At 39.4% G+C, this 286,990-nt stretch overlaps 16 protein-coding genes, 1 long non-coding RNA gene and 4 other non-coding genes across 28 annotated transcripts; 10 read left to right on the forward strand and 11 right to left on the reverse strand.

Moving 5' to 3' along the window:
- Window positions 1-3,426: 3,426 nt before the first annotated feature.
- Window positions 3,427-14,597, reverse strand: psmf1 (proteasome inhibitor subunit 1). Its single transcript, XM_038279661.1, has 7 exons — window positions 14,377-14,597; window positions 12,092-12,244; window positions 11,847-11,929; window positions 9,910-10,104; window positions 7,649-7,705; window positions 7,103-7,264; window positions 3,427-4,005 (listed from the first exon to the last, which is right to left on the reverse strand). Exons 1-7 carry the CDS (start codon window positions 14,503-14,505, stop codon window positions 3,954-3,956), a joined length of 831 nt encoding a protein of 276 aa, XP_038135589.1. The 5' UTR covers window positions 14,506-14,597; the 3' UTR covers window positions 3,427-3,953.
- Window positions 14,598-19,559: 4,962 nt separating this feature from the next.
- On the forward strand, window positions 19,560-34,498 carry pigu (phosphatidylinositol glycan anchor biosynthesis, class U). The gene is made up of 12 exons (XM_038279662.1): window positions 19,560-19,689; window positions 21,369-21,433; window positions 21,605-21,664; window positions 21,760-21,822; window positions 22,279-22,388; window positions 22,480-22,580; window positions 24,597-24,694; window positions 24,770-24,924; window positions 25,036-25,179; window positions 25,269-25,393; window positions 29,243-29,385; window positions 33,885-34,498. Exons 1-12 carry the CDS (start codon window positions 19,560-19,562, stop codon window positions 33,996-33,998), a joined length of 1,308 nt encoding a protein of 435 aa, XP_038135590.1. The 3' UTR covers window positions 33,999-34,498.
- Window positions 34,499-41,352: 6,854 nt separating this feature from the next.
- On the reverse strand, window positions 41,353-42,959 carry LOC119779839 (zinc-binding protein A33-like). Of its 2 annotated transcripts, XM_038279657.1 has the most exons (2): window positions 41,752-42,959; window positions 41,503-41,663 (listed from the first exon to the last, which is right to left on the reverse strand). In XM_038279657.1, the coding sequence occupies exons 1-2, from the start codon at window positions 42,813-42,815 to the stop codon at window positions 41,636-41,638; spliced, it is 1,092 nt and encodes a 363-aa protein (XP_038135585.1). In that variant the 5' UTR covers window positions 42,816-42,959; the 3' UTR covers window positions 41,503-41,635. The 2 variants fall into 2 exon arrangements, with proteins under 2 accessions (XP_038135584.1, XP_038135585.1); XM_038279656.1 differs by having other exon boundaries at window positions 41,353-42,959.
- Window positions 42,960-44,555: 1,596 nt separating this feature from the next.
- On the forward strand, window positions 44,556-46,434 carry LOC119779833 (zinc-binding protein A33-like). Its single transcript, XM_038279646.1, has one exon. It carries the CDS (start codon window positions 45,012-45,014, stop codon window positions 46,395-46,397), a length of 1,386 nt encoding a protein of 461 aa, XP_038135574.1. The 5' UTR covers window positions 44,556-45,011; the 3' UTR covers window positions 46,398-46,434.
- A 10,580-nt stretch (window positions 46,435-57,014) lies between these two features.
- On the forward strand, window positions 57,015-58,926 carry LOC119779832 (zinc-binding protein A33-like). Its single transcript, XM_038279645.1, has 2 exons — window positions 57,015-57,060; window positions 57,243-58,926. The coding sequence occupies exons 1-2, from the start codon at window positions 57,015-57,017 to the stop codon at window positions 58,673-58,675; spliced, it is 1,479 nt and encodes a 492-aa protein (XP_038135573.1). The 3' UTR covers window positions 58,676-58,926.
- Window positions 58,927-63,472: 4,546 nt separating this feature from the next.
- On the forward strand, window positions 63,473-65,038 carry LOC119779877 (zinc-binding protein A33-like). The gene has a single exon (XM_038279725.1). The coding sequence runs from the start codon at window positions 63,586-63,588 to the stop codon at window positions 64,966-64,968; it is 1,383 nt and encodes a 460-aa protein (XP_038135653.1). The 5' UTR covers window positions 63,473-63,585; the 3' UTR covers window positions 64,969-65,038.
- A 7,011-nt stretch (window positions 65,039-72,049) lies between these two features.
- On the reverse strand, window positions 72,050-83,136 carry gmppb (GDP-mannose pyrophosphorylase B). Its single transcript, XM_038279663.1, has 10 exons — window positions 83,012-83,136; window positions 80,581-80,767; window positions 80,414-80,494; window positions 78,918-78,966; window positions 78,531-78,673; window positions 75,966-76,124; window positions 74,760-74,838; window positions 73,359-73,486; window positions 73,101-73,283; window positions 72,050-72,781 (listed from the first exon to the last, which is right to left on the reverse strand). Exons 2-10 carry the CDS (start codon window positions 80,707-80,709, stop codon window positions 72,650-72,652), a joined length of 1,083 nt encoding a protein of 360 aa, XP_038135591.1. The 5' UTR covers window positions 80,710-80,767; window positions 83,012-83,136; the 3' UTR covers window positions 72,050-72,649.
- A 5,286-nt stretch (window positions 83,137-88,422) lies between these two features.
- Window positions 88,423-103,195, reverse strand: pde12 (phosphodiesterase 12). Of its 2 annotated transcripts, XM_038279664.1 has the most exons (8): window positions 102,394-103,194; window positions 100,403-100,830; window positions 94,863-94,968; window positions 94,544-94,688; window positions 94,400-94,478; window positions 89,901-90,023; window positions 89,623-89,828; window positions 88,423-88,836 (listed from the first exon to the last, which is right to left on the reverse strand). In XM_038279664.1, exons 1-8 carry the CDS (start codon window positions 102,960-102,962, stop codon window positions 88,717-88,719), a joined length of 1,776 nt encoding a protein of 591 aa, XP_038135592.1. In that variant the 5' UTR covers window positions 102,963-103,194; the 3' UTR covers window positions 88,423-88,716. The 2 variants fall into 2 exon arrangements, with proteins under 2 accessions (XP_038135592.1, XP_038135593.1); XM_038279665.1 differs by lacking the exons at window positions 88,423-88,836; window positions 89,623-89,828; window positions 89,901-90,023 and adding an exon at window positions 91,604-91,756 and having other exon boundaries at window positions 94,361-94,478; window positions 102,394-103,195.
- A 2,152-nt stretch (window positions 103,196-105,347) lies between these two features.
- Window positions 105,348-127,394, reverse strand: LOC119779830 (V-type proton ATPase subunit S1-like). Its single transcript, XM_038279643.1, has 8 exons — window positions 127,239-127,394; window positions 110,562-110,581; window positions 109,551-109,606; window positions 109,222-109,290; window positions 108,211-108,365; window positions 108,055-108,105; window positions 105,886-106,120; window positions 105,348-105,803 (listed from the first exon to the last, which is right to left on the reverse strand). Exons 1-8 carry the CDS (start codon window positions 127,319-127,321, stop codon window positions 105,546-105,548), a joined length of 927 nt encoding a protein of 308 aa, XP_038135571.1. The 5' UTR covers window positions 127,322-127,394; the 3' UTR covers window positions 105,348-105,545.
- Window positions 127,395-129,564: 2,170 nt separating this feature from the next.
- rps23 (ribosomal protein S23) lies at window positions 129,565-132,197 on the forward strand. Its single transcript, XM_038279644.1, has 4 exons — window positions 129,565-129,663; window positions 131,423-131,582; window positions 131,775-131,895; window positions 132,011-132,197. The coding sequence occupies exons 1-4, from the start codon at window positions 129,660-129,662 to the stop codon at window positions 132,155-132,157; spliced, it is 432 nt and encodes a 143-aa protein (XP_038135572.1). The 5' UTR covers window positions 129,565-129,659; the 3' UTR covers window positions 132,158-132,197.
- Window positions 132,198-132,952: 755 nt separating this feature from the next.
- On the forward strand, window positions 132,953-157,626 carry LOC119779847 (dynein heavy chain 12, axonemal-like). 4 transcript variants are annotated; one of them, XM_038279668.1, is made up of 13 exons: window positions 132,953-133,149; window positions 134,726-134,897; window positions 135,713-135,765; window positions 135,869-136,003; window positions 145,308-145,466; window positions 148,192-148,437; window positions 150,224-150,395; window positions 150,978-151,083; window positions 152,943-153,122; window positions 154,143-154,271; window positions 154,354-154,482; window positions 157,218-157,371; window positions 157,445-157,626. In XM_038279668.1, exons 2-13 carry the CDS (start codon window positions 134,770-134,772, stop codon window positions 157,615-157,617), a joined length of 1,764 nt encoding a protein of 587 aa, XP_038135596.1. In that variant the 5' UTR covers window positions 132,953-133,149; window positions 134,726-134,769; the 3' UTR covers window positions 157,618-157,626. The 4 variants fall into 4 exon arrangements, with proteins under 4 accessions (XP_038135596.1, XP_038135598.1, XP_038135595.1 ...); XM_038279667.1 differs by lacking the exon at window positions 132,953-133,149 and adding an exon at window positions 134,081-134,334 and having other exon boundaries at window positions 134,726-134,794; XM_038279669.1 differs by lacking the exon at window positions 132,953-133,149 and adding an exon at window positions 134,118-134,334.
- Window positions 157,627-158,585: 959 nt separating this feature from the next.
- Window positions 158,586-171,005, reverse strand: ccdc51 (coiled-coil domain containing 51). The gene is made up of 7 exons (XM_038279671.1): window positions 170,866-171,005; window positions 169,420-169,497; window positions 162,492-162,684; window positions 162,243-162,380; window positions 161,975-162,139; window positions 161,270-161,476; window positions 158,586-159,561 (listed from the first exon to the last, which is right to left on the reverse strand). Exons 2-7 carry the CDS (start codon window positions 169,422-169,424, stop codon window positions 158,989-158,991), a joined length of 1,281 nt encoding a protein of 426 aa, XP_038135599.1. The 5' UTR covers window positions 169,425-169,497; window positions 170,866-171,005; the 3' UTR covers window positions 158,586-158,988.
- On the forward strand, window positions 170,981-174,903 carry tma7 (translation machinery associated 7 homolog). The gene is made up of 4 exons (XM_038279672.1): window positions 170,981-171,131; window positions 171,942-171,997; window positions 173,780-173,867; window positions 174,481-174,903. The coding sequence occupies exons 1-4, from the start codon at window positions 171,116-171,118 to the stop codon at window positions 174,513-174,515; spliced, it is 195 nt and encodes a 64-aa protein (XP_038135600.1). The 5' UTR covers window positions 170,981-171,115; the 3' UTR covers window positions 174,516-174,903.
- An 11,027-nt stretch (window positions 174,904-185,930) lies between these two features.
- dnase1l4.1 (deoxyribonuclease 1 like 4, tandem duplicate 1) lies at window positions 185,931-209,956 on the reverse strand. 3 transcript variants are annotated; one of them, XR_005280302.1, is made up of 11 exons: window positions 209,800-209,955; window positions 197,130-197,223; window positions 196,936-197,024; window positions 194,574-194,660; window positions 193,113-193,225; window positions 192,916-193,028; window positions 191,278-191,435; window positions 191,027-191,123; window positions 190,657-190,735; window positions 188,761-188,994; window positions 185,931-187,725 (listed from the first exon to the last, which is right to left on the reverse strand). XR_005280302.1 is itself a non-coding variant. In XM_038279675.1 (11 exons), exons 2-11 carry the CDS (start codon window positions 197,208-197,210, stop codon window positions 188,989-188,991), a joined length of 876 nt encoding a protein of 291 aa, XP_038135603.1. In that variant the 5' UTR covers window positions 197,211-197,223; window positions 209,800-209,956; the 3' UTR covers window positions 188,851-188,988. The 3 variants fall into 3 exon arrangements, 2 of the variants coding, with proteins under 2 accessions (XP_038135601.1, XP_038135603.1); XM_038279675.1 differs by lacking the exon at window positions 185,931-187,725 and adding an exon at window positions 189,077-189,129 and having other exon boundaries at window positions 188,851-188,994; window positions 209,800-209,956; XM_038279673.1 differs by lacking the exon at window positions 185,931-187,725 and having other exon boundaries at window positions 188,398-188,994.
- Window positions 209,957-240,023: 30,067 nt separating this feature from the next.
- trnam-cau lies at window positions 240,024-240,096 on the forward strand. The gene has a single exon. It is a non-coding gene; the product is annotated as a tRNA-Met (tRNA).
- Window positions 240,097-241,304: 1,208 nt separating this feature from the next.
- Window positions 241,305-241,802, forward strand: LOC119779878. Its single transcript, XR_005280304.1, has 3 exons — window positions 241,305-241,413; window positions 241,510-241,596; window positions 241,686-241,802. It is a non-coding gene; the product is annotated as an uncharacterized LOC119779878 (long non-coding RNA).
- Window positions 241,803-241,887: 85 nt separating this feature from the next.
- Window positions 241,888-249,543, forward strand: LOC119779836. Its single transcript, XM_038279653.1, has 11 exons — window positions 241,888-241,897; window positions 241,996-242,171; window positions 242,237-242,914; window positions 242,976-243,617; window positions 243,717-244,198; window positions 244,354-244,681; window positions 244,800-245,601; window positions 245,731-245,940; window positions 246,062-247,335; window positions 247,417-247,797; window positions 247,858-249,543. The coding sequence occupies exons 1-11, from the start codon at window positions 241,888-241,890 to the stop codon at window positions 248,983-248,985; spliced, it is 6,111 nt and encodes a 2,036-aa protein (XP_038135581.1). The 3' UTR covers window positions 248,986-249,543.
- A 9,546-nt stretch (window positions 249,544-259,089) lies between these two features.
- On the reverse strand, window positions 259,090-268,205 carry LOC119779854 (G2/M phase-specific E3 ubiquitin-protein ligase-like). The gene is made up of 13 exons (XM_038279680.1): window positions 267,847-268,205; window positions 267,298-267,419; window positions 266,419-266,728; window positions 266,001-266,086; window positions 265,816-265,868; window positions 265,550-265,592; window positions 263,837-263,910; window positions 263,535-263,633; window positions 262,862-263,172; window positions 262,567-262,745; window positions 262,208-262,377; window positions 260,821-261,035; window positions 259,090-259,761 (listed from the first exon to the last, which is right to left on the reverse strand). The coding sequence occupies exons 1-13, from the start codon at window positions 267,953-267,955 to the stop codon at window positions 259,526-259,528; spliced, it is 2,007 nt and encodes a 668-aa protein (XP_038135608.1). The 5' UTR covers window positions 267,956-268,205; the 3' UTR covers window positions 259,090-259,525.
- Window positions 268,206-273,795: 5,590 nt separating this feature from the next.
- On the reverse strand, window positions 273,796-273,868 carry trnar-acg. Its single transcript has one exon. It is a non-coding gene; the product is annotated as a tRNA-Arg (tRNA).
- A 105-nt stretch (window positions 273,869-273,973) lies between these two features.
- Window positions 273,974-274,046, reverse strand: trnam-cau. Its single transcript has one exon. It is a non-coding gene; the product is annotated as a tRNA-Met (tRNA).
- Window positions 274,047-275,314: 1,268 nt separating this feature from the next.
- Window positions 275,315-275,387, reverse strand: trnam-cau. The gene has a single exon. It is a non-coding gene; the product is annotated as a tRNA-Met (tRNA).
- Between the last annotated feature and the right edge of the window lie 11,603 nt (window positions 275,388-286,990).

Here is a 286,990-nt window from a genome sequence, read left to right on the forward strand (position 1 = left end):
CCTACCACTTCTTTTAATCTTCAAGAATCTGTAGCTGTAAAAAAAAAAAGATTTTAATAAATTGTCAAAAACATATAGACAGTTTTTCCCAAAAGAATCATTTGGAAAAAAGCGGTTCCATGTTTTGATTTATTCAGATGAAGAATCAGTTGTTTAAATGAATAAAGATTCATTAAATCTTGAAGCTACATTTATAGCCTTCAAAATAAAAGCATAAAAACAAGACGTTTAAGGACACTAACTGTTAATGCATTTAAAACTAAACATTTGATTTAGTCAGTTTTTGCTATACAATCTCACAAGATAACAAGAATATATTTAACCAGATTTATAAGTAGAATAATAAATATAGTATGGAGAGTAAAACAGCTCATATGGCTTATTTCTATGAAATTTAACAGATATATAAACAGGTTTTTATTTCTCTCACATGGCTTTAAACTTAAATATCATTAAACAGAGGAGGATTTTTTTAGCAGCACAAATCTAAATACCTTTAAACCAGATAATCTACATATTGGGGTCCGTAGATCAGTGTTCTCGAACCCTGATCCGCTCATGGGGCGCGGCCTTCATGATTCAGCACCCCAGATTTCAGCTGATGACTTATTACCAGGCCTGTTACAGTGAGAAACATCTGAAACATGCAGGACAGACATAAAGAAAATGCACTTTTATGGTGTTTAGTTTAAGATTACATGTGGAAAAATAATAACCTCCACAGTTAAATTCCTCATATTTCGCCCTAAATATCTATAAGACTTGCTTGAAGCCACCTGCTCTATAAAAACTTTTTCCACTTACAACTACTGATAAATTAACCTCATACTAAATTCAAATATTCGTTTTTGTATTATTGATTAGAGCATTTGCTGATATTTTAAAGCATGCTGTCCCTTTTTGTGATCGTGGCGCCATATTTTTTGATGTACAGCTCTGAGAATTCAAAGACAAGCAGGATTTGGCTCCTTTTCTTGTTTTGTTTTTTTTATACAGAAACAAGAACAGTCACAATCAATCTGGATCGATTTCCGCTGCACACACATCTGATTTGTTTGCTGATGTATTTTGTGAAAAGCACAGGGAATCATGTGTTCTTGTTGGATTTATGAAGCATAACGTTTTATTTTGTTGGTTAAAAGGTGTAAATTTAACTTGTTTTTCTGATGAAAGATTTTCTCCATTAAAGATGAATTGGGTGCTGTACTTAATTGAAACTCCCCCTCCCACTGCTGTGAAGGATGGACTGCATGTTACTGGAGTGATGCTGTAAAGTTCTGACGCCTTGTTCCTGTACATATTTCTGAGCTTTATCCCGTCTGTGATCATGATGCTGATTTTTAATTACAATTTTGTTAACGTGAGCAATAAAGTTCTTTTTTCTGCTGTGGTTTGTAATTTAGCCGTATGTTCTCTGTAATTAGATTGCAATTAATTAAAGGAAATTCACAACTAGTTATGTCAGTTATGTTATATGTCAGCCTAAATATGTTTTAATTTGCGATACAAAAAAACTCATAATTACTTCAAGAATTAAATATCTTTTTGTTGTGGCCTTCTGTTCCAAAAAATACCAACATTTCCAACAAAGATGGCTGGTAACGGGTGGTTTTTGGTTTTGTACACACTTCTGACTTGACTTATTTATTGGAAAAGCAAAGACAAAACAATTATGACAAAATAGAGAAATTTGAAAAAATAACATTAATTAGACAAAATAAAAATGTCTTGCAACTTAACCCTTTAAAGCCCGATCCAAGAATAAAACAAAACAGAAAATTACTTTTTTTGGTTTGAAGTCCTTATTTGGCCTTTTAACAAACTATGTAAGAAGAAAAAACAGAAATACATTTTTGATATTAATACTTTATTACTATGCGATAAGTCAAGATTATTTTTTGTGTAGTCTTCTGCTGGCTGTTATCAGGTATATCTGATTGTCAGATATATATATCTATATCTGATTGTCCCATGTCAGAGGATGAAGAGAGCACATCCAGTTAGTCACAGTCAGAGAAACAGGACTACACTGGAAAACAGGCCGATCACCAACATCTAGAAACAAAGGTGTTGATGGCAGCAGCACAGCTGATATTTCTCTCCAGGATGGAGTCACAGCCAAACAGGAACAGACCAGATGAAGCTACTATGAGAAAAAGCAGAGAGAGCAGAACGTTAGAGATTGAACTTATAGATTCTGCAGAGTGGGAGAATAGAGATAGAATGAAGCAGAATGATGAAAAAGGGGTCCCTATGTCCTCCAGCAGTCTAAGCCTATAGCAGCATAACTATAGAGATAGCTCAGGATAACCTGAGCCACTCTAACTAGAAGCTTTATCAAAAAGGAAAGTTTTAAGCCTAGCCTTAAAAGTAGACAGGGTGTCTGCCTCACGGACTAAAACTGGTAGTTGGTTCCATTAATACCTGCTGTTGCATTACCCCCCCGCAGAGTCACACATCAGGTGGAATTTAAATCTAATTTTGTTTACACAGCTATAAAACAAAAAGTATTTGTGAAAAATAAATTTTTAAACATTTTTTAGAAATTTTAAAAACCCATTTGAAAAGCATGTGGATGAAACACCATGTGACTGTGTTTTGGCCCTTTCTATAAATAGATAAACATCAGCTGGTGTCAGCTGGGCCCGGTAACCGCTGGACTTCAGGGCTTAAAGCCTCATGTTTTCTAGAAAGGATGTTATTCTGTTTTCCTGTAATGAGCTGTTAACGAGGCGTACGGCGGCGACACGTCAACCACATTCAGGACAGGGAGGGAAAAAAACAAAACAAAGCATTTGTCTGGTTTAGACTATGGAGGATAAAAAGATCAAAGTTAGGGGGCGGGGTTATCTAACACCTGATTGGTCACCCTGCACATTAAGGCGAAGCAAATCGATTACATAGACTTGATTCGCGTTAACCCCGCCCCTTTAACTTTGATGGGTGAGTTTGACAGATTCTTTTAATGGTTTCGATGCACTGCAACACAGGACCATGAAATAATTAAATGCACACTGAAATAATTATATATATTTTTTTAATAAAATGAAGATGTATTTCATTAAATTAATGACACATTTATATATTTAATTCCTTATTTATTTAATGAATTACACATTTGTTTATCGCTGTATTTATTTATTTAATTGTGGCACTTTATATTAGTGACGTGGTTTTAATTAATTATTGACACATTTAATTATTTATTTAATGCTGTATTTATTTATTTAATTTTTGGCACTTTTTATCCTCCATATTAGACATCCCTTCAGAGAAAATATAACTACTGGTAGAGAGCAAAGTAATGAGGTAAAGAACTGAAAAAAGGCCTAGAGTTTACATGTATTTAAATTCTCCTTTTTTACACACAAAAAACATAAAAGAGGTGCAAATGTCCAATATAAGAAAAACTCACAGAAACGCAAACAGACTGCAAAGTTTTTTTTATTTGAATGTTTTGAAATAAAATGATTAAACAGCAATGTTGGTCAATTAACTGGAGCCGAGTTTATAAATGTGCAAAAGAAATGAAAATTACTCGCAAACATTTCCTCAGCATGAAACAAATCACAGGAAACCCAAACCTTGAAAAGGTCGATTTTTTTTCATTTTTTTCCTCCTAATTTATTATCAGCTTTCTGGTTTTCCATCATAGTGTAATTCACTCAACTTCACAAAAAAAGCTGCTTTAAATTCAGGAAATGTCTCAGTTGTACAGGCAGACAGGTTAAAAACACACAATGTGAGTCAGTTTTCATCTGTGGATGGGATTATTTTTTACTGTAAAGCGATAGGATCATGTTTTATTTGAAAGTCTGACGTGAGAAACATTGTTTAACCTGTTGTTCTGAATATTTTCTTTATTTGAGGAAAGCTTGGGGAAGCGAACCCATCATCCAGGTTCCCCGTCTGGCTCAGTTCTGAGGCGAGTCCAAGCAGGAAACCCGGCGGCGCTACATGAACATGTCATCGTATCCCGGCGGCGGCATGTGGTCTGGATCAGGCCTGTAAAGATAGACGACATAGAAACGTTAAGCTCATGAACTTTTTGGATTTTATCAAGTTGAAAAAAATTCCAGAAACTGCAGGAAATTCTGTCCCTTTAAAAAATGTCCCTAAAAAATTGGTGGATCATGGTGCAGGTCTGCTTTGCTCCCCAGGTTAAAGGCCAGAACGCGCCGAATCCGATTCTGTGTCTGATCTGACAGAAAATCGAGTCTTAGAGGTCGTTGAATTTAGTGCTCATTAAAAGTTAATGGGGATGATTTCCTGCAGGGGGCAGCGAATTCATGGGCTGCGTCCTCTGAAGGCCATATTCAAAAGCCGATTACGTCATAGCGCGGCGCCGAGGTCTGGTCTGATTCCAAGACTCATCGGTATGCGGCCGACAAACGCGTCCTTCTTTTGCTCGATTTGAAGGACGGGTCCGGTGTATCCTCTCTATCCTTGGGTATCCCAGGATTCATTGTCAGTTCAAGCAAGCTGCTCTGTGATCAGAGGAAAAAGGCAAATGGCGCCAAACAGTGGTGAATATTGGAAGTTCAGTTTAATATAATCCTAATATGTGAATAGTTCCGTCTGAAATGAATGAAAATAGTTTTAACGGTTATTGAATCAGATATGTGGCGGAAATGTTTGATTATCTGTTACTGATTAAATGGATTTGGCTGTAATTTAAGGTCAGATTCTAATAAATCTGCAGTGTGAGGACTATACATCTGATAGGAGTTTTATTTTTTAATTGCTATTTTGTAGATTGTGCTTAACTAAGTATTTTTTGTTATTGAATATAAAGGATTTTGCAAATATTTTATTTAGTTTTGTTTATATCTACTTAAATCTTTCCACTCCTTTTATAGAATAGAATAGAGTAGAATAGAATTTTCCTGCTTTGTGTTTCAACTCTCATGGTTGCTAAGCGACAGAGCATATTGCTTTCGGAAGGCTGGACCTGTTCGAATTCACAGCCAAAACTCTTCCAGTCTCCTTATTTTCACCTCGATGGATCCAATCCAGGTAGATTGCGTCTTTGGAAGATGCAGCCTATAACTTCGAACAGAGCCCAGGTCTATTTTAGTCGGATTACGCAGCGATTCAACAGCAATTTTATGGCTCTGACAGGAAAAGAGTCGCGGTTACAAAGCAAAGCACATCCGCTTTGGGGGAAAATCCAAAATAAAATCTGTTAATCTGATGGGGAAAGAGTCAGTCTGGAGTCGCACATCGCGTTTATAGTAAGCAGGACAAACTGGAGCAAAAACAATGAATGAAACATTAAAATAGAAAACTTTCCCCATGATAGGAGTTAAGGAGGACAGAAAACGGATAAAGTAGTGATCCTCTTTGAGCCTCACAGAAACCAGAATAACAAGCGGCAGACAGAGCAGGTCAGCGCAGCGTATCTCTCTCACCTCTTTATGGAAAAAAGAATGAAAAACTTGGAGAAACTTCCCAGATCTCTCTGAGAATCGCCTCTCTGCCTGAGTCACCATGGAAACCGTCCCACGGCGTTTATTGCTGCGTTTTTCTTTTCTTTAGACGCAAATCTTAATAGATGAACATTCTTTATCTGTTCTGGTTCTAGATGCTGCACAGAGCTTTGCTTTATAGAATGCACCAGTGTGCTTTTTTTTTTATATTCTTTTTTTATAATTTGTCATAATCAAGGCAAATGTGTGAAATAGTTTTACTTTCTGTATAGCAGACACAGAAGTGAAAAGAATCTGGTCAACCTGGCTAGTCGAAGCCTCTCTATACGCGGCCAGAGAGACAAAAACGGATGCGTGATCCAGTCGTTCAGACCCCCCTGCAGGCCACGCCAAATGATCCAAAGGACCTCCTGCTGTGCGTCCTGTACAGCTTTAAGATGCCCAGAACAACATTCTTTGACTCTCTTAAAAGTGTTTTTTTTTTTTTTTCTGGCTAGAAGAAACTGTTTCTTCCAGTTTCTTTCGGAATAAACTTGGAAGATCAAATTTACTGGAAAGTTTTGCTTCTTTTGGTGAATATTTTGCCTTAAGCAGGCCCAAATCCACAAATAACCTCGAGGTGGGGTTCAATATCTATAAAGCAGGGGGTTTGTGGCATGAAGAGCAAAAGAAATGAAAGAAAAAGAAAGCCAGCAGGTGGATTCTGAGTAAAGCCGGGCATCCACTCTGCCATATTTTCAGTCGTTGCACGCAGCTACAGCTCAAACTGTACGACGAAGAAGCAGGGTTTAGATGTTCACGGCTCATGATGCATGTTCTCACACAACGCTCTGATGCAACCTCAAGATGGCCGACTGAATTTCAAACATGTTTGATTTTCTCCCGACCTTCTGATTCCTGATGGGGAGGTGGTGGTTAAAGGCTGATCGCCCCTCGTTACCCCCCTGTACACTACACCACGCACCATCAGGATGAAACTGGCCCGATCGAAGAGCACAGTCTGTGCTTCGTCTGCCCCAATTGAGCAGATTTTCTCTAACTTTGGTCTGATTCACACAAAGTTGAGGAATCGTCTTGGTGTGGAAAAGGATTCAAAACATATCCTGTTTCTGAATGCTACATGGCAACAATGAGCCGGAATACTGAGCTGCTTTATTGCTGCTGTTCTATATGCTGAAATGCACCGTTTCAACACGGTCGTATGTTTTGTGACCAACAGTTATTCATTTAATTACATCCACTTAATAAATAATATAAATTCTTAATGTGTGTCACTATGTTTATTCTCCTAAAGATTTCTCCTTATGTAGCCTGGTGGAAATAGTGAGTTTAAGTTTCAATGGAACTATTCCAGTTCTCCAAAATATGAATTATTACCAGGACTTTCTTCCACTATTAAGCGGGGCGTAAACTGTAGGATTTTTTCCCCTTTTCGGGCCGATTCTCCAGTCGTAGGAGAATTTTTCGCACAGGCCACTTTACGGAAGAAACTCAGGAATTATCACAGGAGGTTAAGTATCACTCACCTAAATGTTTATTGGTTTCTGATTTATGCAAACCGTTTAATAAAATATTATTTGACCAAATAATGTTTATTTACCTCTTAGTTTTTCATTCTGAATCACTTCCCTACGACTTTAAATAATATGAAGTTAGAACTCTGAGCCCCTTACCCCGGTCTGTGACGTCCGACGGGTCCAAAGGGGTCGAAGCGAGCTCCTGGGGGAACGGCTCCGGGTGGCAGGATGTCAGGTATACCACTGGATGGGTCAAAGCCGGAGCGAGGATACCCGGACCTTAACGGATCCACTATCATCCCACCACCGCCACGGGATCTAAAGGGGGGGGGGTCAGAGACAGCAGGCAGGTAGGAGGGGGTGGAGCAACAAATGATTTTTTTTCCCTAAACACTTAATTTCTCATCATTTTATTTCAGTGTTTTTAATATATATATATATATATATATATATATATATATATATATATATATATATATATATATATACACACACATATATACATGATCTTTCTATGGTCAATATTCATACATTTTTGAAAAAGCTAGCAAGGGGGCACTAAAGAGTACTAGTACTGGGTCATCAAATCAATTCAGTTTATTCTGTCCAATCAGCTGCCTGTAGTGTATTTAAATGTCCAGCAGGTGTCAGTATTCTGTACAGTTTGGCTTCTAGATGCCTCGTTAAGCATCACTAACTCACCCAAATGGATCCAGATCAGCTCCTCCAACAGCGAATGGAGGAGCCAACGGGTCGGGCCTAAAAAAAGATCAACAAACATTTTTTTTTAATCTAACAAATTTATTCAACATTCCCAAACAGATGAATGATCTTACATCACTGTAGATGTTAAATAAGAAGAAATTAATCAGCTTTTTCATCCTACAGTGAAGCGTATTTGAATGGAGAAAATCATAGAACCGCCTGAATCTGTTCTAATAACTGCAGTTCTGGAGGTTTTTATTACAGGTGAAAATGTGAAAAAAGATGTTAAATCTAGAATGCAGCTGATCTCCACCTCCTCCATCTCCACCCAGTCATTGTTCTGAGCTCTTCTTCTCTGCTTTCCATGTTTTCTGTCTGCAGCTGCTGCTGAACTTTGCTGACTGTCCGTCTTTCTGTTTCTCTCTGCTGTTGATCCTGACGTTCCTCCTCGCTGACTTTACTTTCTCTCCCTCTCTGTCCTGCGGGGGAACGGAGCCGACAGTGTGTGGTCGATAAAGTGCTGACATGTCCCATCTCGTCAGATCGGGTCAGGGTTAGGAGAGGAGCAGCAGCAGGAGGAGGAGGAGGCGGACGTGAGGCAGAGAGAATGAATCTGTCCTCCAGCATCAGTGCGGGTCGCTGTATTCTTATGCTTCCAGTTTAATTCCTCCAGGTGCTGCTTTATTTCGGAACACTGTGTTCGCAGTAAATATGCAGCATTATATTATATAAATTAGATGAAAATAAGAAAGTAGAAAAGGAAGGAGCTATTGCAGCTTTGCTTTAACATCTATAGTTTACTAATCAGGTTTTGTAACATTTAGATTAGAGTGGGGCCAAGAAGTATTTAGTCAGCCACTGATTGTGCAAGTTCTCCTACTTCAACTTCAACTATGAGAGACAAAATAATTTGTAAATTATGGTGAAAAGTAAGTATTTGGTTCAACTTAATACTTTGTAACATAATCTTTGTTGGCAATGACAGAGGTCAAATGTTTTTTCTTGCCTCGTCTGTTCCTGTTTGGCTGTGACTCCATCCTGGAGAGAAATATCAGCTGTGCTGCTGCCATCAACACCTTTGTTTCTAGATGTTGGAGCTTGGCCTGTTTTCCAGTGTAGTCCTGTTTCTCTGACTGTGACTAACTGGATGTGCTCTCTTCATCCTCTGACATGGGAGCTGGCTCTGAGCTCGTCTCCCTGACTGTGTGTTTCCTGGACGGGGCCGCCTGTGGAGCTGGTTGATGGTTGCCTTTTGTATCTATGTTTCTTTTTCTATGTCTGCTTCTGTCTCCTTGAACCCCAGTGGGCCTCAGCAGATGGCCGCTCACACTGAGCCTGGTTCTGCTGGACGTTTCTTCCTGTTCAAAGGGAGTTTTTCCTCTCCACTGTCGCTACAAGCATGCTTAGTGTGAGGGATTGCTGAAGAGTCAATGAGTCGATGCAATCAGCTGGTTTTCCTTAGATAGAAAACTTTGAATCAATCTGACTGGATGATCTGGTGAACTGTGACCTGAGATGACATGATGTGAATTGGATCCTGATTTATTCTCAGAAACCAGGTGGTCTGCGTGTGTCGCAGTGAACGCAGATATGCTCCTCTCCAAAATTCTAGGTGAGCGCAGACAGGAAGCCTCTGATTGGTCCATTCTACATTTTTTTTCTCATTTCATCTTACATAGAAGTTTACCTATGATGAAAATTACAGACCTCTCATCATTCTAAGTAGGAGAACTTACACAATCTGACCAAATACTTTTTGGCCCCCCTGTATCTACAGAATAATCCTTCCAGTCATCCACGGTGGGTTTGCTAAGCTGCTAACAGTCTCCTGCCTTCAGGAATGAGACCTAAGGGGGGGGTTGAGGAATTAGATCTCAGGCTCTGATGGCCCACTAAGATGACCAGAACATCCATCTTCTTTCTTCTCTAAATTGTGGTTTTACTAAATGAATTTACTGTTTGCAGCGACATCCTTCCCTCAGCGCTGGAAGGGACCTTTTCAGGGACCAAGTGGCTCCTGGGGGCCAACATCCCATAATGGTGAAGAATATCAACCTTTACTACTATATTTGAAAGTGATTAATAAATAAAATCTGGACTTTCTCTCCCAAATAGGATCCAATTCACAAGGCGATAAGACTGATTATAGATTTATTCTCCAGGTTGTTTTTTTTCTTAAACTGAATTAACAACATGGAGCTGATTTGTGAATATTGAGCAGAATGTTGTAAAAACATGTCCCAGTTTCCTGTTCTTACCAGTGAGGCTGAACTCCCTGCCGAGGGTGTCTGCTGGGCATTCGGAGCGGGTCGCTGTCCGACTCTCTTCTTCGCTGCGACTCCTCATCTTCCTCTCTTCTGTTCTTCCTCTCTGGTCCGGCTGTTTGTTTCTCTTGGGACGGCAGCAGCTGAGTCCTCACCTTCTGTGCCAAACTGTCTGCATCTTTATATACACTTAAAGAAAGAGAGGTTTTAATCTGGAGACGTCTATGAAGGAAAGAAGGTTAAAATACTTTCGTGTCTAAATTAGTTGTTGAAATACATTCAACTCTAACCTTAACCCAAATGACACAAAACTCATATGGGTGAGTAGAACATGATGTAATAACTCAAGGCCCAATGTAAAAAAACGGCGTTCCCCTTTAACCCACTCTCTGTATTTATTTATTTATCTATCTTCTTTTATTAATCTATTCATTATTATCATTATTATACTACATCTTTTTATTTTCCTCTGTTTTTGCTCTGGGTTATTCCATCTTCTGAATGAAGCCAGAGGGGGCGGGGCTACAAGGGGTGGGTGATGATAATTACAGTACTTATTCATATTCAATTTGTATTGCACATGTTTATACTCAAAATTAAATAAACCTAGCTTAAAAAAAGAACATAAAAAACTTTTTGGGTCTGAATTACTTCGATGGTGGGAACAAACAAAACTAGTGATGTTATGAGATTAGCCGAGGCTGCAGGGTGAGCGTCGAGTAATGGAGGGGGCGTTTCCCCGAAGCGCATATCGAGGCTTGCTTCATTTAGGGGAGGGGCCAAATATAGATTGGGTAAAAACACTGCAAATTAGATTGGTTAATTTAACCAAAAGATTGGTTGAACATAAATCTTCCAACCTGATTAAAACCAAAAACTCTGGAAAAACCACAGCCCGACTTTACACGAGTGAATAAAGTGAATGTGATTGGTTGTTTATCAAGGGGGCGGGGTTGTTATAGCGGAAGGTTCTAAAGCAAGTTTGGTTGTTGCCGGTTTGTCGGAAGCATCTTGCTAACCAGTTAGCAACTTATTGCTAGTAGGTTCCCAATGGGAAATTTCAACTGGGACCAAGTAGCACTAAATTGGTGACTTAGAAACGACGCTGTCAAGGAACGCTATGGACAGAGGAAACATGCAAGAGGAGGAGAGTTTAGTGTCGGAGGTCGTGGATGAGTCTCCTACATCATCCATTTTTTATTCAGAGGAGGAAAGCGGGGACGAAGATGTTGTGGAAGAGGACGCCAGGGCGGCAGAAGCTTGGTTTGGTGTAGAAGGCTTCCAGCCGTACATGTTTGAGCCCTTGCCTCGCAACGCTGCCAGTTCTGTTAGCTCTACGCCTGCTGAAGACACAGACGTCCATCCCAGTAAAATGATTCTTATTTCAACCGTTGCGTATATTAGCTGCGACATATGAATCAAGATGCTATGACCGAAAACATTTGATTGACAGATGACTGTTGATATATGATTGGCCGAATTTAGGTGTTCAGGGTGACGTAGAACTAACTGGCCTGCAGAAGATAACAGGAAATAACACAGATTGTAATACAGGATTTTTTAAAAATAGAAATTGATAGAGTAAATTTATATACATGTTTAAGCCAGAACGATTTGACATTTAAATATGACCTACCTACGACTTTAAATGATTTTTCTCTTTTTACGCACAAAAAAATTAACAAAAGATATTATTATACACATCAATCATGAACAATTTCAAAGTAACTTAACATGGAGAAAAAAACAAAACATAAAAAAATAATTGCCAAAAAAAAAAAAAAAAAATCACAATTACTACCTGTAGTTCTGCTTTCCACCAGTAGGTGGTGACATGTACACATGAGGCTTGATGAACTGTAGGGATCTTTGAAGCAATTTAGCCAAACGGTTCAATCACCATCACTAAACAAAACTCATCAAACACCAACCTGTCGAATGTGTGCAGCTGATCTGGGTTCACGTGATCACTGATGTTCACCATCAAGTCTGAAACCTGCTTTGTGCTGGAGTTCTGCAAAGACAATCAGCTGTTATCCAGGAATATATGCCTATTACCTTCCATCTACTAAAATAATGTACAGAAACACCATCAGGTAATCTAGTTTTAATTGCAAAAATTTTTATTTCACACATGAAAGGATTACCCTCATTTATTTATTTTTTTTTTAGTTACCATTAAGTTTAAGATCAGTGTGGAGTCCATGGTGATGGCTTTTAGGACCATTTGTGTGTCTGAATCCTTGGCTTTATAGCGCAGAGTGTAAAGCTCCTTGTTGGAACTCCAGTCAGCAGGAAGCAGTTCTGACTTCTTATCACTGCTGCGAGGCTGTAGGGATAGAAAAGGAGAGGAAGACACATCATCACAGCTACAATATTTAACAGTCTGCTTCCCAGCAACGCTGCTGTCCACATATTTTATATATTATGTACCAACTATCAGGGGTGGATTTAGGAAATGTGGGGCCCTAGGCAAAGACAGGCAGGGGGCCCTCTGAATTGAGAAGACAACACATAGAACAGACCCATTATACAGATAGAGAAATGTTAATAGAATAGACATCCATTATCTGTTCTAGGTTGTGTCCCTCTCTTCTTGTCCCTTTTCTTCTTGTTTTCCTCTCTATGTTTTGTACTCAGCTGACTTTTCATGCTGTCTCTAAAGGAATGAAAGATTTTTTCCAAGCGCTAAGCTCACTTAGCTGATTGCTCCTTCCTGTGTTTCCAAAAAGGCGACGGCAAAAGACGCACTCAATCAGAATATGGGGAGCCGTTTGTAAAGTTAAGAAGTCCAAAATTCGGTGCAATAATAATGTTTATTTAGCGTGTTCTAAGAGAAAAATAACAGGGTTATTTTTTTCCAAGTCATTTATTCACTATGTAATTTATTCATTTATAAAAAAAATCTTACGTTGTTAAATAAATATTTAATTTGGAGCTATATATTTAAGTAAAAACAAAAAAATATTTAATTTGCAAACTAAATATTTAGCTTCTTAAATAAATATTTATTTAACAAACTAATTATTTAGTTGTGAGATAAATATTTATATAAAAAACTAAATATTTAATTTGAAAACTAAATATTTGGCTCAAAACAAAATACTTATTTAACAAAGTAAATTTTTTTTTAATTTTGATATATTTTAGCGTGTTTTAATAGAAAAATAACGGGGTAATTTTTTCCAAGTCATTATTCACTACGTCATTTATTCATTTATGAAAATCTTACTTTGTAAAATAAATATTTAATTTGAGCTAAATATTTCTTTAGCAAACTCAATAAATAAATAATTATTTAACAGAGTAAATATTTAGTTAAAGATAAATATCTATATAAAAAATTTAATATTTCTTTAAAAAACAAAATATTTATTTAACAAAGTAAATATTTAGTTAAAGATAAATATCTATATAAAATTTTTTATATTTCTTTAAAAAACAAAATATTTATTTAACAAAGTAAATATTTAGTTAAAGATAAATATCTATATAAAAAACTAAATATTTCTTTAAAAAACTTAATATTTAGTTTGAAGATACATATTTATATAAAAAACGAAATATTTATCCAACAACCTAATTATTTAGTTAAAGATAAAGATTTATATAATAAAACTAAATATTTATTCAACAAACTAATTATTTAGTTTGGAGATAAATATTTATATAAAAAAACTAAACATTTACTTAATAAACTAATTATTTAGTTTAAAGATAAATATTTCTATTAAAAAACTGAATATTTAATTTGAAAACTAAATATTTAGCTCCAAACAAAATACTTATTTAACAAAGCAAAATTGTTAAAAATGTCAGTGAATAAATGAATTGGGGAAAAATAACCCCCTCTTTTCTCTCTTAAAACACGCTAAATTTAAATAAATATTGCTCCTTATTTTTGATTGCTTAACTTTACAAACGGAGCCTCATATCAGAAACATGACCTGACATTTTTTTTTTTACAATTTAGTTTTTAGCCTTAAAGCCAAATAAATGGATGAGACAGAATGAAACAGACCAAACTAAACAAGTGTGATATTGATCTGATTTATAATATAACCATTAATATATTGATCTGACTGATAATGTTACCATTACCATAAATGGGTGAAGCTAAAGCTAAGCTAATAGCTCAGAACTACGTAGAAATAACGCAGTTTAATTTCTTCCTGACTGTCATTGGACAGCTAACCTTTAATCACGGATTATATAAAGTTTTTCAAACTCTTTTCAATCGTTTCTTCTATTTGGCAAATTCTAAGTCACTAAAATATATTTTAAGTTTTTGTTCCTCAAGTTAAAGAGACCCGATTTAACCTCAACAGTCCAGAAAAAAATGACAAAATGAGGTCAGAATAATTGAACCATTGTGATTTTCATCAACAGAGAACATTCTAAGATGAATTCATTGAATTATTTTCTTTATTTTTTCTCTTAACCGCCGTTTCTTTTCCTCACCTCGTCTCCGGATCCGATGCACCGGTATCCATCTTTGATCATTTCCCAGTGAACGAAGCAAACTACGGCGTCCTGCGGACACCTGATTTTATCTGCGACACAGGTGAACAGCACCTCTAAACCGGCCATTTTCCCCCAATCTGCCCAAAGCAGCGCAACATCAACACAGAAGAAAGGAAAACGAAAGCCTTCACTGAGGTCTGACAGCGACCGCTTCCACTTCCTGTCAGGAAACTTCAAAATAAAAGCGACAGAATATAATTGACTAACCCTAACCCTATGATGGTAAAAAATAGATTTTTGAAAAATCTTACAAAAGTACAAATATATCAAGCGAACAAGAAACTTTATATGAATAAAAAAACATTTTGTAAAAAAACACTAAAAGTAATGATACTATCAAATGGCATTGGGGAGGTTTTTAATAAGGAGCTAACCGTTAAAGGTCTTTGGTGTCTCCTTATGTTGGTTTAAAAAATATACATTCATTTATAAAAGGTCATGCCCTTTAAAGCTACTGATTTAAGCAAAATTAAACGCGTTCTGATTTAAGTAACTCTTATTTTAGTCCAAAAGAAATGTCGGGAACAAATGCTGTTAATCTATTTTTTGAAACTTGACAGAGTGTTGTTGGTTTTGTTTTGAAGCAACACATAAAGTTTCAGGAGGAAAACACTTGCTAGAAGGAGGCTCGGTGGATGGTCGTTTGGTGCATGGCGCGTGTTTTGAAGCTGCTTATGGAGAAATGTCTTGGGCCGTGAGTAGTGAGGAAACAGGAAGCGATTCTTGTGGGATGGAAGAGGGAAATAGTGACAATGAAGGTTGGAAAATAGCAACATCAAAAAATGAGAAAAAGCGGAAAAAACAGAGATCAGTTCAAGGGGAATCTAGTTCAGAACAATCCAGTGATGATCATTCCATACATTCCACAGCACAACAAAATGAATTCAAAGTCATATTCAAAGTCGTTAATCAGGCAGACTCTTTTACAAATTGGAATCCGGTTCACTTAACAAAAACCATCAATAAACTTGTCGGAGAAGTCAAAGGTGCCAGAATTCTGTACAGTGGAGACCTGCTAATTAACTGCAGAGACAGCGCCCAGCAAGGCAAAGCAATACGTATCAACAAAATTGACGGGATAAGAGTTCAGTGCAGCCTAATGGAGAACAAAAAGATCAGCAGGGGAGTCATTGGAGGAGTTCCTCTAAAAATTTCTGAAAAAGAGATTCTGGAAAACATAAGCGGTGCAAAAGTAAAAGAAGTAAAACGGTTAAAAACAACAAGAAACGGAGAAAGATCTGACAGTTTATCTGTGCTAATTAAATTCGAAGAAGAGCAATTACCAAGCAAAGTATTCATCGGTTACATAAGCTATAATGTCAAAATCTACAATCCTCCACCATTGAGATGTTTCAAATGCCAAAAATTCGGTCACGTTGCAGCAGTTTGTAAAGGGAAACAGAGGTGTGGAAGGTGTGCAGGAGAACATGAGTACGGAAAATGTGGAAAAGAAGCTAAAATAAAATGCTGTAATTGTGGTGGAGAACATACTGCTGCCTATCGCGGCTGTGAAGCAAGCAAAAGGTCTGAGGAAATTAAAAAAATGAAATTTGAGCTCGGAATAACCTACGCTGAAGCTGCAAAAAGGATCCCATCTCAGTCAGAAAAACCCAAACCTACAGTTCAACACACAGCAAATTCCAAACCTCTAGAGAAATCTCCAAAAATTAATGAAGACTCACTTATTGTTAAAAAGACAAATTTTGTTCTTTTCATGGTAGAAGTAATTAATTGTACTGCACAGACAACAAAAAAAACGGAAAAAATCAAAATAATAGTGAAGGCTGCAGAAAAATATCTGGACATTAAAGATTTGAACTGGGAGATGGTTGGAAGTATGATGGGAGGACCGATGGGACCATCAGAAACTGGCAGAGTTAAGATGACCTAGAGTAAATTAAAATTATATGGGCAAATGTGATTTAGTATTATGTTGGTTTAAGTTACACAGGTTTTTTTTTTTTTTTTTTTTTTTTTTTTTGGGGGGGGGGTGAATCGTTTCCTGTTATCTTGCTTTACTCCATATCAGTTGGTGGCGGTAATGCACAATTCACAAGTCTGCCAACCGCCATAAAATCCCATAAGAAGAAGAAGAACACTTGCTAGAATCGGTCTTTGACAGTGTGCGTCACTTCCGCAAAAGCGCAATGCATTTAGGGTAGTTAGCGCCATTTCTGTGGTGAAGAGACAGCAGCAACTAACAACAGAAAACTAACAGAGAGTAGAGGTGTTCTAGTTGCTTCCGTTGGAAATAATGGGACACTGGTGCTGCGTCAAAGGATGCAACAGTAATTCTAAACAGAAAACAGCAGATGGGGCCGTACGGTTTTCGTATTCCCCACTTGGAAAAAAAAAATACGGACCGCAGACAGAGGACTTAACAAAGAGGCGTCGGGCTGCATGGGTCGCTGCTGTAAGAAGGAAAGACATCACGTTTCATAAAATATCTCCTCATGCTCGTGTTTGCTCTCGGCATTTTCAAAAGGTAAGTCCTTATAAATATACACTAATAGAAATCAACACGCTGAAATGGTTTGCTTATAAAGTTGCAGGAGTTCATGTAAACCTACTGAAACATGCTGTGGAAGAGAAGCGGAAAGTGATGTTTGTTTTGTTTATTTCTTTTTTAGACTGCTAAAATTTAATAAATAATGCATTCTCTGTATATAATCATTTACACAATCTGCAATACAATTTTTTTTTTAAATGAATAAATATATGTAAATACAGTGTACATATAAAAACACTGTACATACCCACTCGTCAGCCAACTCACTGTATTTATTTATCCTGTGCAATCTACTTAAGTATATTATAATCCTTTGTTCGTCTGTAAGCTTTTCAGTTTATTTATTTACCTCTGGCCTTACTAGTCCGATGTACTTGTGCTGTTTCGGTATAGCAAATTTCCCCACTGTGGGACACATAAGGTTATCTTAATTTATTACACATCTAATCTAATGGGCTCTGTTATTTAGGTGCTTTATATGGTGTTTTGAATAGATGTGTAAAACACTCAACCTTTCATCTACTTTGCAGGTCAACCCGCATATGAGATGATGGAGACTGACCCAGACTGGGCTCCATCCCTGCATCTGGGCCACACTGACATCAAACCAACAGACACAGACCGCTCTTTAAGACGGGGTTATCGGGAACAGCTGAAAAAGAATGCCCTGCAAGCAACTGAAACGGGGCTCCATCAGGCTGATGAAATCCTTGAGCAACAGGATGAAGTAACACATGAGGCGACAGAGAACCCTAACCAGCAACAGACTGACACGCAGAAGGCTGCTGAAAACGTTGGCCGGCCAAACACCAAGGATGACACAGAAGGTGGTCGTCAGGAAGGACAGACAGAATGTAACCTGTGTGTGCTCAGGTGTGCAGAGATGAACCATCTTTTGGAAGAAAACAGAGAGCTGCGGCGTGAACTTGATGAGCTGCGGATCTCTGATTGCTTCTTTGGAGACACTAATGAAAAAGTCCAGTACTATACGGGTCTACCAAACTTGGTGACCTTTATGGCTTTGTTTAATTTTATGCTGCCTCTCATGTCTGCTCAAAATAAAATTCTCAGTCCATTTCAAATGCTTCTGTTAACCTTCATGCGTCTGAGATTGGATCTGCCCTCACAACACCTTGCTTATCTCTTCCGTGTTTCACCAAAGACAGTGTACAGAACATTCAATGAAATGGTGTCATTTTTATATGCAAATCTAAAGCGTGCATTTGTGTGGCCAGATAGAGACACCTTGCACAAAATTATGCCTCATCCGTTTGTGGAGACCTTTGGACATAGAGTCACAGTGATTAGTGACTGTTTTGAAATTTTCACAGAGAAACCAGCTAATAAATGAATGCCAGATCAAGTACTGTTTCAACTTTCTTCTTTTTTTATTCTTCTTTTCACACAAATAGAATTTTGCTTTTTTTAAAGTTACTTTTGAAAAATAACAGCAAAACAAATATAAGTTTCACCATCACTTCAAATATTAACAATGTTTCTGAAGTTGTAAAAATGTGTGTACAATAAAGAGTGGAGTTTGAAATTTGAAACAAGCGTTGTTATTATCTTTTCAATCAAGCAGAGAATTTATGAAAATGCAATACAAAACCTCAAATACATAAATAATGCAGAACAGTGCAAAGCTTCAAATGTTTTACTTTGTCTTCCTCCCTCGTATATAGCAGATTGCTCTTTAGATTAAATTAGAAGATTTTCATTTTCCCTGGACTTGTTTTCACTGTGGTCTTCCGTAGAGATATGACCTAACAGGTGATATCTGTGAAGAAGACTGCAGATCCCAGTGAAAACAGGCCTGGGTAAAGTGAACAGCAAATACAGTGTGCAACTTATCAATGTGCAAAAATTCTGACAAGTTTTTCCGTTCAGTCTGGTGAGCAGCACAAACTACTCTAATAACTGCAGCGATCTGTGCAACTGCCCACAACATCTGCCTTGTCACTGTAATAATAATATATAATATCGTTCCCTAGCAGCTTTAGAAAGTTTGTCTGGCAAGGGTATCCGTTCAGTTTTCTTGTTCTTTTCCATTTAACTGATAATCCTCACTGCTTGCAGCGCTCTCCTCTTGTTTTCTGCTGTTTTGTTTTTCTTCCGCTCACCACAAAAATGGCGCTAGGGGGCGTGTCAGTCACGTGTCTGACAAAGACCGATTATGGGTTCCGTTTTTGTTTTTTTAGGTGTCGCCTTTATTTTTCAAATAAACATTTGAAATAAATATCTTCATTTATAACAAACAAAACAATATATATATATATATATATATATATATATATATATATATATATATATATATATATATATATATATATATATATGTTTTTTTTTTTTTTTTTTTTTTTAGCATTTCGGTGATATAATCTTTATTTTTGTTTCCTGTCTGCGTATTCTTAACTGGAATTTACTTTATTTATTTTATTTTTATTAAGTCAACAAACATTTACATGAAAAAATACTCTCAGAGAGGATAGCAAAGGGGTACCGTGATAGTTTATTATGGTTTATTGATAAAAAATATTTTATCCTTGCTACATAAGACTCCATTTCCCATCATTCCTGTCGCAGGTCGGGTGGAGTGCGCTTCCTTGTCAAGATGGCGGCTCCCTTGACTCTGCTTCTGATCGTAGCCGTCACAATCCGCGCGGCTCTCTACAGATCCAGTTTAGCGGAGCTGATCGCAGAGAGGGTGGAGGTTGTGTCTCCGATCACCGCCTGGAAGAGAGGTAAGCCGGGTCGGAGCGGTGCTCTGGGGCCCCTGGTTGATGGTAAACTCCTGCAGCTCCTCTCTGCTCCAGGCACCGCGCTCAAGTCAAACCGGTTCATCTGCTTTAACATGTAGCAGGGATATGGAATCTAACATATACATGTTTTATACGATCAAATTTGCTACCGGTTTTAATATTTTATGTTTGATTAATAAAATATTAACGCGCATTTTTAATGGTTTAAACAGAGAAATGGATCAATAAAGAACTGAAGGGATGGTAGGGCTGCTCATGTTGGTGCCCGATGACCTGATGGAGTATTAATGCCAGGCTACAGATTGTTTATTTTTCTATATAATATTCCAATATTCATGTTTTAGCTGATATTCTAAAATCAGTATTAGAACAGTACATCCCCATATAAACTTCAAATATATTTTATGGAGATCTTTATAATCATAGATAGCCATTTTATTGAGACCCAAACATGGATTCCGTTCCTCAAAGTAACTTAAAATACATCAATTTTACACACTTAAGATCTTTTGTGTGAAAAGTTTGTAAAGCATCAATGTTAGATTTAGAACTTTTATTTTTCAGTTTTTAAATACACTTCCACAGAATTAAATAAACAGAAATTCTCTTTTGAATTGTATTTATCTATTTTCCAAACAATTAAAGCCAAAAACTTCAAAGCTTGTGACAAAACATATGTGTGCGTATATGTATATATATATCTATTAGGGATGCATGATATCGGGATTTTGGCCGATATCCGATATGCCAATATTTTAAAACTCATGTAGCCGATAACCGATATTGATACTGATGTTAAAGCTGGACAAAAATAAGTAGTCATTGAAAATAGCAGTTTTATTATCCATTTCTGACACTTTGAAAAATAATATACTCAAATATATTTTCATATGCTGATATCAAATAGGTTTTTAAAAACGCGGTATCTATCTATTTTACTTTCAAAATCTCGTGAAATTTCATCGTTCTGTTGAAAGCTCTCGTAATATTTTGCAAATTCTTGTGAGATTTTGTTAGTAAAATAGATCGATACCGCGTCAATATATCAACATATAAAAATATGGCAACATTTTTTGAATATCCGGGGGATTTCGTAGCATAACGATGACATATAGCAATATTTCATTAGTAAAGAGATTGATATGGTGTTTTTAAATGGCAATATATCAGCAAATGAAGATATTGGGATATTTTAATGTATCAATATTTTTTCCCTCGTCTTTAGAAGTTTTTAAGTCTGTAAAAAATAAGTTTTTGAGGAAGAAGAAGAAGTAGTATTTTTTTAATTTGTTTTAGACTTTAGAAACTCAGAAGCTGATCAAATATCAGGTTAAATATCTGTGGGGTGGCCGATATTCAGTTTTAAGGCCGATACCGATAGGGGGCCGATTATATCGTGCATCCCTAATAATAAAAAATAAATAAATAAATAAATAAATAAAAAAAAAATATTTATATATATATATATATATATATATATATATATATATATATATATATATATATATTCTTTATTGTCATATTATGATAACTTTATGCATATGTATGTGTGTGTGTATATATATATATATAAACTCATTGTGTTCAGTTTCAGGCTGAATATAATTTGCCATAAGCTCATATTTTTTCTTGGATTCCTCATTATGTGTTTTTCCTGTCAGTTATTGAAGGTTTAGCTCTGCTTGATCTGGGAGTTTCACCATATTCTGGGGATGTTTTCCACGAGGTGAGTCAGCAAAACGCTTCGCTTATTTATCTCATTTAAGTGGATTAGAATGTTTTCAAATCATAGTTTATTTCATTTTTTATGAATGCAAACAAACACAGTGCCAAAATGAAGCATGGCGTTGAATTTTATCACAGTTTCTGCAACTTTTCTTTCTTTTTTTCCATCCAGACGCCTCTCATTATTTACCTCTTTCACTTCTTGGTGGATTATGCAGAAATCACGTTTATGGTAAGAGAGCAAAAATAATTGCACTGTGAAAAAGAAGAAAAAAAATCTGATTGTTAGATGATTTCAGTTATTGTTTTCTGCTTCTCTCTTGTTAGCTGGCGGACGTGATCACAGCCGTTGCTCTTTACATGGCAGTGAAGCACTACAACAAGCAAGTGGTGAGAAAATGCTAAATATATTAAGTAAACGAAATTTTGGGAGAATTTGTTGCCTTATAACTACGGGATTTTATTAAACAGGGAGCTTAAAGATCCAATTCAAAGTGAGTGTAGCACTCTTAATGAATACCATGGCATGAGTCTTGGGGGGGGGGGGGGGGGGGGGGGGGCAGTAGGGAAATCCAGAAGAGGAAATTTTCATCTGTTCAGTAGTCAGATTTCACCAAATAAGGTGGCATTATTGAAATGAGACGCACTTTAAAAAAATAAAAATAAATTAGCTTGAAGCAACCATTTTTACTAAGGTTACCTCACATAAGCTGAATGCAGTTATAGCTGTACCTATTTGTCTAGCTTTATATGACAAATCTTCCCTGTAGAATATTTTATTCACCACTAGATGGCCTCAGTGAGTGTTTGATGCTAATATTAGGCATCTCGCCATTTCTCTTTCAGTTCAGAAAGCAGAAGTTTGCCCTGGAGGCGAATCGCTATCCTGCCGACTGTCTGGAGCTCATCAGGAGCCCCACAGAAATGTTCTACATCCCCCTGAAAGTAGCCATGTTGTAAGTACCTCCAGCTCCTTCAGGGGGCGCTCAAACTGTCCAGATTGATGCGGCTTGAGGAGTAGCCATTCTGTTTTATTTCATCTTACAGTTACCTTTTGAACCCGTTCACCATCTTGTCCTGCGTTGCCAAGTCCACCTGCGGCCTGAACAACGCCGTCCTCTCCCTCTTTCTCCTCTCAACGATTAAAGGTTGACTGCAGATTATTCTTACATTTAAATAGTTAAAGAAATGCTCTCCAGGATTAGAAAGATTTCTCTATAGTTTTTATTTCATTATTTCAAAAAAATCCTCTAGACTTTGTTTCCAAGTTTGAAGAAGTTTCTCTTCCATCCAGGAAGATTTTTCAATTTAAAAATGTCAGAAATAGTGTTGAGTTCCAGGCTTTATCCAACAAGTTCACCAGAGAAGATGCCAACGACAACAAACTACCTTTCCTGGACTGTTTGGTGAGCAGGGAAGGAGATGGAAGCCTAAACATTGAAGTCTGTAGGAAATCCACTCACACAGACCAGTATTTTCTTTTCGACTCACACCACCCACTGGAACACAAACTCTCAGTCATCAGAACCTTAAAACAGCGGGCAGAACATGTCCGTACTAAAACAACGGAAGCACAAAGAACAGAAACACATCAAAGATGCTCTCAAAAACCTTTGGATACCCAAACTGGGCGTTTGTTAAATCAGCAAGGAAATCCAAAAAAACATGTTGCAGAAAGAAACGGTGAGAAGATTAAACGCAAAAACATCTCCATCCCATATGTTGCTGGAGTCTTTGAAAAAAACTCATAAGTTTTTTTTCCAAACACAAAACAGACCCTGAAACAGAGACTAGTTCATCCTAAAGACCTGATCTGAGCAGAGTGGTGTCTGCAGGTCAATGCAGGCAGGAATGCTCTGATCTTTATATTGGAGAAACCAAACAACCTCTCCACAGACGCATGGCCCAACACAGAAGAGCGCCCTCCTCTGGACAAGACTCTGCTGTACATCTACACCTGATGAACAAAGGACATTCTTTGGAGGACCAGAATTTTCACATTTTGGGACAAAGAAGACAGGTGGTTTGAGAGGAAGGAAGCCATCTATGTTAAGAAAGAAAAACCTTTCATTCTTGATAAAGGACCAATCAGATTCCCTTTATTCACTCGTATAAAGTCGGGCACCACTTGGGAGAATTCCTTTGAATTTAAACACAGTGGTTGGACTCAGGGTTAAGCTTTCAAAAACCTACAATGCAGCAATAGAGTTGATTCCTTCCCGCTAGAGACTGACATTTTTTCGGGAATGGGATGGGAGTCAGTATTAGTAACGATCACGTGATTGGGACGGTACAGGATTAAACTTTAACGGGAGCAGACGGGAGCGGGAGGAAACCAATAGTAATTAAAAAAAAACTAGGATCGATGCCAAAAAATAAAATAAAATAGAAAAAAAAATCCAGTACTGGCACCGCCATTTTGTAGTTTCTATCCTTGAAGCCTACACTATAACGCGAGTCAAAAAAAACTACATGACCCAAAAACCAACAGTGCTTCCGCTCTCAGTTTTTCACCCACGCTCAAAAGAAATTCAGATTCAATGTATTGGCAGAAATCTTATTGAAGACAACAAGAAAGGGAGTGGTGCAGGAGCGGGAGTCATTCTGAATGGGAGCGGGATGGGAGTGGGAGTAATTTCACCAGGAGTGGGACGGGACAGGATTTAGATTTCTACTCTGGCCCGGGATCGGGACGGGACACCATTTTTTTCTGTGGGAGTGGGACGGGACAGGAGTGAAAATCCACTCCTGTGTCAAGTCTCTACTATCCCGCTATCATTGCAATCCCAACCGCTTTACAGAGGAACAGAAGACCTCACCTATTCAGCCAGGCCAACTATTCCCTCTAACGACCCTCCTTTCAGAGACATAGACAGGTATGGGGCATTGCAGGATATCAAAAGAAGCCAAAGGACCCCCATTCATCTCTTCCAATCTGCATGTTTTCTGAACTTCTGAACGCTATTTCTGACATTTTGAATTGAAAAAGCTTCCTGGATGGAAGAGAAACGTCTTCAAACTTCAAAACAAAGTTCAGTGGATTGTTTTTTTGTTTGTTTTTTTGTAATAACTATGACCTGGATGACTGAGAATCGTCACCAGAATACGATAGAACCTGTTTTTTATGCTTCTGTTCTCCTATAATATTAATGTCTGGCTGTTAGGAAACATGCTGCTGAGTGCCATCTTCCTGTGTCTGGCCACGTATCAGTCCATCTACCCGCTCACGCTGTGCGCTCCAGCCATGCTGTATCTGATGCAGGTACATTTTGTCCAGGATCTGGTTCTCAGTTCTCAGCGTTTGGAGATCTTTCCTAACGTTCTGCTCCCCCCTTAGCACCAGTACGTCCCGGTGAACCCGCGGCGCGCCAGCTTCTGGTGGTTGGTGGTGCAGTATCTCTTCATGTACCTCGGCAGTTTGTTTGTCATCGTCTGTCTGTCCTTCTTCCTGCTGGGATCCTGGGACTACCTGCCCTCCGTCTACGGCTTCATGTGAGTCAGAATGTAAACAAACACCGTCTGGAAATGTTGTTTCACAAACCTTTGTTTTGAATCTACATAGAGGTTAATAGCCGATGTTTTGGTTTTATTCTCTCCTTTCAGTCTTTCGGTTCCTGACCTGACCCCCAACATCGGCCTCTTCTGGTACTTCTTTGCTGAGATGTTTGAGCATTTCCGCCTGTTCTTCCTCTGCGTCTTCCAGATCAACGTTTTCTTCTACACCATCCCTCTCTGCATCAAACTCAAGTAAGTCATCTTTCCGTCTGATCTGTTCATCGTTGTTTGTGTCCTTTATCCTAACCCCCGCCCTGTACGTGTTGGTGGTCGCCCTGCAGGGATCACCCGGTGTTTCTGATGTTCATGCAGTTAGCTGTGATCTCCATCTTCAAGTCTTACCCCACTGTGGGCGACACAGCCCTCTACCTGGCCTTCCTTCCTGCCTGGAGTCACCTGCATCGATGTGAGTAAATAAAGAAACTAATCTCAGCTTTCGCTGGTTCTCCAGCTTGTGTGAAGCTTCTAGGTTATGTTCATTTTACCTTAATTACTGTAAGGTAAAGCAAATACGCGTCAAATATATAATAAATACATTAAAGAGATTCCAAAAAAAGTTAAAGAACAGTCCGCTGGACTTTGTTTCCAAGTTTATAGATGTTTCGCTTCCCATCCAGGAAGATTTTTCAATTCAAAATTCTCAGAAATAGCGTTGAGTTCCAGGCTTTATACCAGAGGTCATTGAGTAGAGGACCGCGGTCCGGATCCAGACCAAACCTGATTTAAAACATTTATAAATTACCGCATGTAGTCCGACAACAGTGTCTAATTTCACTTGCTCCTCTTCTCCTGTTAATACGGTAAAGCCCTGGGGAGCGTCCGGCTCCAGGCTGCACGTGATCCAAATGAGCCAATGAGCTGCTGTCAGTCTGGGTTGCTGCTGCTGCTACTTTTAGACACAGCAGGCAAACCTGTGGCAAGCCGGGCGATGGGAAAGAAGGAGAAGACCATGAGAAAAAGAGAGCAGAGAAAGTGTGGACTGCTGGAAGAACTGCGGTGAACTGGTGAAAGAAAAGTGAAATGGTGCTCAAAGATGACCCTGAACATTTAGAGGATGTTTGGCTCAACCTGCTGCTGGGAAGCAGGATTCTCCACCATGAACAGAATCAACAATAAATCTGGATCCAGGCTCAAAATGAGCTCCTTGATATGTGCTTGAGAATGGCTTAGTCTCCGGTTAAACCCAGGTTTAAAGCCTTGCAGGGCAGCATAAAGCCCACTGCCAACATTAAGACAGAAAAAAGAAAGAAAATAACAAACGATTAGTTCAGGGGTTTGAGAAAATATGGGAATCAGGAAATTGTCTATAAACCAAACTGAACGATTGTTGTTCTCTACTTCAAAAAATTTTTACTTTTTAAAAAGTCAATGTATAACATGGAGGCATAAATAAACATAATTTTATTTCAGTGTTAAATTCTGTTTAAAGTAACAATATAATTAAAAATGTCTCCGGACATTTACTGGTTGATTTTCTTTATTTGGACCCCACTAATTATTAATTGGTTACCCCTGAGCTAAAATAATAATTCACCTTTAATTTGGAGCCTTTAATGAGCAGAGCTGCCGTCGCCTAAAAGGGACAAAAAGTTGCAAAGAAACTGATCCACGCAGGAGAGAAGCTACAGGTGTGACATGTTGGAGTCTGATGGATCTGTTTCTGCTTCCCTATGAGATGTTTCAGTGGATCTAAAACCTTTAGTAGGGCACATGTTTGGATTTATTATGTTTTAAATCTAATCCAGATAGCCTAAAAGGTGTTTCTAAAGACTAAAATAGATAAATATATAATATATCTCAGTATACTTTTTTTTTCATCTACATTCTGGTATCATTTTGGCTTATATGTAAACTCTCTTCTTCCTAAATTATAGGAGTTTCTGTCTTCTGACTAAAGTCTAAAACACCCACATGTCTGATGTTGAAGGCGGCTTTCATATGTGCAGCTTTACTAATGTTCTAACTGAAAACAGGGGAAAATTTCTTCGTAGAAATGAGTGCTGGGCAATTAATTATCTTTGCAAAATAATCGCAATTTAGGAAAATGCAATTTTCATATTGCAGAGGCACAATTTTTAGTCACAATACATTTAACTTAACTTCTCCCTCCAGCCCCGTAGGTGGCGGTAATACGATTAAAGTGGGCATGCTGTCACACAGCAGGGAGCAGCTCTAGCACCTAGATCTATGCATTATAGTAGAAGGAAGAACTTCTTCATGCAAAGGTTAAAGTACAGAAACACTGGATTCTGGACCAGCAGACTTTCATGGAAAAACTGAATCCCTGGAATAAAACATCAACATGGTTGTGCTTAGTGCAAAGGAAAATCGTAATATTTGTTGAAAATAATCGCAATTCAGATTTTTGGCAGAATCGTTCAGCCCTATCAGAGATGGAGCGATGCAGGTTTCATAAGGCTGATGGCGGTTATTGTGGCGTCAGCGTAACTGATCCCTGATATGTGCGGCCATTGTTTGTTTTTAGGACGACTCTTGAAGAGCATTTCTTAAACGAGTCATCAGAATCCTTTAGAAATAAATCTAAGAAAACATTAAATTAAATAAAGGCGTAGCTTTGATTTCCACTTTGGTAGGGACACTATTGCTCCTAATTTTCATTAATGTCATTTTACTTACCTTATGCAAAAACATGCATGCTTTTTTATGCTTGACGTGAGCATCAGGGTGCATTTGGTTTAAAGAGAAAAGCAGCATTTCTTGCTACATGTATACTAATTTTATTAGCACTACACACACTAGATGCTGTTTATCAATGTTTGAAGCATCACTGGCTCTGATGAATATGGAATTACACTTATTTCCACTTTGAAAAGGTTTGCATTTAAACTTACCAGTGATTAAAACATTAGTTAAATATGTGCTAACTTAACCAAATATAGTCTAAATATGTCTGTTATATGTGGATTTATCCTGTATTTTCTTTGGAAGATATAGAATTGTGCAGAGGTAAACAGGTTAATCACTCTTATTTTTTTAAATGCTCTCTCTGTATCATGAACCAACACAAAATAACACATTCAAGGAACACAAATACATTTATTGTATTTACATTTAGTGGCATCATCTAAAAAAAAAACAACACTAAGAATGGGACTAAATTTATTCCAATATAAAATCACTTAACAATTATTAAAAGAAAATATAACAACATCTTGTCTATAATGTAATAATATCCAAAAATAAAAATTCAAGCATTTTTACCAAACACTAATGTTTGTACTAATTAACGTATGGACTGTGTGGAAATCTATGTAAAATAAAATCGATGTAAATATTGTTCCTCTGTTTGTTATTGGCTTTATCCTATTTTTAAAAGTAGAAATAGTCAAAGAAATATTATGTGGAACTGTAATTATACTTTCTAAACAAAAAATAGCAGATGTTTAGGCGCCATCTCGTGTCGTTATTCTCTATAAAAGAAATAACACCTGCTGTTTGTAGCTGAACTGCCTCAAAGGGTCGTAATAAAACGAGAACAGTAACTTCAATGAATTATTGTTAAAAGGGAAACCCTCACATTTTCTTTTTCAGTCAGCTGTGGCTAAGAATCAGCAATCAGCAGCTTTCGCCTGTTTTAGTGTAGATGGAATAAAGTTTTTTCATTAGGACTAGTTTCGTAGCCTAATATTATTTGAAGTAACTAGCGTGAATAAAATTCTTATTTCGTGCTCCGAGCACAAACACACGCATACGGACTAGAAAACAGCCAATCAGGAAGAGAGAAGGCGGAACTTGAGGCCGAACAACCAATGAGAGTGGAGCTAAACAGCACAGTTACTTATTTAAGGGACAGGACTCAGATGGAGCGGCAGCAGCAGCTACTAAAGCTGCGGAGCTGCGAGAGAAAAAGAATTGGCTGGGATCCACCACGCTGAATTTTAAATTATAAACATGTTATTCAAACCGAATTATTGGTAGGGACAAATAGGTTGGTCCAAAATGTTGGTAGGGACATGTCCCTATGGTCCCTATGCAAACCTACGCCCAGCGTTTAGCGCGTTGCTAAATGAATCTCTGAATGCATCAAACCATAGAGATAAAAACTATTAATCAGCCTAAATGATGGTGCGGCTGATGTCTCTGTCTCTAACTCTGCGTTCTTTCTGCAGGATTTCCATCAAACTCTTTATAGCTTGTTGTTTTACTCTTCTGTTGTCCAATCTGACTCAGGTTTTTCATTTCAGTTAATTAATCAAATTCTTCCCTCATGGAATCTGTCTTTCCAATCCTCCAGTCTTGAGGAACATCTTCCTGGTGTCCTGCGTCCTGCTGGCCTGCTCTGCTTTGTTTCCAGTTTTGTGGCACCTCTGGATCTACGCAGGAAGCGCCAACTCCAACTTCTACTACGCCATAACTCTGCTCTTCAACGTAGCGCAGGTGGGATGGTGTGGATGGTAGAGATGTTTTCTTTTTCAGGATATTAGTATCAACTTTAGGTTGTTCCATAGCTGCACGTCTGCTCACATGTGTTATTTGTAAATGTTGCCAATGGAAGGTGGCGCCCAGAGAGGTTGAAGGCTGAGGACGGCCGTTTAAAGCGACAGAAACATGGCGAGCAGAAGCAATCCCAGTGATAATAGTTCTGTGACAGAGAGGTTGGATTTTTCTCCACCGTCTTTACCAGAAATGGGGGAAATGGGGGTCCGTGGAGGAGGGTGTCACAACCCCATCCGTACCGGCGTAGCTACCAGATCTGCTCGGGTCCTGCTTCCTGCTAGTGACGTTACGCTACATGATTGATTGAACGTTGCCACATGATTGTAAAACGTTGTAGTTGCCCCGGACAACGATAATAATAACATAATGCATCGTCAGTGTGACGAGTCGGGAGCCTCTCTAGCATTTCTAATGACCAAAGTTTTAACTGATCGATAACAAAACTGAAAAAAAAAATCTGTTTCTGGTGAACAAAGTAACTGTTAGACCATCATATAAAGGAGGAGCACTGAAAAAATGATCTCAAAATGAGTAAAATGTCTTAAATTAAGGGTATTTACCCTTAATTTGAGCAGGTACCGGTAAATAAGATGATTTGCCAATGGAATGAGTATTTTTACTCTTAAAATAAGGTATCTAGATAAAAAGCACTTGAAATAAGACAATGCAATTGTTATTTCTTATTTTAAGTGTAAATTGTCTTGTTCCATTGGCAAAGTGTCTCACTTAAAGCCTTAATTTAAGAAAAAATGCATTTAATTTAAGAAGAAATTATTTAGATTTCATTTTTTTGCAGTGAGAGCTGGGTAGCGCTGTGGCTAGCTGTAGCTAACAGGTTAGCCCTTTTAGCTCGGCCAGTTAGCCATATTAAAGTCGTAGGGAAATCATATTTAAATATGATATTGTCCTAAAATTTAGAAAATTTCTATTTAAAAAAACAAACAAAAAATCCTGTCGTATTATCTGTGTTTTTTTTCCTGTTTTCTTCTGCAGGCCAGTTAGTTCTACTGAACACCTAAATTCGGCCAATCATCACCGGTCATCTGTCAATCAAATGTTTTCAGTCATCGCATCTTGATTCATATGTCGCAGCTAATATACGCACCGGTTGAAATCAGAATCCTTTCCTTTCCCATTGAGTTGCGTCCCAGTGTTCACGGGGATGGACGTCTGTGTCTTCGGCAGGCGTAGAGCTAACAGAACTGGCAGCGTTGTGAGGCAAGGGCTCAAACATGTACGGCTGGAAGCCTTCTACGCCAAACCAAGCTTCTGCCGCCCTGGCGTCCTCTTCCACAACATCTTCGTCCCCGCTTTCCTCCTCTAAATAAAAAATGGATGACGGAGGAGACTCATCCACGACCTCCGACACTAAACTCTCCTCCTCTTGCATGTTTCCGCTGTCCAAAGCGTTCCTTGACAGCGTCGTTTCTAAGTCACCAATTTAGTGCTACTTGGTCCCAATGGAATTTCCCATTGGGAACCTGCTAGCATTAAGTTGCTAACTGGTTAGCATGATGCTTCCGACAAACCGGCCACAACCAAACTTGCTTGAGAACCTTCCGCCACAACAGTCCCGCCCCCTTGATTTAAACCAATCACATTCACTTTATTCACTCGTGTAAAGTCGGGCACCACTCGGGAGAATTTGGGAGAATGCAACGGTTGGAACGGCCATTTTCCTATGCCTTTAAGCTACACTACTTTTAAATTCATGTCAACAACAACCATTCAGTAGAATAATTGTTGTCCTCTTTGTCTAAAATCTCCAACATATTTCATTTTTAAGAGGTTTAATTTTCTCTCCACCGCCCTAAGATCTTAAGTAAAAGAATTATAAGAAGCCTTGTTAAATAGTAGAGCTCATTCTGTCTTAAAGTACATTACTTGCCTTCAAGACTGAAAATGATTGTTTTCTACTTTTGGCTACTAGATCGCCAATGAAATGTAGAATATAGCAGATATAGGTAATAATATGTTGAGACTCCAAAAGAGATTTGATTCCTATGATACGGGTGCAATACAGTTTGTCCGAGTGGAGTTGCCATATATTGATGACATCAGAAGGGGCGGGGCCCCGAGCCGATCTGGTACCTACGCCGGAAGCATGATCCGTACCACCACCTAATATTCAAAACCAGATATACATCCGGGTCACCCTCGATTTTATTTAGTAAAAAAAGACCTAAGCTACATTTTTCTCTCCCCAGAAATAGTAAGCCTACTAAACTATAATGTGTTAAAAGTTAATAATTTATTTCCTGAGAAAATAAATGCATTTATTAAATAATCTGTTCCCGATCTGCACTGGAAATGGGATCCTACGCTACTTCCAGGAGCTAACTTTTTCAGCTTTGGATTTAAAAATAAATCTTTTGATTTTTATGTTTCCCTTTCATGTTAACCTTATGCTTTATAGTGCGTAACCTAAATAACGAAACAACTAAAATGCAGATAAATATGGTTTCATTATATTTAGCCGGGCTGCTCTAAGAAGGTCCCATGATGACGTCAGAGAAGCAGTTTAACGAAGAAAATGCAAAAAGCATCAAAATAATCTCCGAACAGTAATTAACAATTTTTTAAAGATGCGTGTTAGCAATCTTTAGCAATTTGCAGGATAGCATCCAGGGAGTCAAGTTTCAATCTAGTGGTGTTTCATGGAACACTCAGTAGAAGCATATCTATATTGGCTAGAGCTAGACATGTATTGAATGCTGAATCACTTCATATCCTATATAACTCTCTGATTTTACCATATCTATCATATTGCTGTGAAGTGTGGGGAGTTAATTACAAGAGTTCTTTACATCCGGTAACCATCCTACAGAAACGAGCCATTAGAATCATCCATAATGTTGGTTAATATGAGCATACAAACCCACTCTTCAAAAAATCCAGAATTCTCCAATTTGACGAGCTTGTAGAATTTAAAATGGATCAATTTATGTTCAAAGTATCTAAAAAGTTGTTACCTGAGCACATACAGAGCATGTTTTCTGAAAGAGAAGTGGGGTATAATTTAAGGGGTTACTCAAACTTAAAGATGCCCAAGTTGCGAACAACAAGAAAAAGCTCACTGGAAAAATGATCTAGAAATAAGCAAAAATTTCTTAAATTAAGTATATCTATCCTTATTTTGAGTAGGTAAATGAGATAGTTTGCCAATGGAATGAGTATTTTTACTCTTAAAATAAGATAAGTAGATAATATGCACTTGAAATAAGAGAATGCAATAGTGTTTTCTTATTTTAAGTGTAAATTATCTTGTTCCATTGGCAAAATGTATCTTTTACCTCCTCAATCCGAGAACAATTGCACTTATTCTAAGGAAAAATGACTTATCTAGATTTCGATTTTTTCCAGTGCTTCTGTATTTTAATTAAAGGAGTAAAGTTATGGAACAACTTAAATGAAGATTTAAAACAAAGCAATAGTTTAATACAATTCAATAGAAAATATAAGGAGGTCATTTTCAATAGAGATAGACATATGAGTGAGGGAAAGCGAAAATGTGTGTATTGAAGATAACAACTTGGTGTAAGGGTTTGGAAAGACAAGCCAGCATAAAAAGGGAAATGTTTAGGTAAATATTAGTAACTGCTGACTGCCACTTTGACTTTCACTTGACTTTCATTTTTTTTAATAACAGTAGGACTGTAAGTTTTCAAGTGTTTAGGGGGTAGGAGTTAATAAGTTTTCACTTCTTCCTACCCCATTTTGAGCATGATATGTTAATTGAAACAAATATCTGTATTTTTTCTCTTCTTTTTTATGCACTTCTTGTTACTGTGCACTATTTTATTCTTATATTTGTATCATGTTCGAATAAATTTCAAATTTCAAAATTTCACACACTGCCCACTAGTGGTGTGACAGGGAAACTACATCATTGTCCATGTTTCTTCTTTTTCACACAGAAAGATCATCATTAAAATCTTTTAATGAAAATGTGTAAACAGGACAAAATAAATAATCCGTTTTTTTCCCAGAATGCAAAGCACCTGAGTCTGATCTTTCCTCTACAGATAGAGAAATGTTAATAGAATAGACATCCATTATCTGTTCTCCATTTTTCATTTGGATGAAATAATAGCTGCATGAATCATGACAGCAGACAAGATAGAGGAGAGCAGGAGGCGGGGTTACCAATCTACTCGCTCTGGAGAGCAGAGTTCGCTGCTTTTAGATGTTGTCGATGTTGTTGTTGACAAATTAATGTGCAGAAATAAGGACCAGCTGTATTAATTATACATGTAAAAGGAGTTTTATGGGGCCCTAGGCAACTGCCTAGTATTGCCTAATGGTTGATTTAACAATAATCTACAGCAGAACATGGCTTAGTTTATAAAAGAAGCTGCTGCGAGAGGAAACGACCCGAAACGTTTTTTGTTTTTTCTGTTTCAAAATGACCAAATAATAATGTTTGTGTTTCCTGTCAGATCCTGCTGGTGTCGGATTATTTCTACGCCTTCGTGAGGAGAGAGCACCACCTCACCTATGGGCTGTACCTGAAGAAGAAGGACGGCTCGGAGGCCACGCTGGTGCTGAAATAAAACTTGAAGAAATCGTTGAACATCTCAAAGACTGAAAACAAGCTGAGGAGAGAGCGGAGAAAAGCTGCTCTGCTTCGTCTAGATGGCACAAACTCGTACGTCCACGTTAGAGCAGCCATGTTGAATGTTTCTGACCGAGGCGGGATGGATGGAAACATGGCTCCTCTGAACCATCAGCTCAGGCCTTCACACCAGATGTTCCTCCTCCTAACACTGACTCTTCAGGAGGGAGGATCTGGACACAGTTTATCCTCAGATGATCATACGGAGAAAATCACTCATCTATGGAAGGCTTTTATTTTGAAGTTTTGCTCTTCTTTAAACATTAAAGATATAGGGAAATGACTGACTGTCCAAACAATTAGTAATTTCTCATCTCACTGTTTTTTATTTTCTTCCCTTTATTTAATAATAATTGTGTTAAAACTGGTTTATTTGCTCTTAAAAAAAAGGATTATTTAAAAGTTAATCTGGGAAGTTCCGATCTTACTTTTCTTTCCTGTATTATTGGACCTGCAGAGTCGGATCCTGAATGAGGGTATATCTCTAATTCTAGGCTTAATTAGTGGTTTTCTCTGTTATCGCTAAACAAATCCACATTTATCGATGGGAAATGTTGTAACTAGTTAAAGGTTGAAGTTGCATGTTTCACTTTTTCACCGTTTGCAGAGCTGCTACGACATTTCCTCAACCACACTCCAAAAAACGGGTCGAAAAATAAATAGAAGCGTCCTAAAATAAAGGTATTTGAACAGATAAATGTTATGATCTGCCAATGGAATAAGGATTTTCATCAAAATAAGATTTATGAACTGGAAAGACAATAATAGAGTTGGTTTTTTTTTTCTTGTTTTAATCATAAGTCATCTTATTCCTCTGGCAAATTGTATTACTGGCTCAAAAGAAAGGAAATTCCTATTTATAAAAAAAAAAGAAAAATGCTTATTTATTGTACAATTTTGTAGTATTAAACAAAAACTGCAAAAAATGATGTAAAAATAACTTTAAAAAATCCCCAAATATGTGTATTTACCCTTAATTTGAGCAGCTAAGATGATCCATCGGCAGAATTAGTATTTTTACCCTTTTGATATAAGATAATTAGATATTCTAGATAAATAAAAACATTCATTTATTTTATTTCAAGCATAAAATCAGCTTATTCCACTGGTGATGTCATCCTTATCTGCTCAGAACAAAGGAAAATACACCTATGTCAGGACAAATGTGCTGGATTTCAGATTTTGCAATGATGGGCCGCTTTTTTCAGCACACCTCAATTGATGTTTTTTGTTGTTTTTATAATACCTGCTTATGGACCTACATGACGAACAGAGAATAAATACAAACCGATCCAAAAATAGGAAAAACATTCTTAAAATAAATGTATTGTCCCTAATTTGAGCAGGTTAATAAAACGATCAGTCAGTGAAATGAGGATTTATGACCTTCAGATAAAATGCTGTGTACTGGAAAATAAGATAATAGTTAATTCATTCTTATTTTAAGCATCAATAATCTTAATCTGTTGGGAAATTGTCGTGCTTAGCTGCTCAAATTAAGAGGAAAAACACTTATTTCAAGAAAATTGCTTATCCAAAGCGGAGCATAAATGAAGGAGTTTAAAGCAAAACGGTTTTAAATCTGATCAAACCCATCAGGGTTGTTATTATGGACCAAGCTGGAGTTGTTCTGACGTCTTCTTATATTTTCTAACCAAACAAATGTGCATTTAATGGGGGAAATGTTCCTTAAAGCCCTTGATGGACGTGTGATAAGTTAGCTTAGCATTTATTCATTTAACCCTTTCTTATGCATGTGTGACGAGTCTAATCGTAAAATGGTTCTATTAGGAAATGCCCCTCTTAGGATCCACATCAGGTGGTGGTTAGCATAGCTTAGCATGACGAGCAGAAAGCCAAAGTGGGACCCAGTAAATCATTAAGGTTTTTGCTCCGTTTAACTCAGGCCAAAAGTTTTTTCGATCAAAAACTGACATAAAAAAAAATCTGCTGACTGTCCTGCAGGAGATTGAGCCACATGTTTAACTTTACAGCCTCCTTATACTTTAAAAGAGCTGCATTTAACACACAGGGATCTTTTTCCCCCCCTCTCTCTACTGTTTGAACTTTTTCTTGATTTTATACAAATAATTGCTGAGTTATTAGAACCATTTTGTTGCTCCTGGCTTTAGCTTAATTGTCGGAAAAGAAGGTTTCTATCTTTTCGATCTTCCATTCATGCATTAGCTGCTTGGTTGATACAGGTGATGCTAGATTTCATCAAGAACAAAAATGTTTTTCTTTTGCTTGTTTTTTTTTTTTAATATGTCGGCTTTCTGGACAGCAGTTTTAAAAAGATTGAAAATATTAGGACTTATTTTCTGCACTGAAACCTGAGACAAAATGTTTGTTTCTGTTTTTTTCTACACTGAATGTGTTTTTTTTTTTAAGAGACGTTATTATTAAGTTTGTCATTTTGACTGAGTGAAGCTTTCACTCGCATCTCGTGTATTAAAGCCTGAGATTTTGTTTTAATTTGTCTTTTTTGGACCCATTGGACATCCAACCATAAACATTACAAAACTTTACACACTGCAAAAAAAATGTAAAAGTCTTTTTTTCTTAAAATATGTGCATTTTTTTCTTGAATTAAGGATTTAAGTGAAACACTTTGCCAATGGAATAAGACAATTCACACTTAAAATAAGAAAAAAACAATTGCATTGTCTTATTTCAAGTGCATAATATCTTGATACCTTATTTTCAAGGTAAAATTGCTAATTTCATTGGAAAATCATCTTATTTATCTGCTTAAATTAAGGGTAAATACCCATAATTTAAGACATTTTTACTCATTTTGAGATCATTTTTGCAGAGCACTGGAAAAAATCAAAATCTAGATGACTCATTTCTTAAAATAAATCATTTTTTTCTTGAATTGAGGAGGTAATTAAGACAATTTGCAAATGGAACAAGATCATTTCTGTTTAAAATAAGAAAAAAATATTTAATTTTCTTATGTTAAGTGGACATTATCTAATTATTTTAAGAGTAAAAATCTTCATTGCATATTCAGATAGATTTATTTTCCAACTCAAATTAATTTAAGACATTTTGACTTATTTCTAGATCGTTTTTACAGTATAATGGACGTCTGTTCTAAAATAAAACATAAGGGTTTTCTTTAAACCCCTTCATAGACTTTTTAGAAGATTTTTTTAAATTTTTAAAATCCAAAAACAGCCATTTGGGTCGGTTTGTTCATTGAATGCATCATCAGCCATGTTTGAGTAGTTTGGAAATCTCATCGGTTTTTATTTTTTCTAATGATTTATTTTATTTTAGTTTGAATTTCTTTTCAGTATTTGTTTGCTAGTTTAGTTTTTATCATTTGCAAATGCTTACGGTAGTTTTTTTTAGATTCAGGTAATATAATTGGGTAATATGTGTTACATAAAGGGGGACAAAAATGAAAGACGAAAATAAGAAGAAAAAAAAAGCTAGAAATAAAATCCTAGATAAGGACAAACCGCCACGGCAACAGATGATACAGCTAAAAAAAAAAAAAAAAAAACTAGCTTTCAAAATAGCTCAGATTGGACTGAGATCTGCTTCTGTCTCCTTGAACCCCAGTGGGCCTCAGCAGATGGCCGCTCACACTGAGCCTGGTTCTGCTGGAGGTTTCTTCCTGTTCAAAGGGAGTTTTTTCTCTCCACTGTCGCTACAAGCATGCTTAGTGTGAGGGATTGCTGAAGAGTCAATGAGTCGATGCAATCAGCTGGTTTTCCTTAGATAGAAAACTTTGAATCAATCTGACTGGATGATCTGGTTTAATTGTAAGGTGCTTTGAGATGACGTATTGTGAATTGGCACTATAGAAATAAACTAGATTTAATTAAATTGAACTTTAATTTTCATGCCCTGTGAAAACATTCTTTGGGGTTTGGCTCTGGATTGATCTAAAGCAGGGTCTAGGACTTCAGTTCTCGAAGGGCTGGCGTAGATGTGCCTCATGGGACTAAATTGTCAAGGTCTCTTTCTGAAATCCTCAAATTGTAGATCCTACCTCCTATTCCTTCACCTCTGTTGGGATCGACAGTAAGTACACGATCCTGGGTGGGAAAGGAGCTCCAGACTGCTGTGCTGAATCCAGACAGACTTCAGCTTTACAGACATCATGATGTGACTGACATAAATACACATACAGTGTAAAACTCGTGGTGTTTGGAGGCCCTGGCAACAAAGGATTAGCCTCGTGAGACCATCCTGATCTCGCGAGCTTTCAAGGTTTCACTCGCAGATCATTCTGGAGACTCTCCGTCAAAGAAAATTTGGAGCCGTTCACCAAACGAACGTCCAATCAGCGTTGGCTTTGAGGCGGGTTGAGGTGTGACGCAACGAGAAGCGCGACAGTTCAGTCTAAAGAACATGGAGGCTTCAGCCAATGAAACTAGCGTTAGCATGGCTATCGAGCAAGTTTTATCTGAGTTACAGAGTATTTCTTCACTGAAAGAAGAGCAAAACACTGCTCTGGAGGCTTTTCTCAGAGGAAAAGATGTTTTTGCTCTTCTCTCGACTGGTTTCGGCAAGAGTTTGATCTGTCAATTGGCTCCTCTTGTCGAGAAGAAAATGGGAATACATAAACGGTAAATATACTTTGCCGACATGTTGCTTATTTGCTAAGCTAACGAGCCTTTACCTGCAGCAGCAAGAGTAGCCAGGCTTGTGGTTGTCTTTTCGTCGTCGCTTTGTTAGTACATCATATGCTTCATTGATCTGATTGGTTTATTTGGCCCGTCTATCACCAACATAGGCCAATCAGCTAACCAGTATTTTCGCCCCTTCAAAATTACTTCAACGGAAGGTTTCCAGATGGATATGAGGAGCAAATCCAGCAAATCCATCTGGCGGAGTCAGGTTAACAAAGGAGTGGCTCCGTAAAAACCATTTCAAGGTCCTGATGTGGCCTAGCCAGTCTCCAGACCTCAACCCCATACAGAATCTGTGGAGGGATTTGAAAGTCTGTGTTGCCCCGAAACATCACTGCTCCAGAGGAGATCTGCATGGAGGAATGGGCCAAAATACCAGCTACAGCGTGTGCAAACCTGGTGAAGACTTACAGGACACGTTTGACCTCCATTATTGCCAACAAAGGTTATGTTACAAAGTATTGAGTTGAACTTTATTTATTGACCAAATACTTATTTTCCACCATTATTTACAAATAAATAATAAAAAAAATCTGAAAATGTGTTTTCCTGGATTCTTTTTCTCATTTTGTCTCTCATAGTTGAAGTTTACCTCTGATGAAAATTACAGACCTCTCATATTCTTAGTAGGAGAACTTGAACAATCAGTGGCTGGCTAAATACTTCTTGGCCCCACTGTAAATAATGCCAAACTAAAGCCTTCAGAACAAGATGCAGGACAGGAACTGTTTTTGAGCCTGTTGGTTTTGCTTTCGATGCTCCTGAGCCGCCTGCCTGAGGGGAGAAGCTGGAACAGCCCGTGTGAAGGATGGGCGGAGTCCTTCAGGATGCAGAGTCCCTCCTTCTGCATCTTGATGCCCAGAGAGGAAGGAAGGAAGGCTGCTCCATACAGTTATTGTTTCTGCTTCGCTGCACCAGGTGTTCAACCTCCTCTGGGTTTGAACCCATCATTGTTTGTGATGTTTCTCACTGCTGCTGTGTCATCTGCAAACTTCACAATGACAGCTGAGGTGAAACTTGACTGTAGTGTTTACAATACCATTCAAACCGCACCTTTTTTCCCTTTCAAATCAAACCACTGTGAGAACAAAACCAACCAGTTTAAAGGAGATGCTCCACCCAGTCTTTGTTCTCCTGTCTCATTTAGCAAACTGATGAGATTTTACTGGGAGAGAAGGGTTTCAACTACCTAAAATTTAATATAATCTGCAGAGTTATAACTTCTTGGCCTTTTTTATATTTCCAAGCAATTATTTATTTAAAGGAAAAGTCCGGTCAGCAAGGAATAATGAATGGATCATTATTTATACCCAAAACTAATACGTTCACTGCGATTTAAGGAATTTAGCTTTAGGGCTGATTTATTCTCAGAAACCAGCTCGTCTACGTGTGTTTCACAGTTAACTCAGATATGCCCTTCTGCAGACACTCTGGCACACCTCTCAAAAATTGCAGGTGACCGCAGTCAGGAGGGCTCTGATTGGTCAAATCTATGTCCGCTCTACACTATGAGTATTTCCTGTTTGGTTCCTTAGCGGCTTGTTTTGTTTGTATGTCTGACCGCCATTCTGGAAAAACGACTGGTGAAGATGGAGCAGCTAGCAGAGCGAGGTGCGTGAGAACGCTGGGACCCTTTTTCCACCTGGATCTCCACCTTTTTTGGCCCTCATGTCCCTCCATTGTCTCACAAACTTGCCCCCACTTCCTCACCGCCTCGGCCGTATCTAGACCCACAGCTAGTTCCTGATTGGCCTTTGGCGTTGTGGCGTGGAAAAACATAGCGCAGACCACGCTTCCATATTGAGCATAAATCAAAAATATCAGCAACAAGCTCACTGAGACACACTGCTGCGGGAGGATAACCAGGCCTTAAAGCAGTAAAAAGAAAAAAAACTAAAATTTTCTTTGCAATCACTGAGTCCCTCCTGCCATCTTCCAGCAGTGACGTCACGGTGCGGTAAGCCTCGCGCCATTCTCCCCGCTTTACAAGCTAAATCAATGGGAACTACTAGACACATCTGCAATCAACAACAATTATTGAAGATTTCCAGAGGACTTCACCATTGAAATTCACCAGAGCTATAGTGAAACTGACAATGCCCACGTGCATGGCAGCTGGATGCTGGAATACATCGGGTTAAAGTGAAAAAAAAAAGAGTTATTCCACCTTTCTGATCCCTGATCCTCCACGGACGGGTTGGTCGTTGGATCGCCAACTTGAAGAGGGAGGATTTGCCATCGAACTTCTGGCCAGAGAAAAAACACGTAATATGTAGCCAACATTTGGAAGAAGAATGTTTTCAAGATGACTTGGATAATAGCGCGTTGTGACAAACACCAGATACAGCACTGGGACTTGATCAACAGCCGATACCGCACCGTGACGTCACAAACCAGTAGGTGGCAGTAGTGTTCTTTGACAAACATGGATGCCTCCAGTAAAGCACATTCACATGAAAATTACTCTGAATTAAAAACACTTATTTATTGAACAGGATGGAATCATTTCAGATTTAAAGAACTTTCAGAAGTTTGAATTCTGAAAATGAACGGACTTTTCCTTTTATAACATCCTTGTGGAATAAATTATCTATGTGATTTAAAACAATCCAGATAATTTCAAATTTCCCAGTTCTGGATATATAAGTTGACATCACTTTTTAATGTATTTGGTGCAAACATAAAGGTTTAAAACAAGTCTAAAAATCCCAGAAACCAGCTGAGAAAGGGGTCGGATGGTTGATGTTTCCACTGACGCTCACTGGGGAAATCTTCACAGGTAATTTACTCTTATTACAAATGAACGGAAATAGCTTCTCCTTAAAAGTGTGTTTGAAGGAGTAGATCAGTTTTTCAGTGTCCATATCGAAGAAGTACAGCTTCCCTCTGTCCCAGTCCAGCTGAACTCTGACCCTCTGGAGCCTCTTTACTGGGAGAACTTCATCTGGACGACCGGGAGAGACCACAAAATACCTCCCATCAAGACCCAGTGCCCACAATCCAGCCCCTGTTTGTGTTTTCCTCCCAAAAGACTCTGTTACCACGCCAACGCTCCAGAGTGCATCGTCTCTGACCTCAACATCCCAGCTATGAAACCCTGAGGGAAAACCTTCAGAGCCCAGGACACAGAGGCGGTGGTCGAACCTCTCTGGGTTGTTAGGAAGCTCAGATCTCTGTCCAGAGGTGATGCTGCTCAGATCTCCAGACAGGAGGAGTTCTGGATGTGCTGTGTTTGGATCCAGAACAACAGGAGAGAAGAAAACCATCTCCTTCATCTTCATCCATGTGTTGTAAGTCAGGTTGCCAAGATGTTTGGCTTCATCTATCAGAGCTCCTGATTTCAGGTGTGGAACCTTCATCTGGAGCTGCTGCTGCACGCTTTCCAGCACCAGATGGTGCTTCTGCAGAAATAAAACATCTGCAGCTTTGGTTTCATCCTCAGCGGCTCTGATTGTGTCTGAAAAAGCTGTCAGGTCTCTGGAAAGACCCACAATCTTCTCCCGTATCACTTTAGCTTTTAGTTTTGCCTCACTTCTCAGTGCGGCGATCCTAGCCTTCTCTTCATCCTGGAGAAACTCATGAAGGCTCTTAAACTGCTGTGTGATCTCCTTCTCGGTTTTGTGCACCTGCTTGCTGATGTGTACTGCCGTTTTATCAAAGTTTGCTTTAACCTGCTCCACAGACAGCCGCTTCCCTCTCAGTTTGTTGACAGATTGCAGCAGTTGCTGTTTGTAGTGCTGAGCTGCTTCGTTCGCCAGCGTGAATCTGTGTCTTCTGTGCTCCCTGGAGTCTCGGCAGACGACACATACGAGCTGCTGGTGATCCTGGCAGAATAGTTTGAGTTTCTCAGAGTGCAGAGAGCAGAGAGGTTCAGCTTCTTCCTGCTTTCTCCTCAGCAAGAAGTCCTGGCAAAGGTTCTTCAACACCAGGTTACAGGGCAGATGTTGGGAAGGATGTGACTCGTTACAGAGCGGGCATTTCTGTGCCTGTTTCTTAGACCACCATTCCTGCAGGCAGTCTCTACAGAAACTGTGGCTGCAGCTTAGAACGACAGGGTCGGAGTAGATGTTGCTGCAAATACTGCAGGAGAGATTCTCTTCTGTCATTTTCACAGGTTTCCTTCAGGTCTGTGGTCTCCTAAAACTGCCTGCTGTTCAGGATTAGGAATAAGCAGCGCTCCAAAGTGCCGGTACCACGTTAATCTGGTGATGCACTGCTCCAGTTTTCTGCCCGCACCTGTCTGTCTGTAACGCACGCTGTCTTCAAAGTGAAAGTGATTAACAGCAGAGGTGTGTTGTGCATGTCTTTACAAGTATGTGGAAGGAGGAAGGAGCATGAGGACAGACCGGACTAAGATGGAGTGAAACTCCCTGTTAAATGAAGACATTTTCATGTTTTAAATCAATATTTTATACCAAAAAAATTAAAGATTTGAAAGAGGAATCCATATGCTGTGACCCATTTAAGCCTCTCAGCAAATTTGCAAAACACAAAAGATCAAAACTCCTTATGGGGTATATTCTGAAGGGTAAATGCCAGATGCCGAGGTCGACTGGAACCCTGGATCTGTCTGTTCCTGTTTGGACCGGAACCACTGGTCGGGCTACAGACTCCTGGATCTCAGAACTGTCCGGTCCTGAACCGTTTCTCTAACCTGGATCGGTCTCCTGCCTGCTCACTGGGGCGCTTTGGACGCCCCTGAGCCACATCTCACCCCTCCTGCAGCCGCTGTGGTCCGCTTTTCCTCAGCAGCCTGCGTTTCTCTTCTGTTCTGTTTTATTATTTCTGTCATTAAACGTTTTGAAACTTTGTCTTTTTTGAAACATTGTCTGACTCGCTTTGAAAACTGGGTCAATCTGTCCTGTTAATGCCAGCCAGAGCGAATAGTCTAAGAGTGAGGGAGGAGATGGAGAGGAGGTGGGTGAGATTTGGCCAGCATGTGGGAGAGAGAAGCTAGGGTGAGAGCTGAATGAAAGGGATCTTGTTACTTGTGTTACTTTATTGTATCTCTTATATTATATCCGTTGGTTGTTCTGTTCTTTTTCCATCTCTTTGCAGGTGATGAAGCAGACTGAAGATGTTTTATCTTTATCTCCCTTTTATCTCCTCTTTCTTTCATCTTTTCTCCTTTTTTCTGTTTTTCCTTTCTTGTTCTACTTACATTGCAGTATCCATATAATCTGTAAAACTCCCTGCATAATTATAATAAAGCTATTTCTATGCATAAATCAAGCAGAACACTATGGCGATAGCTGTCCTGCTCCACTGGTGAAAGTAAAATCTGTTGGGCTCTTTTTGGCAACAAGACAATTATTCTTATTGCCACATTGCCAGAAAGGGACACTGTTAAAAAATAAAAATAAAATAAAATTAAGGAAAGGGATCTTGACTTGGGAGGAGGTGAGGCCCCAACGATGATTAGCTGTAATTGAACAAGGGACATCCCAGGTGGTTCCAGGTGAAGTCTTTCAGATTATCGCTTTAGCGGCAGGACCTGGAGTGGGGGGTTCTGGGAGTTAGAGGCAGGAAGCTGGAATAAAACGTGTTGTTTGGACCTGTGAGAGGCGGGAGCTGTAGCCTCAGAAGATTGGAATAAAAACCCAGTTTTACAGGACTTTGTGTCGCCTTGGTTACAATCCGTTGGCTCACAGTGACATTTGACTAAAGCAAGATCCATTTAAGATTGTTGCACAACCTTTATCTACATCTCGTGTTTTTTTCTTGTGCTTTGTTCATGTGCAACAGCTTAACAGACTGAACTGTGCATTACAGATAAACCCGCCCTGACTTGCCGCGCTTTACGTTCAGCCTTTCTGCTTTAACTTGTCTTTCCAGCAGAGCTGTTTTGGGAGGCGATGAGATTGGTGCCAGATAATTTTCTGTTTTCTCTACCTTTCTTGGTTTTGTTTCATATGAATCTTCTGCATCAAAAAGAAGATACCTGAAATAAACCCGTTCTTCCCCTTGTTGGTTTTATTTATCCGATAGCTTCAACTCTTTCACTAAAGATTTTGTATTTTATAAAGGAGAGATGTTCTCAGAAATCCCAAACCTGAGAAGAAACAATGGCCTAATCTGAAGCAGGAGAGGTGTGTCAAACATGCTTATCATTCCAAACCTATAAAGACGCCAACCTGTGCATTGTTCAACCTCATTTTGCGTGCATGCAGTGTTGGAGTCATCACCCTTTCGATATATGACCACTGGAAACCTGCAACTCGATAGCAAACTGGTGCCTATTAAAGACTTTTAAGGAGAGAGAAGTTTGAAGGTGATATTTGGAGGATTTTTGTATTTTAATCATGTTTTCCCAGGCAGAGGATGACCTTTCTTGTTCCGTCTGCCAAGAGATCTTCAAGGACCCCGTTGTCCTCCAGTGCAGCCACAGCTTCTGCAGAGCCTGCCTGCAGTGTTGGTGGTCTGAGAAGCAGATCTACACGTGTCCTCTTTGTAAGGACATTTCTCCATCCAGCGATCCGCCTTGCAACCTGGTGCTGAAGAACCTGTGTGAGGGTTTCCTCCTGGAAAGAGAACAAAAAGCCCCCGCGGAGTCCGAGGATCTCTGCCCCGAGCATCATGAGAAGCTCAGACTGTTTTGTCTGGAGCACCTGAAGCCCATCTGCCTCGTCTGCCGGGACTCTAATGCCCACAGAAACCACAGATTTGTGCCCATCAATGAAGCTGTGCTCCAATGCCGAGAGGAGCTCAATGGCTACCTGATGTTCTTAAAGGAAAAACTGGATCTGTTTAACCGGGCTAAAGACAACATGGAACAAACTGCAGGACACATCAGGGTCCAGGCCGAGCGGACAGAAAAGCAGATCAAAGATCAGTTCAAGAAACGTTATCTGTTTCTAAAGGAGGAGGAGGAGGCCAGGATCTCCGCTCTGAGAGAGGAAGAGGAGCGGAAGAGGAAGGTGCTGGAGGAGAAAATCCAGGCTCTGAATTCACAGATTTCAGCCATGTCAGAAATAATCAGAACCACAGACGACAAGCTGGTGGCTCCAGACATCTCATTTCTTCTGAACTACCAGACAGTAAAGTTAGGAATCCAACGGCGCCCCCTGCTGGATCACACTAAGCCAGTATCAGGAGTTCTGCTAGATGAGGCCAAGCATTTGGGCAACCTGGTGTATGATATCTGGATCCGGATGAAGGCGATGGTCTCTTTCTTCCCTGTCATCATGGATCCAAACACAGCCCATCCAAAACTTGTCTTCTCTGATGATCTGTCCTCCGTAACGTTTGGACCGACACAGAAGCTCCCTGACAACCCAGAGAGGTTCGATCATCACCTCTGTGCCCTGGGCTCAGAGGGCTTTGACTCAGGAACTCACCACTGGGATGTGGAAGTTGGACGCAGTAAATGTTGGGGCGTTGGAGTGATAAAGGAGTCGGCTCAGAGGAAAGGCCAAATACAGACGGGTTACTGGGAAGTTTGTCTCACTGATGGGAACTATGAAGCTTCCTCCTCGCCACAGCCAGGTAAATCTCTGTCCGTGAAAAACCTCCAGAGAATCAGAGTTCAGCTGGATTTCAGCAAAGGGAGGCTTTCCTTCATCGATCTGGATACGAACAAAGTCCTTCACACCTTCAGACATTCCTTCAACAACAGACTCTTTCCTTACTTTGCCAACAGCGACGAGTCTGTCCTGAAGATTTTACCGGCAGTTATCTCTGCAGAGTAGCATGCAGTCTGTCTGGCAGCAGCCTTCTTGTTTTGTTGAAATTTGTTGAGCAAGAGAGAGAGAGTGGGAGGAGAAAGGGTGGGTGACTGTTAAGAAAAAAGGAAGAAAAAGGAAGAAAAACGTATGATTCTGTGTCGTAACTTAAAATAACCAACTTTGTTATATCCGCACCGTATGTGACAATTCGCTTTATAATATTTGACAACTTTTCAACCCAGAATGTCTAAACATATGGTAGTTAAGCCTTTCGTTGGAACGAGCAAACGGGACACTTTTTCGCAGCAGTCAGGCACATGCAGACTTAGAAAATGTGACGCAGCAAGCAATAAAAGGTGAAGCAGACGTCTTTTGCAAATTTAATAGTGATCACTTTCTTTCTTAGTTTAATCTTAAATGTTTTTTTTTTTGTTTTTGTTTTTTTTTTTAGATTTATTTATCCAATTCTTTTCTCTGTTAACTTTATCTCTTTATATTTTAGACTCTTGAATACCAACCTTAATGTCCTCGGGACACTGTTTTTCAGCTGAATTAAATTACAGTGAGTGAGTAAGCAGATCCGATTACAGATCTGATGGAAGTTTTAAATTTGAACAGATGTTTTAGTGCGCACTTAGATTTCCTATCACCAAACACTCTTGCAAACAGCACCAGTCATATAATCACACGTTCATACAGAGTCACACAGAGCTCTTTAGACATTCATACCATTAGATGCCATGGCAATTAATCTGTTGTGCACAGAATTCTTTAACTTCATAGACCCAAGCAGCCAATTTAAACTAATTTGCATGCACTTTTCAACTCTTTTTATCAACTTTTCGGTCTGACAACATCAACACAGAGCCAAGCTGCCCTGCTATTTCTTTCTCCGGAGATAAGCAACTTCAACAACTGAGATCTCAATATAGTCCTCTAGACTCAGGCCTTTTCTCAACAACAACAGTCGAACTGCAACTCGGCGACATGTTCTAGGAAATTTATTTCCTCACTAGAATGAGATATACATAATAGTTGCATCATTCACAATGATACATCACTTATAATCCGTGACCGCCAGTTTCCACCAATTTCTATGAAGTTATGGTGCAATCTCGCTTCAGCAGATTACTATTAATCATCAGGTAATCCGAGCCAGTTCTTGACAGCTACTATTTATCTCAAGATGCCAATTTATGCTGCAGCAAACATCCAGTGGCAAACAGACAATCGCCTGATACAGTTAGATGTGCGGGTAGCTTCCAAACAGCTTAAGTGATCTGCTTTATATCAGTCATTAAAATAGGAGCAAGGGATTTAACTCACCGTCTCCTAAAGACTTTCTTCAGTGATCCTGAAGTGATCCTGGAGGGCGCCCCACAGCTCACTCCTGCTGGCTGGAAGCCTCCGCACGTAGTGGCCCCGGATCTATCTCAGCCTGGCCAATGCACCAAATGTTGTGGCTTTCAATGGTAGAAGTCAAAAATCAGGACACCTTCAGTCGATCATCTGATTGCCCCAGGACGGGAGAAGAAGCATTTATTTCAAAGATCAAATTGACAGGCTGTCCACTTATCGAGCGCTGAACATTTCAACAGAACACATCTGGCCTTTCTCAACTCTCATTCAAATCTGGGCGTTTATATAGTTCCAACATTGCACTGTGTGGATGCACGCGCACGACTGGACGCTCTGTAGAACCTTCTGGGAGTTCTTGTCCTGTGACCCGATTGCATGCGCGTGGGCCTGAAAGACCCTGCTTTGTCAAGACTTGTGACTTCTAGTTTGTAAACATCCTGTTATTGCCAGATTGGCGCATGACTTCCAGCTCGCAAACATCTTGTTATTGCAAAGATTGGCGCATGACTTCCAATCCTGCTTGCTCTGTGTTATCAAGTGAGCTTAAGGTCACAATAACATAAGGCAACACAATTTGCTTCTATATTAGCATGCTTTGAATTCTTTTCGTTTTATATCTATTATTGCTCTTATCTTATCGAGCGTCCATCGGTGCAGTGGAAGTATTCAAACCTCTTCAACTTTTCTTTTCTACCTTAAAACAAACACCATTTAATGGAAATCGGTTTTTTGTTGCAATAAGTTTATATTGCATAATTTAGGAAAGTAAGACAATGTTTTTGGTTTTGTTTCTCACTGGAGGTTTCTTCCTGCTAAAAGGGAGTTTTTCCTCTCCACTGTCGCTACAAGCATGCTTAGTGTGAGGGATTGCTGAAGAGTCAATGAGTCGATGCAATCAGCTGGTTTTCCTTAGGTAGTAAACATTGAATCAATCTGACTGGATGATCTGGTGAACTGGAAATTGCCTGAGATGACGTGTGTTGTGGATTGGTGCTACAGAAATAAGCTTAACTGAATTAAATGCTTTTATTTGTCCTTGTACTGAGCAAAAAGAAACCCTAACCCTGATAACAATGATATTTAAATTCAAGTGCATGTTTTTGTGCTGAAATAACATAATTCAAAATTTAAAAAAAATGCAACTTCAGACTAAATAAAGTGGAATTTTATTTCATTTTACCTATTTTTTTAAAGCAACATGACTATTTATGTATTAGATAATTTTTCAGGTCATTATTCAGCTCTTGGTGTGTATCGATGCTCAGAACAGGCTGCTCTTCTCTAAAACTCTCCTCTGTAACTTGAGAGAGTCGGATCCACCGCTGAATGAGCCATGTGACCCAGAGCGCCGCTTTACGGCAGTCTGAGCTCCCCTTTAAAACCAGTGCTAAGCTAAAAGTTGTTTGGCTACAAAAGAGATTCAACCTTTTCCTGATCAGACATCAGGATTTCACCTGGAGGGGTGGATGAGGCCTCTAATGTACAAGTATCTCCATGATTTCTCAGTCTTTTGGTACAAACAGGTCCTAAAATACAGAGACTAAAGGGATACACGCCCGTTGAGGTAGTTTGAAGTCTATTTTTCATACAAAACTAAAGGGATAAACGCAAATCTTGCGTATTGACTATACAGGTGCTGGTCATAAAATTAGAATATCATGAAAAAGTAGATTGATTTCAGTAATTCCATTTAAAAAGTGAAACTTGTATATTATATTCATACATTACATACAAACTCATATATTTCAGATGTTTATTTTGTTTAATTTTGATGATTACAAATGACAACAAATGAAAATCTCAAATTCATCATATCAGAAAATTAGAATATTACTGAAGACCAATAAAAACAAAGGATTTATAGAAATGTTGGCCAACTGAAAAGTATGAACATGAAAAGTATGAGCATGTACAGCACTCAGTATTTAGTTGGGCCTCCTTTGGCCTGTATTACTGCAGCAATGCGGCGTGGCATGGAGTCGATCAGTCTGTGGCACTGCTCAGGTGTTATGATAGCCCAGGTTGCTCTAATAGTGGCTTTTAGCTCTTCTGAATTGTTGGGTCTGGTGTATTGCATCTTCTTCTTCACAATACCCCATAGATTTTCTATGGGGTTAAGGTCAGGAGAGTTTGCTGGCCAATTAAGAACAGGGATACCATGGTCCTTCAACCAGGTACTGGTAGCTTTGGCACTGTGTGCAGGTGCCAAGTCCTGTTGGAAAATGAAATCTGCATCTCCAAAAAGTTGGTCAGCTGCAGGAAGCATGAAGTGCTCTAAAACTTCCTGGTATGTGGCTGCGTTGACCCTGGACCTCAGAAAACACAATGGACCAACACCAGCAGATGACATGGCACCCCAAACCATCACTGACTGTGGAAACTTTACACTGGACTTCAAGCAACGTGGATGAAGTGCCTCTCTTCTTTTCCTCCAGACTCTGGGACCTTGATTTCCAAAGGAAATGCAAAATTTACTTTCATCAGAGAACATGACTTTGGACCACTCACCAGCAGTCCAGTCCTGTTTCTCTTTAGCCCAGGCAAGACGCTTCTGACGCTGTCTGTGGTTCAAGAGTGGCTTGACACAAGGAATGCGACAGCAGAAACCCATGTCTTTCATACGTCTGTGTGTGGTGGTTCTTGAAGCACTCACTCCAGCTGCAGTCCACTCTTTGTGAATCTCCCCCACATTTTTGAATGGGTTTTGTTTCACAATCCTCTCCAGGGTGCGGTTATCTCTCTTGCTTGTACACTTTTTTCGACCACATCTTTTCCTTCCCTTCGCCTCTCTATTAAGGTGCTTGGACACTGAGCTCTGTGAACAGCCAGCCTCTTTAGCGATGACCTTTTGTGTCTTGCCCTCCTTGTGCAAGGTGTCGATGGTCGTCTTTTGGACAACTGTCAAGTCAGCAGTCTTCCCCATGATTGTGTAGCCTATAGAACTAGACTGAAAGACCATTTAAAGGCTTTTGCAGGTGGTTTGAGTTAATTAGCTGATTAGAGTGTGGCACCAGGGGCCATCAATTTTGAACCTTTTCACAATATTCTAATTTTCTGATATGATGAATTTGAGATTTTCATTTGTTGTCATTTGTAATCATCAAAATTAAACAAAATAAACATCTGAAATATATGAGTTTGTATGTAATGTATGAATATTATATACAAGTTTCACTTTTTAAATGGAATTACTGAAATCAATCTACTTTTTCATGATATTCTAATTTTATGACCAGCACCTGTAGGTATCCTGGTCTGACAGAACTCAGTTACTGTAGTTACAGTGCAGTGCTGCCAGTGACCTTCAGGGGGACTAAGTTCACGCCACAAGCGATTCAAGCAGCAGAAGTTGTAGGTTAACCAGCAAAGTCTATGGTTGACGCACATCAAAATGTCCTGCAGTGTGTCAAGAGCAACTGAAGCATCTGAGGCGCATGACGCAGTTCAGAAGCAGCAGCTCCTGGAGTTGGAAAAATGTAACTTTAGCTGCTGGACGCACCGCATCAACCAATGAGAGAAGCTGGTCTGGGAGCTGGCAGGGAGTCAGACACAGCACTGCTGATGCAGAGCGCTATGATCACTCCTCTGAAACAGTTTATTAACGCCTAAATTAACTTAAAATGTAGAAACCTGCCGGCAGAATATGTTGGCTTTTATTATCCTGCTGCCTGCAGTTTGTAGCACAGACCTGAAAAACGCTGACATCTACTTCCAGCCGCCACCAACAGGAGGGGAAAACCCCCAAGAGGCTCCCGGGCCTGAGGCAGCTGCTCCTGGGGATTCCCAGTGACAGCGCAGCGCCGGTATGTGGGGGTCTGAGCGGCTCCCACAGAGAAATAATCTTTGAAGGCAGGATGGTAATCTGGATGAACTGACTGCACAGACCATGTTTTCAGGAGGACTTTCTCACTTCAACATAGATTCTAACTACTTTTTACCCGCTGATCACAGCTAATATAGCAAAGCTGCTCTGGCATTGAACACAGGAGCAGCAGAAGCATCAGACGCACCTGGACTCACTTTACTGGACGTCTGACCTTAATGTACATCATCAAGCAGTAGAAGCTTTTTTTCTGCTGAAATCGCGGTGTGAACGTACCATAAGTTTGGAAGTTACGAGTGCAGCACCCCTAGTGGCTAGAAGTTAGAGTGTAGAGTGTTACTTTAAAAATTATATTTTTTTAGTTTAAATATTGTCGTAAATTATACCACAAGTATAAAACAGGTCAAACGAATGTTTTTAGTTATTCAGGAGTTAGAGCATAATACAAGCTAGACTGTGCTTTTATCATTGTTCTATAATGTGTCACTTAATCATTATTTTTTTACAAGTTAGAGGAAAGAAAAGCAAAGAGGAACTGAGGCCCAGCGACACCAGGAGAAGATAAGCTAAATGCAAAGCAGAAGAAATGAGACGACAGCCAGATAAACAAAGCTGTACAGGGAGAATTCAACTTTAGGGCATGAGATTAGAAACCGGCTCTGCAAACCAGCAAGAGGATGACACAGCAAGCATGGGACAGACACTGGGACTCTTTTGGACGAAACTCCATGAGATAAATATAGGAGAAATGAACAGAGAAGATTTATCACTGGTTTTCGTTAGAAAAATGCAAATGAGACGCAGAGTCTTTAGACAGATCCTTCAGATGGATGACTACAACCTCTAAGGCCAATATTTAAGGAATATTTAGAAAATGTATTTTGAATGAGAGTTGAAAATGTTGGCCTAGGTATGTTTTAATTTTCTTATTAACTTAAAAACTGCCATTTTTGATACATGAAAACTCATAATTTTTTTTGTTAGATTTATATAAACCATCCGGATTGTACATATGTCACCCTTGCATTTTTTTTTATTTCTTATTTTATTAATTTTTATTTTATTTTTATTCCCAATTCACCTTTTTCCTCCTTGTTTGCACCTTCTTTAATCACTATGCCAATATGTGACGAGTGAATTTCTCCGCTGTGAGATCAATAAAGCTCATCTAATCTAATCTAATTTTTCACTAATGAAAGTCGCGATTTTTCCCGTGTGCAATGCATGCTGGGTAGATGACATGGTTAGGACTGGACTGGAACCTATAGACTAAACACAAGAAGGCTAACATTAGCAGAGCTGTTTTTATCACCTGAGTGGTGTAAATTCACACAATATTTCCCTTCAACGTTTTCGTGAGCCAGTATACATGAGATATCTGTTGGAACGAACAAACGTGGTCGACTTGGGATCTACTGTTTACTATATTAGCTACAGCTAACACCGTTAGCAGAAGCTAACATTAAATTAAAATCCAATCAAAAGATAATGAAGGACTTTTTAAAGTGACAGTGAAGCATCTTTCAGTTGTAACTCATCGTTTTAATATATCTGAGAAAAAGTTTTTTGTGCCTGATGCTAACAGCTAACAGCCTCTTTGTAGCATAGCTCCACATCTGGGTTAACATCATAAGCGTCGTTAGACCTATTTAAGGGTGGCTTCAGCCACCCTTTCTTTGGCATTAGCCACCCTATAATTATTTTGCGATTTTAAAAAATATATATTTTTTTTCTGTATTTATTTTTTCCTCATATTTTCCCAAAACAAATGCAGTAAAGCACCGAATAAAAGCCATAAAGAAGACAAGTTAATCTGAACAATCATAGGCGTAACTTCCTTAAGGACTGGTGTGGACATGTCCCCACCAATATTTTGTACACGTATTTTGCTTTCGGTGCTGTGTATATCTGATTAAAACCCCATTCATGCCGCTCCTCAGAAAGAAAATAAAAAAAGTTCTCCCCGCTGCTCACCGTCCACAAACCCCGACAAAAAAAATCAGAAAAAAGAATCTGTTGCCTCTCGCTTTCTCCCCATCACCCCCCTCCGCCCTCTCCCCATAACATTTGAATTGAAGATATCCGCGGGTGACGGGTCGGGTTCGGTAGTCATCCTAACGGGTTCGGGCGGGTGCGGGTTGGTAAAACTCGACCCATGCAGGTCTCTAAGCTACACTACATTCAGTATCGTTGCCATAGAAACAGACAACAGCGCCAATATATCAGAATTATACTAAAACACACGCAAATAATTTCCCAAATAAAAAACAGGACTTTCAGTCCATTACAATTTTCCGTTTTTAGAGGGTTGTTTATTTTGCGTTTATTAAGTGATGGCTGTGGTATATTAGCTTTCACTGCTATAAGCTTTCGCAGCACTGATTGATTAATTTAAACACCTGCTCTACTGATGGTCTATTGGAGTTGGTGTTTAGGTTGAACATAAAGAACACCTTTTATTTGAAGCTTCTTGTAGCTACTGTTTTAATCCCGGCTTTACTTAAAACTTTTTCCTGACTTTGATAGTGTTGCCATTCAGTAGCAAGCACTGCACCCCTTTTTCTTTTATATGTACACGTACATTTAAGATTTAGCGTGTTATGTTGACAACTCATGAGCAAGCTGCTTTTTGCAATCTAGCAGGAAGGTAAGGATAGGATCTTGCAGGTGTGACGTCACTCTGCAGGGGGTCCAAAGATAAAAGATTTAAACAATTTTGGCATTGGAATTTCAGATTTAAGGGAGTTAGAAAGTTCACTTAGTAAAAGTGCAAATAATAAATCTGATTACCGATTACTTTTAAGCTGGTTGAACATACTGCGACAGACTGGTGACCTGTCCAGGGTGATCCCACCTCTCACCCAGAACGTGGCTAGAGATATGCAGCAGCACCTCCTGATCCCACTGAGGGATAAGGTTAAAGAAAATGGATGGTTGAACATAGTCCGCTCTCCCAGATTCTATCAAATCAGTATTGATACCCTCAGGGGCCGATTTAGGAAATTTGGGGCCCTAGGCAAAGACAGGCAGGGGGCCCCCTGAGAAGAAAACCCATAAAACAGACCCATTCTACAGATAGAGAAATGTTAATAGAATAGACATCCATTATCTGTTCTAGGTTTTGTCCCTCTCTTCTTGTCCCTTTTTCCTCTCTATTTATCAGCGTTCTGATGGCATTTTAGCCAAAGGATTTTTATCAAAAACATAATTAATGTGCACAAATAAGGATTAGTTGTATTAACCATACATGGAAACAGAGTTTTATGGGGCCCCCAGAACTTGGGGCCCTAGGCAACTGCCTAGTATTGCCTAATGGTAAATCCCCCCCTGGATACCCTGCTAGTGGATGTTCTTGACAGAAAGACGGAGTTGCTTAATCATATTCTGCTTAAGGTCCCATAAGATCTTGTCCGAGTCCTGGTTTAAAAGTAAATTAATTTTAAAAAGTGACCCAAAATTGACTGTCAATAAATGTTCTACAAAATTGATATATTTATTTGATTTGTACTGTCTCTTTAGATTTATGTGATATTTTTTGCACAAAATATATAAGTGAATATTGTAACAGTTATGTTTTCAACTGTAAGCATTAAATTGATAAATGTTATTCGCATTTTTTTGGCTTTATCCTTTCCAACAAAAAAAAAAAGGCGTCGCGCAGGTAGCTCCCTTTCCTTATGAGCCGTCCCCACCAACTTTCAACACAAAGTTACACCCTTGTCTTAGACAACGCCTTAGCAGGTGCACTGAAAAAATTCGGCGCGCGCATAGCGCGCACATTATCTTCTAGGGGCTGAGCCACCCTTGTGTCTTAAGCCTAGAGACGCCCCTGGTTAACATCTCCCGACAGCAGCCGCACAAACACCTGCTGTCATGATCTTGGCACTGATGCCTGGTCGGATTCCTCATTTTACACACCTGCTTAACTCCGCCCAGTTCTCATTACCTGCTTATTTGATCCACCTGCATTAGTATCTATTTAACCAGCCTTCAACCAGTCATCGGTGCCAGATTATTTCGAGCTGTTGGTGAGACTTATTGTAGTGTTCATCTACTCTGATTTCCTGATCCTGACCTTTTCTGCCTCTCAACCTCGGAGCCTGCCTGTTCCAGTCTGATCTGTTTGCCTGACCTGTCTTATCTGTTTGCCTGACCTGTCTTATAAACTTAAAACTCAAAAGAAAACTTAAACAGAACCAAGACCGTGACAGCTAGCGCAGGGCCTAGCATATTTTAATTAACCAGTCTGCATTGCAGAATCAACATGGTGAAATCCATGTGGCAACATTTTATTATTTATAGTCACTGAAAAACTCAAAAGGATTTTCTCCAAACACAAAATCCCAGTAGAATCCAAACCAAACAAGACCCATAGACAGAGGCTAGTGCATCCTAAAGACAAAACCCCCAAACCAAATCTGAGAGGAGTGGTGTCTTCAGTTCAACGCAGTGAGGAATGATCTGATCTTTATATTGGAGAAACCAAACAACCTCTCCACAGATGCATGGCCCAACACAGAAGAGCGCCCTCCTCTGGAAAAGTGTACGATCTACACCTGATGGACAAAGGACATTCTTTGGAGGACCAGAATGTTCACATTTTGGACAAAGAAGACAGGTGGTTTGAGAGGGGCGTGAAGGAAGCCATCTATGTTAAGAAAGAAAGAAAGACCAACCTTAAACAGAGGGGGGTGGACTCAGATTGCAGGTTTCAAAAACCTACAATACAGCAATTGAGTTGAATCCTTTCTGCTATCATCTAAACTCCCATCACTTTACAGGGGACCAAGACATCTCGCCTAGTCAGCAAGGCCAGCAACATCCGTAGCGACTGCCTTTTCAGAGGAATCGGGTATTGCAGGCCAATACCGACCTCAAGGATTCCACATTATTAAGGGGTGAAGCTGGTTATCATTGTTTTAATTTGCATGCTTTCTAAGCCATAATATTGCTTTTGTTTGGCTACTGTATAAAGCCTGGAACTCAACACTAATCCAGACATTTTGAATTGAAAAATCTTCCTGGATGAGAAGAGAAAACATCTTCAAACTTAGAAACAAAGTCCAGTGGATTGTTTTTTTCAACTTTAACTTTGTTCCGTCCTTAAGTCGGCACTAACACTGATGTTCCCCGTTATTTTCCTCTGTTTTGTGTGTGTTTTTTGGCTCAAAATGTAAGAATTTCTTAGCTTTATCACAGAGCTGATAGGATCTAGAAATGTCTGAGCTCCGTGTCACATGACTTCAACAAATTATTAGTGCAAAATTGTGTAGATGTTGGCACCATAACCATGATTAAATTGTTTTGGACAATAAATGTACAAAATGTATTATTTATCTACTATATTATTGTGAAAAAAAAGCAATACTTTTATTCTGAACCACTGTAAACGTTGCATGGATGTATTATGTGTTGATAAATTAATTGTTTTGATGGAAAAAGTTGCAGCTGACCTTTAAATGTGGTCCAACATTAGTGAAAACAAAGATATTTCCATCCTGTCCGGTGAGTGTTTAGTTTCTGCAAATAAGGTCACAGGAATTTTTTTATCTATGGGGTTGTTTGCATTGGAAATCCGTTTGATAAAACGGTTCAACCTTTTCTGTTCCTCTTCATATGAAGTTCTGACTCGGTGCCATCAGGACGGACACTGGAAAGACTTCTCCGGAAAAAACACTGAAATTTAGATTATTTTTCATCTGAAAACCCCCTGAAAGCCAAAATGTTGGTTCAGTCAGAGAAGGACCTCACCTGCACACTATGCTGCGAGATCTTCAAAGATCCTGTGAAGCTGGAATGCAGCCACACCTTCTGCAAGGACTGTCTGCAGACAGCGTGGGCTGGGAAACAAACACGGCTGTGTCCACTGTGCAAGGAGATCTCCCTGCTGAGAGATCCTCCTCGAAACCTGATGATGAAGAACCTGTGTTTCGCCTTCTTTCTGGGGAGAGGCCAGAGAGCCAACGCAGGGGCCGAGGACCTCTGCAGTCTGCACTCAGAGAAACTCAAACTGTTCTGCTTGGACCACCAGGAGCCTGTTTGTCTCGTCTGCAGAGATTCAAAGGCCCACAGCGACCACAGCTTCAGACCCATCGATGAAACCGTGCAGGATCACAGAGACGAGCTGCAGAACCATCTGATGTCATTTAAGGACAAACTGAAGCAGTTCAAACAAGTTGAGGTAAACTTTGAGGAAAGTGAAGAACACATCAAGGTCCAGGCTAACAGGACAGAGATGCAGATCAAAGAGCAGTTCAAGAAGCTTCATCAGTTCCTGCAGGAGGAAGAGGAGGCCAGAATCGCAGCTCTGAGGGAAGAGGAGGAGCAGAAGATTCAGCTGATGAAGGAGAAGAGGGGGGACCTGAGCAAGAAGACCGAAGCTCTTTCAGAAACGGTCACAGCAACAGAGGAAGAGTTTAGAAGATCTGAGGACCTGTCGCTGCTGCAGAACTACAGGAGAGCAAAGGAAAGAGTCCAACAGTGCCCCCTGCTGGATGACCCACAGCCACTCTCAGGAGCTCTGATAGATGAAGCCAAACATCTGGGCAACCTGAGCTACAACATCTGGACCAAGATGAAGCGCATGTTCTCATTCTCTCCTGTGATTCTGGATCCAAACACGGCCGAAGCACACCTCCTCCTGTCTGAGGACCTCACCGGCGTCACGTTTGTGCCCAGACAGACGCTTCCTGACAACCCAGAGAGGTTTGGACAGCGGCACTGTGTCATCAGCCATGGAGGCTTCAGCTCAGGGACTCACAGCTGGGATGTGGAGGTTAAAAACGAGGAGTTCTGGGGTCTGGGTGTCCTGTCAGAATCTGTACCCAGGAAAGGACAGATACAGGCCGGGTTCTGGGGAATAGCTTTCTGTAATGGAGGCTTCTCAGCCGTCTCCTCTGCACTTCCCAACAAAGCTCTCTCTGTGACAAAGCTCCAGAGGGTCAGAGTTCAGCTGGACTGGGACGGGGGGGAAGTGTCCTTTTTGGACCTGGACACCAACAACCACCTTTACACCTTCAGAGACACTTTCACAGAGAAGCTGTTTGCCTATATTAGCACCAAGAACGAATCGCCACTGAAGATCCTGCCAGCAACAACAAAACCAAATGAACAGTTTTAACCACTAAACTCAGAACCAGGCAGCGGAATCAGGATGTCGCTTTCAAAAAGGGATCTAATTTATTATGTTAGGAGAAGAAAAAAAGAGGAAATACGTGTCGGGTCAATTATGTCTTTGTTGATCAAAGGATATACTCAACTTTAAAGGAGAAGTCCGGTCAGCGAGGAATAATCAATAGATCATTATTTATACCTAAAACTAATACGTTTGCGGTAAAAACAATAATTTTCAACGCAATCACAGAATCTGGGAGCGGCCATTTTTGCCCAAATATAGTAGCCCCTCCCTCCTGCCATCTTCCAGCAGTGACGTCACGGTGCGGTAAGCCTAGCGCCATTCTCCCCGCTTTACAAGCTAAATGAATGGGAACTACTAGACACATCTGCAATCAACAACAATTATTGAAGATTTCCAGTGGACTTCACCATTGAAATTCACCAGAGCTATAGTGAAACTGACAATGCCCACGTGCATGGCAGCTGGATGCTGGAATACATCGGGTAAAAGTGGAAACAAAAAAAGAGTTATTCCACCTTTCTGATTCCTGATCCTCCACGGACGGGTTGGTCGTTGGATCGCCAACTTGAAGAGGGAGGATTTGCCATCGAACTTCTGGCCAGAGAAAAAACACGTAATATGTAGCCAACATTTGGAAGAAGAATGTTTTCAAGATGACTTGGATAATAGCGCGTTGTGACAAACACCAGATACAGCACTGGGACTTGATCAACAGCCGATACCGCACCGTGACGTCACAAACCAGTAGGTGGCAGTAGTGTTCTTTGACAAACATGGATGTGACAAACTCATAAAGTCAAGTTATGATGTATCTATATTTTCCAGTGAGGAAGTTCCTCACAATCACACCGACTCCAAAACATGACTTAAAGTCCTCAAAATATCAGAGGTGTGAGGGATTTACCGCCTCACTAATTGGTGTTGCAGGCATTTCCTGTTAAAAAAAATTGAGTTATTGGGGGAAGGTTTAAGTCTTTGTTGATGTTCCTTTTTTTTTTGTTTGTTCTCACCACTCTCTTTTCTCTGAGGTCACCTGGTCAGGTGTTGCCATGGGAGCGCGCCCATGAGCAGTGCTGACAAGGACCTGGTGTTTCCAATCAGCCTCATTAAGGAAATCCACACTGACTGAGAGGGAGGGGAGACACCTTGGGTTTTTGTTTGGATTTGGATTATTGATTAGCTTCAATTTGTTTAAGTTAATTGTAAATTATTTGTTTATTTATTTCCTCCATAGGTTTGATTTAGTTAATGGCTTCCCAAACAGAAAATTTAAATGTTGTGAAAGTTTCCACCCCGTAGAGATGGTACAGGCTGATGCTTTGGGAAGCTAGGTTTAAATGTGGGGGTGTCTTTTTTCTGCGTAATTTACTTATTTATTATTTTAGATTTTTTTTCCTCCAGTTTAGATAAGAAGCATTAGAAAAAACTATTTTCAATGTTGTGCTTAAACCAGGGGTTAATTATGATAGAAGACAAATGAGAAAAACAAACCCCAAAAAACATTAAAATAAATCTTAAGAGATAATAGATAGATAGATAGATAGATAGATAGATAGATAGATAGATAGATAGATAGATAGATCTGCACCCCTTTTTACATTATGTTTCATAATTAAACATACATAAATATAAAGTTGTGTTTGTTCTCTTATCTCTGTTTATATCCACTGGTTCTATTTTATCTTTTTCTGTAAATATCTTAGCAAAGTCCATCAGGATTTTATTTAAATAAAAAATGATGCATCTTGACCAATAAAAGAGTCAATGGAAAGGAGCTCAACAGAGGCCTGTGTTCTTTATTCTTCTACTAATTAAAGCGTTTATAAAGTTTTCCTAATTTCTAAGGTGCTTGGTTGATCCCAAGAAAGGAGGATCTACATTATAAAGCTTCCAAAGTTTAGAAAATAGACTTTTTTTTTCCATTTGTTAAAAAAAGGTTAACAGCTGGATTTTAACATCTCGCAAAGAAAAAAACAACGAAGAAAGAAATACAACAAATACAGTTTAATTGATTGTAATATTTCAGAAAGCTTCTGGATCAGACTGCAGAGGAAATCAGCTGCTTTTTCAGATGTTGATATTTATAACTCAATCACTGTCGTTGATTGTTAGTTTTATATCTTGTCAATAAAATGATTTAAGTCTTAAGCCTGAATTCTTCCTTCCACTGGGTCAAATGCCACACCTGCAGAATCTGTTAGTTCAATCTCTAACCTTCTGCTCTCTCTGCTTTTCCTCAGAGTAGCTTTGCCTCGTCTGTTCCTGTTTGGCTGTGACGTCATCCTGGAAAGAAACATCAGCTGTGCTGCTTCTATCAACACCCTTGTTTATAGATGTTGGAGATCGGCCTGTTTTCCAGTGTGGTCCTGTTTCTCTGACCGTGACTGAGTGGATGTGCTCTCTTCGTCCTCTGGCATGGGAGCTGCCTTGGAGCTCGTCTGCCTGGCTGTGTGTTTCCTGGACGGGGCCGCCTTTTACAGCTGCTTTTTGTATCTCTGCTTCTGTGTCCTTGAACCCCAGTCGGCCTCGGCAGATGGCCGCTCACACTGAGCCTGGTTCTGCTGGAGGTTTCTTCCTGTTAAAAGGGAGTTTTTCCTCTCCACTGTCGCTACAAGCATGCTTAGTGTGGGGGATTGTATTTGAGTCAATGAGTCAATGCAATCAACTGGTTTTCCTTAGATAGAAAACTTTGTATCAATTTGACTGTATGATCTGGTTGAACTGTAAAGTGCCTTGAGATGACATGTGTTGTGAATTTGGCGCTATATAAATAAACTGAATTGAAACTGAATTGAATTGAACCTATAAACAGAAGGACAATATTTTTTTTAATAGTTTTTTAGGACTTTAAGTCATAAATACATTTTATCTGCAAAGCACTTTTTACTCACCAGAATCTCAGAGCTCTGTAATAAAAAAAAGGAATAAAGCTGCAGATTTATTTTATTGGTCTAATTCAGAGCTGTTCTAATCAGGGAAAGAGATGAAAAAAAAAAAAACGACTCTGTTCAGGATGGGGGGGAAAGTGTCCTTTGGTTCCCTTTTGATGAAGGCTTAAAGAAAATCATCACAGAGCTTCACTTAGAAACAGACACACATAGCAAAAGAAAACCTCAAACATTTCAAATCAGGCCTAGTCAAAGTAATCAGTTCAAATCCACTTCAACAAATGACCCGCGTCATATTTCTAATTGATAAACGATCCTTAACTGTGATGTTTTTCTGTGTAAACTATGACGCTGCTGGACATGTTGAACCGTTCCTCTGAATTTCTCTGCGCAGTTTTAAAAATCCTGTGATATTTAAAGTTTTTACTTCCTTCTTTGCTTCAGTGTTCCTCGTTTCTGCTCAAAGAGGAACAAACCACACTGTAAAAAAAAAAAAGGAAAAGTTAGCAGGACTCCAGATTTTAAGGCAACAAACTTCTGTAGAATATAAAGTTTAGGACTAAATGATTTAGATTTTGCTTTTCTTTTATCTTTTCAGCATATGTACAACTATGTTCTCAAAACAAAAAGGTAACCATGTGTTTGATCTATTTCTTAAAAGATTACTTATCTAACAGAAGCTGCTCTTAGTTAGGATATTCAAGGATACAAAAATACTTTGAGGTGAATTTCATTTTCAGCAGAGCCCATCCAAGAGATCAGCCTCCAAACAAGATCAAAAATATTTTTGGGGTAGATCTAAGATTGTAAGCTTTGGTTAGGTTGGCTTTATTTTGCAGTTTAACTCCAATATTTGGCTTATACTATTTCACAACAAAAACTCAGAAGTTAGCAGAACTTTCTGTCATGATTCTGAACAGAAGGACCAGGGGTTCAGGCAGGACAAACAGTGGGATTACTCAGAAGCGCTAATTTCTAAACAACGGATCTGCGGTTCTGCAGTGGCAGCGGCTAGGGAGTCTAAGGCTGGAACCTCTGCAGCAGAGAAACACAGGTTAGTGACTGCGATAATCTGGCGGAGGTTGATTATGAACACGTGAGTCCAAGGATGTAACTTTGCTATATAAAAGTTGTTGGAGACACTCTAAGAGTGGGAGCTGATGGACCTACAGCTACTCAACTTATACTCAATTTATTGAATGCTTTCCTACTGTTGAGAACACAATAGAACCAAAATAAACCGATATTTATATTTATGGATAGTTAGACATTAATTTATATATATATATATATATATATATATATATATATATATATATATATATATATTTAAAAAAAAGCATGAATAACAGCAATATATCATGCCTCCCTAGTATGCACACAATTTCAGTTTCCCTCATCCATCCATCCATCCAGAAAAATGTGGATTGATTGATTGGATGTTTTTCCTTTCAGCTACATCAGTGATTATCCTCCTTCAAAAGCAGCAACATGAAATTTAGAAATTTGTGCCACATATTGCTGAGAGCCACACCTGTCCTTCAGAAATAATTTAACTTTATTGATTTCACATTGGAAAAATTTATCTCTGCATTTAAAACATCCCCTTGGGGAGCAGTGGGCTGCCATTGTGCGGCGCCCGGGGAGCAGTGTGGGGTTAAAGGTCTTGCTCAGGGAGCCAGAGTGGCAGTCTGGGGGAGCGGGGGATTGAACTTCCAATCTCAGGATTGAAAGCCCTATGCCCTAACCACTAGGCCGCCACTTCCCTTCAAACTTACGGCTGTGGTTGTTTGCAACAATAACTGAACAAAATTCACTCTGTATTTTTCAGCCCAAAAAAGGGAAGTGTTTATATTAAAGCACTTTTTAGGCAGTCGGGACCAGAGACGCTATGAGAGAGGCTGTATGAATTACACTGGGAACACTGGAAGATTTAAAGAGGATTAGATCTGAGAAAATAAAACGCCACAACCAGCTGGGTGCTCCTCATCACATTCAGGTAAAATGTCTTTCCAGTCAGAGAAGGACCTTTCCTGTCCAATCTGCTTTGACATCTTCAAAGAGCCCGTTGTGTTGTCCTGCAGCCACAGCTTCTGCAAAGACTGTCTGCAGAGGTGGGGGTCTGAGAGGCAGAAAGAAAGCTGCCCGCTTTGTAAGGAGATTTCTTCATTCAGATCTCCGCCCTGTAACTTGGCCTTGAAGAACCTGTGTGAAACCTTCACCCTGGAAAGGAAGAAGAAAGCCCTGAAAGGACCAGAGCGTCTCTGCAGCGTTCATGCAGAGACGCTCAAGCTGTTCTGCTTGGATCACCAGCAGCCAGTTTGTCTCATCTGCAGGGATTCCAAAGCACACAGCAACCACAGGTTTAGACCGGTCGAGGAGGCCGCACAGGATCACAGGGAGGCCCTGCTGAGGATCCTAAAACCTCTGAAGAAGAAACTGAAGCTCCTAAAACGAGCCAAAGGAAGCTGTGACGAGACAGCAGAATACGTCAAGATCCAGGCCAATCACACGGAGAGACGCATCAGGAAGCATTTCAGCAGGCTTCACCAGCTTCTGGAGGAGGAAGAGGATGTCAGGATTGCTGCTCTGAAAGAGGAAGAAAAACGGAAATGTAAAGTAATGAGGGAACACAGTGAGGCTCTGAACAGAACCATAGATGTCATTTCAGACACAATCAGAGCCACAGAGGAGCTGCTGAAGGCTGCAGACCTCTCTTTCCTGCAGAACCACAAGGACACCTCAACACGAGTGAAACACTGCACCCTGCTGGATGACCTGCAGACACCATCAGGAGTTCTGATAGAGGAGGCCAAACATCTGGGCAACCTCAGCTACAACATCTGGACCAAGCTGAAAAAGACAGTCTCCTATACTCCCATCGTCCTGGACCCCAAAACGGCTCATCCTGAACTCAGCCTGTCTGCAGATCTGACCAGCGTCACGTTCGGAGCGAGACAGAAGCTTCCAGAGAACCCAGAGAGGTTTGACCAGCATCACTGCGTCCTGGGCTCCGACGGTTTCAGCTCGGGGACTCACAGCTGGGATGTAGAGGTCAGAAATGATCAGAACTGGGGTGTGGGTGTGCTGAGGGAGTCTGTTCAGAGGAAGGGAGAAATTCGAGGTGGATTCTGGGGAATATGTCTATTCAACGGAAACTTCATGGCGGTCTCCCATCCACTCCCAAACCAAGATCTCCCAGTGAAGAAATTAAGGCGGATCCGAGTCCAGCTGGACTGGGATGGAGGGACGCTCTCGTTCTTTGACTTGGACGCCGACAAACACCTCCACACCTTCATCCACTCCTTCACAGAGAAGATGTTTCCTTTTATTGGGACTAACAACAAATTACCAGTGAGAATATTGCCAGTACTAAGCTGGGTGTAACACCAGGACATCAGCTGGGATCAGGGTCAGATTGAGGAAACTTGGGGCCCCACGGACATTCTACAGATAGAGAAATGTTAATAGAATAGACATCCATTACCTGTTCTAGGTTTCCATCAACACCTTTGTTTCTAGATGTTGGATCTTGGCCTGTTTTCCAGTGTAGTCCTGTTTCTCTGACTGTGACTAACTGGATGTGCTCTCTTCATCCTCTGACATGGGAGCTGGCTCGGAGCTCGTCTGCCTGGCTGTGTGTTTCCTGGACGGGGCCGCCTGTGGAGCTGGTTGACAGTTGCCTTTTGTATCTATGCTTCTTTTTCTATGTCTGCTTCTGTCTCCTTGAACCCCAGTGGGCCTCAGCAGATGGCCGCTCACACTGAGCCTGGTTCTGCTGGAGGTTTCTTCCTGTTCAAAGGGAGTTTTTCCTCTCCACTGTCGCTACAAGCATGCTTAGTGTGAGGGATTGCTGAAGAGTCAATGAGTCGATGCAATCAGCTGGTTTTCCTTAGATAGAAAACTTTGAATCAATCTGACTGGATGATCTGGTGAACTGGAAAGTGATCTGAGATGACATGATGGGAATTGGAGCTATAGAAATAAAGTGATTGCCAACTGCAACCGCAAGCACTGCTGCTTCCAGTGCTTGCGTTCTGACAGTAGCAGAATTAGTTTAAAACATCAATAAGTTCACTTTAGAGCAACAATTTACCAAAAACAAAGGAAGTATCTGTAGCATCGATTTATCATAGTTAATTAACCAGCTTATGAATGAACCATGATAAACTGAGGATTTTTTTTACTTATCCTTAGGAATGTAAAAAAAAATAAAAAAAAAATTCTCTTTATTCTATTAAGAAATATTTATCTTTCCACTCAGGTTTATTTTATGCATTTTATACTGTAAAAAAAAAATCAATACACCAACAAAGTATATGCATATATATATTGTAATTTAGTTTTAGGAAATGGAAGACTTCCTACAACAGTGTGTACTACTCCCTTCAGAGGACAGCACAAACAGGTTACTGCGTGTACTATTTAATGAAGATGCCAGTTGGGGACCTGTGAGGCGTCTGTTTCTCAAACTAGAGACTCTAATGTACTGTACTTATCTTCTTGCTCAGTTGTGCAACACGGCCTCCCACTTCTTTTTCTACTCTGGTTAGAGCCTGTTTGTATGGAGAGATATTTGTGCCATCGGTTTGAGCGCGCAGGAACCAATCTGAGCGCGCAATGAGACAACACGGGCGAACGCAAAACCAGTCTGGCGCGCGCTCAACTCTGAAAAACCCTCTCAACACACTGTTCTCGCGCTCAGTTTTATCTCTGCGCGTGCTCGAATCCGTCTCTGCTCGCGCTCGACCTGCTCTCTCCGCGCTCAACACCAGCTGAGAGCTCGGCTGTTTCTCCGCTCGCTCGACTCTCTGCGCTCGCAACTTCAGCAATGTATGTAAATGAACCATACCATCAGCCAATCACGCTCAGCTTCTTTTCATCCAATGAAAGCATTCGTTCCTTCTTCTTCTTCTTTTCTATCATGGCGGATCGCAAGCAACTTTAAGTGCATACCGCCACCTGCTGTTCATGAGTGTGTAGAAACATTGTTTTACATCTATTAAATTCTATTTTTTATTTTGGATTCTGCAGATAACTAAATAATGCTTTCTTTAATCTATAAATATCCTTTATATTTCCTTTATTTCCCAATAATCCTTTAAGACTCCATTCTTGGCCTGTCCTTTCAACTACTCTTCTCAATTTCTCCCTTTCAGGTTCATATGTTTTACAGTTCATCAATACGTAAGCATTCGTTCCAAATACTACATCCTGTTAAATGAAAAAAATAAAATAAAAACACAATCAGGAAAATCAAACAACTCTTACAGTTATTTGGTCAACACTCCTAACCATTTGATGGACAGAAGATAGTACTATAAAATATCTTGAATTATCTCAAATAAACTTCAGTAAAACAGTTATTAGATCATTGCCTCATCCATCTCTTTTACCTGCTATTGACATGGATTTAAATTTGCTGTTTTAAAAGAAAAATAAGGAGGATATTTCAGGTTCAAGTATGGTTAGACAATATATAGATAATGTTTTGCATCATATTGTCGAAATTGCGCCGAGATTGACTGTGCAAATTGATCACAATAATTAAAATAGCCTGCGCTTTGTAAAGCGAAAAAAGTCGTAACATGCAACTTTAGTAAAAACAAATGAACATGGCACGGAAGCACCACTGTTATGACGCAGCACCTGAAAAGAAAACACGTTGGAGCCTTCTATGGCAGTGAAGAGAGCTGATCAGCAGGGTGAGCGACCATGTTTGTTTGGTTTTAAAGTGGGGAAACGTAAAGTTAGTTTCTCAGGTAGCTCATCTGATGCTTTCCTTACCGTGTTAGTAGGTTACAGACAGGGATAAGGTTGGCTACTTATTTTACTTTTAATTTCATTTGAATTAGCTTAAGCAGCGTTTATATTTTCTTTATAAATAAATTAACTTGCAAATTATGAGGGCAAGGCTTTTAAAGTTTAAATCTTCTGGCAAAGATAAAGTAAAGAAGATCCTGCAATTTATGGAAGTAAAGCAGAATAAAATCCAGCAAGATCAGTAATATGTCAATTAATTATCTGCCACATTCCCATGTAAATATCTGTCTTTGGAGGATGTGTTTTTTTAACACCCCTAGTTCTCTCATTTTTATTCCAAATACAATTTATAATTTGAATCACAGGGCTATTTTTATCTCTATGGTTCAGTATTTTCTCAAGTAGCAACTTTAACTGCTATACTTTCCTGTCTTAAAAGGCAGAACTCTTCTAGTCTAAAAAAACTAATTTGTTGAAATGGGGGGGCCTATTGTTTGAACCCCTTAGGGGCTTTAAAAACAAAAATGTATTTTTTTGCGCTTTATGAAACAAAGTACCCTATATTTTGTGGATGTACAGCTACATTTCTCATGTAAGTTTGCGTAGTTTTAACACAAACATTTATTTTTCATATTGCACCAGGACAGTTAATGAGCAACCTGTACTTGTGTGCTTGTTTGTTCTGTCTAAAATGTTTATTTTTGAATAAAGAGGTTAATATAAAAAATATTTTTTGTCCGATTCATCGATTAATCGAAAAAATAATCGGCTGATTCATCGATTTTTAAAATAATCGTTAGTTGCAGCCCTAGTTCAAATGTATATATATATATATATATATATATATATATATATATATATATATATATTCTCAAAGTATTTGTCTTAATTGTGCACCGAATCAAAATGTGTTAGAGACAGAGAAACCCTGAACCTCAGAACAGCATCCTGAGGGATGTGGTAGAAACTGATTTTTCCTAAATGTAGAGCAAGTTACGTAAACTGCCCACATCTCCAAATGCATAACAGTGAGCAGGTTTGCAGTTAAATTAAAATGCATCCCAGTCTGTGGGAACTTTGCCCAAGGTTTATGATGGGATATTTATTGCAAGATGAAGAGTCAGATTAGTACACATTTTGTCACAATACAACGACAAACCTCAGTGTGTTTCACATGGATTTTATGCGATAAGCCAAAAAAAAGTGAAGGGAAAACAAGGTGTTCTGTTATTAATAAAAATGTTTTAATTACCAGACCTGTGTTGGTGTATATTTAATACTGTGTATTTGATGTTTACAAGTCATACCAAACTTCTTTTTTCTGTACAAATTCTAATGCAGTACAACAAAATACGCTTAATAATAATGCAATATTTGTACATGCTTTTAAATTTAAATAGAGGCAGACATAATCTATACTCCACTGCTCAAAGTTTAAATGGCTGTTTCAGTTCTGATCCTCGCCCAGAGGTTATTTTGAGCATGTTTGTGTAGGTTAAATATTCTTGATCTTACATGAGTAAATTTCTGTAATGAATCTTCAAACTGAGTTTTAGAGGGTTTTACTTTTTTTATTGCCTATTTGAATAGTACAATTCTAGTTAGACTGTCAAATTTCCGGCTGGCCCATTAAAGATTGGACAATTTAAAACAATAGTGTATTTACTTTGTTAAACTGTTTAAAATGAAAAATAGTATATAAATGTTTTATATACATAAAATATGTATATAAAATGTGGGCTGCTCAGTGGAGCAGTAGGTTCGATTCCCCCTGGGGTCTTTCTGCATGGAGTTTGCATGTTCTCCCTGAGCATGCATGGGTTCTCTCCGGGTACTCCGGCTCCCTCCCACAGTCCAAAACTGCCCACATCTCCAAATGACTGTTAGGTTGATTGGCTTCTCTAAATTGTCCTTAGGTGTGAGTCTGTGCATGAATGGTTGTTTGTCCCGTTTGTCTCTGTGTTGCCCTCCGATGGACTGGCGACCTGTCCAGGGTGGACCCCGCCTCTCACCCATTGACTGCTGGAGATAGGCACCAGCACCCCTTGCGACCCCACTTGGGACAAGCGTGTGAGAAAATGGATGGATGCTATATAAAATGTATAGACTTTTATTTCAATGTATTTGGTAACGTTTATCAAAAGAAAAATGGCAATGGTTACCGAATATTAGTGAGTAATGTAACATAATGAAGCAAAGTAAATCTCAATCAGAGAAAATAATTAATATCTACTTAATTTACTTCATAACAGCAAATTCTACAGGGATATAACATTTCCTTAAAATTTTTAGTAAAATGCAAGTTCTACACACTCAAAAAAATGATTCACAGGCCTAGTAAATATAGTAATAAATAGCTATACTAACTTAATAAAATCTCTGAAAATCACTTAAGTGATTATTTGAGTTGTACATACCAAAATAAATGTCTAAAAATGTAACTGTTATTTTTGTGTCCAATTTACAACTATGGGTTAGGTTTATTTCACAAAATGAAATTAGTATTTGCTTAAAAAATATATTTTTTTAGATATTGTAAATATTTTTGGTAAATTTCAAACAAAATATTTGGGAAGGCATTAATTCTACTGATTAGTTTCTAGAACTTCAAGTATTACTCATTCTAACTTAATATTATTTCAACTTAATCATCTACTTAAGAAGTTGAGTAATTTACGCGCCAAATTGACGCTAATCGTGCAGCCTCATGCGAAATCTGCGTCTCGGCCTCGGCAACAAGTGGCAGCCTGCCGGTGGAAGGAGAAATGCCGATACAATCAGCACCTGGAAGAATACTGTGGTAAGTGTCCAGCTAGTAAGAGTGAATTAAATATTAACCCTGTCTTCTGCATTAACAATTTATAGGGAGTAAATTTCTTATTACTGCCGTAGCCATGCTTTTAAGTTACCTTAACAGGGTTGTGTAGTTTTTAACCGTATCTTTTTTTTTTTTTATATGACATAAGTTCTTCTATATAAAATTAAGTTTAATTTTGTTTATTTCGATTAAGAACATTTTTTCCAAAAACAGTAATATCCCTTGAAATCCATGTAATAAAAAAGTTTTTTTGCATTTTTTTAAATATTCCTATGGATAAAAACTGTTGTATCTTTACAGATCAGTATTCCTAAGTATTTTACTTCTTTCTTTATTTTTATATTATGGAGTGTTTAGAGAGGGTAATCATGAATAGTTTGAATTTCACACTTGTCCTTATATAAGTGCAAGCTTTAGAAAATTAGTCTATTGTTTTTAATTTGGAAATTAAATGGTCAACCAAACTAACTTAATTTCCAACTTCCCAGGAGGATTCAGCCAATGTTTTTGCCATACTCTTGGCGTGCACAGAGACAATGTTGGGGTTAACCATTTGAATCCTTTCCTGACTACCTCAGTTACTTACTGTGAGGGAGTTTGTGCTGAAGCTATAGCAAAATTATTTTCTGCACATTGAAGATTGACTGTAAAACTGTGATCTAAATATCCCATTCACTCATTCATTTCAGTGCTTATCGGAGTGAGAGAAATTGTCAATTTAACTTGAAAGGTGAAACTTTCTTTTCATTCTCTTAAGGTGTAGTCCAAATATTTTGGAATACACCTTAAGAGAATGAAATATCCAAATTCTACTATATGTTTTGACAAAAAAAGGTTCAAACCATCTAAATGTCCAGTCTGGGGGCCCTTTAGCCTTACTTGACCCGTTAATAAACTGTATGCTGGAAATAGTCTAAATGAAAACTTCCATAATTAGATATGTTTGATAGTTATCTTCATTGAAAAGTACAGTGTTTTTTCTTCAAAAATAAGGAAATTTCAATGTGACCAGAAACGTTTGAATGGTAGTGTATCTCTCTCTCTCTCTCATATATATATATATATATATATATATATATATATATATATATTTATATATATACATATATATATACATATATATTTATATACATATATATATATATATATACATATATATTTATATACATATATATATATATATATATACATATATATTTATATACATATATATATATATATACATATATATTTATATACATATATATTTATATATATATGTATATATATATATATACATATATATTTATATACATATATATTTATATACATATATATTTATATACATATATATTTATGTATATATATATATATATATATATATATATATATATATATATATATATATATATATATATATATATATATATATATATATATATATATATATATATATATATATATATCGTGTCAGAATGCTTGTCAGAAGCATCTTGCTAACCAGTTAGCAACTTAGTGCTAGCAGGTTCCCAATGGGAAATTCCATTGGGACCAAGTAGCACTAAATTGGTGACTTAGAAACGACGCTGTCAAGGAACGCTATGGACAGAGGAAACATGCAAGAGGAGGAGAGTTTAGTGTCGGAGGTCGTGGATGAGTCTCCTCCGTCATCCATTTTTTATTTAGAGGAGGAAAGCGGGGACGAAGATGTTGTGGAAGAGGACGCCAGGGCGGCAGAAGCTTGGTTTGGTGTAGAAGGCTTCCAGCCGTACATGTTTGAGCCAGAATGATTTGATATTTAAATATGATTTCCCTACGACTTTAAATGATGGCTCGCTGCTGGGATGTCCTCTCCCTGATGCGTGGAAAACTGGAACAGCTTTTCATAAAGAAGAAAAACGAAATCTGTTGAGTTTGATCAGTTTTAATCTAAAACTGCTTCACTATATGTCGGCTCCACACTTCACCTCATTCCAGGTTCTGATGTTAGAGGCGAAGTTCTGCTGCTCTACATTCATCAGGCTGACAAAGAAATAACAAATGTTCACATTTTAACACGTTTTTCAAACTTTCTGAGCAACAGTCATGATTTGGACATGGAGGCTGTCGTTTGATCCTTCAGAGACTAAATGCATAAAGTCAAAGTAGCAATGTTTCTTTCTCTAAGCCCACCACCCAGAAACCCGTCCATCTTTACCCTACCACCAGGTGCACCACCCCCTCCCTTCGTTTCCCCTCCATCATGTCCGTTCCCTTCAGGACGAAGGCGTTTGTCCTCTGTCAGTTTGGAGTCCCTGCCCTTTGAGTCCTGATTTCTGACTTTAGGAGGCTGCAGCCAAGCAGGGCCAAAAACGAGTCCAAATCAAATTTAAATAAAAAAAGAAAAGCGCCGGTCGTTTATCTTCCACCTGTTGGGTTTCTCCTCGCCTCACGCAGGCACAGCGCTGGCCGATCGGTTAGCAGAGGATGATGACGTCCAGATTTTCCTCCCACTTCCCCCGCGTGGCGCTACATGATGATGCGCGGCTCTGGGACCGACTCGTTGATGGATTTATGGGGCAGGACGTTGGCGCCGTTCAGGTAGAGCTCGTCGTTTACGATCACGTCCTCTCCCAACACCGTCACGTTCTCCATTCGCACCTGAAGACACAGACAACCCAGAAACAAATCAGCCTTTAAGCCGCCGCTGCTCTGCTAAAGCTAAGGTTCTGCTGCTCTATTAGTCCATTAAAAAACATTTTGCTGACATGGCCTTTGGATAAAACGCAAATAATTCTTTTGTTAAATGTCTGCCAGAGGAAATGTGTCGCATTTCAAAACAACCTACAGCTTATTTAAATTTTTAGGGAAAACATGAAACGTTTCAGTAAGAGGAGAAGGTGGCCTGACCCCTTCGACCGAGGACGTTCTGTCCAACTGTAAATGCATGTCCCGGTGGGCGGGACCCGCCTGCACTCACCCACTGCCCCACAGAGGAGCTCCACCCGACGATGCAGCTCTCCAACCAGGAGTGCGATCGCACCCTCGACCCCTTCAGTACCGTGCATCGCTTAATCCTCACGCCGTCCTCCACCACGACTCCGGCGCCGATGGTGACGTTCGGCCCGATGGTGCAGTTCTCCCCGATCTGCGCCGTCGGGTCCTGCAGACAGACCGTTCCGGCCGTTTAGTGGTTCTTCCTCCTCCGTCCATCAATCCATCAACAAGCTGCACTCACCACCAGGACGTTGCCAAGGAAACCGGGTCCCGTACGCAGCCTCTCTGGAGCGTGTTGCCGTAGCGAATGCAGGTACATACACATTCCCGTCAGGAAGTCTTTGGGCTGGCCGATGTCCATCCAGAACCCTACAGAGAACAGGCGGTCAGGAAATGAAAAAGCTGAACAAACTCCCAGAAACGGACTGTTTGCCTGAAAGCGACGCAGATCAATTTGACCCAAATTATTAAATAAGCAAAGAACGTTCACAGTAGCTACCTATGGGGTAAAAACACTGATTACTGGAAACGCTGGTGTGTCTACAGGACGAGAGGAAGGAGAGAGAGAGACGGGGATGTGGTCGAGCACCCGGTTCAGATCAATGGGCTGACCAGAAGGATTTCTGTATGGAGTGAATTTTGTTTCAACATCGTCAGAAGCAAACAAAACCTTTTTAAAAATGGAAATTTAAAGAAAAAGCAACCAAGAAATTAAACTTCTTAACCAACAAAAAGGTTCTCAGAGAAACTTTTCTGTTTTCTAAGATTCATGTTGCTTAAATTTCTGTTTAAGACTGATTTGTACGAATGCATGCTTATTAAACTGCATTTTACACGTCGCATTCTCCTCACTTCAAGTTTATTAAAAACTCTCACTCATGACCATTAAAAAATACAAAAAACTAAAATATCGTTGCTAACGTCCAGCAGACTGATAGAAACGCTTCTTTACTTCCTCACTCCAGAGGAAAGACAGCAATTTGTAAAACTCAAACTGAGAAACAGATATTTGAAAATATATAACCCGTAAAAAAAAAATAATTTGAAAAAAATATATATAGATAAAAAATGAAATCTGTAACATTTTTTTATTCATTTACAAAACCTGTTTTTGTAACAATAATGGAACAAAATTGACTCCGTATTTCTGCTCTATTTCTGCGCTCGTCTACGGTCGTCTCCTCTCCAGAACTACAAACGTTTGGATGTGAGAAAAGATCCAAACACTTACGTGTGGTGGAGCTGTGAGCTGCAAAAAACCAGAGTGGGTCATTTTTTTTTCCTCCACCATAAACACTTTTATTCTGATGCTAAAACAGGAAGAACTGAGCCCTCCCACCATGAGCTACAAACTAAACCAGCCTTTATCTTTGGTACACTTTCTGCTCTAAAAAAAGCAAAAAACATCATTTCTAAATCCTCTGGTAGATACAGATTCTATTCTTATTATTCTGAACACATCATCTCCATCTTTCTAATGGTTTGTTTACTGAAACTGCTGCTGTGTTTGACAGCACTTGGTAAATCCTGTCATGCACTCAGCTGCTGGCTTCAAGGAAAGAAAAGCTATAATAGAGCCGGTTCTTTTGGACTGGGTTCTAAGCCTGCAGCCGGCTAATGGTACCGTCTGACTGATAGTTACCCTGCAGCTCCATGGCGTACAGATGGCTCTCCCCTGCCATGACAGGAAATATTTCCTTTTCGATGGACGTCGGTCTGAGCTGCACACAAACAGAACAGCAGCGGTCAAACTATCTGCAAAAATCTCTAATAAATCAATATTAATACAGTTCATATTTGTATGTTAATGTACGCTGGTGAAGATTCTCAGTTTTTCAGGTCATATTCATTCCAAAAAAGTTAAAATCAATCCACTGGACTTTGTTTCCAAGTTTGAAGATGTTTCTCTTCCATCCAGGAAGCTTTTTCAATTCAAAATGTCAGAATTATGGTTGAGTTCCAGGTTTTATCCAGTAAAAGAACGGTATGTTAATATATGCTGCTATAGGCTTAGACTGCTGGAGGACACAGGGACCCCTTTTTCATCATTCTGCTTCATTCTATCTCTATTCTCCCACTCTGCAGAATCTATTAGTTCAATCTCTAACGTTCTGCTCTCTCTGCTTTTTCTCATAGTAGCTTCATCTGGTCTGTTCCTGTTTGGCTGTGACTCCATCCTGGAGAGAAATATCAGCTGTGCTGCTGCCATCAACACCTTTGTTTCTAGATGTTGGAGCTCGGCCTGTTTTCCAGTGTAGTCCTGTTTCTCTGACTGTGACTAACTGGATGTGCTCTCTTCATCCTCTGACATGGGAGCTGGCTCGGAGCTCGTCTCCCTGACTGTGTGTTTCCTGGACGGGCCGCCTGTGGAGCTGGTTGACAGTTGCTTTTTGTATCTATGCTTCTTTTTCTATGTCTGCTTCTGTCTCCTTGAACCCCAGTGGGCCTCAGCAGATGGCCGCTCACACTGAGCCTGGTTCTGCTGGAGGTTTCTTCCTGTTCAAAGGGAGTTTTTCCTCTCCACTGTCGCTACAAGCATGCTTAGTGTGAGGGATTGCTGAAGAGTCAATGAGTCAATGCAATCAACTGGTTTGCCCTTTGAATCAGTTTCACTGGATGATCTGGTTGAACTGGAAACTGCCTTGAGATGACGTGTTGTGAATTGGCGATATAAAAATAAACTGAGTTTAATTTCACAAAAAAAGGAAAAAAAATACTATTCTACTGCTTAGAGAGCTAATCACAACAAGCAGCAATGGTTGCTAGGCGACCATCGATTGGCACAGAGCTAAGGCAGAAAGTTCATCTTCTGGCTTCAGTGGCAGGTGAGTAGGAAGCTAAGCCTCACCTGTATCCTGCTGAGCATGCTGGGATTGAAGATGTAGATGCCGGCGTTGATCTTGTTGGAGACGAAGACCTGCGGTTTCTCGACGAAGCGTTGGATCCTGCCGCTCTCCGCCTCATAAACCACCACGCCGTATTTGGACGGCTCTTCCACACGTGTTACCTGCCAACAAGACGTACGTATTTCCATCAGATCAGAACTCATCCAAAGCTACATCTCCTGCTATCGTTTGTTGTTTGACCAAACTAAACCTAAATGCTGTAGATTTTATTTTTCATTCATTAAAAGACACAAAGAACAATAAAAAAAACGAGTTTTAATTTTGTTCTCACAGGTTTCCTTCAGATTTGCTTCGTTTAGCTCAGGAATAAATCTAGTTCCTTAAGGAATAAATGTTTGGAGGAGAAGCAGAGCGGCCCGCCGTAAGCAGAGGCTAGCCTTCGATGTCTACCTGTCCTCCTCTTTCCTCTCTGATCTCCGTTTGCTTCAAATTAGCACCACTAATAAAAAAAAAGCTACGTAAATATAAGCATAAATAAAAATCTCTTGTTCTGAAACTCTAAGCTGCTAAAATACAGAAACAAAAAATGTGCGCAAACATGCGGAACCAGGTACATCTGAAATATCTGATGAAGTTGTTTTAATAAACTTTCTTTGTTTTTAAATAAAGCATTTTAAATGCCACGATAATCAAATTTAAAGAATTTTAATGCCAATTAAGGCCTTAATTAAAAAAAAATAATAACTTAATGACTTTTAATGCTTTTTAATGACCGGCGGAAAGTAAAAAATTTAGCCTCACCTATTTTTTTCCAAAATAAAAAACTTCAAAACACCATGAAACTCCAATTAAAACTCTGGATGAACCCTCAGACTTTATAGATCCACATCTTGACTATAAGTGAAGCTAATTTGGACTGAATAAGTTGAAGCATTTTTATTCCACAGAGGTTTTAGTGGGAAGAGTGCTAGGAGGAAATGGGATTTTATCACAATGCCAAAACTGCAAAAATAAATTTTTCACTTATAAAAGGGAATCTGTTTAGATAAATATGCTAATTTCCATTATTGGAGATAATTCTGCATCAGGCAAAGCCTTTGCTCCTAAGATTTAGCCGTTTTATTGAAATTTACCAAAAATATCACCAAACTGAATAGAAAATAAGAATAACAGAGCAAGTAACTATGACCCTTCCTTGAAAAGGCCATTAGGGGACGGGGCTTAAAATGAACACCTGCTGTTGCATTACTATGGAGGATAAAAAGTGCCAAAATTAAATAAACAAATACAGCTTTAAATAAATAATTAAATGTGTCAATAATTAATTAAATGTGGAATTAAAAAATAAATGTGTCACTCATTAATTAAAACCACGTCACTAATATAAAGTGCCACAATTAAGTAAAAAAATACAGCGATAAACAATTAATTAAATGTGTAATTCATTAAATAAATAAGGAATTAAATATATAAATGTGTCATTAGTTTAATAAAATACGTCTTCATTTTATTAAAAAAATATATCTAATTATTTCAGTGTGCATTTAATTATTTCCTGTGTCGCAGTGCATCGAAACCATTAAAAGAATCTGTCAAACTCAGCCATCAAAGTTAGGGGGCGGTTATCTAACACCTGATTGGTCACCCTGCACATTAAGGCGAAGCAAATCGATTACAGAGACTCGATTTGCGTTAACCCCGCCCCCTAACTTTGATGGGTGAGTTTGACAGATTCTTTTAATGGTTTCGATGCACTGCGACACATGAAATAATTAAATGCACACTGAAATAATTAGATATATTTTTTTAATAAAATGAAGACGTATTTTATTAAACTAATGACACATTTATATATTTAATTCCTTATTTATTTAATGAATTACACATTTAATTAATTGTTTATCGCTGTATTTATTTATTTAATTGTGAGACTTTATATTAGTGACGTGGTTTTAAATAATGAATGACACATTTATTTTTTTAATTCCACATTTAATTAATTATTGACACATTTAATTATTTATTTAATGCTGTATTTATTTATTTAATTTTGGCACTTTTTAATCCTCCATACATTACTGCCGCAGAGTCACACATGTCAGGTGGAATTTTACATCTCGTTTTTATTTATTAATTTTTTTTTTTACACAGCTATAAAACAAAACGTACTTGTGAAAAAAATATTTTAAAACATGTTTTGGAACTGTTAGCGCCCCATTTGAAAGGCGTGTGGATGAAACACCAGGTGACTGTGTTTGGGCCATTTCTTTAAATAGATAAACAGCAGCAGATGTCAGTTGGGCCCATTAGCGGGCCTGCCGGGCTCAATGACATTTTTATGTTTTGGCCTAATTTTAAAAACTGAAAACAGAAAATAAACAGTTTGGTGCTTAAAATGGAGACAGATTTCTTTTTGCAGATATTTAAAAAATAAAATAAAGTTTTAATATTTGTAGCTCTGTACAGTTTTTTGTTTGGCTGTACTGGGAGTAAAATGGCTGTTGATTTTTTAATACTTTATTTTCCACTAGCATCACATAAAGGACGTATTTCTGATGGTTTCTCACCACGATGGTCCCCTCCTTGCCGTGGCCGCGGTGGAACTGCAGCAGGTCTTTGAAAGGAAAGTCGCAGATGACGTCCGAGTTGAGGACGAAGAACGGCTCGTTGTCCACGTTCAGCAGCTCTCGGGCCAGAGCCAGGGGCCCCGCTGCAGAAACACACGCAGTTTTAACGCCTGCTGCATTTCTAACTAATGAAATGTGTAAAAAATATTCTAGAGATTCTGACTTTAAATCAAATATTTACAGAGTTTCTGTCTTTTTTGTGGCCCTTGCTTTCCCATCTGTAAACATCTACATGAAGTCTATTAATGCACCTTGTTGCTTTGCACACGTTCTTGTATCTAAAACAACCCTCAGCCACATTTTGCCTGAAGGAATGAAGGACCTCACCAGTTCCCAGAGGCTCCTTCTCATGAGACAGAGAGATCCGGATGCCGAGCTGAGGAAGGAAACAGGGAAGCAGTCAGGAAAACTTTGGATTCGCAAAAAGATGCATTAAAGGAAAAGTCGCTCATTTTCAGAATTCAAACTTCTGAAAGTTCTTTAAATCTGAAATGATTCCATCCTGTTCAATAAATGATCAGTGTTTTTAATTCAGAGGACTTTTCATGTGAATGTGCTTTACTGGAGGCGTCCATGTTTGTCAAAGAACACTACTGCCACCTACTGGTTAGTGACGTCACGGTGCGGTATCGGCTGTTGATCAAGTCCCAGTGCTGTATCTGGTGTTTGTCACAACGCGCTATTATCCAAGTCATCTTGAAAACATTCTTCTTCCAAATGTTGGCTACATATTACGTGTTTTTTCTCTGGCCAGAAGTTCGATGGCAAATCCTCCCTCTTCAAGTTGGCGATCCAACGACCAACCCGTCCGTGGAGGATCAGGAATCAGAAAGGTGGAATAACTCTTTTTTTTTTCTTTTACCCGATGTATTCCAGCATCCAGCTGCCATGCACGTGGGCATTGTCAGTTTCACTATAGCTCTGGTGAATTTCAATGGTGAAGTCCTCTGGAAATCTTCAATAATTGTTGTTGATTGCAGATGTGTCTAGTAGTTCCCATTGATTTAGCTTGTAAAGCGGGGAGAATGGCGCTAGGCTTACCGCACCGTGACGTCACTGCTGGAAGATGGCAGGAGGGAGGGGCTACTATATTTGGGCAAAAATGGCCGCTCCCAGACTCCCAGATTTACACTAAATTCATTAAATCACGTATCAAATGATCAAACGTATAAAGGTATGAATAATGATCCAGTGGTCATTCCTTGCTGACTGGACTTTTAAGACTTTTTTAAAGATTAATCTCAAAGTTTAGAATCAACAGAAATGTTCTGTTATAGTTTATTAGATTTCAGCTGATCAATAAGATGATCTGAAGATGTCCTTAAATCAGATCATTAATTAGGTCCTTGAAATAAGGTCATGGAATTATTTCTTGTTTCAAATATAAAACATATATTTTCCAATGATCAAATGATTTTATCTAAATGCTCCAAAAAAGAGAAAATACTTTTTTTTTTTTTTGCAGAGTAGTGAGACTTAAGATCATTTGACACTGAAAAAGTAGATATTTTTCAAATAGATCTTTTCCTTTTACTTTGAGCAGGAAAATAAGATGATCTGAATATAGAAGGAGGATTTTTCCTCTTAGAATAAGATCAATAGGAGTTTTTTTAACGTTAAATGTTATATATTTTATTGGCAGATGTCGAATGTTCAGTTAAAATTCCTTAAAAAGGAGAATTTTCTGTGAAATCTGGTTTCTTCAATCCATGGAAAGAAACGTTGGATAAGAACGATAGTTTTACTGTCGCCGATGAATCCGATGGTTGAACAGTTGAACTGAATGTAAGTGGAAGGGAATTGCGGCGGGTTTTGGAACTCACCCGCTGCTCCTGGACTCTCATCTCTCTCTCCAGCAGCTCCGACATGTAGCTGACAGCCAGGACTACGTGGTTCACCCCGGCCTGCAAACAACGGACCCAGGGACACGGCGACCGATCAATAGAGTTCAACATCAACCCGGTCAGCATCGCCAGCGGCTCCTCCTCACCTTGACCAGCGCCTCCACCTGGTGCAGCAGAATGGGCTTGTTGCAGAACTCCACCAGCGGTTTGGGGACGCTCAGGGTGAGCGGCCGCAGCCGCGTCCCGTAGCCGCCGACCAGGATCAACGCCTTCATCCTTCAGCCGTTAGCAGCAGTGAGAAGAGATGGAAGGAGGGGGGGGGACGGGGGATGCCTGAGAAAACGGAGGAAACCAAGAATGATGAGCTGGACTTCAAACAGCTGCTTCAATTCATCATTAATTCTGTTTAAACGCCTGGAGACACATTAGAGCCTCAGTTAGGTTGACAAGTTTTCTATTTATTCTAGAAAAGTCAGAATCTTTCTTCTCAAATATCAACTCAGCACTAATAAAACGTTCAGTTTGCATATTTCACATCTTGAATTTTTCCGTTATTTTTATTATAAAACTTAAAAATGATTCATCAAGCTCTGCCACCGTCAAATTTAAGCAGCGGCAGAGGACGGATCTCACAACAGCAGAAATAATAATTTAATCGCATCAGCTGAAAAGATTTTACCCAAATTCTAATAAACTTTTACAACAAAAACGTTCACTAGATGGGGGGTCATAAAGTGGACATTGTGAGAGGATTTTCACAATCATTGTGAGCCCTGAGGTACATATAGGAGCAAAATGTATCGTACATTATATAAATATGAATGCCACATTAAAATCTGTTAATGTTATACTTAGTTATTTCTCTAATACAATATTAAAATATTTAATACTCTAATAAATGCTTCATTAAATAAATCTAAAATGATTAATTTAATTATTAAATATCATTAAAAAAAATTAAAGATGTTTAGTGAACGTCATGTTCATAAATCAAGTAATTATGTGTATTTTTATGCGGTCGTTATGCTTATTTTTGGAATCAGGGCTGCAACTAGTAACTGTTATTTTCCAAATCAATTAATCTGTTAATTATTTTTTCAATTGTTTTATTATTAAATGTATATCCAAAGATTCCTTAATGATAAGACTTTTAATAAAGTTAAACCAGGTAAAACTAAAACTTTCTCACTTGAGGAGTTCTAAATAGAACAGATCGACAGACTTTCTTTTAAATCTTAAATGCAAAATGTTGATTATTTATTTATTTTATGATTTTTTATTTTTTTTTAAATATTGGTATTATTAAGTACTCTAAGTGGATTTCTCTATCATTTTTAGAGTCTCTAAACTCCAGTTAAGGATTAATCAATTACTAGATTAGTTGATGATTAATTAATCAGATTAATTGTTTCAGCCGTAGATTACAGGCTGAAATGTTTGGGAAGTTAGGATAGGCTGAAACCTTAGAAAACTATAAAAATGGTTTAAAAATCATTCCAAAAAAGTTTAAAAAATAAATAAATAAATAAAAAAACAATCCACTGGACTTTGTTTCCATGTTTGAAGATGTTTCTCTTCCATCCTGGAAGCTTTTTTTAATCAAAATGTCAGAAATAGAGTTTAGTTCCAGGTTTTATATAGTAGCCCAAACTCTGGGCTCTTTATAAACTATTATAAATAAACAGTTTGTAACTCAGCTTCATCTTAAAAACAGCGAAACCATCGATCTGCCAGTTTATTTCAGCTGGGATGGAGTGATGTTAGGAAACATGTCTGCTGTCAAACTGTGGACTCTGGTCACATGATTTCATTCGCTCATAAGGAAATCAGGCATGACTTTTATTTAAATCTGTGTTTCTGACTCCATGTGTGGCTGTGAAGCTTCAGCACATCCAGTTTCTGAATAATATCTGTCAACAAAACAAAACAAAACAGCTCAGATGATAAAAACTGGGACTTTTCAAAGAAGTTTGATTTAAGAAAGGAGAATTGGTGCCATCATTTACATAAAAACATTGAACCAGGAGTAGAAATTATTTATGGATCTATAATGTTCTAAATTTTATTTTATTTAGCTAAACTTCTCATGTTTAGTTTAATCAACAGACTCATTTTTATCAGGTTTTGCTTTCATAAAGCATTTTATTCCTCTTTACAGCTCACCTAATCAGAAAATAACCTTCATTTTGATATTATACTATATTTGATATAACATAAATATATATATATGACTCTTTTAATAAATTGTAAAAAATTAACATGTTTTTAGATGATCAATACTTAAATTATCACCAGAAATGAAACTAGACGCTCCATTCCCAGAAAGTTTGTCAAAATCTTCACCAAACACAGAAGCTAAAGTCTAAATAGCAAAACCCTAAAATATAATAGAGTCTGAATAAAAATAGGTGAATAAAATAAAAGCTGAAATCAAGTTTCATGGAGTTTGAGCTCAGCTAGCTGCTTTAGCTTGATTTATATGGCAGAATAGATCAGAAACTGGAGGCTAGCAGCTGATTAATCAGGTTTCGTGAGTAAATAACTGTGTGTAAATAATTTAGAGGGATTAAAACTTACTGTGAGCTGACCAATGAAGATGCTGGGTAGATTCCTGAATGACTGAAACTCTGAAAATGACACGTAACATTCCTCAAACCCGAATCCCTTGTTTGGCTTCCGGTTCAGCAGCTTCCTCTCGAAACGCCGGAATTACACATTCAACATCCGGTCAGTACTTTCACAATAAGGGCCGTTTTCGAAACAAGTCAAACATAGTTTTTTACATCAAACGTTAGAGGTATTTTTTTTTTTATGTCTTAATTTTTTTTATAGATTATAATTGGAAAGCTACGGAAGAGGATTAGGGCCCTTGAAAAAAAAAGTTTAAAAGTTAACTGATTTAAACTCAGAATTCTGAGATTAAAGGCAGAATTCTGACTTTTTTCCCCATGTTAAACTGAAATACAATTTAAAAATCATTTAACTTTTTCTTTTTCCCAGTGGCCCTAATCCTCTTCCGTAGAAAACTAAATAATATAATGCTAAAATTATTATCATGAAATAGTTATAAGCAAAAAAACAGCAAATAAAAAATATTAAAAATGTTTACCATCCATTGAAACAGAATCAGAATCGGGTTTATTGCCATTGTTAGTGAAGGAGTTCACAACTAGGATTTTTTTATGGTACAATCGTGCAACATGAAACATATAATATGAAATAGGTAAATAAAATTATAAAAATCTCTAAAAACACTGGGGTATAAGGCATGCAAAAAATATACTAATATATACACTTAGGATAAAAATATGGATAAATAAAAAAAATACATATAAAAAGTAAAATGTACAAGGTAATTGTAGACACATTAAAGCAAACTCTGACCATCTGCTCAACTTCCAAAGATTCCACTTTAAACTCTTGATTATAGGGAGTTAAAGTGAATATTTCAAATGCTCTGCTGTAGTTTTCCAGGCCAGTGAACATTTTATTTTCTATCTGATGTGAGCAGCTGGACTGATTGATAAAGGGGCTGAGATAGATCTTCCATAGATCTCTTAAATTAAGAACATTTTCCAGCATCTTGAAGTCATAGTGAGAGGTTTATCATAGTAAGGAGGTTTATCATAGTGAGAGGTTTATCATAGTGGGAGGTTTAGCCAGTAAAACGGTGAGATTTCGAGTCAGCAGCAGTATCCCATCACACTGTTTACTCTGTAAATTAGTTGTTATTTCATTTGAGGGAAAAACAGGAATGAACTGGTTCTTAAAAATGTTGTTTAGTCTCACACGCTTAAACTTTTTTTTTACTCTTTTATATTCTTAACAATAAATTTCATTTAACATCTGACAGACAGAGATGAAACATGAAGTAGGATCTTATGTGCAACATTAAAGGATTTTATTTAGGAGGAGCAAACTGTTTCAAATATATTATTTATAAATGCAACCAACTCATCCTATTGTGGTATGTTGTTTTCAGATATACTAATGAGTATTTATCTATTTAGCCTGTCAAATAATTGCACTCTTAACACAGAATCTATCATCCATAAAAAAGAAAAAAATCCAAATTGTTGTATTTTTGTGTATAAAAAGAAAGTAAAAATGTATCATATTATAAATTTTTTTTTTTTCAGAGCATGAAATCTCCAAAATTAATTATAGAGCACTTTTCATAGGCTATTCCAAGTAACATTATTTAGCATGTGATTCCCTTGACCTCTAAATGGCATCAAAATACTAAAGTTTATGTCAAAACAAAAAGTCTCATTTAAACATAATTACAGGGAATTGACAGGGGCCTTTTTTTGTTTGGTGCAATAACTCGAGGGGTAGAGAATAAAAAAGAAATTATCTTCTAGTAAAATTATTGTTTGTTGAAAACTGTATTAGTTGTGCAGAGGTAGGTTGGTGAAGTCAAAGTACAACAAACTCTGCTCAGTAGCCTATTTCATTTCATTACTTATTTATTAACTTACTTCACTATGTGCAAAAATACGGTCCTGTGCAAAAATTGCAATTTGTAATTTTGTACATGTCGATTGCATATACTGTGACCCTTATCTTATTTTATTCTTATATCTTGCTTGCACTTACAATCTTATTTTTCTCTCTTCTGTAAACGATTAAACTGCAAGGACATAATTTCCCGCAAGGCATTAATAAAGTAAATCTGATTCTGATTGCATTTTATGCCAAATTTTGGCCAATTATTCTGTTTCCGGTTTCAATGCCTAATGCTGACTAGCTTGACTGTCAATCTTAATGAATCGGGGATTTTAAACAAAACCGGAACCAAAATAAAAATCTAAATATATCCAAAGTTTAACAATTATCTAACTCTAGAAACTTTGTATGATTGCTTGTTTTCACTAAATACTCGTGTCTATTTGTTCCAGGTGCCGCAACCATTCGCTAACATTTATTCAGACTTTTCTTTTCCCCCTTTATTGTTACATCATGGTACGTCCCAAACAATTTAATCCCGCCCACTTCCCTCTTCTGACCAATCAGAGAAAAACAGCGTGGCGAGAGCAAGAAATTAAAGGGAAAGTCGCAGCTATTCCTAAATTACTGTAAACATGATTTCTCTCCTTATAATAAACCCACATTGAACAATAAATAAATATAATCTGATTAATAAGAAATCCTTCTATTAAGATTGACTGAATCAAGGGATATAATAATTAATGTTTCATCTGATAGTAAAGGTAATATAGTGTATTTTGTAGATTATGTCATAAATATTCTGTGCTGCTGCCACACATCTGTAGAATGCCCTCCACCTCAAACCCCTTTAGATGTTTTTCTCTCTTCTAAAAATAGCTTTTTCATGCTTTTCTTTTTTTTGATAGCTTTTGATGGAAGCGCTTTATAAATTAAATGTCTTATTATACAAATATAGTTATAAATTGTGATGTCATCGATACAATCCCACCTGAGCTGATTTGCTCTAATAAAGGATCGTTGTAAACAATCTGACACCTGGATGACTTTGGTTTTTCAGACTTAGACAAACTTTATTGTCGTTTTGTATACAGATATATCTTTATATACAGATATCCATATACACTCACCGGCCACTTTATTAGGTACCCCATGCTAGTAACGGGTTGGACCCCCTTTTGCCTTCAGAACTGCCTCAATTCTTGGTGGCATAGATTCAACAAGGTGCTGGAAGCATTCCTCAGGGAGTTTGGTCCATATTGACATGATGGCATCACACAGTTGCCGCAGATTTGTCGGCTGCACATCCATGATGCGAATCTCCCGTTCCACCACATCCCAAAGATGCTCTATTGGATTGAGATCTGGTGACTGTGGAGGCCATTTGAGTACAGTGAACTCATTGTCATGTTCAAGAAACCAGTCTGAGATGATTCCAGCTTTATGACATGGCGCATTATCCTGCTGAAAGTAGCCATCAGAAGTTGGGTACATTGTGGTCATAAAGGGATGGACATGGTCAGCAACAATACTCAGGTAGGCTGTGGCGTTGCAACGATGCTCAATTGGTACCAAGGGGCCCAAAGAGTGCCAAGAAAATATTCCCCACACCATGACACCACCACCACCAGCCTGAACCGTTGATACAAGGCAGGATGGATCCATGCTTTCATGTTGTAGACGCCAAATACTGACCCTACCATCCGAATGTCGCAGCAGAAATCGAGACTCATCAGACCAGGCAACGTTTTTCCAATCTTCTATTGTCCAATTTCGATGAGCTTGTGCAAATTGTAGCCTCAGTTTCCTGTTCTTAGCTGAAAGGAGTGGCAGCTGGTCTGGTCTCCTGCTGCTGTAGCCCATCTGCCTCAAAGTTCGACGTACTGTGCTTTCAGAGATGCTCTTCTGCCCACCTTGGTTGTAACGGGTGGTTATTTGAGTCACTGTTGCCATTCTATCAGCTCGAACCAGTCTAGCCATTCTCCTCTGACCTCTGGCATCAACAAGGCATTTCCGCCCACAGAACTGCCGCTCACTGGATGTTTTTTCTTTTTCGGACCATTCTCTGTAAACCCTAGAGATGGTTGTGCGTGAAAATCCCAGTAGATCAGCAGTTTCTGAAATACTCAGACCAGCCCTTCTGGCACCAACAATCATGCCACATTCAAAGTCACTCAAATCACCTTTCTTCCCCATACTGATGCTCGGTTTGAACTGCAGGAGATTGTCTTGACCATGTCTACATGCCTAAATGCACTGAGTTGCCGCCATGTGATTGGCTGCTTAGAAATTAAGTGTTAACGAGCAGTTGGACAGGTGTACCTAATAAAGTGGCCGGTGAGTGTATATCTTTAACAGTTTACAAAACTACATTCCGTTTAGCACAGGTCTCTGACTTTTCCATTTCTAAAAGTGCAGCAGTGATCAAACTAAACCTTGTGGGAGATAAAAATAATGAATATGTTCAGTTTGATGCAGTCTGTGACATTATTTAGTTGTTTTTTTTTTTTCTTCAACATTCAGTTGTCTGATGGCAGTGGGGAAGAAGCCATTTTGGAACCTGCTTCAGATGTGCATTGTCCAAAAAATTTGTTTTTACATCTCATTTACAGAGAAAAGATTATGGTTATTGTTTCCCTAGTACCCAGAGGATCCTTCAGACCGAGTTCTGCACTCGGGTTTAAGGACTCAGACTTTCTGCATGAAGGTTATTTTTGTAGATTTCCATCAGAGCATCTCAGCAAACTGACTGGTTGTTTATTTTGTCTTAATTAACTCACAAAGAAACCAGAGACTTCAGTTTATTTCAAGTTACAATAAAATAACATTTACAGCTCCTCCTTAAATTATTAATAATCATTGAAATCAATTTTAATGTTTCCTCTGTGAAGAAAATAAAAAAAAACCTGGTAGTTGAATTACCAAATAAAAAAATGTAAGTTTCTGGGATTGTATTATATGACATTAGGGCCAGACTAGAGATTTTTTATTTTCTTTCTTTTTGAGGATAAAGTTATGAGAATAAAGTCGTAAAATTACAAGAATTATATTAAATAGTATTATGAGAATAAAGCTAAAAAATGATGAGAATTGTGTCATCAAACAAAAACCCGTTTCAGAAAGAAAGCTTGGAGCTCCGCCCACCTGCTGACGGCCGACCAGCTCCACCAATCAGCAGCCAGAGTCCACTTTGACCTCCTGCCCAGTTTGATGCTGCTGCTAAAAGATTTCCTGATTTGTCAAACCGATGCTAAAGTAGAACTTCACATGATGCTCCACATTCCTCCTTTTAGGGAAGAAGAAAGGGCTTCTTGGAAGAGATGACATAAAATACTTGTTTCTTGTAATATAACAACTTTATTCTCGAAATAAAAAAAAAAAAAATCTCTAGCCTTTCCCTAAAACTTTGTCCTATTATGATCAAATTTAAAGCTGCAGAAACGTTTTGTAAAAGGATTAAGGAAACAAATAAAGATTCATCAGGTTGAGCAGAAACATACTATAATAATATTATAGTTGTGATCTAATGGGAAACAATAAATATTCAAACTTGCCTCTTTAATTCATCAAAAATGTCCTGAAATTAAAACAGCAGCTGCATCTGTTGGTTAATAATCAAGAGAAAAACGATCATGGTAGTGCTCTGTATTAAAATGAGCCGACGCTCCAAACACTGAACATCAGTGATGAAAATAAATCGCTCCGATTTTTTTCCCTAAATAGAACCGCCATGACTTCCTATCGATGTCTTCTTCGTTTCCAGAAAACTGCAGCATGAACATGTGACTTCAAAAGCAGCAAAATCAAATCAAAGCGTCTCAGGGGGTCAGAGGTCACGGGTTCCATCGGAGGTCACAAACCAGCGCGATGTGGTCGGAGGGGTGAGCCACGCTGGGCAGAGCCTTGTAGGTGGTGACCTCCTGGTGGCTGGGCAGAGGGATCACCTGCTCCACCTGCAGGACAAAAATAAAACAGCACCTCAACGAGCCAAAATAATACCGAGTTTTTATTCCCCCCCCCCCGAATAATCATCCTCATTTAAGGGCAGAATAAATGGCCGGACCCAAAAAACAACAATGAAATTTTAGCAAACATTTGCTGTAGAATCTTTTCTAATGAGCTAAATCAGAGGACCCAGCCTGATTTGAAACAATTATAAATTACCGCACGATTTCCGACGGCAGTGTCTAATTTTACTTGCTCTGTTTCTCCTGTTAATACGGTAAAGCCCTGGGGAGCGTCCGGCTCCAGGCTGCACGTGATCCAAATGAGCCAATGAGCTGCTGTCAGTCTGGGTTGCTGCTGCTGCTACTTTTAGTGGGCAGTACTTTCCTTCAAGACTGACGACGATTGTTTGCAACTTTCAGAAACTTTAGATTGCATGAAATTAATAAAATGTAAAATAACAGCAAATATAGGTAATAATATGTTGAGAGTCAAAATGAGATTCGATCCTTAAGAAACGGGTGCAATACAGTTTGTCTGAAGGGGAGTTGCCATATGACGTCATAAGAAGGGGCGGGGCCCCGAGCAGATCTGGTACCTACACAGACAAGATGAAAAAGAGCAGAGATAGTGCGGACTGCTATTTGGAGATCAGGAAACGGTTCATTGTCAGATTCTGGATTTCCCATTTACCCAGACCTTCAGCTTTATGTCCTTTGGATTTCCGTATGCACGAAAAAAAAAAAGAAACTATGTAATATTCGCGTAAAAATAGAAGTAAAACATGAAACTACCTGCATGCTCTCTGGCTGTATGAAGACGTAGTCCAAGCAGCCGTGAAATCCTCCCACATAGTTAGTGTAAGCCGGCAGTCCGCAGGCGCTGAGCAGAGGAGGGAAGCTGGAGCTCAGCTCCATGCAGCAGGACACCTCTGGGCCTGAGCTGCTCCAGTCTGCGTGCTGCTGAGGAACCGCCGCCTCACTCAGCAGCTGCACCACACCTGAACGCAAGAGCTGCACACTGAACCAGAGCGCCTTACGCCTGCAAAGCTGCTGCTCTGGTGGGAACTTACCTGAGTTTGGGGTGGAGTTGAAGTCCCCACAGAAGAGCAGCGGAGCTCCAGGCGCGACGTCGCTGATGACTTGGCTTAAGTGCCGCAGAGCCACGCCCATTTGGACCAGGCGAACATTTCCTCCTTCAAAGTGAATTAAAGTTTTAAAGGTCTGCGATGGCTTCACGGTAGGGCTGTGCCATAAATCCAATATACTCCAGTTTTCCCACGCACACATTCACGCATATTTAAATGTTAAATCATTCTGGCTTAAACATGTATATAAATGTACACTTTATCAGACAATATTGTCTATAAATTAAAAACATTTCTATTTATTTTTTTTCTCCGTTATCTTCTGCAGGCCAGTTAGTTCTACGTCAGCCTGAACACCTAAATTCGGCCAATCATATATCAACGGTCATCTGTCAATCAAATGTTTTCGGTCATAGCATTTTGATTCATATGTCGCAGCTTATATACGCAACGGTTGAAACCAGAATCCTTTCCTTTCCCATTGAGTTGCGTCCCAGTGTTCACGGGGATGGACGTCTGTGTCTTCAGCAGGCGTAGAGCTAACAGAACTGGCAGCGTTGCGAGGCAAGGGCTCAAACATGTACGGCTGGAAGCCTTCTACACCAAACCAAGCTTCTGCCGCCCTGGCGTCCTCTTCCACAACATCTTCGTCCCCGCTTTCCTCCTCTAAATAAAAAATGGATGATGGAGGAGACTCATCCACGACCTCCAACACTAAACTCTCCTCCTCTTGCATGTTTCCTCTGTCCATAGCGTTCCTTGACAGCGTCGTTTCTAAGTCACCAATTTAGTGATACTTGGTCCCAATGGAATTTCCCATTGGGAACCTACTAGCACTAAGTTGCTAACTGGTTAGCAAGATGCTTCCCACAAACCGGCCACAACCAAACTCTCTTATGAACCTTCCATCACAACAATCCCGCCCCCTTGATAATCGACCAATCACATTCAATTTATTCACTCATGTAATGTCGTGCACTACTCGGGAGAATTTGGAAATGCAACGGTTGGAACAGTCGCTTCCTTACGACTTTGAGGGTCTAATTCTGACCCACAAGGACATCATTTGGCAGAAAAGCTTTGGTCTGGTTAAATACAATAAAATAAAACATTACCCCATTTACGCTACCCTTAAAAAAGCGTGCCGAGACCGGTCCGAGCTCAGTAACTGAGATAACTTATGGTGTGTAAATGGAAAGCAAACTGAACTGAACCGAGCTAGACACAACCGGACCAAGCTAACTGCAGACCAGTTCCAGAGGTGGGCTCGGCTCGGTTTTTCCCTGGCTCGGTTTTCTGATAACAAGAGCGCATGAGCAGAATGCGTCATCTCCGTCTGGCTGCACATCGCGATTCACACTCCATTCCAGTAGTTGGCGCTAATGCCCCTCCAGAAACAGAAGAAGATGAACGACTTCTTCTTTAACTATAAACAACAATCCAAAACTTCTCCACGCAACATTTTAAATAATAACACCGAAGTACAGCAATAATAATCAAGCATAACTTTCTGAATGTGACGGGCACCGCCATTTTGATTTGCTTGATTTCCTCCTTCAATACTGGCAGTAATACCGCAGATCGTCACTAGGAGGCGAGGAACCGAGATAGTGTGATGTGTAAACGGTCATCAGAACCGAGCTCGGCCTGGTTCTGATCCGAGCTCGGACCGGTCTCGGCATGGATCGGTTTTTCAAGGGTAGTGGAAATGATTCAAAATTTTGAATCAGTTAATGTTTATGCACTCTACTATTTTAAAAGTAATTTAAACATATGGTGATATATATCGTTTATCGAATTAAAGCCCAGATATGTCATGATTTCCTTCATACGGCACAGCCCTACTCAGGGCCGGCGATTGCTACAGGCGAGCTAGGCAATTGCCTAGGGCGACAAATGTGTTGGGGGCGCCCTCTATAGCGTCGCCCTTAGGCTTACTTCCCATTAATCATAGAATTAGGAAAAAAAGCGAATTAAACCGGTTATGAAGCGTCCGTCAGTTTGACTTAACCTTACGTATATATAAATAGCAAAATATGAACAAATAAATATACCACCGTTTTTTTATTTATTTTTTTCACATTTAAGAGAAAATCGGAAAAGATTCTGATCACTTTTCAAGCGCTCTCCAACCCGGAAGTCGTGACGTCAATCACTGCAGCATGTACACCAATATTTTGGAATGAAATTGTAAGCAAACAGATATTAAAAGTAAAACAAGTGAATTCTGACACTTAACTTTGCTAGCGACTCGAGGATGGCTGAACGGAAAAGACTCCTCCTCCTCCTCCTGCAGCTGCAGTCGGGCCCGTCTACATCATCCACTCAGAGTACCACTGGTTAGCGCGCACAGACTTTGTAGCTTGTCCGGTCAGTTAAAAATATTAATTGTGAAATCCGTGTTGTAATCGGCAGCATACAAGCTAGTTAGCTTGAAAAGTAAATAAAGTTTCAGACGTGCTGCGTGATGATGTGTTCAGATTGGCTCAGTAAAACGACAATTAGGTTATCATGATGCGTTCAAGTGTAACGTAAAGAAAACGGGAAATTTAGTTTTTGGCGAGAAACATGAGTAATACAGTATTGCTCTATATATAATTAAACTACTGATGCCAACATTTATTAAAAATTACATTTAATTTAAAATACAATTATTTATTTGTTAAATATTTTCCTAATCACTAAAAACATGATGAAAAGTGACAGTAGACAATACATTAACCAACAATTGTGAAAATATATTCTAGTTAGTTTTATGTCATTTCAAAGTGGCCTATTACATTAGCCATGTTTATTGAAGGCTAGAAACGTTTTTGTTATGCTCACTTGTTAAGCAATAAAAGCAATACCAGTTCTGTTAAAAAAATGTTGTTGCATCGTCTTTCCACCAAATAACAGAAAAGTATCGATAGTGGTATCGATAAAGACTCGGATCGATAAGGAGTATCGATAAAGGTATCGATATCAATAAATATTAACGATCCCCATCCCTAATGTTGACATAATTTTTTTCTCAGTATATATGCAGCAGAATTATGTGCTATATTATTAGCTTGAGAATGGGTAGAAGATACTAATATAAATAAAATATTTTGTAGTGATTATCTGCATTGAGTATTCAAAAGGGATGTACAAATAATCATCAAAATATATGAAGTTATGGCTGTTCATCATAGAATATGTGAACAAAAAAAAAACAACAACTTCGAACTTTTAATTTTGTAATGGTATTCATAAAAGCACTTTTGTTTGTAGAGGGTTAATCCTTTCTTTAATCACTAATCAATGTCAGAAATCAGGGTAAATATACCTGATATATTTTATTTAGAGGAAAATTTTGTTTATCTCATTTCTATTTATGTTCAAATGATTTAATTGAACTGGAACAGAAAATTTAATTTAATGTTTATCAATTACTTTTTTATGTAGTCCTTGGTTGAAGAATTTCTTAAATGTATTATTTTTTATTGTTATTTGGTAATTTCTGAAATTGATTTATTTAATATTTGTTTAATGTGTGTTAAATTTGTTAATTGTCTGAAATAAATTCATTCAATGATTCAATCCAGTTTTTTAGTTATACTTTACCTAAGTGTCCTTACAGATGGTTAAAAGTGTTTTTGCACAGTCCTAACTTTGAGTGTGTAATAAATTATTTAAAATAATAAAAAAGAAAAGGTACTGAAACCTATTCTGGTATTTGTCTATGCATCACTCCATGCTAAGTTACAGTTTTTTCTGAATGCTTAAACACAACCTTGATTCTTATAGCACAATTTCTAAAACTATTAATACTTATAACAAATCCACAGCAATCCGACGTCGAGAATCAAGAATCCACCTTTCGTATTCCATTTTCAGAGTTTTTGAAAGTGTTTAACATAGACGTTAGCACCTCGACGTCGGAGTACACAGAGTGAAGCGAAAAGACTACAACTGTGTAAACAGGCCCCATTTCCGTTTCCGGTGGCGGAGGGATATTGACTATTCCTACAGAACTCAATGGGATTTACAAAATGCTAAATAAAACACTACAGGAACGTTTTTTCTTCACGAAACTTTTTTTGGAACGTCATTGAACAGCGCTGACGACCCGGTGAGTAGCATATTTTTAAAAAAGAACGTTTAAGGTTGTTTTAAGGACATTATCAGACATGCTCTATGGAAGCCATTCTAAAGCAGCCAGGGGGGGATTCTAAATGAGCCAAAAAGCAGAGACAGGACCAATTGTCAAAACTTTGGTGTCGATCATTCGATTTCATCCTGGACACTACAGAAAATGGGCTTAAAGTGTTAAAAAGTGAACTTCTCCTTTAACACAACTCAATGAAGCACTAAACAGATGCTGAAAACAGTACTGGTATTTCGCACGGCAAAAGTGAGGGGGGGGGGCGCAAAACTCAATCTCGCCTAGGGCAACCAAAGGGCTAGAACCGGCCCTGGCCCTACTTCACGGTCATCAGTAGTAGATGGAGGCCAGTTACCTTTCGGATGCCAGTACAGGTGAGTGTTCGCCACACACACCTTCCTGCCCGGCTTCCCCAGGTCCTCCAGCAAACTGACCTGCAGGTTAAAGGTCAGTTAAAACAGCCCATGGTTGACCTTCAGCCCAGAAATGTCAGAGGTACCTGCAGCGATGTGGATCTCTGCAGGATCTTGTCCTTCAGATCGCCGTTGGCAGAAACCTTCTCTAGCAGCTCAGAGTGGGCGGGATCAGACGCCAAGGCCTCGCTCAGCATGATGTCATGGCGGCTGAGCAGGCGAAACTTTGACCTGAAACACAGCAGGAGGGGGGTGGGTGTTACCGGTGGGGCTGAGAGAAGAAAACAAACCGCTGGTTCCACCTGTTCAGTGAAACAATGGTAAAAAGAAACAATTTCTAAAAAGCAAATCTATGTAGAAGGCTGGAATACTGAGACCAAGATGGAGGAAACTTAAATGAGTAACCTGCGGTAGAAGGTAGCCAGTCCTTCATGCTGCTTCTCTTTGAGCCTGAAGACGCCGTCCAGACCGTAAGCATCCAGAGCCGGACTCAGACTGTCCACAAACACGCCTGTAAGGGTCCAGAACGACCAGAAAACAACTTCAATTCAATATTACGGGTCATTCAAAGACAGAAAAAAAAGGAATTAAAGTGTTCGAGTTTAAAGTAAAAAAAACCCACAAATTTACTAAATTAAAACATACAAATATAACAGAAAAAGTAGCAAATTAACAGAAAACAAAACATGCTAATTTAGGAGAAAAAGGAAGCAAATTTGCAAGATTTGAATATGAATATTTGTGGACCAATGCAAGATTATAAAACACGTTAAAGTTAACGTATGCTACATAAAGCACATGCAAATACACCATTAATTGGAGACCTAAGCAATGGAATGAGACGCTACGATGGCCTCCGGATGGAAGTTTTTAAAGTAAAAATGAATGATACAAGAAATCTGCATGGTTATAATCTCGTAAATTTGCATGTTTTATTCAGCAAAGATCCTGCTACATGGCTGTACATCTTATTTTGGCATTTGACCAATTAGATGAGCCCTTGAATGATGCATTACCTGCAGGAAATTAAGTTGGAAAAAAGTTAACAAGTCAAGAAAAAAAAAGGTAAAAAGCTAATTGAAACTTTAAAAAGTTAATAAGCCTACTTAACAATTATATTTAGGTTTATAAACTAAAAAAAAAATGTAAGTGCCAGTATCAGCATCAATGCCTCAGAGTGTTTTTCGTGAATTTCTTCTAGAAGCACTTTTGTTATTTTTCTTAATATATTCGGGCAAGTTGACGTTTTTGCCATTAAAATATCTAGACTTTTTTAAGTTGTGTTTTTATGCTATGTTTTTTAAGTTATGTTTTGTTAAGTTATGTTTTGTTAAGTTATGTTTTGTTAAGTTATGTTTTGTTAAGTTATGTTTTGTTAAGTTATGTTTTGTTAAGTTATGTTTTGTTAAGTTATGTTTTGTTAAGTTATGTTTTGTTAAGTTATGTTTTGTTAAGTTATGTTTTGTTAAGTTATGTTGTTTTTTATGTTATGTTGTTTTTTATGTTATGTTGTTTTTTATGTTATGTTGTTTTTTATGTTATGTTGTTTTTTATGTTATGTTGTTTTTTATGTTATGTTGTTTTTTATGTTATGTTGTTTTTTATGTTATGTTGTTTTTTATGTTATGTTGTTTTTTATGTTATGTTGTTTTTTATGTTATGTTGTTTTTTATGTTATGTTTTTTAAGTTATGTTTTTTTATGTTATGTTTTTTTATGTTATGTTTTTTTATGTTTTTTTTATGTTATGTTTTTTTATGTTATGTTTTTTTATGTTATGTTTTTTTATGTTTTTTTTATGTTATGTTTTTTTATGTTTTTTTTATGTTATGTTTTTTTATGTTTTTTTTATGTTATGTTTTTTTATGTTTTTTTTATGTTATGTTTTTTTATGTTTTTTTTATGTTATGTTTTTTTATGTTATGTTTATGTTATGTTTTTTATGTTATGTTTTTTAAGTTATGTTTTTTTATGTTATGTTTTTTATGTTATGTTTTTTTATGTTATGTTTTTTTATGTTATGTTTTTTTATGTTATGTTTTTTTATGTTATGTTTTTTTATGTTATGTTTTTTTATGTTATGTTTTTTTATGTTATGTTTTTTAAGTTATGTTTTTTTATGTTATGTTTTTTAAGTTATGTTTTTTTATGTTATGTTTTTTTATGTTTTTTTTATGTTTTTTTAAGTTATGTTTTTTAAGTTATGTTTTTTTAAGTTATGTTTTTTAAGTTATGTTTTTTAAGTTATGTTTTTTAAGTTATGTTTTTTAAGTTATGTTTTTTAAGTTATGTTGTTTTTTATGTTATGTTTTTTAAGTTGTTTTTTAAGTTATGTTTTTTAAGTTATGTTGTTTTTTATGTTATGTTTTTTAAGTTGTTTTTTAAGTTATGTTGTTTTTTATGTTATGTTTTTTATGTTATGTTTTTTTAAGTTATGTTGTTTTTTATGTTATGTTTTTTATGTTATGTTTTTTTAAGTTATGTTGTTTTTTATGTTATGTTTTTTATGTTATGTTGTTTTTTAAGTTATGTTGTTTTTTAAGTTGTTTTTTAAGTTATGTTTTTTAAGTTATGTTTTTTATGTTATGTTGTTTTTTATGTTGTTTTTTAAGTTATGTTTTTTAAGTTATGTTTTTTAAGTTATGTTTTTTTTATGTTATGTTTTTTTTATGTTATGTTTTTTTAAGTTATGTTTTTTAAGTTATGTTTTTTAAGTTATGTTTTTTAAGTTATGTTGTTTTTTATGTTATGTTTTTTAAGTTGTTTATTAAGTTATGTTGTTTAAGTTATGTTTTTTAAGTTGTTTTTTAAGTTATGTTGTTTAAGTTATGTTGTTTAAGTTATGTCTTTTTAAGTTTGTTTTTTTTAAGTTATGTTTTTTAAGTTATGTTTTTTAAGTTATGTTGTTTTTTATGTTATGTTTTTTAAGTTGTTTTTTAAGTTATGTTGTTTTTTAAGTTATGTTTTTTAAGTTATGTTGTTTTTTATGTTATGTTTTTTAAGTTATGTTGTTTTTTATGTTATGTTTTTTAAGTTGTTTTTTAAGTTATGTTGTTTTTTATGTTATGTTTTTTATGTTATGTTTTTTTAAGTTATGTTGTTTTTTATGTTATGTTTTTTATGTTATGTTTTTTTAAGTTATGTTGTTTTTTATGTTATGTTTTTTATGTTATGTTGTTTTTTAAGTTATGTTGTTTTTTAAGTTGTTTTTTAAGTTATGTTTTTTAAGTTATGTTTTTTAAGTTATGTTTTTTAAGTTATGTTGTTTTTTATGTTATGTTTTTTAAGTTATGTTTTTTAAGTTATGTTGTTTTTTATGTTATGTTTTTTAAGTTGTTTATTAAGTTATGTTGTTTTTTATGTTATGTTTTTTAAGTTGTTTATTAAGTTATGTTGTTTAAGTTATGTTGTTTAAGTTATGTTTTTTAAGTTGTTTTTTAAGTTATGTTGTTTAAGTTATGTTGTTTAAGTTATGTCTTTTTAAGTTTTTTTTTTTTAAGTTATGTTGTTTTTTATGTTATGTTTTTTAAGTTGTTTTTTAAGTTATGTTGTTTTTTATGTTATGTTTTTTAAGTTGTTTTTTAAGTTATGTTGTTTTTTATGTTATGTTTTTTAAGTTCTGTTTTTTTATGTTATGTTTTTTATGTTATGTTGTTTTTTATGTTATGTTGTTTTTTATGTTATGTTTTTTTATGTTATGTTTTTTATGTTATGTTGTTTTTTAAGTTATGTTTTTTTATGTTATGTTTTTTATGTTATGTTGTTTTTTATGTTATGTTGTTTTTTATGTTATGTTTTTTTATGTTATGTTTTTTATGTTATGTTTTTTTTTAAGTTATGTTTTTTTAAGTTATGTTTTTTAAGTTATGTTTTTTAAGTTATGTTTTTTATGTTGTTTTTTATGTTATGTTTTTTAAGTTATGTTTTTTAAGTTATGTTTTTTAAGTTATGTTTTTTTTATGTTATGTTTTTTATGTTATGTTTTTTATGTTATGTTTTTTTAAGTTATGTTTTTTTATGTTATGTTTTTTAAGTTATGTTTTTTTATGTTATGTTTTTTTATGTTATGTTTTTTTATGTTATGTTTTTTTATGTTATGTTTTTTTATGTTTTTTTTTATGTTATGTTTTTTTATGTTTTTTTTTATGTTATGTTTTTTTATGTTATGTTTTTTAAGTTATTTTTTTTTATGTTATGTTTTTTAAGTTATGTTTTTTAAGTTATGTTTTTTAAGTTATGTTTTTTAAGTTATGTTTTTTAAGTTATGTTTTTTAAGTTATGTTTTTTAAGTTATGTTTTTTAAGTTATGTTTTTTAAGTTATGTTTTTTAAGTTATGTTGTTTTTTATGTTATGTTTTTTAAGTTGTTTTTTAAGTTATGTTGTTTTTTAAGTTATGTTGTTTTTTATGTTATGTTTTTTAAGTTATGTTGTTTTTTATGTTATGTTTTTTAAGTTATGTTGTTTTTTATGTTATGTTTTTTATGTTATGTTTTTTTAAGTTATGTTGTTTTTTATGTTATGTTTTTTATGTTATGTTTTTTTAAGTTATGTTGTTTTTTATGTTATGTTTTTTATGTTATGTTGTTTTTTAAGTTATGTTGTTTTTTAAGTTGTTTTTTAAGTTATGTTTTTTAAGTTATGTTTTTTAAGTTATGTTGTTTTTTATGTTATGTTTTTTATGTTATGTTTTTTAAGTTATGTTTTTTAAGTTATGTTTTTTAAGTTATGTTTTTTATGTTATGTTTTTTTTATGTTATGTTTTTTAAGTTATGTTTTTTTAAGTTATGTTTTTTAAGTTATGTTTTTTAAGTTATGTTGTTTTTTATGTTATGTTTTTTAAGTTGTTTATTAAGTTATGTTGTTTAAGTTATGTTGTTTAAGTTATGTTTTTTAAGTTATGTTGTTTAAGTTATGTTGTTTAAGTTATGTTGTTTAAGTTATGTCTTTTTAAGTTTGTTTTTTTTAAGTTATGTTGTTTTTTATGTTATGTTTTTTAAGTTGTTTTTTAAGTTATGTTGTTTTTTATGTTATGTTTTTTAAGTTGTTTTTTAAGTTATGTTGTTTTTTATGTTATGTTTTTTAAGTTCTGTTTTTTTATGTTATGTTTTTTATGTTATGTTGTTTTTTATGTTATGTTGTTTTTTATGTTATGTTTTTTATGTTATGTTTTTTTTATGTTATGTTTTTTATGTTATGTTTTTTATGTTATGTTTTTTTAAGTTATGTTTTTTTAAGTTATGTTTTTTTATGTTATGTTTTTATGTTATGTTTTTTTATGTTATGTTTTTATGTTATTTTTTTATGTTATGTTTTTTTTAATGTTATGTTTTTTTATGTTATGTTATGCCAAAATAAGATGTGCGACCATGTAGCAGGATCTTTGCTGAATAAAACATGCAAATTTACGGGATTATAAACCTGCAGATTTCTTGTATCATTCATTTTTTACTTTAAAAACTTCCATCCGGAAGCCATCGTAGCGCCTCATTCCATTGCTACAGCCTGCAAACTGGATTCCAATGACACTATTAGCTTGAAACTTGGATTTTCAAAGTATTTCACCGAGTGCCCTATAAAGGGTTAAATGATTGCTGTCAATAAAAAAAAAAGAAGTTTTGCATTTGCTGAAAGGATTGAAATGATCTGCAAAATCGATGCTGCAAGGCAGCCGGACCTCCTCTGTCCACCTAACCTGTCAGAGCAGGAAGGAGGGAAACTAAAAGCTTAAACATGAACGACGACGGGGCAGATGAAGCAAAGTTTAGCTGTATTTTCTTTTCCTCAGATGCTGCATTATCCCTGCAAACTGAATTAAAAATAACTGCTTTTAAAACACAGGAGTAAACAGAGAGCTTTCTCTGACTGAGCAGCAGATAACCTTTGATAACTTAAGGAGTTTAATCGGAGGGTGTTTTAGTTCTGACTGATTGATAGGGGCTGATTACCTTTATCCACCTCCTGCAGACAGATGATGTCGGCGTTGTAACCAGCCAGCTCCTTTTTGATCAGGTTCTGCCTGTAGTCCAGCTGCAGGGCATAGGGGGCGCAGTATGGGTAGAGGACCGTCTTGGACAGATCTGTCTGGGCGTAGACGTCCGCCAGGATGTTATAGGACACCACCCTCACCGCCGGCCACTCTGCCAGCTTTAAGGTGTACGCATGACGGTTGTCGAAGGTGCACACGCCTGGCCCCGCCTCCACAGCTCCCACAGAAACCAGCTCTCTGGTCTGACCGCGGCGATGTCCGTCTTTGGGAGTACAGAGCAGCTTGAGCCTGCAGCCGATGTCCTGATTGGACGGGACCAGGACTCTTTCGCATCCGACCTGCATCCATTCGCCGCCCTGAGATGGAGACTCTTCCTGGGCTTCAGGGCTGAAACAAAAGATGACGAGGGGGATGTGGCTGTTAAACTGGCTGGAAACAGAAAAGGCTTTTTGTCTCATTTTTAATCTGTCCTCTTATATTTTGAGAAACGCATCTGTTGCTAAAAGACAATTTCAATTTTATTCAGTTTATTTCTATAGCTCCACTTCACTTCATGTCATCTCAGGTCACTTTCCAGTTCACCAGATCATCCAGTCAGATTGATTCAAAGTTTTCTATCTAAGGAAAACCAGCTGATTGCATCGACTCATTGACTCTTCAGCAATCCCTCACACCAAAGGGCAAATTCTACTTCTGCAGCTGCACACACCAGATGTGGCTTTGGTCTGGTCACAAACCAGTTTTGCTGTTATGCTTCTGCACCGTCGGTCTGGAATTTCTAGGGACGCAAAGCAGTTTCCCGCCAAAGCGCAAGGAGGAGCCTATTTGAGAACTTCGGCAGCGCCGGCGGGAGTGTTTATCTGCCAAAACAACAATGGTGCATCTGCAAGATATCACGGTCACAGAGATGGAACTAGAGTTGCTAGACATTGAAGAGGATGTATTTATTTATAGAATTTGTCTGAGGCATTGTAGGAGTGGTTGTACTTCAGAACCTCCTTGATTATCCTTTCGTCGTAGTTGTCCGTTGTAGTTGTTCCTCGGTTTTTAAAAATGGTCCGCCCTGGCACCGAATCGAGAAGGACGACCACACAGACAGCCGGAAAGGCGTAATAAGGACCAATCAGAGCTGCTCTTTGTCTGCTCACTTCCCCTTGAAGTCTGTGTGGGTTTGGGACTGTTCAACGAGTAGTTTGGATTATTTTGAGGTGCGTGACGATGGTTGCAGAACCTCCATGCGAGGGGCGTGAGAGGCGGAGACGGATTCAACGGTTGCAGAGGCTATGCGTCAGAAGCATAAATTGGCTTTGAACATACTTGTAGCGACAGTGGAGAGGAAAAACTCCCTTTGAACAGGAAGAAACCTCCAGCAGAACCAGGCTCAGTGTGAGCGGCCATCTGCTGAGGCCCACTGGGGTTCAAGGAGACAGAAGCAGACATAGAAAAAGAAGCATAGATACAAAAGGCAACTGTCAAGCAGCTCCACAGGCGGCCCCGTCCAGGAAACACACAGCCAGGCAGACGAGCTCCGAGCCAGCTCCCATGTCAGAGGATGAAGAGAGCACATCCAGTTAGTCACAGTCAGAGAAACAGGACTACACTGGAAAACAGGCCGAGCTCCAACATCTAGAAACAAAGGAGTTGATGAGCTTATATTTGGGGCATTGCAGGCTAACAAAGAAGCCAATCGGCCCCCATTCCAAAGGGGGGGACCCGTTCATCCGTTTCTATTTGCATGTTTTCTAAACTAAAACCAGGCTTTGTTGGGCTGCTGGATAAAACCTGGAACTCAACGCTATTTCTGACATTTTGAATTGAAAAAGTTTCCTGGATGGAAGAGAAACGTCTTCAAACTTGGAAACTAAGTTCATTGAATTGTTTTTAACTTTTTTAAATGACTAGGAGCCTGAACAGACGTTTATAAAACCAGCAACCATCCATCTCTGCTACCTTGGGTTTGTCTGCTTTTCTTTGAACCACAGAAACTCGCAGTCTTGGAGGTTCCCGAACTCCACCTCCAGTTTGGGGCAGACCGGGAATCCGGCCATCAGGGACCGTGGGAGTTCCGCGGTGCTGAAGGTGGGCGCGTTCCTCTGCACGCGGTACTTCACCTCTCCCACCTGCAGCACCGCTCCGTCCTGCCAAGCCTCGGAGTTCGGCAGCGTGTCTGGGACCTCGGTCCCTCCGAAGAACAGTTTCACCACGGCGGGTTCCGCCGCTTCGCTCAGCTGCTCGTCGCGCTTCTTCTTGGACTTCTTCGCCTTGGTCTGGTTCTTAGCGATCGCGTTGGAAATGCGAGTCAGGACCTTCCCCAGCGCCTCGTCCTGGTCCCTCAGCATGTGCTTCTGGCTCTGCTCCAGGCAGAAGGAGATGGTGAGCTTCGGCTCCCCGGGAAGGCACCGCACCACGGCCGCCTCCATCCTGCCACGAAGACGGAGGGCTCTGCTGAAAGTCCGCGGAGTGGGAGAGAGGAGACAGCGGGGGAGCAGAGCACAGGCAGCGGACAGTGGCTTCAACATGAAGCCCTCGGTGGATGGAGGAGGAAACAACCACAAATTCACAGCAGAAGAAGAAGAATCACCAAACGCTGCTACGGCTAGTCGGTTAGCTCTATGCTAAACACCCAATAAAATGGACAATTTATTTTAACTTTCTCTTCAGAATTAAAACAGTCAAAATATATAGATAGCTAATGACCTTAGTGCGAGTAAACACAAGCTGCGTCTTCTTCTACTGTTTCTCACAGTGTTTTCAGATAGTTCCACCGGTACAACAGCGCCCCCACTGGTCAAACGTATAATAACACATATTCCATAACTACTTCTTCTTCTCGTGAGGATTTATGGCGGTTGGCAAACTAGTTACAGTGCATTATCGCCACCAACTGATAAGGAGTCAAACGAGGAAAGAGGAAACAAGACTCACACCCAGAAAAATAAATAAACATTCAATAAAAAAAATGATAGTCTTCCAATCTATATTTTTAACCCAACAAATTAAATACTTAATGAAATTCGTCCTCATAATTTCTAATATATCTTTAAATTATCGTCACTCTGCCAGTTTCTGATGGTCCTATTTTTTCCCCATCAGACTTTCAACTGTTTCCCAGTTTAAACCTCTAACATCAAGATACTTTTCTGCAGTTTTCACTGTAATTTGATATTTCCGTGTTTCCTAGTCATCTGAGCACTACAATCGATCACTTCTACCATGAAAAGAACAAACTCTTTTTAACAATCAATGAATCTCTTGCAGTGTAGGGAGGTTTTAAACCTGTCATTTCCTCCTCTGTTGGTTTGGGTTTTTCTGACTGGGATTAGATTATTTTTTCAGCTTCATCAGAACTTATTCTGAGCTCTAATTTCACTTTTCTGATCTCTTTAGATCTTTTGCTCACTTCACATCCTGGATAAGCAGCAGTCTGTTCTCCACCACAGTTACAGCATTTTATTTTAACTTCTTTCCCACATTTTCCATATTCCTGCTCTCCAGCAGACCTTCCATATCACTGTTTTCCCTTACATGCAGCTGCTATATGACCGAATGTTTGGCATTTAAAACATCTCAGAGGATTGAACATTTTCACATTATAGTTCATATATCCAATGAAAACCTTACTGGGTAATTGCTCCTCTTCAAATGTAATCATCACAGATAAGCTGTCACACCTTTCTCCATTTCTTGTTGTTTTTAACTGTTTCACTTCTTTTACTTTTGCACCACTTATATTTTCTAGAATCTCTTTATCAGTTTCTTTTAGAGGAACTCCTCCAATCCCTCCCCTGCTCCTCCTTTTGTTCTCCATCAAGCTGCACTGAACTCTTTTCCCTCCCTCTTGTTAATACGTATATTTGCCTTGCTGAGGCTCTCTGCAGTTTATTAACAGGTCTCCACTATACAGGATGTTGGCACCCTGGACTCATCCTACAAGTTTATCGTTTTTGTTAACTGGACCTGATTCCAATCTGCAGAACAGTCTCTCTGTTTCACCAGTTTGAATATGACTTTATAATCATTTTGTTTTCCTGTAGAATTTCTAGATTATTCATGACTTGATTGTTCTGAACCGGTATCCCCTTCAACTGATCTCTGCTTTTTCTGCTTTTTCTCATTTTTTGACTTTACTCTCTTCCAATCTTTTTCATTTTCACTATTTCCTTCTTCCATCAAGCAAGAATCGCTTCCTGTTTGCTTGCTACTCCCGATCCGGGACATTTCTCCACAAGTGATTTAGAAACACGGGCCATGTACATCCCAATTACCAACGATTTAACAATCTATTCCATGACTTACTGGACTGATCGTGACTTAATTGGTGATTTCACCAATTAATAATTATTTCCTGTGCTATTTTTCTTTCCCTAAACAATATTTCCTTTGAATTCTGAGTTGTTAAAAAAACAAAGATTTTTTTTTTTTTTTACACAACCACAAAAGAAAAAAAAAAAACTTTTTTTACGTACGGTAGGTTGCAGCCATCTTCTACCTATTTGGAGAGTTTTCTCTAGTTCATTGTCCTTTATGTTGATCAAAATATAAGTCGTGTTTTTAGAATTTTAAAAAATGTTATAGAGTTAATTCGTATTTCCAAAAAGAGAGAAAAACTTTAGATTAGATATTTTAAGTGTCAAATCTTTATTGTCTTTATCTGACTTTTTAAAGTACTAAAAAATCTAGAGTCTATGTTTCTGTTCTTACTATTAAACTTATTGGAACAACAATGACAAAATATTTTTTATATCTTCTCATTTCCTCTCTGGTCAGATATTTGACTTATTTTTATTTAGAAACACAGTATATCATTTCATCTGATTATATAATTCACTCAGGGTTGAAGATTGTCTTTATTTTTTTAAAAAGTGATAAAGAGAAACCAATCCAAGTTTAGCTTTAGATGAATTTCAGGCTGCAAATGCAAAGAGCCGCTTTACAAAGGGACATTTTTTTCACATGAATATTTTTATTAAATGTATGACAAAGATAAATGTCAAAATTCACTCATTTTAATTAGAAAACATGGGAGTTTTATGTTAAAAAAATGAAATCCTGAGCAGAAAGCATATAATACGCTGGTTTTATCCACTGCTGTGTCTCTTTCTTTACATCCCGTTCTTCTCCGTGCAGCTTTCCTCACAGCATCGGTCCAGCTGCTCTGGGCTTTGAGGGAAGTAGATGTCGGCTTTTTGATCGTCGTCATGCTCGATGTGTTTCAGGTGAACGACCATGTGCAGGGCGTAGGCCAGAACCAGCAGCAGGATGAGGGATGTGATGAGGCCCATCAGGATGGCCGGGGTCAGGACGGTGCTGCAGTTGCTTGCAGGAGAGAACCTCCCTGAGCTGATGTTGAATGCTTGGATCTAAACACACGCATATAACCAATAAAGTATGTTAAAGCTCAGCTAAACAGACCCATGTATTGGGATATAATTAGAAAAGCACCTGGAAGTCGATGAAGGTGATGGCCCAGCGCTGTGCCTGCTCAGTGCTGGGCAGTAAGAGGCCGCTGTATCTCTGCAGACTGCTGACGTGCAGGCAGCGGTAGGACGAGGAGGCCGGAGCGTAAACGTCTGTGGCGTTGAAGACGACCTCAGAAGAGTTGGTTAAAACAGAGACTCTGTCCACTGAGAACCACCACTGACCTGAAGACTCGTAAAATGTGTTGGACAGCTGAAATCTGAAGCGTAAAAGAAGAAAAGACGGAACAGACTGGAAATACAGCAGGTTCCGCCCAGTGGTCCACAACATTACATGATGGAGTGACTTTTGTTCCATTTGTCTTCATGAGCAAATAACACATTTTGTTATATTTGAATGTTATATATTTTGTCTATAGTTCTGCTGCTATAGGCTTAGACTGCTGGAGGACATAGGGACCCCTTTTTCACCATTCTGCTTTATTCTATCTCTATTCTCTCACTCTGCAGAATCTGTTAGTTCAATCTCTAACGTTCTGCTCTCTCTGCTTTTTCTCATAGTAGCTTCATCTGGTCTGTTCCTGTTTGGCTGTGACTCCATCCTGGAGAGAAATATCAGCTGTGCTGCTGCCATCAACACCTTTGTTTCTAGGTGTTGGAGCTTGGCCTGTTTTTCAGTATAGTCCTGTTTCTCTGACTGTGAGTTTGTATCTATGCTTCTTTTTCTATGTCTGCTTCTGTCTCCTTGAACCCCAGTCGGCCTCAGCAGATGGCCGCTCACACTGAGCCTGGTTCTGCTGGAGGTTCCTTCCTGTTAAAAGGGAGTTTTTCCTCTCCACTGTCGCTACAAGCATGCTTAGTGTGAGGGATTGCTGAAGAGTCAATGAGTCGATGCAATCAGCTGGTTTTCCTTAGATAGAAAACTTTGAATCAATCTGACTGGATGATCTGGTGAACTGGAAAGTGACCTGAGATGACATGAATTAATTGGAGCTATAGAAATAAACTGAATAGAATTGTTAACATAAGTGTGAAAAAAAATGCAATGAAGAAATAAAATTTTGAAAAAAAATATTTCTTAAAAAAAAGTGTTAAAGGTAATTTTCCTGATCTCTTCGATTTTTTTTATTTCCATTTCTTTTCCATTTTCATTTTCCAATATAATTTTTTCAAATGTTAATTTCTTTTCAGAATGACATTTGTTTTTATTTTACGTTTTTAAAATTTCCTTTTTTAAATTGAGTTTTACGAATTGTATTCCTTTCAACTTGAGTTTAAGAGATCCAATTACAGCCAGAGGTGTCAAAAGTATTACTCCAGTAAAAGAAAAACATTCTTTTAAAAGATTTAATAGTGTTTTTAAGTCCGGCTCTTTAAAAACATTTTATAGAAGTTAAAGGATCAACTTAAGCTTTTTACTCCAGAAAAAGTGAAAAAAAAAATTTTTGAAACTACTTTAAAGTATAAAAGTACTTTTTCTTCCTTAAGTAGAAATGTTGCCATTCTATACTTTACTGGAGTAATTATTTTCTAGACAACTTTTTCCTTTTACTACTTACATTTTAAAAATAGACTCATTAGTTTTGTTTCATTTAAGCTCATTTTATTCTGGCCTGTTGGTATTAAAAAAAAAAAAAAACATACAAATAATTAGTTTCATCCAGACAATTAATTTCTTTATGGTTGGACTCGGTGCTGCCCCAACTTATTGCTCACCACATACCAAAATAAATACTTATTCAAGTTATATTTGACACCATTAGTTATAAAACTAAGAAAATGAAGTCTGAGGATGTTATCATCCAGAATTGTAGGAAAAAGGTTCCTTTAATAGGAAAGAGCAGTAAAGCTTCTGGCCTTAACATTACTTTTCACTTTTGTACTTTTAAGTAGTTTTAAAATGGTACTTTTACTCTTTTATTGGAGTAAAAAGCTTAAGTTGATACTTTAACCTCTACAAAAGTGTTTTTTTAAAAAGCAGGATTTATACTGCAGGAATAAACATGAATAATCTTGAAACCTCTGACTTTCATTTGGTTTGAACTCGATATGTGTTACATTGAAGATGGAGAAAGGTTTGAATTGATCGCTCATGATTTAAACATCACAGTTTTTACGGCTTTCATTTCAAATCACATTCATGACGTTTATTGGTATAAAAAAGTTTGAGATCCAGATCAATGTGGAGACTAACCTGATTGACAAGTCTCCTAAATTCTCCACATCTCCAAACCTCATGACCAGCCTGAAGAGGACAAACACAGAAACACATCAAGATGAGTCAAGATTGTCATCAACTGTGGTTTAGGTCCAGAGTTTCACAAACTGGTTGGTTTCTAAGTGAGCGTACGTGGCCGTTTCCTGCTGGCAGAGCGACTCCCTGGTGTCGACCAGCTTCTGAGGAGAAAAGGTGAGCTCCGTCAGATCCACCGGTTTCTGCTTCTCAAAGCGAAGAGAAAATTTCCTGGCTTGGAACAGAATACAGGGTTCTCCATTCGACTCCACCTGCAGCATTGGCAAAATAAAAGCAAGGATAAAACATTTTTTTTTTTTTGTTAAATGAAAAGTCCGCTCATTTTCAGAATTCAAACTTCTGAAAGTTCTTTAAATCTGAAATTATTCCATCCTGTTCAATAAATGATCAGTGTTTTTAATTCAGAGTAATTTTCATGTGAATGTGCTTTACTGGAGGCATCCATGTTTGTCAAAGAACACTACTGCCACCTACTGGTTTGTGACGTCACGGTGCGGTATCGGCTGTTGATCAAGTCCCAGTGCTGTATCTGGTGTTTGTCACAACGCGCTATTATCCAAGTGATCTTAAAAACATTCTTCTTCCAAATGTTGGCTACATATTACGGGTTTTTTCTCTGGCCAGAAGTTCGATGGTAAATCCTCCCTCTTCAAGTTGGCGATCCAACGACCAACCCGTCCGTGGAGGATCAGGAATCAGAAAGGTGGAATAACTCTTTTTTTGTTTCCACTTTTACCCGATGTATTCCAGCATCCAGCTGCCATGCACGTGGGCATTGTCAGTTTCACTATAGCTCTGGTGAATTTCAATGGTGAAGTCCTCTGGAAATCTTCAATAATTGTTGTTGATTGCAGATGTGTCTAGTAGTTCCCATTGATTTAGCTTGTAAAGCGGGGAGAATGGCTCTAGGCTTACCGCACCGTGACGTCACTGCTGGAAGATGGCAGGAGGGAGGGGTTACTATATTTGGGCAAAAATGGCCACTCCCAGACCAAAATTATTGTTTTAATTCTTTTACTGATTATCACTAAATTAATTTAATCACTGCGAATGTGTTAGTTTTAGTTATAAAGAATGATCCATTGATTTCTCCTTTAACGTTTTCACCTTCAGAGGAGAGAAGGGAAGTGCAGCTCCTGTAGTTTGAAGTAACTTTCTCTGGGAAAGATGTAGATTCTGCACAGGAGACAAAGAAAATATGATTTGTTTAGTTAATTTAGCATGATTACAGTCTCTTGTTTTTATGCCTTTTCATCTGATCACAGAATCTATTTTTTTAATGGCAAAATAAGACCTTCGGGGGTTTTTTTTGTTTTTTTTTCTCCGTCGATTTACTTTGTTTCATATTTGTTTTGCACTTTTATTATGCAGGCAATCTAAAAATGACCTTTGTTGACAACTTCAAACATTAAACATACATTTAAAATATTTCTCACCTCCAGTTCCACAGCAAAGACCAACTGTTCTTCATTCCTCATCCTCATGTTGCTCTCTTTATTTCCATAAAAAAGAAATGAAAGGTTAGATTTCCCAATAACTGTTTGTTTTTAACTTTAAAAATGGTTTTGTTTAATGAAACTCAGTTTAGATCGTCTGTAAATACTGTAGCAGCACAAACAATAGACAGGTTTGTGAATCCCACAGAAATGTTCTGGGCTTGATATTTACTGAGGCTAATATTTCACATAAATAGATTAGAAATATTTAAAGTTTTCTGTATTTTTTGGTACATTCCCAATTTAATGTTGGATATAAATCCTTATATATTATAAATCATTTTACCAACTCATTCTATCTTCATTTTTCCTTCAGCTTATGGTGTAAAATAACTGTGAATAAAAATGTGTGGGTAGGTGTCTACATTTATAAATTATGAAAATGATTAAATTAGGGCCAGGCTAGAGATTTTTTTCATTTTAATTCGAGCATAAAGTCATAACATTATCAGAATAATGTAACATCGTTAGAAAAAGTCATAATGATGATAGATAGATAGATAGATAGATAGATAGATAGATAGATAGATAGATAGATAGATAGATAGATAGATAGATAGATAGATAGATAGATAGATAGATAGATAGATAGATAGATAGATAGATAGATAGATAGATAGATAGATAGTTGGGTGGACGGACGGATGGACGGACGGATGGATGGATGGATGGATGGACGGACGGAGGGATGGATGGATGGAGGGATGGATGGATGGATGGACGGACAGAGGGATGGATGGACGGACGGAGGGATGGATGGATGGACAGAGGGATGGATGGACGGACGGAGGGATGGATGGACGGACGGAGGGATGGATGGACGGATGGACGGACAGAGGGATGGATGGACGGACAGAGGGATGGATGGACGGACGGAGGGATGGATGGATGGAGGGATGGATGGATGGATGGATGGATGGATGGATGGATGGATGGATGGATGGATCTTACCTTGGACTACAGATGTTTTGCTGTGAATAAAAGTTACAGGAGAAAATATACTTTAACTTCATGTTATTACAGACTTTTAAATTGTCATTGATCCTCAACCTCATTTTATTAAATGTATTAAACACTTAACAAGCATAAACATAATTAGTCTGGTTTATTAGAGTCTAGATAGATTTATTTTTAACCAGAAGGTCAGAAAATAACCCTGAACAATAAAGAAGAAAAGAACTTAAAACTTTGACGGATAGAAACGGCTCTGAGCAGAAATGGTCTCCAGAGGAGAACTCAGACCTGCTGACTATGTTTGCCAGAGACCATCATGGTAATCCCAGCATCACTGGTTGCTTCTTCCTCATATCAGAAAGTCCTCACAGTCATCATCGGGGAATTTGGTTTTTCGAATGACACCTCATGATTATTAATAACCTTCCTCTGATTTTTATCTCTGTGTTCTTAGGAGGTTTTAACAGGTTATTAAAAAGGAAAGTTAGATTGGAAGCCAGCATAGATCCTGAGGGAAAACTAAGATTAGGATTAATAAATTAAAGAAATGAGCCAATTTTAAGCCAAGAAGACAGCATCTGGTGGGTCAGTGACCCAGCTGGCGACCTGATGGATTAGTGTTGGCCCAAACACTTGGTGATCAGCCCGGATCAGGGTGATGTGCTGCTGATGAGTGGACCGCCTCTGACCCACTTTCCAAACAAATGCCTAAAGCAGAAATAATGCATCAGGAATCAGCTTAACTCCAAACAGGATATCTGATTAATCTTTATTTTCCTTTATTTTAAACCCCCCAGTTATAGATTCAAGCAGCATTAACCCTTTCAGTGCAACTCGCCACGTTGTGTTTTTGGCTGCATGAAGAAAGTGAAAAATCTTTCTTACTGTTTGTTTCAAACATAGGATTATATAAAAAAAATCAGAGAGCTGCTTTACTTTGATTCCTAATGAAGGGTCATTATTTCATGATGCTGCCAGAAATTATTTACTTTAAAGTACTTATTTCCATATGATATTCCCCTGTAGTGGAAACACATTTGAAAAAAAAAATATTCTAGCAAAAAAAAAAATAGTCAAAAATTGCACAGGAACAAGAAAACTTCCCAAAAGTAATACATTTTTTTAAATTTTGGTGTGTTTATTTACAAGCAGCTAATAACTGCTTCTTACCATCTAACATAAAATGTCCATATTTGGTGCCACTTAGTTTATATCTAATTCAACACCAGAGGTACTGTAACGGAGTATTAGGGCCAGGCTACAGATTTTTTTCTTTCTATTTGCAGAATGATGTCGTACCATTATGAGAATAAAGTCGCAAAAATAACAGTCATAATATTACTAGAATAAAGTCATAACATTATGAGAATAAAGTCATAAAATTACAAGAATAAAGTCATAATATTACAAGCATAGTCGTAAAATTACGAGGATAAAGTGTCTGGAGAGATATGTCAATTTTTTAATCCAAGAAATTTCAATATTACTTTTAATGGATAAAGATGTTTTGTTTGGGATGGAGAAATGTGAACTTGTCAAAATAGAATTTTTATATGTTAACTTTTTTTTTATTATTTATGCTAAATATCATATTCGCACCTTCAAATATTTACAACAAAAAACAAATTTCTAGATTTTATTATCCTCTATTAATATCTACAAAGGATCCTTAAAATTTAGCTCAAATGCTAAAGCCATTCAAAAGATAACGGCCCTTAAAGAATTGCAACATTCGAGTAAAGATTTGAATTTGACATTATAAAATAATTGCTCTATATTCTGTAAAGCCCTTTGATGTCGTAGTGTAATTATTGTCAGGAATCCAGTTTGTGTGGTCTGTTTTTGTGTTTCCTTTTCTCCTCCACCAGGTGGTGCCCCGTCCTCATTGGGCCTCCCTGCACACCTGCAGCTCGTTGCCTCATTACCTGAGGACTCTTAAGCTGCTGACTGCCCCTACCTCGACGCCAGAGTGTTTGCCAGTTTGGGGTACTCTAGCCAAGCTTAGTTTACAGAGTCTAACCTGAGTTTTAGTTTACCTGAGTTTAAATCTTGCTGTTTAAACTTTGCCTCTCGTTAGGAAGTCATCCTGGAAACTGGATGTTTCAGACCTTCACTCCCCTGGAAGGATCTTCTGAGAACCAAGCTGAGCTGAGGTTTGTGGTTTGGATCAACCTTTTCCCCCAAGGATCGTCTGCGGCTCCTCACTGAGCAGGGGATTCATCTCCACAATAATCCGTTCAAGTACCGCAGGAAATCTAAGTGGCAGTCAGCTTCTCCGTTCACCAAGGAACAACCGCAATCTGGGTAAACCCTGTCCGCCCTCCATCAACAAGACAATCATTGGAACATCCCACACAGACTGGATTCAAAGGACACCTTTTTTACTGGAAACGTGAGTCTGCAACCTATTCCTCTTCTTCAAGTCAAAGAATCTAATTTCCCACTGAGCCTGAACTAAACGCAGTGTCTTCCCCTCACTTTCCAGTTCCGGTTTGACAGTGTTAAGAGCAGCACTGGACTCATCTCATTATTGTAAATAAACCTGTTAAACTTCTCCCTGGTCTCTCTGTTTGGTTTTCTGCATTTGGGTCAGATCTTTAATTAAATCATGACAGTTATTAATGTTTGACATTGTTCTTGTATGTTCTTTGCTTATTATACAAATATTACACAACATTACTAGAATAGAGTCGGAAAATTACGAGACTTAAGTAATAGTATGAGAAAAAGGTCGTTATGTCACAAGAATAAAGTCATAAAATTACAATAATAAAGTTGCAACACTACAAGAAGTCAATGGTCTCTGATTTCCAAATCAATAAGGGTTAATCTGATATAACACATAAAATGTTATTTGTTTATTTAATCTTCTGACAAGATGTTAAAGTGTTATAAACTGTATTTATCCTTTTTAGATCAGAAATGTGCAAATCCCTCTGGTTTACCAAGTTAAAGCTGGAGAAGAGTTAAGTTGGATAAACATTGCAGATAGAAATAGAAAAACACCCATAGACTCAGTTTTAAAAGGAAAACGGTTTGGATTTTAATCTGATCTATTTTCCCATCTTGGCAAATACACACATGTTTATGGTCTATTATCCTTTCACTAAATTTATTGCAAATGGGCTTTATGTCCTTTGAGGACAGATGCATGATCTAAGTCAGAAAAATAGGCAGACAATGGAGCGGTGAAATCCACGATGATTGACCAAATCCCTGCAACCAAAACAGGATTTAGCTGATCTAGTCTTGTGTGTTCGCTCAGAGCAGGAAAGGGATTATATAATGATAAAATGATGGCATCTACAGATTATACGGAAGAAGAAGTGGCTCTCAGCCAATCCTGGACTTAAAATCTCCCCAGTCTTTAAACTAACATCTTACAAACATCTGCTGGTTTCCACATCCAGAAGGAGTGGTCATCAGACCGTTTACATGCCAACATCTATAACTGTTTATCTGTGCAACACGGTTAGCAACCAAAATACAAACCCTTGAAACACTACATACTGTATCAAGCTTTCCAGTGTTTTATTGTCATTCCACTGTCACAAGTACACAGAGCAACGAAATTAACTCTCTGCGTTTAACCCATCCTAATGGGGAGCAGTGGCTGCCATTGTGCAGCACCCATGGAGCAGTGTGAAGTTAAGGGTCTTTGCTCAGGGGCTCAGAGTGGCAGGCTGTGGGAGTGGGACTCGAACTCAGAACCTCAGGATTCATAGCTCTAAGCCCTAACCACTAGGCCACACCTCCAACTCTATGGAGTGAATGTTGTTCAGTTATTGTTGAGAGCAAAGAACATGTTTTGTGAATAGAAATTTGGAAGATCACATTTTACAAATGGTAATCTGGGGCAAAAAAATGTAATCTAGAAATTAAACTTTAAAGGGGTCATAGAATGCAAAACGGAGTTTCTATTGTCATAGATGAATAAAGATAGTTCAGTGAGTGAACTGGACGTACAGAGAAGTTCAAACCCATCAACACCTCCTTTCGCTGCAAATCTCACTATTCTGAACTTCCACCATAAAACGCCGAATCCAAACGAAGCACAGAGTTGACGTCAATTCGGGTATGTTGCCTGATTTAGTTCTGGCCTGCTGCGCTGCAGTCGACCAAAATCCCGGACGATTTTGAAATTCAACCCAGACATTTTTCTAGGTCTGAAAAATAGGACATTTTCGGAAAAAATAGGATGTCTGGTCCCCCTACCATATCAACAATTTGATGTTTCAGTGAGTGAGTGCTTGTTGCTATGATGCATCTTTGCTCAGCAGCTTGGCTCGTTGCAAACCAACCAGGCTGCATTAGGGCTCATAAAACAGCTAATATGCAATTTTCAACCCAAACAATGTTACACACCCTATTCAGAGACCTGAAGGACCAGAACCAGATACCCTATAGCAGAGGTCTTCAACAGGGGGTCAGTGACCCCTAGGGGGTCCAGAGAGGTACTGCATGGGGGTCACGAAAATTTTGCTTGATTAGACTTTTTTTTTATATTCCTCCCTGCAATTTTTTTCCACTAATTGAAATGTCTTTAAATCCACATTAACATAAATTCAACAGACTGTAGTAAACAGATAAATGGAGGCAGAAGATGTCTTTCAGTCATCCATGCTCACATTCAGCGACACACAGGAGCTCTTTCAAGCTGGGAACCGTTTCATTCACAACACCTGTCCCATCAACCAGGAATCAGAAATACTTTAATAATCCCAGGGAGGGATTACTTTAGTTACATTACTCCATCTGTAATAGAGTGACTATAGGACCAGTTTGATAGAACACTATTTCATACAATATATATATTTAGGGGGTCCCCGCTCCATCGCCATCAGTTTGGGGTCCTTGGCCTGGAAAACATTGAAGACTCCTCATCTATAGAAACATTCTATTACCCCTTTAAAGGACTTTTTTTTTTTTTAGGTTTTTTGTGGTACTAGTGGCTTGACTTTGGACAAAGACATGGCTGAGCAAACGCGGCTACTACGGTCTGTCAGTTTACAGAAAGAACTCCATTTCACTCATTGCACCCCCACCATGCTGCTGAGAGGAATAAGAATCCTTGTTTTGCCCACAACAGCCGACTGAATTTCAAACATGTTTGATTTTCTCCCCACCTTACGATTCCTGATGGGAAGGTGGTCGTTAGAGGCTGATCGCCCCCCGTTACCCCCTGTACAGCTACACCACACACCATCAGGATGAAAGGCGCCGCGATCGAAAAATTCTCGCACGACTGGAAAGTCGCCTCGAAAAGGGCAACAAATTGCACAGTGTACGCCCGGCTTGACAGGCAAGAGGTACAACCCAGATCGGCCATGTCTACGGCTTCTTTTCATGGGACTTATGCGTTACCAAAGCACAGCTAAAGAAAACTTTAATTAAAAAAAAAAGTTTTTTAGACTAACTTTGCAGTTTTCTCAGGTTTTATTTCACTTTTTCCAAATTTACTTTTCATTTTCTATTTTTTCACGTCAGTTTTTCCATTTTTTACAGGTTTTATTATTTCTATTTTTTATGTTTAAAAGAATATATTGTGATTTGTGCTTTAACTTCTGTTTTCTAGATTGAGTTTTATGAATTATAGTCTTTTTAAATTGCATTTCTCAGATGACATTCCTCTCTCCTTAAGCCCAAAACAAACGCTCACTTCTAACCAATAAAAATTTTGTTTCCAACATCTGGTCAACCAATAGAAATGCGTCTACCCTGCCCCGCCAAAAAGAAGACAATATGATTTGTAAAACACAATTTGAAAAAGATTTTTTTTCAAATTGTTATTTTTCTCTGGCTGTATAAACAGACAGATTTATCCGGTGGAGGGTTTTGTTTCTATTTATCTTCAGGTGAATTTAGTTAGTTTGGAAAGTGGAGTTTGGTTTGGTTTAGCACTAGAACTCCTACGGAGGGGTCTATTGTCCTTTTTACCTAAAAGCCCTACAAGAGGGTCATTTGTCCCTTTGGACCTCCTGCGGACACTCCTTTTGTTGTGGAAATGTGGCTGTTAGCAGCTCATAGCTGTCACTTGAGTCACAGAGTCGCTTGAGCCTGTGTGGGGAGGCTACACAGGCTCAACTTGGCCAAGGCAAGCTTTTAGTATAGATTTAGTGGATTTTTACGCAGTGAATCATCAGGATCAACGAGAATTTGGGATCAAAACTCTAAACATTTATTGTTAAAAAAATACAAAACAAAACATATTTACAATGAATGCAAAAGCAACTGTTTTCCCAGTTTTCGTGTGGAAGGTTGTGGCATAAGTAACTTATTTTTGTGTGCCAAAAATAGAAGAAAAAGGAATAACAAAGAAAAAAAGCATATTTACAAAGAATGCAAATGAGTGAAATACATTTGAGCAGTCACTAACAATTCTGGCACTGCCATTGCTCCTTTCAGCATTTCCCACATGTGTATTTGTAACACTTTTCACAGCGCACTTTTGCACGATTGTCCTTGCATTTGATTTTAGCCTGACACTTGGCTCTTTGTCCGAGTTGTGGTGTGGAGGGTTGTTGCCGAAGCAATTGCTCCTTTTGGGCCTTTTTCATACCCACGCGGGAGTGAGCCAACTCTCTTGCCAGTTCAAACAGGAAATCCACCCGTCTTTCCTTTCTCCCGGTGCATAATTGATAGAGCACGTGGGCATTCAGTGCTGCAATGTCTATCATGTTGTAGAACACTGTTACTGCCCAGCGCCTTGTTGCTGCACGGACAGTGTATTCCCGCACCATCTGGTCCATGACATCGATGCCGCACTTTGTTGTGTTGTAGAGTGTGATGGTGTTTGGCTTCTTTTTGGTGGTTTTCTGTGTCTCAATCGTGCTGTGCATGCTGCTGAGAACATACACAGTCTTCTTCCGCTTGGGCGCATACACAGTCAGTGTGGCACCAGTGGATGAAAATACCTGGGTGGTAAATTCATTGCGGTGCATCTGTCGAGTTCACGGTGGGATTTCTTGGCGAATCCTGTTGACTGTGCCGAGGATGGTTGTGTTCCGGCTGAATAGGCGTTTTGCAAGTGACAGTGATGTAAAGAAATTGTCTGTGGTAACATTTCTGCCCTTGTCCAAGAATGGTTCCATCAACCTCATAACTACACTCTCAGACACTCTCTCCCCACGAGGCCGAGTGGGGTCCTTGCCAAGATATGGGAGGATGTTGCAGACGTATTTGGTTTTCAAGTCACATGCCACCCAAAACTTGATACCAAACTTGTCTGGTTTAGTTGCAATGTACTGTAGGAAACAGCAGCGAGTCTTGCACGGGAAAAGTTGTTCGTCAATAGTGATGTCTTGACCAGGAATGTAGGATGTGATGCAGTTGGTGACAAACAATCCCCATATGTTTGAAATTGCAGCAAACCTATCAGTCTGTACTCGCTCGCTGCGGGCGTCTCTGTCATCAAAACGCAGGTGATGCATGATGTTTTGGAAACGGCCTCGGGTCATGGTTTCGTTGATGTGTGGGCTTCCCAGGTTTTTCGACCAACAGTCAGGCAGTGATGGCACCTTGAAGATTCCCCTCATGATGGTGATGGAAATAAATGCCATTAGTTCAGGTATGCCCATGAACCAATGCACATGCTCAGTTTGCTTCGCATGTTGAATTGTACAGTCTCGAATGATGCCAAGCATGTCCAGAGTGATGAAACAAAGGAAGCTCTGAAGGCGATTTGTGATTGACCTCCTGGCTTTAGCTGTTGGCTCTCCATCTGCGCTGTATGGCGATGGTGGGGTGAAATGTGGACCCGTTCCCACCTGTTCTTCATGCCATAATGTGCCATCTTTTGCAGTCTCTGTCACATCAGTCGCCAGCCGAGCTCTCTTCGTTGGTTGGGGAGCACTCTCCTCATCTGTAGCGTGAAAAAAATTTAATTATGAGCAATGGGAAATTCAAATGATATCACAAATGCAAGTATAGAAGCTAATCACAGCAAACATTGTTTATTTTTCTAGTTTCAAGTAATGTAGTAAAAATCACCTTGGAACTAGTATTTTTCAACTAGAAATAAAAACCTCAAATTAGACTATTTTTACTTGTTTTAAGAAATTTGCCGATGGGGCAAGCTTTTTTTTTTTTACTAGGTTAGCAATATTTCCTAGCCAAATTTGCTTGGCAAAATTTGCTAGGCAAACAACATTTGCTTGAAATGAGTAAATCAAGCTAGTAAAAAATCTTAGCTAGCAAAGAAGCTTGCCCTATTGGCAAATGTCTTAAAACATGTCAAAATAGTCTAGTTTTTAGGTTCTTATTTCTAGTAAAAGAAAATACTAGTTCTGAGGTGATTTACTCCCTCACTGAAATGAAATGTAAAATGGGAAATAATATGAAAAGAAATATTACCTGAAGACAACTGAGACAGCTCGGAGTCTGAATCCACCTGGAGATTGATGTCTTCTCCATCCGATTCGCAAGGGTCAGCTCCATTCAGGATCATCTCCAATGCCTGTTGAGTGCTGTATCTCTGCATCTTCGTTCCTTGGAGAGGAGCTTCTTTCACCACAAAATTCTTGAGGGAAATGAAGCAGTAGTCCACATGCACTGGTATTTATCCATCTAACAATTGCCAGGTTGCATTCACATGAGTCGTTATGGTTACATGGCGTGGGAGATTCCCACGTTAATTCAACCATTATCTGGTTGCAGTCATATGACTCGTCATGATCACATGGGACATTCACACGTTCATTGAACCATTATCTGGTTGCAGTCATATGACTCGTCATGATCACATGGGACATTCACACGTTCATTGAACCATTATCTGGTTGCAGTCATATGACCCGTCATGTTCACATGGGAGATTCACACGTCCAAAATGGAGAGAGTGATGTGGACATAGAGTTTGAAGACACTTATGCGAGTGATGAGGAGTCAGATAACAATGCCTGTGTGGACAAAGAAAACCAGGAACCCACTGACTGCACAGCCAGGACATTGGACATTGAGCCCCAATCAAATTAACACATCAAGCCCAGTGACAGATATCGCTGGCAAAAAAAGGATTTCATCAGTCCCAATACTGATTTTTCTGCTCCAGCTCTCACAGATGATGCAACTGTCCTCCACACACCGCTGCAGTACTTTGAAAAGTTTGTCTCAGAAGACATGATTCAAGCTCTGGCAACCCATACAAATGAGTACAGCGTTCAAAGTAATGGAAGATCTGTGAACGCCACAATCAAGGAAATACAGAAAATGTTGGGCATGTACCTGAGGTTGGGCTTGGTCCAAATGGCTGGAACCCGTATGTATTGGGAGACAGATACGCGGAACTCCCCAGTTGCTGATGTGATGCCCCACAACAGATTCCAATCACTTTTGACAATATTACATTTTATGAACAATTCAACAGTGTCAGAGACTGAAAAGAGGGACAAGAGGGACTCTGGAAAAATTCAGACAATGGCTTGAGCTTTCAATCACTGCACTATGGAACTATTGATTACACTATGGAAATACTGACTTGAATTATGTCTCATTTCTTTTACTTCTATATCTCTATATTATATCATAAATGTATCTGTCAACACTCTTTCCTGGTCATGTTAATCTTGTCTGCCTCAACTGACCTAGTATGTTTTTTTGCACATTTTTTTGCAACTCATAGAATGTTCTTTGCACAATTATCTTTATTTCTCTTACTTGTACATAACCATTTGCAAGGATGTACTAAATGATTGAGACATATACAAAAGCATTTGAAATTTGATGAAAGTTATGATAAATGCCATTCTGTTGTGAGGAACTGCAAATTAGTTTTGGGATTTGTCCATGTTTTGAGAATGACATCTCAATTTCAAGAAATGAGCCAAACCAAGGGAGAAAAACTGTACTGTAACACACTGGGGAGAAGCTGTCTGTCCCTGTTTGTCTTGGCTGTCACCACTGTGAGGTGTGACCCCCTCACCCCTCACCCCACACACGGCCCATAACAGCCTCATTACCATGACAAAATGAGTGATTAGTGTATTCGGGAAAAGCCGCCGGGACAATTGACCCCTCCCTGGAAGTTCTAGGTAGGCGGAAAAATCCTGGTATTTCTAGTGTTAATGGTAACTCGTCTCTTTTTGTGTGTAATCGGTTGATTCATTTATTGTTGACTGTCGCAATTTATTGAAATTGTCTGAAATAAATTCCTTTTCATTCATTCATTCATATTTCCAAGACATTGACGTTGATACTTTCTTATCTGTGTGTCAATTTGGCCCCAGAACCAATCCTTTCTTTTTTATTTAAAGATATAAATAATGATCTCTACATTATTAAAGATATGTTCATGTAAAATACATAATTTAAGCATAAAATTATGTGTTTTTTCATTATATCTATGTAGAAATCAACATAGAAGCAAAGAATGTTGCTTAGTTTGTTCATGCCTTGGGCCTGCTCTTTTGATAGTTTTGGCCATACAGACCAAACTAATAGTTACATAATATTTCCAGAGAGGATGACACTAAAACTTCTTGTGATATATTTTTAGATTGGATTTCTTTTTTATTTAACTGTCAAAAAATAACATCTCTGGAAGGAAATAAAACCATCCTTTATTCATTTTTTACATAAAAATGGATATTAACAAGGTCTTGTAACATTTGTGGCTCTATAGAGTTTTATTTAGCTGAAATTAATTTAAAAATGGCTTTTTGGATTTAAAGGTTGAGGCTCCATGTTCTCGGCATATCTGCCTGAAATGAAAGGCAGTCAGGCCTGATTTTGTCTTTCATACGGTTTAAAAAGCGATGGCATCACATGCATTCATGCATTTCTTTTTAGGTCACTTGTTCTTTTGGTAAAATACAGAAGGACGACCCAAATGCGGACGATGATGCTGTGTTTTAAAACATAGAAATAAGCTTTAAGGCCTGTTAGTGAAAAGTGAGCAGGCGGCTAAGGGGGAATGGGAACAAAGAGGATTAAGCCGACAAGAAACAGGATCAAATATGTGGCACAGAGTTAGAGGCACTGAAAGCAAACAGAGACAAAGTGAACTGCAGAACAATAGAAACAACTTCAGGGAATTAATTAAACCAGGAGCAAAGCGCTCAAAGCAGCATCAGGGAAAATGGATAAACATGAAAAGTTAATTTCAACATTTTGATGATGTTCTGGCACTGTCAGATTGGTTTCTGAAATACAACGGAGTATTAGGGCCAGGCTAGAGATTTTTTATGTTTTTTTATTTCGAGAATAAAGTCATAAAATTACGAGAATAAAGTCATCATTCAACAACCCGTTTGAGAAAGAAAGCTTGGAGCTCCGCCCAGCAGATGACGGCCGACCAGCTCCACCAATCGGCAACCAGAGTCCACTTTGCCATCCTGCCCAGTTTGATGCTGCTGCTAAAAGATTTCTAACCTGACTCCGCCAGATGTATTTGCTCCGCATATTCATCTGGAAACCTTCCGTTGAAGTAATTTTGGGAAGGGGCGAAAATACTGGTTAGCTGATTGGCCTATGTTGGTGATAGACGGGCCAAATAAACCAATCAGATCAACGAAGCATATGACGTACTAACAGAACGACGACGAAGAGGAGCCAATTGATAGATCAAACTCTTGCTGAAACCAGTCGGGAGAAGAGCAAAACCATCTTTTCCTCTGAGAAAAGCCTCCAGAGCAGTGTTTTGCTCTTCTTTCAGTGAAGAAATACTCTGTAATTCCGATAAAACTTGCTCGATAGCCATGCTGACGCTAGTTTCATCGGCTGAAGCCGCCATGTTCTTTAGACTGAACTGTCGCGCTTCTCGTTGAGTCACACCTCAACCCGCCTCAAAGCCAACGCTGATTGGACGTTTGTTTGGTGAACGGCTCCAGAGTCTCCAGACTGATTAAGTAAAGTATAACTTCACATGATGCTCCACATTCCTCATTTTAGGGAAGAATTAAAAACAACTTACCCTAATTTTATTACCATTCTCGTGACATTTTTTCTCGTAATTTTCCGACTTTATTTTCGTAATTGTATTACTTTATTCTCATAATTTTAAGACTCTATTCTCGTAATTTTACAACTTTATTCTCGAAATAGGAAAAAAAAATCTCTAGCCTGGCCCTAATACTCTATCCTACGGGAAAAAAGGTTCTTGATGCGCTAAAAAAAAATAAAAGCAATTTTATTCTTTTTTTGTTGCAAACAGGATTTTGTGCATAGAAATTAGAAAAAAATCCATCCATCCATCTTCTGTCATTCTTATCCCTGCTGGGTTGGTGAGGTGTGCTGGTGTCTATCTCCAACTGTCTACGGGCGAGAGGCTGGGTCCTAGCCTCGTGAGACCATCCTGATCTCACGAGCTTTCAAGGTTTCACTCGCAGATCAGTCTGGAGACTCTCCGTTAAAGAAAATATGGAGCCGTTCACCAAACGAACGTCCAATCAGCGTTGGCTTTGAGGTGGGTTGAGGTGTGACGCAACGAGAAGCGCAACAGTTCAGTCTAAAGAACATGGCGGCTTCAGCCGATGAAACTAGCGTTAGCGTGGCTATCGAGCAAGTTTTATCGGAATTACAGAGTATTTCTTCACTGAAAGAAGAACAAAACACTGCTTTGGAGGCTTTTCTCAGAGGAAAAGATGTTTTTGCTCTTCTCCCGACTGGTTTCGGCAAGAGTAGCCTGGCTTGTGGTTGTGTTTTCGTCGTCGCTCTGTTAGTACGTCATATGCTTCGTTGATCTGATTGGTTTATTTGGCCCGTCTATCACCAACATAGGCCAATCAGCTAACCAGTATTTTCGCCCCTTCCCAAAATTACTTCAACGGAAGGTTTCCAGATGGATATGCGGAGCAAATCTATCTGGCGAAGTCAGGTTAGCTGGGTCCACGCTGGACAGGTCTCCAGTCCATCGCAGGGCAACACAGAGACAAACAGGACAAACAACCATTCACACCTAAGGAGAATTTAGAGAAGCCAATTAACCTAACAGTCATGTTTTTGGACTGTGGGAGGAAGCCGGAGTACCCAGAGAGAACCCACGCATTTTCAGGGAGAACAAGCAGACTCCATGCAGAAAGACCCCGGGCCGGGAATCAAACCCAGAACCTTGTTGCTGCAAAGAAAAAAATACAATTCAGAAAAAAAGTCTTCATCAAAAAAAGGTTTTTTAGAGTGACTTCGATATTTTCTTTGATTTTTTAAAATTTGTTTTATTTTTATTTATTTAATTTCATTTTTCCATTTTTTTCCCCAAACTTTATTGTTGATTTTTTTTACATATTATAAATAGATCTTTTTTAATTTTTACTATATTTCTCTTATTCAGATTGTGTTTTACAAATTTCATTCTTTTTAAATTACATTTTGCATTCTCTTCATTTGAATCCCAACAAAACGCTCACATTTGACCAGACAATAACGAAGCCGCTAACGCCCAGCGGACCAATAGAAATGCTCCTTCACTCCCCCCTCCAGTGGAAAGTCTGCCCCATCTCTGAGAAAATAGCAAAGTTACTTTAACATTTTTTTTTATCAAGAAGTTTTTGTTACGTTTTAATTTGGGATTACTTTTTAAGTTTCCTTTTGCAAAACATGTTCTCTGCTTGCATTACAATGCAATCAAAAGGGTTAGACTTAAAAAAAGAAAAAAAAAGTCTCCAAGTTAACTTTTATCATATTTCAAACTTTATCAAGAGGCAGAAAAAGCTGTTTGACTCTTCTGCCTCAAGCTCATCTGTTCTCCATATAAATTAGCATTACTTTCCTTTAGATGTGTCAAAAGTATTCATGTGTACTACTTCAGTAGAAGTATAAATCCTACTATTTAAAAACACTTTTGTAGATGTTAGAGGATCAACTTAAGCTTTTTACTCCAGTAAAAATGTAAAAGTACCATTTTTAAAACTACTTCAAGTATAAAAGTAAAACATTTCTGAGTTTCATAATTAATGGTGTCAAATTTAACTTTGCATCATCTTGAAAAAAACTTTATTTTGGTATGTGGTGAACAACAAGTTGGGGCAGCACCAAGTCCAACCACAAAGAAATCAATTGTCTGGATGAAATCAATTATTTAGGTGTTTGTTTGTTTTATTTTTTTTATACCAACAGGCCATAATGTCATAATCGCAGCCCTGATAGCTGATCTAATTAATCACTTCACTCACCTGATAAAGCTTCTAGTTAGAGTGGCTCAGGTTATCCTGAGCTATCTCTACAGTTATGCTGCTATAGGCTTAGACTGCTGGAGGACATAGGGACCCCTATTTCATCATTCTGCTTCATTCTATCTCTATTCTCCCACTCTGCAGAATCTGTTAGTTCAATCTCTAACGTTCTGCTCTCTCTGCTTTTCTTCATAGTAGCTTCATCTGGTCTGTTCCTGTTTGGCTGTGACTCCATCCTGGAGAGAAATATCAGCTGTGCTGCTGCCATCAACACCTTTGTTTCTAGATGTTGGAGCTTGGCCTGTTTTCCAGTGTAGTCCTGTTTCTCTGACTGTGACTAACTGGATGTGCTCTCTTCATCCTCTGACATGGGAGCTGGCTCGGAGCTCGTCTGCCTGGCTGTGTGTTTCCTGGACGGGGCCGCCTGTGGAGCTGGTTGACAGTTGCCTTTTGCATCTATGCTTCTTTTTCTATGTCTGCTTCAGTCTCCTTGAACCCCAGTGGGCCTCAGCAGATGGCCGCTCACACTGAGCCTGGTTCTGCTGGAGGTTTCTTCCTGTTAAAAGGGAGTTTTTCCTCTCCACTGTCACTACAAGCATGCTTAGTGTGAGGGATTGCTGAAGAGTCAATGAGTCGATGCAATCAGCTGGTTTTCCTTAGATAGAAAACTTTGAATCAATCTGACTGGATGATCTGGTGAACTGGAAACTGCTATTCATCTCATCCACCTGCCCTTTTGCTTTAGATACGGCTCAGCCCAGCTATCAGAGCCAGATCATTGTTGTTTGATTATGTTTGTTCTTTTGAGTTTTATGTTCAGTTGGAGATCATGGCTGATTTCCAGAATTCATGTTCCCGTTCTCGGAGGCAAGTGGTTAGAGAGGGTTGGTGGTGTTGTCTTGTCCTGATCGTGTCCTGGCTCTTATTCTCTGAGCGTACTTTGTTCCTGTTTTGGCTCAGTGAAGGGAGGCAGTTTAAAGTTCCGTGGATTCCCGGAACCCTGGATCAGTCTGATCGGAACCCCTCACCGGGATACGGTATCCTGCACCTCAGAACTGTCCTGTCTGATCTGTTTGCCTGACCTGGCTGGGATTTCTGCCTATTCATCTGTGGCTGCTGCATCAGGGACGCTCTGTGCAGCTCCTGCTGGATCTCATTGGTGCTCCATCGACTGGATCACACCTCACCGGAGAGGATGGACTGAACTGTTAATCCAGAGTGTGAGTGATGGGTGTTTCCCCGCCTCTCCCAGCAGCTTCTGCTCCTTTCTGTTTGTTTGTTTTAATAAACGTTTTGAAACTTTTCACTGTCTCACCTTGAATATTGGTTCCAATGTTCTGAGATCATTACACATAATAAAAAATGAGCTGAAATGAAACAAAACTAACAAGACTATTTTTAAACAGTAAGGAGTAAAAAAATAGAGATAATTGCTAAAAAAAAAATATAAGGATTAAAAAGTTGCCTAAAAACAATGACTCCAGTAAAGTTTAGATAGCCAACATTTCTACTTAAGGAAACAAGTATTTGTACTTTGTTACTTGACACCTCTGCCTTACATCACCAATAATAGCAATAATAACATGAAAATAATCACGTGATTCATTAAATAACCAACGGGCTCCAAATAATAATCTTTGAATATTGTGTTTCAGCTACTTTGACCCTAAATTATTTGTCATAATTAAGCCTTTCTGTGTCAGACTTTAAAAATGAAAGAAACTTATGTAGAAAAAGTTGGAGAAGAAAAGCAGCAATTCTCCACTTCTAAAACACAGAGTGGTTCCTGAACTCAACACGAAAAATGTTCAACAGTTTAACAGAGAAACTCAACAGCATTAATAAAATAAACAATAATCTCCTTTAAATCACAAAATGTAAGATGCCACTTTTTTTTTCTGACATAATTGTACTGCCTATCAGAATTTAATTATGCTATTAATATAGATAAAAATGACTCTTTAAATTAGGAAAATAATTATTTCTCACAGACCCTCATGCAATGATCCTATAAAATACAGCCAGGGGAAAAATAGATAAAAGGTTTCTAAATAGTCTGTTTTAAGCTGATTTAGAGGATTCCAGCATTTTGAATCACAAACAAAATGGTTTCTAAGGAAAAATGCTGTCCTGTTTATCAATGGAAAAACTGCTTCATGAAACATAAGTTTGTTGGATTTTTTAGGGTAGAGTTCTGTTTTTAACATTTAATTTTCTCCTCATGGGAAACAACATTTTATTTTAAAATTCTGTTTGTTCTTAAGAAGCAAACCAGCTTTTTCGGTTTTATCCAAACCTATCTTTTAACACAAGAATTGCATTTTTCTCTGGATATTAAACTGTGTCATTTAGTCATAAGCCCATAAAAAGTCCCTAATGTAAGATATAAACACTCTTTGGATATTTTTACAAAGTAATAACAAATACTTTAACCTTTGAGGAAAACTTTAAATTAGAGCAGAGAAAAATCAAATCAATGATTGCAGGAGTGAAGAGTCAAAATTAGAAAGTAATGAGAGTTCAGAAGGTAAGTCTGCCCATCAGAGGTGTTTGGTTCTTTCAGGCATACCTGCTGGCAGGTTGCTGCTGGAATGAGGCAGATGAATCCAAATGAAGGACGAAGATCCATAAATGTTTCCATAGAGAAGCCATTGCTGTTGGGACTGTAGTGTGATGCCAGCAAACATTCCCTTTCCATCCCTGCACACGCTAATCTACTTAAATCAGCCTTTAAGTCCCATGATGGACTGAGGAGTCAGCCAATCAGAAAGGACCAAGGACAACAAGGCAGAAGAAGTCCCGCCCACTGGTTAAACTGTAATGGTTTCCACATTTGATCAGATTCAGCTTAAAAATAACATCCCTGAGGATTAAAAGGACACCAGAACCTCCTCATCAGAAAATCAGTCCTGGTAGAATTGGGAATGGATAGATGGGAACATAGGCGCCACCTGCTGGACAAATACAACATTTACATTGGCAGCTAATCAAAATTAAATAATTGCATTATATAAATAGCTTTATATAAGACAGCAGTTGGATATTCAATGGATTTTAGTAGCTAAATTTATTACTAAAATACTTGCAGATAAAGTAAATAGTTGTACCACACTACATTAAATCCAGAAACCTAAATCTGATGCAACATCAATAATAAATTTAACACAATAAAATCAATTTAACAACCAATAGGGTTTAGGGTGAATCTCAGCAAGGCTGACAGCCAAAAATTTTAAATATTTTAACACCAATAGTTTAAAAAGCAGTTTACTCACTGGCACTGCTTTTAAAGTAAATTTCTACAAAAAATTGCAATGTTGAATAATATAGTAAGGTATACTTCTGAACTGCAAAAAAAAAGGTTATTTAATTAGCATAATTGGACAGATGTATAAAATGCAAAAAGAAAAAAATAGAAATCCCTGCAAGTGAATTTGATACTATATCAACAGGGGGTGGGCAACTCCAGTCCTTGAGGGCCGGTTTCCTGCAACATTTAGATGCATCCTTGGTCCAGCACGCCTGAATCAAAGGGTTGAATTACCCCCCAGTATGCAATCAATTTCTCCAGAGTCCTTTTAATGATATATTTACTTATACAGGCCCTCCAGGACTGGAGTTGCCCACCCCTGCTATAAATGAATAATAAACCATAGGCGTAATGACTGGGCCTTTGTTACAACTATTTAACATTTCTTTAAATACCAATAATTCACTTTAAAATATATTTAAAAAGTATTTATCATGAAATCTACACTTGTTAATACAAGATTTTATTTCCACTGTTTGAATCTTAATGCCACATTAGAAGATAAACCTTCATTATATCAAAGGCTACAAGCAAATTCAACTCTTCTTCCTGTTTAAAACATCGTATTTGCAGCATTGCAGCGGGGTCAAAGGTGATCTATTTTACTAATATCTGATTCAACCAAAAAAAAATAAAAAATACAGGTGTTTGTGTTTATTTTTATTTATTCATACTTGTATGGTTGTAATTATCTGAGCTGAAAATCCCTTTAATGTCCCACAATGGGGAACTACTGGTGTTAAAGCAGCAAAAAGATTAGAGAAAAAAACTGTGGACCGTAGAAAAATGTATAAGAATAACATAATAGTTAAGAGTTAAAGATAACCAATAAAATCCTGTACTGTAAAGTGTTTTAACAATATCAAACTGTGCTCCTGGAGAATAAATATCTAATATCCAGCTATGGACATTTTTACAGTAATTTGAAAATAGCAGCAACATCAGAGATGTGCAAAATGACAGCAGCAGGTTATTTAACTGACTGAGGTAGAAACTGTGCAAAATCAGCATGAATGGAACAACTGATTGAGGTTGTTGGGAACAGTGGTAAGTAATACATTTTTTGTTACGTACAGATAATACAGATTGTGTTATGTTGTTTTCTTTTATCAAATGAATGAATAGGAAATAAAATCAATGTGACATTATTTTATCCACCGAATTCAGGCTAATTTATGGTCAACTACTAATTAATTTTATATTAATATTCTCTGGCAACCTTTATCTATAAAGCTTGAACAAAAAACGAGTCTTCGAAAAAAGAAAATGACAGAAGTTTTTTTTTATTTATTTATTTTTTTTTTTTATTACAAAACTTAGAAAGTTACAGTTCACGTTTGTATGAAGGGAAAATAAAGACAAAGAAAATAAAGTAAAATACATAAAAGACAATTTTTAACATCAACAATTAAAGAACAAATCCAGAGTAACAAAAATTAAGTATCAGTAAAATTAATTATAAAGTTAGAGTAGATAAATGTTGTAAACAATTTGATGCTGATTTACCCTTTAATCCAGAGATACAGATTATATAATAAATGACACAGAAGTGCTTTGATATATTTAGGGTAATTTTACTCAGGCACTCTATAGTCGCTTCCATTTAGGGTCCTCAGACTACACATTGCCGCGGTGCATGCTGGGTCCTTCCTTTCCAATCCCAGGCTCGCTTCTGCAATCATGGGTAAGGCTCGTTTTTCACCAAAATACCGATCATATCATTATTTTAAGCTCAGGTTTTGTGTCGATTCTATATATAAAGGTCTTTTGTGCTGCTTGTTGTTGTTTTTTGTCGGTAAAAATTCAAACTTTATGATAAAAGGAACGTTTATTCAGCGGCGTCTGTCCGCAACGTGGAGCGGCCATAATGTCGCTCCGCTGCTAGCCGCCGCTCGGCGCTCTTAGTTTAGGACTAATGAAATATTTATGGTTTTTAACACCATTACTGATGTTTGCTTGTAAAAGGTAGATTACGTTTATGTCAATGTAGTCTAGCTGAATTGTTTCATTATACGCATCAATTGTTGCTATCCTTTAGGCTAGCGCAGCTTTCATGCTAATTTTCTCCAGCGGGTTCTGCATGTTAAATAACTGATGTAAATTAAAACATCTAATAAATTAAAAATGCTTTTCCAGATTTGTGTTTTACTACATGTTAATTTTGTGCGTGACTCGCTGAGATGCGAGTCCTTCATAACTAGGGCCTTTAATTAGAGCAGAGATTTTATTGGCCCTTAAAACGCTGAATCTGTTTTTCCTTCTGCTTATAATTAACAATTGTGTCTGAGATCATTACACATGATGGAAATTAGCTTAAATGAAACAAAACTAACGAGACTTTTTAAATGTAAGGTGTAAAACGTAGAGATTATTGCTAAAGAATAGTAAAAGGTTTCCTAAAAGTAAGCACCCCCTTAAAATATAGATGGGCAACATTTCTACTTAAAGTAGGTAAACAAGTATTTGTGGGTTGTTACTTGACACCTATGCTTTACGTCATCAATAATGGACCATATGAAAATAATCAAGTGATTCATTAAATAATGTCCTCCAACTATTAGTCTTTGAATATTTCAGCTCCATTGACCCTAAAATGTCATAATTAAAGCATTTCTGCATTTTAGAAATTAAAGAAACTCATGTAGTAAAAGTTGAAATAAAGCAGTATTTGTCCAACGTCTAAAAGACAAAGATTTTCAACAGGTTTACAGAGAAACTCAACAGCATTAAATGAAATATGGCAATAAAATGAATTATAATCTTTAAATCAGAAATAATGCTATTAATATAGATAAAAAGGACTCTGTAATTGGTAAAATATTCAGCTTATTTTCCACAGACCCCTCATGCAACACTAAATAATATAAAAATAAAGTCAGAGGAAAAAAATAGACAAAAGGTTTCCAGATAGTTCAGCAGATTTAGAGGATTTCAGCATTTTGAACGACAAACAAAATGGTTTCTAAGGAAATATAACGTCCTGTTTATCAATGAAAAGACAACTTATAGAAACATAATTTGTTTGGATGTTGTAGGGTAGATAGACTTTTAACATTTTATTTTACAATTCGGTGTGTTAAGAAGCAAATCGACTTTTTCAAAGTTCTATGCAAACTTTAACGATGAAACTTGTGTTGAAAAGGTTGGAGAAGAAAAGCAGCTTTTTTCCACCAACCTCTAAAAGACAAAGATTTTCAACAGTTTTGTGGAGAAACTCGACGGCATTAAATGACATGGCAATAAAGAAAATTATAATCTTTAAATCACAAACTGTATGGTGTATTTTTTTGTTTTATGGCAATATTGTATCTTTCCATTTTCACGTTATCTCATCAAGCTCAATATAATGCCATGGTTTTGCTGCTGATTTAGATTTAGGTGGATAGTTATGAATTGTATTATTATTTTTAAGTTGTTAATGGAATGTGTCTCTTGATCTTCAGGAAAGTGTCGTGGTCTGCGTACCGCCAGGAAGCTCCGGAACCACCGCCGTGAGCAGAAATGGCACGATAAACAATACAAGAAAGCTCACCTGGGAACCGCCCTAAAGGCTAACCCCTTCGGAGGAGCTTCTCACGCCAAGGGCATCGTCCTTGAGAAAGTGTGAGTGAAATAACTGAGATAAGCTAGCAGATCATTGAGTCTGTTAGCCCTAACTTGTATTCTTCTACCTGCTGAAGTCTCTATGCACCTGATAATTTTAAAAATTGGCTCCTCAAAGATTAGAAGAGTTTTAAATGTATTTAAGATGGATTGAATGGCCTGCATAGTAATTTTTTAGCTGTTTCTCTACAGTGGCGTGGAGGCCAAGCAGCCCAACTCTGCCATTAGGAAGTGCGTGAGAGTCCAGCTCATCAAGAACGGCAAGAAGATCACGGCCTTCGTTCCCAACGACGGCTGCCTCAACTACATCGAGGTAAATGACTTTGGTTGGAAGCTGTAAAATGAACCCTTTTCATGCTTTATGGAAACCTAGAGATGCCTTTATTTTTTTTCTTTTGCTCTTTAATCTGCCTTTTCTGGCTCTGCAGGAAAACGACGAAGTTCTGGTGGCAGGTTTCGGTCGTAAGGGTCACGCCGTGGGTGACATCCCTGGAGTCCGTTTCAAGGTGGTCAAAGTGGCCAACGTGTCTCTGCTGGCGCTTTACAAAGGCAAGAAGGAGAGACCCAGGTCATAAACAGGAGACAGAAAATAAAATAAACATGTTTTCAATTTCAGTCTGATCCGGTTTGGTTTTTTGTTCCCTTCATCTCACACTTTAGAAAATTTAAGATGCACTTGCACTTTAGGACTGTTTTGCTTATTAAGCAGCAAATGTTAACCCCTTTTACTCCAGTCTTGTTCTTTTACACGTAAATATGCAACCTTTTTTTTTTTTTTTTTTTTGCAGTCAGATCTTTGATTTAGAAAAAAAAATTTTCTGCACAATGCTTTAAGTATAGGCAGTAAAAGGTTTAGTAATTTTTTTTTTAGTTTTAGTTTTTACGGCACTAGTGGCTCGGTTTTTGGACCGTAGGCTGACAGGAAATGGGATACGAAGAGGAGTAGAGACATGCGGCAAAGCACCACTGGGCCTCCATACATGGGTCATGTGTGCTAACCACTGTGCTGCTGAAGCGGGCCTGCAAATGTCAATTTTTAAAATTTGGTTAGCATTGCTTTTTATATATTTTCACATTTTCTTTCAGTCATTTCTGGAGTAAACTTTTTTTTAAAAATTTTCATTTACCAAACATTTACTTTACTGGAAACAATGGGAAGAAATAGGCATCTTTACAGCCTGATGGCAGCATATAGATATCAAAACTTTATTACAGGAACATTTAATTGTCTTGATTTGATCTTATCAAATTAATATGAGCAGCGCTCAAAGACAGAAAGCTCTAGAGTGTAAACATGCTGAGAGTCACCTGACATTCTATTTGTTTGGAGTCATGAACCCATTTGGTGAGTGAGAGTAAATATAGTAACGGGTGTCGGATCTCCTTTATTGCTGCCAGGAAGCTGCAGCTGAAACGCAGCGCTTACTCTGAAAGGGTATGACTTGTTAAATGTTTTGATTGACCGTTTACCTGTGGAAGATCAGAGAGCTGCTTTGCTGAGGCATGAAGCGGCAGTTTGTTCTGCTCTTCAGCTGAGCAACACCAAACGAAGAGGATCTTTACTCTGGTAAGTTTAAATCTGCAAGGTAATCTGGGATTTTTTTCTTTACCCTCTTAAATCTTTTAAAGACTAAAGTTTGTTTTAGGTTTTTTTTTTTTTTTTGCAAAGGGGAACTCTTGCTCCTCTATAACATTGAAAAATACCAGACATGTTGCAGAATTCAGGAAACTGATCAAACCAAGAATCAAAATCACGGCTTTTTGTCAGAGTTGCTGCAGTTATCAAGTCTTCCCAAACATCCTCAGCTGGATTAAGGTGTGAACTTTGACTAGGCTGTTTTTACACCTAAACATCCTTTGATCACAGCTGAGTGCATCCAGCTCTACTCATTGATGGCTTTAGTTTTTGGATTTTTAGATCAGGTCCCGGATCCTGCACAACCAAATCAGATGGCTGGACTTCCATGCATGCAGCAAAGTTCTACAGAATCCGGTTAATAACCCAGTGATGTAATCCAGGTGCATTGAAGCACAAGATTAATCTAAAAGCTGCAGCATTTCAGCCCCTAAAATCTAATGTTTGTTAAATCCTCAGAGGCTTTTTCCTGCCTAGGGTTGTGCTACATTTCTTATAATTTGACTTAGGAAAATGGCTTCCTTTCCTGAAAAGGAAAAACCAGTGTATGAAGGAAATTACTCTGGATAATCACTAACCCTGCTTTGTGAAATGGGACCTCAAAGGTCCTGGGTTTTATTTAAATCTATCAGTAAAAAGGGACTTAATAAATAAAACCTGCCTTGTCAAAAATCTAGCAGTTAAGAGAGGCACATTTATCCAATTTATGAACTGCTTAGTGTTGGGCTGTCACGTAAAACATCACTAGAATACTAAATTTAGTTGATGACAAACAGTGGAGAAGTTAGGAGCATGAATACAGGCTATGGATACTTGTGTTTGATCATTTCAATTACCAGGACAAGATCTGAGGAAGGATGTTCCTCAGATGAAAGAAGGAAATGTGTTTAAGCATTAACAGAATTTATTCCAGTCATGGTTAACGAAATCATTGCGAAAAGCACAAAGATCCGGCCTTCTATCTCAGGTCCTTTTTACAACCTGAGCTGAGGAACCAGCGACGCGTCGGGGCTTCTACATGCTTCTCAGTTCACCCAGAAGTCAGCCAGCAAGGAGGTGCTTCTCAAGCTGCAGTATCCCTCCTTTCTCCTCCACGCTACAGCGTTACCGTATAAGGTGATGCTGGAGCCTCTCTGGTCATCAAATGTCATCATAAGAATATCCATTTGGCTGACTTACACAGAAAGTGAACAGATACAACAATAGACACATAAAACAGTTAATTAAAACAGAAAATAAACAGAAAAATTGAGAATACACTAATACTAGAGATGGTAATTACTGGCTAAGATTTTTAGAATTTTAAGAATTTCTGAACAAAATTAAACAGGGAAACAGATTTACAGTTTGGTGGTTGGACTTTAAAGATCCTTTCATGCATGCACATATTCATTTTTTAAATCTTTCTTTCAATTTAATTATCCAATTTAATGCTGTAAATGTGCCCTAACTGTACAGTTTTTTTTGTGTTTTTACCGAGTAATAATACATATGATGTTTTTTCCAGCTTCAGACTTCTTCCAAACTACGTTTCGGGGGAGTTTTGTCTGGATGGATCAGTTCGGGTTGGAGGATGGTGAGGAAGATGAGATGCTTCAGTACATAATTGAACAGAGTCTGCTGGAGAGCAGCAGGAAGAGGGAAACGGTCAGAGCGTCCCCAACAGGAGACAAGATGGGGTCAGTTGAGAAGGACAAACCCGAACCTAAGATGTTCTGCTGGAGGGAAGAACCTCCATCATCGAGTGTCTCTAACAGAACAAACCAAAAGGTTTCCAACTGAGGAAACTAATGCAAACTAATTATATAATAATGTTGCTAAGATGATCCCTATGAGAAATAAGCAGACAGTTCACAACACATGTAATCTTAAATAACACTTAAATAACCCATTTTCTGATAGCATTTACTTAAAAATAGTCAGTTACTTTAACACAATAGTTTCATGTTTGCAGGGTAAGACATAAAACAATCATGTTAAAGTAACTAAATATGATTAAGTAAATACCAAAAGTGGTTGCATTATTTTTTTAGGTGTGATGTGCATGCTGCCTTGCAATAACTGACAGTTTTTTAATGTGTGCCAAAACTGTGCCGTCCATAGTCAGTTTTGTGTTAACTTAATTAATTTGTTTGGATCACGGCTTTTATAAAATCCAGAAAATTGCAGGTGTATAAGATTTCTGACAAAATGACAAATACTTTAAAACTGAGAAAAGCAGTAGAATGTTGCAGAGTGAGGAAAAGTGGTCCCTATGTCCTCCAGCAGTCTAAGCCTATAGCAGCATAACTATAGAGATAGCTCAGGATAACCTGAGCCACTCTAACTAGAAGCTTTATAGAAAGCAGCTTTAGGTACTAATCTCATGTCTGTGAGTAACCATCTTAAACACCTAAATATTCCATAAAAAAGGCGCAATTTATAAGAGATCCGGAATAGAAGTATCTGGATGCATCCTCTGATTTAAAACCAGAGTTTCTTTGTTTTCATCCAGCAATGATTTAGCCTCCTCAGACATCTCCAAGATCTTCTCCGCGATTAAACAAGGTAAAGCAAGATGAAAACACCCCTGACATCAATTATAATACGAATAACTACTATGAATAATTTGGTAATATTTCAGTAAATAATCACTCAACCTTTCCTCCAGGTAATGAGAGGCTTCTGAGGGATCTGTGCGTCAAGCTTAAGGACAAGTTTTTGCAGACTGACAGCAGAGGATGGACTCCGCTCCATGAAGCAGCAGTTCAGAGCAACGAGATCATCCTGGAGCTCACACACAAAGGTTTGGATGATTCATAGCCAGCCCAGCTTACTCAATAAGAACCAATACTTTGCTGCAGCAGCATAATTTGTCGTTGACTTTGAGTTTGATAGTCAGTTTGTTAAGCATGAAGCATCAAACCATGTGTTTGTCATCTGCTTTGATTGAGAGTCCCATTAGCTCCTGACTGAACACAGGATGTTCTGTTCTCTTTCATTTTCATTGCAAAATGGCTCTTATTAAGTAACGTACACAGCCACCTACATGCAGACATGCAAACATAAACCGTAAAAGCGCAATATGGAATAAAATAGTAGTATCAATAATAATCAATCAGTTCAATACATAGATAAAATAACAACATCTTTCATTATCATTGCAAACAACTAAGTTGGAAAGTTCCAATTGATCCGCTAACACAGGGGTCTGCAACCTGTGGCTCTTTGGACCCTCTTAAATGAATCATAAAGGAAAAGTCGGCTCATATTCAGAATTCAAACTTCTGAAAGTCCTTTAAATCTGAAATTATTCCATCCTGTTCAATCAATGATCAGTGTTTTTAATTCAGAGTAATTTTCATGTGAATGTGCTTTACTGGAGGCATCCATGTTTGTCAAAGAACACTACTGCCACCTACTGGTTAGTGACGTCACGGTGCGGTATCGGCTGTTGATCAAGTCCCAGTGCTGTATCTGGTGTTTGTCACAACGCGCTATTATCCAAGTCACCTTGAAAACATTCTTCTTCCAAATGTTGGCTACATATTACGTATGCTCTGGTGAATTTCAATGGTGAAGTCCTCTGGAATTCTTCAATAATTGTTGTTGATTGCAGATGTGTCTAGTAGTTCCCATTGATTTAGCTTGTAAAGCGGGGAGAATGGCGCTAGGCTTACCGCAGCGTGACGTCACTGCTGGAAGATGGCAGGAGGGAGGGGTTACTATATTTGGGCAAAAATCCCAATATCAGTGATCATGAAACAAATAATTATCTTTATTTGTTTTTACTGATTAACGCTAAATTCACTAACATATTAGTTTTAGGTATAGATAATGATCCATTCCTTCAGAGGAGAGAAGGGAAGTGCAGCTCCTGTAGTTTGAAGTAACTTTCTCTGGGAAAGATGTAGATTCTGCACAGGAGACAAAGAAAATATGATTTGTTTAGTTAATTCAGCATGATTACAGTCTCTTGTTACTCCTTATAATTTCATCTGATCACAGAATCTAATTTTTTTAATGGCAAATTAAGACCTTCAGGTTTCTGTCACTGCTGGAAGATGGCAGGGGGGGGGGGGGGGGGGGGGGGGGGGGGGGCAAAAATGGCCGCTCCCAGGCTCAGTGATCGTGATGAAAATTATTGTTTTTATTTTTTTTTACTGATTAACGCTAAATTCATTAAATCTCAGTGAACGTGTTAGTTTTAGGTATAGATAATGATCCAATGATTATTCCTACCTGACTGGACTTTTCCTTTAATAGTGGCTTAAAATTATATAAAGAACTAAATCATGTACTACAAGAGCAATTTTTTGGTTTTTTTTTTATAAAAAATATTGGAAAGCACCACAAATATGTTTCAGAGCGATTTTTCCTTTAATTAGCTCAGAAACTAGGTGTTTCATTATTATCATTTTTGTTTATATCAAATACTTCCAACAGAAAAAAAATCAAGGCTTCAGTTTTATGAAGTTTTATATTTATCCTTATATTAAAAGCAAAAAATACAAATAAGCTCTTGGTTGTTTAAAATAGCAACAGATTTCTTATGGCAGATATTTAACAAAAATAATAGGTGGTGTTTTTTATTTAAAAAATCATGTGGTATATTGGGGCTGTAAACGAGTTTTATTTGGCTGGACTCAAAATGGATCTTTATATATGAAAGGTTGCAGACCCCTCTTAGTTTTTGCACCATTGCTACAGTGTGGAACATGCTTTACAAAATTCTGTTACCCACCACAACACTTCAGAAGGCATCGTAATATACAAAAAACACCAACATTAACATGATCATTGCTGCTTCTGAACTCAATACTGTTTTTATTGCCCTCTAATCTCAAAAGGTCCATATAATACATTCAGTGACACCATGGATCTAAATAACAGCTCTCTGTATTTGATCAGCCCCTCATAACTTTAGGTCCAACAATAACATTCCTGGTAAATGTAAAAAAAAAAAAAATAGAAAAGAAAAGAGGACCTAAACAGCTGCCCTGTGGTACTCCACAAGGTAGCCATTCACAACATAACTCAAGTGGAATATACCGGTAAATAGAAAACCTCTCAAGTTCTGAGTAACTAATCCTAACATCTGATTAATATAAGAAAAAAAATGTAATAAAAACAAGTAAAAAAAGACAAAAGTTGTGGGCCAAGATTTGTAGAAAAATAAATCAGAATAGAAATGAAAGAGAAACTTGACAAACAGATTTTTCGATGCAATAAAATAGTTTCTAATCGGGTAAGGGGCCGATAGAGCAGCTCACACAGCTCTAAAGCGGCTCAACCAAACCTGCTCCAGCTAGCCTACAGCTTGGCTTGGCTTATTAGTTTAAAGTCGTAGGGAAGTAATATTTAAATGTCAAATCATTCTGGCTTAAACATGTATATAAATTTATTCTTTATCAGAGGATATTGTCCTAAAAGTTAGAAAATTGCTATAAAAAAAAAAAATTCTGTCTTAAAATCTGTGTTTTTTCCCCGTTATCTTCTGCAGGCCAGTTAGTTCTACGTCAGCCTGAACACCTAAATTCAGCCAATCATATATCAACGGTCATCTGTCAATCAAATGTTTTCGGTCATAGCATCTTGATTTATGTGTCACAGCTAATATACGCAACGGTTGAAATCAGAATCCTTTCCTTTCCCATTGAGTTCCGTCCCAGTGTTCACGGGGATGGACGTCTGTGTCTTCGGCAGGCGTAGAGCTAACAGAACTGGCAGCGTTGCGAGGCAAGGGCTCAAACATGTACGGCTGGAAGCCTTCTACACCAAACCAAGCTTCTGCCGCCCTGGCGTCCTCTTCCACAACATCTTCGTCCCCGCTTTCCTCCTCTAAATAAAAAATGGATGACGGAGGAGACTCATCCATGACCTCCGACACTAAACTCTCCTCCTCTTGCATGTTTCCGCTGTCCATAGCGTTCCTTGACAGTCAGTGTTGGGAAAGTTCTCTTTCTACGTGAACTAGTTCAAAGTTCAGTTCACACATTTTAAAATGAACTAGTTCAGTTCATAGTTCATAATTCAAAATTTTGAACTAAGTTCACAATTCCAAAAAATGAACTAGTTCATAGTTCTTTTTTTTTTTTTTTTTTTCATATATTGCTCAATTACATCATAGCCTACTGTAGAACCACAGACAGCAATTATTTTATCAGTTGTAACTCTGAAACTGTGCGTCAGATTTCATCTTCATATCCAGTTTTGAATCCTTATCCAACCAGGGTTTACATTAGCATTGAGGGGACAGCATTTCCCCATTGTTACTTTAATGCTTTGTTGCTGTCCATTCACTTCACACTAGTAGCAGCTGCAGCTTTCACCCCTACAGTATATTCTCAAAAACATCAGGAAAAATGTGCTGCTTGAATTCAATTCAATTCAATTCAGTTTATTTATATAGCGCCAAATTCACAACACATGTCATCTCAAGGCACTTTACAGTTCAACCAGATCATACAGTCAAATTGATACAAAGTTTTCTATCTAAGGAAAACCAGTTGATTGCATTGACTCATTGACTCAAATACAATCCCTCACACTAAGCATGCTTGTAGCGACAGTGGAGAGGAAAAACTCCCTTTTAACAGGAAGAAACCTCCAGCAGAACCAGGCTCAGTGTGAGCGGCCATCTGCCGAGGCCGACTGGGGTTCAAGGAGACAGAAGCAGAGATACAAAAAGCAGCTGTAAAAGGCGGCCCCGTCCAGGAAACACACAGCCAGGCAGACGAGCTCCAAGGCAGCTCCCATGCCAGAGGATGAAGAGAGCACATCCACCCAGCCACAGCCAGAGAAACAGGACCACACCTGAAGACAGGCCGATCTCCAACATCTACAAACAAGGGTGTTGATGGAAGCAGCACAGCTGATGTTTCTTTCCTGGATGACGTCACAGCCAAACAGGAACAGACGAGGCAAAGCTACTCTGAGGAAAAGCAGAGAGAGCAGAAGGTTAGAGATTGAACTAACAGATTCTGCAGAATAGGAGAACAGAGAGAGAATGAAGCAGAATGATGAAATGGGGGTCCCTATGTCCTCCAGCAGTCTAAGCCTATAGCAGCATAACTATAGAGATAGCTCAGGATAACCTGAGCCACCGTAACTATAAGCTTTATCAAAAAGGAAAGTTTTAAGCCTAGTCTTAAAAGTAGACAGGGTGTCTGCCTCACGGACTAAAACTGGTAGATGGTTCCACAGGAGAGGAGCCTGATAACTAAAAGATCTGCCTCCCATTCTACTTTTAGAAATTCTAGGAACCACTAGTAAACCTGCAGATTGAGAGCGAAGTGCTCTGTTAGGAACATAAGGAACAATCAGATCTCTGATATAAGATGGAGCTTGGCCATTTAAGGCTTTATATGTGAGAAGGAGGATTTTAAATTCTATTCTTGATTTAACAGGAAGCCAATGAAGAGAAGCCAGGATAGGCGAGATATGATCTCTCTTTTTAATTTTCATCAGAACTCTGGCTGCAGCATTTTGGATCAGCTGAAGGCTTTTAACTACAGTTTGTGGACTTCCTGATAGTAAAGAATTACAATAGTCCAGCCTTGAAGTAACAAATGCATGGACTAGTTTCTCAGCATCACCCCTGGACAGGAGATTTCTAATTTTTGCAATGTTCCTCAGATGAAAGAAGGAAATTCTAGAAACCTCTTTGATCTGGGATTTAAATGACAGGTCCTGATCAAAAATAACACCAAGATTTTTTACTTTATTATCTGAAATCAGTTTAATCCCATCCAAATGAAGTGACTGACTAATCAGCTTCTTTTTCAGAGACTCTGGTCCAAAGACTATAACTTCTGTTTTGTCTGCATTCAGAAGCAGAAAGTTAAGAGTCATCCAGGTTTTTATGTCTTCAAGACATGCTTGTAATCTATGTAATGGGTTAGCTTCATCTGGATTTATAGACAGATATAGCTGGGTATCATCAGCATAACAGTGGAAATTAATCCCATGCTGTCTAATAACTCTACCAATTGGGAGCATGTATAAAGTAAAGAGAATTGGTCCTAGCACTGATCCCTGTGGTACTCCACAGGTAACCTTTGAGTGTGTTGAAGATCTATCATTAACATAAACAAACTGAATTCGATCAGATAGATCAGATTTAAACCAGTCTAGTGCTGTTCCTTTAATTCCAACAAAATATTCAAGTCTTTCTAAAAGAATATTATGGTCAACTGTATCAAATGCAGCACTGAGATCCAACAGGACGAGCACAGATACAAGTCCATTATCTGAGGCCATGAGAATATCATTAGTGACTTTCACCAGAGCTGTTTCAGTGCTATGATGAGCTCTAAAGCCAGACTGAAACTCTTCAAAAAGTTCATTATGGTGTAAGTGGTCGCAAACTTGTTTGGCAACTACTTTCTCAAGAATTTTGGATAAGAAAGGAAGATTGGATATAGGTCTATAATTAACCAAGTCATCTGGGTCAAGAGACGGTTTCTTAAGCAGAGGTTTAATTACAGCAACCTTAAAAGCTTTAGGTACATATCCCTGTAACAGAGATAGATTAATCACATCTAAAATGGAGGAGGAGATCAAAGGGAATACCTCCTTAAATAACCTGGTTGGAACTGGATCTAACATACAAGTTGAAGGCCTAGATGAAGACAATAATTTTGCTAATTCAGAAAGTTCAACTGGATCAAAGCAGTCTAAACCCGGTTCAGATTCCATGACTACCTCAGGTACAATCGCGGATAGAGGAGTGCTTATGATCTTATTTTTAATAAGATCAATCTTATTTATAAAGAATCCCATAAAATCATTGCTGCTAAGAGCAGGTGGAATGGACGGTTCAACAGAGCTATGGCTCTGGGTGAGTTTGGCAACTGTATTAAAAAGAAATCTAGGATTATTCTTATTCTCCTCTATTAATGAGGAGAAGTATGCTGCTCTTGCTTTACAAAGGGTCCTCTTATACAGCAGTAAACCATTTTTCCAGACTAGGAAGGACTCTCGCAGGCCTGTGGAGCGATATTTTCTCTCCAGTTTCCTAGCATTTTGCTTCAAAGTACGCAGCTCTGCATTAAACCAAGGAGCAAGCTTTCTATTTTTAACGGTTTTCATTTTCAAAGGAGCTGCGTTGTCTAAGGCAGTACGCAGAGAACTAGCAACCCCATCAACAAAATCATCAACCTGTGAAGGGGAATAAGCTATGCTTTTGCACTCTGCAGTACTGCTCAGCGACACAGAGGAGAGAGAAGGTGAAGCCGATTCTTTAAAATTTATAACTGCACTATCTGATAAAGATCTACTAAAATTGAACCTTCTTTTGGGGGAGGAGAACTCTGTTAAAGTAATCCTGAAGGTTATTAGAAAGTGGTCAGAGAGGACAGGGTTGTGAGGAAATACTGTTATTTCTTCACATTCTATGCCGTATGTCAGCACAAGATCCAAAGTATGAAGATGAGAATGCGTGGGACTATTCACATTTTGAACAAAGCCAATAGTGTCTAAGATAGCATTAAAGGCTGCTCTTAAGCTATCGCCTTCAATGTCAGCATGGATGTTAAAATCTCCCACTATGATGACCCTGTCAGTATTTAATACCAAATCAGAAAGGAACTCTGAAAACTCATCTAAAAATTCAGAGTAAGGACCTGGCGGACGATACAAAGTTACAAAAAGAAGAGGTTTTCTTGCCTTGAAATTTGGATGAGGGAAATTAAGGGTTAAATGTTCAAAAGAGTTGTAGGTATTAACTGTTTTGGGAGTAATCAGTAAGTCAGACTGGAAGATTGTTGCTACTCCTCCTCCTCGCCCAGAACTTCTGGGTATGTGAAAATTTAAATAGCTTGAAGGAGTTGCCTCATTTGTGCTCACATAATCCTCTTGCTGCAGCCAGGTTTCTGTAAGGCAAAACAAGTCAATGTGATTATCACAAATCAAGTCATTAACTAGCAGACTTTTAGAGGAAAGCGATCTTATGTTAAACAGACCGCATTTAATTGTTTTAACTTTTTCCCCACTTGGAGTTATTTTGATTTTAATTAGATTATCATGATTTACTCCTTTGGGAATCTTTGCTAATTTATTAGATTTTGGTCGTGGGCAAGACACTGTCTGGATGGAGTAAAGAGTGGGTAACAGTAGAGAAGCTGCAGAGATGTGTGTTAAACTACAACTCTGCTTCCTGGTCTGCACCCTGGGTGGTCAGGGTTTTGAATGGTCTTTTTAATGAGGAATTATTAAAAGAAAAACAGGAAAGTAGTCTTTAAGGTGCAAATGTTTTTTAATTTTAATAATTTTTTCCATTTGAAATTCCATTTCAGTACATATGCCGTTTTAGATTTGCTTTGGATGTTACTGAAGTGCGGATTTTTTTACTGAAAGCCGGCGGGCAAAGTTTGCAGAGAAATGTAAGATTGTTGCCATCATCCTCACCGACCACCTGGTCATAAACCTGTTTTAAGTGATCATACTGCTGCTTTGTCGCCTCCACGGTAGCCTCCATGCTGCTGTGGCTTCCACGCTGCATTTTGTTTTGATGACGCACGCGGCTGTAGGCTACGAAGCTGGTAGCTGGTGTTGCCAGATTGGGTGTTTTCCCCGCTACATATTAAGGCCTGTTTACGGTGTGATTTAGCCGGGGTTTCGCCTGGAGGGCTCTATAGAAATCTGGCAACCTATTGAACGGAGTTGAACTGAGAGAGCGTGCCGTTCACAGACACCAGAATGAACAAGTTCACAATAACCTTCATCAGGCAGTAATGCAGTACGTTCAGTTCACGTTCGCTCAAAATATGAACGAGTTCATGAACTTTCGTTCAATGAACGCGTTCAGGCACAACACTGTTGACAGTGTCGTTTCTAAGTCACCAATATAGTGCTACTTGGTCCCAATGGAATTTCCCATTGGGAACCTACTAGGGATGGAACGGTTTATGAAAACCGTCCTAACCGTTCGGTTCGACTGTCTCGGTTTGGTTCGCGCGCTGCTCCTTTTTCTCATAGGCGAAGCGTGTACACTCCAGAGCAGAAGGTGGCGGTACTGCGACCAAAGCCAGCCTACAGTAGTAAACAAGAAGAAGCGAAGCAGCGTAGCCGGGTGTAGCAGAAAAAAATCAGTTGTTGTGGAGAATTGTGTGGGTATGGCGAGTTGGAAGACGCGCCAGCAGCACTTTATAGGTCTGCTGTATGGGACCGCTTTGCATTTAGAGTGACCTACGATGACGGCGGAAAGAAAGTTGTGGATAAAAGTGCAACATGGTAAAATGGTAAATGGCATGTACTTATATAGCGCCTTTTTTCAAGTCAGGAGACCTGACCAAAGCACTGTACAATACACTCATTCACCCATTCACGGACACACTCACACACTGATGGTGGCAAGCTACAATGTAGCCTCAGCTGCCCTGGGGCTCACTGACAGAAGCGGGGCTGCCGTACACTGGCGCCACCGGGCCCTCTTACCACCATCAGTAGAAAATGCGGGTGAAGTGTCTTGCCCAAGGACACAACGACAATGAAAGTCAGGCTTGAACCGTGAACCCTTCAATTTCAGGGCAAACTCCTACATCCAACGCCACTGTCGCAACAGTGTACAAGCATTGTGCAACACTTTTTGTTTATGCTAACGGCAACACGACCAACATGTCAGGCTAACAATCAACATATATCGAACCGAAAACCGTGATCACGAAACCGTGAACCGAACCGAACTGTGGATTTTGTGAACTGTTCCACCCCTAGAACCTACTAGCACTAAGTTGCTAACTGGTTGGCAAGATGCTTCTGACAAACCGGCCACAACCAAACATGCTTGCGAACCTTTCTCCACAATAATCCCGCCCCCTTGATAAATGACCAATCACATTCACTTTATTCGCTCGTGTAAAGTCGGGCACCACTCAGGAGAATTCAGAAATGCAACCTTTGGAAAAGTCGCTTCCCTATGACTTTAATAGTTGTTACCGTAAAAACTCAACATTGAAAGTTATTATGAAAAACCTTTTAGTTATAACTGTATTTGTGTGACTGATGCAATGATTCTGCTGCTATAAAAGATGAATTTATTTCAAAGGTATTTTACCAGTAATAGGAAGAAATGAGGAGTTGATTGAAAGAGTTCACCTGTTCTCCAGCTGCAGGTCCAAACTCTCTGGATTGTCGGACTCTTCGGGGCCAGACGCCCCTCTACCTGGCAGTAGAACAGGGTCTGATTGAAAACGCCTCATTCCTCATGGAACATGGAGCTCAGCCGGACTGCCAGGACCAAGACAAGGACGCCCCGCTGTTTGTAGGTGGGCTGGTCTACATGTCATCAAGCAGCATTTCTGTTTGCTAAGATCACAAAAAAGAAAATATTAAATATATTTTATAATTGGATATATATTTATTTTTATATTTATTTATATTATTTATTTATATATATTATTTATTTATCCATTAAGTTATTGACTTAATTGAAAGATCCTAAACTTTACCTTTGTTGGGTTGAAGTATTTTCAGCTGCAGGATAGTCCTTATAATGGTGTCTTGGCAGTGATCTATGATGGTGAATTAGGGCCATTCAAAGACGGGGGGAAAAAATGGAATTTACATTTTTGAGTTAAATTTGGCATATTTAAGAAACTTGAGTAAAAACACACAAATGTATGAAATTAAAACATACATGCATAAGAGAGAAAGTAGCAAATTTGCAAGATTTAAATGTGTAAATTTGGGGAACAATTAAAGATTATAATTCACATTCAAATATGTTACATGAAGCACATGCAAATGCATCATTAATTGGGGGCTTTACCAATGGAATGAAACCGTACAATGGCCTCCTCGTTAGTTTTTTAAAGTAAAAATTAACGATGCAATAAATTTTCATCAAGCATTATAATCTTGTAATTTGTTTTTCTTTTACACGTAAATTTTCTTGTTTATTCTCATAAATATGCCACTTTAAAGTAAAATAAAAATAAAATTTCTTTCTTTTTTTTCCCCGTCTGTGAATGGCCGTAATACGCTGTCATGGTGATCAATGTGCATGGACTGGTAGGCACCAGAACCAGTTCATGAAGAAAGGCTATTGCTGACTGGCACCACCCGATCCGTGCAAGCAGATATTCATCCAGGTCTCCATAAATAATGTAATTATGGTACTAAAAGTACTTATTTTTATCCTTATCACTAAAGAATACATTTAAACAGCTTCTCTGACGTCATCATGGGACATGCTCAGAGCAGTCCAGCAAAATCTGATTAAACCCAGTTTATAATTTTTTTCCAGTTGTTTCTTTCTTTGGATTACGCCTAATATATTCCATAATCTAAAAAGTCAAAAAGACTAGATTTATGTTTAAATCCAAAGCCTAAAAAGTTAGCTCCTGGAAGTAGCGTAGCATCCCATTTCCGGTGCAGATCGGGAACAGAAGATAAATCAGAAAGGATTTTAATCCATTGATTTTCTCAGGAACTACTGTAGGATTTGTCCTTTCCTGTGTTTATCGCCACCAGGGGGCGTATTTCATTTTAAGTTCTGATTGTTTGATGGGGGTGGGGTTATTTAAGGTCAACCATGATTCTGTTCAGCTGTCATTAATGAGAGGAGGCAACAGTTTTCTATGGTGTTTGGTTCAGATCAATGTCAGATTTATGTATTTATCTAAAAGGCAAGTAGTAAAACTATGGACATTGTTGTTACATGAAATGACTTTATTTTAAGTCGAACTAAATATCGGCATTATAATCTTTATTAAGCGCAAGTAAAACCGAAGCCTTTCAGGAATAACAAGCAGTAGCCTAAAATATAGGATTTTAGCCGCTTCTAATACATTATTAACCTTTAACACAATATAGTTTAGCAGGCTTAGTATTTTTAAGGAGGGAAAATGTAAAATAGGTATTTTTTACAAATTAAAATTGAGGGTAAACCTGATTTATATCTGCTTACGCAAATGAGCCATTGGTATGGATCGTGTTTCCGGGACCGATCAGATAGTGACAAGAACAGCTCAGTCCGCCACCTACTTGGTGGGAGGAGTCAGACTTTTAGCCATCTCCTTTTATTTATTAAGAATTCAAATGTCAAATAATCAGGGCATTCTACTAAAGAGTATCACTGCTGCCACCCTCTGGTTTGGAGGGAAAATGCCTGGGCTGGACATTGATTAGCCACCTTCTAACTCCGCCTCTAAGCCTAAGGCTAAGGTTAAATGATGCAAATTTTCCGCAGAAACATCTATTTCGAGAATAAAGTCGTTATATTGCAAGAAACAAGTTGTATTTTCTAACAACTCTTCCCAGAAGCCCTTTCTTCCCTAAAATGTGGAGCATCATGTGAAGTTCTACTTTAGCATCGGTTTGACAAATCAGGAAATCTTTTAGCAGCAGCATCAAACTGGGCAGCATGTCAAAGTGGACTCTGGTTGCTGATTGGTGGAGCTGGTCTGACGTCATCTGCTGGGCGGAGCTCCAAGCTTTCTTTCTGAAACGGGTTGTTGAATGATGACTTTATTCTCGTAATTTTATGACTTTATTCTCGAAATAAAAAAACAAAAAGGTTCTCTAGCCTGGCCCTAATACTCTGTCGTATTTCAGAAACCAATGACATTTTATGACTTTATTCTTGTGGTGTTACGACTTTATTCCCGTAATTTTACAACTTTATTCAAAAAATAAAAAATAAAAAAAATCTCTAGCCTGGCTCTAATATTCTGTCTTACATTTATTTAGAAAATAATAGAAAATTCCTTTATTGTCCCACAGGGGAAATTTAGTTGTAAGAGCAGCAAAGCGACAGGCAATCTAAAAGGGTATAGACATCAAAAGGTTTATGTGAAAAAAACAGAATAAATGGAAAAATAAAAGGTTAAAATAAAAGTACAACTACTGTACAGTAATAGCAGAAAGATGTTAAAAGTAAAAGAAGCTTAAATAATCCGTAAACTAAGTATAGAAAAAGCAGCAACAGTATAAAGGGTCGGTCAGAAAAGCCCAGGTCTGTTTCCAGCCCATCTCTGTGTTTGTCCTCAGCCATCCGCTCAGGCCGGGCCGACCTGGTGAAGCTGCTGCTCCTCCGCGGCTCCAGTGTGCACCAGGCGGGCTGCCACGGTCGCCGCCCCCTCCACGAGGCGGCGCGGGTGGGCAACGTGGAGCTGGTGAAACTTCTGCTGGAGGCCGGGGCACGGCCGGACCCACGCAGCAACTACGGCTTCACGCCGCTGGCCCTGGCAGCTCAGGGAGGACACCAGGAGGTGGCAGAGATCCTCCTGAGGAAAGGTGAGGTGCTGTCATTAGACTGTAGGCAGTGATGGGACGAGACTAAATGTACCAGGGGAGCCAGGGTGGGGTCTGCCTCATTCATAGGGGCAAAGGGCAAAATAATAACACACATGAAACTAGGGGGAATGCATTGTTTAGCATATGAAGTATAATAATTGAACCAAAAAGCCAAGCTTGCTTACCTCAGATCTGTTCAAAACTTCAAGTTATCCTGCACACAGACAGACACACAAAAACTCGCCTAAAAACAACCTCCTTGGCGGAAGGTTATCAGTGCATTTGGCCTTAATTTGAACAGGTAGACAAGATGATCTGCCAAATAAATTATGGTATTTTATGGAAGAAAAACAGTCTCTTTGGAATCTGCCTTTTAAACACTGAATTTTTTTACACACTGAATTCCTTACGCTGAAGTTTTATCTGGTGAAAATTCAGCAGCAAAAAATGTGCGAACTCCAAAGTAAAAACTATTTACTTTGGCCTTTTTGGAAACACAGGAAGGAGCAATCAGCTAAGTGAGCTTAGTGCTTGGAAAAAATCTTTCATTCCTTTAGAGACAGCATGAAAAGTCAGCTGAGTACAAAACATAGAGAGGAAAACAAGAAGAAAAGGGACAAGAAGAGAGGGACGTAACCTAGAACAGATAATGGATGTCTATTCTATTAACATTTCTCTATCTGGATAATGGGTCTGTTTCATGTGTTGTCTTCTCAATTCAGAGGGACCCCTGCCTGTCTTTGCCTAGGGCCCCAAATTTCCTAAATCTGCCCCTGCATGCACAGAGAGAAGAAACAAACTCCATAGAGAAAGGATTTAAACAGTGCTTCCAAATGCACCAAAATATCACTTTCTTTCTTTTTTTTTTTTACAAATATTTCTTGTTCCTTTGTGTAATTTCCAAATGTCTTCACCTCCTCTCTGCCTTCTAAAACAATTCTAAGCTAAAGGATAGATGCAGATGGATACAAGAGCCGTTCATTTCAGTAATAGAGCCTAAATACAAGGCAATGAAATAATTATTCAGCCATTCTTTGTATTAAGCGTCCATCTTTGGATCAGATCGTGCTCTATGTGTTGAACTCCTTTGTGAAAGTAAAAACATCTGTGATCTCAGCAACTCCTCTCTTAAGGGGAATTGGAGCGGTTCTAGACAGGGGCCAACGGGGGCCAGTGCCCCTGTAGATCATGTCCTGGCCCCTGTACTGAAGACATAATACTAAAAGAAATTCTAATGATGATCTGCGCTTGAACAGACATGGTTACTGATAGGTCCTTTGGATCTATTTCATTTTACTGATTATTGAAAATCAATAAGGTGACAGCTTCTGTGGTACTGAGATAGGATCCCAGTTTTCCATCTGCTAAATGTTTGTTTTCAAACAAAACAATAAAAATACAGCTGAATTTATCAGTTTTTCTTTAGTTTGAATTCAGATTTTATAGAAAACTGTAATTTTAACTTGAATTATGTCAAAAATATGTAAATTATGAATGTTCATTGACCTAATAAGGCATAGAATTTTAATTAAACCTAATTGAATAGAAATTTCCCTTCATGCAGCTCTATTAATATATTTGAATGACTTGCCCTGTTTTTTATTTCATGCTTTTCTTATCCCATAAAAACACGCTGGCCCCCTCATGGCCCCCTGGTACATTTGGTCTAGAACCGCCACTGAGGTGAATATTGGAATTTCAGCGACACTTTGCTTGCTGGAGCACGCCACGCCTCTTAGAAGCACATTGTTAGAAAGCTAGAAGTAAAATCTGGTCCTTCCTGCAGGAGCAGACATCTTCTCTCAGGCGGACGATGAGGCCTCCGTTTTATACGAAGCCGCTGCTTCTGGAAACCCGTCCATCATCCGCCTGCTGCTGGAACACGGACCCGATGCCAACATCTCCAACCACACCGGACACCTGCCGATCCACCGGGCTGCACACAGGGGACATCTTCAGTGAGACTTTTCTTTTACCTCATGTGTCCTTTTATCAAACCTTTTATGCGTCCAGTTAAAACGGCAACATATGATGCATATCTAGAGGAGTGCACCTCACTCCTGTTTCAACTTTCTCCTTTTTTGTCCTTCTGAAAGAGACATATAAAAGTTTTTCATTTTGGATTTTATTGTTTACTTATAGTTTTCCACCAAACCTCTTTAAAATGCTAATTTTGTGTTGTGGCAGCTTAGGAAGGCAGAAGAGTGGCTAAAATCTTATTAATTGTAAAAATGTACGTACATTTGCACAGTTCTTTTCAACACATGGACGCCATTTTACTTTTACTTGACCTCCCTCGGTCTGAAGGGATCATTTTATGGGTTGAAGGGCACTTCCCCCTAGCTCTTAAATTATTGGGACACACTACCTTCACACCCGAGTGCTAGGGCCCAAAACGAGTCCAAGTGATAGAAATGGGACAGGGCGAAGGTTTCACAGTAAATATCAGGAATAAGGCAGAAATATTTGTAAAATAATAGAAGTCAGTAGAAAGACCTACAGATAGAGCCGCAGCGACATGTGTGCGTTTGTTTTTCCAGGTCATTGAAGCTGCTGCTGCCCGTCACCAACATGGCAAACGTAAACAACAGCGGGATCAGTCCACTTCATTCGGCGGCTGCAGAGGCACACGGCGATTGCATCAAGGCGAGCGTTTGCCTTTAATGAGATGATGTCTGTTACAAAGACTCGGTTTTACTCTCCAAACCCACCGGGTCGCTGATGTACGGAGCCCCTAAAGGGACACGGAGGGAAAGAATAAACTTTTGCGAGATCCCACAATACTTTTGCGGGATCTCGCAAAAGTATTGCGAAATCTCACAAAAAATAAACTTTTGCGAGATCCCACAATACTTTTGCGGGATCTCGCAAAAGTATTGCGAAATCTCACCAAAAATAAACTTTTGCGAGATCCCACAATACTTTTGCGGGATCTCGCAAAAGTATTGCGAAATCTCACAAAAAATAAACTTTTGCGAGATCCCACAATACTTTTGCGAGATCTCACAAAAGGATTGCAGGATCTCGCAAAAGTATTGCGAGATCTCGCAAAAAATAAACGTATACTTTTGGGAGCTTGCAAAAGTTTATTTTTTCCGAGATCTCGCAATACTTTTGTGAGATCCCGCAATACTTTTGCGAGATCCCGCAATAGTTTTGCGAGATATTGAGGGATCTCGCAAAAGTTCTTTTTTTCCCCTCCATGTCCCTTTAGGGGCTTCGTACCAATAACCTGTTTTATAGTGTTTACAACTAATAACTCAGAATGCATGAAAATTACAACGGTAAAATGTTTACCAATATAAACATGTTAGACATTGTTGGAAAGCTCAGATTCTCCACAGTTCAACCACCTAGTTCATTTTATGGACACAGTGAGCACCAAAGCGCAGTTAACACAGATATAACAGCATGTCCAAATTTAAACATGACAAAGCAGCCACAATAGCATCCCTTTGAAGGCGTTCAGAAGCCGTTTTATAAATCCAGTCTTCCATTTTTTATACTTCATTCGTCCTTAAGGGTCCACAGATTAAAGGTAATCCAGAATATTCGTAATAAAAATATTCCATGATGCAAAAAATCGCCATATAACATCCGGTTGTTGACATCAGAAAAGTTAGCTGGTCATAGCTAATGCTTAGACTCTTGTTCATATTTACTTCCTAATACTTATTTCCTCAGTTGTTTGGTGTGTTTTTTTATATCGTCATCTTACCAACAAGACAAAAGTGTCTTTGTATGACGCGATTTGAGTCAGGGACAGCCCATGAAGTCTAACAAGCGCTCCCTGCCTGTCAGCCAATGAGTAGAGCGATATTACGCCTCATAGAGTCCTGCTGTGATTGGTTCAGACCATGTGGGCTGATTAGCTTTATAGTCAATGAAAGAATAATCTGCCCTTAAGGCTGAAAAAAAATACAAGTCAGAAAAGCCACTGGGGCTTATTTTAGCTTTGCAGTTTCACTATTTTTCATAGATTTTTATGTTACTGTAAGTTTATAAATGTTATATTTTGTTATACACACTGATTCGGAGATAAAGTGGAAAATAATTGCTTCATAAATGTTTTGTGGACATCAAAATGCTTCAGTGTTATTCTATGGGTCAAATAGTTGAGTAAAAGCATTTGACACCAGAAATTCAGGTCTGAAATGTTCTGCATTTGTGGTTGACATAACAATGAGACCTGCCTTTTCTCAAGCAGGTCTTTCTTACTACTGTTCAAAAAAGATCTATTATTTTTGATAATAAAAATAAACAACATTGAGTCATGTTTGAACTGATGCAGCTTAGCCTGTGTTCTACTCACACCATTTTCATTTATATTTTCAGAAACTAGAATGTGTTGGCTTTCAAATAATGTATCTCATCTAAGATGAACTGGAAAAAGTTTGTACAGTAAATAAACCGTCCTTCTGAGATTGAGCAGAAGTTATCATGTACTGACCTGCTCATTAGGAGATCTGGGAAGCTAAAACATGTCTCCTCAAACCTCCCATCAGGCCTTGCTGGATGATGGTTATGACCCCAACTTCATGCTCCACCCTTGGATCCGCAGGAATTATGATGACGAGAGGAAGTCGGCTCTCTTCTTCGCTGTTTCCAATAATGACATGGCGTCGGCGAAGCTGCTGCTGGAGGCAGGCGCCATGCCCAACCAAGACCCTGTTAAATGTCTGCAGGTAACGCTGTGGAGGTGTCTGATGCAGAATTAACAGACCCAAGAAACTGAATCCGGGTATTAAAATGTTGGGATCTAACTAAGAAAAATTTTTATTATGTCAGATGTGGATATCATTTAGTTATGTCTGAGGTTGGAAATGGAAAGCAGCTCTATGAAGGTTATAATTATCATGAGGTGAACTCATAGTTTAAGCCCCTCCACCCCAAAATAAAAACAGTGCAACAGATTGGCGCCCCCTGAAGTTACTTAAAGGAAAAGTCCGCTCAGCAAGGAATAATCAATGGATCATTATTTATACCTAAAACTAATACATTCGCCGTGATTTCATGGATTTAGCGTTAATCTGTAAAAAAAATACAAATAATTTTCATCGCGATCACTGCACCGCACCGTGACGTAACAAACCAGTAGGTGGCAGTAGTGTTCTTTGACAAACATGGATGCCTCCAGTAAAGCACATTCACATGAAAATTACTCTGAATTAAAAACACTGATGATTTATTGAACAGGATGGAATCATTTCAGATTTAAAGAACTTTCAGAAGTTTGAATTCTGAATATGAGCGAACTTTTTCTTTAAAGGGTTTGTTTTAGTGATGGAGGATTTCATGTCCTGTGTCATTTGTTAGGTTAACACGACTCAGTGACAATAATTTCCACACTTTTTCTGATCGCTAGAGATTAATTTTTAGCTCAACATGAGAAAAAAGCGTGAGGATGACGAGTGTGTAATTGATTTACACGACACAGCTGAAATATGGATATTGGCAAAAGCTATTTGTAATCTTTCCTGTTCATTCTGGCTATGATTTTCCTGACTTGTAATTGTTTTTTCTGCATGTGTGAGGTGAAAGTTGTTTGTATTGTTTCAGAGAATAAGAATGCGGCCCTGGCCCATTTAATCATGAGGGAGAGTTTATTCAACATTTTACTGTTTTTATGTTTCACTGTTTTTGTATGTGGAGACCTTCACAGCTCTTTGTGGAATTTGTAGAGTTATTATTGTTTTTTTTTAAAGGTTGCACTGCGACTAGGCAACTACGATCTGATCAACTTGTTGCTGCGGTACGGAGCCAATGTGAACTACTACAGCCGAATCAACGCCACGCATTTCCCCTCGGCGCTGCAATCCGCTTTCAAAGACGAGGTAGCTGGAGAAAAATGATACCAACTGAATGTGGTTTTCTTTCACAAACTGCGTTTTTTTTTTTTTTTTTTATGTCCGTCAGGTTATTCTCAGGATGCTGTGTCACTATGGTTACGACGTAGAACGCTGCTTCGATTGTACCTACGGCAACAGCACCCACATTCCTAAGGACTACGAAGGATGGACCTGTTCTGTGATCAAAGACACTTTGGTAACAAAAAATTGATATAAATTTCAGTTTATCACAGGCTGGAATCATCAGGGATGAGCTTTGATGACTTACCATTAATGGATTTCCTGATTTTAATCCTTAAAGCAACACTGTGATCTAGGCAGGGGCAGATTTAGGAAATCTAGGGCCCTAGGCAAAGACAGGCAGGGGGCCCTCTGAACTGAGAAGACATCACATAGAACAGCCCCATTCTCCAGATAGAGAAATGTTAATAGAATAGACATCCATTATCTGTTCTAGGTTGTGTCCCTCTCTTCTTGTCCCTTTTCTTCTTGTTTTCCTCTCTATGTTTTGTACTCAGCTGACTTTTCATGCTATCTCTAAAGGAATGAAAGATTTTTTCCAAGCACTAAGCTCACTTAGCTGATTGCTCCTTCCTGTGTTTCCAAAAAGGCCAAAGTAAATAACCCAGTCCTTCTTTTCACTGTAGACAAGCCATGATCTGCTTATCTGTTCTCCATTTTTCATTTGGATGAAATAATAGCTGCATGAATCATGACAGCAGACAAGATAGAGGAGAGCAGGAGGCGGGGTTACCAATCTACTTGCTCTGGAGAGCAGAGTTCGCTGCTTTTAGATGTTGTCTCCAAAGTCTCCAGTAGCAGAAAAAAGTCTCTAGATTTGGCGCTAGGAGTTTTTTTAGGAATCAAAGTGCTAGAGGGGTCTGAAAAGAGGCTAAATACAGGTGCTGGTCATAAAATTAGAATATCATGAAAAAGTAGATTGATTTCAGTAATTCCATTTAAAAAGTGAAACTTGTATATTATATTCATACATTACATACAAACTCATATATTTCAGATGTTTATTTTGTTTAATTTTGATGATTACAAATGACAACAAATGAAAATCTCAAATTCATCATATCAGAAAATTAGAATATTACTGAAGACCAATAAAAACAAAGGATTTATAGAAATGTTGGCCAACTGAAAAGTATGAACATGAAAAGTATGAGCATGTACAGCACTCAGTATTTAGTTGGGCCTCCTTTGGCCTGTATTACTGCAGCAATGCGGCGTGGCATGGAGTCGATCAGTCTGTGGCACTGCTCAGGTGTTATGATAGCCCAGGTTGCTCTAATAGTGGCTTTTAGCTCTTCTGAATTGTTGGGTCTGGTGTATTGCATCTTCTTCTTCACAATACCCCATAGATTTTCTATGGGGTTAAGGTCAGGAGAGTTTGCTGGCCAATTAAGAACAGGGATACCATGGTCCTTCAACCAGGTACTGGTAGCTTTGGCACTGTGTGCAGGTGCCAAGTCCTGTTGGAAAATGAAATCTGCATCTCCAAAAAGTTGGTCAGCTGCAGGAAGCATGAAGTGCTCTAAAACTTCCTGGTATGTGGCTGCGTTGACCCTGGACCTCAGAAAACACAATGGACCAACACCAGCAGATGACATGGCACCCCAAACCATCACTGACTGTGGAAACTTTACACTGGACTTCAAGCAACGTGGATGAAGTGCCTCTCTTCTTTTCCTCCAGACTCTGGGACCTTGATTTCCAAAGGAAATGCAAAATTTACTTTCATCAGAGAACATGACTTTGGACCACTCACCAGCAGTCCAGTCCTGTTTCTCTTTAGCCCAGGCAAGACGCTTCTGACGCTGTCTGTGGTTCAAGAGTGGCTTGACACAAGGAATGCGACAGCAGAAACCCATGTCTTTCATACGTCTGTGTGTGGTGGTTCTTGAAGCACTCACTCCAGCTGCAGTCCACTCTTTGTGAATCTCCCCCACATTTTTGAAGGGGTTTTGTTTCACAATCCTCTCCAGGGTGCGGTTATCTCTCTTGCTTGTACACTTTTTTCGACCACATCTTTTCCTTCCCTTCGCCTCTCTATTAATGTGCTTGGACACTGAGCTCTGTGAACAGCCAGCCTCTTTAGCGATGACCTTTTGTGTCTTGCCCTCCTTGTGCAAGGTGTCGATGGTCGTCTTTTGGACAACTGTCAAGTCAGCAGTCTTCCCCATGATTGTGTAGCCTATAGAACTAGACTGAAAGACCATTTAAAGGCTTTTGCAGGTGGTTTGAGTTAATTAGCTGATTAGAGTGTGGCACCAGGGGCCATCAATTTTGAACCTTTTCACAATATTCTAATTTTCTGATATGATGAATTTGAGATTTTCATTTGTTGTCATTTGTAATCATCAAAATTAAACAAAATAAACATCTGAAATATATGAGTTTGTATGTAATGTATGAATATAATATACAAGTTTCACTTTTTAAATGGAATTACTGAAATCAATCTACTTTTTCATGATATTCTAATTTTATGACCAGCACCTGTATAGCGACTAAAGCGCTAAGTTGGCAACACTGCTCTTTGCATGGTTTGTTTTCAAATGGTTTGCTGCTGTCTGTTTGGACCTTTCTGAACATGTGCAGCAAATGGACTGATCCAATATGGTGGACACTGAAGGGGGGGGCTGAGACACACTTAATGTTATCAGCGTTCTGATGGCATTTTAGCCAAAGGATTTTATCAAAAACAGAATTAATGTGCAAAAATAAGGAATAGTTGTATTAACCACACATGGAAACAGAGTTTTAGAAAGAATCGTCCATTTTTACCTTTTTTATGCTTATTTTCCACAGTTTATTTTACAGAAAGACGATGTTTTACCTGCACACAACCACCTGTTTTGATGCACAGATTCACATGATGATGATTTTCACATTAAGAGTAATGTTTCTCTGTCAGTGCAGTTCTGTGAGGTCATCACCGTCAACTGGCTGAAACACCTGTCCGGCAGCGTGGTTCGTGTGCTGATGGATTACGTCGACCACGTGACCTTTTGCTCCAAACTGAAGGTGGTTCTGATGGAGCAGAAGCAGTGGTCTGATATCTGCAGACTACAAGGTGACCGAACTTTAGCAGTGAGCTGAGAAAGGAGAAAGAAATCACGGATCTGATCCCTTTTCTCCGTCCCCAGAAAACACGCGGTGCCTGCAGCATCTCTGTCGCCTGAGGATCCGTCGATGCCTGGGCCGTCTCCGCCTCCGATCGCCCACCTTCATGAGCTTTTTGCCTCTGCCGGAGCGACTGAAGGACTTCATCCTCTACAGGGAATACGACCTGCTGCCCAAACAGAGAAGCAGCTATTAATGAAAAAGAGTGTTTTTGATCTTTGGTAAAGCCTACTAACACAAAGTGCTGCAAAAACTTAAAATCTAAATAAGTATTTTTTCTTAAAATACGTGCATTTTGTCTTGAAATGAGGAGGTAAGTGAGACACTTTGCCAATAGAACATGATTTCCATTTAAAATAAAAGTAACAGCATGGTCTTATTACAAGTGCATATAATCTAATTATTTTATTTTAAGAGTAAAAATACTCTGTTGGCGAATCGTCCCATTAACCTAATAAAGTTGAGAGTAAATACTATTGATTTAGTAAATTTGTACTTATTTCTAGATATTTTTTGCAGTGCAGTTCTGCAGGGGTGCATGAGCTACAAATACAAATCTGAATAGTGTGGCATGCATTTACCTTGATGAACCTAAAGTTAATCCAGAGCTAAAGCTACCATCTGTGTGGAATTTAATCTGTTTAGATAAAACTGCTCTGTTTCTGCAGAGATTCCTAAAACAGCATTGCTCCTAAATACCTAAATTAAATAAAAATGTAAAAAAAACAAAAAAAAACTTTTCATGTTCTTCTTTTATTCCTATTTAATTTTTAATTATTACCTTTGTTTTACAAAAGAATGTTAAATAAATCAACATTACATTTTTTTTTTCCAAAGTATTCGCTTAATTTGAGGCATATTACAAAAATGTTGCCAGGAAAAGTATTTTTTTTTTTTTTTTTTCCAACACATTCGTGCTGAGTTTGAATCCAGCGGTTGCGTCCTATGAAGGCCACATTCATCGGCTGATTACGTCCTAGCGCGGCGCCGAAGTCCGTTGGGATTGGAAGTCTCCTCGTCATGCATCCTTCTTTTCCCCGTTTTGTAGGACAGGTCTGCTCCGTGATCAGAGACAAAAGGAAAATGGCGCCAAACAGTGGTGAATTCTGGAAGTGCAATTTTGAATGGCTACTAGTGTAGTGTTGAAAGAAAGGAGACATAAAGTTTCCCAGTCGACCTTTTAATAAAGAGGCGTTACCAGCGCACACAGAAATATGTTCAAGTACTCCAGGATCTGAGAGGTTCTACTGCAGACAGTAATGAACAAATACAAGTTTTAAAGTGAGCATAAACACCACTGGGTCCCTGTAGAGGATTTATTGAAGAGATTATTCATTTGACTGCAAATCCTGATGATTTAAAATCTGAGTCAAACATTTCCTTCGATTAACTGGGAACAAACCGATCCCATACAGTTGGTTTCCTAAAACTTTCAGAGAAAACCAAAATAATTAAGGGATTAAAAGTGAGGCGTGTCCAGGGTAACTGCTTTTTAGTGTTTGTCAGCAGGGAGTGAGAGATTATTCTGCATTTAGACTTAATCCACCGTGTTTTGTTCTGGTCCAGTTCAACCCGTTCCTCTGAGCAGCAGGTACACAGCAGAGACGGTAACGGCGGCGGCGGTGTAGGCGAACACGGCGTTATAAGCCGTGTTTATCTGGATTCTTTCTCCCAGCGTCCTCTTGGTGTCCTCCAGCCCTGCCAGCACCGCCTCAGACCCCCGCCGCTCCTCTGGTTCTGCTCTCTGCGGGCTGCCGGCTGGTGTTCGGGTCAGCGCTGCGGTCTGTGGTTCCGTCTCCAGCAGCTTCCTCACCGTCAGCATTTCGCCCTCGACTTTACCGACGCCCTGCTGGAGCCGCCCCAGCTGGGCCGGCAGGGTCTCCAGCACAGACTCCATCTTCTGGTTGTGGACCCGAAGGTCCTGTAAGGCAGAAAGAGAAGGTGGAGCTGAAGTTGGCTCTTCTGTCCTCTGGGGGGCGCCCTTCCTCTGTGTTAAGGCGTCAGCCAGAGTGACCCGGAGGCTGTCGATGAGCAGCCGCAGCTCGTCCTGCTGGGAGCGATGGTTCCCAGCCTGGACTTTAAGGGCCTCCTGGAGGCTTTCTGGACCTTTCTGAGCCTCCAGAAGAAGATTCTTCAACTCCTGCAGACAAAAGGATAGAATCCACTAAATGACTGGGTCAATATTATTCATTTAGGCTCAAATAGATACTGAAGATATTCGTTCAAACGTCTGAATGTGTCTGCATATTTAGGAGGCTTGGTTTCCATCAATGGAGCCCTAATTTATGGTTTTTATTATATTTTGAATGAAAATGCCACCTTAACTCTGACAGGGAATCAGTGGAGGCTGCTAAAGATCAGAGCGATGGCAAGAGGCCATCCAACCAGAGGTTAGGATCTAATCCCCAGCAGACAATCATCATCTATAGACCAGAATTAATTTTATATATATATATATATATATATATATATATATATATATATACACACTACCGTTCAAAAGTTTGGGGTCACATTGAAATGTCCTTATTTTTGAAGGCAAAGCTCTGTACTTTTCAATGAAGATAACTTTAAACTAGTCTTAACTTTAAAGAAATACACTCTATACATAGCTAATGTGGTAAATGACTATTCTAGCTGCAAATGTCTGGTTTTTGGTGCAATATCTCCATAGGTGTATAGAGGCCCATTTCCAGCAACTATCACTCCAGTGTTCTAATGGTACAATGTGTTAGCTCATTGGCTCAGAAGGCTAATTGATTATTAGAAAACCCTTGTGCAATCATGTTCACACATCTGAAAACAGTTTAGCTCGTTACAGAAGCTACAAAACTGACCTTCCTTTGAGCAGATTGGGTTTCTGGAGCATCACATTTGTGAGGTCAATTAAACGCTCAAAATGGCCAGAAAAAGAGAACTTTCATCTGAAACTCCACAGTCTATTCTTGTTCTTAGAAATGAAGGCTATTCCATGAGAGAAATTGCTAAGAAATGGAAGATTTCATACAATGGTGTGTACTACTCCCTTCAGAGGACAGCACAAACAGGCTGCTGTGGGTACTATTTAATGAAGATGCCAGTTGGGGACCTGTGAGGCTCAAAACTAGAGACTCTAATGTACTTATCTTCTTGCTCGGTTGTGCAACGCGGCCTCCCACTTCTTTTTCTACTCTGGTTAGAGCCTGTTTGTGCTGTCCTCTGAAGGGAGGACAGCACAAACAGGAGGACTTTTGAACGGTAGTGTATATAATTATATACATAAAAATATACAAAATACACTTATAAAAATGTATTTTGTTTATTTTAATATGGTGTCTTTGTGCACAGGATAATGAAAAGAAAAAAAAGAAACAGATTTTAAGACGGGTTTTTTTTAAATATAAATTTTCTAAATTTTCATCTGATAAAGAGTACATTTATATAGATGTTGAAGCCAGAATGATTTGACATTTAATAATAATTTCCCTACGACCTTAAGTTCAGCAGTGATCAAATGTAAACAGTCAGAATTCTGAGAAAAAAGTCAGAATTCTGACTTTTTTACCATATTAAACTGAAATAAAATTAAAAAATCAGTTAACTTTTTTTTTTTCCCAGTGGCCCTAATCCTCTTCCTTACATTAAAGCCTAATTTATTAAACGCTGTTGCTTTAAAGTAAGCGACATTTTACCACTAGGTGGAGCTGCAGCGCACGACAAGTCCCACCTCTCTCTACCTCCACCACAGCTGGAGTTTAGCGTCCTTGAAGCTGCCAGCCGCTCCCTCATCTACCTCCTCTCCTTCTTTTAACATGTAGCCTTGTAGCTGCGCTCCAGTTGTGAACAGACTCTCCTCCGTCTGCGTTTACCTGCAGGCGGACCCGGTTGATGTACGTTGACCCCATGACCCCGATCAGTGCTCCGAGCACAGAGCCGATGATGGACCAGTTCTTGGTGCGCTCCGCTCTCGTCCTCTCCTTCTCGTGGCTCTCTCGAACCGCCGCCGAAAACAAGGCAAACTTTTCCCTCTCCAAACTCTCTGCGCTCTCGTAGGCAGTCCGGAGACGGCGTTCCTCCTGCAGTCGGGAGGAGAAAAGGCCAGCAGTTAGTGCAGCTTTTTATCCATAGGCTTTCATTTCTTCTGATTTGATTTAAACTCATACGGCCAAAACTACTGAAATAAATACATATAAAGTACTAAATAATGTCTGTATTTTAGTAATCGATTAATCTCTTGATAATTTTTTCGATTAATAATCTGACGGCAAAACGTTTCTTAAAGAAAACTTTTTATCAAATCAAACCGGTTTTTCACTTGAGGTGTTCTGGATGGAGCAGATTTACATAAGAAAAAGTTGTTTTTTTATCTTAAATGCAAAATATTAATTTTTTTTACAATCTTGGTACATGCTGGTCATGATTCTCAATCATTCAGGTCGAAGTCATTCCAAAAAAGGTAACAAATAAACCACTGGACTTTGTTTCCAAGTTTGAAGACGTTACGCTTCCCATCCAGGAAGCGTTTTCAATAAAGTGGGAAGGTGAGGTTCCAGCCGCGCTTCTTCTGCTCTGACCTGCAGCAGCTTGTGCTCCATGGTGGCCAGCTCCAGGTAGTGAGCCTCCTCCCTGGAGACTCTGTCCAGCCGGTCCCTGACCTCCTTCAGCCGGCCCTGCAGGGCCTCCAGGCTGGTGTGCGCCTCACGGACAATCCCTCTGGCCACCATGAACGCGGATTCCGCCTGAAAGAACACACATCTGTCATGCAGACGTTAAAACTTCTAATAAAACGAGATTTCTGCTGGAGTCAAACTGTTGGAGGACGACTGTTCTCGCTCTCCTGACCTCGGTGACTTTGGTTTGAGCCTCGCGGACCTCATTGAGCCCGACGAACTCCTCGTATCTCCCCCACCAGTAGTTCATAGTGGTGGTGGCGGTCTGCGCCGACCTCTGACTCCACTGCCGGCCCAGCTCTCCTGCATGCTGACAAAAGAAAAAAAACAAGGTTGCTTTTCGAAGCTAAAAGTTGCTCTGATGATCTATGCTGGATGCAGGCTGTAACCAGGACGGTGTCCAGTGGAGTGTCTTTAGTACCTGCAGGGCAGACAGGGTGCGTTCTTTCACCGCCTCAGCAGCACCCTTCTGATCAAGCGAGGGTTTAGTGGGTGGAGGAGGTGGAGATGGCGGCTCAGCGCTGTAGGATCGAACCTGAGCGGTCGTCCCTGGCAGGTAGCGCCCGGTCATGCATGAGCCTCGAGCCCAGAGCTGGATCTGAGCTCCTCTGTACCTGACAGAGTAAAACACCTTTCATTCATTAAATCAATCTATTCTAGGGGTCGGCAACCTGCGGCTCTTTAGCCCCCCCCCCCTTGTGGCACCCTGGAGCTTTTTCAAAAATTTATGAAAATACATTTTTATTCTATTTTTTATATGGTGTGCAGGTTGCAAACAAAAATTAATGTTTTCCAATGCTTTAAACATTTGTATTATAAATAAATGTAAACAATAATCTGCATCAAAGCCATAGAGATCAGTGGTCATAACTTGGAACCAGTGTGGCGCGGTGCCAGGCAAACAAAGCTGCAGGTGTGTCTCGGACCATGAATTCCAAAAGGAAAAAAAGGAGGAAAGCTGATAAGAAAAGAGGATTCAAATAGGCTGACTAATTTGCTTTCATAATCAATGCTGAACGATTGCCTGCATTTTCGCTTTGTAATGAGAGTGTGTCAAAAAAAAGAAGAAAAATTTGGAAAGGCATTTCCAGGGAAGGCTAAATCTGCAGCCCACCACCAAGCTGAGGGTGAGAGAAAAAGTGCGATTGCAGGATAAATTAGAGGAGAGCAAAGATAGATTTAAGAAGCGGATTGCATTTCCAAACTCCACTTCTGCTGCTAGTTTGGTTGCAAGGATGGAAAACCGTCCACAAATCAAACAGGTAGCGCTTTGATGCAGGTATCTGAACTTTCTTCCATTTTTCCCCAAATCCTAAAAATTTTAATGAGACCAAGGAACGATGGTGACGGAGGATGTGGGATTTCGGGGTTAGAGAGCACAGCTCTGATTAATCGCAAAACAGTTAATACCTACAACTCTTTTGAACATTTACCCCTTAACTTCCCTGATCCAAATTTCAAGGCAAGAAAACCTCTTCTTTTTGTAACTTTGTATCGTCCACCAGGTCCTTACTCTGAATTTTTAGATGAGTTTCCAGAGCTCCTTTCTGATTTGGTATTAAATACTGACAGGGTCATCATAGTGGGAGATTTTAACATCCATGCTGACATTGAAGGCGATAGCTTAAGAGCAGCCTTTAATGCTATCTTAGACACTATTGGCTTTGTTCAAAATGTGAATAGTCCCACGCATTCTCATCTTCATACTTTGGATCTTGTGCTGACATACGGCATAGAATGTGAAGAAATAACAGTATTTCCTCACAACCCTGTCCTCTCTGACCACTTTCCAATAACCTTCAGGATTACTTTAACAGAGTTCTCCTCCCCCAAAAGAAGGTTCAATTTTAGTAGATCTTTATCAGATAGTGCAGTTATAAATTTTAAAGAATCTGCTTCACCTTCTCTCTCCTCTGTGTCGCTGAGCAGTGCTGCAGAGTGCAAAAGCATAGCTTATTCCCCTTCACAGGTTGATGATTTTGTTGATGGGGTTGCTAGTTCTCTGTGTACTGCCTTAGACAACGCAGCTCCTTTGAAAATGAAAACCGTTAAAAATAGAAAGCTTGCTCCTTGGTTTAATGCAGAGCTGCGTACTTTGAAGCAAAATGCTAGGAAACTGGAGAGAAAATATCGCTCCACAGGCCTGCGAGAGTCCTTCCTAGTCTGGAAAAATGGTTTACTGCTGTATAAGAGGACCCTTTGTAAAGCAAGAGCAGCATACTTCTCCTCATTAATAGAGGAGAATAAGAATAATCCTAGATTTCTTTTTAATACAGTTGCCAAACTCACCCAGAGCCATAGCTCTGTTGAACCGTCCATTCCACCTGCTCTTAGCAGCAATGATTTTATGGGATTCTTTATAAATAAGATTGATCTTATTAAAAATAAGATCATAAGCACTCCTCTATCCGCGATTGTACCTGAGGTAGTCATGGAATCTGAACCGGGTTTAGACTGCTTTGATCCAGTTGAACTCTCTGAATTAGCAAAATTATTGTCTTCATCTAAACCTTCAACTTGTATGTTAGATCCAGTTCCAACCAGGTTATTTAAGGAGCTATTCCCTTTGATCTCCTCCTCCATTTTAGATGTGATTAATCTATCTCTGTTACAGGGATATGTACCTAAAGCTTTTAAGGTTGCTGTAGTTAAACCTCTGCTTAAGAAACCGTCTCTTGACCCAGATGACTTGGTCAATTATAGACCTATATCCAATCTTCCTTTGTTATCCAAAATTCTTGAGAAAGTAGTTGCCAAACAAGTTTGCGATCACTTACACCATAATGAACTTTTTGAAGAGTTTCAGTCTGGCTTTAGAGCTCATCATAGCACTGAAACAGCTCTGGTGAAAGTCACTAATGATATTCTCATGGCCTCAGATAATGGACTTGTATCTGTGCTCGTCCTGTTGCATCTTAGTGCTGCATTTGATACAGTTGACCATAATATTCTTTTAGAAAGACTTGAATATTTTGTTGGAATTAAAGGAACAGCACTAGACTGGTTTAAATCTGATCTATCTGATCGAATTCAGTTTGTTCATGTTAATGATAGATCTTCAACACGCTCAAAGGTTACCTGTGGAGTACCACAGGGAACAGTGCTAGGACCAATTCTCTTTAATTTATACATGCTCCCAATTGGTAGAGTTATTAGACAGCATGGGATTCATTTCCACTGTTATGCTGATGATACCCAGCTATATCTGTCTATAAATCCAGATGAAGCTAACCCATTACATAGATTACAGGCATGTCTGAAGACATAAAAACCTGGATGACTCTTAACTTTCTGCTTCTGAATGCAGACAAAACAGAAGTTATAGTTTTTGGACCAGAGTCTCTGAAAAAGAAGCTGATTAACCAGTCATTTCATTTGGATGGGATTAAACTGATTTCAGATAATAAAGTAAAACATCTTGGTGTTGTTTTTGATCAGGACCTGTCATTTAAATCCCATATCAAAGAGGTTTCTAGAATTTCCTTCTTTCATCTGAGGAACATTGCAAAAATGAGAAATCTCCTGTCCAGGGGTGATGCTGAGAAACTAGTTCATGCATTTGTTACTTCAAGGCTGGACTATTGTAATTCTTTACTATCAGGAAGTCCACAAACTGTAGTTAAAAGCCTTCAGCTGATCCAAAATGCTGCAGCCAGAGTTCTAATGAAAATTAAAAAGAGAGATCATATCTCGCCTATCCTGGCTTCTCTTCATTGGCTTCCTGTTAAATCAAGAATAGAATTTAAAATCCTTCTTCTCACATATAAAGCCTTAAATGGCCAAGCTCCATCTGATATCAGAGATCTGATTGTTCCTTATGTTCCTAACAGAGCACTTCGCTCTCAATCTCCAGGTTTACTAGTGGTTCCTAGAATTTCTAAAAGTAGAATGGGAGGCAGATCTTTTAGTCATCAGGCTCCTCTCCTGTGGAACCAACTACCAGTTTTAGTCCGTGAGGCAGACACTCTGTCTACTTTTAAGGCTACTACTACTACTTTTAAAACTTTCCTTTTTGATAAAGCTTATAGTTAGAGTGGCTCAGGTTATCCTGAGCTATCTCTATAGTTATGCTGCTATAGGCTTAGACTTTTGGAGGACATAGGGACCCCCATTTCATCATTCTGCTTCATTCTCTCTCTGTTCTCCTATTCTGCAGAATCTGTTAGTTCAATCTCTAACCTTCTGCTCTCTCTGCTTTTCCTCAGAGTAGCTTTGCCTCGTCTGTTCCTGTTTGGCTGTGACGTCATCCTGGAAAGAAACATCAGCTGTGCTGCTTCTATCAACACCCTTGTTTGTAGATGTTGGAGATCGGCCTGTTTTCCAGTGTGGTCCTGTTTCTCTGACTGTGACTAACTGGATGTGCTCTCTTCATCCTCTGACATGGGAGCTGGCTCGGAGCTCGTCTGCCTGGCTGTGTGTTTCCTGGACGGGGCCGCCTGTGGAGCTGGTTGACAGTTGCCTTTTGTATCTATGCTTCTTTTTCTATCTCTGCTTCTGTCTCCTTGAACCCCAGTCGGCCTCAGCAGATGGCAGCTCACACTGAGCCTGGTTCTGCTGGAGGTTTCTTCCTGCTAAAAGGGAGTTTTTCCTCTCCACTGTCGCTACAAGCATGCTTAGTGTGAGGGATTGTATTTGAGTCAATGCAATCAACTGGTTTTCCTTAGATAGAAAACTTTGTATCGATTTGACTGTATGATCTGGTTGAACTGTAAAGTGCCTTGAGATGACATGTGTTGTGAATTTGGCGCTATAGAAATAAACTGAATTGAATTGATGTCACTTCCTGCTTGGTTCCTCATGACTCAATAAACTCCTCCCAACAGAAACACGTCCACCATAGAAAGATTCCTTTATTGTGTTTCTATAATTTCATCAATGCAACAAAACTTAAACCGCGCAGTCAAGGTGGTGAAGCGGCGCTCGGTGAAGCGATGCGAGACGAGAGCGTTCACAACTCCTCCCTCACCTCAGGCTTCTATGTGACATTTGCTTCAGGATAAACATTTAATCATGAATGCTTATTATATTTAAGCCCATATATTCCTTTTCTATAGTGGGATAAAACACTTAGAGCCTGTGTTGCCATACGCCTCGTATATAAGGATTTTACATTTTTTACTTTATTATTATTATCTGAAATCAGTTTAATCCCATCCAAATGAAGTGACTGGCTAATCAGTTTCTTTTTCAGAGACTCTGGTCCAAAGACTATAACTTCTGTTTTGTCTGCATTCAGAAGCAGAAAGTTAAGAGTCATCCAGGTTTTTATGTCTTCAAGACATGCCTGTAATCTATGTAATGGGTTAGCTTCATCTGGATTTATAGACAGATATAGCTGGGTATCATCAGCATAACAGTGGAAATTAATCCCATGCTGTCTAATAATTCTACCAATTGGGAGCATGTATAAAGTAAAGAGAATTGGTCCTAGCACTGATCCCTGTGGTACTCCACAGGTAACCTTTGAGCGTGTTGAAGATCTATCATTAACATGAACAAACTGAATTCGATCAGATAGATAAGATTTAAACCAGTCTAGTGCTGTTCCTTTAATTCCAACAAAATATTCAAGTCTTTCTAAAAGAATATTATGGTCAACTGTATCAAATGCAGCACTAAGATCCAACAGGACGAGCACAGATACAAGTCCATTATCTGAGGCCATGAGAATATCATTAGTGACTTTCACCAGAGCTGTTTCAGTGCTATGATGAGCTCTAAAGCCAGACTGAAACTCTTCAAAAAGTTCATTATGGTGGAAGTGATCGCAAACTTGTTTGGCAACTACTTTCTCAAGAATTTTGGATAAGAAAGGAAGATTGGATATAGGTCTATAATTGACCAAGTCATCTGGGTCAAGAGACGGTTTCTTAAGCAGAGGTTTAATTACAGCAACCATTTTTGCGGCTCCAGACAGATCTCTTTTTTTTTTTTTTGTCCAATATGGCTCTTTGAGCAGTTTGGGTTGCCGACCCCTGGTCTATTCTAAAAGCAGTCATGTCCAAATTAGGGCAGCAACTAATTCATTATTTTGCAAATTGATTAATCTGCCGATTATGTTTTTGATTAATAATCAGACAGCAAAACGTTCCTTAAAGAAGGTTTTTTTTAGTAACTAAACCAAGTAAACCTGAAACTTATCAACTTGAGGAATTCTGGATAAAACGGACAGATTAAAACTTTTTTTTTCTTAAATGCAAAATGTTGATATGTTTCTTTACAATCTTGTGTTTTTTTTACAGTCTCTATACTTCAGTTAACAATTAATCGATTACTAAATTAGTTAATGATTATTTCAGTACTGGATTAATCTGATTGTTTCTGCCCTAGTCCAAATGTTTTTGCACAAACAGGCTCTAACCAGAGTAGAAAAAGAAGTGGGAGGCCGCGTTGCACAACCGAGCAAGAAGATAAGTACATTAGAGTCTCTAGTTTTGAGCCTCACAGGTCCCCAACTGGCATCTTCATTAAATAGTACCCACAGTAGCCTGTTTGTGCTGTGCTCTGAAGGGAGTAGTACACACCATTGTAGGAAATCTTCTATTTCTTAGCAATTTCTCACATGGAATAGCCTTCATTTCTAAGAACAAGAATAGACTGTCGAGTTTCAGATAAAAAATTATCTTTTTCTGGCCATTTTGAGCGTTTAATTGACCCCACAAATGTGATGCTCCAGAAACTCAATCTGCTCAAAGGAAGGTCAGTTTTGTAGATTCTGTAACGAGCTAAACTGTTTTCAGATGTGTGAACATGATTGCACAAGGGTTTTCTAATCATCAATTAGCCTTCTGAGCCAATGAGCAAACACATTGTACCATTAGAACACTGGAGTTATAGTTGCTGGAAATGGGCCTCTATACACCTATGTAGATATTGCACCAAAAACCAGACATTTGCAGCTAGAATAGTCATTTACCACATTAGCAATGTATAGAGTGTATTTCTTTAAAGTTAAGACTAGTTTAAAGTTATCTTCATTGAAAAGTACAGTGCTTTTCCTTAAAAAATAATATATATATATATAATTATATTTTTTTATCTTAAGAAGAAAGTTATTATACCATTTGCAGAATGTTGTCTTACAGTAAGAAGGTCATATTTTTCAGAAGATGCCATGTTTTAGTCCGTCTATTATTACTCTAGGCAAGGATCCAAATTAATTACCAAATTATTTAAATTTTTGATTAATCTGATTGATAATTTTAACCCTAATTAATATTAAATTAATATGCTAAATAACTCAAAATGTAACTATTTTAAAGAAAATCAAAATCATCAAAAAAAAAAAAAAAAACACATTATTGTCAGCTACTACACTTTTGGACATAATTCATACCAAGCTGATTTACCTCATTGAGAGCGTCAGCAGTCAGAGGTGGACCTTTTAAACGATTGCTGCAGCGTTAGAGCCAACAGAAAAAGCACATCTATAAAAGAAAAAAAAAAGGATTAAATATTATAGATGTTTAAGTCAAAGACATTTTTTACTTTAAATCTCCGCAAATAAATTTCACCGCATGTAAACCCTGAAGAACCTGTTGTGTGTCTACCCAGGTAATTAAGGCCAATTAAATCGAATCCAATATCAACATGTGCAAAGTTCCAAGTTTGAATATCCAGCTGTTTTGCAAAACAAATCTACTTTCAAACAAAAAAAAAAAAAAACAATTTTAATGTACCTTACCTAACATTTAAGTATTTAATATATTTAAACGCCCTTCAAAAATGTCTTTGAAGGCACGATACTATTTGACTTTTTCTCAGAATTTTTCTAAATTTAATAAATATTCTGCCATGAAAAACAATTGATCTTACATTGAATATTGTTTACCTTTTGGAAGATATTTTTTTTTTTCACAATTACCAGGCAACTGTCAACAGTTTATTTAGACACAAATATGTTCTACTTTTAAATTACATACATATATTAAATGTTTTGGAACATTTAAAGAAACAACTGTGACCCAGCAACTGAGAAGAAAGCGACAAACTGGGTAATAATGACGACACTTCCCCATAATCTATTTTAGAATCGAATAGAAAATCCCTTCATTGTCCCACAATGAGGAAAGTCTGGCAATTTTACAACTTTATCGTTGTAATGTTACGAATCTACTCTCGTAATTTTCCGACTTTATTCTTGTAATGTTACGACTATTTTTCGTAACTTTACGACTTTAGAAGAGAACAGAAGAATAGAAGAAAATAAATCTCCTGCCTGGCCCTAATACTACAACATATTTGACAACATATTTGAATTAGATACATTTTCTTTAAAGGAACTTTTTTTTTCTTTTTTAATAATATCTAATGATATAACAATAATGTCACTGGTTCTATCATAGTTTCTAATCTAATCTATTTCTAATCTATCTATTTCTAACTTGATGGAATCATTTTAAATCTAAACCCAACTATAGAAGCCACGTTTGCAGTTGTTCTATATTCTCCTGTTGTCGTTATTAGAAGAAAACTCTGAGTAAATGTTAAAACAGCAGGATGGTGACTTTTAACAGACACCTGAATCTGCCCTAACAGAGGGGGGAAAACCAATAAATAAAATAGAAACATGAATGACCCTCTTAATACTTCCCGTTGGAATCACACAGACTAAAGGACACGCCGTGATTGGGCTTTCCTAATTAAAACTCTTTTTTTTCTTTCTTTCTTTATCGTTGTTTTCTGTTTCCTTTCTAACTAGCTTTATATTGCTAACATTAACCTTGTTGTTATAAAACTGTCTAAACAATGCCTGTCATAAATCTATTTTAAAGAGGATGTTGTAATATACATACCTGTATCCTAATGAGAGGTGACAGTATTTAACTTCTTGGGATAAACTTTGTTTAAATATTTCTCCTTCTGATGTTTGCTGAAGCAGCTAGCACCGGTACGACTGTCTTTTTGCTCAGGCACATATTTTAGGAGCCTATTTCCGGTAGTTCTTCTGGGGTCCTACCAGCGCGGATAAGACCGACTACAAGCAATAACTGCTTTGAATTTCTGTTATTTTCAGATTTTATCTTATATTTAAGCTATTTAAAAATGTCCGGCAGAGAAGGTGAGGCTTGTTTTGTGTTAAAATTAGTCGTGGTTAATTTATATGTATTTTTTAAACCTTGTACTTTTCTGTATCGCGCTCTTCAGAAACGGAGGGAAGCTAAGAGATGCTAACAAGTGCAAACTGCTGGCAGTTATTTTCACTCATTTGTTTTCATTTTAATCAATTTCTTAATGTGGAAATTGACGTGTTGATTATAGAAAAAACAAAGCCATTAATCAGGAGGCTGTGGAGTCACATTTATCTGCATTAACGGTCGGTGAGGTCATTCCGTCTGATCTTATCGGTCTCTTATATAATTTAGGAGCAGTTATGGCACATTGATAATATCTAATTATATTCTACATCCATTAATTGTTAAGCTGTTTTTGTAGATCCCAGCAGAACACGTCTAAGCAGTGGCTTTCTGGACTTGGCTTTTGGAAACTCTGATTCCCTATTTTAACTCATTTCATTTTGTATTAGTCCCAGGGGCGGATTTAGGAAATTTGGGGCCCTAGGCAAAGACAGGCAGGGGCCCCTCTGAATTGAGAAGATAACACATAATACAGCCCCATTCTACAGATAGAGAAATGTTAATAGAATAGACATACATTGTCCCTCTCTTCTTGTCCATTTTCTTCTTGTTTTCCTCTCTGTTATGTCCTTTTATGACATAAAATCTAATGACTAAGTTTATCATTTATATATTTTGTTATCCACATATGCTATTGAATGTTTTGCCTTTAAATACTTGCAGACATACTTGTCAAATATTGAGTGGCAAGAATGTTGGTGGAATAATTTTTTTTTATTTTTAATCTGTTCTAGGAGGCAAAAAGAAACCCCTGAAGGCGCCCAAGAAACAAAACAAGGAGATGGATGATGTAAGTGGCATTTTATCAACTGAGAAAACATCTCTACAACTTCAGTTAGAGGCTACAGAATAAAGCTACGTTCAGACTGCAGGCAGCAGAAGCAGCAAAAATGCGCCTGCTGCTTAATTTTTTATGCTTGTACCTAGGGCTGGGTACCGAACTTCGGTTCTTTTATGGTACCGACCGAAATGCTTCGGTTCTACAAAGTATCGAAACATGCCTCGTCTTTCGGTACCAAGTTTCGGTGATTGGCTGTAACACTTAACGTGATTGCGTCATCCAGGAAAAATACACAGGTGGTCACGCCTACAGCCAGGGTTCATGTGAACTGGTTGTGAGCGTCGCGGAACCCCTTTAAAATGCCCCCCAGGTCAAAAGTGCGGCTTCACTTTATTAAGACTGATGCCAATAGTGCGCAATGCAATACATCGTGCATGGAAATAATTTAAGAGCAGAAAGTCGCTCGGTGTTTGACTGCAAGAAGAGCGGACCGCAGCCAGCGCGACCATCCTCCTCTCAGCAGCCCGTGGGCAGAGCAAAGCCAGAGCGGAGTGAATAATGCGAGACACTCATGGAGAATGCAGCTTTCAAACTGGACACAGCAGGAGCTGCAAAATCACGTCTGCTGCTTCTTTTTTGCTGCTTGTACCAGCTTCTATCGCGCGGCTGAAGCAGCTTTGCTGCTCTGGCTGCGCAGTGCAAAAGTGGCTCTGATGCGCGTTGGGCGGAGCTACACTATCCTTTATTTGCCTGGCAGTTATATTTGCTGCGATCAGTGGGAATAAAGTAGTTTTATTATGTTGGGAAAATCCACCTGAAAACTTAATCACTGCAGTCAGTTCATCCATATCAGCCTTCCAATATTATTTCTGTCGGAGCCGCTCAGACCCCCACATACCAGCGGTGCGCTGTCAGTAGGATCCCATTCAACGGGCTTGTTTGTCAGACATGGTAATTTTTCTAAAGGAAAACTGCTAAGTAAAAAGGTCCTCACAATTTAACAGTGAATATTAGACACTGAATTTTTTTTTTATGTAAGAGGAAAAATGTAAATGGAAAAACAGAGCTTAAAATAAAACTCAAGATTTGTACTTTTTTATGTTGTGTGATTTTCTTTTTTTTTTCTCGAATTGATATTATAAAAATGGTATCGAAAAAAGTATCGTTCAGGAACCGGTATCGAAGTGAAGGTATCGGTATTGGTACCGGAACCGAAAATTTTTGAACAATACCCAGCCCTACTTGTACCGGTTTAGTTCTGACCGGTACTGACCTTTGCAGCTAGAGCAGCAAAGGTCAGTACCGAAAAGTGGTTGTGATGCGCGTTGGGCGGAGCTACACTATCCTTTCTTTGCCTGGAACAATAGCAGCTATATTAGCTGTGATCAGCGGGTAAAAAGTAGTTTGAATCTATGTTGAAGTGAGAAAGTCCTCCTGAAAACATGGTCTGTGCAGTCAGTTCATCCAGATTACCATTACGTTGAACGCATCAGGAGCTCATGAGGCGCCGCTCCTGCTGCTCAAAACGCACTGCGTGTAAACTAGCTGCTTCTGCTGCTTTAGCTGTGAACGTAGCATAAGATTTTCTTTTGTAGAAACATGTCTTCTTAACCAACAAGTGTTCAACGAGATGTTTTTAAACATTAAAGTGAAATCTTAATATGCAAATGATCACCGGTGTCTTTGCTCGGGAAAATATTAGCATCGCTACCTTTATTTCTGATTAGGTGACCTGTTTAACAGAGAGAGTTACTCGTTGATGACATGATAAATCAAAATGTATGCCTGCAGGAAGACGTTGCCTTCAAGCAGAAGCAGAAGGAAGAGCAGAAGGCCATGGAGGCCCTGAAGGCCAAAGCGTCAGGAAAAGGACCTTTAAGTAAGAATAGATGATTATTATTATTGAAATTATAATAAATATTTCTATCTATAATTCCTCTTTTAAGGTTTCTATGGTAACATAATTTGAATTCAAGCTAACACTCTTGGTCTGTTCACTGATATTCTGACTCAGGGATGTTTGTGTGGTGATTCCTGCTGCAGGCATTCAGTGCAGAGCATTAGGAATAATTATAGTCTTAAAAAAGCCTAGTGGGTTAAAGCAGTGCGCCGGTGCTCTGAGAAGGTTGCAAGTACCCAGTTCAATCCCCACAACCTGCACTCTGGGTCTCTTAGCAAGACCATTAGCCCCCGATTGCTCCCCGGGCGTGAAGGAAGCCATCTATGTTAAGAAACCAGGTAGTAATCCAACCTGACCTTATTAAAGAGGCTTTGCATTGTTTTTATATTTCTGGTCTGATACATGGGTCTCAGTGGTTCCACCGAACATCTGGCAAATCCTTAGTAGCTTTACCTTTCACCTGGAAGTTTGGTTCGTTGCTCTTAGTTCTTTTGATTCATTCCGTAAACGTAAAAATCAGAGACCTGACTCACAGTTGATGCTCAGTCATTTTATCTGCTTTCTTTAACACTTTGCTTCATCTTCCCTGCAGCCAGCGGCGGGATCAAGAAGTCGGGGAAGAAGTAGACTCTGACATCGATGTTTAACTCCTGCTTAGTTTGTTTTTCACTGATAAACATGAATCCTGCAGCGCTCAGACCCCCGTCCCTGTGCTGAGCTCTTCCAGCTCCGACTCCAGTGCAGTTAAAGACTAATTAGCTTGAACAGTGTAGGCAGGAGCATGCTACTCTCAAGAAGAAACTTTATTTACTTCCTTATTACACCAAACAGTTTATCAAATGTTTTTGTAAAAATTAAACTTGGATTGTTACGCCTCCTGAGTGAAAAATGATGTTATCAAAGATGGGCTCTTCCCTCTAAAATGAATCACAAATCATCTCAACTGACTTTACATCCAGTATTTGTTGTATTGTGAGATGGGAGTTGTCAATAAAGTTTGTTTTGTAATTCTCCAGTTTATTTATTTTTTTGTTTTGATGGAAGGAAGCTATCAAGCTTGGTCAACTTTAGGAGGGTGATGGTTGAAGGTTTTTCTTATTTTATTTTTATGCATCATTTATTCATGTTTTTCAGTTTTTTTAGTCAATGATTTTGATGGACTTTGTCTTGAAACCAAAATGTGACCCATGCAAAGCTGTTTAATCCATCTATGGGAGGGTCAATTTTTTAAAGACCCATTATACTCCTTTACATGCCTGATCAATTCTATCTGATGCTTTTCTAGACATACTGGCTCCCCGTAAAACACCTTTCCTTATTGGCGCTGGGCACAGATACCCAATCATTGTCATTTATTACAGTAGAATGTACCAGTTCAAATTTACAATCCAATTGGGCTGTTTTGAATCTTTGGTGTTTGCACTGTTTCTGATGAAAAGCCAGAGACGCAGCTCTGCTACTATTTCCACATTGTGTAAATGGGTGTTTGGTTGCCATGGTGAAGTGGTCTTTGGCTCCTTCTGAAATATTACGGTGGAAGCAGCAGCTTTAACATTAAAAATGCCCAACTTGAATGTTTATCACAAAAAACATCAGCAGAATAATTTCACTGAGCTCCTATTTAATAAACCAATCAACAATAACAATCATTTTCCTATAGCACAGAAAAAAAAACTGGTTCGAAATAAATTAGAAAAGATTTCCTAACCTTTGTTGCTGTGCGATGGTGGGGGAAAGTGCAGCAGGAGGCCTGATTTCCTTTCTATGGAAGCCTGTTTCCGCCACTCTGTAAAAAAAAAAAAAAAATAATAATCTCATATTGAGTTAGTATCCCGTTATATTGAGATACTACAGTATCTCATATTGAGATACTATCTCATTATAATAAGTTAGCATTTCATTATATTGAGATACTACAGTATCTCATATTGAGATACTATCTCATTATAATAAGTTAGCATTTCATTATATTGAGATACTACAGTATCTCATATTGAGATACTATCTCATTATAATAAGTTAGCATTTCATTATATTGAGATACTACAGTATCTCATAAGGAGTTACTATCTAATTATAATGAGATCATTTTTTTTCTTTTTTTACAGAGTGGCGGAAACGGGCTTCCATACCTTTCTATGCATCAGTACCGGCGAAAACTTTCACTTCAGCAGGGGTTAGGATCCTCTGTTTGCCACGGCCACTCTAAAAACACATTGCTTCAAAATAGATAAAAAATAAAAATGTACGGGAAAATAAGACAAAAATGCATATTAGCATGATTCAAAACACTAAAATAATAAAAGCATAAAAGAAAACATCTAGAGTTGAACAGCTGGGAGTTAAAGGTCTCTCTGAACAGCTGTGATTTTAGCTGAGATTTAAAGAGCCTGAGCTCAGTTACTGGATCTTACGGAAGCCCAGAGCGGTCGTGCACCTCAGATACTTTTTCATGGTGGTTTTCTTGAGAAAACAAGTTAATTTTCTCATGATCTAAAGATAACCAAAGCCGTTTTCTGGTGATAACGAGGTGATAGTTTTCTCATTAAAAAGCTGTTTTTTTTTTTGTAATATCGAGATTATTGGTGTGTGTTAAAACTGATTGCATTATTCAATACCACAACAGCAGGAGAGGATTTATAAGTCATGGCCGCCTGTCTGTAATCCTGTAAATAATCCTAAATTTAACTTTAAGGTAACGAGACGACATTGTTGGTTTGATGATTTGCTTCCCCTTCTGATTCATTAGCAATCAGACCTATGCCTCCAGGTGTTTTCTGAACAGCTCCGGTGTTACGCCTGGAATAAGATGCATTAACCCCCAAAATGAGTCCAGGTTAAAGATTTTTATTAAAAAACAGATTTGTTTCTACTGTATTCTATGCAATTCAATCATCCACCACGACTTAAAAAGGAGTGAAAAGAAATAGGAAACCAAAAAACAAATTATTTGTGCACACATGGTACCGTGAATGCATAACCACTGGCACAGCAGGCATGGATAGACTGGGAACCCAGGGCTGTTGGCCAGCCTCATTTGTTACTCATACAGGTTAATAATCTCGTTAACTCGAGAAATAAATAAATGTTTTCTCTTGATAACGAGATAATTATCTCGAGAAAACAATTATTTGTTAAGCCGTGATAACGAGATAGTTATGCCTTTATCTCGAGAAGACAAAGGACAAAAAGAAAAGTTGGGTATGACCACTCTCGGCTTCCGTAGGATCTAAGCTCTGGTGGTAAAACTTTAAACAACTAAGAAGCAAGAAAACTGAAAGAACTAGTGCACCTCCTGGAGACGTGCAGTGTTATGAGCTCTGATGAGCGCAGAGCCCTGATTTTGTAAACATAAAAAGTCAGAAAAACATTGACAGAAACAATGATGTATAATAAATGCATTTATTACAAAAGAAATACTGCAGGTGTGAGGCCCCTAAGGGGTCGAGTGCAATGGCTCTGCATACATGTGTATCGGACATTTGATATATTATGGGATGGGTTGTGTCAGGTCTAAGAACCTAAAACATCATACATATATACAGGGAAAGAAAGAAGGCACAGAGACAATTAATTTAGTTTTGCTCGCAAGGAAAGTAGGAAGAGACTGCAGAGTTTACAAATTTCCAGCCCACTCTGCCAGTCTTCAGCTTTCTCCTCGCTATTTATTAAAGTCAGAGGGGGGGTCCCTAGTCACACAAGCTGAGGTTGCGCTAAAGGAATAGGAAACAAGAAATACAATTCAATTTGCAGCCTCAGTGAACAGGTCAATTTGCATTTAAATGTCTTGCGGTCAAATGGTCGAAGAACCTCCTGGTTTCGTTAAGCTTGAGCAATACTTCCTGAGAGTTGACCTATACTACTTGTGCAACACCTCTCTGGAACAGTAATATGTCACACATTATACATCATAAGAAATAACATTAAGCATCTTATACATAATTATTCCAACAGGTTGCAAATCTAAGATGTTAATAACTTTTATTTTTAAGTTTATTTAATGAGCATGACTTACCGTTCACTTGCTGGTTGTTCAGCGGCCTCCACTTCTTCTGGGTTCCATTCAGGGTCAAAGATGTGTGGTTGTTCTGTTGTTCATCTACCGGTAGCCATTTTCGTGTTTAAAAAGGGCCGGCCTGTGTAGGAGGGTGCAGACATCTACAGCTCACTTTTAACAAAAAGTGACAGATCCCTAAAAGAGCTCATTCTGAATGGGGCTCAAAATAGGAGGTTACATTTGATTATCAGAGAAAGATATAATGCAAAAAATCTTTTGTGCAGAACATAGACCTATCTTAAATTTTTTTATAATAATTTAACTTTATTGAAGGAATTTACCTCTGCAGTCAAAAATGAAAAAGCTGGGACCTTTTTTGTCTTATTTAGACAGGGACAACATATTATAGCAGGTTTTATTTCAAATAAAACGCCTGATGTTAGAACACAGACTGTTTATTAAGGATAGTAAAACAAAGAGAAATTGTAAGTTAATATGAAACACAAATATAGATTTAAGTACTTAATTTCACACATGAAAGAGTTTAGGTTGTTTCAATTATTTTGAAACTGTGTAGATTCTGTTTGACTCTCAGTGGATTCATGGTGTCCATCAGGGGCTGGTTTTGGATCACTGGTCTGATAATTCTCAGTGATTGGTTCCTGGTAAGCAGAGGTGACAGCTTCAGCTTTTCTGCGATACTTCTCCAGTAACAAATTCCTGTGGACGGAACGGACGGCCGGGACGGGGTTCACTGTGGATTCGGCTGAATAATAAAGTTTAAGAAGAGGTGAAATAGAGCGTCGAAGGGAACGCATGATTGATGATCAGTTGCTTCACCTAAATACACACAAAAAAATAACTTTGGAGAATAAAGAATATTATTGTTCTAATGTCCAATGAAACAAGCTAAACTTTCCTGAGGTTTTTATTTACTGATTGAATGAGCTGATCCTCTCACTTATATCGGTCTGTGACAGTGTACGTCACTTCCGCAAAAGCGCAATTCATTTAGGGCAGTTAGCGCCATTTCTGTGGTGAAGAGACAGCAGCAACAAACAAAAGAAAACTAACAGAGAGCAGACGTGTTCTAGTTGCTTCCTTTGGAAATAATGGGACACTGGTGCTGCGTCAAAGGATGCAATAGTAGTTCTAAACAGAAAACAGCAGATGGGGCCTTACGGTTTTCGTATTCCCCACTTGGAAAAAAAATACGGACCGCAGACAGAGGACTTAACAAAGAGGCGTCGGGCTCCGTGGGTCGCTGCTGTAAGAAGGAAAGACATCACGTTTCATAAAATATCTCCTCATGTTCGTGTTTGCTCTCGGCATTTTCACAAAGGTAAGTCCTTATAAATATACACTAATAGAAATCAACACGCTGAAATGGTTTGCTTATAAAGTTGCAGGAGTTCATGTAAACCTACTGAAACATGCTGTGGAAGAGAAGCGGAAAGTGATGTTTGTTTTGTTTATTTCTTTTTTAGACTGCTAAAATTTAATAAATAATGCATTATCTGTATATAATCATTTACACAATCTGCAATACAAATATATTTTTTTAATGAATAAATATATATAAATACAGTGTACATATAAAAACACTGTACATACCCACTCGTCAGCCAACTCACTGCATTTATTCATCCTGTGCAATCTACTTAAGTTTATTTATTATAATCCTTTGTTCGTCTGTAAGCTTTTCAGTTTATTTATTTACCTCTGGCCTTACTAGTCCGATGTACTTGTGCTGTTTCGGTATAGCAAATTTCCCCACTGTGGGACACATAAGGTTATCTTAATTTATTACACATCTAATCTAATGGGCTCTGTTATTTAGGTGCTTTATATGGTGTTTTGAATAGATGTGTAAAACACTCAACCTTTCATCTACTTTGCAGGTCAACCCGCATATGAGATGATGGAGACTGACCCAGACTGGGCTCCATCCCTGCATCTGGGCCACACTGACATCAAACCAACAGACACAGACCGCTCTTTAAGACGGGGTTATCGGGAACAGCTGAAAAAGAATGCCCTGCAAGCAACTGAAACGGGGCTCCATCAGGCTGATGAAATCCTTGAGCAACAGGATGAAGTAACACATGAGGCGACAGAGAACCCTAACCAGCAACAGACTGACACGCAGAAGGCTGCTGAAAACGTTGGCCGGCCAAACACCAAGGATGACACAGAAGGTGGTCGTCAGGAAGGACAGACAGAATGTAACCTGTGTGTGCTCAGGTGTGCAGAGATGAACCGTCTTTTGGAAGAAAGCAGAGAGCTGCGGCGTGAACTTGATGAGCTGCGGATCTCTGATGGCTCCTTTGGAGACACTAATGAAAAAGTCCAGTACTATACGGGTCTACCAAACTTGGCAACCTTTATGGCTTTGTTTAATTTTCTGCTGCCTCTCATGTCTGCTCAAAATAAAATTCTCAGTCCATTTCAAATGCTTCTGTTAACCTTCATGCGTCTGAGATTGGATCTGCCCTCACAACACCTTGCTTATCTCTTCCGTGTTTCACCAAAGACAGTGTACAGAACATTCAATGAAATGGTGTCATTTTTATATGCAAATCTAAAGCGTGCAATTGTGTGGCCAGATAGAGACACCTTGCACAAAATTATGCCTCATCCGTTTGTGGAGACCTTTGGACATAGAGTCACAGTGATTAGTGACTGTTTTGAAATTTTCACAGAGAAACCAGCTAATAAATGAATGCCAGATCAAGTACTGTTTCAACTTTCTTCTTTTTTTATTCTTCTTTTCACACAAATAGAATTTTGCTTTTTTTAAAGTTACTTTTGAAAAATAACAGCAAAACAAATATAAGTTTCACCATCACTTCAAATATTAACAATGTTTTCTGAAGTTGTAAAAATGTGTGTACAATAAAGAGTGGATTTGAAATTTGAAACAAGCGTTGTTATTATCTTTTCAATCAAGCAGAGAATTTATGAAAATGCAATACAAAACCTCAAATACATAAATAATGCAGAACAGTGCAAAGCTTCAAATGTTTTACTTTGTCTTCCTCCCTCGTATACAGCAGATTGCTCTTTAGATTAAATTAGAAGATTTTCATTTTCCCTGGACTTGTTTTCACTGTGGTCTTCCGTAGAGATATGACCTAACAGGTGATATCTGTGAAGAAGACTGCAGATCCCAGTGAAAACAGGCCTGGATAAAGTGAACAGCAAATACAGTGTGCAACTTATCAATGTGCAAAAATTATGACAAGTTTTTTCGTTCAGTCTGATGAGCAGCACAAACTACTCTAATGACTGCAGCTATCTGTGCAACTGCCCACAACATCTGCCTTGTCACTGTAATAATAATATATAATATCGTTCCCTAGCAGCTTTAGAAAGTTTGTCTGGCAAGGGTATCCGTTCAGTTTTCTTGTTCTTTTCCATTTAACTGATAATCCTCACTGCTGGCAGCGCTCTCCTCTTGTTTTCTGCTGTTTTGTTTTTCTTCCGCTCACCACAAAAATGGCGCTAGGGGGCGTGTCAGTCACGTGTCTGACAAAGACCGATAGCCCTCTACTTCGAAGGAGGCCCCGCCCACAGGCTGACGCGCGTGGGCGGGGCTCTTAGCACCAATTTAGAACAATACTGACGTCACAGCAGAGATGTGGGCGTGACCACGCCCCGATCTGCGACTGCATATAAACAGGCTGTCGGGCTGTCGTAGAACACTCCTCAGCCTGTCCAACCACGCCCTCTGCGGTCACGTGACTGTCTGGAATTTGTGCGGCAGCCTGTGACGTCACACCTTTGAAGTAGAAGGCTATATAAGAGAGAGGATCAGCTCATTCACTTAGTGAACAAGCTCAGGAAAGTTTAGCTTGTTTCATTGGACATCAGAACAATAATTGTCTGCATTCTACAAAGTTATTTTCTTGTGTGTATTTAGGTGAAGCAACTGATCATCAATCATGCCTTTCATCTATATCTGCATTGGATCCAAGGTAAGGAATTTATTTCTAGTGAAAAAGCAGGAAGAAGATTTTAATTCAAGCACAGATGAAGTTTCTGTCTCTCAACCTGATGGACACCATGATTCCACTGGGACTCAAACAGAACCTGAATATTTAACGGCTACACTTACAGAACCACAGACAGATTCAGACCCACCTGGAGGCTCCAGGTGTCCTCCACTGGTTCTGGTTGAAAGTGACAGTGATAGCCAGCAGGAACCGGGTCAAACTGAACTAGAACCTTATTGGAGGAGCCTGGTTAGCCGTGTCCTGACATGGATAAACATTCTTCTTAGATATGCTTGGAACACTTTTTGGAGAACTTGGAGGACAGTATCAGTTTTAGACCAAGCTAGAGTTAGAACCAGAATCATAGTTTTCTTCACTGCAGCTAAATTGCCTGCAGTCTTTAAAAAACTTAGAAATGTCTTCAGGTTAATTGGCCGTAGTTATCTGAGTGTTATCAATGGAACTTATCCACATGACCCTATTGTGGGTCCGTTTGCTTTAGTGATAGTTTATGATGTTCTGTGGAAATTTCCAAAAACTAGAGATTCTCTGATTATCTAACCCCCCCCCCCCCCCCCCCCCCCAAAAAATAAATAAATAATTGAAACAACCTAAACTCTTTCATGTGTTCCATCAAACTCTCGTACACAAACTTACATCTACTGTTAAACTCAATTAATTATTAATCTCTCTCTCTCTCTCCCCCTCTCTCTCCTTCCCTCTCTCTCCATCCCTCTCTCTCTCTCTCTCTCTCCCCCCCTCTCTCTCATCCATCATCCATCCCTCTCTCTCTCCCCCCTCTCTCTCTCATCCATCCATCCATCATCCATCCATCCCTCCCTCTCTCTCTCCCCATCCCTCTCTCCCCTCTCTTTAACTATGACCTCGATGACTGGGAATCTTCACGGGCTAAAGGACTGATCCCTGAGGGACTCCGCAGAGAAAGATGGATGGGGAGAGGGGGAGAGAGAGAGAGAGAGAGAGAGAGGGGGAGAGAGGGCGAGAGAGAGGGGGGAGAGAGAGAGGGAGGGAGAGATGGATGGGGAGAGGGGAAGAGAGAGGGATGGAGAGAGAGAGAGGGAGGGAGAGATGATGGGGAGAGGGGGAGAGAGAGGGATGGAGAGAGAGAGAGAGAGAGAGGGAGGGAGGGAGGGATGAGAGATGGAGAGAGAGAGAGAGATGGATGGGGAGAGGGGGAGAGAGAGGGAGGGATGATGGATGGGGAGAGGGGGAGAGAGAGGGATGGAGAGAGAGAGAGGGAGGGGGAGAGAGGGAGGGAGGGATGAGAGAGGGGGAGAGAGAGAGGGAGGGAGAGATGGATGGGGAGAGGGGGAGAGAGAGGGAGGAAGGGATGAGAGAGGGATGGATGGGGAGAGGGGGAGAGAGAGATATGGATGGGGAGAGGGGGAGAGAGATGGATGGGGAGAGGGGGAGAGAGAGGGATGGAGAGAGAGAGAGAGGGAGGGGAGAGAGGGAGGGAGGGATAGAGAGATGGATGGGGGGAGGGGGAGAGAGATTGATGGGGAGAGGGGGGAGAGAGAGGGAGGGATGATGGATGGGGAGAGGGGGAGAGAGATAGAGAGATGGATGGGGGGAGGGGGAGAGAGATGGATGGGGGGAGGGGGAGAGAGATGGATGGGGGGAGGGGGAGAGAGAGGGAGGGATGATGGATGGGGAGAGGGGGAGAGAGAGGGATGGAGAGAGAGAGAGGGAGGGGGAGAGAGGGAGGGAGGGATGAGAGAGGGGGAGAGAGAGAGAGATGGATGGGGAGAGGGGGAGAAAGAGGGGGAGAGAGAGAGGGAGGGAGAGATGGATGGGGAGAGGGGGAGAGAGAGAGATGGATGGGGAGAGGGGGAGAGAGAGGGAGGAAGGGATGAGAGAGAGATGGATGGGGAGAGGGGGAGAGAGAGAGATGGATGGGGAGAGGGAGGGAGAGGGATGGAGAGAGAGGGAGGGGAGAGAGGGAGGGATGGAGAGATGGATGGGGGAGGGGTAGAGAGATGGATGGGGGGAGGGGGAGAGAGATGGATGGGGAGAGAGGAGAGAGAGGGGGAGAGAGAGAGAGGGATGGATGGGGGGAGGGGGAGAGAGATGGATGGGGAGAGGGGGGAGAGAGAGGGAGGGATGATGGATGGGGAGAGAGAGGGAGGAAGGGATGAGAGAGGGATGGATGGGGAGAGGGGGAGAGAGATGGATGGGGAGAGGGAGGGAGAGGGACCATGGACCTACCTTAAATGAAGGCAACAGGGCGTGCTATCTCCGTACCAGGTCCTACTGTGCACAAACAAGCTATCCGAGAAAACCAAAAAGACTACTCAAAGTCACGCGCAAGGTACAGTCACCATGTTGTGGAAATTTCATTAGAAACAGGCCTGGAAATTCCAAGTAGCTGTTCTCCACCATAAAGCATCTTCTCAAAACAATAACCTACTCACTTACAGAAACTACAAAAAGCACTGTAACAATCATCTTGGGCTTTTTCACAGTCAATTCATTCTTCCTTTCTGGTTCTCAGTTCTACCCACATAACTGAACTCTCACAGCTTGTAATCTCACAGCCCCTACAATGCCTTCCACAAATCTCCCAGCATGAGGTAGAAAAGATCATCAAGAGGATGAAACCCACCACCTTGGTCCTTGACCCCTTTCCTACAACTCTAGTAAGAGCAAACGCCTCTGCTTTAAGCCCTCTGATTACCACTGTAACAAACAACTCCCTCCATTCCAGCAATGTTCCAGCTGCCCATAAAACAGCCATAATCAGACCACTCCTGAAATAACCCACCCTCTATCCAGATACACTTCAAATTACAGGCCCATTTCCAATCTCCCATTCTCTCTAAAGTACCGGAAAAAAGTTGATGCCACCCATCTCCAGAACCATCTCAAACAAAACAAGCTTTTTGAGAAATTCCAGTCTGGTTTTCGCTCTGCTCATAGTACTGAAACAGCCCTGGTTAGTCACAAACAATCTACAATTGGCAGCAGATAAAGGCTCACCTTCCCTCCTCGTACTCCTCGATCTCTCTGCTGCTTTTGATACTGTAGATAATCAAATTCTTCTAAACCAGCTGCAAAAAAAATACTGGATTCTCTGATGCTGCTCTGAACTGGACTCAATTATACCTCAGTTATAGAATGGTGTAAATTCTAACAACTTCCCGGCAACAAAAATCAGTCCTTTAGCACGTGCTCTTCATCATGCCCGTCAAGATTCTCAGTCATCCAGGTCATATTTAAAGGTAAAAAAAGAAAAAATCTCCTGGACTTTGTTTCCAAGTTTGAAGATATTTTTCTTCCCATCCAGGATGCTTTTTCAACTCAAAATGTCAGAAACAACGTTGAGTTAGAGGTTTTATACAGAGACATAGACAGGTAGCCTCGTGAGACCATCCTGATCTCGCGAGCTTTCAAGGTTTCACTCGCAGATCAGTCTGGAGACTCTCCGTTAAAGAAAATTTGGAGCCGTTCACCAAACGAACGTCCAATCAGCGTTGGCTTCGAGGCGGGTTGAGGTGTGACGCAACGAGAAGCGCGACAGTTCAGTCTGAAGAACGTGGCGGCTTCAGCCGATGAAATTAGCGTTAGCGTGGCTATCGAGCAAGTTTTATCGGAATTACAGAGTATTTCTTCACTGAAAGAAGAGCAAAACACTGCTCTGGAGGCTTTTCTCAGAGGAAAAGATGTTTTTGCTCTTCTCCCGACTGGTTTCGGCAAGAGTTTGATCTCATCAATTGGCTTGTGCCTGGCTTGTGGTTGTGTTTTTGTCGTCACTCTGTTAGTACGTCATATGCTTCATTGATCTGATTGGTTTATTTGGCCCGTCTATCACCAACATAGGCCAATCAGCTAACCAGTATTTTCGCCCCTTCCCAAAATTACTTCAACGGAAGGTTTCCAGATGGATATGCGGAGCAAATCCATCTGGCGGAGTCAGGTTAATAGACAGGTATAGAACACTGCAGGCTAACAAAGAAGCCAAACAACCCCCATTGTAAAGGGGGTCGTCTGTTTCTATTTGCATGTTTCCTGAGTAAAAACAAGGCTTTGTTGGGCTGAAGTACAGTTTTCCACTTTATCTATAAAATGTGGTGTAAGTCATATCTGTAAAAAACAAGTTTACAATCCGTCAGCGGTGATGAATCAAAGTAATATAACCTAAAACATCCTGAGGTAAAATAATCACACAAAAAAAATATTTTAAGAATTGAAAATAACAATGAAACTAAAACATTATGTCATGAAATCTGCATTAAACATTTTTTAAATGGTTCTAACAAATAACAGAATGGCTTTAAAGTAAAATGAAGCTTCTGGATTTAGTCGCTTTGAAGTAGAAGCTCAAAAACATTCCCTTTGTCTCTACAGTCATTTTAAAACATTAAAGAGACAACACGTGGTGCTGATTCCACTTTTCAGATATCCCACATTACTGGTCCAGCCATTTCAAAAAAGTTAAAAATCAATCCACTGGACTTTGTTTCCAAGTTTGAAGACGTTTCTCTTCCATCCAGGATAATTAGGATAATTAGTCCAGATCTTTTTTCCTCAATAGTTTCAGAAAATTGTTTTCCTTTTTGTTTAATTCTGTCTATGTCTCTGTATAAAGCCTGGAACTCAATGCTATTTCTGAGAATTTTGAATTGAACAATCTCCCTGAATGGGAAGTGAAACGTCTTCAAACTTGGAAACAAAGTCTAGTGGATTGTTTTTTAACCTTTCTGGAATGACTATGACCTGGATGACAGAATCTTGACCAGCGTTATGGTTCAGCCATTAAATGTCAGTCTAAGAAACAATATAAAAACAAGGCGATCGACTCTACCCCCCACCACCACCACCACGTAAACCTTCCAAATATTCGTAAATAATAAAAATTGTTGAGTGTTATGCAGAAACTATATAATAATTTTCCCCCAATACGTGCTTATAATGTAACAGTTTATTTGAGCCGCATAGGAACATGTGGAACATGCAATTATGGATCAGAAAAAATTAAAGATTGGGCCGGAACATTGCTCTCTCCTAAGGTTTTTGGAAATGTTTTTTAGAGTTAATCAATGCTTGATGAAGGGTTACACATCCACAGGTCTTCTGAGAACTTCCTCCGGTTTGGTTATTAACGTCTGTTGCTCGCAGTGGAACATCCTGGTCTTGAGGAAATTTGAAGATGATGTCATGTCAGCATTCAGTGACACTCATGCAAGCACACCTGCTGTTACAGCTCTGGCTGCAACGCAAACAACCCAGGATCTCCACGGCTGTAAGTACCGTGTCAGGGTCATGCCCCTAATCTGTCCAGCCAGGATGATCATGTTTAGAACCCAAGTTTAGCAATATGCATTATTAATGTGGGACCGAATCTGCATGAGGAAAGGATGACATTCAGCTGAAACTTCTGGGCTGATTGGGCAACACTCAGTGACTGCCTAAAAAACTTTGGTTTTTGCCAATCGCAGTAAGCAATGGAAGGAATTAAAACTTGTGCTTTTACGCTCTTGTTGTTGACGGCAGCAGCTACAGGTACGTCCTCCTTCACTGCCATGTTTATTTTGGTTTGGCTGTGGGCGATCTTCCCGTTCCCCTGGTTATGTGTCCCGCCTTAAACCCTACGCGTCATGTTTTGGATTTGAAAATACGGGTAAGTACATCTGCTGCGAGCCGTCTGACTATCCCAGTCAAGCTCCAGTATCTATTATATTTTAAACTTTTGAAATGAAAGGATTTCTTCAAAGTCCTGAAAAGCTCCTAAAGCCGGGCATACACTTTTCGATTTTTTGCGTCGTTGCAAGCAGCTGCAGCTCACACTGTACGGCGAAACCCTGCGCATTCGCCGTACAGTGTGAGCTCACAGCTCCAGATGTCTGTCCGACCCGACGTTCTGATGCGATCTACCTGCTCACACTCTACGTCTAAAAACCAGGTGGGACTCAGCTCCACAGTGAGATGGCGCTACTCGGACTCATCTATCCAGAAGCCAAACGAGTAGCAGAGGAACATGAAGCTCACTAGAGTGAAACAGGCAATTTGTGTAATTTCGTGCTGAAAGCGCTAAAGAGAAAAGGAGACGACGTATTTGGACAAAAACATGGCTGAGAAAACATGGCTACTACGGTCTGTCTGTTTTACAGAAAGAACTCCATTTCACTCATTGCCCCCCCGCCATGCTGCTGGGTTTTCCTCTGAGAGGAAGAAGAAGAATCCTTGTTTGCGTACTGAGCGATTTGCCAAAGTCGCCTTATGACGGCCGACTGAATTTCAAACATGTTTGATTTTCTCCCGACCTTACGATTCCTGATGGGGAGGTGGTCGTTAGAGGCTGATCGCCCCTCGTTACCCCCCGTACAGCTACACCACGCACCATCAGACTGAACATCAGCCCGATCGGAAAATTCTTGTACGACTGGAAAGTCGCCCCGAAAAGGGCAAAAAAATCACGCAGTGTACGCCCGGCTAAAGACGCTGCTGAAAGTAAAGTAAAGTAAAGTAAGTTATCGTGGGTGTTTCTTATCCGGTGTTTTATCTTTAGGGCAACTGCTTCACTTTTATACTCATTGATCAGCTTTGTCCAAAGTTGATCTGTTTTTACTCTGGCCTTTTTGAAATGTAAAAGAAACTTCTCCCGTCGGCTGCTAGCTCCAGGGGGACGACTGGCTAAGGATTCCTGCTTCGGCACCACCCAACCCCTCCATTCACATACACCCCGACACCAGCCAGTGGTTTAATCTAACAAATATGTCTCTCATCTTATCTATGTATTTTATTTTCTCTGTCTGCTAAACCAATTCTTGAAAATGTTTTTTCTGATGAATCTGGACCAATTCTTTCCTTCGCCAGTTTGACTTGAGGAAGGTCAAATGGTAACCAGCAGCACACACTGTAACAACTAGATAACCAGTATTATTGTAGTTCATGGCTATGTGGAGTGTTTTCCAGATCGATCTGACGTCTTTAGGTCAAACTGCATTCCCACGGGTCATCTCAGCAACCCTCAACCGCAGGATCTGGATCTCCAGGTTGAGCTTCTCCCGCTCCAAAAGCAGATTTCCTCTCCTCAGCTCCGTTAGATCCCCGTCTTCAGCCATCACAACACCTTTCATCGCATCGATCAGGCCTGCAGAGGAAGTAGAAGCGGGATATAATCACAGGGAGGTATCCGTATGGGGAAGTGAAATTGATTTGTTAAATATAATTACACTCTTAGCTCCTTTCTTCCAGCAAAAACAAAAAAAGCAGCCAGCAGAATTACCTAAGGAAAAATGTTTACAAGCTTTAACCCAGGATTTAAGACTGCAATAGGGATGCTTTTAAAATCAATTTGTTAATTTCTGCAATACTTGTTTTTGTTCATTTTTAACGTAATGAAAGTTGGACAAAGTTAACTAACTAAATGCACTGCCAAACTGTAAATATAATTAAGTAAATTCTTTCTCAAATAAGTGTATTTTCCCTTAATGGGAGCAGCAATAAAATACAATCTGTTTAAAATAGTATATATATATATATATATATATATTTTAAGTGTATAATATCCAATAATCATGTTCTAAGGGCAAAAATCCTTCTTCTACTGGCAGATGATTTTATTATTTAGCTTCTCACATTTTTAACTAGTTTTAAACTGTTTTTGAAGCAAGTTTTGGAAGAAGCTGCAATCCTGATCCTCGTTCATCCAATCAATAGGCTTGTTTTACATGCTTAAATCATCTCTTTAATATCAAACATGTTGCACTGCAAAAAAGATCTAGAAATAAGTCAAAATGTCTTAAATTAAGAGTGTCTACCATTAATTTGAGTAGGTAAACAAGATGATTCGCCAATGGAATGAGGATTTTGACTCAGTTAAGATAATTAGATAATATAGACTTAAAATAAGACAATAAAATAGTTTTTTTCTTATTTTAAATATAAATTATCTTGTTCCAAGTGTCTCAACTACCTGATTCAAGAAAAATGGACTTATCTAGATTTTTATTTTTTATTTTTCCAGTGTGTTTCATGGCACTCCGCTCCTGCCTTTGATATTGGCCAGCTTAACTGGATTTTAACCATCTTATTATTATATTAATTTCAGTATTTGTACCCAAAATAGCAGTTTTATTAAAATGCTTTTGTAGCAAACAGTTCCAGGTTAAGCTCCTCCTTTATGGAAGAAAAACAGTCTCATTGGAATCTGCCTTTTTTTTTTTAACTGAGTTTTAAACACTAAATTTCTTTAACAACGAATTTTAAACACTGAATTTTTTTAGACATTGAATTCCTTACACTCAATTTTTATCTGGTAAAAATTCAGCTGCAAAAAAAATCAGCTGCAAAAAAATTCAGCTATAATAGATAACTATTATAATCATCATAATCATATAATTATTTCTTTTTTAATTGATTTTTTTTAATTCATTACTTTGATTTTTAAATGTTATTGTTATTATTGAATAATAAATGTTGATGTAAAATATTTTAATATGATTTTATTTATTGACTGGCGACCTTTCAAGCGTGTCAGAAAATGGATGGATATTATTTATTAAAATTATTATTAGAGCTGTTTATATGATCATTATTAAATAATTAAATTGTGTTGTTTAAGTAATGCATTATTAATTTTGATTATGATTATTTTTAAACCTATTTTAATTTTCACTATTTCTGTTTTTGTTCTTTTTTATTATTATAATTTAAGAATATGTCATTTTAAAGTCATGTTAATAATATTTTTTCTTATCTCACATTATCTATTTTAACGATCTCTTTAATTATCATCATTATTATAGCTTACCATCATCATCATCATCTGTTTTTTCAGGCAGACCCCTCAGCTCCACCTCCACAGGATAATGGTCGCTCACTTTCAGAGCCTTAAACAAGGAAAAGTGAAACATTATTATAATGATTATTGAAACTGTTGAATATCTAAATATTCTGCTAAAGAAATCTAAAACAATTAGTAAATTATTTAATTGCTTAAAAATAACAGCAGACAAACAGTAACTGGTTCTTAGCTAAATGCTAATCCTGATGTCATAAATGAGAATAAACGCTCTGAGTGATTCTTCTGTTTCCTGCTGATGAATATAAACAGTTTTCCATGAACCAAATCAGAGAATTTACCGGAAGCTTCACAGAAACTAGTGAAAATGACTCCACACCTGTTCTTCAGAGAGATTATAAGCCTTTTGGAAGTTGAAGGGTTTAGCAGATTGTGGAACAACAGCCTGAAGCATGTCGTCTCCGTAGACGACGATCCTGAAAGAGGGAAGACGAAGAATTAATCCAGCAAACAGCAGAGGCTCACGGATGAAAGGAGTAAACTAAACATTCTGCATCGGTTTTATAAACCAAACCTTTTGGATCAATGTTGGGTTTGCAGGTTTTTCTAAGATGGCTGGTTGAAGCCTACCTATCATATGTGTGTGCGTTCCCGCTGCTCGCTGTGGTGTCCACATCGTCTCCGATCAGCCAGTGGAAGTTCTTGTCGCTACGGATCCGGATAGTTTTCATTTCCTTTTTTGTGAGGTATGAGCCGTCGGCATTAAAGTCTCCCAGGATCATCACGTTCTGTGGCAGAGACGCAGGAAACCATAAAGAGTCTTATTTACAGTGAAGGGGAGAGGAAATTAAGCCCTCCATCGTAATAATACAGTAGCAGCAATTCAAACTGGCCCTTCCCAGTCAACCCCCAGCTGAATGGTCAAGGACCAGCCAAGAAAAGCAGGGACATTTTGAAAGGCTACTATTGTAAATCAGGCTTCTGGAAGCAGCCAAAAGTCTTTTTATGTATCAAATGGGGTGAATGAAAATATTGGCGCCTAAACTGCATTTAAATCCAAAAACATTTAAAAGAAAAAAGCAGAATAAAGAGACCAGTATTACTTCTGTCAAACTGAATTGGAATATAAACATGACTATCTATCGTTAAAGTTGTAGGGAAGCGGCTGTTCCAACCGTTGCATTTCCTAATTCTCCTGAGTGGTGCCCGACTTTACACGACTGAATAAAGTGAATGTGATTGGTCGATTATGAAGGGGGCGGTATTATTGTGGCGGAAGGTTCTCAAGCAAGTTTGGTTGTTGCCGGTTTGTCGGAAGCATCTTGCTAACCAGTTAGCAGCTTAGTGCTAGCAGGTTCCCAATGGGAAATTCCATTGGGACCAAGTAGCACTAAATTGGTGACTTAGAAACGACGCTGTCAAGGAAGGCTATGGACAGAGGAAACATGCAAGAGGAGGAGAGTTTAGTGTCGGAGGTCGTGCATGAGTCTCCTCCGTCATCCATTTTTTATTTAGAGGAGGAAAGCGGGGAGGAAGATGTTGTGGAAGAGGACGCCAGGGCGGCAGAAGCTTGGTTTGGTGTAGAAGGCTTCCAGCCGTACATGATTGAGCCCTTGCCTCGCAACGCTGCCAGTTCTGTTAGCTCTACGCCTGCCGAAGACACAGACGTCCATCCCCGTGAACACTGGGACGGAACTCAATGGGAAAGGAAAGGATTCTGATTTCAACCGTTGCGTATATTAGCTGCGACATATGAATCAAGATGATAAAAATGTGATTGACAGATGACCGTTGATATATTATTGGCTGAATTTAGGTGTTCAGGCTGACGTAGAACTAACTGGCCTGCATAAAATAATGAAAAAAAACAAACCTGCGATGGTCTGGCAGACCTGTCCAGGGTGGACCCCCACCTCTCGCCTGTACACAGCTGGAGCACCAGCACCCCTCTGACCGCTGACATAGGCGTGGTGGAAAATGCATGGATATAACTCCATTAATAAATAAATTATCTTTTTTTTTTTCTTTCTTGTCAATCTTTATTTTTATTTAATTCTCTTAATTTAGCTAATAAAAAGTCTCCTTAGCTGGATGCTGCTGATAGAACCAATACTGACAGCCTGATCTGTGCAGGTCTACTCTGATCAGATATCTGATTAATCAGATGGTAAATTCATCTTCAGGATGAATCTGAGCGGATCAATCAGTGCAGACCAACCCTTTCCTCTCATTATAGAAAGGAGCAGTTTTGTTTTGTTGAGTCCTTACATCAGTCCTCCACTTCTTCCTGACATGAACAAAGACGTCGTAGAGTTCGTCCAGCTCCTTTTCCGAGTCCTCTGGTTTGGTGTGAACTGGGATGATCACCAGATCTTTCAGAACTGGAAGGAGATCAGACAGATATCAAGCTTATAAACATTTTTGCATAGATAATTTTACATTTATAACCACAAGTCATCTCTCACCTGTATTTAGGCACCTGAACCGAAGGATGTACGGATCCCTGGCAAACACGTCCAGCCCCTCGGTCTTCTCATCATCGAACTGGTATGAGCCAACCAGGTCAACCAGGTCGTCCCTGCAAACACAAAAACGCACAACTTTATTTTAAAAGCTGTTTAAAAATAATAAAGCAGATCGGAGATTTAAAGGGTCACTAAAAGCAACGAGTCCGACGCTCTGAGGATACAGAAGATGCAAACAAACAGAAACAGTTAGCCTCTAAAGGCCAGAACACACTGAAAAGGCTGAGTCAGAGCTACAGAGTCTGATGAGATTAAATAAAACGTCTTTAAAAGATTTTCTGTTGTTATGTGACATATAACCCGTTCTTCTTTTCATTTTCATTTTCACAATTAGGAAAATCTACGTTTATATCATTATGGCTGATAATGCATAATAACTATTATTGTATCCTGAAATTAATTAGGAGTAAATCTGGTTTCCCAGAACATTTGATCATACTTTAACCTGGAAACTAGTCTGAGATTTTAGTGCAGCAAGGCCAGGTTTCTGTAGCAATGGTTTCTTTAAAAGCACAGAAAAAAAAAAATCTCCCAAGGAAGACAAATAAAAAAAATCTTAAATCTATCAACTAATGAAATGTTTCTAATCTTCAGTAACTATTTAATACTATATATGGAAATAACAATATAAACCATAAAATTATTTCTCTGTCTTTGTATTTATTAATATTTTTTACCTTTGGTATCATTTCTTTATTTAACAATTTAGTGATTTAGCCAAACCAACAATCAAATAATAAATCGAGAAATGTTAAAAAAAAAACACAAATTCCATCTTAGGAGAACGTCTGTTATTCAGGCTCAGATCCACTACTTTAAGCAGTTTGTGAACTAAATTAGCCTGCCAATGAATGGATGAATGAATGGATGAATGAATGAATAAACAGATGAACGAATTAATGGATGGATGAATGAATGGATGAACGAATTGGTCAATGAATGGAAGAATAAATGGATGAATCAATGGATGAATTAATGGATCATTAGATTAATGAATGGACGAATGAATGAGGGAATGAATGGGGGAATGAATGAATATACAGATGAACGAATTAATGGATGGATGAATGGATGAGGGAATAAATGGGTGAATGAATATATGGGTGAATGAATGGATGAACGAATTGGTCAATGAATGGAAGAATGAATGGATGAATCAATGGATGAGGGAATGAATGGGTGAATGAATATATGGATGAATGGGTGAATGAATATATGGATGAATGGATGGTGAATAGATGAATGAATGGATGAATTATTGATGATGAATGAACGGATGGATGAATGGATGGATGGGTGAATAAATATATAGATGAATAGATGGATGATTGAATGAATGAATGAATGTGAATAATGGATGGATGAAGGAATGGGTGAATGAATTGATGAATGGAGTCTCACCTGTACAGGAACATGAACTGCTCCTTGTAGCGTGTTCGGCCCAGGCGGGTGCTGATTTTCAGGGTGTAGTGATGTTTCCGGTTGGCCCTGAGCGGACACACAGAAATGCGTTTCTCAGTTTAAGTTTGCTCCAAAGAAAAGCCGGAACAAGAAGTTCAAGATGATAGAATTCAAATTTCCACCCTTTATTAAAAGCATTGTTGTGACCGCAGCAGTATGGAAAGTCAATGGGTATATATTTCCATCCAGTAATTTCTGTCACGGTTATCCCAGCTGCGGTGGTGAGGGGTGCTGGTGCCTATCTCCAGCTGTCTATGTGTGAGAGGCGGGGTCAACCCTGGATAGGTCTTCACCTAAAGAGGATCTAGAGAACCTAACAGTCATGTTTTTGGACTGTGGGAGGAAGCCGGAGTACCCGGAAAGAACTCACACATGCTCAGGGAGAACATGCACACTCCATGCAGTAAGCCAGGAATCGAACCCGGAGCCTTCTTGCTGCAAGGCATCTACTATGCTTAGGGTGACCAAACGTCCGTATTTCCCGGGACATATCCGTATTTCACGTCTTGTCCCGGGCGTCCCGGGTTTTTTTTAGAAAGTGAGGAAATGTCCTGATTTCACTGCGCACGACGCTCCGTGTGACGTAATCCCTGAGCCGCGTCAGTGCGGGCAGCCCTGTTCTTAATCAGAGGCTCTGTTCAAAAACCTAGGACGCATCCTCCAAGGACGCGGTCTACCTAGACTGGATCCTTCGAAGTCCTTGAAAATAAGGAGGCCGGAAGAGTTCTGTCTGTAAATTCGAACAGGTCCTCCCTTCGGCGGGTTTTACCGCCGTATGCTCTGTTGCTTAGCAACCGTGAAAGTTGACACACAAAGCAGGAAAAGAATGAATACCGAGGTTTTCAAAACTGTTTGTTTATTTATTTATTTTAAAAAAAGTTAAAGTGAACAAAGACTACACTCCCAAGAATCCAGATTGGAATAAAGGTTCCAACCACCGGGAGCAGGAACAAATAAAATCAAATGTAATGATAGAAACCTTAGTCAGTTAAATAACCTGCTGCTGTCATTCTGCACATCTCTGATGTTGCTGCTATTTTCAAACATCCATCACTATAAAAATGTCTATAGCTGCATATTGGTTATTTATTCTCCAGTTTTATATTGTTAAAACACTTTACAGAATTTTATTTTTTATATTTTAACTCTTCCCTATTATGTTATTCTTATACATTTTTCTAAGGTCCTCATTTGTGTGACCATTTTCAATAATCTTTCTGCTGCTGTAAATTTGCCCATTGTGGGACAATAAAGGGATTTTCTATTCTATTCTATAAAAGGGTTAGAAATATATAAGTAAATCTAAACAATGTATCTACAAAATATATCTGCAAAATCTCTAATATTCAACAACAAAAAATACTTAGTTAAGCATATTGTGCAAAACAACAATAAAAAAATTAAAATCCTATCAGATTTATAGTTCCCACTCTGCAGATCTATTAGAATCTGTCCTTAAATTACAGCCAAACCCATTTACACAGTAACAGATTAAAACCTTTAGATAAATCAAACATTACCGCCACATATCTGAATCAATAACAATTAAAACAACTATTTTCATTCATTTCAGACGGAACTATTCACAGAGTTGTATTATTATATTAAACTGAACTTCAAATTTTCACAATTGTTCTGCGCCAAGTAACATTTCCTCTGATCACGGAGCAAATCCCGATGATGAGACATTTGTTCTTTCAATATCACCCCCCCCCCCGCTCCAAGGTGTCCTGGTTTTCCCAAATGAAAATATGGTCACCCTAACTATGCTTTGATTTTATTCGTTTATTTTCATGTGTTAAGCTTGATCATAAAATGAGAATTTTAATTAAAATATGGGATACAATATACAAGTATATAAAATATACAAAAATGGCGCAGGCATCGCGCAGTGGAGGAGGAGTTACGTGACCAATGGTGACCATCTGTCCAAATGGTCAGTTAACTGAGTTCACTATAAAGTCTAGTAAAGTCCGTGCTCTATACAGTGATGGAGGGATTTAGGGGTTAGGATGGACGTTTGGTTGCAGGGTTGTGCTTGTGTATTATTTTTTTTAAGTGGAGAGGGTGGGGTCTTTTCAAAAATTAGCGAAAATCCTTCACTATACCTTTAATGAAGGATTTCTATGATGTCACTTCCTGGGTTGCTTAAAGTGGACCTTCCATGAAAATCACAGACTTGTCTCATGTTTCTAAGTAGGAAACGTTTGCACTCAGTGGGTGACTGAATACTTTCCCGCATTAGTTCACAGATCTGCGGATTGAGACCCCAGTTTTGGTGTGAATGTGCGCTTTTACTAACGTGTTGATTGCTTTCTTTAAAATTTCCACAGATTTCCCGCTGATGTCCACGACCTCCAGGATCACAATGATGTCATAACGGGAAATGATCTGAAAGAGACAGAGAATTTTAAAAAAACAGGCCATAGATCTGGACTAACAGCTTGATGCATTAGGAATCAGAAGTTTATTTTGTTTCAAGTTTTAGTTTTTTACCTTAACCAGAGTCTTCAGAACATCTGCGTCCGCCACTTTGCTCCGCCCAAACTTCTGAATGTTAAACGCTGCTATTTTCATGGTGCCTGAAAGCCTGGAACGAAAAGCAGGAAACATTTGTCTTTAAATAAGTTTATTGTGTCTGAACATGTACTAAACATGTAACAAACATGCGTGTGTAGCAGGTATTTGTTTAACAAAAGACATGACGTGTCAAAACTGACAGCTTTAACAATCAGTTTGCTCCAGGGAACAAAACAAGGTGCAGACGAGCTCCAAAGAAAACGAGTTTGCTCCAAAACCTTTAGTGGCAGCGCAACGGAAAAACGATTTAGAAATAAGTAAACATTTCTTCATAAATGAGATAGTTTGCCAATGGAATGAGTATTTATACTCTTAGAATGAGATAACTGGATAATATGCACTTCAAGTAACATAACGCTACTGTTTTCTTATTTTAAATCTTAGTTGTCTTGTTCTATTGGCAAAATGTCTCTTTATATCCTCAATTCAAAAACAAATGCACTGATTTTAAGAAAAAAACGACTTACCTAGATTTCAAATTTTTCCAGTGAGGAAGCAGGTTCACTGCAAAAATGACCCCTAAAAGAGAAAAAAAGTCCTTAAAATAAGTGTATTTTCTCCTAATTTGAGTGGGTAATGGGATGATCTGCCAATAGAATGAGTGTATTTACCCTTAAAATAAGATACTCAGATATTATGCAATTAAAATAAGAGACGGCAGTTGTTTTTTCTCATCTTAAAGGTAAATTGTCTAATTCATCTGGCAAGGTATGTCACTTACCTGCTCAATTCAAGAAAAAATGCAATTAATTTAAGGAAGATTTCCTCATTGAAATTTGAAAGTCGTTGTTGGATCCAGGGGCGTCCAGAAATGATTCTAACTTTAGAATTTGACATTCTCTTATTTATTTTTTATTTTTTCCTACTTTTTATTCTTTTCAAATTCCATTTTCCACATTACGCTCTCTGCACTTCTGTTGGAGGGCTTTCCTGAAGATGCATTTCTATTGATATTCTAATTGATAAAAATCCTTTGGCTAAAATGCCATCAGAATGCTGATAATATTAAGTGTGTCTCAGCCCCCCCTTCAGTGTCCACCATATTGGATCAGTCCATTTGCTGCACATGTTCAGAAAGGTCCAAGCAGACAGCAGCAAACCATTTGAAAACAAACCATGCAAAGAGCAGTGTTGCCAACTTAGCGCTTTAGTCGCTATATTTAGCCACTTTTCAGACCCCTCTAGCACTTTGATTTCTAAACAGCTCCTAGCGCCAAATCTAGAGACTTTTTTCTGCTACTGGAGACTTTGGAGACAACATCTAAAAGCAGCGAACTCTGCTCTCCAGAGCGAGTAGATTGGTAACCCCGCCTCCTGCTCTCCTCTATCTTGTCTGCTGTCATGATTCATGCAGCTATTATTTCATCCAAATGAAAAATGGAGAACAGAGAAGCAGATCATGGCTTGTCTACAGTGAAAAGAGGGACTGGGTTATTTACTTTGGCCTTTTTGGAAACACAGGAAGGAGCAATCAGCTAAGTGAGCTTAGTGCTTGGAAAAAATCTTTCATTCCTTTAGAGACAGCATGAAAAGTCAGCTGAGTACAAAACATAGAGAGGAAAACAAGAAGAAAAGGGACAAGAAGAGAGGGACACAACCTAGAACAGATAATGGATGTCTATTCTATTAACATTTCTCTATCTGTAGAATGGGGCTGTTTTATGTGTGGTCTGCTCAATTCAGGGCCCCCTGCCTGTCTTTGCCTAGGGCCCCACATTTCCTAAATCTGCCCCTGACTGGTTCTGGGACACGTTTTTTTTTTTTGGTCTTCTCCTTAAAAATTCAATAACAGTGATTTTCCAAGTAAACTGCAGACCTGCTGCTACATGCTGAATTGTGGTCTTTTGCTGAGGCTCTACCACCACCCACATAAATCAGGTCTGCAGCACCAGTCCCTCCAGTGTTTCCTCATTTACAGCAAATTCTTCTGCTTGAGAAGAAATTCACGAGCTGCAGGCAAACAAGATCTTTTAAACTTTACATTTTCCTGCAGCCTCCTAAAAGCCATAACAGGCATTTGAGTTAGTGTGAATTTATTTGATGAGTTTTTATTAAATATGAAAATTTTTTAGAATTGGTGGTTATGCTGATGAAGATTGTCAGTCATCCAGGTCAGAGTCATTCAAAAAAAGTAAAAAAAAAACAATCCACTGGACTTTTTTTTAAAGTTTAAAGACATTTTTCTTCCCATCCAGGAAGCTTTTTCCTTTCCGCCTGCTTTAGACCGACTCCCTCCTGATCCTGTTATCCACCGTGACACTCCTAATGAAAAACCTCAGCATCATCCTCTCTGCTCGTCTCCTTTCCACTTCCACTCGTTCCAACCATCCTTTAACCCCTTGAACCCTACGGACACACCGGCGGGTCCAGCTGCTACATGACCTCGTAATTTTACCAAACCCCCAGTATTGATGTAAAAAACATATTTGGCACAGTTTGGTGTCATTTATGGATAAATGTGCCAAAATGGCCTCTCCGCCTAAGAAATTTCTCACTAATACCATTCTAAAATAAATATGATTCATCTGATTGAGTCCAAATTTGGTATATTTTTACACAACATTTAGATTTAAAAGTCTGTACTACTTTTTTGTGCTATAAATAATATTTTGGTAGTGTTTTGCAATGTTTATTTCAAAGAAAATTTTGGCGAGGTTCAAAAAATGCAAAATATTTTGTATTTTGTCCCTAATATTTCAGGCAGGGTCAAAGCTACAATGGTGCTGACACCAGAAAACCATTCTATGACATCTTACCTTTACAGAGGTACCAAAAGTTTCTTCTTAAATCTAATAGCTTTGAGGCTATAAGTTATTTACTTTTGTGTGTTTTTGTCAGGCAGAAATTTATTTATACCCCCTTAGGGTGTAAGAGGTTAAGCAGGTTGGAATGAAAGGAGAAGGAATTAAACAGAAAATTAGACTTTGAAATTTGCTGATTTGGGGCATAAAAGTGTTTTAAAAGGTTGATAGTTTTATCCAGAACACACTTTTCTTTGTAAAGCAATGTAGGTTTTTATGTAAAAACTTCTTTTTTACTCTTTTCTAAAGGTTCCCAAAACAAAGATTAAATGCAAGATGTTTGGGTTGTTCAATTTTGAAGGACAACAATTCAAGTGAATAAATATCGGATCTCTGTTGTTGACATTAATTTACATGAAAGGCTTTATGTACTAACAACTTAAGTATAAAACTAAGCGTAAAAAAAAAAATTAACTCCTAATACGCCAGCAGGACTCACTGAACTAAGAGAAAATATTTGTATGCAGCCAACGAGGTACTGACATATTATATATTAAAAAAAAAGATATATAAACACGACTATGTATCTTTAATAATAAGTTTAGTGATAAGATGGAAAAATCATTCGTAATTTATAATTTAAAGGAATTTGTGCATAACTGAACTTTGAGAGGATAACTAGCTGACTAGTTTTTTTCTCTGTTTTTATTAACTGTCTTAAATCTGGGAAGGTTCAGAGGTGAGCCTGGTTCTGCTGGAGGTTTCTTCCTGTTCAAAGGGAGTTTTTCCTCTCCACTGTCGCTACAAGCATGAGTAGCATGAGGGATTGCTGAAGGGTTAATGAGTCGATGCAATCAACTGGTTTTCCTTACATAGAAAACTTTCAGTCTGACTGGATGATCTGGTGAACTGGAAAGTGATCTGAGATGACATGATGTGAATTGGAGCTATAGAAAAAAACTGGATAGAATCCAAGTTTTAGTTTCACCAGAGATCAGTCTAATATGCAGTACCTTACTTTGGATCAGAAGACTTATATTTCTGCCCTCGTTATGTCAGCTGGAGGGATGTTCGCTTAAACAGCAGTTCTGCCATCCTGAAAGAGGAACCGCTGGATTCTAGATTTCCCTCCAGAAACTGTTGGTTCTGGTTTCAGAGCCGAGCCTCCGATCGTACAGGACCGGAGTATTCTGAAGAGCCTGGATCTAATCTCCAACGCAGGCGTGAAATAAATGGAGTTTGAAAGTACTGATCAGACTGTAAGTCCAGCATACCCATAGTCAATACCTTATCCCTTTAGTTTTGTATGAAAAACAGACTTTAAAGTACCTCAATTGGCATGTATCCCTTAAGTCATGTAGAAAAAAACAATTGAATTATTACTTTTTGATGTTTTTTGAAGCGTATGGTGATCCGACCTTAAATTGTTCTTTTTGTACATGACTAAAGGCATACACGCCCTTCTAAAAATCTATTTTTCATACAAAACTAAAGTGATAAATGCAAATCTGACGTCTTGGCATGTGTATTGACTATAGGTATGCTGATCTGACAGAACACCTGTGTTTGGGTGTATCCAAGAAACGTCTCGGTTGGATGGAAGCAGAGAATTAAACCAACAACCTTTAAAAAAATTTACGAAGGGATTGGCGAACATTTATCACAGCAACAAGCTGATAGTTATGGCTCTTTCTTTGATTTTAATCTGAAGCAAAATGTAGATAACAACATTTGTTTTAGAAAACTTTCAGTTAGACAGAAACCTGTCACGTCTGAATCACAGCAGAAAGCTGATTTCATAACAACAACAAGGATGGGGTTTGTTTTCTCTGCTTCAGTCACCTTTTGTTTATTGGTTTTAGCAGCAATTCTAGTTATTTTTGTATTTGTGTGATTCTGAGAAGTTGTCCAACAGGTTTCTGCAGTGATGCGTTGATGCTGCAGCAGATAAGAGCAGGCCAAGACAAACAGACGCACTTATCTGACTGAAATCAGCTTAAACTGTAGGATCACAGTTTGGTCACAGCTACTTTTATCTCAGAAACTGCTTCCAAACAGATCAGAGATTTCCTCATGGGTATATACTGTATATAAATAAAAGATTTAAGATTTAACTGCTGTTGTAAATGATGTTTTAAATAGACTTCCTGCTGACTTCTCTGGGACCATTAGATCTGTACTGTAACACAGAAATAATGAGGTCAAGTTAAGCTTTGGAACCACAAACAGTCTTTTTCATGCAAATGATCTGCAATAGTAAAGGACCTCATTATGAGAGAGTTTATCAGAGCTGAAAGCTTTAAATTAGGGGTGAGTTTATCAGGAGCAGCAATAACGGTTGGAAATTTCCACAGGACATGCATGATGTTTAAATTCCAGTTATGCAAGAAACTTCCTGTATTTATGCAAAGAAAAAACCCAGCAAGAGACGACACGACATAGGAGCAGTGGTGGTCTCTAGTTACCCTGTTATTTCCTTCAGGGCTTTTTCCCTGTTGCCTCTTCTCATCTTACAAAGTAGGAATTAGCATGAAGGATCTTGTCCAAGGATCCACACTTTGACCTGAAATTGGCCCTGATCTCTCTATTCACCCTGTGATGGCTTTACTAAATGTCTGATCCCATATGCATTGATCACCGTCTCCCCCTAATGGTCTGGAGCTGCTTTTATTTATTTTTTCCCATTTGCAGCATAATTTACGTATTTGCAAACTTAGTGTGTTAGGATCAGTTATGCATTTTTAGTGTGTTAGTATCAATTACGTATTTGGAAACTTAGTGTGTTAGCATCAGTTTTGCATTTTTAGGGTGTTAGCATAATTTACGTATTTGCAAACTTAGTGTGTTAGCATCAGTTTTGCATTATTAGGGTGTTAGCATCATTCACGTATTTGCAAACTTAGTGTGTTAGCATCAGTTTTGCATTTTTAGGGTGTTAGCATCATTCACGTATTTGCAAACTTAGTGTGTTAGCATCAGTTATGCATTTTTAGTACGTTAGCATAATTTACGTATTTGCAAACTTAGTGTGTTAGCATCAGTTTTGCATTTTTAGTGTGTTAGCATCATCACATATTTGCAAACTTAGTGTGTTGGCATCAGTTATGCATTTTTAGTGTGTTAGCATCATTTTTGTATTTGCAATCTTAGTGTGTTAGGATCAGTAATGCATTTTTAGTGTGTTAGCATCATCACGTATTTGCAAACTTAGTGTGTTAGCATCAGTTTTGCAATTTTAGTATGTTAGCATCATTTACGTATTTGCAAACTTAGTGTGTTAGCATCAGTTATGCATTTTTAGTGTGTTAGCATCATTTACGTATTTGCAAACTTAGTGTGTTAGCATCAGTTTTGCAATTTTAGTATGTTAGCATCATTTACGTATTTGGAAACTTAGTGTGTTAGCATCAGTTTTGCATTTTTAGTGTGTTAGCATCATTTACGTATTTGGAAACTTAGTGTGTTAGCATCAGTTTGGCATTTTTAGTGTGTTAGCATCATTTATGTAATTGCAGCAGGTTTGGTGTTTGCCTTTGGCGCCATCTTTTTTTTTCTTCTCTGTTATTGCAGCTTATCTTCTTTTCAGCATTTTCCTTTGCATGCATTTTAGTATCATTTTTAGGTTGGAGGACATTTTGAATGTGCTGTAAAAACATGTATTGACACGATGCTTTAACCCCTAGTCCAGTGTAGGCAGAGGGTAGTTTAAAATGTTTAAGGCTATTTTAAAACGTTTCGGTATTGTGTGCAGCGGCATGCCGTCACAGGCTTTTTAATTCATCATCACACTGAATACTACAAAATGTAATGAAAAATTTTTAAATCAATATTGCCCATCCCTTATTTAACTATTTGTATAACGTTTTAATGTACAGGTGCTGGTCATAAAATTAGAATATCATGAAAAAGTAGATTGATTTCAGTAATTCCATTTAAAAAGTGAAACTTGTATATTATATTCATACATTACATACAAACTCATATATTTCAGATGTTTATTTTGTTTAATTTTGATGATTACAAATGACAACAAATGAAAATCTCAAATTCATCATATCAGAAAATTAGAATATTGTGAAAAGGTTCAAAATTGATGGCCCCTGGTGCCACACTCTAATCAGCTAATTAACTCAAACCACCTGCAAAAGCCTTTAAATGGTCTTTCAGTCTAGTTCTATAGGCTACACAATCATGGGGAAGACTGCTGACTTGACAGTTGTCCAAAAGACGACCATCGACACCTTGCACAAGGAGGGCAAGACACAAAAGGTCATCGCTAAAGAGGCTGGCTGTTCACAGAGCTCAGTGTCCAAGCACATTAATAGAGAGGCGAAGGGAAGGAAAAGATGTGGTCGAAAAAAGTGTACAAGCAAGAGAGATAACCGCACCCTGGAGAGGATTGTGAAACAAAACCCCTTCAAAAATGTGGGGGAGATTCACAAAGAGTGGACTGCAGCTGGAGTGAGTGCTTCAAGAACCACCACACACAGACGTATGAAAGACATGGGTTTCTGCTGCCGCATTCCTTGTGTCAAGCCACTCTTGAACCACAGACAGCGTCAGAAGCGTCTTGCCTGGGCTAAAGAGAAACAGGACTGGACTGCTGGTGAGTGGTCCAAAGTCATGTTCTCTGATGAAAGTAAATTTTGCATTTCCTTTGGAAATCAAGGTCCCAGAGTCTGGAGGAAAAGAAGAGAGGCACTTCATCCACGTTGCTTGAAGTCCAGTGTAAAGTTTCCACAGTCAGTGATGGTTTGGGGTGCCATGTCATCTGCTGGTGTTGGTCCATTGTGTTTTCTGAGGTCCAGGGTCAACGCAGCCACATACCAGGAAGTTTTAGAGCACTTCATGCTTCCTGCAGCTGACCAACTTTTTGGAGATGCAGATTTCATTTTCCAACAGGACTTGGCACCTGCACACAGTGCCAAAGCTACCAGTACCTGGTTGAAGGACCATGGTATCCCTGTTCTTAATTGGCCAGCAAACTCTCCTGACCTTAACCCCATAGAAAATCTATGGGGTATTGTGAAGAAGAAGATGCAATACACCAGACCCAACAATTCAGAAGAGCTAAAAGCCACTATTAGAGCAACCTGGGCTATCATAACACCTGAGCAGTGCCACAGACTGATCGACTCCATGCCACGCCGCATTGCTGCAGTAATACAGGCCAAAGGAGGCCCAACTAAATACTGAGTGCTGTACATGCTCATACTTTTCATGTTCATACTTTTCAGTTGGCCAACATTTCTATAAATCCTTTGTTTTTATTGGTCTTCAGTAATATTCTAATTTTCTGATATGATGAATTTGAGATTTTCATTTGTTGTCATTTGTAATCATCAAAATTAAACAAAATAAACATCTGAAATATATGAGTTTGAATGTAATGTATGAATATAATATACAAGTTTCACTTTTTAAATGGAATTACTGAAATCAATCTACTTTTTCATGATATTCTAATTTTATGACCAGCACCTGTAAAATAGCTCTTTTTACCAACTGACTTATTTTAAACCTGGTTTTCTGCTGTTTGAAAAGGCATTTTTTTTCAATTACATTTTCTTTTTAAATATTGATAAATAAAAAAGTTTATGAAATGTAACACAAAAATCACAATGTTTTTCTTACGTCTTCATTAGTTAATAAAACCTCTTCTTATATAGAGAGGCCATCTTAAATACAATCTATACATTTTTTCTTGTAAAAACTTTAACCTTTGTTTGCTGTGATGAGGTCATAAATTAGGTCAAAATAAAAATAACAGATTAAAATAAAAAAACACCATAAATTCAGAGTAGTGTTAGATGCTGAAACAGCTTTGAAACGAGCTGCTTCAGACTACGACATTAAATCTGATCATCATCACAATAAAGAGCTGAAGGACTCTTGAGTCACTACCTATGTGACGATGCATTGTGATCCCGGAAACAGCATTTCCTGTGGTGTCCCCTGCAGGAAAACACCTTTAAATTGTGAAACTGAGCCACCCCCCTCCCCACACACACACCCACCTGTGTACAGTGGAAAATTTTCAGGGAGGTACCAATGTGAAGAGATTAAAACTTGATAAGAAACGTAAAACAGTTCAGCGATGTTGTCTGCAAAAAGCTTTGCATCATTAAAACTGCAGCCTCCAATGAGAAGGTTAATTGTTTAAATGATGATTCATCTCTTTGGGGTTTGATTGTTTCCATGCAGGGGCGGATTTAGGAAATTTGGGACCCTAGGCAAAGACAGGCAGGGGTCCCTCTGAATGGAGAAGACAACACATAAAACAGCCTCATTCTACAATTAAAGAAATGTTAATAGAATAGACATCTAGGGCTGCAACTAACGATTATTTTAAAAATCGATGAATCGGCCGATTATTTTTTCGATTAATCGATGAATCGGACAAACATTTTTTTTTATATTAACCTCTTTATTCCAAAATAAACATTTTAGACAGAACAAACAAGCACACAAGTATAGGTTGCTCATTAACTGTACTGGTGCAATATGAAAAATAAATGTTTGTGTAAAAACTACGCAAACTTACATGAGAAATGTAGCTGTACATCCACAAAATATAGGGTACTTTGTTTCATAAAGCGCAAAAAAAGACATTTTTGTTTTTTAAAGCCCCTAAGGGGCTCAAACAATAGGCCCCCCCATTTCAACAAATTAGTTTTTTTTAGACTAGAAGAGTTCTGCCTTTTAAGACAGGAAAGTATAGCAGTTAAAGTTGCTACTTGAGAAAATACTGAACCATAGAGATAAAAATAGCCCTGTGATTCAAATTATAAACTGTATTTAGAATAAAAATGAGAGAACTAGGGGTGCTAAAAAACACATCCTCCAAAGACTGATATTTACATGGGAATGTGGCAGATAATTAATTGACATATTACTGATCTTGCTGGATTTTATTCTGCTTTACTTCCATAAATTGCAGGATCTTCTTTACTTTATCTTTGCCAGAAGATTTAAACTTTAAAAGCCTTGCCCTCATAATTTGCAAGTTAATTTATTTATAAAGAAAATATAAACGCTGCTTAAACAAATTTAAATGAAATTAAAAGTAAAATAAGTAGCCAACCTTATCACTGTCTGTAACCTACTAACACGGTAAGGAAAGCATCAGATGAGCTTCCTGAGAAACTAACGTAACGTTTCCCCACTTTAAAACCAAACAAACATGGTTACTCATCCTGCTGATCAGCTCTCTTCACTGCCATTGAAGGCTCCAACGTGTTTTCTTTTCAGGTGCTGCGTCATAACAGTGGTGCTTCCGTGCCATGTTCATTTGTTTTTACAAAAGTTGCATGTTACGACTTTTTTCACTTTACAAAGCGCAGGCTATTTTAATTATTGTGATCAATTTGTGCCGTCAATCCCGGCGCATGCGCGCTTCATTTGCAGTCTGGACGCTGAGGGTAAACTCCTCACTAAAATCCTGCGGCTCTGACTGCAGCGCTGAGAGGGATTCCTGTGGGAGAGGGAGAAAGGCGTTGGGATGGGGGAGGCGCCCCACGGCAGGCAAACGCCGCCAGTGACACCGTAAAAAGTCGGCAGATTTGTCGCTAGTCGCTTTTTTGAAAAATAGTCGCTGGAGGGGTCTGAAAAGTCGCTGAGTTGGCAACACTGCAACTGCGGCGCTGACTCGCTCCGCCATATTTTTTTTTCTTCCCCCGGATGACGGCGGCGGCGGATGACGCATTAATCGCGCGACACAACTAATCGATGATTAAATTCGTTGCCAGCGCTTTTAAAAGTCGATTTTTATCGATTTTATCGATTCGTTGTTGCAGCCCTATAGACATCCATTATCTGTTCTACCTTTTGTCACTCACAAAGCCAATTTTCACTTAGCTGATTGCTCCTTCCTGTGTTTCCAAAAAGGCCAAAGTAAATAACCCAGTCCTTCTTTTCACTGTAGACAAGCCATGATCTGCTTCTCTGTTCTCCATTTTTCATTTGGATGAAATAATAGCTGCATGAATCATGACAGCAGACAAGATAGAGGAGAGCAGGAGGCGGGGTTACCAATCTACTCGCTCTGGAGAGCAGAGTTCGCTGCTTTTAGATGTTGTCTCCAAAGTCTCCAGTAGCAGAAAAAAGTCTCTAGATTTGGCGCTAGGAGCTTTTTAGAAATCAAAGTGCTAGAGGGGTCTGAAAAGTGGCTAAATATAGCGACTAAAGCGCTAAGTTGGCAACACTGCCCTTTGCATGGCTTGTTTTCAAATGGTTTGCTGCTGTCTGCTTGGACCTTTCTGAACATGTGCAGCAAATGGACTGATCCAATATGGTGGACCCTGAAGGGGGGGGCTGAGACACACTTAATCTTATCAGCGTTCTGATGGCATTTTGGGCAAAGGATTTTTATCAAAAATGCAATGAATATGCACAAATAAGGAATAGTTTTTTTTTAAGTATAAATGTAAACAGAGTTTTATGACCCCCCTCCCCAGGAACTTTGGGCCTTAGGGAACTGCATAGTATTGCCTAATGGTAAATCCACCCTCCCCCTGTTTCCATGCCCCTCGGCTGGATCATATATAAACCTTTCCATACGTCTAGCGCCTAACAGAGCCTTAGCCTTCCGTCATCTGATCCTGTTTATTGTTCGTCAGTCACGCCCAGAACTTGCAAATTATTACTGACAAGCACTGGAAAAATACCCACATTCAAGCGTGAGTGGGAGAAATATGTTTGTACAAAGACTTGTAAAAAGCAACACCTTTAGGCTTTTTTTTTTTAAGTCTAATTATTATCTTTTAGCAAATTTGATATGCTCATTAAAGTTTTTTACACCTTTAAAAGTCTTTACATAACTTTTGTTCAACACTTTTTAAATCATTTATAGTTTAAACTGGTATTTCATCTTAGCGCCCGTTTATCTTGTAGTACACTGCAAAAAATAAATCAATTTTTCTTAAAATAATTGCATTTGTCTTTAATTGAGCAGATAAGAGAATCCCTTTGCCAATGGAATAAGAATATTTACATTTAAAATAAGAAAAAGACTGCAGGCTCTTCTTTTAAAATGCATAATAACCAATTATCTTATTTGATAATTGTGATATTGTGAAATATCAATGCAACGTTCATAAGCTGTATGTAACGCAATTTCGTTCTGTATGCACCCTGTGCATACAAAATGACAAATAAAGAAGTCTAAGTCTAAGTCTAAGTCTAAGTCTAAGTTTAATGGTAAAAATGCTCATTCTATTGCAAATGAAATTATTGTCCAACTCAAATTCAGGTTAAATACACTTATTTTAAGAAATGTTTTGCAGTTTTTGCAGAAAGGTCAAATCTTAGACACATTTTTACTTAAAATCCCAGCGCTTTCTTAAAATGCTCTTAGTAACGTGTGCAGCATTGATGAAACCCTGATTAGAATGAACTGAAACATCCTGACCTCATTAATTAAGACGTTTTTTAATCAGCAGACCAGTTGTTTTGCATCGACTCTAATCCAATCCACAGCTGCTGGGACTTTCAAGGCTTTTAGAGACACTTTAACTTGAAATGTTTGTATTTTGGTGGCTGTGGGAGATAAGGCTACAGTAAGTGGCCTCCCACCATCTGAGGGTCGCTGAAGACCCCTTTTCTCTTATCGGTGCCTCACACGTGTTCCTTGTTGTTTTGGTGGAAGGCTTAGATTAAATTAAAAATCATTAAAGCATCACTTTGATGTTTAAAGTGTGAAAGGTATTTAGTTTTGTGAAGGATGACCTTGTTTTCTTCAAGAAGACAACAGGAAGAGGTTTTCTCATTGTCTGAAGGCATAAAAAGCGTCTCAGTCATGCAGAGCTGAAAGGGACAAAGAAAATAAAAGAAAAGCTGCTTCTCACCTGCAGGATAATCTGCTGCTTCTAATGTGTCCAAAAATCCAAGGTTGAAAACCCCCCTCAGGTAAGACTGGCAGCTGTAGGTGTTTTAGATCTCACTACAAAGTAAGTTCTGGGTTACTACAAGAACCTAAAGAATGTTAAAGAGTGTGAAGACCAGCTGTTTGATTGGTCAAAAGCCAACCAATGGCACGGGTTCAAAAGAAACAGATACCCCGCCCCTTTAGTGCTGAATTCCTGTCTGAGAGCCTGTTTGTCTCTAAAACCTATGGACAACATAAAAACACCAACTGAGTCATAGAAAAGGTCAGTTTCTCTCAGGACTGTTAGGGAATAAAAAACAGAATAAATATGTGTGTCTGTTTTCACCCTGACGATCTTCCGGACATTTTAAGAAAGCAGACAAGACAAAACCACCAACAGGAAGTACAACAAACCAGAAATACATGATCTCAATGTTTGAAGAGCTCCTATAACTGAATAGGAGGGTAGAAATGAGCTAAAACCTCACACACAGTTCCATATACAAAGATTTATTCTAAAGGTAAAGTAAGAATATAGATATACAACTGAATTAAACCTGCAATATAGAACACAGCTATGGAGGAACAGGAGAGTCTGTGAAAAAGAAAAACAACCATTTTAAATGTAACATTTAAATAATACATTTAGAAATCCTATTTAAAAAGGATTTTTAAATTGCACTTTTTAATTCAAATTATTCAATTCTATTCAGTTTATTTCTATAGCTCCAATTCACATCATGTCATCTCAGGTCACTTTCCAGTTCACCAGATCATCGAGTCAGATTGATTCAAAGTTTTCATTCTAAGGAAAACCAGCTGATTGCATCGACTCATTGACTCTTCAGCAATCCCTCACACTAAGCATGCTTGTAGCGACAGTGGAGAGGAAAAACTCCCTTTGAACAGGAAGAAACCTCCAGCAGAACCAGGCTCAGTGTGAGCGGCCATCTGCTGAGGCCCACTGGGGTTCAAGGAGACAGAAGCAGACATAGAAAAAGAAGCATAGATACAAAAGGCAACTGTCAACCAGCTGACTTAGTTTTACATTTTTTGCAGTGCAGCTCCATGTCAGAGGATGAAAAAGAGCAAATCCAGTTAGTCTAAGGGGGTGTTCGGTTTCAGCAGCTGTCTCCACCAAGGACCCGGTCTACCTGGACTGGGTCCTTCCACGTCCGTGAAAATAAGGAGGCCGGAAGAGTTTTGGATTCAAACAGGTCCAGCCTTCTCCAGCTTTCACCGCACGTACAATCTGTCGCCTAGCAACCGTAAGAGATGACAAACAAAGTAGGCGGAGTATGGATACTGAACAACACTGCTGTTCTGGGTGCTAATAACATTTCTGAGGAGCTTCAACAGCAGTACGGTCGTCTCAGATATCAGATTTATAGTCCCCACCCTGCAGAGATATTGGAATCTGAGCTTAAATGTCTGTCAGACCCATTTACACAGGGACAGATAAAACCTTTCAATAAACCAAACATCACCGTCACATATCTGACTCAATAACCATTAAAACAACTATTTTCATTCGTTTCAGATGGAACTATTCTCAGACTTGGATTATATTAAACTGCACTTCCAATATTCACCAGTGTTTGGCGCCATTTCCCTTTTTCCTCTGAGCACAGAGCAGCTGGCTTGCTTAGATTTGCAAAGAATCATGGGATACCAAAGGCTACGGAGGATACTGCAGACCTGTCCTACAAAACGGGAAAAAAGAAGGCTGCATTTGTCAGGCCACTGTGACGTAATCAGCCAACGAATCCAGGCTTCGTTGGACGCCGCCCCTCAGTTTGAACTCAGCAAAAGTCAGAGAAACAGGACAACACTGAAAAACAGGCCAAGCTATGTTATCTATCTTAGGGTGAGTATTGTATAAGGCTGTGACCAATAGATTCTGACATTTCTTTAACTTTTTAAAGGACCAATCGACCCACATTTTTTAGGGTAAGTTGTGATGAAATTGTCTAGCTCCGCCCCTGGTTCAGAGCTTTGGTTTTACAGAGGAAAGCAGGAGATGAGGAGCAAAACTAGGACTTCTATGTAGACCAGAGGTATACCACCCATGGTAAAGACTCTGGATCAAAGGGCTGGCAGCAGTCCTGGATGAAGGTCCCCTGTCAGTACGGGGCCACATGTGACCCTCAGGCTCCACCTAGAGGGAAAAGCAGGAAGCAGCAGGCAAAATGAAGATAATCTCCAGGACACCAACCGAAACATGCAGTTGCATTTAACAAAACATGCAGAAGATTTTTTTTTTTTTTTAGTTTTGTCCTGTCCGATGCCATATTTGAAAATGTTCCCAGTAAGGTGGTGGTGCGGAGCAGGGAACATTCTTGTGTTTTTAACTTTTTTATTCTTGTTTTTCTTTGTGTTTTTTTCTTTCAGTCTGCAGCTAAGTTGTGAAATGCTTTATAAATAAAGTGGTTTGGTTTGTCCTGTGAACCACTGTCACAAAATGATGGCCAATTCAATAGTTTAGACTAAATTTGGACTTTTTGGTTGAAATTTCTATTTATTTTCAGTATTTGGATTATTCTCTTCTGTAAAATTAATATTCTTAAAAAAGCTTTTCAGTCATGTGACCGACTGTTTCCATCTAATTATAATCAAGTTACTTTTTTAAATGAACTTTAATAATGTCAAAAGTCATGATTTATTGTCTAGTATATCAAAAATTATTTATTCAATCAGTCCCTAAGTAAACCCCCGCTGCTCAGGGTAGAGCTGCTGACATCACGGTGTGTTCACACCAGAAGCGCTCTGGGCTTCAGAGCTTCTGATTTACATGTAAAGTCTATGGTGGATGGCGTCAAGCAGCGTCCAGAGGTCGTGGTGACGAGAGCAGCGTGTCCCGGCATTCCGACATCTGATCTTTTGCAGCTTGAGGAAAAACATCAACCAATCAGACGTGTTTCGGGAGACAGACACAACCTTTAAGCTGTCATAATTTCTGCAGAGCTGTCAGCATATGAAAAATCTATAAATATAAAGGGATTAAACTGAACAGGTTTCAAAAAACCAGGAGGATTGTTTTTATTATGTACAAAGAGCGAGCTCTGATCATTATATATAAAAATGTTCAAATCTGCCAAGAGAAATAAAGGATCGGATCCTCCAAATCCGAGGCCATGGTTCTCCAACGGAGAAAGGTGGACTCTCCTCTTCAGGTTGGTGGAGAGTCCTTGTCTCAAGTGGAGGAGTTCAAGTATCTCGGGGTCTTGTTAACAAGTGAGGGACTGAGGGAGCGTGAGATCGATAAACGGATCGGTGCGGCGTCAGCAGTGATGCGGTCGATGTATTGCACTGTTGTGGTGAAGAGGGAGCTGATTCAGGGGGCAAAGCTCTGATTTACCGATGGGTGAGGGTGAGAACGTAATGACGTAACGACCCAAAGGACAAGACTGCGAATAAAATCAGTCGAATGAGTTTCCTTCACAGGGTGGCTGGGCGCACTCTTCCAGATCAGGTGAGGAGCTCAGTTACCCGGGAGGCGCTGGGAGAAGAGTTGCTGCTCCTCCACGTCAAAAGGAGCCAGCTGAGGAGGATCAGGAATCTATTCTGGATGCCTCCTGGTCGCCTCCCTCAGGAGGTGTTCCAGGCATGTCCCATAGGGAGGAGGCCTGGTGGAAGGTCCAGGACACGCTGGAGAGACTAAGTCTATGAGCTGGCCTGTTTGGGTCAGGGAGCAGCTGGAGGAAGAGTGTGCGGATCGGGAAGCCTGAGAATCACCATCTCAGACTGCTGCCTCCGCGACCCTGATAAAGAGGAAGAAGATGGATGGATGGATGGATGGATGGATGATGGATGGATGGATGGATGGATGGATGGATGGATGGATGGATGGATGGATGGATGGATGGATGATGGATGGATGGATGGTGGATGGATGGATGGATGGATGGATGGATGGTGGATGGATGGATGGATGGATGGATGGATGGATGGATGGATGGATGATGGATGGATGGATGGATGGATGGATGATGGATGGATGGATGGATGATGGATGGATGATGGATGGATGGATGGATGATGGATGGATGGATGGATGGATGATGGATGATGGATGGATGATGGATGGATGGATGATGGATGGATGATGGATGGATGATGGATGGATGGATGATGGATGGATGGATGGATGGATGATGGATGGATGGATGGATGATGGATGGATGATGGATGGATGGATGATGGATGGATGGATGGATGGATGGATGGATGGATGGATGGATGGATGGATGATGGATGGATGGATGGATGATGGATGGATGGATGATGGATGGATGATGGATGGATGGATGGATGGATGATGGATGGATGGATGGATGGATGATGGATGGATGGATGGATGGATGGATGATGGATGGATGATGGATGGATGGATGATGGATGGATGGATGATGGATGGATGATGGATGGATGATGGTTGGATGGATGGATGGATGGATGGATGGATGATGGATGGATGGATGGATGGATGGATGGATGGATGGATGATGGATGGATGGATGGATGGATGATGGATGGATGGATGGATGGATGGATGGTGGATGGATGGATGGATGGATGATGGATGGATGGATGGATGGATGGATGATGGATGGATGGATGGATGATGGATGGATGGATGGATGGATGATGGATGGATGGATGGATGATGGATGGATGATGGATGGATGGATGATGGATGGATGATGGATGGATGATGGATGGATGGATGATGGATGGATGGATGGATGATGGATGGATGGATGGATGGATGATGGATGGATGGATGATGGATGGATGATGGATGGATGGATGGATGGATGGATGATGGATGGATGGATGGATGGATGATGGATGGATGGATGATGGATGGATGATGGATGGATGGATGGATGATGGATGGATGGATGGATGGATGGATGGATGATGGATGGTGGATGGATGATGGATGGATGGATGGATGGATGATGGATGGATGGATGGATGATGGATGGATGATGGATGGATGATGGATGGATGGATGGATGGATGGATGATGGATGGATGATGGATGGATGGATGGATGGATGGATGCTGGATGGATGGATGGATGGATGATGGATGGATGGATGGATGATGGATGGATGGATGGATGGATGATGGATGGATGATGGATGGATGATGGATGGATGGATGGATGGATGGATGGATGGATGATGGATGGATGATGGATGGATGGATGGATGGATGATGGATGGATGATGGATGGATGATGGATGATGGATGGATGATGGATGGATGGATGATGGATGGATGGATGGATGGATGATGGATGGATGATGGATGGATGGATGGATGATGGATGGATGGATGGATGGATGATGGATGGATGATGGATGGATGGATGATGGATGGATGGATGATGGATGGATGGATATGGATGGATGGATGGATGATGGATGGATGGATGGATGGATGGATGATGGATGGATGATGGATGGATGGATTGATGATGGATGGATGATGGATGGATGATGGTTGGATGGATGGATGATGGATGGATGGATGGATGGATGGATGATGGATGGATGGATGGATGATGGATGGATGGATGGATGATGGATGGATGGATGGATGGATGATGGATGGATGATGGATGGATGGATGGATGGATGATGGATGGATGATGGATGGATGGATGGATGATGGATGGATGGATGGATGGATGGATGGATGGATGATGGATGGATGGATGGATGGATGGATGATGGATGGATGGATGGATGGATGGATGATGGATGGATGATGGATGGATGATGGATGGATGGATGATGGATGGATGGATGGATGGATGATGGATGGATGGATGGATGATGGATGGATGATGGATGGATGATGGATGGATGGATGGATGGATGATGGATGGATGATGGATGGATGGATGGATGGATGGATGGATGGATGATGGATGGATGGATGGATGGATGATGGATGGATGATGGATGGATGGATGGATGATGGATGGATGGATGGATGGATGGATGATGGATGGATGATGGATGGATGGATGGATGGATGATGGATGGATGGATGGATGGATGGATGATGGATGATGGATGGATGATGGATGGATGATGGATGGATGGATGGATGGATGGATGGATGGATGGATGGATGGATGGATGATGGATGGATGATGGATGGATGGATGATGGATGGATGATGGATGATGGATGGATGGATGGATGATGGATGGATGGATGGATGATGGATGGATGGATGGATGGATGGATGATGGATGGATGGATGGATGGATGATGGATGGATGGATGATGGATGGATGGATGGATGGATGATGGATGGATGATGGATGGATGGATGGATGGATGGATGGATGATGGATGGATGGATGGATGATGGATGGATGATGGATGGATGGATGGATGGATGGATGGATGGATGATGGATGGATGATGGATGATGGATGGATGATGGATGGATGGATGGATGGATGGATGGATGGATGGATGGATGATGGATGGATGGATGATGGATGGATGGATGGATGATGGATGGATGGATGGATGATGGATGGATGATGGATGGATGGATGGATGGATGGATGATGGATGGATGGATGATGGATGGATGGATGGATGATGGATGGATGGATGATGGATGGATGGATGGATGATGGATGGATGGATGGATGGATGGATGATGGATGGATGGATGGATGATGGATGGATGATGGATGGATGATGGATGATGGATGGATGGATGATGGATGGATGGATGATGGATGGATGATGGATGGATGGATGGATGATGGATGGATGGATGGATGGATGGATGATGGATGGATGATGGATGGATGGATGATGGATGGATGATGGATGATGGATGGATGGATGGATGGATGATGGATGGATGGATGATGGATGGATGGATGGATGGATGATGGATGGATGGATGGATGGATGGATGGATGATGGATGGATGATGGATGGATGGATGGATGATGGATGGATGGATGGATGATGGATGGATGGATGATGGATGATGGATGATGGATGATGGATGGATGATGGATGGATGGATGGATGGATGGATGGATGGATGGATGGATGATGGATGGATGGATGGATGATGGATGGATGGATGGATGGATGATGGATGGATGGATGGATGATGGATGGATGGATGGATGGATGGATGGATGATGGATGGATGGATGGATGGATGATGGATGGATGGATGGATGGATGGATGGATGGATGATGGATGGATGATGGATGGATGGATGGATGATGGATGGATGGATGATGGATGGATGATGGATGGATGGATGGATGATGGATGGATGGATGATGGATGATGGATGGATGGATGATGGATGGATGGATGGATGGATTGATTCTGGTACTTGAAGTTTTTAACCATAAATCTAAAAAATGCTTCATATTCACCTGTATGCAGCGAGCGATACTGCTGACTGCAGAGACGACATTTTCAGGTGGACCTTCTCTCTAAATAAACATGTTTAAATATATTTTTTCCAGCTCATCAAAGCAAAGAGCCAAACCTCTCCTAACATTGTGACAGAAAAACAGAACAGCTTAGCGACCGGAGCCTCGAGCATCGAAGATCCAGAGCATCTGACCTCAAAATGAGCCATTAAACGCCTTTTTGACACCTGAAGCGAGTTCCCTTAGTTCTTATAAATTACATCACATCCCCCCTTAAGGCAGTAGATAAAAAAAAATTAACAAAAGTATGCAATAACCCCTTTTTAATCTGAGGAGAGAACCAACCAGACGGCTTTAGGCACAAAAGTAGGAGTTCAACAAACACACCGATCGAGTAGTTACAGCAATAAAACCTTGGCTGACAGCCTTACAGTGTGCAGGCACCTTTCTTTGAATTGGGATTGATTTAGGCTCCGCCCTCTTCCTACGCACCTGTGCCTTTTGGAAAAAATGTAGAAAGAATTGTCAAAATGAAGCTTGGACATGTAGACAGCACTTTTTTCACCAATCATTTGCAAAAAATGTATTATTTACGGGTGAGTTGGCGTTTAATGCTATGTTTGCAATAAAAATATTTTTGTATTTTGGGAAATGTTGAAGGAAAACAGGTTTAAGGAGACAGAAAACTGTAGAGCCATTACTAAATGAATCACTCTGTTGTTATACAGTCTGCTGATAAATCACATGGCAGCTTGAAAGGTGGGATTAGTGTTCTCTGCCCAGGTCACCTTTTGTTTGCTGGGATACGCCCCGATCTGTCACCACAGGAGGTAAGGTGGAGTTTGTTTGTTTGTTTTTTAGACTTTCAGCTCCAGCAGCAACAAAAAAAAAATGCATGAAAATTTTCTGATCATTTGTCCATTTTTAACTTGGGTTTTAATCATGATTTTTGTTTTGGAAAAATGTTTTGGACAATTCCTTTATCAATAATCTGCAGGGGAGGGGTGGCCTACTGGTTAGAGCCCCGACTTTAGGAAGAAGATTAAATATACATTTCCAACTAGACCCTCTAAACCAGGAGTAACCAATTAAAAAGCAGCAGGAATAAAGAAAGTCCTCAACCAGTAAAGGTCCAGAGACATTTTTAATTATAAACTGTTACTTTAATTGAAACTAGAATTTATCCCTGAAATATAATGAGGTTTTTATGCATCCATGTTATACATTGAATTTTTAAATAAAATAATATAGAAAAATAAGTTTTTTTTCTTTTTTTTCTTAAGTAGGAAACAACAATCTTTTAGTTTGGTTTATAGACAATTTCCTGATTCCCATATTTTCTCAAACCCCTGAACTGATGGTTTGTTATTTTCTTTCTTATTTCTGTCTTAATGTTGGCAGTGGGCTTTATGCTGCCCTGCAAGGCTTTAAACCTGGGTTTGAATGGAGACTAAGCCATTCTCAAGCACATATCAAGGAGCTCATTTTGAGCCTGGATCCAGATTTATTGTTGATTCTGTTCATGGTGGAGAATCCTGCTTCACAGCAGCAGGTTGAGCCAAACATCCTCTAAATGTTCAGGGTCATCTTTGAGCACCATTTCACTTTTCTTTCACCAGTTCACCGCAGTTCTTCCAGCAGTCCACACTTTCTCTGCTCTCTTTTTCTCATGGTCTTCTCCTTCTTTCCCATCGCCCGGCTTGCCACAGGTTTGCCTGCTGTGTCTAAAAGTAGCAGCAGCAGCAACCCAGACTGACAGCAGCTCATTGGCTCATTTGGATCACGTGCAGCCTGGAGCCGGACGCTCCCCAGGGCTTTACCGTATTAATTTTAAATGTTTTAAATCAGGTTGGCTCCGGACCACGGTCCACTAATTCGTGACCTCTGATATAAACCTTATGAAGTGATGAAGAGTTAAGAACATGAGGTATTAAAAAGTTAAGCTCTAGCATTGTTTTCATTATGTTTTTTATTTTTTTGGGTTGTTTTTTGTTTTTGCATAGTATTAAATAGCACTTCTGGTCCAATGATGCTGATACTGCTCCAGACCTTTATTTGGATTTGTAAATAAATGTTTATGCACTTACATTTTCCATAAATAAATTGTTCATTTAAAAATTATTTTGTTGTATATATGTGAACATACCTATTTTTTTATTCCAAATCATTTTATATGGGAAAAGTTAACCTTTTCTCAGAAGGTCAGGCAGGTTTTTCGGGTCTGGTTGATGAAAATGAAAGGGTTTAGCTCCTGCTCATGTTTAAGTTTAGAGAGTTAGAGTGACTCTTAGCTATGAAGCAAAGCATCCGTAGCAACATTAGATTTTTTTGTTCTAAATCTAGAATCTAATTCAAATCTTACAACCAGAGGAAAGGTTATTCATATTTTCTGGATCATAGCAAGAAAATAAAAAATCTGCTTCAAACTCAAAAAATAAGAAAAAAGGTTTTGCAACTATTGTGACTGAGTGGATGTGCTCTCTTCGTCCTCTGGCATGGGAGCTGCCTTGGAGCTCGTCTGCCTGGCTGTGTGTTTCCTGGACGGGGCCGCCTTTTACAGCTGCTTTTTGTATCTCTGCTTCTGTCTCCTTGAACCCCAGTGGGCCTCAGCAGATGGCCGCTCACACTGAGCCTGGTTCTGCTGGAGGTTTCTACCTGTTAAAAGGGAGTTTTTCCTCTCCACTGTCGCTACAAGCATGCTTAGTGTGGGGGATTGTATTTGAGTCAATGAGTCAATGCAATCAACTGGTTTTCCTTAGATAGAAAACTTTGTATCAATTTGACTGTATGATCTGGTTGAACTGTAAAGTGCCTTGAGATGACATGTGTTGTGAATTTGGCGCTATATAAATAAACTGAATTGAATTGAATTGAATTTAATTGGAGATAAAAAAAAAACATTTCAATTAGAAGATGATGTTTTTAAGCTGAAACAGAGCTGGAAGTGTTATAGAAGACTGAACGATCTATTGACTCTAAAAATTGGAGCCTAGGTGGGAGTTCAACTGAATAAACCAATTACTCGCCTCTGACGCCAGCTAATCAGTTTTGAACCACGCCTCCACGAAAGCCAATCAGCATCCAAAGTTCATCTTAAAAGGCCCCCGATCCACAACTCGCCTGCTACCTATTGCGCAGGTGGCGGATGCGCTGTGACATCATTCAGATGACCCCGTTTCAACCCCCCTCCATCCCCTCCTCCACCATCGTAGCTAAAGTTTCATCAGAGTGTTATTCCTCCTGGACTCTTACTGCGTTCCCTGTCTCATCTTAACCGGTCCGGCAGAAGACCGCCATGTTGAGCCTGGTTCTGCCAGAGGTTTCTTCCCAATAGGAGTTTTTCCTCTCCCCTGTCACCTCATGCATGCTCATCATGGACAGGTTCTCTCAACCTGTGTTATCCAAGCTGGACTTCCATCTTCCAGGTCCCTGAGTGAAGCTCTAGTATCAGCTCCCACAGTCCACTGGATCTCCCCATAAAGCTCAGCAGACCGTCTAACCAGCAGTCTACAGACTGACCAACTCCATCTATCTCCACTCCACCACCATTTCCAGGCCTGGGGGGGAAACAGCCCTGTTCTTTATTCCTGTTCATGCATATCTATCTTAATTCAGCGCTATGTTTCCTGCCGAGGTCTGAGCGCCAAAGACTAAACTAATTTTCTTCCAATTGTCTTTTCTCTCCGTGTGAGTTTTTTCAGATTGAAATAAGTTGCTCTAAGCTGTGGTGTATTTAGGGAGGAGAGGCTTTATCCAGAAATAAACCACCGTTCAGATGTACTAGACTGAGTCATGTCTTGGCAATCAATACAGAATGTCATTAAAAGAAGACATGATCATAAAAAAGTCAAACATTATTACAGGTGCTGCTACTAAACCATAAAAACATGGAACGAATCCAGCAGCTCAGCTATGCAGGTTCCACCTCAGGCTGTTTTCACAGCAAAGTCACTTCGACCTTTTTTCCCACCAGAGTGGATAACATTGGACTTTAAGTTAATTAACATTTTTCTCAATTTTGGACGATAGAGTTGGTGAAGATTCTCAGTCATCCAGGTCATAGTCATTCCAAAAAAAAGAAAATTAAAAACAATCCACTGGACTTTGTTTACAAGTTTGAAGACGTTTCTCATCCCATCCTCACTGCAAAAAATATAAAAAACAATTTTTTCTTAAAATAACTGCATTTCTTCATGAATTAAGGAGGTAAGTAAGAGACTTTGCCAATGGAACAAGACAATTTACATTTAAAATAAGAAAAAACAACTACATTGTCTAATTTCGAGAGCATTTTATTTAAATATTTTATTTTAAGGGTAAAAATCCTCATTCCATTGGCAAATAATCTCATTTACCTACTCAAATTAAGGGTAAATACACTTAATTTAAGAACTTTTTACTTATTTCTAGATCATTTTTCCAGTGCAGGAAGCTCTTTCAATTCAAAATTCCTGCCATTTTGAATTGAAAAAGCTTCCTGGATGGGAAGCGAAATATCTTCAAACTTTGAAACAAAGTCCAGTAGATAGTTTTTAATTCCTTTTTTTGTCTTGGACGAGAGGGAAACCTCTAACAGGAACTATGAAAGTCATACCCACAGGTCTACAACATCTAAGTACATTTACTTTGTGTCAGGGTTGAAGTATTTTTTTCGGAGTATCTGTACTGTGGAATGAATGACTTTGCAAAAAATCTAAATTGTGACTTTTTTCAACCAAAATTGCGATTTCAATTTCATTGTGATTCTCCTTTGCACTAAGCACAGGCATGTTGACGTTGACATGCCGTTCAGAGCAAAAGCTAGAATCTTAGAAATAATCTGAATTAAATTAAATTAAAAAATGTAATTTTATTTCTGTAGTCGGATGAGAAATTATTAATTCACTACATTTCTTTCTAAATATTTTCCTAAAAGCTGATAAACCCGTTTCTAAAGCATTCTGGATCATTGCTGGTGAAGTTTAGTGACGTTTCTTTTGTTTTACACAGAAAGGCTACATTTGGTAAAAAAACTACAAAAAAAAGCTGGATGCTTTTATTTATCTTAAAAATGTTGCATCGCAGTGAGTTGGTGACATTTAAATTAGTCCTTTAAAGTGTTTTTACTTAGTTATTTTTTCTTAATGTAGCTGTGGTTAAATGATTATTGTGATTATTTATTGCATTTAGTAAACATCTGCATGAAAGAACCCCCACCGCCACACACACACACACACACACACGCACACACACACACGCGCACACACACACACACACACACACACACGCACACACACACACGCACACACACACACGCACACACACACACGCACACACACACACGCACACACGCACACACACACACGCACACACACACACGCACACACACACACACACACACACGCACACACACACACACACACACACACACACACACGCACACACACACACGCACACACACGCACACACACACGCACACACACACACACACACACACACACACGCACACACACACACGCACACACACACCAACGTGACGGAAAGGAATGTCTTATGGGCCATTGTTAAAACTTCACCAGCAACTTTGAAATAGAGTATACAGTCATTTAAAACCATCATCCTTATGTGGACCAGGTTTTAGGTCCCCATGAGGGGGTAGGTTCTTATGACATGACTGTGTAAACAGACTAAAGACCCTGTGAAGTCATAAAAAAGAGCACACACACACACAGCCACACACACATACACACCCAAACCAGTTACTAATTTTAACAGCCTTTCGGAATGTTGGTCCTTTGTGATGTCATAACCCCACCCACCCCCAAACCCCACCCCCATGTTGTGATGTCATAACATTAGAACACAGGCCTAGAACTGTGGGTGTGTCAGAGAATGTCATTAGTTCCGACTAGCTTCCGAGGTGATCAGACTGTGTTACTGTGAGAACATTTTGGTGATTTTATATTCTTCAAAATGCTGTCAAATTTTTGTGAAGATCTGGACTTGGAGAACGAGGTGGACCCATACTTCTTTGAAAAAAGACCAACTGGACAGGTTGTCATGTACATAGATCAGGTCACCGGAGAGACTGTTGCAATAAAATTTGTACCAGAGAAGGAGGATTTCATGAATAAGGAAACCAAGATCTTGAGAAAAATCAAAGCTCTTGGATCGGAGAACTACAACATAGTGAAGCTTAATGAAGATTTTTACTTAAAAAGTGATCGGTGCTTTGTGTTTGAAAAACTGGATATCAATTTGGAATACTTTACAGAGGTAATTGTACGTCGTGGACTACATTTGTTTGACATTCGACTTATCGCTCAACAGGTCCTGGTGGCTTTAGATTTTCTACATAGTAATGGAATAGCACATAATGATATCCAGCCTAACAACATAATGCTGGTAGACCGCTCCTCTCTAAAAGTGAAATTAATCGATATGGGTTGCTCTGACGAGATAGAAAGAATGGACAATAATTGTCCTAACCCTCACCCTTACATGCCTCCAGAGGAAATTATGTTTGACAAGCCAGATGCTAGTTTGGATATGTGGTGTCTAGCCCTCACTTTGATCTATTTCTACCTTAAAGATCAGCTGTTTGAATATGATTCTTTTGGAAAAACATTGCCGGCAATTGTAAAAATGTTGGGTGAACCACACTGCAGTAATAAAAACATAATTGAAATGTGTGATCCAGAGCTGAAACTGAAGTCTTTGGACGACCTGCTGGAAATCCGTCCAGCAACACAAGACCCCATTGAAAGAGTGGATTTACTAAGTTTCATAGATTTTCTAAAGCAAATGCTAGTTCCTACACCGCAGGAACGTATTACCTCAGCAGCTGCACTTAAACACAGCTTTATTACCATGGATCATTTGTCTAACTTGGACAGCAGCAGCCCTTATGTCCTTGAAGCCCATGAGGCAATGAGAACTTATAAAATAAAGACACCACTAAGGTTGGGAGCCACATCATTACACCAAGAAAGAGAGGAATACAACCTTGAAAATAGTTTAAAATTGAGTTTTGAAAAAAAATCCTCCCCTTCTGGCAACAATTACTGTGTCCGTTCAGGCAACTATGCCTCACCAACAGGTAATAGGGTAATTTTATCATCTCCAAAAGTTGAAAAAGTGACCATCCAGACTCCTTTTGGACCACTGAGAACTGATTGTGCGACATTTTGGTCAGAATTTTTCTCAAAAAATGATTTGGTTTTTCAATCCGAAACAAGCAAATACCTCTTGATCAAAATTCTATGCTTAGGAGGAACATCAGTAATTACCAAGTGTATAAACCAAGAAACCGGAGAGAGTGTTGTAATAAAATTAGGAAAAGACAAGGACCATGTGTATGCAATTAAGGAAAAAAAGATCTTGAATAAAATCAAAGCACTTGGATCGGAGAACTACAACATAGTGAAGTTTTATGAAGATTTTTACTACCAAACCACACATTGCCTTGTGTTTGAAAAACTGGATATTGATTTGCAATACTTTACAGACCTAATTGTACGTCGTGGACTACATTTGTTTGACATTCGACTTATCGCTCAACAGGTCCTGGTGGCTTTAGATTTTCTACATAGTAATGGAATAGCACATAGAGATATCAAGCCTAACAACATAATTCTGGTAGACCGCTCCTCTCTAAAAGTGAAATTAATCGATATGGGTTACTCTGAAGAGATAGAAAGAATGGACAATATTTGGATTAACCCTCTTCCTTACATGCCCCCGGAGGAAATGATGTTTGACAAGCTAGATGCTAGTTTGGATATGTGGAGTCTAGCCCTCACTTTGATCTATTTCTACCTGAAAGATCAGCTGTTTGAATATGATACTTTTGGAGAAACATTGGCAGCAATTGTTAAAATGTTGGGTGAACCACACTGCAGTAATAATTTTTCCTCTTGCAAAATTGTAATTGAGAAGTATGATCCAGAGCTGAAACTGAAGTCTTTGGACGACCTGCTGGAAATCCATCCAGCAACACAAGACCCCATTGAAAGAGTGGATTTACTAAGTTTCATAGATTTTCTAAAGCAAATGCTAGTTCCTACACCGCAGGAACGTATTACCTCAGCAGCTGCACTTAAACACAGCTTTATTACCATGGATCATTTGTCTAACTTGGACAGCAGCAGCCCTTATGTCCTTGAAGCCCATGAGGCAATGAGAACTTATAAAATAAAGACTAATGATCAACAGCCAGCTGATTGTGGTAATGAGCAAGGGAAAATACTGACCAGTCCACTTAAGAAGGGAACAATAATGACTAGTAGTCCCAACAAAAAGGTGGTGGAAATAAAGAAGAAGTCTAAAAGTGTAACATTTAATCCCGTTATTGTGATTACACCTAATCAATCTCAACAAGAGAAAATACAGAGTAGCTTATCAGAACATTCAGGTTTTACAGTTGATTCCTCCTTATTGAAGTCCAATTTGGAGCCACCACTGTTCCACAAAAGATTACCAGCATCAGTTAGTCTCTCTGAAGAGAAACAAGCACAACAACTAAATACTGAGGAAAAACTCTCAAAAAAGTCTGTAGCCAGCAAACTCCATGTCCAGGATAACACAAGCTTAACAAGCTGTGAGGATCCCTCACATCTGGTTGAAGTTAAAACCCGCAAGAAATATTGGAAGAGAGTAAAGAATTTTTTCTCAAACATGAACTGGTTTGGCCTTTGTCTCCCATCAAAAAAGTAATATCAATGCTTCCTTATTTTATATATTTATTGGACTCAGAGTCCGAAATAAAGTCAGTCTGTATGTAAAAATGCTCAGTGAAGCGGTGGTTTAGCACTGCTGCCTTGCAATAAGAAGCTTCGGGGTCAATTCCCGACCTTGGGGCTTTCTGCATGGAGTTTTCATGTTCTCCCTGTGCATGCGTGGATTCTCTCCGGGTACTCCGGCTTCCTCTAAAAGTCCAAAAACATGACTGTTAGGTTAAATTAAGTTAAAAAATAAGTTATCAAGTTAAGAAAAAAAGGTGGAAAATTAAAAAGTTAAGTTAAAAAGTTAATAAGCCTACTTAAAAATTATTTTTAGATTTATTAATTAGTCAGTTAGATATAAAAAATATATTAAGATTAAAGAATACATATTACATCTGTTTTAACCCTTTATATGGCAGATTTGATCACTTGCACACCCCTTACAAATGGAGTCCCCCCCGTCCCTCATTGAGGTCTTGAAGCACAAGATCTATATCCTGCCATTCAGCAAAGATGCTGCTACATGGCTGTACATCTTTTTTTGACATTTGACCAATTAGATGAGTCCTTGAATGAGATATTACCTACTGTAAATTAAGTAAAAAAAAAAAAGAAAAAAAAGGGTTTTAGGTTAAGATAAAAAGGTAAAAATGTAAATGCTCAGTGAAAATTTTATTAAAGTCAACTTAGATGATTTACATTGAATTTATTTAATTACTGTGAGTTTGCAGTACTCAAATTATCTTATATGATTAGATTATAGTAACTTGTTTATTTTAAGTACTTAAATTATCTTAAATAACTGGATTATAACTGAATTATTTTGAGTTGATAGTACTCAAATTATCTTAAATTGATTAGAGTAACTTGTTTATTTTGAAGGAGTACTCAGTTTAACTTGAATGAATAAGATTACAGCAGCTGTGAGTTTTCAGAACTGAAGTGATAGCTTAATTCACTTTACTGTTGTTCACCCATAATATTCAGGTCAACCTTTTGTAATCTAACTGAGAGAGATGCTCTAAGTTGAAGTTGGATCCACAACTACAGCTGTGGGTCCAACCTCAGCTTAGATCATCTCTATCCTTTCTCTTTCTCTGCCTGTTCCAACTCCATCTGAAGAAGTTCAGCATGTTTAGTCAGGTTCAAAAAGGTATCCCAGGCTCTGTGCGACAAGTGTCTGGACCATGAAGAATTCCAACAGCACAGGCAATTTCATTTTTAAAAAACACAATGGAGGAAAACACTTAATGGATTAACTCAGTTGTGTTCAAATTTATTTGAACATGCTTAACAATGCATTTAACATGAGACATTGGCTCTCGACATAATGAAGAGCATTTTGTTACTGCTCAATATAAAAGTGAACCAACAATAGTTTGGTTGCAAACCTACTTAACATTCTTTAATGCATTTTTATTCATCAAAATATAATCCAGGTGTGATTTGCCGCAACAGATGTAAACATGTGTAAACATGTAAATATGTAATCATTTGGTTCAAGGGTGCAAGAAAGAAAACTACTTCTTAACCGAATACAACAGTTTTGAATCTCCACAGCATTTTCAAAAACTTAACATTAGCTAAAACAGTTGGAAGTTGTTACTAACCTGGGAACACGTTACAGTTTTATAAAAGAAAAATATCAAAGAAATAACCTCTCAACAAAAATGGACAACATATTAAAAAAAATTGTTCCTGAAATAATCATGAGAGAATATCATTATTAGGAACTAAACCCTTTCAAAAAATCTTTCTTAACTAACCATCTTTAGTGCTGTAACTGTTTTTTTGGGGGTGTCTACACCAACGTAACAACCTGATACATGACAAATGCTCATTAACAACAAACATATCCTGTTCTTCCCCTCTTAAAATAAGAGTCCTTGATGTGATGAGTGAAATATAATCTTTTGTTAAGTTGCTCACACCAAATGGGTTTGGGTACATTTAAGTCCATTTTCTTTCATCCAGGTAATTCTAGGACATCCAGGACTATTTTGAAGAGGGGAATAGGTTTTTGCACTCTTATCAACTTGCCTACTCCAGTAGTTTGTTTTTCAAACTAAGCAGCTTTGGAGGGAGTGTTTTGCTTCCCAATCCAACCATGACTGCTTGAATAAATCTGAGTGTGTTTGCCATGCATTTTGGGTATTCTAAGTGAAGAGCATAAGCCCAAACATGAGGCACACTGCATGGGGAAAGTCTCTAACATTGTCCATTATGATACTTCCCTCAAGTATGATGGCACTGGAGATGGGCTGGAGGTGCCCTGCATTTAGACACTGCTGCTGAGCATCTTCACTGACCACGGTCAGCACCCCAACTGTCACTGAGGCGAGTGCTTCTTCCTTTGCTGTATCCTGCAAAAGAAGCACACACAACTACCTTTTGAATCTGGTCTTCTTTTTAGAGATTCTATAGACTGAAAGTGTGAGATTGGGATATTCACATCCTTCATCCAATTACATCATGTACTAATTTAGAGATTCTGATAGTTTTGAGTAAGATTAGAAGCCACCTGATTTTGATCAACTAAAAAATAACTATTTTAGAACATTTGACAACACTATTGAATGTACCAAACATGATTTTTCAACAACTTGAGATGAATATATTTTTTTTCTTCTTTTAATACTCTGTTACTTACAAAGCAAGTCTTGTAGACCTCACTGGAGTCATCACCAAGCAAAATAGGAAGGCCTCTGAGGACAACAGAGCGAAGTGCCGTCACATCTGACGACTAAAGATACAAAGAGAGAACAGATACAAGTTGAGAACATTGTGGCATTTTGAAGGGTGGATAGTATGTGTTGATAAATGGTTCTGTATTTTCTCCAATAGTGTAGCCTCATAACAGACACAGGGCTTTAAGTTTTCAGTGTCATTCATCACATTTAAATACCCAATTTTACACATCCCACTTTTCTTCTAAACATTTTTTGTTTTTATACAAACTCAACATTTCAATAAAATTTAACCCTCCTTTTTTCTTCCTGGGTCAAACTGACTGCATCTTCTTTCTTCCTTTCCTCCTGTCCCTTTATCCTTCCTTCCTTCCTTCCTTCCTTCCTTCCTTCCTTCCTTCCTTCCTTCCTTCCTTCCTTCCTTCCTTCCTTCCTTCCTTCCTTCCTTCCTTCCTTCCTTCCTTCCTTCCTTCCTTCATCTTTCTTTTTTCCCTCCCTTCTTTAATTCCCTTCTCCCTTGATTCTGTCCACCATCCTTTTCACCTCTTCCCTCCCTTCTTTCCCTTGAACCCTCCTTTGTTGCTTGACCCAATCTGTTCACCTTTTCCATCCTTCTTTCCTTTATTTCTCCTTTCCTTCAACCCATCATCCTCTCTACCTTTCCTTTTTTACACCAGAGGACAACAGGTGGGTTAAAAAAAAAAGATTTAAATGTGCAAAGGCATTCTTTGTGAAGGCATGGCAGTGGGGATGTACGAGTGTGGAAGCCATGTTTTAAGTGCCTAAATATTATGTGGCAAAAAAAAATCTTTTATAAAATAGCGAGATAAGGACACCAACCCTCTAGCCTGACGTAGTCCAACTCAATTCTAGTCAGAATATGAGTCTGATACTGCTCCATACAGGTGCTGGTCATAAAATTAGAATATCATGAAAAAGTAGATTGATTTCAGTAATTCCATTTAAAAAGTGAAACTTGTATATTATATTCATACATTACATACAAACTCATATATTTCAGATGTTTATTTTGTTTAATTTTGATGATTACAAATGACAACAAATGAAAATCTCAAATTCATCATATCAGAAAATTAGAATATTACTGAAGACCAATAAAAACAAAGGATTTATAGAAATGTTGGCCAACTGAAAAGTATGAACATGAAAAGTATGAGCATGTACAGCACTCAGTATTTAGTTGGGCCTCCTTTGGCCTGTATTACTGCAGCAATGCGGCGTGGCATGGAGTCGATCAGTCTGTGGCACTGCTCAGGTGTTATGATAGCCCAGGTTGCTCTAATAGTGGCTTTTAGCTCTTCTGAATTGTTGGGTCTGGTGTATTGCATCTTCTTCTTCACAATACCCCATAGATTTTCTATGGGGTTAAGGTCAGGAGAGTTTGCTGGCCAATTAAGAACAGGGATACCATGGTCCTTCAACCAGGTACTGGTAGCTTTGGCACTGTGTGCAGGTGCCAAGTCCTGTTGGAAAATGAAATCTGCATCTCCAAAAAGTTGGTCAGCTGCAGGAAGCATGAAGTGCTCTAAAACTTCCTGGTATGTGGCTGCGTTGACCCTGGACCTCAGAAAACACAATGGACCAACACCAGCAGATGACATGGCACCCCAAACCATCACTGACTGTGGAAACTTTACACTGGACTTCAAGCAACGTGGATGAAGTGCCTCTCTTCTTTTCCTCCAGACTCTGGGACCTTGATTTCCAAAGGAAATGCAAAATTTACTTTCATCAGAGAACATGACTTTGGACCACTCACCAGCAGTCCAGTCCTGTTTCTCTTTAGCCCAGGCAAGACGCTTCTGACGCTGTCTGTGGTTCAAGAGTGGCTTGACACAAGGAATGCGACAGCAGAAACCCATGTCTTTCATACGTCTGTGTGTGGTGGTTCTTGAAGCACTCACTCCAGCTGCAGTCCACTCTTTGTGAATCTCCCCCACATTTTTGAAGGGGTTTTGTTTCACAATCCTCTCCAGGGTGCGGTTATCTCTCTTGCTTGTACACTTTTTTCGACCACATCTTTTCCTTCCCTTCGCCTCTCTATTAATGTGCTTGGACACTGAGCTCTGTGAACAGCCAGCCTCTTTAGCGATGACCTTTTGTGTCTTGCCCTCCTTGTGCAAGGTGTCGATGGTCGTCTTTTGGACAACTGTCAAGTCAGCAGTCTTCCCCATGATTGTGTAGCCTATAGAACTAGACTGAAAGACCATTTAAAGGCTTTTGCAGGTGGTTTGAGTTAATTAGCTGATTAGAGTGTGGCACCAGGGGCCATCAATTTTGAACCTTTTCACAATATTCTAATTTTCTGATATGATGAATTTGAGATTTTCATTTGTTGTCATTTGTAATGATCAAAATTAAACAAAATAAACATCTGAAATATATGAGTTTGTATGTAATGTATGAATATAATATACAAGTTTCACTTTTTAAATGGAATTACTGAAATCAATCTACTTTTTCATGATATTCTAATTTTATGACCAGCACCTGTAGAGCTGTGATTATGGGGCGTGTTTTGAACGAACCAGGAAAAAAAATGCCTCTGCACTCAATTGGATAGACCTACAACCAATAAGAGCAACGGAGTGCGTGACGTATCTTAAGCGAGGCATAGTTGTTGTCCACAAAAATCAAAGCGTGCAGTTTCACGCCTAGAATAAGAAGATGAGTCTTGATCGCGTTTCTCTGTTCCTCTTTTAAAATTAATTTGCTGTCGATATCTTCTAGAACAGACCTAATAGCAGAATCTACTCACCCAAACTCTCCAGCGGCAGCCATTATTGTTGTCACCCAAGCGCGCATTGGTCACGTGGTTGATAACGTTACTCTTGATCATCTGTCCATCATCGTATAAAGCCCGCCCTGACAATTTGATTGGATCGCCTGACAGTGGGCTTTAATACTCGCGCTACTATGGAGCAGAGCCAGACCGAACTTCCCCGAACTCAAACCTTGTGGGCGGGACTAAGTTCGGACTGGCACCCAGGCTACCAACCCTCTAAAATCCCTTGTTACATTGTCAAAAGAAATTAAATCTGTGTGGATCCTAAGCTGTAGTTCATAGACGCTGCTCACGCTCTGTTGGCTCAAACTTATTTCCCTGTGCGGTTCGGAACTCTACGGAAGCTTATTGCATTCACCAAAGAAAAAAAATCTGACAGCTTATCTCATAATTACGAGATATTATCTCGTAATTATGAGATAATATCTATATATTTGGTTACACTTACTTGAGCCTGTAATGTAGAATCTCTCACAAAACTAAACAAAATAACACAAAACAGCGTAAGACCTTGTTAATGTATTCATTTTACAAATTTATAAAAAGAGCAACCAATTAAACTGAATGTTACATAGTTGACATGATTATATGAGCTGTTTTCACTGAGAAATGATCAGGAGTGCCTTGAAAATGGTCAGATCCGCCTCTCTAGCTGCAATGCGCGGTTCAGCCTCAGAGTTAGTACCCAGCCTTTCCGGTTGAATTCCTGAAATTATCATCTGTTTTGGGACTTGTAAAAGAGTTTCGAATGTTTTTATGTTTTTTTTTTCTTAAAATGCTATTTGTTTTGAATTTTTAAAAGTGTTTTATTTATTTTTTATGTAAATTTGATTCCTGAAATGATCATTTGTTTTGGAACTTGTAAAAGATTTTTAAAATGTAAATTTGCTTTCTAAAGTTATGTATTTTTTTGGAACTTGTAAAAGTTTTTTTAAAATGTAAATTTGTTTTCTGAAATGAAAATTTGTTTTGGAACTTGTAAAAGTTTTTTAGATTTTGTAATGTTGGATGTTGCACCGTAAAAAGGAAACAGAAGCAAAAGTTCACAAACAAAACACTGAAAACTAAAATCCAAGAAACATCAGAGGAAAAAAAAAACACACACAAGGAACGAAGAAATAATGAGGAACAAGCAAACAGTAACTGAAGAGGAGGAGTATAAATGAAAGACTGAATAATGACCAGGCTAATCAGCAGATTGGGAGCAGGTGTGGACAGAATAATCAAGAAAGGAGCTAGGAGACAGAGACTGACACTAGGGGGCAACGGAGGGTAAAAAAGAAATACATAGGAACTTAAATACAACAAAAAAACAACTAGAGTGTAATACAAAATTGAAATAAATCCAATGAAAACTTCAAAAAAAAACTTAAACAGAACCAAAAGCATGACAAATATACATCAGTAATAGTAGAACAAAGAGTCCTAAAATGTAATTTATGCCAAAAAAAATCAAGGCATTTGCCATTTTGTTGATCTGTTCTCAATGAATTGTAATGTTAAGGGTCAGACAGAAGGAGAAGCTAAGGGAAATACAGACCAAAAAAAATACCTTCTGTGTTTTTTGTTGTTGTACTGTGTCAAACAGCAATTGGCAGCTAAAGACCTTTATATTAGAGGGTTTTTCTGTTAAATTTGTCCACAAGAAGTAGAAAAGCAACATCTTAGTTTTTGTCAGCTATTGTTAGCTGAAAGTTTGCGCTTGCCCACTGTGTTTGTTTATTTGCTAAGCCCTCTGTGTCGTTAAAACTTAGTGATGCTCCGGGAATATTTGGTGTTGTTAAAATGCCAGCAGGACATATAGGATTCTGAAGCAACACTTTTTGATATCTGTAACAGGCAAATGGTGAAAAAGACGAAGAAGACTAATGGTAAAGAAGATGAGATATTTCAACAACAAAAGATCTGAGTCTCTGGGTTTCTATCGAAAGTATTACCAATGCTCACCATATAAGAAACTTGGGCCCAAAAAATCTGTTATAGATTTTACCTTGAGAATAATAAACCAAAAATATCCATCCATCCATCTTCTTCTGCTTATGCCATCAGGGTCATGGTGGGGCCGGTGCCTATCTCCAACAGTCTATGGGAAGGGGTGTGGTAAACCCTGGGCAGGTCGCCAGTCTGTTGCAGGGCAACACAGAGACTCAGAACCATGCACACACACACACACTCACACCTAAAGACAATTTAGAGAAGCCAATCACCTTAACTCATGTTTTTGGGCTATGGGAAGAAGTACCCAGAGAGAACCCAAGCATGCACATGGAGCACTGCATGAAAAGTGGGATTTTCGTCAATATGCGGCACTGTAGATTGTCGTGGAACTTCAGGTTAGTGGCAGTTTACGGCAATTTGCAGGCTTCGCCGAAAACTCCCGTAAATTGTCAGAAATTGACGTGGACTTTCTTAGGCAGTGTTCCCCCATGCCTCCCCCCCCATGGAATCCTAGGGGAGGCTTTAACATGTAAATGAACATGCTGTGAGTTAAACAAATGCAAATCAGGGTTGCAGGGTTTTTTTTACCCCAAGTGACATTTTTCTAAAAGGTAAGAAAATCTCTGATACAAAGAGATCAGGCTCAGTATAGCCTCTTCCATTTTAGCTTAAATTGATTTATTTAATTAAAGTATAGAGACCAAAACAGATCTTTAGCTGACAGAGCAATACATTTAGAGCAGTACAGTAATTATAAAAAAAAAAAATTGCATTTAAGATAAAAAAAATAAAATGTTGTCTGTCAATATGCTCAATTCACAATTACTTAAGTGGAAAAGTTTCAAGAAATGAGTCTGAGATGATTCACTTTATAACATGGCGCATTATCCTGTTGGAAGTAGCCATCAGAAGATTGGTACACTGTGGTCATAAGGTCCGGCCAGGTCAAGATCCGCAATTGCAATCGCACCAAACAGGAAAAAGAACATCGACAAATTCCGGTTCGTCAAATTAAAATATAGCAGCAACAGATCGGTGACTAGAAATTATAGCACAATTCTTATATATAAAAAAAAAAAAAACTAACACCGTTTATTTAAATGATTGGATCCAAACTATTGGTTATTCACCAACGAGGAAGCAGATTTCTCATCTCCATCAAAATATTTATTTTATACTGAGGGACTTAAACTTTAATGAAATCCATTCAAAAGAAACTTCTTATTACAGGAATGAAAAGAGATGCTGAGTTTGGGAGTAGAGAACAAGTTCATTAAAAAAAAGCAGTTTTGAATTATCCTTATCCCCGTTACAAAAATCTACAAAAATATATATATATATTTGGGCAGAAACTGAACATATGCTGGATGATGGTGGGATTTTTTTAATATGCCATATTAAATTAAGCTCTCACAGGGTTCATACAGGAATGAGTGACTCTAATTAGTAGCTATTTTAATGCTATTAGAAATGATTTTAATGCCATCAACAAGAACCATGTACACAAGTTATCAGTGTACATGAAATATGAAGGAGCTGTAAGCACAGTTCCATGACTCCTGTATGTATGTAAACACACACACACACATATATACGTATATATATATCCTCTAGCTTTTTCTCCGCCTGGAGCGATATAATATATCTGACGAAATTGTTTTTATAAGCATTTTTTATTAAAGAATTATAAATACTTCGATAAACATATTTAAATAATTTTAGTGCCAATTAAGGCCTTGATTTAAAAAAAAAAAAGAATGAATTTTTAATTATTTTTATTGATCCGCGGAAACCCTGGTTCATCTCGCGCATCCTCTCTACAGCGGAGGATGTATGCAATATGCTTTTCAAATAAAAAACAAAATCCTACTTTAAATATCAAAATGTACGGTTACCTGCTGGAACAAGTGAAAGTAGTGAGATATTTAGGTGTGTAGATGGACTTTAAATTAAGTTTTGGAGTTCATATTCAGAAATTAATAGAAAAATGCAAAAAAGGAATAAATGTGTTAAGATGCTTGTCAGGAGCTGATTGGGGAGCAAGCTGTCAGTCTTTGAAGAGAATTTATTATGCAGTGATTAGGTCAAACATAGATTATGATAGTATAGTTTATAGCTCTGCGAATAAAACCTTACTTAATAAGATAGAAGTTATACAAAATCAGGCTTTACGTATTTGTTGTGGAGCATTTAGATCATCTCCAGTAGTATCATTACTAGTTGAATTGGGAGAAATGCCACTTGAACAACGAAGGACTCAACTGAGAATGAGATATTGGGCTAGTGTAAAAGGACATAAAGAAAATCATCCGGTCAGACTTCTTCTGAAAGATTGTTGGGAATATGAATATAACGAAATAAAAAGCTTTGGATGGGTAGTAAAGAAAGAGGCAAGCAGTTTGAATTTGAAAGATTATGTAATAACCCAAACTGTTCCAATACCGGCAATTCCCCCTTGGATGTTTTCTACACCAGTGATCGATTTACAAATACAAAAAATAATGAATAAACGGAGGAAAAATACAACAACTGATATCATAGTACAACAACATTTAAGTAAAGAATATTATTCAGTTCTACAGGTATATACAGATGGGTCTAAGGAGCCAGAGTCTGGAAGAACAGCAGCAGCAGTATACATTCCGACATTCAAAATAAAAATTGCAAAAAGAATATCTAATCATGTGTCAGTATTTACAACTGAAGTATTAGCTATCATATTAGCACTACAGTGGATGGAAGAAGTTCAACCACTAAGAACTGTAATATGTACTCAATGGCTACGCTAAATAGTCTTCTAAGTGGAAAATCTGAAACTAGGCAAGATTTAATATTTGAAGTATTGCAAAGTCTATTTAGAATAAGGCAGTTAAGAATACTAGTATACTTTCTCTGGGTGCCAGCACATGTGGGTGTAGATGGAAATGAGAAAGCGGACAAGCTAGCAAAGAAAGCATTAAATCATCAGCAAATAGAAATGAATGTATTTTTAAGTAAATCAGAAATGAAAACATTGATTACAATTGAAACTCGAAAGAAATGGCAAACGATATGGAATAATGAGTCAAAAGGAAGACATTTGTATCAGATTCAAAAGTTTATTGGAAAGGAGAGGAAAAGATATGGAAATAGGAAAAAAGATATAATTATTTCAAGGCTAAGAATAGGTCACACAGCATTAAACTACAGTCTTTTTAAAATAGGGAAACATGAAACAGGAAATTGTGACAAATGCAGAGATCCAGAAACAGTACAACATATTATTTTTGAGTGTACTGCGTATGTAAGGGAGAGAATGAAGTTCATACAAGAGTTGAGAAAAATAGGGATTAATGGGAATTCAATAAAAGCACTGTTAGGAAACGAGATAAGACAAACAAGAGTTAATGAAATATTATTCAAATATCTAAAAGATACAGGAACAATTAATAGGATTTAGTTATAGGATTCTTTTTTTATTTATTTATTTATTTTTGGGTATAGCGCAGTCTTCCAAAATTGTGCACTCCACACTCCAGATCAGTAGGTGGCGGAAATGCACCTTTTACGTTGGCCTGCCAATCCGCCATAAAACAACAGAAGAAGAAGAAGAAGAAGAAGGATGTATGCTTTGCTTTGTGCAGGCAGTCTGGAGCGGAGTATGTGTGATTTCGGGGTAAAACTCCTCTTGGACGCGATGGCGACTCTGCATCGAACAAGACGAACTCAAAGAAGAGATGCTAGCGGTAAATATATGTTCGATTACTGCCTGCTAAGCTACAAGCAGCCTAGCCTAAGCTACGGCTAATAGCAGCCTAGCCTAAAGCTACGGCTAATAGCAGCCTAGCCTAAAGCTACGGCTAATAACAGCCTAGCCTAAAGCTACGGCTAATAGCAGCCTAGCCTAAAGCTACGGCTAATAGCAGCCTAGCCTAAAGCTACGGCTAATAGTAGCCTTGCAAGAACAAGCTTTATTAAAGTGCATTTTTTGTGATTCACAGGAAGCAGTACGCCGTCTTCACAACTCGGAGACTAATTGCAGGCGCTATGAACCGGAGCAAGGGTAAGATTTAAAGAATATGCTTTCATTCTGCGGTAAAAGGAAATAGATACGGATGGGTACCGATCATAGCTTTACATTTTGTTTTCACAGACTACTGTCGCCTCACAATGAGGCGGTGACCTCCTATTTGCTCGGAGCCATATCAGCAAGTCCAGATTTGCACGATGTTGATAAAGACGACATTGTGTGTAAGTGACTTGTTTTAATGTTTTCTCCTTCCTTGTTACTATAACTTGCGTTTGATTTTTTTATTCATATCACTCTCATTTGTTTTCCAGCTGCCTGTAAGACGTATTTTCAGAAGGTAGGCTACGCAGGAGCTTCAGATATACGCAGCCAGCCAACACGTTGCGTGCGGAGGCTGCCAAGCAATCTGCTCGGAGTCGGGCCAGAAGAAAGAGGGTAAGACTTTATTTGGTGACTATTTTTCAGGTGCATTGATAGATGTGTTGTGTCCATACGCAGTGCGCTGATTCATTGTTTTTTTTTCAGCTGCTGAAAGCGAGGCAGAGTGTGCTAGCAGATGAGGAAGTGGAACTCTGGAAGTCCGCCACCGTCGGCCTCATGTCCGACGAAGAAGATGGCGTCGTCGGCGGTGTCTCTGGATGGATTGTACGGTCGCCGCCATTTCGTAGGCCGGATCTCACTGAACTCTGTGTTAAGCTGCAGTCCCGGTTAGAAGCGATGCCGAAGTACAGGGCCACGCACAGTAGGCGTCTGCACATCGGACCTGCCTCGGAGGGAATGCTGCCAGTTACCTCCAACCCCGAGGAAGCAAACGGACTGTTCACGGACTTGTAATTTTTAGATACGCATGTGTTTGGATACGCGTTGTATATAGTTGTGTGTGTTTTAATAAAGCTCTTTCTTTGCATAAAAAGCTTCCTGGCAAATGTTCATTTCCTGTATAAATTCATTCATGTCCTTGATGGTAGCATAATAATTGTGTAGTAGTGTAGGATAACATTAATACACAGCATATGAATGAATAAATATATGAATGAATAAATATATATATGTAAATTTATATGTAAATAAATATATATATATATATATGCCAACCAATCACGAGCGACTTTACTTGTTTAAAAAGAAGTGGTTCCATCCAATACTCAGTAAGAAAATTAAAGCCTGGCGTGGCCACGTGTGGTTTTGCTGCCAATCACGAGCGATTTCACTTGTTTGAGAATAGTGGTTTCAGCCAATACCGAGTAGGTTATTCAAGCCAGACCTGGCCAGCCGCTCGGGTTTGCTGCATTCATATGCTAATTAGGGCCATTAGTACAGCTGATCGCTCTCCAAATACGTCAGAGTCCGTTTCCCACAATTTGTGGCACGACAAACGCGGACAAGCGTGGGTTGCAAATTGTCGGAAACTGACGAAAATCAGGGAGATCTGCGGGAGTTTACGGGGGTTTACGGGGACGAAAATGTCACTTTTCATGCAGTGACAAGTAGTTTGAAAAGTTAATTAGGCGTAGCTTTGGGGATGGTAGGACATTGCAGTGGACACATATTTAATGAGAAAAATACAACAGCTGCTGTAAATGTCACTGTTCATTTTTGAGCAGGCTTAAATTTGGCATAACAGATTGACAGTAAATAGCAGAGGGTGGTTTCGGTCCACTGACCTCTGGGTTATGGGCCCAGCACGCTTCGGCTGCGCCACTCTGCTTTCCTCATGAGAAGAGGGAATTGGAAGGCAAAATCAATTACTTAGGGTTTGGCTTTGTTATGCCATAAGTAACAACATTAATCTTGGACATTTTGGAACAAACTCCATGCATATTTTAGCTTTGAGCATCTGTGGATTAAAATATATAGTTTTGCTATGCTGAACCAATCCTCAAGAGTAACATATCCACTCTCCAAAACACATTTCCTTGGGGATACCAGTCTTGACGCCCAACCTTCTGCGGGAAAGAAAAAAAAATGACCACATACTTGCCCATTCTCTATCTCTGTGGGATTCCAGAGGTGCCAACATGGGGGAACACAAAGACAGTTTTTTAAAATGGACCTCCCTCTTCAACTCCAGCTAGAGTGATACAGTTCTGATGCTGAATTCGGAACAAGATTGTTACAAAACAAACTGTAAGATTCTCTCTGAATCTACAGGAGTCTTGTTACTCAGACAACTCAGACTTACAAATGGACGCTAAACTTTATGTTTGGAAAAGGTTTTGAACTTGTGAAAATGTCTCAGAATAACATTGAAGGGATATAATTCAAGACAATACTGCAAAGCAGCTGACAAAAAATAACTTTATAAAAAAATCTTTATTTTTCTCCTTTTTAAACTATGCTCAGAAAATGAGGCCTAAACCCATATGAGCGGCCTTGTTTGAAAAAAACAATGTATTGTAGGACTTTGTTTCAGGTCACTGACTACTGGGTTGTGGGCTGGTTCCAGACAAGCAACCTACTGGATTGCACAGCAGATGGGACTGGAACAAACGATCCCTTGCTCTGGAGGTATATCCATTAGGATGTTGGAGGAACAGATCTCATCAGCCCCTCTTGTGGAGGATATGAGAAAGGTCTGTGCACAAACTCAGTCCCTGTCCCAAAGCAAGCTTTCATGGCCTCGTTGGCGCAGTAGGCAGCGCGTCAGTCTCATAATCTGAAGGTCGTGAGTTCAACCCTCACACGGGGCGTATGTTTTAGCTTTTCCCAGTATTTAACAACATTCTCCACCTAACTTTCTATAATGCAACTTTATCCGCGGCTTTGCAAAATGATGGTTACGTCTTATCAAGTATGGGCTAGTGGCGCTACCTCGCTAGCGTTAGTCTGCATTTCTCATTCAACGAGCTTCGCCCCTCTCCATTCTCACATTGGACGATTGACCAATGGCGCACCAGCTCACAATGGACCGAGCCTATCGGCAGCCGAGCTCACAATGGAACTCCGCCAATCACCGCCACGATATACGGAACCAATCAACGTCCGAGCTTACAATGGATACAGGCCAATCACCGTCACGATTTACGAGCCAATCAATGTCTGAGCTCACAATGGAAGTCGGCCAATCAATGTGAAGCATAACTTGTAGAAAAAAATAGAGAGAGAAAAAAAAGGAACAACTTTCTGATCTTCTTAGAAAATTAAAAAAGAGAGAAAAAAGGTTGCCGATCTTAGAAAATTTAGCTCTCGGTGGCCAACTTTTTTCATCAAGAAAAAACGAACCGTACAGTAAGTATACATTTATATAGTTTATTGTTTCCTTCCATTCAAACAACGTTATTCCCTCTTTATTTCACATTAGCTACGAATAACATAACACAGATTAAGTAAATTAATGGTATTATGATGTCACATTTTCCCTCTTTATTACACATTAGCTAAAGATAATATACTGTAGATTAAATAAATTAATGGTATTATGATGTCACATTTTCCCTCTTTATTACACATGAGCTAAATATAATATACTGTAGATTGAATAAATTAATGGTATTATGTCACATTTTCCCTCTTTATTATGATGTCACATTTTCCCTCTTTATTACACATGAGCTAAATATAATATACTGAGGATTAAATAAATTAATGGTATTATGATGTCACATTTTCCCTCTTTATTACTCATTAGCTAAATATAATATACCATAGATTAAGTAAATTAATGGTATTATGATGTCATGTTCTGTTAGCAAACTGACACAGTTTTAAAAGGTTAAGGTTTACAATATAGTAACTTTTTAATTTAAAATGTCAGTAAAAATGTTTAAATCCTTTCATCTCATACCAATCGATAGCTGTATAAAGTGCATTAATACTGTATTATGTTTGATTCTTCTCTTTTTTTATATTGTCTTCAGATGAGCACCAAGCCAAAGAGCCATAAAGGGATGGGAGATGGGGAGTGGATGGCAAGGCTCAGGGCATTTGCCAGCAGTGGGGTTTGGCCTTCAGATGCTGGAAATAGACCAGCCCCAAGGCAGAAGAAATGGCATGATCTTTATCAGAAGGTGAAGTGAAACCACTGTATAAAATAAATAAATTAATTAATAAAAAAAAGATGCATGAGTAATTGTCATTAATAGGATGATGCTGTAATGTTTCAGATAGAAAAATGCCCCATGCAAGCCCAAGGTCAGACCACCCTTTTTGGAGGGTCTGTGTCGTGTAATTGCAGCTTTCACTCTGCTAAGGTAAACTGGTTTAAAATAACAGCTATGTCTTGTCTTTTACAATTCTGGTGAATGATCTTTTTATACCTAGAATATATATCTTTTTTTAGCCTGCTCTGCAGCATCCTCCTCCTGTGACCCAGCACTCTATGGCTGCACCATCTACTTCTGCTGATACAGCTCCAGCCGCACGGTCTTTCTTGAGGGTCCCTCTGTCTTTGTCCATGGTAAATGTTTTTGTTCCTTTGCTTAATACTTCATAGTATTACATTTGCCTCGTGCAACAAACCATAATAACAGCTTTCAAGCAACATGTTTTTGTGTGTATTTAGATGCTGCGATTCATATTAGATTTATTTTACATTAGTTTATATTTATTATTTCAGTTCACTAAATCCCGTTTTGGTGGGTCTCTGTCAGATTCACTGAAGCCCAACTTGGTGGCCCGGAAAAAACCTAACCCGTCTCAGTCCTCTGTGAGGACCTCTAACCCGTCTCCGTCCTCTGTGAGGACCTCTAACCCGTCTCCGTCCTCTGTGAGGACCTCTACCCCGTCTCCGTCCTCTGTGAGGACCTCTACCCCGTCTCCGTCTTCTGTGAGGACCCCGACTCCGTCTCAGTCCTCTGTGAGGACCTCTAACCCGTCTCCGTCCTCTGTGAGGACCTCTACCCCGTCTCCGTCTTCTGTGAGGACCCCGACTCCGTCTCAGTCCTCTGTGAGGACCACTATCCCGTCTCCGTCTTCTGTGAGAACCTCTACCCCGTCTCCGTCTTCTGTGAGGACCTCTACCCCGTCTCCGTCTTCTGTGAGAACCTCTACCCCGTCTCAGTCCTCTGTGAGGACCTCTATCCCGTCTCCGTCTTCTGTGAGGACCTCTACCCCGTCTCAGTCCTCTGTGAGGACCTCTACCCCATCTCCGTCTACTGTGAGGACCCCGACTCCGTCTCAGTCCTCTGTGAGGACCTCTATCCCGTCTCCGTCTTCTGTGAGAACCTCTACCCCGTCTCAGTACTCTGTGAGGACCTCTACCCCATCTCCGTCTACTGTGAGGACCTCTACCCCGTCTCAGTCCTCTGTGAGGACCTCTACCCCATCTCCGTCTACTGTGAGGACCTCTACTCCGTCTCAGTCCTCTATGAGGACCTCTACCCCATCTCAGTCCTCTGTATGGACCTCTACCCCGTCTCCGTCTTCTGTGAGGACCTCTACCCCGTCTCAGTCCTCTGTGAGGACCTCTACCCCGTCTCTGTCTTCTGTGAGGACCTCTACCCCGTCTCCGTCCTCTGTGAGGACCTCTACCCCGTCTCCGTCTTCTGTGAGGACCCCGACTCCGTCTCAGTCCTCTGTGAGGACCTCTACCCCGTCTCCGTCTTCTGTGAGGACCTCTACCCCGTCTCAGTCCTCTGTGAGGACCTCTAACCCGTCTCCGTCCTCTGTGAGGACCTCTACCCCGTCTCCGTCTTCTGTGAGGACCCCGACTCCGTCTCAGTCCTCTGTGAGGACCTCTACCCCGTCTCCGTCTTCTGTGAGGACCCCGACTCCGTCTCAGTCCTCTGTGAGGACCTCTAACCCGTCTCCGTCCTCTGTGAGGACCTCTAACCCGTCTCCGTCCTCTGTGAGGACCTCTACCCCGTCTCCGTCTTCTGTGAGGACCCCGACTCCGTCTCAGTCCTCTGTGAGGACCTCTACCCCGTCTCCGTCTTCTGTGAGGACCTCTACCCCATCTCAGTCCTCTGTGAGGACCTCTACCCCGTCTCTGTCTTCTGTGAGGACCTCTACCCCGTCTCAGTCCTCTGTGAGGACCTCTACCCCGTCTCTGTCTTCTGTGAGGACCTCTACCCCGACTCTGTGTTCTGTGAGGACCTCTAGCCCTTCTCCATCCTCCGTGAGGACGCCTATCCTGTCTCCATCCTCTGAAATAAGCCCTAGTCCCTCTCCATCTTCTGAGAGCAGCCTGAGTCCCTCTTTATCTGCTGTGAGGAGCCCTAGCATCGCTTCATCCTCTGGGATCCCAGCACACACCTGCGAGACAGTTTCATCTGTAAATACAAGAGTTTTTCTTCATGAAAGTCATGGAATCATAGGTCCAATTATTAAGATATATTTATGCAGATTTCCAAATCTCTTGTGTTGTTTTCAGGGGGAGTCTGGAATGTCCCTGCTACAGTCAGCAGCAGCGGGGGATGCAGCTAATTTCTGGTTGCCAAGTGAGATGAGGAAAACCATACCTGTGCAAGATCAAAGATGGATTTCTAATACCCTCTTTGGCTCTGGAAAACTGCGACCAGATTTGAAGCTCTGGTATAACCCCCCTGTGCCAGCCCTGATCTACCACCAGATACCAACACCTGATCGTTTTTTTTCCCATCGGCTTATGGTGTGGATGCCGTACCATCAGTGGAAGGTCCGGGTGTTCTGCCGAGGTTGTGGGAAGCATCTTACAGGTGCTGGTATCCACAAAAGGGCTCGGAAGGTCCTGGATATTGATAGGTTTTACCTGCTTGTGACAGAGACACTCAGGTGCAGTGGGTGCAATCTCACATACATATCAACGTCCCAGACCATCCGGGAACAGCTGGACTTGCCACACCAAAAGCTGTTTCGGCTCATCCTGACCCAGAAGTAAGTAAAACATTTTGTTTGGTAACTTCAGGCATAAGATACTGGAGTTTGTAAATTCCTCTCAGGCATAAATAAAGTAGTTTTGCACTTAGTACAAAATAAAAAGATCTGTAAATGTTACTACAAACTAAATGCTTTATTAATCTAAATTCCAGGTATGCCTGTGACATACGTGTCATTCGCCTGATGCGGGATAGGACTCAGGGGAACAGCTCTGCACGGCTGCTGAAACAACTAAAAGAAAATCATGGGGAGGAATGGCTGGATAGGTTGGGGCATTATTTTGAAGAGTGCTCTAACTTTGTTAATCGGCCAAGCCTGTTCCCAGTTGTGTGCCAGGAGCCCCCAGAGCCCGCTGATGTCCCCACTGATCGCTGGTTGCTGTCTGTGTATGGCAGAGACATCTTGTCACGCATTGACCACATCAAAGCCAGTCTCACATCCACAGTAGGCACCATATTAAAGATGGATTCCTCCAAAAAGGTTAGTAATAATATAATGAAAATAGCATTTATTATTATTACCAGCATTACTACTATTATTCTATTCTCCTTAATAAACGTCCTTGTAATGAGATTTAACATCACATTTTTAATTGTAGATCACAAAGAAGCTGGCAGGACACAGCAAAGGAACGGCTCTGTGGGTGTCTTCTGTGGGCAATGAGCTGGGCCAGATCTTAAATAGTGTGGTAACTGTGCAGGAGGGTCCAGGTCTTGACAGGATGGCTGCTGGCCTGATGGAGCGGTACCGCCAGGCTGGGGTTGCACCTCCTAAGGTCCTATATGTTGACTGTGGCTGCTGTGTGACTGATGGGCTGAGCAAGCTGCAGGCAAGGTTTGGAGAGTGGCCAGATCTCCACATTCGACTTGATATTTGGCATTTCATGCAACGTCTGACTGTGGGATGTACTACAGATGCTCATCCCCTTTATCCTGCTTTCATGAGAGCCCTGTCCTCGTGCATCTTTGAGTGGGATGCAGGGGATCTTGACCTCCTCCGGAGAGCAAAAACAAAGCAGCTCCAACAAGAACAGAGACCTGGTATAACCAGCAGCATGGTGGACAGCCAAATAACCAAAAACGAGCTGAGTACTTACTGCCGTAGGAGGACTCGGGGAGAGGAAGCAACACTTCTACATATAGAACGGCTGCTGGAGGAGCTGAGGGGTCCAAAAGGGAGAGACTTGATGGGCGTCCCTCTGCTGGATGAAGTGAGGATGGATCACATCTGGCATGTGCAAAAACGACACATAAAATGCATCCAAGATGTTCCAGGGATTCAGTTGTACACTGAAGTAGGAAGTATGAACAAAAATGGCATCAAGCTCACCAGCTACCGCTGTGCCGGAGGATCAACATCTCTGGAGTCTTTCCATTGCCATTTGAACAGGTTTATTCCTGGTAAGTCCTCTTCACCACAGTTACACAGCTGAACTGTATTTGCTATCGAAACTGAATTAACTAGCCATAGTTTAAATCCACAAATATCTTGATTTTGGTTTTGTTCTTTTTTTTTGTTTTTTTTTTCAGGAACAAGCGCAAATCTGCTGAATTTCCAGCTGTATATTCTGGAAGGCCTTAACAGGTGGAATCAGGATCGGGGCACTGCAGCAGTGAGCAGCAAGCCATCGTGTCTTCTCACATATGCTGGAGACATGACACAGTGCATTAATAAGAACAGCCTGAAGGTACTTGGAAGAGAGTACGTTCCAAACTTCACACCTCCAGCAAAATACACAGGTATTTTAATTTAATATATATGCAAAGGAAAAAAACAGTTAAACTATTGTATCACTAAGTCACTAATATGTTTAAAGAGTGAATAAGGGTTTTGCTATCTGTGTTCATTAATTTTCCACAGGTGAGCTGCTGGGTGTTGACTACCTGTTAAGTCAAACGGGCAAGCCTCTAAAACCACAGCCTGACTCAGAGGAGACTGATGGGCTTCTAGAAGAAGTGGATCCAACTGAAGGGGAGGAAGATGAAGGCTTCATGGATGAGGATGATTTGGACTTAGTGGTACCAGGACTTCAAGATGGTGTCCTTCTCTCTGCGACCTCACAACTTGAAACCTTCACCCAGCATGCTTCCACATCCACTCAGCCTGCTTCCACATCCACTCAGCCTGCTTCCACCTCCACTCAGCCTGCTTCCACATCCACCCAGCCTGCTTCCACATCCACCCAGCATGCTTCCACCTCGACTCAGCCTGCTTCCACATCCACCCAGCCTGCTTCCACATCCACCCAGCCTGCTTCCACATCCACCCAGCCTGCTTCCACATCCACTCAGCCTGCTTCCACCTCCACTCAGCCTGCTTCCACATCCACCCAGCATGCTTCCACCTCCACTCAGCCTGCTTCCACCTCGACTCAGCCTGCTTCCACATCCACCCAGCCTGCTTCCACATCCACCCAGCATGCTTCCACATCCACTCAGCCTGCTTCCACCTCCACTCAGCCTGCTTCCACATCCACCCAGCATGCTTCCACCTCCACTCAGCCTGCTTCCACATCCACCCAGCCTGCTTCCACATCCACCCAGCATGCTTCCACATCCACTCAGCCTGCTTCCACCTCCACTCAGCCTGCTTCCACATCCACCCAGCCTGCTTCCACATCCACCCAGCATGCTTCCACCTCCACTCAGCCTGCTTCCACATCCACCCAGCATGCTTCCACATCCACTCAGCCTGCTTCCACCTCGGCTCAGCCTGCTTCCACATCCACCCAGCATGCTTCCACATCCACTCAGCCTGCTTCCACCTCCACTCAGCCTGCTTCCACATCCACCCAGCATGCTTCCACATCCACTCAGCCTGCTTCCACCTCGACTCAGCCTGCTTCCACATCCACCCAGCCTGCTTCCACATCCACCCAGCATGCTTCCACATCCACTCAGCCTGCTTCCACCTCCACTCAGCCTGCTTCCACCTCCACTCAGCCTGCTTCCACATCCACTCAGCCTGCTTCCACATCCACTCAGCCTGCTTCCACATCCACTCAGCCTGCTTCCACCTCCACCCAGCCTGCTTCCACATCCACTCAGCCTGCTTCCACCTCCACCCAGCATGCTTCCACATCCACTCAGCCTGCTTCCACCTCGACTCAGCCTGCTTCCACATCCACCCAGCCTGCTTCCACATCCACCCAGCCTGCTTCCACCTCCACTCAGCCTGCTTCCACCTCCACTCAGCCTGCTTCCACATCCACCCAGCCTGCTTCCACCTCCACTCAGCCTGATTCCACATCCACCCAGCACGCTTCCACATCCACTCAGCCTGCTTCCACCTCGACTCAGCCTGCTTCCACATCCACCCAGCCTGCTTCCACATCCACCCAGCATGCTTCCACATCCACTCAGCCTGCTTCCACCTCGACTCAGCCTGCTTCCACCTCCACTCAGCCTGCTTCCACATCCACCCAGCATGCTTCCACATCCACTCAGCCTGCTTCCACCTCGACTCAGCCTGCTTCCACCTCCACTCAGCCTGCTTCCACATCCACTCAGCCTGCTTCCACATCCACCCAGCATGCTTCCACATCCACTCAGCCTGCTTCCACCTCGACTCAGCCTGCTTCCACATCCACCCAGCCTGCTTCCACATCCACTCAGCCTGCTTCCACCTCGACTCAGCCTGCTTCCACATCCACCCAGCCTGCTTCCACATCCACCCAGGCTGCTTCCACATCCACCCAGCCTGCTTCCACCTCCACTCAGCCTGCTTCCACATCCACTCAGCCTGCTTCCACATCCACTCAGCCTACTTCCACATCCACTCAGCCTGCTTCCACCTCCACTCAGCCTGCTTCCACATCCACCCAGCATGCTTCCACCTCCACTCAGCCTGCTTCCACATCCACCCAGCATGCTTCCACATCCACTCAGCCTGCTTCCACCTCGACTCAGCCTGCTTCCACATCCACCCAGCCTGCTTCCACATCCACCCAGCCTGCTTCCACCTCCACCCAGCATGCTTCCACATCCACTCAGCCTGCTTCCACCTCGACTCAGCCTGCTTCCACATCCACCCAGCATGCTTCCACATCCACCCAGCCTGCTTCCACATCCACCCAGCCTGCTTCCACCTCCACTCAGCCTGCTTCCACATCCACCCAGCATGCTTCCACATCCACTCAGCCTGCTTCCACATCCACTCAGCCTGCTTCCACATCCACCCAGCCTGCTTCCACATCCACCCAGCCTGCTTCCACATACACCCAGCATGCTTCCACCTCCACTCAGCCTGCTTCCACATCCACTCAGCCTGCTTCCACCTCCACTCAGCCTGCTTCCACATCCACCCAGCATGCTTCCACATCCACTCAGCCTGCTTCCACCTCGACTCAGCCTGCTTCCACATCCACCCAGCATGCTTCCACATCCACTCAGCCTGCTTCCACCTCCACTCAGCCTGCTTCCACATCCACCCAGCATGCTTCCACATCCACTCAGCCTGCTTCCACCTCGACTCAGCCTGCTTCCACATCCACCCAGCCTGCTTCCACATCCACCCAGCATGCTTCCACATCCACTCAGCCTGCTTCCACCTCGACTCAGCCTGCTTCCACATCCACCCAGCCTGCTTCCACATCCACCCAGCCTGCTTCCACATCCACTCAGCCTGCTTCCACATCCACTCAGCCTACTTCCACATCCACTCAGCCTGCTTCCACCTCCACTCAGCCTGCTTCCACATCCACCCAGCATGCTTCCACCTCCACTCAGCCTGCTTCCACCTCCACCCAGCCTGCTGCCACTTCACAGGTTTTAACCTCCACCTAGTCTGCCATAGCTTGCAATATGCCATAGTTTTGAATAAATGGTAAACTGTAGAACAGTAGATAAATAAAACCACCATAGCCCCATCTGCTCAATGGCCAGACTGCTGCCGCCTGGTTGAGACCATATTCGTTCGCCTTTGCAATATCCATCGTAGTCCGAAAAAAAAAGGGACTAGCACAGTCTCAAGATGGGATCTGATTCTTCAGGACTACAGAAAAATCAGACAGCTAATTTTAGCAAATGGAGATGTCATGCAACAGACTACATTGCAGCTGGTGGATGTGAGCTACACCACCCTGGTTCAGTGGCATAATAAAAGGGTCAAAAGGCAAGAAACAGCTGTAGTGCAACAAGGGATTAACTTTCCTAGCCGGTTTTCTATAGCCAGCGAACCACTTCTCCCCGCCAATATACGTCCCCATTATGCCATACCTCATTCAGCACCAATGCATCTGTACAGTCTACCAGCTAACACTGTGGGACAGGCAAAATTAAAAAGAAAGCTGCAGTTTACAGATGGCAAAAATCCATCACAACAGCGGCAGCTTCTCCCTGCTCCACCCAAAAGGCCTCAACTAATGACAGTTGCTCTGGTGGCCACACAGAGACATATTATCCCCTCGGCTTTAAGAGAACACAGTTTTTGGACATTCTCTGTCACTCCTCCACATGTGTTTCCTGCGGCTCCTGTTCTGGGCCCTCCTCTGGCCCCTGCTGCAGCTCCTGTTCTGGGCCCTCCTCTGGCCCCTGCTGCAGCTCCTATTCTGGGCCCTCCTCTGGCCCCTGCTGCAGCTCCTGTTCTGGGCCCTCCTCTGGCCCCTACTGCGGCTCCTATTCTGGGCCCTCTGGCCCCTGCTGCGGCTCCTGTTCTGGGCCCTCCTCTGGCCCCTGCTGCGGCTCCTGTTCTGGGCCCTCCTCTGGCCCCTGTTGCAGCTCCTGTTCTGGGCCCTCCTCTGGCCCCTGCTGCAGCTCCTGTTCTGGGCCCTCCTCTGGCCCCTGCTGCGGCTCCTATTCTGGGCCCTCCTCTGGCCCCTGCTGCGGCTCCTGTTCTGGGCCCTCCTCTGGCCCCTGCTGCGGCTCCTGTTCTGGGCCCTCCTCTGGCCCCTGCTGCGGCTCCTATTCTGGGCCCTCCTCTGGCCCCTGCTGCGGCTCCTATTCTGGGCCCTCTGGCCCCTGCTGCGGCTCCTGTTCTGGGCCCTCCTCTGGCCCCTGCTGCGGCTCCTATTCTGGGCCCTCCTCTGGCCCCTGCTGCGGCTCCTATTCTGGGCCCTCCTCTGGCCCCTGCTGCGGCTCCTGTTCTGGGCCCTCCTCTGGCCCCTGCTGCGGCTCCTATTCTGGGCCCTCCTCTGGCCCCTGCTGCGGCTCCTATTCTGGGCCCTCCTCTGGCCCCTTCTCCAGCTCCAGGAACAGCCTCCACTCTTCCTAAGAGAGCAGCCCGAAAACTGACCCGCAAAGTTCTGCATAACATCTGCAAAAAATGCGGGCAGTTTAGAATTATTGAGACAGGGCATAGCCAATATAGAGGGCAAATATACTGCCCATCTAGTGAGACTCTAACCAAAGAGCAATGGCTAGAGCAAATTAAAAAGAAAATATAAGTGTGTTTGTTATTATAGCATTTAAATAGCCTTTTACTTTTTGTTTTAATTGTACAGTACATAGTTAGTGCTTTTTCAGAGCTGACAATATTTTTTTCACAGAGAATTAAGAAAATATAAGTGTGTTCAGTTTAATAGCATTTACACGTTTTTTTTATTTGTACATAGTGCTGTTTCAGAGCTGATAATCTTTTAATTTGTTTAACAGAGTTATTTATTTAATTTGGGTCATTTTTATTGCAATTTGTTTGTTATTGTCTTTCATTGTTGGAAAATATTCGGTTCTTTAAGACATAATGTGTATGGTCTTCTACGTTCTATCACTCAATTCACTATGAAAGTGCTTTAGGAAACACTGCATGAAAAGTGAGATTTTCGTCCCCGTAAACCCCCGTAAACTCCCGCAGATCTCCCTGATTTTCGTCAGTTTCCGACAATTTGCAACCCGTGCTTGTCCGCGTTTGTCGTGCCATAATTGTGGGAAACGTACCATGACGTATGTGGAGAGCGATCAGCTGTACTAATGGCCCTAATTAGCATATGAATGCAGCAAACCCGCGCGGCTGGCCAGGTCTGGCTTGAATAACCTTCTCAGTATTGGCTGAAACCACTATTCTCAAACAAATGAAATCGCTCCTGATTGGCAGCAAAAGCACACGTGGCCACGCCAGGCTTTAATTTTCTTACTGAGTATTGGACGGAACCACTTCTTTTTAAACAAGTAAAGTCGCTCGTGATTGGTTGGCATATATATATATATTTACATATTAATTTACACATACAAATATTTATGTATATATATTTATTCATTCATATATTTATCATTCATATGGTATGTATTTATGTTATCCTACACTACTACACAATTATTATGCTACCATCAAGGACATGAATGAATTTATACAGGAAATGAACATTTGCCAGGAAGCTGTTTATGCAAAGAAAGAGCTTTATTAAAACACACACAACTATATACAACGCATATCCAAACACATGCGTATCTAAAAATTAAAACTCCGTGAACGGTCCGTTTGCTTCCTCGGGGTTGGAGGTAACTGGCAGCATTCCCTCCGAGGCAGGTCCGATGTGCAGACGCCTACTGTGCGTGGCCCTGTACTTCGGCATCGCTTCTAACCGGGACGGCAGCTTAACACAGAGTTCAGTGAGATCCGGCCTACGAAAGGGCGGCGACCGTACAATCCATCCAGAGACACCGCCAACGACGTCATCTTCTTCGCCGGACATGAGGCCGACGGTGGCGGACTTCCAGAGTTCCACTTCCTCATCTGCTAGCACACTCTGCCTCGCTTTCAGCAGCTGAAAAAAAAACAATGAATCAGCGCACTGCATATGGACACAACACATCTATCAATGCACCTGAAAAATAGTCACCAAATAAAGTCTTACCCTCTTTCTTCTGGCCCGACTCCGAGCAGATTGCTTGGCAGCCTCCCCCCGCAGCGTGTTGGCTGGCTGCGTATATCTGAAGCTCCTGCGTACCGTCTCAAAATACGTCTTACAGGCAGCTGGAAAACAAATAAATGAGAGTGATATGAATAAAAAATCAAACGCAAGTCACAGTAACAAGGAAGGAGAAAACATTAAAACAAGTCACTTACACACAATGTCGTCTTTATCAACATCGTGCAAATCTGGACTTGCTGATATGGCTCCGAGCAAATAGGAGGTCACCAGTGTTGGGAATAACGGCGTTGAAATAAACGGCGTTACTAACGCCGTTACTTTTTTCAGTAACGAGTAATCTAACTAATTACTTTGACTGTCACTATAACGCCGTTATCATTGCCGACACCCCGTTACTGCCCCGTTACTGTACGTTACTGAAGTCGCACAATGAACTTTTTTTCACTTCATGATAGGACTTGTTTGCATGTTGTCATGAGAGAAGGGAGAATGAGATAACCTCTCAGCAATTATTGGCTGATGTACAGTGAGATGACGTCTTCAGCCAATCACAGAAATTGGGCAGGTGGGTGTTTCCGCATTCACATAGGTGGGTGCTTAGTGCTTACAGCCACACACACACAGAGAGAGAGATGGCGAGTGAGGAGCACTCCAGCTGCCAAACAGCCTTTTCCAGATGGAAATATCAGCACTATTTTAAACTAACTGAGGTTAAAGGTAAAAATGTACACGTCGAGTGCAAATTATGTCCCAGAGCGAAATATTTGTCCACGTCTTCTGTTAGCAACTCCAACTTAATGAAGCATCTGTCGACGGCTCACGCTTCAACCAAACTAGTGGCCCAAGAATACACAGGTAGTAGGCGGGCTAGTGTTTACAACGGATCCGCTAACAAGGAAGGACCCTCCCCATGCAAGCAACAAAAACTTGAATTTAGTGCCTCTGCTCCCCAGAAACTATCTCAGACAGAGCTCTATGGCTTGATTGGGAGATACGTTGTGGAAAACATGCTTCCGATATCAACAGTGGAGTCGGACTCCTTCAGGGCGTTGATAGGCAAAATCCCAAGAAAAGGAGGCGTTGGTCCGCCCTGTAGAAAGACGTTTTCGAATTACATTGACACCGAATATGCTAACATGAATGCTGAGCTAAAAAAAGAATTCGAGCAACTGGAATACTTGGCTACAACTGCAGATATATGGACAGCACATAACAAAAGCTACCTAGGCGTAACTGCACACTGGATGCATCCAGTAAACATGCAACGAAAAAAAGCGGCCCTGGCATGCCGACGGTTTAAGGGCCGTCATACCCACGAGAGCATTGCCACAGAACTTGATAACATCCACTCGTCTTATGGCATTTCGCACAAAATAACGGCAACTATCACTGATAATGGCTCGAATTTCGTTAAGGCATTTAAGAAATATCAGCCACAACCAGTTGACGAGGATGATGACTGTTGATGAGGAAGGTGAAGAGGTTACTTTTGTTGACATAAATGATGTCTTGCAAGCCCGTGTTGATGAGGATGAGGATGTGATTAATTTACCACCACACTACAGGTGTGCATCACACACACTGAACCTTGTGTCATGTTCTGACATTGAAAAGTGGATTCTCTCCAGACCAGAGAAGGCACTTTACAGAAGTGCAACTGCAAAATGCACAGCCTTGTGGAATAAGGCCAGCCGTTCCACAGTGGCTGCAGAGACAGTAGAGGATGTGGTTGCAAAGAGGCTGATAGTGCCTTGCAGTACCAGATGGAATTCTTTCTATGATGCTCTAGCTAGGATTTGCGAGATTCCCTTAGTGGACCTCATTACCATCTCATCCAAGTTTGGCTCAAAAGCAATCACAGAAAAAGAGCATCAGCTCCTGAAGGAATATTGCATCGCAATGAAGCCATTGACAGTCGCCCTAGATATCCTCCAGGGAGAGGACAACTGCTACCTCGGCACACTGCTACCTACCCTGGAGACCTTGATGATGAAAACCATCAAGCTGAAGAGTGGGCTTCAAATACTTGTGGACCTTCCAGAAGCAATTGTGGAGGTAAGAACTACATATGTCTATTTTTTTTAAATTGTGTATAATGTGTATAATAGTATAGATTGTATATAATTATAATACATATGTATAATTGTTTAGTGTATTATATATTGTACTCAAAGTGTGTGTGTGTGTGTGTGTGTGTGTGAGTGTGTGTGCGTGTGTGAGTGACAGTGGGTGAGAGAGAGTTTGTATTTGTATAGAGACAGTCAGTAATGTGTTCTTTGCTTTATGTCAGGGGTGTCAAACATGCGGCCCGCGGGCCGGTTCCGGCCCGCCGAATGATTTAGTCCAGCCCGGTGGCTAAATGCATTATCATTATTCAAATTTTTTATTTTTTTTTGGAATGCCAATAAAAATGCAACCCTGCATCAGAACTAACGGCAGCAATGAGCTTCAGATGTGGAGAATTTATTTTAAATATTTTCATAATTTGTATCTGTTTGATGTATTTTTCATGCAGGACAGTGTTTTTAATTTCCAAAAAATCTGAATAAATGTTTTTCAACATCAATCACTGTGATCAGCTCACACGCATAATGCACTTAAATAAATGTTTAACTGAGTAAAAGTATTGTTGAAATTGCACATACTTGCACATATTTCTTAAAAACGCTGAGGTTATTCATAACATATTGTCTAAAAGTTAAATTCATTTAATATAAAAACCAACAAGTCCCCTTATTACTAGTTATTAATTACTTATTATTAATTCTATTTAATCTTGCAATGAGTTTACTTGTGTGGCCCCCTTGAGATAAGATTAAGCTGCATGCGGCCCCTAAACCACAATGAGTTTTACACCCTTGCTTTATGTCATTTCAGGCAATAAAAACAAGATTTGCAGAGGTGCTGGACAGTGACAGCGCTCTCCTGGCTGCTGTGACTCTGCCCAGGTTCAAGTTACGTTGGCTGCGAACCCAAGAAAGAAAGGACAAGGCCAAAGCAGAGCTGCTGGCGGTATGTCGTGCAAGTGTAAGAAGTGAAGACCAGCATAAAGGTACAAACACCACCACACCCACATGTACCAGCTCAACTGTTGAAGATGCATTCTTCTCCTTTGATGAAGAGGATGACGCTACTGCAGAAAGTCAAGTGGCAGATTATTTTAAATCAGGAGCTCAAGAGATTGACTCACTTCATGGATTTCCCCTTATAAAGAGAATTTCCCTGAAGTATAATGCTGCCACTCCATCCAGTGCTCCGGTGGAGAGACTTTTTAGCCTGGGGAAGCTGGTTTTCACACCAAAAAGGAACAGACTCTCTGACCACAAGTTTGAGAAGCTTCTTCTCTTGCGATACAACCGCTGGTTTCAGGGCTAAAACGTTGACATGACTGGGCTGGGTGGATGGATGGAGAGAGGAATGCATTCATGTTTAGAGTTGGATTTGACAAACCCATGAACGTTTCCAGTTCAATTTGCACTCCTGTAAGCTGTTTACTTTCTTTAAGAAAAAAAATTGGAGCACTTTATATTCATCTGTTGTGTACTAGTTCTGGTAAGTTAGAGTTGCATTAAGTGGAAGTTTGTGCAGGTAACCGTCTTTGCTGTTGGTGAGACAACTGGGTTGGCTGTGTGGATAAATGATTGTACAAATGCAAAATGAACTGATGCATTTATGCACTTTAAATTGGATTGAAGAAATCCGTATATATTTTCAGTTCAGTTCAAAGCCTCTGTTAGATGGTGTATTTCTCTTTTTTTATATATATTTTGAGAAGTGTATGTCCATCCGCTGTTGTTTATGTTGAGTTGCAATAAATGCAAACCTCTGTGCAGGCACTTGCCTTTGTTGTTTCACATCTAGCTTATGAAACAAGCCTTGAGAAGGTGGGGGGGGGGTATGGGAGAGAGAGACGAAAAAGTAACGTAATAGTTACTTTTACTGGTAACTAGTTACTTTTATAGTGGAGTAACTCAGTTAGTAACTCAGTTACTTTTTGGGAGAAGTAACTGGTAACTATAACTAATTACTTTTTTAAAGTAACGTGCCCAACACTGGAGGTCACCGCCTCATTGTGAGGCGACAGTAGTCTGTGAAAACAAAATGTACAGCTATGATTGGTATCCATCCGTATCCATTTCCTTTTACCGCAGAATGAAAGCATATTCTTTAAATCTTACCCTTGCTCCGGTTCATAGCGCCTGCAATTAGTCTCCGAGTTGTGAAGACGGCGTACTGCTTCCTGTGAATCACAAAAAATACACTTTAATAAAGCTTGTTCTTGCAAGGCTACTATTAGCCGTAGCTTTAGGCTAGGCTGCTATTAGCCGTAGCTTTAGGCTAGGCTGCTATTAGCCGTAGCATTAGGCTAGGCTGCTATTAGCCGTAGCTTAGGCTAGGCTGCTTTTAGCTTAGCAGGCAGTAATCGAACATATATTTACCGCTAGCTTCTCTTCTTTGAGTTCGTCTTGTTCGATGCAGAGTCGCCATCGCATCCAAGAGGAGTTTTATACGGTGGCCCTGAGGTGCAAAACACAACATAAAAAGAGAAAACACAACGGCAAATCAGAAAACACAACACAAAAAGAGAAAACACAACACAAAAAGAGAAAACACAACGGCAAATCAGAAAACACAACACAAAAAGAGAAAACACAACACAAAAAGAGAAAACACAACACAAAAAGAGAAAACACAACACAAAAAGAAAAAACACAACACAAAAAGAGAAAACACAACACAAAAAGAGAAAACACAACACAAAAAGAAAAAACACAACACAAAAAGAGAAAACACAACACAAAAAGAAAAAACACAACACAAAAAGAGAAAACACAACACAAAAAAAGAAAACACAGCGACATTAACCAAAACGGAAATGCTAGGTACCCTCGGGCGACAGGAATCATCGCTGATTGGACAAAAGAACTGGTCCGTCCTTTGAACCGGAAACACGGGGTTTGTTTCCATTTTTCCAAATCATGAGCGCCACAAATGATGAGGTACACGCTGCTATTAAGCAATACTTTGATACCGGACATGAATATGACGTGATACTGGATATGCTGTCGACATTTCACAACGTAAACGTGAGTCTGCGTACGCTGAAGACGCGTTTAAAAGAAGCAGGGCTGTACAGAAGACACAACTATTCCCCACTCCTTGAGGTGAGGCGTGCCATTCTGACAGAGCTGGAAGGACCAGGGGAACTCTTCGGTTATCGGACTATGTGGCAAGTTCTCCAACAAAAGCACAGGCTTCGCGTTAAACGTGATGTAGTAATGAGGCTACTGAAACAGCTGAATCCACGAGGGACGGCTTTGAGAACACGCAGGAGGTTTACAAGACGCACATATCACTCCATGGGTCCAAACTACATACGGCATGTAGATGGATATGATAAACTAAAACCATTTGGCCTGGCACTCTCAGGATGTATTGATGGCTTTTCGAGAAAAATAATGTGGCTTGTTTGTGGACCAACGAACAATAATCCATCTGTCATTGCTCACAATTATATTAATTGTGTCAAGAGTATCGGTGTGGTTCCAATGAGATTGAGAACTGACCTCGGAACAGAAAATGGGACCATGGCAGCAATACAATGTACCCTCCGTCACGCGCATATGGACCACTATGCCGGCTCGTCTAGCCACAGTTACGGCTCATCAACATCGAATCAGCGCATCGAGTCATGGTGGTCTTTTTTCAGAAGAGGGAGGTTGGTACATCTGTGTTGTTTGATGGATGAAAAGTACAGTGGAAGCTGTATAGTGATGACCTTTGTCTCTATTACACTGATCAGTGTTAAAGTGTTATTAAAATCTCCGTATTTGTCATTGATTATTATTAGTGTTCTTGTTTAACTCAGGCCACTTAAACACTAAGTGATAGCCTAATACTGAACATGGGAAGCCATATTTTTCCCAAAGTTATTGAATCACTACTGTTATAATAATCATATGATATACATTATTTCTCTGTGATGCTTTTGTTAAGATGTATCCACATTTAAACGGTGTTATTTGTATGTAAGCCTCTTTGAGTACTTGTAAAAGCGCATTATAAATAACAATGTTTTATCTATTATAATGCATCCCCAGGTCTCAGTTTTGGATGGACTTGTTTGGAGACCTAAGAGACTCTGGAAACTTCAATGGCAGCCACGAACACCAGTGCTTACTGAGATTTTGCTTCAGTAATGTTCTGCAGCAATACCTGGATGAATGTATGGACCTATGGAACAAGCACCGAATCCGACCAAGCAGACATGCATCATGTCCAGGAGGGATTCCGAATGAACTGTATCTCTTGCCTTACAGGTAGTAATGATCATATACATTACAAAAAATGCAAGGTGTTGTGGTATAGCCTAAACTGGGATATATTTGGACAATTGTACATGTTGGTATAATCCATTGTTGAATTTAGAAGCAATCTGTCTCTACCATTGTTTAGAAATATCTGTATATCAACAAGCAAACAAATCTAACAATGATCATTTCAAACCTTCTCCTTTATATCATTGTATCATCTAATTTTGCAGATTTGGTTCAAGGGACTGTGGATTTGCTGTTGAAGACAGGGAACTGGATGTGTTTCCTGAGGCAAGGCAAGTGATTGATTTAAGCGGTGATCCAGACATAGAGGAATACCTACAACAGGAAGTGGAACAACACGGACTACAACAGCCACAAGACTGGAAGACAGCCTCAGAACTGTACATCACTCTGAAGGAAATAGCTGGGCTATAGATATGGACTATTGGAACCCGTTTCTACCTTTTTAGGTATCCCACATTAACATGGACGTATTAAGACCATATTTTCCTTATTTAGTATTTTGCTTTAATGCATCTTAATGCTTATCAGTAAATGACTGGTGGACTATACACGCCTAAGTTTTGAAAATTACTTCCCATTCATAAATGTGATCCAACATTTACAAATTGCTTCAAGAGATAAATAACAGGATAATATAGGCCTACCAAAAATGTTTGTTTTGAATTTTCAGATTTGGCAACTTGAACTGTGGGACTGAAATGGAGACATTTTACACTTAAAGTTGTATTTATTTTCTGATTCAATTTTCATGTAAACAACAATTACTTACAAAAAGCATTTGTACTGATTTCTTTTTTTTTTTCTTTAAACATATGTAGAGCTGTAAAAAACAGGAAACAGCAATAACAAACAAAAATCAGGACACCACCCTGAGATTTTAATGCTATGCAAGTAGCTAACTGCACAGATTTGAACATTGTAAGAAGCACTCACTGGTTTTACTTTACCTTATCTTAACTTTAGTTTAATGCATGTCATGTCCCAAATGGCCTTTTAACAAGAGAGGCAGTACAGTAACTGATGCAAACAAGCAGACATGACCTTGTAAAGCATTATTCTGAACAGAGAGTTGATAAAAATAAGATTAAAATAAAAAATAAAAAAAACAGCCTAAATCAAGCCACAGCTCAAACCACTTTTAATAAAAGTGATTATGCATAAAAGTCCTTTTGGCAACTAAAAACACCCAAAGCCTGGTGCATTTTTGATGCCAAACTCCATATTCTTCCTAAAGACACTGTAGGAGTCGAGTAGTGGGAGCTTGAGTGTGTTCGAACACGTGGTTGCCATTGGAAACGGTGAGTCATTTAAAAACCCTATACTTGGACGGGGTGTTATTCCTGCTGGTGGCAGTGCTGACAAGCCAGTGGCAAACATCAGCACATCTGGGAGGGACAGAGATATCACTCCATCTAAAAAGAGAAAGTCAACATTGTAGTAGTGCATTGCTTGACACGGCATTATCTAAAAACATAGTTACTCAATAGCTTTTTTTTTTTTCATTTCATTGAAGAAGATAAAAATTACAAATATGAACGCACTATACAATTCATATACTGTACAGTCGTGGAAAAAAATAAGAGACCACTTGAAAACGATGAGTTTCTCTGATTTTACTATTTAAGGTAGGTGTTTGAGTGAAATGAACATTTCTGTTTTATTCTATTAACTACTGACAACATTTCTCCCAAAAATGTAATGAAAATACTGTAATTTAGGGCATTTATTGGCAGAAAATGACAACTAGTGTAATGGTAAATTTGAATCTGTCTATGGTTCAATCACTTGAGATGTCCCTACACCATGCTTTTCCCCAAAGGTATAAGATCTCCTTTTGTATGCTGACCATTTGTGTATGTTCATGTCTAGACCTCTTAACTTCCCACCTACTTCCCATGCTCTTAACTTCCCACCGAGACACAAAACCCTGCAGGATGCCCCAGGTGTGAAACACACCCTTGGGGGTCGGTGCCAATACCTGCAACAGACAAAAGGGTGTAAAAAACACTCTCTGGGGAAGGGGCCGACCCCTGCAGCAGACAAAGGGATGTGAAACATATTTTATTTATTTTTCCTCTCCTCAGGTATAAATGTTTAGGTCTCCCCAATCTCAGAGTCTTTCCTTTACCATCACCGCTCAGGTGAGGACTGACCTTTCCTTGCAAGGATATAAAAACTTGTCGGCCGGCAGAATTATTGTTATTATTCAGCAACACAACACAATATGAGTATTATAACTTATGCGTTAATACATCAGATTTAGTGGGATGATGTCAATGTTTAATCCCAGCAGTGGTTTTTATAATCTTCCTATAAAAACAGATGTGTTTCAGACGATCACTTAATCAGTGTCTCAATTAATTGTTTGTGTTGGTATTTTTAAAAAAAAGATGCTTTTAAAGAAACATTTGTAAAAGTGGTCTCTTAATGTTTTCCGCGACTGTATATCTAACAAAATAGCCATGACAAACCTTCACATTCCAGTAGAAAATCAGCCCAAAAGCCGATAACTTTGGTCTCTCTCTGCCACCTGTTGCTTCCCCTTGTGCTGAAGTCTGGGATGAACAGACGTTCTATTTCTGCAGCAGTCAGGGCCTTGGCAGAATAGCACAGGAGAGGAGCCAGCACACCAGGATGCTTCTGCACTGAAGCCAAAAACTCCAGACTAGCCAGTCCGTCTTTGAATCTATTAAGGACAATTATTTTGTAAGACATAGGTGTGATTTATCAGGTCTGACAGAAAACAGTACTACCAAACATATAACAGCAATGTGTGCAAAATACGTAGAGATAAAACAAAAAGAGCAACTGCATACTCACAACGCTGTGCAATAATCAATTTATTTCTTGAAGCTTTCACTTGTTGTGTATGCCTGAAGGAGGTCACAGACTGAAAGCTTGCAGAAATAAATTAATGATTGTACAGCATTATGAGTGTGCGGTTGCTGTTTTTGTATTTTTTGTGTCAAAAAATGTTCAGCTCAAGCACCTCTCAGAAGAATCTTGCCCACAGATGAGCGGTGGCTTTTTTTCCACAATTTAATATATTTTGACATAAATTCTGATTGTATAACCTCATGCAAAAGGTAAAGTAGATTGTTTATATGGGATCATACAGACAACATTTCATAGTGTACAGAAATTAGTTGTGATGTCAAAAAAGGAAAGATCATCATGATTTGTACTTATCTCCTAAAAATCTGGATTTCAAATTGTAAGAAACAGAAGTGTGGTAAACAAAGCACAAACATTTATTTTAGCACTAAGCACACAAAGGAAAAATAGACAGATAAGCCGGATGTTATTTGAGGGTAAAATGGAGCACAACCAGAGCTGCTAATTAATGAACCTTTATGGTTTCAAACAGCTGAATTGTTTCATTAGTACATTAGAACTGCAATATGTTTCGCCATGTCAAAAGGTACATAAGACAGAACTTTCAATTGAATCTAGTGGACATGCTCATGTAAAAGTTAAATATTTGTCTTTAACAAAGTTTACTCAGTGTCAGACTGTATTTCATGATTTACACACTTACATGATCCTATTTGTGGATCATAAAAGTGATGGAACCTAATATTAGCTAGTATCGTTCAAGACATTAAAATGTTTTGTTCAGCATTTCCCTGAATAGGACAATAAGAGGACATAGCAACTGAAGTTAGAACAATCTAACCCAGTAAGAATGCTCCTCAATCATGCTATTTAAGAAACACCTGGTTACACTGTTTCACAATGTGTCAGTGGCTGCAGTGACAGGCAATTTGTAATACTGACTGAATGTTGGATAAGTTAAAAACTAAACTATTACATTTTTGGATGATTGTTGGCAAAGAAAAAAAGGGTTTTAAATATTACCGTTGAATGGCAATGTGGTTGCGGTCTATAATGTACCATTTGAGGTACTCCTCCACAAGTGTATGCTTCTCACAAGCTTTGACAGGTCGGAAGCATCCAGCTGTTTGGAACATTGTGCTGTTTTGCAAAATTAGATTTTGCAAAGACTCCTGCGAATCGGCTTCCTGGACCTATTTAAAACAAAAGGTATTATTAGGCCAACCCTAAAACATACATGCTTGTTTACTCTTGTCCTTGATGAATAGAAATCTTGCATAAAAAAAAAAAAAAGATGAAATTACTTTTACATTTGGTTAAAATAAGTGGAAATCTGTCCCTTTAATTAAGTACAACTTATCATCTCTTATCTTATTTTCTACCTGATGTAGAGCTCTCCCTATATTCTCATCTTTTACATCTTCCACAGTGGCGCTGAAACTTGGCTTCCCTATTATGTGGTTGACAAGGTCCTTTGAAAGGAAATGTGGTGCTGGTCCCCCGTGTATGACGGACACAGCAATCATTTTGCCTGCAAGATAATACTCATCTTCCCTGACAGCTGTTAAAGAGTACAGAATTATCATACATAATTACCATCTATATCACTGGAAGAAAAAAAAAGAAAAAGAAAATTATCTGAAACTTCTCATTTTAATATAACGTCAAAAAACACACCTGTGGGATTGTACACAAGATAGCGTCTTTCTCGAGGTCCATCGAAGATGGGACGATTTCTCAGGTGATCCATTAGAAGTGTGAGGAATTCTCGCCTCGGCCCACCTGTGTCCAACCCTTCTTCTAAAGACCCTGCATCATCTGTGAACTTCACAAAGATCTCACTTTTTTCGGAGTATGAGCTGCGTCGAAAGCCTCTTACAGCTCCATCCCATACATCAGATCTGGATATATTGAACCTGCTGACTTTGTTGTGGTCAATTGCAAGTGCCAAATTTGCAATTATTTCAGAGGCCTGCACAGTTGTGGGTCTAGAAAAAAGCAAAAAAAAAATTTTAGACATTAAAAAATAGATTCAAAGCACAGTAGCTACTTTACTTACTTTACACAAATCTTTCATTCCATATTCATAGACTATATCCTGACATTAAATTGACACGAGAGACACTGATAAGTCAATCTATAAAAGAATGAGCAAGTTTTTTATTCTTATTAACTTAATTCCAATGGACTCTCTTTAAACACACATCTCAACAACTGGACCTGATTCAAGTAGTTACAGACAGAGAATGTCATATTGGTTTTCATTTTAGTGAGTCCTCACATTTGTATAATTCTATTTTAGACGAAGTAGAGAGCTTGTTTATTTTCTACTTGTGTCTATATGACTCACTCAGATTTTTCTGAGGGCATGTCCTTTTTTTCCTCAACAACGAGAACTTCATCTTCATCATCGTCAATGACGATAGGTGCAAAGAGGTTGGTGTACGTCCTGCAAAACAAAGACGTTCACACAATGTAATTATAGACACACATAAATGCATATCCAATAAAAATCAAACCAATCAAATTGTTGACGAGCTCTTCCAGCTTAAACTCAATATCTAACCTTTGTCAGGAGAGAAATGTGTTTACCCCTCAATAATGTTTCTGATATTTTGTCTACCAATCTATATACAATTACACAAAACACACCTGTAACAGGAGCTCTCGACATCAAGACATGTGGAGGTACTAGCATAATTATGCTCCTCATCCAAGTGTATAGTCTGAAAGTTAAGAAATGTAAAAACAGGACATTCAATAAAATGACAACATAATTATGTAACAAACTCTATGGATTACTTAAACGGGATAGTTCAACATTTTGGGAAGCCTGTCTATTGCAATAATAATGAGAAGGTATATTACCAATGCCCGTTTTGAGAGTCCTGAAGCACAAATGCGAGCTGCTCAGTGAATACAATGGAGTTGGACAGTATAGGTTGTGTAATGATCCCTTCAGTCCACTAGGGGTCAGGGTTAAACTTATCAAATACACAATCCTATAATTCCAAAATGCTCTTATGGACAGGAATGTACCTGCTTATATGACTAATGATGATTAATGCAATAAGGAAAATTGACAAAATATTCAACTATGCCTTTAAGGAGGTGAGATAGAGAACAGAAGATGACATTCAGTGGAGACATTTCCCTGTTTACTTTTATTTTTGCAAATTTAAGTGAAATGTGGTACAATTGCCAATTCAAAAAACTGCATTATGCAAATATATGGCATGATAAAGTATTGAGTTAACTTTTCTTATATGTGCTTCTGTGCTTGAATAGGATATCTGAAGTGACCTTTGATGCATCCACGATCATCTAACTCTCCATATACGCTTTCAATTTCTTAAACCTCTTACACCCTAAGGGGGTATAAATAAATTTCTGCCTGACAAAAACACACAAAAGTAAATAACTTATAGCCTCACAGCTATTAGATTTAAGAAGAAACTTTTGGTACGTCTGTAAAGGTAAGATGTCATAGAATGGTTTTCTGGTGTCAGCACCATTGTAGCTTTGACCCTGCCTGAAATATTAGGGACAAAATACAAAATATTTTGCATTTTTTGAACCTCGCCAAAATTTTCTTTGAAATAAACATTGCAAAACACTACTAAAATATTATTTATAGCACAAAAAAGTAGTACAGACTTTCAAATCTAAATGTTGTGTAAAAATATACCAAATTTGGACTCAATCAGATGAATCATATTTATTTTAGAATGGTATTAGTGAGAAATTTCTTAGGCGGAGAGGCCATTTTGGCACATTTATCCATAAATGTCACCAAACTGTGCCAAATATGTTTTTTTACATCAATACTGGGGGTTTGTTAAAATTACGAGGTCACGTAGCAGCTGGACCCGCCGGTGGGTCCGTAGGGTTCTAGGGGTTAAGTCAGGCACATTCACAAAAGGCTTGTAGTTAACAGTCCATCTGAAATGGCTTTGTATCCCCCCTAAATGAAAAGCAAAGCTTAAAAGCACACAACTGCAATAAACATAATACTATGATTATGAGTTTACTTCAATGGACTTTGGTCTAAAGGTATAAATGTAATCATAACATCAAAAACAGATGGTGGACGATGGCTCCTCTCTATTTACTGCAGGATGGAAAGATATAGAGGATATTTTGTACCCACAGGCATCAGACTTTCTAATTCTTCACTGAATGGTAGATGAGCTGCCAGAAGTGAATTTCCCTATGAGGATCAATTAAGTTATTGTTGTTATATTAGACCATATAATAGTTACATTGATGGCGTCTATGTAAACATTTAGCTATTGTTTTGTTTCATACCTAAAGTCATGGACCAGTGAGGAAGATAGAGACTGTATGTAAATAATACTCCATTACCTGATGTACTTCAGTAGAGAGTGACAACCCCCCATCACCATTCCTGAGGGCAAAAAAGCATAAATCATAGTATACTCCAAAATATATTGGTGACATTGCAAAACCAAACAAACATTGATTTATTGAAGTAACAAGGCATTAGCGTATAGCACACGTAACAAGAACAACAAATTACAAAGCTATGTCAATAGCAAATAAATATGTATGCAAATGCAGTAAAATCTAAATTTCTTTGGTACACACACACACACACACCAACTACTTACACCTTGTCAGGCTCTTTGTGTACAGGACTGCTTTTGTGGTGAGGTTCAAATGGCTGTAGTAAAGACATAATTTAATTCAAATACAAGTATTTGTTTAGTACTGGTAGGCCAATGTCAAAAACCTACACAGGTTGAAGGCAGGTTAATCAGAAAAATCACTCAAATATGTTTTAAATTACACTCACCAGTGTATCAGCTAGATCAAATTCTCTTGATGTTGTTTTTATCACAATCTCAGGGTCGGAGTCAGATGTGTCTGGCAATTCTCCAACTGAAAAACATTCAAATAAGCTCCCCTCAATGAAGCTTTCCCAACGTTCTCAAAAGAGACACATTACCGATACATACTTCAGACATTTGTCATTTATGAATTCAGTGGCATTTCAGTGTCCTTGTGAAGCAAGTCAAACGACACAGGCTTTAAGTCTAATCTAGAGGATTGGTTTGCTTTTTTCATAACACTAGGTGTAGTGTTTTGTTAAAACTGTAAAGCAAAAAATGTGTAGTATAATTCTTTAAGTGATGAATGACCAACATATAGCATTATAGCAAGTCCAGCCATCTCTGCACTGGACACAACTAGGTCATAACAACACAGTTTACCTTTCTCAAAGTCTTTTTTCTGGCAAATAAAAATGATGACCCGCTGATATGTCTTGCCAATTTCTTCCTTGTATGCTTTTAGAGTAAATGGTCTTTGTGTCCCAGGGATATTAATAACTTCAGAGCCATCTGGATAAAGAAGGAGGAAAGGTCCTTCATCCAGGTCTTTGTTGAAGTCCCTCATTTTCCTTACTGCCTCATTAAGCAGATCTAGGGCAGTGATGTCAGGATGTGTAGAAAGGGAAATAGTTTTCCCACGCTTTGGCTTGAGGACACCACCCTTCCCAATGGTCATCAAACCAATATTTATCTGCAAAATAAATAAATTAAATTGTAAGTGGGTAATTTTTAAAGATCAATGTTTACTTAAAATTATCAGTAACGCTATGTTACATGTCACACTTGGATACAAAATGGGCAATTATTAAAATTATTATCAAAATACCACTGAAAACAGAGTAACACACTGTTTATGGTGAAGTGGCCTTTATTGTCATTATACAATGAACTGTACAACTGAATTATGAGGTTAGAATGGAGGGTTAGTCCTGAGCCGCTGCGGGCAAACATAATTTTAAGTGCCCATCAAAAACCCAGTAAACAGCAGATTACTTTTCAATACAGGTAATTGGTAATACAATGATTTGCATGTCACGGTTACATATTCATCATAATAAGAAACCAGCAAATATGTACAAAAGTGAAAACAGGACAGTGTCATTGTCTGAGTAATATGGTCGTGGCACAGAAGCACATTAGTTTTATGCAAAAATATACTGGTGACGCTATCATCAGGCTTACTTTTAGAGAACTGTGATGATGGAAGAATGTCAACAGCTAGTTAACCAGTTGTTCATTCTCACTATGTAACCAACTTACCTGGACTTTACATATTTTCTTTGATTTCATTTTCCCACATGAAAAGTTTTGCCTCTCTTCCGCTTTTCTCTTTCGGTACTCTAGAAAGGTCCCTAGAGTAGGGGTTTGAATAGTCTGTGATTCTACATGGTAGCAAAGGAAAAATATGTTACATTATACATACAGCAGTAGTCTAATGTTTTACAGCATACAAGAAACACATTTTGACAACACATTATCTTTTGTAAAATAGGGGTGCAGTTTTGGTGACACAAAAAATGAAGCTAGAAAGTGAAAAAATCTAAAAACACACACAATCTTTTCTTTATGGCCTGCAAATAAACTAAACCCTGAAGATGCTGCATTTGTCTTCAGTTTCACTGCCTACTGCAAGTTATAACCTGCATAAATACATCTTTCACTCCAAACGGCAAGATTCATGAAACACCTGCAAAGAAATTATCGAGTAAGGTCTGGAAACTGACAGTTGGCCAACTAGCTCTGGTAGGCTAACGGTACCCCATGCAAAAGTAGCCTAACGTTACATTAACGTTATATCCGTTTACTTACTTGAAGGTCCCGCGTGAGCGTCGCTACCGTCTTCCTGCAGCCTTTTCCCACATTCACTGCAGAAGTTAGGCTTCTCTTTGAACTCTTTCCCACAATGTTTGCAATACATGATAGCGGGCTCTGTGCTTCCACTTGTCTGGAGCGCAACAGAATTCTCCGCGCTTAAGTCTGGCGGTGATGTCTTTCCGGTTCAAAGGACGGACCAGTTCTTTTGTCCAATCAGCGATGATTCCTGTCGCCCGAGGGTACCTAGCATTTCCGTTTTGGTTAATGTCGCTGTGTTTTCTCTTTTTGTGTTGTGTTTTCTCTTTTTGTGTTGTGTTTTCTGATTTGCCGTTGTGTTTTCTCTTTTTGTGTTGTGTTTTCTGATTTGCCGTTGTGTTTTCTCTTTTTGTGTTGTGTTTTCTGATTTGCCGTTGTGTTTTCTCTTTTTGTGTAGTGTTTTCTCTTTTTGTGTTGTGTTTTCTGATTTGCCGTTGTGTTTTCTCTTTTTGTGTTGTGTTTTGCACCTCAGGGCCACCGTAGTTTTACCCCGAAATCACACATACTCCGCTCCAGACCGCCTGCACAAAGCAAAGCATACATTCTTCTTCTTCTACTTCTTCTTCTTCTTCTTCTGTTGTTTTATGGCGGATTGGCAGGCCAACGTAAAAGGTGCATTTCCGCCACCTACTGATCTGGAGTGTGGAGTGCACAATTTTGGAAGACTGAGCTATACCCCAAAAAAAAAAAAGAATCCTATAACTAAATCCTATTAATTGTTCCTGTATCTTTTAGATATTTGAATAATATTTCATTAACTCTTGTTTGTCTTATCTTGTTTCCTAACAGTGCTTTTATTGAATTCCCATTAATCCCTATTTTTCTCAACTCTTGTATGAACTTCATTCTCTCCCTTACATACGCAGTACACTCAAAAATAATATGTTGTACTGTTTCTGGATCTCTGCATTTGTCACAATTTCCTCTTTCATGTTTCCCTATTTTAAAAAGACTGTAGTTTAATGCTGTGTGACCTATTCTTAGCCTTGAAATAATTATATCTTTTTTCCTATTTCCATATCTTTTCCTCTCCTTTCCAATAAACTTTTGAATCTGATACAAATGTCTTCCTTTTGACTCATTATTCCATATCGTTTGCCATTTCTTTCGAGTTTCAATTGTAATCAATGTTTTCACTTCTGATTTACTTAAAAATACATTCATTTCTATTTGCTGATGATTTAATGCTTTCTTTGCTAGCTTGTCCGCTTTCTCATTTCCATCTACACCCACATGTGCTGGCACCCAGAGAAAGTATACTAGTATTCTTAACTGCCTTATTCTAAATAGACTTTGCAATACTTCAAATATTAAATCTTGCCTAGTTTCAGATTTTCCACTTAGAAGACTATTTAGCGTAGCCATTGAGTCGGTACATATTACAGTTCTTAGTGGTTGAACTTCTTCCATCCACTGTAGTGCTGATTAGGGTGGCCAGATGTCCGGCTTCAGGGCGGACAGTCCGGATTTTCATTGCACTGTCCGGCGTCCGGCGCTGCACCCAGCCGGACGTGTATTTGTCCTCCTTTACCCCCAGATTCCACATACTCCGTCAGCGCTCCGCCCCGCTCACGTACGGAGTACTTGTCTGTCATGTAAATCAATGAGAGCTGTTCCACATCCTCCGCTCGTCACCGCCCACGTACGTCTTCTCCGTCCTTCACCGTCAAAATACGGAGCTGAGCTATTTTTTGCTCCCCTCCGGTCCGTCCAGATCAAGACCCGCTATTGCAATCGCACCAAAAAGAATGTAGAGAAGACCCGGTTTGTCAAATTAAATTATAGTAAAAACAGATCGGTATCTAGAAATTAGAGCATAGTTCGTATATATTCCCAAAAACTAAGAGCAATTAATTAAATAATTGGATGCAGACTATTGGTGCTTCAACAGACCAGGAAGAAGTTGTGAGATTCTAGAGTGAATCTCACAACTTTAAAAGAAAATTCTTATTGCAGGAATGGATGAAGAGATGATGAGTTTGGAAGCAGAGAATAAACAGAGTTCATACAAAGTATGTATGATCCTAGTTATCCCTGTTACAAAAATCCACAACAGAAAGAAAATATTTGGGCAGAAACTGAACATCTGCTGGATGATGATGGGGATTTTTTTAATATGTCAGATTAAATTAAGCGTTCACAGGTTTTATACAGGAATGAGGAACTCTAATTTAATGCTCTTTTAATGCTATTAGAAATAATTTTAATGCCATCAACAAGTATCATGTACACAAGTTATTAGTTTACATGAAATAAGGAGCTGTAAGCACAGTTCCATGACTCAAGTTATATATATATATATATATATATATATATATATATATATATATATATATATATATATATATATATATATATATATATATATATATAGATAGATAGATAGATAGATAGATAGATAGATAGATAGATAGATAGATAGATAGATAGATATGGATAGATAGATATATAGATAGATATGGATAGATAGAGAACATGGTGAAATCATCTTTACTCTCGACAGGCTGCAGCCATGTCATGAATTCCTCTTTTCCAGCCACTTTTTGCAGTTTGCATCGTCCTATTCTCTAGCTCTTTCTCAAGCTTCTTTTCCAAACAACTGCTTTATGATCAATTGCAGCAGTTCTGCGCAAATTAATTGTGTTAAAAAATGGTCACTTTTTAAACACCACAATGTATTAAATAAATACAAATGCTGGGAACCAATTCTTTTTTACATTTCTTTAATATTTTGTTCTATTCAGCTACACAAGCATCCTCTTTAAACTACTAAGAATTGTGCTATAAATGTGACTTTACCCGATTCTTATGTACACCTTAGTAATTTATTGATATGCCGCACAATGTCCTCCTTTTTGGTGCTATAGAAATGGCCACCCTAGTGCTGATATGATAGCTAATACTTCAGTTGTAAATACTGACACATGATTAGATATTCTTTTTGCAATTTTTATTTTGAATGTCGGAATGTATACTGCTGGGGCTGTTCTTCCAGACTCTGGCTCCTTAGACCCATCTGTATATACCTGTAGAACTGAATAATATTCTTTACTTAAATGTTGTTGTACTATGATATCAGTTGTTGTATTTTTCCTCCGTTTATTCATAATTTTTTGTATTTGTAAATCGATCACTGGTGTAGAAAACATCCAAGGGGGAATTGCCGGTATTGGAACAGTTGGGGTTATTACATAATCTTTCAAATTCAAACTGCTTGCCTCTTTCTTTACTACCCATCCAAAGCTTTTTATTTCGTTATATTCATATTCCCAACAATCTTTCAGAAGAAGTCTGAGCGGATGATTTTCTTTATGTCCTTTTACACTAGCCCAATATCTCATTCTCAGTTGAGTCCTTCGTTGTTCAAGTGGCATTTCTCCCAATTCAACTAGTAATGATACTCCTGGAGATGATCTAAATGCTCCACAACAAATACGTAAAGCCTGATTTTGTATAACTTCTATCTTATTAAGTAAGGTTTTATTCGCAGAGCTATAAACTATACTACCATAATCTATGTTTGACCTAATCACTGCATTATAAATTGTCTTCAAAGACTGACAGCTTGCTCCCCAATCAGCTCCTGACAAGCATCTTAACACATTTATTCCTTTTTTGCATTTTTCTATTAATCTCTGAATATGAACTCCAAAACTTAATTTATAGTCCATCCACACACCTAAATATCTCACTACTTTCACTTGTTCCAGCAGGTAACCGTACATTTTGATATTTAAAGTAGGATTTTGTTTTTTATTTGAAAAGCATATTGCATACATCCTCCGCGGATCAATAAAAATAATTAAAACTTAATTCATTTTTTTTTTAAATCAAGGCCTTAATTGGCACTAAAATTATTTAAATATGTTTATCGAAGTATTTATAATTCTTTAATAAAAAATGCTTATAAAAACAATTTCGTCAGATATATTATATCGCTCCAGGCGGAGAAAAAGCTAGAGGATATATATATACGTATATATTTGTGTGTGTGTGTGTGTTTACATACATACAGGAGTCATGGAACTGTGCTTACAGCTCCTTCATATTTCATATACACTAAAAACTTGTGTACATGGTTCTTGTTGATGGCAATAAAATCATTTCTAATAGCATTAAAATAGCATTAAATTAGAGTCACTCATTCCTGTATGAACCCTGCGAGCGCTTAATTTAATATGACATATTAAAAAAATCCCACCATCATCCAGCATATGTTCAGTTTCTGCCCAAATATATATATATATTTTTGTAGATTTTTGTAACGGGGATAAGGATAATTCAAAACTGCTTTTTTTGAATGAACTTGTTCTCTACTCCCAAACTCAGCATCTCTTTTCATTCCTGTAATAAGAAGTTTCTTTTGAATGGATTTGATTAAAGTTTAAGTCCCTCGGTATAAAATAAATATTTTAATGGAGATGAGAAATCTGCTTCCTTGTTGGTGAATAACCAATAGTTTGGATCCAATCATTTAAATAAACGGTGTTAGTTTTTTTTTTTTTATATATATAAGAATTGTGCTATAATTTCTAGTCACCGATCTGTTGCTGCTATATTTTAATTTGACGAACCGGAATTTGACAATGTTCTTTTTCCTGTTTGGTGCGATTGCAATTGCGGATCTTGACCTGGCCGGACCTTATGACCACAGTGTACCAATCTTCTCATGGCTACTTCCAACAGGATAATGCGCCATGTTATAAAGTGAATCATCTCAGACTCATTTCTTGAAACTTTTCCACTTAAGTAATTGTGAATTGAGCATATTGACAGACAACATTTTATTTTTTTATCTTAAATGCAATTTTTTTTTAAATAATTACTGCTCTAAATGTATTGCTCTGTCAGCTAAAGATCTGTTTTGGTCTCTATACTTTAATTAAATAAATCAATTCAAGCTAAAATGTAAGAGGCTATACTGAGCCTGATCTCTTTGTATCAGAGATTTTCTTACCTTTTAGAAAAATGTCACTTGGAGTAAAACCCCCCCTGCAACCCTGATTTGCATTTGTATAGCTCACAGCATGTTCATTTACATGTTAAAGCCTCCCCTAGAATTCCATGGGGGGGAGGCATGGGGGGAACACTGCCTAAGAAAGTCCACGTCAATTTCTGACAATTTACGGGAGTTTTCGGCGAAGCCTGCAAATTGCCGTAAACTGCCGCTAACCTGAAGTTCCACGACAATCTACAGTGCCGCATATTGACGAAAATCCCACTTTTCATGCAGTGTGTAATGTAAGAGGAGAAAAGGCAATGTTTTAAAAAGATCGGTTCTGGAATGCGTTCTAATGCTGCTTTGAAAAAAATCCCTCTTCAGTAACTCCCAGTGTTTTAGAAATTTTCCCAAACTTTCAAAAATGTACTGTTCAGAACGATACCAGCAGCCAGATGCCAGAATTTGTTGGTTCAAGTAACCTTTGGGGTGGATGCAAGTAGAGTGGTGCTGTCATTTTCAAGCTAATACCATCTGCTTAAATCTAATGTAAACAAGCATCTTACACTTAACCAGTCCAAAAAAACAACAGTAACGACAACTTATCGTTATGGGGTTCCAATCTGCATGTGAATTGAGCTGTGCAGAAAGGACCTTCCCAAACAGTTTAAAAGCGTGGAACTTATCCCTTTACTAGTTTTAAACTTTGAAGCCCCTTCAAGAGCAGGTAAAGATTTTCAAACAGCAAAACTATAATGCAGTAGATCATTTTAGATTTTTTGGAGTTAGCAAGTCCTGCATGGCATAACTGTCACTTGCATCAATCACCAATGAGGGGATTTTTGTGCCTATTCTTCTCATATGGGGGTTGGATTTCAAGCTGCATCCGCTTTAGGAGTTTGCGAGAGTGATTGACCAGGTGACTCGGAATGAGTACGGAGACGTGTAAGACAATGACAATAAACAAACGAGCTAGCCAGGAGTCGAACCTAGAGTCTTCTGATCCGTAGTCAGACGCGTTATCCATTGCGCCACTAGCCCATACTTTACAAGACGTAACCATCATTGTGCGAAGCCGCGGATAAAGTTGCATCATAGAAAGTTAGGTGGAGAATGTTGTTAAATACTGGGAAAAGCTAAAACAAATGCCCCGTGTGAGGGTTGAACTCACGACCTTCAGATTATGAGACTGACGCGCTGCCTACTGCGCCAACGAGGCCATGAAAGCTTGCTTTGGGACAGGGACTGAGTTTGTGCACAGACCTTTCTCATATCCTCCACAAGAGGGGCTGATGAGATCTGTTCCTCCAACATCCTAATGGATATACCTCCAGAGCAAGGGATCGTTTGTTCCAGTCCCATCTGCTGTGCAATCCAGTAGGTTGCTTGTCTGGAACCAGCCCACAACCCAGTAGTCAGTGACCTGAAACAAAGTCCTACAATACATTGTTATTTTCAAACAAGGCTGCTCATATGGGTTTAGGCCTCATTTTCTGAGCATAGTTTAGCAACTCTTCTTTGACATTCACCTTCCTATATACGTGCACTGATAGATCCATATCTGTGCATCAGTACTCTAACATATTCTTTCTCTGAGGTCGAATAAAAAAGGAGGAAAATAAAGATTTTTTTATAAAGTTATTTTTTGTCAGCTGCTTTGCAGTATTGTCTTGAATTATATCCCTTCAATGTTATTCTGAGACATTTTCACAAGTTCAAAACCTTTTCCAAACATAAAGTTTAGCGTCCATTTGTAAGTCTGAGTTGTCTGAGTAACAAGACTCCTGTAGATTCAGAGAGAATCTTACAGTTTGTTTTGTAACAATCTTGTTCCGAATTCAGCATCAGAACTGTATCACTCTAGCTGGAGTTGAAGAGGGAGGTCCATTTTAAAAAACTGTCTTTGTGTTCCCCCATGTTGGCACCTCTGGAATCCCACAGAGATAGAGAATGGGCAAGTATGTGGTCATTTTTTTTTCTTTCCCGCAGAAGGTTGGGCGTCAGGACTGGTATCCCCAAGGAAATGTGTTTTGGAGAGTGGATTTGTTACTCTTGAGGATTGGTTCAGCATAGCAAAACAGATGCTCAAAGCTAAAATATGCATGGAGTTTGTTACAAAATTAATGTTGTTGCTTATGGCATAACAAAGCCAAACCCTAAGTAATTGATTTTGCCTTCCAATTCCCTCTTCTCATGAGGAAAGCAGAGTGGCGCAGCCGAAGCGTGCTGGGCCCATAACCTAGAGGTCGGTGGACCGAAACCACCCTCTGCTATTTACTGTCAATCTGTTATGCCAGATTTAAGCCTGCTCAAAAATGAGCAGTGACATTTACAGCAGCTGTTGTGTTTTTCTCATTAAATATGTGTCCACTGCAATGTCCTACCATCCCCAATGCTACGCCTAATTAACTTTTCAAACTACTATGAACTACTTCATAGAAAGTTAGGTGGAGAATGTTGTTAAATACTGGGAAAAGCTAAAACATATGCCCCGTGTGAGGGTTGAACTCACGACCTTCAGATTATGAGACTGACGCGCTGCCTACTGCGCCAACGAGGCCATGAAAGCTTGCTTTTGGACTAAGTTTGTGGTTACGTCTTGTCAAGTATGCTAGCCAGGAGTCAAGCCTATAGTCTTCTGATCCGTAGTCAGATGTGTTATCCATTGCACCACCAGCCCTAACCTTAGCAAGACGTAACCATCATTGTTCGAAAGCTCGAATAAAGTCACATCATAGAAAGTTAGGTGGACATTGTGGTTAAATACTGGGAGTGTAAAAGCTTAAACCAATGCCGCATGTGAATGGCGTCCCTGGGTGGGCCTATAGAATCACAACATTTATATGGCGTCCCTGATTGCTGGGCCCATTAATTGTAACATTTATTTAGTGTAATTTAATTGGTGTCCCAGTTTGGTGGTCATCGAATATAACATTCTGCACATATATGAGAATAAACTTAGAGCCATTATTGAAAACTGTGTGAAAGCATTAACATCAGCTCTCACCACTCAATAATGAAATCTTAAAGTCACGACCTAAGAATCCAATACCAGATGTCTTAGCTTATATGAGAAGAAAATATAACCTTTGCCATTCTTGGAGCATCAAAATATAGAAAATTTAACTAAATCTAATAACTCCAAAATATCTCTTCAGCTAGTGATAACCAACTTTACTTCAAAGCAAAACTCAGATGATTAAAAATGATTAAAAGATTTAACACCAAAGTTAATCTTATTGTTCGACCAAAATTTATGCACATCTATACCTAGATGCTGCCATTTGTGGTTTCTATAACCACATCCCAAAAATGAAAACTCCTAAGTTATGCTATTTCAAAGTCATTTCCAGTCCAAAATAGGTTAGATGCCTCGCAATTTAACCTAAATCCCTTAGCCTATTAGTCTGATAAGACTCCTAAACACTTATTTTATATTGTGTAGAACAATGTTTGTTGCCAGATTTAACGTAAGTTAACCTGTGGTCCTACCCGACCGAAAGGGGGTGAATTCAAACTAAATTGCATAAAATCCCTTAAAGAAAGGTGAATCATAAGCTAAATTGCTAGTAACTCCTTAACGGTTAAGCTTTGCGCCAAACTGCTTATAAATCCTCAGAGACAGGTAAAGCATGTGCTAAAATAGCTAGTAAATCCTAAACAAGGTGTAGCATTTTTAACACTGAAAGAAAGTGTTTCTTTGATATCACAGAAAGGGTGAAGCATAAGCCAAAGAGCTAGTAAATCTTAAATAAGGTGTAGCATTTCTAACACTGGAAGAAAAGTGTTTCTTTGATATCGCAGGTTTAAAGATAACCCGTGACCCATTTCTACACACATAAAATTAAGTCCTTACAATATGTATATGTAAATATACAAGTATAGTGGATACTGACTGAATTGTGTTCTTTTGAAATTTCTTCATAACTTGTGTTTTTTGTGCCATCAGCTGAAAATGAATCCAAGCATCCTCAATTCTGGGCACACGATTGACTCCATAGGCATAGAGAAACAGAAACAAATTGTTGTTAAGCTTATCCACTTATTTCCAGAAAAGCAGGATAACCTAAACAATTTACCTCAGTCTATGTGAAGAAAAGATTCAATAATTAACTTAATTCAAAACCCTCATGAAAACTTTCTGATAACAGATGTACTCTGTGAGCTCACGCTACTTTATCAGCTTTAATCCCAAATAAAAGCTAAACAGTACTCTGAGTTAGAAGCCAAATATCAGATGATCTGCCACAGAGTAAGTGCTGCAAACATTTTATTGTCAGAAGCTGACAAGATCAAAGACCCATGTGGCCAGACTGACAATGCCTCAGAACAAATGGTGACCCCCCTCTCTGAGGAGCTATGCAATAAACAAAGCAAACAGAATTTGAATCAGCAGGAGTTCACCCCAGTCGAAAGGAGAACGGTTGCTGAAGCAGATACAAAGTCTCTAAACTCTGAGTTAACACTAAATAGATCTGAAGATGTTAAAAGTCAAAGTAGTGTCGCAGACAGAGAGAAACAAGTAGATCACTTGGTAAACACAAGCGGTTTAAAATTTTGCAAAGGACAGCTATGCAAGCCATTCTCTGTCTCACACTCCGTTGACCAAGCACCAAGTGCCAAAGTTCACAGCTTGAAAAACTCCAAGGAGGATCAGTCTCCCTTGTGTCATCAGAGGTTAGCTTAAACCCCCCCACCACTTAATGAGCAGAACCAACTTCCTGACGGGCCAGGTCCACTGAGTGACCATAGAATTCCAACAAATTTAATCCTTGGCCAAAGACTTGGCCATTTTTGACCCAAAAAGTCAACACTCTAACATAGCTAATTATCTGCAAGAAGTTGAGCACTGTCTAAAAGACTTGCCAATTCCTTCTTCTCGTGAGAAATCGAAGCTGATTTGGAAAATAACAGCTAGAAGCGTCCATGTTTTCATAAAATCTCTTCATCCAAAAATCAGAGAAAGTTATTCAGCTCTTTGTCAAACCTTAAGAGAAGAATATTCTGGTTACAGAGATAAGGCGTTAGCAACGCTTGAGGCATCTTTAGTTCTCCAAGGAGAACATGAAACAGCCAGGGAATATTACTTTCGCTTGAGACAGGTTTATTTTTAGGGCTGCAGTTCTCCAGATATTGACGAAGAAGATCACACATTTAAAGCATTGTTTATTCAAAATCTACATGAAAGGGTACGATATGATGTAGCAATGCATTGCAGGATAGAGAACCTTTCTATGCAGGAAACTCGCAGATATGCTCAGCTTGTTTGGGAAATACATCTCAAATCAGATAGATTTCAAAGCAAGCTTAGAATCTTTAACCTTCAAACAAAGAACAGGACAAGAAACAGACACAGATTCAGTTCCCCAGTGGTTCACCAAGATGAAGGAATTAATGACTTGCGAGAACGAAAACCAGAACCCCCAGATAAACCTCATAAATCTTCACATCACAATGCAAAACCAAAGGTTTACACTAGGACATCAACAAGCTACAGAAACAACCACAAAAGAAAACTTAGAACTGGTCTGCAAAACAGTTCTTACAGAGCTACTGGCTTCTCTGACCAATCACAAAGTACCACAATTCTAAGCTAATGGTAAAACTTATCATATCCAAGAGTATGATAGATGCTGATAATTTCTAACATACTTTAACCTGTTTTATCCTTTCTTTCTTTTGTTTTACAACTTGAGAAATGATGAAGGTCGAACAACAGCATCATGAAGGTGTTAGGAAATTTTGTTTGGAATGTATATATTTGTGTATCAGGGTCAGACTTTCCTGCCAGACCTGCTTCAACCAGACACAAAACCTCTGGAGAAAATGAAGTGTTTTAATATAAGATAGGGTCAGCTTCTGCCAGACCTGCAACAAATCCTCCAGGGACAAACACTGGAGAAGATACGAACCCTAAATGAACTTTCTTCCTGCCAAAAGGAACCTGACTCATCACCATTCCAGATCTCATGGCTTTATGGACCTATATGTGATCTGAAAACAAAGAACTGCATCTTTTATTTCCAGATCGACAGGGGGAATGTTGTGCCATTTGCCATGAACATACTTTTTGGACATTGGGAAACTGTTGGGATCTGGAGCTTTACCACCTTCCTCCAGCAGAGTGTGCCGTGGGTCTCCTGGAGCTGGAGTCTTCCAGCACACCTGAGACGCATCTACTAATCAGGAGACCTCTCCTTTATAACCAGCTGCCAGACCTTGCTTCGACGCTGCAGTGTTGACCTTAGTTTGGTTAGCAACCTGAGCCTTGAAACTGAAGAGTCTTAGTTGTCTTAGTTAGAGAGATCAGATTCTAACTCTCCTCTGTTTTTGCCTCACAGGAAACCTGTCTCTAGCCTGAAGCTCTGGATGAGCTTAACCTGCCGAATCTGCCCTGGTGAGCCAACCCAAAGACTCATAACTCATCTGCCTGCCTTCTAATCAAACTATCATCTCCGCAGACTTCAGTGAACCAGCCCGGACCAGTTCCTGACCCAGTACATTATCTTGTGTTTTGTGATACTTTCAATAAACTCTGTTAAACTTTTACCCAGCCTCCGTTGTGTTCTGCATGTGGGCTAAGAACCTTAAACGCATCATGACAGAACACTGCGGCCAAACACAAAGCCCAGCAGATCATCTCCGTAGGAGGCTTGAGGAACAGGATGCTCAGATCCTTGGACATGCGCATACCCTCCGTGAGTTGCATACTAAAATTGAACACCAGAATCAAATGCTTCAAGCATATGCCAGCTACATGGGTAATGCTAACGCCACGCCAGCGTTACGTCCAGTTCCGGATCCACTTCCGCCTCCAAGGTCACCGGCAGTGACGTCATTTCCTGAGTTCCGTCCCAGTCCGCCTGAAAGATTCTCAGGTAACCAAAAAGATTGTAAGGGATTTTTGTTCCAATGTCGATTACTTTTTGAACATTCTCCTGGCAGTTTTCCGAATGATAGAAAGAAAATATCATTCATTCTTTCTCAACTCACTGGACGAGCCCTTGAATGGGCGGAGGCAAGGTTCTCCTCTGAATCCAGTTTCACTTGTACTTTTTCTGAGTTTATTTCAGAGTTTTCCCAAGTATTTAACACGACTCAGATAAAACTATTGACTCCCGAGCCCTGCTGAATTTAAGACAGGGAAATTCCACAGTGGCTGAGTTTTCCATCGACTTCCGGGTCAAAGCCGCAGCCTCTGGATGGAACGAATGTGCACTTAAGAGTGCTTATTTTAAGGCCTTTAATGATAACATCAAGAAAGAACTAGCCACGATCGACGAACCAACTAGTTTGGAGGATTTAATTCGTTTAACCATCAGATTGGATAACAGGCTCCGAACTAGAAGCAACACTAGACAAAGTAGTCTGAATTATTCTGTGTCAGCCCCTGCATTAAATAATGCTTCTGTTTTTTTCTGGATCCACAGAACCCTTTTCCAAGCCAAGGGTTAAAAACCAGACTCTTTCTGTTCCTGTCCAAGTCTCTCACTCAGATGGAGCAGAGGTTGAACCCATGCAGATTGGACACACAAGGCTAACCCCTGAGGAAAGACAACGACGATTCAGGGGCAATCTGTGTCTATACTGTGGTGAGACTGGTCATTTCATTGCTTCTTGCTAAGTCAAAAGCCAGGGCCCGTCAGAGGAACTGAGGAGTCTGATGGGCCATTTGAAAACTGAAAAGGCTCCTCATCTGATGTTACCTGCTACACTTTTTTTTTCTAACCAGAATCTCACCCTGTCTGCTTTCATTGACTCTGGATGTGAGAGTAACCTCATTGATTCTAACCTGGTCCAGCAATTACAGATTGAAACTGTTCTGTTATCCAAGCCTCTCAGAGTATCCGCTATTGATGGAAAGAAACTCCATCAAGTCACTCATCAAACACAACCTCTAGAACTTTTGATCTCCGGAAATCATCGTGAGACATTAACCTTTTTTGTTTTTCCTTCCGCATGCTCCCCCTTGGTGCTTGGATTCGAGTGGCTGGAACGACATAATCCCCATATCAACTGGGCTGAACGCCACATTGAGTCTTGGTCCACTTCCTGTCATGAGACATGTCTTCGTTCTGCAGCTCCCGCTGTTCAGTTTCCTAGAGGTAGGGGGGAGATGGACTCTCCTGACCTTACTTCTGTTCCTTCCGAGTATCATGATCTAGCACCAGTCTTCAGTAAGGTCAGTGCAACGTCTCTTCCACCTCACAGACCATATGACTGTGCCATAGAATTATTACCAGGAGTTCCCCTGCCCAGCAGTAGACTTTATAACATCTCTAAGCCTGAACGTGAGACCATGGAGAAATATAATAATGAGTCTCTGGCTGCTGGGATAATCCGTCCATCTTCTTCTCCTCTTGGTGCTGGCTTCTTTTTTGTGGGCAAAAAGGATGGTTCCCCACGACCCTGTATAGATTACAGAGGCCTTAACCAGATAACCGTCAAAAATAAGTACCCAATACCATTACTTGCATCAGCATTTGAACCTGTTCAGGGTGCAACAGTCTTCACCAAGCTCGATTTGAGAAATGCTTATCACCTTCTTAGGATAAGAGAAGGAGACGAATGGAAGACAGCCTTTAAGACCCCCTTAGGCCAATTTGAGTATTTGGTCATGCCTTTTGGTCTCACAAACGCTCCTGCCTGTTTTCAAGCTCTAGTCAATGACGTCCTCAGAGATTTTTTGAATATATTCGTGTTTGTGTACATTGACGACATTTTGATTTACTCCAAGAACCTATCAGAGCATAAGAAACATGTCCGTCTGGTCCTTCAGAGACTTTTGGAAAACAAGCTCTTTGTGAAGGCAGAAAAATGTGAATTTCACCAACCATCTGTCACTTTTTTAGGGTTTGTGCTTGAGGGCGGGCAGGTTAAGCCATCCAAAGACAAGATAAAGGCAGTTCTGGACTGGCCGACACCTGAAAACCGCAAACAGCTTCAGAGATTCCTTGGTTTTGCAAACTTTTACAGACGCTTCATAAGGAATTACAGTCAAACAGCTCTACCTCTCACAACCCTGACTTCGGTAAAGAAGACATTTCAATGGACACCTGAAGCTCAAAACGCTTTTGAAAAATTAAAAACCCTGTTTTCTAGAGCTCCCATTCTGATCCAGCCAGATCCCTCCAAGCAGTTTATCTTAGAGGTGGATGCCTCAGACTCCGGTGTTGGAGCAGTTTTTTCTCGACAATTTGACTCAGACCAAAAGATTCACCCCTGTGCCTTCTTTTCTCGTAGACTCTCACCAGCGGAGCAAAACTATGATGTTGGAGACCGAGAACTCCATCAAACTCGCCTTGGAGGAGTGGAGACACTGGCTCGAGGGGGCAGAACATCCAGTTTTGGTCTGGACAGACCATAAAAACCTGGCCTATCTCCAATCCGCCAAACAAGCTAACCCACGTCATTCTAGATGGTCATTGTTCTTCTCCCGATTCAATCTCATAATCTCTTACAGACCTGGTTCCAAGAACGTCAAGCCCGATTCTCTCTCGTCTTTACTCTGCTGATCAACCTGAGACGCCCGAGCCTGTTCTTCCTGCCTCCTGTACTGTTGGAGTGGTTTCCTGGGAGATCACTGATCTCATCAACTCTGCTCTAGCCTCTGAACCTGACCCAGGTAACGGCCCTCCAAATAAAACCTATGTTCCTTCTTCTGTCAGATCCCGCCTGATCCAGTGGATGCATGCAGCTAAATTTTCCGCCCATCCTGGAGTGAGCAGAACGATTGCCCTGATTACAAGACGTTTCTGGTGGCCATCCTTACACAAGGACGTAAAAGAGTACGTTTTGGCATGTCCCATCTGTGCCAGAAACAAAACCTCTCACCAACCACCTTCTGGCCTGCTGCATCCTCTACCTGTTCCTACCCGTCCCTGGTCTCATATTGCCGTAGATTTTGTCACTGGTCTCCCGATTTCCAGAGGTATGTCCACCATTTTAACCATCGTCGACCGTTTCTCCAAGTCTTGTCACTTAATTCCTCTCAGAAAACTTCCTACGGCTTTCCAGACGGCACAGCCCCTCGTGAAGCATGTTTTCCGACTCCATGGCATCCCACAGGAAATTCTCTCTGACCGCGGTCCACAGTTCATCTCTCAAGTCTGGAAAGCCTTCTGTGCAGCATTAAACTGCAAGTCCTCTCTCACCTCTGGTTATCACCCACAGTCTAACGGGCAGACGGAGAAAATGAATCAGCAACTAGAGTCCACTCTCCGCTGCCTGACCTCAAACAACCCCACTGACTGGAGTCAGTACCTGACCTGGATCGAATACGCCCACAACTCACTCAAGTCAGCTTCTACTGGTCTATCCCCGTTTCAGGTATCTCTTGGTTATCAGCCTCCACTTTTCCCTGACCCTTGTTGTCAGAGGGTCTGGAAGGACACCATTGCCACCCTCAACCGCTCATCCATCTCTACTAAACGCTTCGCTGACTCCAAGAGACGCCCTGCCCCTGACTACTCTATAGGCCAAGAGGTGTGGCTGTCCACGCGAGACATTCCCCTCAAGGGCATGTCTCGGAAACTGTCCCCCCGGTTCATTGGTCCTTACAAGGTAGCCCAGATTATCAACCCATCTGCTGTACGTCTGCACCTTCCTCCGAGTCTCCGCATCCATCCCACGTTCCATGTCTCCCAGATTAAACCAGTTGTTTCTAGCCCCCTGTGCCCTCCATCCGACTACCCTCCACCCGCCCTGGACATCGATGGACATCCTGCCTTCACCGTCCGCCGGATCATGGACTCCCGTCGGCGAGGTTGCGGTTGGCAGTACCTCGTCGATTGGGAGGGCTACGGTCCGGAGGACCGCACATGGGTTCCTGGCTCTTATATCCTCGATCCATCCCTGATCGAGGAATACGAGAGCTCCCTCCCGTTGACATCTTCTGGACCGCCAAGAGGCGGTCGTTGAGAGGGGGGTACTGTTGGGATCTGGAGCTGTACCACCTTCCTCCAGCAGCGTGCGCCGTGGGTCTCCTGGAGCTGGAGTCTTCCAGCACACCTGAGACGCATCTACTCATCAGGAGACCTCTCTTTTATAACCAGCTGCCATGACGCCGCAGTGTTGACCTTAGTTTGGTTAGCAACCTGAGCCTTGAAACTGAAGAATTTTAGTTGTCTCTTGAGAGAGATCAGATTCTAACTCTCCTCTGTTTTTGCCTCACAGGAAACCTGTCTCTAGCCTGAAGCTCTGGATGAGCTTAACCTGCCAAATCTGCCCTGGTGAGCCAACCTGAAGATTCCTATGTGGATTCCCCTGCTGCTCTTAGTGAAGAGCTGGAAACTCTGATCAAGGTCTGCCATTCAAGTCAGAAGCTAGACGCTGCGGCTGCTCTTGAACTCTGGTGAACAAACAGTCTCTGGACCCAACGGTTCCCTCTCTCTCTCAAAGAGAAGCCCGGACTCAGTCAAGGTAGAATCCTGAATTATCAAAGACTCATAACTCATCTGCCTGCCTTCTAATCAAACTATCATCTCTGCAGACTTCAGTGAACCAGCCCGGAGCAGTTCCTGCCCCAGTACATTATCTTGTGTTTTGTGATACTTTTAATAAACTCTGTTAAACTTTTACCCAGCCTCCGTTGTGTTCTGCATGTGGGCTAAGAACCTTAAACGCATCATGACAGAAACAGTGTCCATATTTCATCTTGATAGGATGACCAGAGGAGAACATGCAGCTTTGGTGAATAACAGCTGGGGGACTTCAGCAGCCCCCCCTTTTTCAGCCAAAGCAGTCACATGGAAACCAGCAGAGGTGTGAATATCTACCCCCCTCCCTGTGAGGACGGAGAAAACCACAGAGCACACAGGATTCTGTCTTTTGTTGCTCTTTCTGTGATCCAGGCTCTCTTCTGCTCCTGCACTCAAAGCTGGGGCCCACTGTGGCCCACAGTGCAGATGCGGGCCCCAGGGGAACCAGATCCCCAGAACCATCAAGGATGAGTCAGAACCCTTCAGAAGCTAACTGCTGCAAACAGAACTTTTGCAACAAATTTCTCTTGAGTTTCAGAACTTACAGAGCCAAACTGGATGAGGACCATGCCCTGGGTGTGAGACTGAGAGGACCCCTGCTGTGAGACTCAGACAAAGAATCCCTGACAGCAGAGCTGCAAAACTGGATGAAACTCAAGCTTTCCAAATGGACATGGAAAAAGGTTTGCAGGTCTGGCATGATTAGGGACTGAACAAGCAATATGTCTTTTTATGATGCTGATCATATCATGGGTTTACTGCTGAGTAAAGACAACGCTATTTGATGCTAAAGAATGGACTGCATGCTACGCTATGTTACAGGAATATGTGTTGAGCTGTTGCTAAAGCTTTGACAAGCTTTATTCACTAAGGGTTTCAACACTGATATAACGTTAGTGTTCATATGTTCCTCAAATGCTCATTACATTTTCATTACCAAGTATGACCAAGAGTCATTTAGTGGAATCCTGATGTCTATTCGCTGCTAGCTATTTCAAAGAGGGTAAAGAATAATTTAGCTAAAGGTTATTGGTTCTTGATTAAGAAAATCATTCAATAAAACATTGTTTGGCCAAATAATGTTTTATTCACCTCATGGATTTGCATTGTGAATTGGTTTGAAAACATTCCAATTTCTTTAAAATTAGTGAAAAGCTAATTTGATCATATCACAAATTATTCCAGATAAACTTTGGTTTCAAACACAGAATCCATCTTAAACTGTAATATGTTTTTCAACCGTTTTCCCCTTCCTCTTTGTACACAGTAGTTAGTTTAGTTTATTTGAGTTTTACTAGTCTTAGTTGAGAGTGTTAAACTGAAATACGTTTGACTTGGAGCTGAATGATTTTTGTTAATAAACTCTTATATTTTGAATAGAAGTCGTGGTGAATTTATTCCATGTATGTGCAGAAATAACTGTTTGACCATGATTAGTGCTCGAATCACTCTTTCATCTATTGTTCTAACACACAGTTAGTAGGACTGTGTGTCATAAACAATATATAACAGCTGAAATAATATCTGATTAAATAAGATTTTACCACCCCTAAAGGGGAAGGCAATAAACATCTTAAAGTATCAGAAACATAAATTCCCAGCGGGCTGGTAATAGAATTTACCTATATAATCACAACAAACCCATAACTAATAGATTTGACAGGACAGATGTTTCCATGTTTCCCATCTAGCTCTCATCTGTTGAGCTTTAAAAGGAGCTGGAGCCAAGAGGAAGGAGTCTGGCTGTTGAAGACTGGTGCCGTGGTATCAGTTTGGTAGTGAAATAATTAACTAATATACAGTAAATGTAACTATCATGGGTATTAATACCGAATTGATATTGAAGATGATATGTTGTGGCAAGATTAAATGAATATATACGGTCAATAGTTCTAGGAGATCAATACATGATGGTCAAGAGACTGATGTGATGATGATAAAAAGAATGAATGGAAAGTGATGATAATGGTTAAAAATGGACTGTGGGCATCTCCATCCATTAAAACTTACAAAAGCTATTGAGAGAGGAATTGGTAAGATTAAGTTAGCCAAAGATTTAAATAACAGGATTGTGCTGATCTTTGCTAAAGATCAATTGCAAAGAGTCCCATTCATCTGGGCTCAACCATTAAATGAATAAAGGATCAGTGTTCATATGAGGTTAGGGATGGGTCACAGTAAATAACTGCAAATGTCCGACCGACCGACCAACAAATGATGATGGGCGATGTAATGTACACTATGTAATCAAAAGGTACAGAAAAAGCATTTCACCAGCAGAAATATGGATAAACACAAAGGACAGGCGCAAACAGTGTTGGGATCTGGAGGCTTGTCTACCTTTCTCCACCAGAGGGCGCCTGTGAACAGAGGTTTTGTTTGAATCTCCTTTGTCTTTCTTCCGATGAGAGTCTGATGTGACCGATCTGCATGGGCTCGGCTTCTGTGTGCACTGTGGAAGAGGAAACTTCATTAGATCTTTCAAAAGACACGTTGTAAGATTTTATTACAACAACATATTTATTGGTCATTGTTGTCGTCAAGAGTGAGCACTTTAAGAGGTCTTAAAATAGAATGATCTGTGAATATGTAGCGATTTTAAAAGAATGCAATTGATTAAACTCAATCTGAAAAACAAAAATGAAACACAAAACTTGTGAAAATACAAAATCTGCAAATGAAT

This window comes from Cyprinodon tularosa, unplaced genomic scaffold, assembly GCF_016077235.1.
Source record: "Cyprinodon tularosa strain WSP-4 unplaced genomic scaffold, ASM1607723v1 ctg152, whole genome shotgun sequence".
In the NCBI taxonomy this organism is placed as follows: domain Eukaryota; kingdom Metazoa; phylum Chordata; class Actinopteri; order Cyprinodontiformes; family Cyprinodontidae; genus Cyprinodon; species Cyprinodon tularosa.

Bases quoted from the DNA above. Each gene is read 5' to 3' on its own strand.
- LOC119779830 (XM_038279643.1), bottom strand. From the start codon at position 127,321: ATGGCTTCTCTATGGAAACATTTATGGATCTTCGTCCTTCATTTGGAT. The intron at 109,607-110,561 runs GTAAGATCCATC...ATGGAAATAAAG, and splicing joins CAAAACATCTGTAGTCCAAG to AGAGCAACATGAGGATGAGG. The intron at 108,106-108,210 runs GTACGCTCACTT...TGTCCTCTTCAG, and splicing joins TGCCAGCAGGAAACGGCCAC to GCTGGTCATGAGGTTTGGAG.
- LOC119779854 (XM_038279680.1), bottom strand. From the start codon at position 267,955: ATGTATTGCAAACATTGTGGGAAAGAGTTCAAAGAGAAGCCTAACTTC. The intron at 265,593-265,815 runs GTAAGTAGTTGG...TTTTGCCCTCAG, and splicing joins CACAAAGAGCCTGACAAGGT to GAATGGTGATGGGGGGTTGT. The intron at 259,762-260,820 runs GTTTGTCATGGC...TTCTCTTTTTAG, and splicing joins TTTTCTACTGGAATGTGAAG to ATGGAGTGATATCTCTGTCC.
- gmppb (XM_038279663.1), bottom strand. From the start codon at position 80,709: ATGAAGGCGTTGATCCTGGTCGGCGGCTACGGGACGCGGCTGCGGCCG. The intron at 78,674-78,917 runs GTGAGGTCCTTC...GTGTTTCTGCAG, and splicing joins GAAGGAGCCTCTGGGAACTG to CGGGGCCCCTGGCTCTGGCC. The intron at 74,839-75,965 runs GTGAGGCTTAGC...GTTTGTGTGCAG, and splicing joins GCATGCTCAGCAGGATACAG to CTCAGACCGACGTCCATCGA.
- tma7 (XM_038279672.1), top strand. The intron at 171,998-173,779 runs GTAAGTGGCATT...GTATGCCTGCAG, and splicing joins AAAACAAGGAGATGGATGAT to GAAGACGTTGCCTTCAAGCA. The intron at 173,868-174,480 runs GTAAGAATAGAT...TCTTCCCTGCAG, and splicing joins GTCAGGAAAAGGACCTTTAA to CCAGCGGCGGGATCAAGAAG.
- ccdc51 (XM_038279671.1), bottom strand. The intron at 162,140-162,242 runs GTCAGGAGAGCG...GTGTTCTTTCAG, and splicing joins CTCAAACCAAAGTCACCGAG to GCGGAATCCGCGTTCATGGT. The intron at 161,477-161,974 runs GTCAGAGCAGAA...TCCCGACTGCAG, and splicing joins TGGAGCACAAGCTGCTGCAG to GAGGAACGCCGTCTCCGGAC.
- pigu (XM_038279662.1), top strand. From the start codon at position 19,560: ATGGCGGCTCCCTTGACTCTGCTTCTGATCGTAGCCGTCACAATCCGC. The intron at 22,581-24,596 runs GTTGACTGCAGA...TCTGGCTGTTAG, and splicing joins TCTCCTCTCAACGATTAAAG to GAAACATGCTGCTGAGTGCC. The intron at 24,695-24,769 runs GTACATTTTGTC...CTCCCCCCTTAG, and splicing joins CCATGCTGTATCTGATGCAG to CACCAGTACGTCCCGGTGAA.
- LOC119779836 (XM_038279653.1), top strand. The intron at 242,915-242,975 runs GTCCTCTGTGAG...ACCCCGTCTCAG, and splicing joins AGGACCCCGACTCCGTCTCA to TCCTCTGTGAGGACCTCTAA. The intron at 244,199-244,353 runs GTAAGTAAAACA...TCTAAATTCCAG, and splicing joins CGGCTCATCCTGACCCAGAA to GTATGCCTGTGACATACGTG.
- LOC119779847 (XM_038279667.1), top strand. From the start codon at position 134,237: ATGCTTCTCAGTTCACCCAGAAGTCAGCCAGCAAGGAGGTGCTTCTCA. The intron at 148,438-150,223 runs GTGAGGTGCTGT...TCCTTCCTGCAG, and splicing joins AGAGATCCTCCTGAGGAAAG to GAGCAGACATCTTCTCTCAG. The intron at 153,123-154,142 runs GTAACGCTGTGG...TTTTTTTTAAAG, and splicing joins ACCCTGTTAAATGTCTGCAG to GTTGCACTGCGACTAGGCAA.
- psmf1 (XM_038279661.1), bottom strand. From the start codon at position 14,505: ATGGCCGGTTTAGAGGTGCTGTTCACCTGTGTCGCAGATAAAATCAGG. The intron at 12,245-14,376 runs GTGAGGAAAAGA...CTATCCCTACAG, and splicing joins GCATCGGATCCGGAGACGAG to CCTCGCAGCAGTGATAAGAA. The intron at 11,930-12,091 runs GTAACTAAAAAA...TTGTCTTTGCAG, and splicing joins CACTGATCTTAAACTTAATG to AACTCCAGCACAAAGCAGGT.
- LOC119779833 (XM_038279646.1), top strand. From the start codon at position 45,012: ATGTTTTCCCAGGCAGAGGATGACCTTTCTTGTTCCGTCTGCCAAGAG.
- LOC119779877 (XM_038279725.1), top strand. From the start codon at position 63,586: ATGTCTTTCCAGTCAGAGAAGGACCTTTCCTGTCCAATCTGCTTTGAC.
- pde12 (XM_038279664.1), bottom strand. From the start codon at position 102,962: ATGTTGAAGCCACTGTCCGCTGCCTGTGCTCTGCTCCCCCGCTGTCTC. The intron at 90,024-94,399 runs GTAACTGGCCTC...TTCACTTTGAAG, and splicing joins CCTGTACTGGCATCCGAAAG to GAGGAAATGTTCGCCTGGTC. The intron at 88,837-89,622 runs GTAGTTTCATGT...TTTGTCCTGCAG, and splicing joins TACAGCCAGAGAGCATGCAG to GTGGAGCAGGTGATCCCTCT.
- rps23 (XM_038279644.1), top strand. The intron at 131,583-131,774 runs GTGAGTGAAATA...GTTTCTCTACAG, and splicing joins GGCATCGTCCTTGAGAAAGT to TGGCGTGGAGGCCAAGCAGC. The intron at 131,896-132,010 runs GTAAATGACTTT...CTGGCTCTGCAG, and splicing joins GCTGCCTCAACTACATCGAG to GAAAACGACGAAGTTCTGGT.
- LOC119779839 (XM_038279656.1), bottom strand. From the start codon at position 42,815: ATGACAGAAGAGAATCTCTCCTGCAGTATTTGCAGCAACATCTACTCC.
- dnase1l4.1 (XM_038279673.1), bottom strand. From the start codon at position 197,210: ATGAAAATAGCAGCGTTTAACATTCAGAAGTTTGGGCGGAGCAAAGTG. The intron at 194,661-196,935 runs GTTAGTAAAAGC...GTGTCCGCTCAG, and splicing joins TTAAAGAAAGCAATCAACAC to GGCCAACCGGAAACATCACT. The intron at 191,436-192,915 runs GTAAGGACTCAA...TCTCTGCCACAG, and splicing joins GGAAGAAGTGGAGGACTGAT to AACGTGATGATCCTGGGAGA.
- LOC119779832 (XM_038279645.1), top strand. From the start codon at position 57,015: ATGTGGTCCAACATTAGTGAAAACAAAGATATTTCCATCCTGTCCG. The intron at 57,061-57,242 runs GTGAGTGTTTAG...ACTGAAATTTAG, and splicing joins AGATATTTCCATCCTGTCCG to ATTATTTTTCATCTGAAAAC.